This window comes from Castor canadensis, chromosome 12, assembly GCF_047511655.1.
Source record: "Castor canadensis chromosome 12, mCasCan1.hap1v2, whole genome shotgun sequence".
NCBI lineage: Eukaryota > Metazoa > Chordata > Mammalia > Rodentia > Castoridae > Castor > Castor canadensis.
In genome coordinates this window covers 21,797,203-22,036,608 of record NC_133397.1, presented here as the reverse complement: position 1 = coordinate 22,036,608, position 239,406 = coordinate 21,797,203, and the positions used below count along the sequence as shown (strand labels likewise).

The 239,406-nt window shown below is 41.8% G+C and overlaps 3 protein-coding genes, 1 non-coding gene and 1 pseudogene across 5 annotated transcripts; 3 read left to right on the top strand and 2 right to left on the bottom strand.

Moving 5' to 3' along the window:
• Window positions 1-6,240: 6,240 nt before the first annotated feature.
• Window positions 6,241-6,354, bottom strand: LOC141415185 (U6 spliceosomal RNA; annotated as a pseudogene).
• A 9,939-nt stretch (window positions 6,355-16,293) lies between these two features.
• On the bottom strand, window positions 16,294-16,460 carry LOC109685889 (small ribosomal subunit protein uS14-like). Its single transcript, XM_074050995.1, is given in 2 exon segments — window positions 16,294-16,352; window positions 16,355-16,460. Coding segments are annotated over 2 exon segments (165 nt in total).
• A 17,604-nt stretch (window positions 16,461-34,064) lies between these two features.
• On the top strand, window positions 34,065-70,064 carry Kif3c (kinesin family member 3C). The gene is made up of 8 exons (XM_020162979.2): window positions 34,065-36,284; window positions 54,948-55,049; window positions 55,731-55,853; window positions 57,059-57,177; window positions 57,579-57,695; window positions 67,838-67,946; window positions 68,112-68,284; window positions 68,468-70,064. Exons 1-8 carry the CDS (start codon window positions 34,749-34,751, stop codon window positions 68,559-68,561), a joined length of 2,373 nt encoding a protein of 790 aa, XP_020018568.1. The 5' UTR covers window positions 34,065-34,748; the 3' UTR covers window positions 68,562-70,064.
• Window positions 65,856-65,928, top strand: Trnat-agu (transfer RNA threonine (anticodon AGU)). Its single transcript has one exon. It is a non-coding gene; the product is annotated as a tRNA-Thr (tRNA).
• Window positions 70,065-103,831: 33,767 nt separating the features above from the next.
• Asxl2 (ASXL transcriptional regulator 2) lies at window positions 103,832-238,404 on the top strand. 2 transcript variants are annotated; one of them, XM_074049313.1, is made up of 13 exons: window positions 103,832-103,962; window positions 141,957-142,039; window positions 179,523-179,631; window positions 185,623-185,773; window positions 201,406-201,521; window positions 205,704-205,833; window positions 206,601-206,744; window positions 217,623-217,652; window positions 217,998-218,161; window positions 221,974-222,070; window positions 225,614-225,719; window positions 228,220-228,937; window positions 231,934-238,404. In XM_074049313.1, exons 1-13 carry the CDS (start codon window positions 103,906-103,908, stop codon window positions 234,370-234,372), a joined length of 4,344 nt encoding a protein of 1,447 aa, XP_073905414.1. In that variant the 5' UTR covers window positions 103,832-103,905; the 3' UTR covers window positions 234,373-238,404. The 2 variants fall into 2 exon arrangements, with proteins under 2 accessions (XP_073905414.1, XP_073905413.1); XM_074049312.1 differs by lacking the exon at window positions 217,623-217,652 and having other exon boundaries at window positions 103,891-103,962.
• Window positions 238,405-239,406: the final 1,002 nt, after the last annotated feature.

Below are 239,406 nucleotides of genomic sequence, written 5' to 3'. Positions count from 1 at the left end.
CTGCATCCTGAGGTCTCAGCAGTGGGCCTTGTGCTGTCTGGGGAGGAGGTCCTCCGGATCACCAAGGGAAAAGGGACACAGGCAGAGAGACAAGAGGCAGCAGAGACTATTTTTATATTTCACCTAATAGTACAAGTTTTCATTTACTGAGTTCCTGCATTGTGCTAGCCCTTTACAGGCATGACCTGACAATAATACTTTGAGGTAGAAACTATTATAATCCCCATTTTCAGATGAGGAAACAAGGATTTAAGGGACGTTAAGAAGGACGGAAGAAGATAATACCTGGGACTTCCTTTAACATAATGCGGGGAGAAGTGAGAGCTGTTGAAACTGTTCCAGGAATGGGGGGAAAGAAAATAAAGGAGAATGATGGAGGGGGTGAATATAACTGTGATATATTGTAAGAACTTGGGTAAATGTCACAGTGTACCCCCAGTCCAGCAATAAGAAAAGCATAATGGGGTAGGAGGAAGAGGAGACTACAGAAGAAACAAGTTGGTCATGGCCATAAATTGTAATTATCCAAGCTGTATTATGGGCATGTGGAAGTGCGTTATACTAATATGTATAATTTGTATCTATTTGAACTTTTCCAGTACCTCTCTCCTAACTTCCTCTTGGATTCCTGGAAAGATGCCTAAAAAATGTGCAAGCAGAAAGGATGTGATTTTTCACAGAACTCAAAAGGGAATTCAGAAGTCTCAACTAATTTCTGCTCATGTTTTCCAGGTTTACTGGGGAAAGGAGTAACAATATAGCCAGATAGCAACAGCCCTCACCCAGAGCTCATTGGAGGGAATATGGCCTTGTTTTCTCTGCCTGCTTCAAAGGAGATACACAGACAGCCCTTGAGAGTGTGGTTGGCAGCCAAAGTTTTCTAAAAACACCCAGGCAACAGCTGTCCTGTATTGTCACCTGACCTGCCAGGCCCTGAGTCAGCACCACACCCCTTCCCAGCCTCTCCTGCCAGCCAGATCTGACTTGCCCTTTGCTGGCTGAACTGAACCAGTTGAGCCAGCCTGGCCCTTCCCTGTCCCAGCATCCTCCTCAGTGTCAGCTTCTTGCTCTCTGACTCTCATCTGAGGTTCCCACTCCCTTAGGCTGCCCTTGTCATTCACAGCAGTGACCTCATGGCTGAAACTTACCACTGCCAAGTCCTTGGACACATGGAATCCATCCCTGAATGGAAAGGATGAGCCAGACACCAGCATCTCCTGTCATCTGCCAAAGTCTTCCTTCTCTGAGTGTCTCTGGGACTTGATTTAAGAGAAAAGCAGAGCCACGGGTGGCTCACTCCTGGAATCCTAGCTACTGAGGAGGCAGAGATCAGGAGGATCACAGTTTGAAGCCAACCCGGGCAAATAGTTCAGGAGATCCTATCTCGAAAATACCCAGCACAAAAAAGAGCTGTAGAGTGGCTCAAGTGGTAGAGTGCCTGCCTAGCAAGCATGAAGCCCTGAGCTCAAGCCCCAGTACTGCAAAAAAAAAAAAAAAAAAAAAAAAAAGCAGAAATAGATGTAAAGACACCACCTCTCCTGTAGAACAGGATTCCACCCCAGATTCAATCCAGGAGGGGATCAGGCTGGGGCATATAGAGACCAAATTTCTTTTGTTTTCTTTTTCTTTCTTTCTTTCTTTCTCTCTCTTTCTTCCTTCCTTCCTTCCATCCTTCCTTCCTTCCTTTCTCTTTCTCTCTCTCTCTCTCTCTCTCTCTCTCTCTCTCTCTCTCTCTCTCTGTCTTTCTTTCCTTTCTGAAACAGGGAGTCTCCATACAGCCCAAGCTGGCCCAGAATTTCCTATGTAGCCCAAGTTAGCCTTGAACTCAAGATCCTAGTTTCTCTACCTCCCTAGTGCTGGGATTACAGATGTGTACCACCATGCCCGGCTACTTTTGGTCTGTGCTTCTGTAGAGAACTTCTCATGGGTCCTCACACCCTTTTCTTGATCTAGACATGAAGGTTCATGATACACTTTCTTGTAGTAGAACTCCCAGGGGAACCCATGGGAGTCATTTGCTCCATGACCACTTTCTCTTCCCCATCGTCTGCTAAATGTGAGCTCAAACTTGGTTCCTGTTTGCCAGGATCCAAGACTGCTGCAGCCTCCATCCTTCTCATCCTTCTTCCATCCTTCCATCTTCCATGTAAGTGCTGACATACATACTCCCCAGGAGTTCCTGGGAATTAAATCCATCACTGTGGCTGGAAGATGCAGACACTGAACCCGTTGCTGGGTCACTAAGGTCAGATGTCTCCTTGACACAACTTCCTCCCTTGGGCCACCAGGCCAGCAGGTCTGAATATGGTCCTGCAACTTATAGTCTGGTAACTAACCTCTGGGAGCCTCAATTTTTGTCACCCATTAAGTGAAAATACAATACCTACTTTTTTACAGGGTTATTGTTAGGGTTAAAGTCTTGTGCAAGCACAATAAATGCCCACTAAAACATGAGTAGTCACCTTGACTCAGGATTGGCTCTTGCTCTAAGCCTTCAGGCCTGAGACCCAAGCTCCATCCAGCTTTCATCTACCTTCTCATGGTTCCCACATGGTCCGGTCATTTTCTGGTCACCTGCAGGCCCAGACCTTATCACACCATTGTCTGACTCCAAGATGCTACACACTTAATTTAAGCCTGTCCCCCGGGCTACTACCATAGGCAGATCTGGTTATTTCTTCTCCCTTTCTTTAGACTCAAAACCTTTAGACTCAAAACTCCTTAAGTGTGAGTGCACTAGGTCCCTTCACCCATTGCCATTTTCTAAGTATCCCCATTGTCTAAAGACCTGTTGCCTTGATTCTGCCATACTCAAACAAGGGTTTGTCAAAGTTCTTCAGCACCCCCTAAAGTACGGAAGCCACAACCGGGCACAATATACCAACACGGTCCCACCTGGTAGGGTAGAAAGGAAACCGTGTTTCTCCATGCACACTTGTCCGAGGGTATTGAGGACATTGAGGACTGGGGTGTGACTCCAGTGGGAGAACACTTGCCTAACAAGCCCAAGGCCCTGGGTTCAAACTCCAGTACTGCCAAAAAAAAAAAAAAAAGAAAGGACTTTGACAACTCTTTGACAACTGTGTCGTTGTGTTGACTCTTTCAGATCTGAGGCCAAGTAAAAACCCTAGGCCTTCTTCATGGACTGTAGCTAAGCCTCTCACATTTTATACATCATAGCTGGCTTTATAGGCTCTAACTTTAATATTTCACCTATTCATCATTACTAAATGTCACTTAATATTGTCTGACAAATAAGTTGCAAAGAAAAAGGAGACAACTTGAAGAATAAAAGAGACTTAAATGACATTATCAACTGATTGAAATCTATGGACCTCATTGGGTCATTTAAACTAATGAACCATCAAAACCTTTTTATATTTAGAAACCAATTAGAAATTTGATAACTATTTGATGGGTTATGGAGTGACTAAGTTTTTCTTTTTTTTTTTTAAATGTATGAAAATAGTGTTTGAGTTTTGTTCTTTAAAAATATTTCTGTAGGTGCCGGTGGCTCACACCTATGAAACCTAGCCACTTGGGAGGCTAAGATTGGGAGGATTGTAGTTTGAGGCCAGCCTAGGCAAATAGTTCATAAGACCCTGTCTCGAAAATAACCAGAGCAAGATGAACTGGAGGTGTGGCTCAAGTGGTAGAGTGCCTGCTTTACAAGAGCAAAGCTCTGAGTCAAACCCCAATCCCACCAAAAAAAAAAAAAAGTATTTGAGACATGTCAACATGAGGGAGGGGGAAGTAGATGGGAGGATAGTTGAAAAGTGTTGAAGGTAGATGATTGGCACACTGTGTTTATTCTCCTATGACATCTACACTTGTGAATGTTTGAAATTATCCAAAATAAAAATTGAAAGAAAATTATTTTGGATCTTGCTGCTGTCACCCAACTTGGTAACTATTTTGGGTCCTACACCCTCCTTCATTCTTGTAAAAGTGATTGATCGCCCTGTCTATACAATTCTAAGTAGTTCACAAACAGGTCAACCTGCTCCACCAACATCTACTATATTGACCTGTTAGTCAGTCCTCTTTGGAAGTGGCTGGTCAGTGAACTGTAACTCCACCCCGTTCAATGATCCAGCCTTTGTTTACAGAGCATCATGAAAGACTTGCTTAGCGCCTTGCAGAAATCAGTGTAAAATTCCAAGCATCACCCTGCTCTATTTGTTTTTTTCAGTGCTGGGGATCAAACCCAGGGCTCATGTATGCTAGGCAAGTGCTCTACCACTGAGATACACACCAACACTATTTTTTTTAATTAAAAGTTTTGAGCCATTTGTTCTAAGTGAATCAGTGTTGGTTCCAAGTATCCATCTTTCTTTTCCAAAGCACTTTAAGGTCACTTTTTTTTTTTTTTTTTGGTGGGGGGTGACACTGGGGTTTGAACTCAGGGAGTCACGCTTGCTAGGCCAGCACACTACCACTTGAGCCACTCTACCAGGCCCACATGGTTTTTGTTTTTGTTTTTGTTTTTGTTTTCCAGTACTGGGGTTTGAACTCAGGGCCTACACCTTGAGCCACTCCACCAGCCCTTTTTTTGTGATGGGTTTTTTTCATGATAGGGTCTCACAAACTATTATTTTTATTCATTTATTTATTTTTTAGTAAAAGTAACAGTAAAGTTTATTAGGAGAGGAGAAAAGAGAGAGAAGAATTTCCTGCTCCCCATGCAGGATATGGGAATAAAGACTCCACAAACTATTTGCCCAGAGTAGCTTCGAACCATGATCCTCCTGATCTCTGCCTCCTGAGTAGCTAGAATTATAGGTATGAGCCACTGGTGCCTGACTAAGGCCCACATTTTTTTTTGAGACAGCCTCACTATGTTGTCCAGGCTGGCCTCTACTTCAGATCCTCCTGTCTCAATCTCCTGCATACTCAGAATACAGGCATGTGCCACCTCAGCCGGAATGTTCACGTTTTAAATAGCCCAATTTTGACATAAATATCATTAATCGACCTCTCTATAGTTCGTCCCCCACGTAGTCAACAAGAGTATTACACACAGTGACCACACACACATAATTCAGGCCAGGGGAATCAAAGACTAGTCTTGGATTTTTGTTGGGAAGGACATATTCTTTTGCTGCTCAGTTGGAAGGACCTAATGCTATAGATACCGGTGACCATCTTGCCACTCCTGGGGAGAGTCTGTCTGGCAATGGTGCCAACCCAGTGCACAGCAGCTCTGAGAGATGGAAGAAAGGGATCTTGGATTACAGTGTTTGAGCCTCTAGATTTAGCTCTGACCAAAGCCACGAACCCCCGTAATTTTGGGCTATGTGAGCCAATGAGTTCTATTCTCTGCTTAAACCACTTTAAGCTGGATTTCTGTCACTTGGAAACGAAGTCCTGACTAATACTGCATGCTGGTGTTTGAATAGCGTAAAGCATGATCTAAAATGTTCTATGTTGGGTAGGGACATTTTGTCTGATTGTATTGTGTTTACCACTTTTGTGGATACAACCCAGGGTGTCAAGCATGTTAGGCAAGCTCTCTACTCACTGAACTACACCCCCAACCAAATCATTTTGTCTTTGATTGATATTTTTTGGTAGTGTTAGCAATTGTACGCAGCATTTTTATAGCACTTTTATCAAGATTCAATTCACATACCATAAAATTCACCCATTTGTTTGAGGTTTTTTTGACACAGGATCTTGCCATGTAGTCTAAGCTGGCCTCAAACTTGAGATCCTCCTACCTGTGCCTCCCAGATGCTGGAATTACAGATGTGAATCACTGCACCCAGCAAATTCATTCTTTTAAAGTGTATAATATGATGGCTTTTTGTGTTCACAGAATTTTGCAACAATTGCTACCATTGCATTTTAGAACATTTCCATTATTGCAAAGAAACTGTATTCCTTAGCACCCAGCCCTCCTTCTGCCAGCCTCTGGTAAATGCTAAAATCTAATGTCTCTGTGCAATTTGCCTGTTCTGGACGTTTCATAAATAAAATCATACAACATGTGGCCTTTTGTGACTGACATTTCATTTATAACATTTTCAAGGTGCATCCATGTTGTAGCATGACTCAATGCTTAATGCCTTTTTTGCAGCTGTATAATATTCAATGTATGGATATACCACCATTTGTTCATCCATTCATCATTAACGTACATTCGGGTTGTTTCCATTTTTTTGATTATTATGAAAAATGCTTCTGTGGACATATGCACACACTTTTGGATGGACACCTATGTTTCAGTTCTCTTTTTTTTTTTATAGGGAATGCTTCAAGAATTTGCGTGTCATCCTTGCTCAGAGACCATGCTAATCTTCTCTCTTCTCTGTATCATTCCAATTTTAATACATGTGCTGCCGAAGCAAGCACTGTTTCAGTTCTCTTTAATACATACCTAGGAATGAAATTGCTGGGTCATCTGGTAATTTTATGTTCAACCTTTTCAGGAACTGCCAAGCTATCTTTCAAAGTACCTGCACTATTTAAAATTCCTACCAGCAGCATATGGTAGTTCCAGTTTGTCTGCATCTTCAACAACACTCATTGTTGTCCCTTTTCTTCTAGTCATCCTACCTGGGAGTGAAGTAGTGTCTCGTTGTGATTTTTGATTTGCATTTCCCTAATGATTAGCGTGCCGATTTTGTTTACCTGTTATTGGCCATTTGTACATCTTCATTGGAGAAATGTGTATTTTAGGGTCCTTTTTTTTTGGTAGTACAGGGGTTTGAACTCACAGCCTCACACTTGCCTGGCAGGTGCTCTTACCACTTGAACCACTCCACCAGCCCCGAGAAAGGTATATTTTTAAACCTTTTGCTCAGTTTTGAATTAGGTTGGGTTTTTAATTTGTATGAATTATTTATATAGTCTGAATACAAGTCTCTTATCAGGTACATGATTTGCACAGATTTTTCTCCCATTTGGTGGGTTATCTTTTCACTTTATTTTTATTTATTTATTTTTGGCATCACTGGGGTTTGAACTCAGGGCCTCACACTTGCTAGTCAGGCACTCTACCACTTAAGCCACCCTGCCAGCCCAACACATAAGCTTTGAATTTCTTTATTTCATTTATTTTGGTCACTTATGCTTTGGGGCTTTTGGTATCACATCTAAGAAACCATTACCTAATACAAAGTAAAGATTTACCTGACATCTCGTCTCATAAGAATTTTATATTTTAGCTTCTACATAGAAGTCTGTGATCAATTTTTAGTTCAGTGTTTTTTTTTTGTGTGTGTGTGGCATTGAGGTTCAAACTCAGGGCCTACACCTTGAGCCCCACCACCAGCCCTATTTTTGTGATGGGTTTTTTTGGAGATAGAATCTCATGAACTATTTGCCTGGGCTGGCTTTGAAACTTGGTCCTCCTGATCTCTGCCTGTTGAGTAGCTAGGATTACAGGCATAAGCCACCAGTGCCCAGCAAGGCAGTGCTTTTTCTGTGGGCAATTAAAACGTGCTATAGGATATGATGACTCCAGTCCCACAAAATCATTTTTGTGAACATATTTTATTTAGAATAATATTAACATGAGTTTACATTCTCTGAGCACAGCCTAATCACTGTGTCAGAAATCCTACATTCTGGGAGGCGGTGGTTTTTCTGTATTGTTTATAGTACTGGGGTTTGAACTCAGGGCCTACACATTGAGCCACTCCACCAGCCCTTTTTTGTGATGCATTTTTTTCAAGACAGGGAGAACTATTTGCCTGGGCTGGCTTCGAACCTTGGTCCTCCTGATCTCTGCCTGCTAAGTAGCTAGAATTACAGGCATGAGCCACCAGTGCCCAGCAAGGCAGTGTTTTTTCTGTGGGCAATTAAAATGTGCTATAGGATATGATGACTGTGTGTAATAAGGCCCACGGCAATAAGCTGGGGAAATTTTTAAAATAGAGATTCCCCAACCCCACCCCAATCTATGATGTAAGATTTTCCCAGCAACATTCTGTTTCCTTCATACTGGGCTCATAGAACAGGGATGGCAGAGCCCATGAAGTTCACTTGATTTTCCTCTTCAGTTTTAAATTGGCAACATAGTTGGGCACTGGTGACTCACGCCTGTAATCCTAGTTACTCAGGAGGCAGAGGAGGATCGCAGTTTGAAGCCAGCCCCAGACAAATAGTTCGAGAGACCTTGTCTCAAAATTACCCAAGACAAAACAGGGGAGGTGGAGTGGCTCAAGTGGTAGAGCACCTGCCTAGCAAGTGTGAGGCCTTGAGTTCAAACCCCAGTACCACCAAAAAAAAAAAAACCAAAAAAAAAAACCCCAAAACCAAAAACAACAACAAAAGCCAAAAAGACTTAATGGACTTACTGTCATATAGCTCATTAATGGCGAGTCTTATGTCGGAGTTTGCAAGTTAAATTTCACCTTTGCATTTTTTCAGTGCTGGGAATTGACCCCAGGGCCTCAAACATGGTGGGGAATGCCCTCTACCACTGAGCCTCACTGCCAGTCACTCATATTCATGGACTTCAGTTTCTTTTGCTTGACAGGTCTGTGGGATGGAAGGAAAGGCGTGATTTCATTTTCTAAAGATAGGGAAATTGAGGTACAGTGCCTGAGTGACTTTGCAACTCATTTAGTAGAAGGTCTCCATCTAAGGTCTAGGATGGCTTTCTTTAGCAGGATATGCGAAATTGTGACCAAAATCTCATCGAGAAGCCACACTAGAAAATGTAACTAAATGAGGGACATTGTGTCATCCTGAAATGTGAGGTCAAGCTGTGACTGATAAGGAGAAGGGGAGTGGGAGAGGACAGACCGGCAGTGTTTCTCCCACAGCGACAGGGAGGAGATGCCAGCACTGGGCAAGGGAGAATGCTGTTTGGCAAGGGATGTCTGTCCCTGTGTGGGAAAGCATGACTCATCTGCGTGTCATGGCTCAGTGACACAGTGTCTTAAGATCTTCCAAGTCTCTTAACCCGACTCTGTATTTACCAAGTAACGCTTGGATCTACGTTAGGTTTCCGAAGTACGACTTCCCACAGAGAAGAGAATGTGCTGACCAGAGTTTCTTCAGGCTATTGTCAATTATACTTTACAGAATGAATGAATAATGCTGCATGTGGTTTCTCCCTCGTGGGTTTGGTTGAGAGTGAGTTGATTCCACAAATATTTATTGAGTGCTATCTGTGTGCCAGGCATTGGTGGGAACCCTTGTGACACAGTCAGATAGGATCTTGTCCTCACAGAGTGTGGTGAGGGGTGACACATAACAAAGAAAAGGAACAAATCCATACATAACTTCAAACTGTGATAGTCCGCACGGAACTCACTGAACTTCTGCCCACAGGCTCAGCTGCAGGGAAGGTTGTGAGAAACCTCTGTCTCCCGCATACGAGGTTAAGAGCTGCAGTCTAGTCTCAGCGTCCTCTGCGCTGACTCCTTGAGAGGCTCTGTTTCAGCAAGTACACCTAAGATCCCACTATCCTTGGTATTCCTGGTCTAGCTCCTGGACCTCCATCTTGTTTCCCAGGCTGCATCCTGAGCTCTTTCTGGGAGTCAGGCATCATGTAGGGGCTGGGATTCAGAAAGTAATAAGGATCCAGGTACCAGTAGCTCACATCTATAATCCTGGTTATTTGAGAGGATGAGATTTGGAGGACTGTGATTCCAGAACAGGCAAAAAAATTTATGAGACCCCCATCTCAATAGAAAAAAATAGCTGAGCATGGTGGAGCATGCCAGTCATCCCAGTGATGGCAGAAAACATAAAATAGGAAAGATCAATCATGGTTCAGGCCTGCCTGGGCAGAAGGCAAGAACCTGTCTCCAAAATAACCACAGCAAAAAGGGCTGGAAGTGTAGCTCAAGCAGTAGAGTGCCTGCCTAGTGAGTGTGAAGCCCTGAGTTCAAACCTAATACCACCAAAAAAACCCAAAAAAGCCAGCACCAGTGGCTCACTCCTATAATCCTAGCTACTCAGGAAGCAGAGATCATGAAGACCTCAGGTCAAAGTCAGCCCAGACATCGAGACCCTATTTCGAAAAAAAAAAACCCATCACCAAGAAAAAGAAAGAAAGAAAGAAAAGAAAAGAAAAACCATTACAAAAAAGAGCTGGTAGAGTGGCTCAAGTGATATAGAGACAATGCCTAGCAAATGTGAGGCCCTGAGTTCAAACCCCAGTACCACCAAAAAAGAAAGAAAGAAAGAAAGAAAGAAATGAATAAGGCAGGGGCCGGCACTCAGCTGGCAGTCTAGCAGAGGAGCTCAGACATTGGTGGTTTCTGTGTATCACAGAGGAGCAGAGAAAGAATGACAGCTTGTGTGTGAATGGCACAGGGACCCCTGAGTCAGGCCAGAGAGAGGTCGTGGACAGTTTCCTTGTGGAGAAGATATTTAAACGGAGGATTTTTCAAAGTAATTTCTACTGTTCCTTTCTTTACAAGAATAACACTGACACTTTGCAAACTGCAGAAAACAAAAGGTGTTTCTAACTGCCCATAAAACCACCATTGGTGGCCACTGGCTGGTGTGCCCATAAAACCACCATTGTCTGCCACTCGAGCTTACTTTTGAAGGGCAGAGTTACTTTGAGAGTTGAAGGCAGGAGGAGAAAGTATTTGGCCAAGGCAACTGTGCTTTGGTTGCCTTTAAAAACCAGATGAAACAGATGAAAGCACGAATAAGCAATTATTTTGTTCAATGACACGTCACCGATACCAGCCGGCACATGGCACATTGGCAGGGCGCAGAGAATTGCTTAATATGTGCTTGTTCACTGAAACAAAAAAAAAAAGATCAAGAGGTAAAGGAGCTGGGACAGGTGGTTCATACTTGTAGTCCCAGCTACTTGGTAGGCTGAGACAGCAGGATCGATTGAGGCCCAGAGTTCAAGACCAGCCTTGACCATGGAGCGAGACCCCATCTCTCTCTCTCTCTCTCCCTTCTCTTTCTCTCTCTCTCACACACACAAGTAATAATATAATAAAACAAGCAATGGAAAGATGAGCCTTGGAATTTCTTTCTCTCTCTTCCCTCCCTCCCTTCTTCCTTTGTTACTTTCCTTTCTTTCATGGTGCTGGGGATTGAACCCAAGCCCCCATGCATGCTAGACAAATGCTCCACCACTGAGCCACACTCCCAACCCCAAAGATGAACTTTATTTATTTATTTATGTTTGTTAAGATAGGGTCTCATTATGTAGTACAGGCTGACCTTGAACCCTTGATCTTCCTGGCTCCACTTCCCAAGTGCTGGGATTACAGGTATACACCACCATGCTCTGCCGAGTCTTTGAATATTAAAGCATGAAAATGAAGTTTTTTTTCTAGGCCAGCACCTGCAAGGTTGAAAAGAGAGGGTCCTTGGGCAGTCCCTGTTCTGTGTGGTCAGGTATGAGGGATGGAGGAGGCTACATCTGCACTATGAGGTGGCCTGGACCCCAGGGATGGAAGCAGACAACCAGGGATGCTCACCTGTCCCTCACAGCTCCACCTGGTACTGTGTGAAAAAGTTGGTATGGTGACCTGAGTCATTCGAGATGCTCCTGGCACTGGGAAAGGTAGAGGAAAAAAAGAGAGTGGACCTCTTCCCTTTCACTTCTAGCCAGGTGACTGGGAGAGATTTCTCTCCAGGAAAAAGAAAGAGATGTTCTGGGGCTCCTCACTCAGGGTTAGCAGGTACAGCGGTTCAGATTGTGCCTGGCACAAGAAGGAGGCAATCTCAGGGCAGATGGATACCAACCCAAATGAGAACAAGTCAGCCACTGAGGATAGTCTGGGTCTTCTAGCTGGAGCAGCCCCCATCTATGTAAGCTCCCCCCCAAAACACAAAGCCATACACAGACCTAGGAGTAAATGCACCCTCACACTCACTGGGCACAGCCATGTCTGTCTCACAAACACTGTGAGCACACTGGCAGTCCTTTCTCTTACCATTTGCTGCTCTCAAAGGCCCAGTGCCTAACATCTGCCCTCCCCCACTGTAAACCTGCCACAGTCGGCTCCTTTAGGAGGCTGGGAAGGGCGTCATGGTGGACTCCCAGTGGCCTCTGGGCTGTGTGTGGGACAGCAAGAGTGTGAATGTGGTTTTCCTGTGTCAGGACCCCAGGGAGCTCTAGGGCCAAGGGTGCTGGCATCAAACTCACAGCCTCACACATGCTATGCAAGTGCTCTTCCACTGTGCAACACCCCAGCACCAGCTTTGATAGGTGCACATACAAACCTTATTTAACAAAAGTGACAGGTAAAGTCCAACGGGCCCTTATTTTAAGTGAAACGCTAAGATAGGCATGGTGGTGTCTACTTGCAATACCAGCACTTGGGAAGATCTTGAATTTGAGGCCAGTGTGGGCTACACAGCAAGATCCTATGCAAGAACCGGGCACTGGTGGTTACTTGGGAGGCAGAGATCAAAAGGATCATGGTTCAAAGCTAGCCCAGGGAAATAGTTCACGAGACCCTATCTCAAAAATACCCAACACAAAATAGAGCTGGCGGAGTGGCTCAAATGGAAGAATGCCTGGCTAGCCAGCACAAAGTCTTAAATTCAAACCCTAGCACTGCAAAAAACAAAACAAAAAACCCTGAAACATTAATAGATTGCAAACTCACCCATGTCGGAGACAAGCAGTTAACCTGCATGGATAAAGGGAGTTTTTTGGATCAGTTTTGTTGTATATATTTATGTGCAATAAAATTCAGCAACTTTAAGTTTGTAATTCAATGAGTTTTTCTTCTTTCTTTTTCTTTCCTTCTCTCTCTATCTCCCTCCCTCTCTCTCCCTCTCTCTCTCTCTCTCTCTCTCTCTCTCTTCTTTTCAGTGCTGAGGGTCAAACTCAGGCCCCCACAGGCAAGGCCAAGTGCTCTACCACCGAGCTGCTCTCTCAAGCAGGTGTGATAAATTGACCCAGATGTGCAGCCACAGCACAATCTCGATAGAAAGTTCTTCCATCACCCCTCTGGTCCCTTAGAGAACCATTCCTCCTCCTCCTCCTCCTCCTCCTCCTCCTCCCCCTCCTCCTCCTCCTCCTCCCTCACACTTGCCAGGTAAATGCTCTAGCACTTGAGCCACACCCCCAGCCATTTTGCTCTTAATTTGCTTTTTAGGTAGGGTCTTGGACTGTTTACTCCTGCAGGCCCTTGGACTGAGATCCTCCTACCTCCTCCTCCTGAGTAGCTGAAATTACAGAAGGGAAGTACCATGCCCAGCTTGCTTTGGAGATAGGGTCTTGCTAACTTTGCCTGGACTGGGTTCAACCTCACCATCCTTCTGCCTCTGCCTCACATGTGGTTGGGATTATAGGCTGATGATATCATGTCCCTGACTCAAGCTCTTTTTGGAGATTATTTGTTGTAAAATTTTTCTCACAGCCCATGGCTTGTCTTTCTATTCTCTTAACCAGATCTTTTGAAGAGTAAATGGTTTTTTGGTTTTGGCAGTACTGGGGTTTGAACTCGGTACTCTGCATTTGCAAGGCAGGCCCTCTCTACTTTTTGCTCTGATGATTTTGGAGATAGGATTTTGCTTTTTGCCCAAATTGGCCTGAACTGCGATCCTATTTTAAGTTTCCTACTATAGCTGGGATGACAGTGTGTGCCACCGTGCTCAGCTTTTTTCTGTTGAGATGAGCTCTTACGAACTTGTTTTTGCCCCGGCTGTCCTGGAACCACAATCCTCCCAGCAAGTGCTCTGCCATTGGACTACATCCTCAGGCCCTACTATCTTTTTTGTTTTATCGTATGAAGTGTGAGTCAAAGTGGATTTTTATCATCCAGATACCCTGTTGTTACAGCACCATGTGTTCAAAAGACTACCCTTTCTCTATGGAATTACCTTAGCATCTTTCCTTCTTTTTTTTTTTTTTTGCCATACTGGGGACTTGAACTCAGGGCCTCATGCTTGCTAGGCAGGTGCTTTACCACTTGAGCCACTCCACCAGCCCAGGCTCTCTTAAAAATCAGCTACTCTGGTAAGTGAGAATGTATGCATTTTTAGAGTATGTTCTGTGCCCTTGATCTACATCAGGGACAGCAAACAACATCTGCTTGCATAAATCAAGTTCATTAGCATCTAACCACACTCATCCATTTCTCAATTGTCTGTGGCGCTCTCCTGCTACAATGGCAGAGTAGAGTATTTGTGACAGAGACCTTATGGTCTACACAACCTCAAATCTTACTATCTGGCCCTTTAAAGAAAACATTTGCTGAGCCCTGATTTCAATGTTTATCTTTTTTTTTTCTCTTCCATACGGGCTTTGAGCTCAGGGCCTTGTGCTTGCTAAGCAGGCACCCTACCACTTCAGCCAGTCCGCCATCCCTCTATGTCTATCCTTATGCCAATACCATACTCTCTGGATTACGGAAGCTGTATGGTAAGTTTTGAAATCAAGCAGGATAAGTCTTCCAGCTCTATTTGTCTTTTAAAAATACTTTAGTCAGCCAGGTGCCAGTGGCTCACACCTGTAATCCTAGCTACTCAGGAGGCAAATTCAGAGGATCCTGGTTTCGTAAGCCAGCACAGGCAAATAGTTCTCAAGACCCTATCTCGAAAAAACCCCCATCACAAAAAACAAGACTGGTGGAGTAGCTTAAGTGTAGAATGCCTGCCTAGCAAGCATCGAGTCTGGAATTCAAACCCCAATACTGCCCAAAAAAAAAAAAAGAAAAAAAAATTAGCTATTCTAGATCCTTTGATTTTCTATACAAATTTTGAAATCAGCTTGTCAATTTCTGCAAGATTGCCAAGATTTGGATTGCTACTACATTAAATGTAAAGGGCAAACTGGAGAGGACTAAATCTCCACAATATGGAATCTCAAACTGTAACATATTCCTATTTATCTAGTTGAACTCAGGGCTTCACGCTCGCAAAGCAGGTGCTCTACTGCTTGAGCCACACCTCCAGTCCATTTTGTTCTGGTTATTTTAGAGATAGAGACTTGTGAAGTATTTGCCCGACTGGCTTCAAAACTGTATATTCCCAATCTCAGCCTCCCAAGTAGCTAGGATTTCAGGCATAAGCCACTGGCCCAAGTAGGCCCCACCTCTAAGTAGTCACCACCTCTTAAAGGTTCCACCCTCCGCCCCACAATAGTGCCATAGGCCTTTGGGGACATTTTATGAGCAAACTTCAGCATTCACTAACATTATATTTGAGCAAAATTTGAAAGCTGAGTGTTAGGTAGTGAACCGGGTGAAGAGATAGTGGGAAGGAAAGCAAACAGGAGCATTTGCTGCCGAGGAAGGAATGTGTAGAAAGGAAGGAAGTCATAAAAGGGCTTGGCTCCATGGAGGAGTGACTCAAGTGGTAGAGCACCTGCCTAGCAAGTGCATGGCCTTGAGTTCAATTCTTCCTCCCATCCCCCAAAAAAAGACTTGGCTCAGGGCTGCAGGTTACCATTGAGCATGATTCTTGGAGTTGCTTTTGTTCCTTTGTTGATGTGAATGGCATCTCCTGGAATTGTGCAGTGCACAACCCATGGAGCTGTACACAGTGGCCATGGTCAGACTGACAAGACCTGTGGTGTGACAGGAAGGCAGGGCAAGTAGGGTAAGGAGCAAGAGAAGTCACAGCCAGGCGTGGGCCATGCAGCTGACTCAGCCTTGGGTCAGAGACTGCTTTGAGACTCCGCCCTCCCCAGCCTTCCCTTGCTGTGTGAGGAATTGGACAGCTTCCTCCTCCTGGAGCCCACTGGGTTGCCATGGAACTGGGGCTGAGGTGAAAGCCAAGGCAGAGGACAAGCGTGGATCACGCTGCTACTCGTCTTGCTGCGCCGCTCTGGTTGCCCTTCCTCTGTCCTGGGCTTTCTCTCTCACCTGCAGCCTCAGCAGCCTCCTCTGCCTGGGAAACATGGGTAAACCAGGATGAAAGGCTGTGTCCTTCTTTCCTAATCCCTAGGCTCATCCCCAGGGGAGGCTTCTGAGGGCACAAGGAAGCAAAAGGAAACTTTCAGGGCTCCCACTTGTCTTTCCTGTGGCCTATGTAGGGTGGGTATCCTCTGGAAGACATCCTTTGGGGACACAATTTTTTTTTTTTTTTAGTGGTACTGAGATTTCAATTCAGGGCTTTGCACTCACAAAGCAGGTACTCTACCTCTTGAGCCACGTCTCCAGTCCAATTTTGCTCTGATTTTTTTTTTTTTTTGGAGATGGGGGGTCTCACCACTATTTGCCTGGGTTGGCCTCAAACTATGATCCTCCCAATCTCAGCCTCCCAATCTCAGCTAGGATTATAGGTGTGAGCCACCAGCACTTGACCACTATTTTTTTTTAAGGTTTTAAAATTTATATACAAAGAGCTAGCATGGTCTTTCATTAGGCTGATGTCTTAGATAATCCATTCAAGCAAGATCGCTCAGTCTACCTTAATGAAGCCTATGTCCTTCAGGTACTGACAGAAATGTAGTCCACATAGAGCCCATATTTCTATATTAGGATGTACCAATTCGGGCAGATGCTGCAAGAGAAAGAAACTTGGGTAAATTTTTGTGGGTGACTCCAGTGGAACTGCTGGTGACCCATGTTGTTTTCAGATGTCTTTGGAGAAAACAGGCCAGGGAACACTGGATCTCTAAGGCAAGATGTCTTGTATACCTGTGAAAGGATCCAGTGGTTGAGGTAGGGTCCTGATGGTGTAGAAAGAACTACCCACTGTCCATGTGAGAAGGCGCAAAGTAAGGTACATGTTCAAGTGCTGCTTTCCTTCACATCCCCACAGTGAAAAGTGTGTTCCTTAAAGCAAAAATGGGGCTGATGGAAGGGTTCCAGAGAGTGGCAGAGCAAGAATTTATCTTGGTTCTGCTACAAAGGAAGTAGTTCTGGAGAACTGGGTGGCCAGATGGCACCTCCCCACCAAGGGGACAAAAGACAGGGTAAGGAACCCAGGAAAGGTCCACCAGGACTCAGACTAGAGGACATATATTTCATAAGACCAGATGTCAACTTAAAATTCATGAGCCCTGAGACTATTTTAACTATGGTATGAATGGAAACTCTTCCTACCTTTATTATTCTGCTGGTTCACATGACCACTTTAAATCAACCAACACGAGTCTGGCACCAGTGGCTCATGCCAATAATCTTAGCTACTTGGGAAGCTGAGATCAAGAGGATCACGGTTCGAGGCCAGCCCTGGCAAATAGTTCTTGAGATCCCATCTCCAAAATAAACAGAGTGAAAGGGACTGAAGGTGTAGCTGAAGTGGTAGAGCACCTGCTTTGTAAGCATGAAGCCCTGAGTTCAAACCCCAATCCCATTTAAAAAAAAAAAAATCAGGGGTGGCGGAGTGGCTCAAATGTTAACAGCACCTGCCTAGCAAGTGTGAGGCCCTGATTTCAAACCCAGTGCTGCCAAAAGAAAAAAAAAACAGTAACCAAGCAGGACATGCTGCACACTTTTAAGTGGATTCAACAGTGGATTAGGCCCTTATAAGGAGCAGAGAATAGCAGGCATGAGCTCTCTGTGTAAGGAGACTCCTAACTTAACTACCAGAGCAATGCCTAGGAAACTCCTAAGGAACAGTACAACTGATACGTAGTTGGGTCTATTTTAAGCCAATATTAAAATTAGCACCACCTCCCGGAGCAGACACCAGCTGGGCCACAGGAAGACTGTTAAGCACCATCCCAGGAGGAGAAGAACTGTCCTGGGAGTCCAAATGGTTTCCAGTTCATCCACGACAAATGTGGAAACTGACAAACTGTTACACTCCCAAAACACAAATACCAAAGACAAGAAAGACCATATCTAATTATGCTAAGTCGCCACAGGTACCCAAGAGGTGCCTCGTGCTGGAAAGAGCCCAATTCCTCCTTGACTGCGACTGCAGGAAGGGCAGTGAATGAACAAAGGAAGGGTATTCTGGATGGGTGAACGGTTGAGAGCAAGGCAAAGTTTTTGAAGAAATGCCATATGCCTGGTCTTTTCAAATCTTCCCAGAAGTCTCATGGCAGAACAGATTCCCACTCACAAAGGAAATGAGAACCGAGCTGGGAGCCAGTGGCTCGTGCCTAGCTACTCAGGAGGCAGAGATCAGGAGGATTGTGGTTTGAAGGCAGCCCCAGGCAAATAGTTTGCAAGACCTTATCTCAGGAAAAAAAAAAAAAAAAAAGGGCTGATGGAGTAGCTCAAGTGGTAAGAATGTCTACCTTGCGTGTGTGAAGCCCTGAGTTCAAACCCTAGGGCGACCAAAATGAAAAAAAGAAAAGAAAAATGAGAACTGAGAGCATCATTGATTTTGTTTGCTCAAATCTCTTCCCCCTTCTTCTACAATTGGAACCCTGGTTTTCCTAGAAAAGTATCTCCTCTCTCTCAGACTAACCAGGGATTTGACAACAGAGCAGGGATAACCAGGCCTAATCCACCATTGACCACCACTATCCAGGGAAGGGCATGTGACCCAGGTAGGCCAGTGGCACATCCAGGACCATTGCTGAAACAACTGGGGACAGTTGAAGCTGAAGCCAACCCAGAGGAAAGCAGAGCCAGAGATCATTTCCAGGTGATATTCTTCAGGTCCTAGATCCAGCTGTGCCTGAAGCTAGACTTGTCCTAGGAGTTTTCCGAGGTGAGTCAATACATTTCCTTCTTTATTTAGGCTAGTTTGAATTTGGCTTCTGTTACGTGCCACCAAGAGTCCTGATAAGGGGCTTGGGGCATGGCTCAAGTGGCAGAGTGCCTGCCAAGCAAGAACGAGGCCCTGAGTTCAAACCCCCAGTCCCTCCCAAAACCCTATACTGTCTTATAGGAAAGGTATGGCCAGGAAAGAGTGTCTGCAGCTCACACTTTGGCCATGGCTCCAGAGATGGGCAGATCTGCCTGGCAGCTTTTCAAGAATCAGGGGTAGAAAGCCAAGTACTTTTGGGGAGACCAGATACCCAAATTTATCACTGCCACTTTACCATCCCCCCATCTGATACAAATTTCATAAACAGTTTATCAAAGAGGAAAAAAACTTGGAGGTTCCTCCCTCTGTAACGTCAGGGCTCTTTCCTTAGCTGTCTGCTTCTCTTGGAGCATTTTTGTTTGTTTGTTTGTTTGTCTTGTGGTGCTGGGGAACAAAACCAGGCCCTTACACATGCCAGGCAAGCCCTCTACCAGTGTTACACTCCCAGTCCTTTCTCTGCAACTGTTTCTTCTGCTTCCTCCTTGGGAGGACAGAACTGGCAGAAGCTGGAGAGCCCTGGGCATCCCATGGGGAGGGCAGGTAGCTACTGAAGCTGCCAAGCAGGGTGTACCAGCTGGACAGGTGTCACAAATGCCCAGAAGTGATGAGCTAAGTGGGTAGGACCTGGGTCACCAAAGATCCAGGCGAGGTGTCGTATTTGTGGCCTAGAGAAGCAAAACAAAGGAGAGATTGATTTTAGTTCAGGAAATGGAAGCCAAAAGATCAAGATCTGAGCGAGACTGTGCTGGTGTGGGTGAGGATGTGACAAAGACTTGCTGGCCACGAACATTCTGTACTGGACGCTTCCTTTTGATCTCATATGGGCCACCTGAAAAGCACCCCATCTTCCCCATCCTCTCCTGTGTCCCTCCCCAGTGCTGCCTTTCCCAGGCTCCAAACCCCTTAAAAGCCACCCTTGTGGAGGGGTGAGGATAGGTAAGACACCTAAAAAACTCGCTAGCATTTGTTGCCCTTAATGCAGAGAAACTAAAGCAGATACCTTAAAAGCAACTGAGGCCAATAGGAAAAGGGCACCAGGAACTAGAGAAAAGGTTAGATCAAAAAGAATTAACCTAGAAGGTAACACCCACGCACAGGAAATCAATGTGAGTCAACTGCCTGTATAGCTATACTTAACTAGCAAAAACCCTTGTTCCTTCCTATTATTGCTTATACTCTCTCTTCAACAAAATTAGAAATAAGGGCAAAATAGTTTCTGCTGGGTATTGAGGGGGGGAGCGGGAGGGGGTGGAGTGGGTGGTAAGGGAGAGGGTGGGGGCAGGGGGGAGAAATGAACCAAGCCTTGTATGCACATATGAATAATAAAAGAAAAATGAAAAAATAAATAAATAAATAAATTAAAAAAAAAAAAAAAAAAAGCCACCCTTGTTCCCTGGTTCAATCCCGGGCCTACCCTGCCTGAACGACTTAGAAATGTTCTAGAAAGTTCTCCAAAGGCTTTCTTGTTGCTCTAGCCAGGCAACAGGTAGTCTTCACTTCTAACTTGCTTCAGTCATTCATTCACTCATTTATGTAAACAAATATTTCTGTGTTACCAGCCCACTATTTACCCTTGCTCCTGTATGGAGCAAGACCATAAAAACAGCGTGTCCTTCCTCACAAGCTGCTGCACACCTATGCATGCGTGCTCACGCACACTGGCGTGTGTGCTCACATCTTCTGTTGGCATCCTCCCCAAAGCCTCTGACTTGGGACCAGCTGCCAGGCACGTGATCTGTGGGACACTGACAAATGGGAAGGAAGTGGTCTGGCACTAAGGAAGCCAGGGAGGAAGAGGGGGTGACAGCCTGGAGGGGCACCCAGGATGTGCTCACCAGCTGCCTGGACATTTGCTACTGGCCGGAAGTGCATGGCTCTGAATGGCAAGTGTCCCCAAGGACAGGACCCACTCTCACAGGCTCAGAGCCACTCAGCAGTGCTGTAGACCAGGCACTTCTCAAAGGGGGAAGGAGGGCCCAGGCCTGGCTCCAGCTCTTCTGGAGACAAGCAGCCCCCACCACAGGCCTGCCACCTGGTCCCAGCCCTGGCCTTGCTCCTAAAGCATGCTGCCCCAGAACCACCCTGGAGAGGGAGTCCTAACAAGACCCTGGATTCTGGGTGAGATGTCAGTGTCTGGTAATAGAGATTTCCAGAATTTTCCTTTCTTTCTTTTTGTTAGGAGGTTGACATAAATCAAGAATAAAGAATAGAGCCAGGCACTGGCGGCTCACGCCTATAATCCTAGCTACTCAGGAGGCAGAGATCAGGAGGATCAAGGTTAAAAGCCAGCCTGGGCAAATAGTTCTCAAGACCCTATCTCAAAAAGATCCATCACAAAAAAGGGCTGGTGGAGTAGCTTAACATAAAAGCTCTGAGTTCAAACCCCAGTACCACAAAAAAATAAAGAAAAAGACTAGAAGGAGAAAGAAGAGGGGAGAAGGAGAAGAGGAGTAGGAAGGGAAGGAGGAGGTGGAGGAGAGCATTTACTCAAATAATAGAGCGCCTGCCTGGCAAGTGCAAGACCCCAGGGTTCGATACCAAGTGCCACACACACAAAGAGTGCACACACAGTGTGAATGTTTTGAGCTAGGCCTGGTGGTGCACATCTATAATTCAGCTACTTAGGAAGCAGAGGCTGGGGGATCTTGAGTTGGAGACCAGCCCTGGCAGTAAGCCAGACCCCTATCTCTAAAACAAAATACAAACAAAAGTGTTGGCCCAGTACCACAAAAAAAAAAAAAAAAAGAATAACATGCAAAATTGATCATATTTCTCAGCTTAAATTTTTTTTTTGGTGGTGGTGCTATTGGGTTTTTTGTTTTTTTTGGTGGTGGTGATGGTGGTGGTACTGAGGTTTTGAACTCAGGGCTTCACACTTTCTAGGCAAGTCTTTTACCACTTGAGCTAGGCAACCAGCCCTTTTTATTTAGTGATTTTTCAAACTGGGTCTGGAGATTTTGCCTGGGGCCAGCCTAAGTCATAATCCTCCTACCAACGCCTCCTGCATAGCTAGGATTACAGGTGTGTTATCATTTGTATTTTGTTTGTTGAGATGGGGTGCCTTGTTAACTTTTTACCTGGGCTGGCCTCAAACCATGATCCTCCCAATATCCCAGGTAGCTGGTGTGCACCACAACACCTGGCCCCTGTTTAAAACTCTTAATAACCTCCCATTGCTTATTAAATAACCACACTCCCTTCTTACCCATCCTCCCCTTCTTTCCCGCCATTGCAGCCCTACAAAGACTCTGGGGCCTATTAGGATTTGTTTCTACAGGTCTTGTTGGAAATTGCAGAAACTGAATCAGAGGAAGCACCATAATGGGTTCATCATAAGGAGTATGGGAAACTACAGAAAGGAGGTTTTAGTCCCAGCTCTCTGACCACAGAATGGGAGAATCATCCCTCTTTTAAGCCTTCTTCCCCCGCCCCCGCCCCACCCCAGCAGTGAGCAAGGAGAACAACCCTGCTCTGGCTGCTTCACAGGGTATTGTGAGGCTCAAGTGAGCTAAAGAACCCAGAAACCCTTTGTAAATGATCAAGTCCTGAACAAGTGTGCATGGGGATTGCTGCTGCAGCTCAGTGATAGAGCACTTGCCTCATATTGGGGAGGCCCAGGTTCGATCCCCTGTGCACGCTAAGTGGGTAATCCTGAACCTTGAACTGTATATTTAAAATGGTTAAAGTGGTCAATTTCCTCAGGCACTGGTAGCTCACGCCTGTAATCCCAGCTGATCAGGAGGATGGAAGTTTGAAGCCAGTCCAGGTAAATAGTTTATGAGACCCTATCTCAAAAATACCCAACACAAAAAATAGCTGGTGGAGTAGTTCGAGTGATAGAGCACCTGTGTAGCAAGTGTGAGACCCTGAGTTCAAACAACAGTGCTGCGGAAAAAAAAGCCCAACAAAAATCATGTATGGGATTGTTCTTGCTGCTGAGTAAATGACCTTGACATGTGGTAGGCCACCCTTTAGCTTTCTAATAACCTTCAACTTTTCAAAGTTCTTTTATATTTATTGGGTCCTGACAGTGTCTGGGAGTGGGTGGCTGACCAGGGCTGCCCCTTCTGGGCATGTAAGGGCACAGGCTTGGAGGGTGAAGTGACCACGAGGCCCCAGGTCACGGGGCACATTGTGCAGAGCCAGGCCTGAGCTCAGGTTTCTGCTCCTAGCTCCCAGGGCTACTCCCTCCTGGCACTTAGAGTCTGTTCTCTTGAGATTCTAAACTTTCCAAGGTAAGGAAGGCGCTCCTGAGTGGTATTCATCTCCCCAGAGTTGGTGCCATGGCCTTCGGGTGGGGCTGTCCCAGAGGACATGTGGCCCTTGCCAGTGAAACAGGCTGTGGTTTTGAAAATCAACTCCACCCAGATACCTACGAGTTTGCCCAGGTTTGCTGTCACTCCTTGTGAGAGCGGTCTGTCAGCAACCAGCCCTGGTGTTCATTTTGGACTATTTTGGGAGCCTTCCTCCAGGTGGTGCTGGGGTTGGAACTCAGGGTCTCATGTTTGCTAGGCAGGTGCTCTACTGCTTGAGCCACAGCTCAATCCTTTTTGATTTAGTTTTATTTTTTCAGATAAGGTCCCACACTTTTGCTTGGGCTGGTCTCAGAACAAGATTCTCCTACCTCTGCCTCCTAAGTAACTGGGATTACAGGTGTAAACCATCATGAGCCTATCTTTTTAATTAATGAGTTAAATAATTTTTGGGGATTTGAACTCAGGACCTCATGCTTGCTAGGCAAATGCTCTACCACTTGAGCCACTTCACCAGTCCTTTTGGTATTGGGTATTTCCTTTTTTGTCAGTACTAGGGTTTGAACTCAGGGCTTATACCTTGAGCCACTCCACCTGTCCTTTTTTGTGAAGGGTTTTTCCAAGATAGGGTCTCGAGAACTGTTAGCGCCAGCTGGCTTCGAATCATGATCCCCTGGATCACTGCCTCCTGAGTAGCTGGGATTACAGGCGTGAGCCACCAGTGCCCAGCCTTCCTCAACTTCTCAAGTAACTGGGACTACACTCATGTGCCACCTCTCTTTCTCACAGGTCTGGTGATGTGGTGCTACATCTGGTGACAGCCTTGCCAGCAGAGTCCTGAGATCTTGCAGCGCGTCACTCGGCAAGTGTGATTGTAACCACTGTGTGCAGAAGGCTTATGTCCCCCACAGATACCGTGTGGAAGCTCAGAATCTCAGCCCCTAAATGTCACCTCTGTCAGCACTGTGTCTGGGTTGAATGTAAGCAAAGAGATTCACACATGTTCCCTGACCTGGAGTTACCCACGATTGGAGCATCATGTCTAAAAACAGAAGTGACCATGGATGCAAGGTCCTCTGGGTTGAGAAAGGCAGAGCTGTCTGGGGACCACCTCCCCAGGGTCGGACTGAAACATTCTTGCGGTTTGTGAACCACACTGGGATACTGTCCCTGTGACATTCCAGGCTGCAAGGGCCAGGACCTTGGTCTGATGGCTGATTGGTAGAGAGTCAGGTCAAAGAGCAGCAGCAGGGCAGTGCAGTTGAAAGAGGTGGGAAACTGCCTTGTTCAGCACAGGAGCCAACAGAGGCAGAGAGGTTCAGGCACTTTTCAGGTCAAAGTCAGATGCCTGGAAGATCAAGAATGAATCTGACTCCCATCTCCTGGCTTTCTGCTGTAGCTGCCTCCTCTCAAGTTCGTGATGGTAGTTGATACTTGCTATGATCAAAATGTTTGTGTCTTCCCCCAAATTCATAGGATATCCTAGCCTCGAGGTGACAGCATTAGGAGTTACCACATCTCCAGCCTGTAATCCCGGCTACTCTGGAGGCTCAATGAGGGAAGAAGGTTGTTGAACCCATGAGTTGAAGAGTTGGAGGTCAGCATGGAAAACAGAGCAAGACACTGTTGAGAGAGAGGGGGAGAAAGAGAGAGGGAGAATCCAGCCTGGGCTAGAAGAAGAGAGAGAGAGGGAGAGGGAGAGAGAGAGAGATGGGGCCTTGGGGAGGTTAGCTCATGAGGCCGAAGCACAAATGAATGGGACAAGTGTCCTTATACAAGAGGCCAGGGAAGCTTGCTTGCCTTCCATCACATAAGGACACACTGAGATGTACTCTGAAGAGATGAGTGTCTGCAGTACACAGACACAGAATCTGCAGTGCCTTGGTCTTAGACTTCACAGTCTCCAGAAATGTGAGCACCCAGACAATGGCATTTTGTTACAGTAACTCCAGCTAAGCCAGCTCCCAACAGAGTGTGTTCAGTGTGCACTGGAGACCTGAGTGTAAACTTAAAAACTTTATTGGAAGCCGTGTGTGTGATCATGGTGGTGAACGCATACGACGGAATATTACACAGCAATAATGATGAACTCGACCTGGATGAATCTCTCCAATAAAAGAAACTGGAAAAAAGCCTGGTACAAAGAAATACACTCTGTATGAGTTTATAGGGTGTTTAAAAATAGGCAAACCAGTCAAGTATGTTGGTGTACACTGTAATCCCAGCACTCAGGAGACTGAGGCAGGGGGATCATGACTTTGAATCCAGCCTGGGCTAGACAGTGACACCTTCTCAGAAACAAAAATTAAAAATGGCAAAATGCTCTACCACTGAGCTGCATCCCCAGGCCACACGGCCACCTTCAGAGAGGAAGGAGTCATACCTGCCCTGCATCCTGCAGGTCACTTCCGGGACATTGGCAATCTCCCGTTTTTGGTGTGGGAGCAGGCACACAGATGATGCTTGAAAATGTTTGGTTTTTGGCAGTACTGGGGTTTGAACTCAGGGCCTCATGCTTGCTAAGCAAGTGCGCTATCACTTGAGCCACTCCACCAGCCCTATAATAATTCTTTAAACAGGGGTATTTCTGTGCTCTCTTCTTGTCTGAATGTGTTTTATTAGAGTAAACTTTATGATATTGCCAATATTCAATCATTTTTAATCTACAAAATGGCAAACATATGATCCAATCTGATACTTAGCAATTAAAAAAATAATTTAAAGCTGGGGGTGTGACTTAAGTGGTAGAGTGTTGGTCTAGCAAGCTGGAGGCCAGTACTGAAAAAAATTAACAATTTACATCAAGTTAAGCAGCCTTTCAAAACGAAGGTAATGAAGGTTGTAGACCGGGCGCTGGTGGCTCACGCCTGTCATCCTAGCCACTCAGGAAGCGGAGATCAGGAGGGTCACGGTCTGAAGCCAGCTCAGAAAAATAGTTCATGAGACTCTATCTCATAAAAAACCCATAACAGAAAAGGATTGGCAGAGTGGCTCAAGTGGTAGAGTGCCTGCCTAGCTAGTGTGAGGCCCTGAATTCAAACCCTGCCAAAAAAAAAAAACCAAGGGAAGGTGTAAAGAGCTTCGTTCTTCATTTGTTCTTTATTCAGTTATGGTTCATTCAGACTTCCTGGAAGCTCATTATGAACCAGGCCTACTCCTAGGTCTGGAGATACAGAGTGAAATTCTCGTTCATTGTTTGCAATCTACCTGTTTGTGGGACAGAAAAACATCTAAGACCACTGTGGTGGTCCACATACATAATCCCAGCAGTCAGGAGGCTGAGGCAGAAGGATCACGAGTTTGAGGCCAGCCTGGGCTACATAGTGAAACCCTGCCTCAGAACAGAAAAAGATAAATGTTTTTTACTGGTGGCTCACGCCTATAATCCTAGCTACTCAGGAGGCAGAGATCAGGAGGATCATGGTCAGAAGCCAGCCCAGGCAGATAGTTTTCGAGACCCTATCTCAAAAAAACCCATCACATAAAAGGACTGGTGAAGTGGCTCAAGGTGTAGGCCCTGAATTCAAACCCCAGTATTAAAAAAAAAAAAAAAGAAAGAAAGAAAGAAAAGAAAAGAAAAAGAAATAATTTAAAAGCTAAAGAAATGTCTAGAATGTCATCATAGTAAGAGCTGGAGGGGGAGAAAAAAGCAGAGTAAGGATATAGAGCAAGGAAGAGCTATTTTAGGAAACTCGGTCAAAAATCTTCAGTGAGTAATGACATTTGAAACAACAGGGAGTGGGGGAGGGCGCCGGGTGCAGGATGGGGACAAGCTCCAGGCTGAGGACAGAGCGAGTGGGCAACTGAGAAACAGGGAGGCCTGTGTAGTTGGATCACAGTGAGGGAGGGAGAGAACACGGAGACACGAAAGGGGAGAAGTGGCTGGGGACTTGTCACATAACGCCTCTGTGCCCTAGGGAGGACTCCGGACTTTCTTCTAAGGGTGACAAGACACCCCTGGAGGCCTGAGATCAGGAAGTGCTCAGATGTGACTCCTGGCTGCTCTGTGACAGGAGAGTAGGGCTTAGGGCAGACACAGGGATTCCTGTTAAAATGCTCAAGCGGTGTCCAGGTGAGAGACAAGGGTGGTGTTGACCTGGGGGTGGGGGATGAGGGTGGTAGTAGTGACACAAATTGTTTTGGAGTCAAGATCATACATTTTGAAGGCAGAACCCAGATAGGATTTGTTGATGGACTGCATACAGAGTAAGAAGTGGAGTCAAGGGGGCGGGATAGGGAGAGGTGACCCAAACAATGTATACACATGTAAGTAAATCTAAAAACAATAAAATAAAATTTAAAAAAACCAAAACAAGTGGAGTCAATCATGTGCACAGTGCCTCAAAAAAAGAAAAAAAAGAAAGAAAGAATTATCTCCAGTGGCCCATGCCTGTAATCCTACTTACTCAGGAGGCAGAGGTCAGGAGGATTAATGTTTGAGGCCAACCCAGGCAAATAGTTCATGAGGCCTTATCTCAAAAGGTCAAAAAATAGGGCTGGTGGAGTGGTTTAAGGTGTTGGCTCTGAGTTCAAATCCCAGTACCACAAAAAAATTCTATATGTAATAAGGCCCAAACTCTCTTATTTTTGTTTTTGACAGTACTGGGGTTTTGACCTTGGGGCTTTGCATTTAGCTAAACAGGCACTCTACTGCTTGAGCCACACTTCCAGCCCCAAGCTCATTTTTAAAAATAATTAATAAAAGTTATTTTTTGGCAGTACTGGGATTTGAACTTAGGACCTCAGGCTTTCTAGGCAGGTACTCTACCACTTGTGCTACTCTACCAGCCCTATTTTGTGTGTGTGTGTGTGTGTGTGTGTGTGTGTGTGTGTTGGATATTTTTGAGATAGGGTCTCATGAACTGAGTAGCTAGGACTCCAGTTGTGAGTCACCTGCACCCAGCTAAAAAGTCTTTTTAAAATGTTCTTCTAGATCTGTTTTTTTGTGGTACTGAGGTTTGAACTCAGGGCCTCACACTTGTTAGGCAGGCCACTCTGTCAACCCTAAAATGTTCTTAAATTATTTTGATAACAAGAAAGTTAAGTATGATAAAGTAGAAGAAATCTCTCTCTCTTTTATTTTATCATTTTTACACTTACTTACATGTAGTAGGAGGAGCCTTATCAAGGACATATACGTTTATAGATAGCTAGCTGACAACATTTCAAAATGGATGCTGCTGGATATGAGTGGCTCACGTCTGTAACCTTAGCTACTTGGAAGGCTGAGATCAGGAGGCCAGCTCAGGCAAATAGTCTGAGAGATCCCCTATCTTCAAATTAACCAGAGCAAAATGGAAGTGGGGCACAAGTGGTAGAGCACGTGCTTTGCAAGCAAGAAGCCCTGAGTTTAAACCCCAATCCACCAAAAAAAAGCAGTAGAGGAAAGAGGAACAATTAGAAATTGAAGCTTTTTTTTTTTTTACGGTATTGGTCCTTGAACTCAGGGACTACACCTTGAGCCACTCCACCAGTCCTTTTTTGTGAAGGGTTTTTTGAGGTACAGTCTCTCGGAACTATTTGCCTGGGCTGGCTTCAAACCTCGATCCTCCTGATCTCTGCCTCCTGAATAGCTGGGATTACAGGCATGAGTCACCAGTGAGACTTTGAAGGCTGGGATATCTCAAAGGTGAATACTTGCCTAGAACACATGAGGCCCTGGGTCTGGATCCGAGCACCTTTAACAAATATTATAGGGCTGGTGGAGTGGCTCAAGTGATAGAGCATCTGCCTAGCAAGTGTGAGGTCCTGAGTTCGAACCTCATTACCACCAAAATAACAACAACAATAATAATAAAAGATTTAGCCAGGAGTGGTGACTCACTTCTGTAATCCTAGTTATTTGGAAGGCTGAGAGTGGGAGGATCTTGGTTCAAGGCCATCCTGGGCAAATAGTTCACGAGACCAGAGAAAATTGGGCTGGAGCTATGGCTCATGTGGTAGAATGCCTGCTATGCAAGTACGAAGCCCTGAGTTCAAACCCTAGTCCTACTCAAAAGTAAACAAACAAACAAACAAATTAATTAATTAACTAAAAATCTAGGCTTGAACATACTTCAGTGATTGACAGCCCAGAAATCTGGATGGCATCCAATTATTCTGTCACGTAGTCATGTCTCTCTCTGCTGGCCAAACTTGGTGTTGCAGGGTAAATCCAAATCCTAAATTACTACTTGCATTTTATTAATGAATGCCTTGTCTTCTTGGTACAGTCATAGTGGGTCCACACAGGAAGAAGATGCTAGTGTGTGAATCCTCCTTGAGGAAAGGACTTTCCTTACCAGAGGAAATGCAGCAAAGGGGCTTGTTAATCCCACTCAGCCAAGGATGGATGTGTACCCATGGTAGCTGTCCCTCAAATCAGGACTCAAAAGCCACCAGTCTGTACCTCATTCCACAGTCAGTGCAACCCATGATGGAGGGAGAGACTGCCAGGGCTGCAGGGTGCAGGGTGAGTGGCTGAGGTCTTCCTGACAGGACAGGGATGTCAACATTCCTCCCCACCTCTTCCTGGGACTGGGAAAAGGCCAAGTGAGTACTGATTACCTAAGGTGTGTATAATCATGAAGGGACATAACCACGTGCTGAGTGTGGGGAAGGGAGACACAGAGACAAAAATTACAGCTCCTGTCTGCAGAGGACACACACTGTGGTGAGGAAGACAGACTCAGCTAGCGACAGTGCAAGTCTGACGTGATGAGCACTGAGTGTAGTTAAACAGAGGCCCCCCCTGAGTTTGACCTTTAGTGTTGAAAAAAAAAAAGTAGCTAAATGGTGCCATGCAAGAGATCCTGAGGAAAGATTAACTCTGGTAGAGTCAACTAAGTCTTCCCAGAAGAGTGATATCCATAAGAGGTTTTGTTTGTTTTTACTGTGATAGCTTTTTATCTACTTTGAGTTATCTTTTTTTTTTTCTCAGTATGGGGTTTGAACTCACGGCCTCATGTTTGCTAGGCAGGGCTTCTACCACTTGAGCTACTCTCCTAGCCTTCATATGAGGCATTATCTCATTTATTTAAAAATACTTACTGATCACATGCTATATGCCAGAAATAGGCTAGCTGTTCTGAATATAAGAATGGAAGAAAAAAAAAAAGGGTGCTAGTGACTCACACCTGTAATCCTAGCTACTCAGGAGGCAGAGATCAGGAGGATCACAGTTCAAGGCCAACCCCAGGGAAATAGTTTGTGAGACCCTATCTGAAAAATACCCAACACAAAACAGGGCTGGTGGAGTTCCTGCCTGCATGAGTCCTTGAGGTCAAACCCCAATACCACCAAAAAGAAAAAAAAAAGAATGGAAAAAAAAGCCAACTAGGTGTGCTTATGCACCTGTAATACCTTTGCCTTGAAAGGATAAGTCTGGAGAATCTCGAATTTGAGACCAGCCTGGGCTACAGAGCAAGACCCCATTTCCAATAAAAATAAACAAATTAATAAAAAAATAAGATAAAATCATGAACAAAACAGACATTCTGTCTTCATTGACCAACAGGGATTTGAGCAAGTATTTAATAGCATGATGCTGAGTTCCACGAAGGAAAGGACAGGGAAGGATGAGAATACTGTAGAGGACCACCACCTGGGTGAGGAAATCCAGAACAGTTTGCTTGAGAAGTGATATTTGAGCAGTGATCTGAGGATGAAGAGGAGGTATCTAGGCAAGATGGTGAGGGTAAGTCTTCCAGTAGCAGAAGCAGAATGTGCAAGAGGCCCTGGGGTAGGAAGGTGGAAGGAGGATGATGAAGGCCATTGTGACTAGAACAAGGGGACTATGGTGTTGAGAGGCACAAGATGTGACAGGAGGTATGGACAGGTCCCAGATCATGCAAGGACTTGGGGACCATATTAATGATTTGAGCTTTAAGAGCAATGAGAAGCATTGGAAGGTTTTAAGCCTGGAGGGATGTGATCAGATACATGTTTGTAAAAGATTTCTTTGGAGAGAATGGGTGGCATGGGGCAAGAGCAGACCCAGGGAAACCACACTGGAGGCTCGGATGGGAGTCCAGGCCACAGAAGATGGCAGCTTGGCCATGACCGTGGCTGGGAAAGTGGGGAAGTTAATTGATCTGAGAAATATTTAGGAAGTTGAGTGGACAGGACTTGGTGTTTGAATGGGTGGATTGGAGACTAGGGGAGTGCTATTTACAGAGCCAGGGACTCTATTTGGAGAAGCAAGTTTAGAGGGGAGATTGATGAGTTCACTGTGGCCAAGTAGAATTTCCGGTGGCTATGTCCATTCCAGGATTGTACACACAGGTCTGCAACTCAGAAAAGAAGTCTGGACTAGAGACACAAATTTAGGAGTCATTTAGACAGCAATTGAGGCCTTCAGCTGTAGTGACACTAGAGGGTAGCACTGGGAGAAGAGAGTGATTAGGTCAGGTGCCAGTGGCTCACACCTGTAATCCAACTTGGGAGGTTGAGATCAGGAGGATCACAGTTCAAGGCCAGCCTGGGCAAATAGTTTGAGAGACCTCCCCATCTCCAAAATAACCAGAGCAAAATGGACAGGAGGTGTGGCTCAAGTGGTAGAGTGCCTGCTTTGCAAATGCAAAGGCCTAAATTCAAACCCTGGCCCCACCAATAGAGAGAGAGAGAGAGAGCGCTCAGGACCAAGCCTTAGTGAGCTTCAACCTTTACTGTTGGAGTTGAGGAGACTGAATTCATCGTTGTAGGGGGAGAAACAGAAAAAATGTAGAGTTGTGGAAGCAGTGGGTAGCCAGAGTGTCATAAAGAAGGGACAGGTGGATTGTGAAAACCTCCCACTGAAAGGGACATCATAGAACTCACTGGTGGCTTTGGTAAGAGAAATGTCTATTGAGTGGGGGAGTAGAAGCCCTGTGAGTCTGAGCTCTGGGATGAAGGGAAGATCAGACTGTGTAGACAGGAACAAAGTCAGGAGGGCATTTCAGGCAGAGGAGCAGAATGAACACAGACATAGAGACACACACACAAAAAAACATGGTGTGTTTGGAGGACCTTGAGCAAGTCAGACCGTCTGGAGACGCCACTGCGGAAGAGGAGGGAAGAACGGGCACAGAGATACACACACTTATAATCTCAGCACTTGGGAGGCCGAGGCAGGAGGATTGCAAGTTTGAGGTCAGCCTGGGCTACAGAGCAAGACTGTGGCTCAAAAAGAATGTGCAAAGACAACATGAAGGGGATACAAGGAAAATGAATAGCTGTGAATGAGGAAAAGGAAGGAAATTAAGTGCCTTTGATGGTGTAGGAGCTTTCATATATACTGATTTCACTTAATTTTCATTTAGACCTACGAGTGCAGACTATTGTTTAAATAGCTGTTAAGAGTAAAATAATTTACTCAGGTTCACAAATCTTGTAAGTAATTGCATTTCTACCTCTCTCCCCTACAGGTTCTGATCCAGTGCCACGCCAGGTGACGACATCAGGAGAGAACAGAGTCTGGACCCATTTTATCCAGCACTGTAGCGACAGGTGTTTTGGCCAGAACAGAGAAGGGTGTTCAAAAGCCAAAGCCAAATGTGACAAAAATAGTTCAAGAACCAAATGGTTTATCCAGAAGTCAGGTTGTCAGAGCCAAGAGAGGTTAGTTTACAAAGCCAAAACCTCACCCAACAATTGGTCCAAAGCCAGTTCATCACAAACATCACAGCTTGATCAACAGAGAGGGGAGGAAGGCCAGAAGACTGCAGAAGTGAACTTCAGAAGCTAAGCCTCAAGCCTCTAGCCTAGCTGGCCTTCAAGTCCTGGTGACTTGGGGATGGGGAACAAGCAAGGAGATAAGCTTATAGAGTTGAAGAACTAAAGAATTCGGCCCTCTAGAAGAAACAGAATCAGAAACGCTTTGTGGAATGACTATTCTTTAAAGAAGGGCCTTGACATTCCAGATAGCAGCACCTCCTCCATTGAGACCTCAGAGAGAAGAAAATGAGGGCAGCAGAATGGACTGGACTCTGGCTTGGTCCTTAGATTTGCAGGACTATACTGGTTATACTTCATTTGCTTTCCAGAGGAGAAAAAAAAAATAGGAAGACCCCCACAGAGGAACAGTAAGACAGACCTGCTCTAGCCAGGAGGCTCCAGGAGGCAGGTGCTATCAAGCAAAGGAAGCTGGGCCATTGTCCAGATGAAGGGTGTCACATTGGCCACATTTCAACCTCCCAACTACTCCACGACGTATATGTTATTTTTCTCCTCCTCCAATTTTTTTGAGCAGATGAGGAAATCAAGACTGGAGTAAACTACTCAACATCACATTATTGGGTGGAGATCAGAACTGGAACTCAAGTCCAGGTTTCATTTTATGCAAATGTTGTCCCTCTTTCTACTATGGTCAGGGAAGGCTTCCTGGAGAAAGCAGTGCTTGCTTTGCCTAGGCGACAGGGCACTATGTACAGAAGGGTGACAGGATCTCTGGACACAGGCACAAAGATGAAACACAACAGAATCAGTTAAGGAAATAAAACATGTTTCTAAAATGTGTGTTTCTTGAGCACAAGAAGAACCCAACTCTTAGAGTGCGCCCAGAGCTCAGCAGATGCTCGAAAGTGTGAAGGCCTGGTTCTCTGTCAGAGTAGTGGAGGTAAGACTGGGAAGTCAGAAGACAGGCAGGCCTTGGTAGGATATGGAAGGTGGAGGACTGGTAGCACCCAGGGTTCTTGTGTAGACCTGGTTCCAGCATCTAGAACAGGAAGGCCGCAGTAAACTAGGGTAGGGAGAGGAAAGGACAGAGCCCAGAAATATTTAGGAGTTAGGCTGCAGGAGGCCCAGCGACACCTTGAGGTGGGGGTGGTGGGGTGGTGGTGGTGGTGGTCGTGACATGTCCCCATTTGGAGGTAGAAAGGCAGAAGCAGTGGGAGCTGACGGGATGGTGGCTGCGGAGGGAACATGCGTGAGTGGTGCAACCTCAGCAGTCGCTCAAGGGTTGCATGCTGTAGGACTGGAGAAGGCATTAGCAACCTGCCAGAAGCCGGTTAACAAAGGCAGGACTACAACTCCCAGCATGCTCGGGCTCGGTGGGGTGACGGCGGGAGGTGGCTGCGCTGCACCCGACTGGTGGGCGCAGGACCTGGGTCTGCACGGGAGTCATCCCGGAGGGGGGTCGCGGGGTGCAGGCGGCGATGCGTCGGGGTCCCCCGCCCCTAGGCCGCGCCCCGCTCGCGCTCCCCGCCCCGCGGCCCCGCCCCTTGCCCCACCCCAGCCGGGAGCCTTAGCTGGGGCCGCAGCGCGGCGGCGGCGGCGGCGGCGGCGGCAACATCACTCTCGCCGCCGCTGCTCCGCCCCATCCCCTTCTGTTTTTCTCCCATTCTCCGGTGGCGGCGGCGGGGAAGGAGGAGGCAGAGGCAGCAGCAGCAGCAGCAGCAGCCGCGCTGGCTGCAATGAATGATCCTCCAGCTTGCGGGGAGGACTCCAGGTGAGCCTCTACCCTCGGGAGGCCCAGGGACCCCCGGCCGCCCAGGACCCGCAGCCCCCCGCCATGGATCCCTAGAGGAAGGAGGAGGAGGAGAAGAAGACAGCTCTGCCGCCCACCCCCATCCCATTTTCCTCTTCCTTTATCTCATTGTTGCGGGAGCTGTTTACGGCTGCGCTCCCTCTGCCCCAGCATGGGGCGGGCTCCGGGCACTGCCCTAAGGCAAGCGCTACTACCGCGGGTGCCCGGGGGTTCTGCGTAATTCCACCTCCCCAGCCCGTGCGCCGAGGACCAGAGAGCGGCGGAGGCCCGGACTGCAGCAGCGGCAGGGCCACCTCCCAGCATCCCCACCCTAGGAGGCTGAATGCGGATTGAGGACCGGCGCCTAGGGGCTGGGCCGGCCCCGCCGATCCCGATCCCGACCTAAGGGAGCCGGACAGCAGGACCGCCCCGGCTGCGGAGGGGGCCAGCGGGAAGGACAGAGCAGCAAGATGGCCAGTAAGACCAAGGCTAGCGAGGCCCTGAAGGTGGTGGCTCGGTGCCGCCCCCTCAGCAGGAAGGAGGAGGCTGCTGGTCACGAGCAGATTCTGACCATGGACGTGAAACTGGGCCAGGTGACCCTGCGTAACCCTCGCGCCGCCCCCGGGGAGCTGCCCAAGACCTTCACCTTTGACGCTGTGTATGACGCCAGCTCCAAGCAGGCCGACCTGTATGATGAAACCGTGAGGCCCCTAATAGACTCGGTCCTTCAGGGTTTCAATGGCACAGTGTTTGCCTATGGCCAGACTGGCACTGGCAAGACCTATACCATGCAGGGGACCTGGGTGGAGCCCGAGCTTCGCGGGGTCATCCCCAACGCTTTTGAGCACATCTTCACCCATATCTCTCGCTCCCAGAATCAGCAGTACTTGGTCCGGGCCTCCTACTTAGAGATCTACCAGGAGGAGATTCGAGACCTGCTCTCGAAAGAGCCAGGCAAAAGGCTAGAGCTGAAGGAGAATCCCGAGACAGGCGTGTACATCAAGGACCTCTCCTCCTTTGTCACCAAGAATGTCAAGGAGATAGAGCATGTGATGAACCTAGGGAACCAGACCCGGGCAGTGGGCAGCACCCATATGAATGAGGTCAGCTCCCGCTCCCATGCCATCTTTGTCATCACGGTGGAGTGTAGCGAGCGTGGCTCTGATGGCCAGGACCACATCCGTGTGGGCAAGCTCAACCTGGTGGACCTGGCTGGCAGCGAGAGGCAGAACAAGGCAGGCCCCAACACAGCTGGAGGGCCAGCCACACAGTCCACAGGAGGTGGTGGCAATGGAGGTGGCAGTGGCAGTGGTGGAGAGAGGCCTAAGGAAGCCTCCAAAATCAACCTCTCGCTGTCCGCCCTGGGTAATGTGATCGCTGCCCTGGCTGGCAACAGGAGCACACACATTCCCTACCGGGACTCCAAGCTGACCCGGCTGCTCCAGGACTCTCTGGGAGGGAATGCCAAGACCATCATGGTGGCCACACTGGGGCCAGCTTCTCACAGCTATGACGAGAGCCTCTCCACCCTACGTTTTGCCAACCGAGCCAAGAATATCAAGAACAAGCCTCGGGTCAATGAGGACCCCAAAGACACACTGCTGCGGGAATTCCAGGAGGAGATCGCCCGCCTGAAGGCCCAGCTGGAGAAGAAGGGGATGCTAGGGAAGAGGCCCCGGAGGAAGAGCAGTCGCAGGAAGAAAGCCGTGTCAGCCCCGGCAGGGTATCCTGAGGGGCCAGTGATTGAGGCCTGGGTAGCTGAAGAGGAGGATGACAACAACAACCACCGCCCGCCCCAGCCCATCCTGGAGACAGCCTTGGAGAAGAACATGGAGAATTATCTGCAGGAGCAGAAGGAGCGGCTGGAGGAGGAGAAAGCCGCCATCCAGGATGACCGCAGCCTGGTGAGCGAGGAGAAGCAGAAGCTGCTGGAGGAGAAGGAGAAGATGCTGGAGGACCTGCGGCGGGAGCAGCAGGCCACAGAACTGCTGGCAGCCAAGTACAAGGTAAGGGCTCCAGAGTCTCCAAGCATGAGAAAGGTCCCTGCAAGTTCCCTTGGCTGGTAGGCTCTCATTTGCAGGGGGTGGGGGGTGGTCTGGGAGATGATGTCTTGAAGTGTCCTGATGTGTCTTCCCTCAGCACCACACACTGCCCTCTCCCCTGGAGCAACTATGCAAATTGCTGCAATACTGGATGACCAGACACACGCATATGCATGCTTACATGTGAAGCAAAGTGAGCAGGTGGTGTTGAGCCAATGAACTTGGGACAGTCTGACCTGCTGCTGTCAGTCTCTGTTGGTGGCCCCAGGATTGGTCGGGTTTGTGGGATGGCCAGACAGGACTTCACACCTTGTGAGTGTGGGTTCTCACTCCTACCCAGTCTCCTCTCCCACCACTTCCTCCCTCTGCACCATCCAGACCTCACATCATATTAAAAATAGTTGGCATTTGGCTAGCACTTCACAGTTTGCACATACCCCACTGATACCAGTTCATTCAGAGTAGTAGTTCTTAAGTCTCCATTTTACAAATGAGGAACTAAGGCTCAGAGAAGTGACAGGACTGGGGTACATCCTACAAAGTAGAGAACCTGAGCTGGAACCCACGGACCTCACATTATTTCAGTTCTTCAATGGCAAGACAGTAACATGGGTGGATTCTGCATCCTATGAAAATGGCCCACTGGGCCATGCAATGCCAGGCCCACTCAGTGCTGAACCCATTCCTTGGTGTCGTTAGGAAGGAAATTTGGGGGTCATGCAGAAGATGGGGGGGGAGGGAAGGGCACTGGGCTCTGTCCAGTTTAGGCCTCTAAACTGAGGAGTTTAGGCCTCTTATTCTGCAGCTCATTGATTGACCTTGTGTAAACTGTTTCCCCTTTCCTCATGGCTCAGTTTCCCTTTCTGTAAGTAGGTTAGCCTGGGTGATCTGAGGCTCTGCTGATCTGACAATTCCATGTTCTGTATCAATCTGAGAAACAGACCTACTGGCCAGTACCACTAGACCTTGTCCAATGCTATCCAATTCCCCATTTCCCTGAGAGATGGTAGGGCCTTAGTGTCCTTCCTGAGCTGTTCCCTTCCCATGGGAGCCTCCAGCTCTAAGCAGAGCCAAGCTACTGAGCCAATCACAGCTTGTTAAATTTCAGTGCTGCAAATGCCACCACTCAGTGTTCCAGACTTTTCTAGATCCCTGGAGCCTTCAACACTGGGGGTTGGAGGAAGGACATAGGAACCATGAGCTTGCTATGAAGAGTAAAACATTGCCATTTCTTATTCCTTCTTAGGAGTGTGAGCTGGAAGCAGGGAAGCCCAGCCCATAGCCACGTGATGAGTGACAGCCGAGCCGTGCGCATTGTCTGTGTACTGGGAATGCGCTCCTGCACAAGGGGCTCTGGCCCTGCGTGTTTAATATTTAATTCACCTCCTTGAGCTCAGCCAGCGTTATGCTGAGCTGTGCCCTCAAGGGAAGGATCAGGGGCCTGGCATTGCCAGGGTCACCTGGGAGAAGCAAGATGCTAAAGGCAGGACAGTTAGGCCAGCATTCCCCACCAGGGAGGGACTACAGCAAGCAGGCTAGTGCTTTCAACTGGGAAATCTTACCTGGTCCGTTCTACATTGGTTTCACTGCTCTTAAGTTGGGAGGCAGTGGGAGCAATGGAGGATAAAAAAGGGAGGAGAGGGCAGATTGACCCTTCAGCTGTCTACGAAATATGGGGAAGGGCGAGAGCAAGCCACTTATTATGGGGAACTGACTGACTTCCCTTAATAAAATTTTGGATCTAAGGCAATGTAAGGCAGGTAAGAGGACAGTCAAGAGAGCAGGGGGTAGCCAGGCACTGTGGCTCATACCTATAGTCCCAACTACGTGGGAAACTAAGGCAGGAGGACTGCTTGAGCCCAGGAGTTTGAAGCCAGCCTGGGCAGCATGGTGAGACCTTGTCTCTAAAATGACTGAATGAACGGACGAATAAGAATTCTTGCACCCAAGCTGTAGTTCATGCAACACTTCTTGTTTGGTTTGGTTTTTTGGCAGTACTGGGGTTCGAACACAGGGCTTCATGCTTACTGGGCAGGTGCTCTACTGCTTGAGCCACATCCCCAGCAACACCACAGTCTAATAGCTGGCAGGGGACTTGGTAAACTGAAGCATGGGACTGACCCAGGGCCATACGGGTGAACTGAGCAGACCCCAGACTGTTCATATTTGGAGTCTAGCCTCTTTGCATTGATCCAGAGGCCTCATGTGACCCAGGCTCCTTGATAATCAAAGTCATTTGTTTTAATATAACACTTTGGGATCTTGATCTCATTTAATCCTCCTAACAACCCCAAGAAATAGGCACTGTTATTTCCACTTGACAATTATGAAAACCAAGGCTGGGGTAGTAGAGAGTGGTCGGTGAACCGGTTGTTAAGTGGCAGAGCCCAAATTGGAATCCCAAGTCTTCTGATGCCCCCAGACCTGTGCTCTTTCCAAGTCATCCCAGATTCCTCCATGGTTGCTCATTGTGTGACTCAGGCCAAAGGCCTTTGCCTCTAGAGGCCTCTGGTTTCCATTTGCTGAAGGAGGATGAAAAGCCTGACATAGCTCCCTGGGGAGTGGGTGAAATGGTTATTATGTGTGGGCTTTCATACAGAGGTAAAGGGGGAGGCCAGCCTGGGAAATTCCATGAAGGGCATGAGTCCTTCCTCATGAAGGACTCAGGATATTCAGCAGGAAACAAGCCCGGGAAGGATCCAACCTCTCTGGTGCAGCCCCTAAGGCCTAAGGCACCTACTGGCTGAGCCCTGGGTGTTTCTGGGATGACTGAAACCATTTGATGGTTCCCTCAGGAGTCACAGGGTGGAGATAACAATCCATCCAGTCCTGCCTCTTTCCCAGGGTTGTGCTGAAGATTAAATGAGATCATTAGCACCAGGGCATTTGAAATAGGTTGAAAGCACCAAATAAATGGAGGGCATTAGCAGCCACAGGGTGGCTTCTGTCTGCCAAGCAGGGGTCCAGTGATCTCCCAGACTGACATCTTTGTTGTGAGCTTAACTCCTTCCTTACCCAGCCATCCCAGCTGCCTGGCCCCAGCCCATAGGGAGCAGAGCCAGGCAGGACAGTCTGGAGACCTCTGGAGGCAGACGAGTGGGTCTCTCCTACAAATTCGCTGAGCTATTGCTTCCCATCTGCAAGTCACTCCTGTCCCCACTTTCTGAATTATGGCATCATCTCCAGCTCTCGCTGTCTACCCTCCCTGCCCCCCCCACCCCGTTCCCTGGGGCAGCTGAACAGTAGTTGAGGCAACCCAGTGCCCTCATTCACTCTCTGACTCATCTTATAGTCTGTCTTGCCTGCTCTCCCCTCCTGCTCCCAGTTCTCTTTGTTCTCCCCTCGCTGTGTACAAACACTGTACCCGGCTCCTTGGGATCTCTTTTCCATCTCTCACATCTACCAAGTGGGCCTCAGGGTGTTAGGGTGTAGAGATGTGTGAGAATTTGTGGTGGGAATCAGTGCTCCCCTTACCATTAATCATTAGCAAGGCATACTTAGGTAGTATCTCCAGGGGCCTTGATAGCAGCCCAGACTATGAAGTAGGAGGGATAAGAACCAGCCCAGACCCACAATACACAGGGCTATTTGAACCTGCACGGACAAAGTGTGTTCACACAATGCACAGACTGAGATGATGTCTGGAGAATGCACGTAGATTGGTTGGTAGAAAGCCTTCTCTACTCAAATTTAATTATGCAAGAATTTTTTTCAATGGCTGTTTTAATTTGAAATTAATTTTTTGAGGGGTTGGACTAGGTGATTTCTATAACTTTGATTCTAGCTGCTTAGGGGGAAAGGAGAGTGTGGGGGGAGGCAGAGGCTGCAGAAGACACAAAACGCAGGCTTGAATTGATGAGTGGTTGGAACCCCAGGGTTGGGTGTGACCCCAGTAAGTAGGTCTGTAGGGTGAGGAGTGGGGGCCTGTCCACTAGAGCCCAGCTCTCAGTGGTGGGTGTAGAAAGAAATCCTGCAGAGAAATAGATCACATCTGACTAAGAACAAGACATAACAAAATGCACTGAAAACTGCTGGATAACACAGGGTCGGGGAAAACAGGGAGGAAGAGCAGTGGAGGGGTTAGACTGATTTTAAAAGTAAGATATCAAGGCAGAAATCCCCACTGAACAATGAACACTTAAACAACGAAAGACAGGAATGTAAAACAGGTCATGCAAAGGGGAGGGCACTAGTGGGAGGGGGAGGGTAATGGAAACAGGTAAAGAAGGGTGAATATGGCTGATGTACTTTCTTTTTTTCTTTTTCTTTTATTCATATGTGCATACAATGTTTGGGTCATTTCTTCCCCCTTCCCCCCACCCCTCCTTCCCTGTCCCACCGTGTACTTTCTATACAGGTATGAATATGGAACATGGAATCCTATTGAAGTTATTTTAAAAAGGAAAATGAGAATGGGGTAGGAGGGAGAATAATGGAGGGGATGAACCAAATCGGGATATAATATATGTATATATGGAAATGTCACAATGAAATCCCCCATATAACTATCATATGCTAATAAAAATGTTTAAGAAAGAAACCCTGCAGAGGCAACCCCAAAAGTCACAGGGTGCATAAATGGCACTGAATTTGCTGTCTCCTTTGTGGGTCCCTCTTCTTCCTCTCCCCTCTGAGCATGGGGGTTAACCATAAATGGGGTATAAGAGAGGGAGTTTTCAGCCTGAGAAATAACAGTAATAGCAATGTACAAATTATCTCACCTAATCCACCAGGCTTCCTCCAAAAAACGTGTTGTTACTATTCTTGGTTTTTTGGAGATTCTGAGGACTTAACCTAGGGCCTGGCTCACACCAACAAGTGCTCTGCCCATTATAAGGAACTTTTTTCTTTTTTTCTTGGAGTCAAGGTCTTATTCTGTTGCTTAGGCTGGCCTGGAACTTGAGCCTACAGAGAGCTAGGAGCATTGGGATGCCAGCATGCCCAGTTTCAAGAACTTTTTACAGTTAGAATTGGTTTGCTTTTGACCCATGGTCTGGCTCAGGTGGTAGAGCACCTACCTAGCAAGCGCAAGGCTCTGAGTTCAAATCTGTGCTAAAAAAATAAAAGAATTGGTTTGCTTTAAGAAGTCATGGGTGGGTTGGGTAATAGGTGGGTTGGTATATGAATATGTACGTATAATGAAACCCCTCACTTTGTACAATTAATATACATAATTGAAAAAACATTTTTTAAAGTAATGGGTGTCCTTAACGGTTGTGATGGTTTCATGGGTGTATACTGATCCTCAAATTCATTGAGTTGTATGTATTTGGTGTGTACAACTCTTTCAGTGTTAGTCATGCCCCAATAAAGTAGTGGGCCCCAGCTGGAGCTACAGCTCAGTGCTAGAGCCCCTGAGGCTCTGGGTTTGAGCCCCAGCACTGCAGGAAGAAAAGGCAATGACTCCATCCCTGGAAGCTGGGAGTGTTGGACAGACTGAGTATCAATCAGGGATTAGGTATGATGCTGCAAGTGCCCAGTGGATCAGAAAAGCCATCGAACTAAGTGATGCTTAAAATCCCCTTTTCAGGTGGTCACCAGTGACTCACACCTGTAATCCTAGCTATTCAGGAGGCAGAAACGAGGAGGATCACAGTTCAAAGCCAGCCCGGAAAATAGTTCAAAAGACCCTATCTCGAAAACACCCAAAAATACACACACAAAAATGGCTGGCACAGTGAATCAAGTGATAAGAATGCCTGCCTAGGAAGAGGCCCTGAGATCAAACTCCAGTAGTACCAAACCAAGAAAGAAAAAGAGAGAGAGAGAGAGAGAGAGAGAGAGAGAGAGAGAAAGGAAGAAAAAGAAAGAAAGAAGAAAATTAAGATAAAGGGGCTCAAAATTTAATATAAGCCAGGTGTGATGGTACCCACCTATAGACCTCTACTTGCAGTTGATTGGGAGACTAAGGCAGGAGGATTGCTTGAACTCACAGCTTTGAGATCAGCCTAGGGAACATAGTGAGACTGCATCTCCAATTAAATTAAATTTAGTATAGTGTGAATATAACCAATAATAAAAGATATTTTTCAACTCTCCATCATGATCAGTTAGAGGAGAATCAAAAACAGCTGGGTGTGTGGTGGTGGTGGTGCACTCCCATAATCCCAGAAACTCAGGATGCTCATAAATTTGAGGCCAGCCTGGGTTACATAGCAAGACACTGTCTCAAAAAATCCTAAGGGGGGGCAGATGCTGGTGGCTCATGCCTATAATTCCAGCTACTAGGAGGCAGAGATCAAGAGGATCATGGTTTGAAGCCAGCCCAGACAAGTAGTACATGAGACCCTATCTTGAAAAAAACCCATCACAAAAAAAGGGCTGGCTCAAGCAGTAAGAGCTCCTGCCCAGCAAGTGTGAGGCCCTGGGTTCAAACCTCAGTGCTAAAAAAAAGGAAAAAAAAAATCCAAAGTGGGGGAATCAATGAGAGTAGAGGAAGAGAGCAAATAGGAGACAAGCAGGAGAGAAATAGAGGGAGACGATGAAGAGGGAAGAGAGAAATAGGGTCACAGAAGCAGAGAGAGGTGGAGAGAGAGCGGGCAGTGGGTGGACAGCAGGGTTTTTGGGGAGCAGAAATGTCAGGAGGGAAAGTTCTATCAAGGAGGGTTGAATCTTCAGTGTCATCCCACTGTCCTTATCTTGGTGTGACTCTCCAAATAGGGCTGGACCACATCCTTAGAGACTCCCCGGTAATCTAGGGAGTGTCTTTTTTCCCAAAGCCGAGCTGGTTCCAAACACATGTCCCCAAGGACACCAGCCCCATGCAGACACTTGGAGATCTTACGGGCTGGAAATCAGGGCACTGTAGGCACCTTCATGTTCCCGCTGAGTCCACCACGATCAGACCCTGGAGGAAAATGTGACCTATGCTCTAGGATGGGTCTGGCATCTAGGCCAGAGTCTGTGGCCTTGCCTTATCTGTGGGAGTAGGACCAGTATTCCTGTGTTCCTTTCTGTCTCTGCTGGCTAGGAAGGTGTGGTCAGTTAACAGAATTGTTCTGTGCTAGGAGCATTTTGTAATATAAAAATTTGAGTAGTGGGAAGCAGGTATGGTGGCACATGCCTGTAATCCCAATATTCAGGAGAAAGATTTTTTTTTTTTTTTTTTTGCTTTTAATAGTCCTGGGGTTTGAACTCAGGACCTCACATGCGCAAGGCAGAAGCTCTACCACTTGAGCCACTTAACCAGCAAGACTAATGTATTTCTGCTTGAGATTCTGGGTTCAGGTTCTGGTGAGGCTCAGTAGGCCCTTTCATCCAGTATTAGGTTTCCCATGGTGTGTGCTGGCTGGAGGTGTGTCTTGTCATATTGTTCTTGGTCATTTCCAGCCCCCAGACAGCACGGGATTGGATGAAGTGGGTGTAATAAGGTTCTCTTTGTGCTCTGAGGGCCAGGAGAGAAGTCCTGGAATTCACACTAAGAAGGACACTCTCCTCCTGACTCTGTACTGCCTCCAGCCCACTGTGCCTGGCCAGTCTGGGAGCTCTGTTGGAGTTGCCCAACCGGGAGGCACATCTGAGAGATGGGCAGATGGTCTCTTTGCTTAGATCCAGCTCTGTGGCTGTGGGAGCTGTACAAGGCCCAACTGCTCAGAGCTTATAAGTCACTGGTGACTTAGGTCACTGGTTTGGTATATCTAGAATACTTATTTGTTTATTTATTTAGGTATTTATTCATTCATCTTTAGGTGATGGGACTTGAACTCAGGGCCTTATGGATGCTAGGCACACACTTTACCACTGAGCTATACCTCCATCCACTAGAATTTTTAGTATCCTAAGAAATTCCTGGGCATTAGCTCCCAGGAATTATTTCTCTGGTTAGGCTGAAGAATTACTAGTTGTCTTTTTCGTCCCAGATAGCCTCCATAGTAGGCTGCCAGGTCCTAATCCAGCTGCTTCTATTGCACCAGGGAATGGATCTGCAAGCTTTCTCCTTTCTTTAGGTAGACTAGCAGAAAAATGACAGTGATGATAATCATAAAAAAATGTGGCTACTATTTCTTCCTTGTGTGCCTAATGTCAAGCTCTCAGATGTGTTCTTTGTTTTTCCTTTTCTTTTTTTTTTTTTTGGTGGTGGGGCAGTACTGGTATTTGAGCTCAGGGCCTCCAATTGCTAGGCAAGCACTGTACCACTTGAGCTACTCAGCCAGTCCTCTGATGTGTTCTTTGCATGTATCATTTTATTTAATTCTCACAACAGCCCCATGAAGTAGTATTATTTTGATTTCCAGGTGGCCAGTAGGCATACTGAGGCACATTAAAGAATGAATGACCCAGTGTCATGGGCTAGGACATGGTAGGGCCAGGATGACAAGCCTGTCTGCCTGACTCCATGGTGCAGGATCTCCCCCTCCACCCTGCCCAACTGCTCAGAAAGGAAGGGTTGATGCCACATCCCAGGTTAATAGGCCCCTGTGGGAACTCCTGCCTCCTGAGAGGCTTAACTCATCTCTGCCCTTCTGTATGATGCAAATCACCAGCCTCTGACACCTCAGCCCAGCACCTCTATTCATACAGTCAACAAATCTTTTTCAGTAACTGTGGACAAGACCCTAAGTCAGTAGATACAGTTAACTTTATCTACCAGGAATCACACAAAGCCACTAAGAATGGTCATCTCTAGGGATTTTAATATGCAGGGGGACTTTTATTCTTTATACCTTTTTAGCTTTTAACTTTCATGTAATAAGCATATATTATTTTTGTTTGTTTGTTTTATTTTTTGCGGTACTGTGGATTGAACTCAGGGCTTCATACGTGCTAGGAAAGCACTGTCTGCTGAGCTGTATTTGCAGCACTATTGCTTTTTTTAAATTAAACAAAAGCTAATCTAAAATTTTTAAAGGAAAAATCTCCTTTGTTTGGGTTTGTGGTTTTTTTTTTTTTTCCGGTAATGGAGTTTGAACTCAGGTCCTCCACCTTAAGCCACTCCACCAGCTCTCTTTTTGTGATGGGTTTTTTCAAGATAGTGTCTCTCAAACTATTTGTTTGGACTGACTTTGAACTGCGATCCTCCTAATCTCTGCCTCCTGAACAGCTAGGATTACAGGTGTGAGCCACAGTCCCCTGGCTAGGTTACGGTTTTTTAAAAAGGAGGTCAGGGTACTGATGGCTCATGCCTATAATCTTAGGCTAAGATCAGGAGGATGGCAAATACTTTGAGGCACCCTATCTCCAAAACCACCAGAGCAAAATGGACTGGAGGTGTGGCTCAAGTGGTAGAGCACCTGCCTTGTAAGTATGAAGCCCTGAGTTCAAACCCCTGTCCCGCCAAAAAAAAAAGAGAGAGAGACAGCTGGTGCTTGGTTCAAGTGGTAAGGTGCCTACCTAGCAAGTGTGTAAAGCCCTGAGTTCAAACCTCCAGTACTGAATTAAGACACAGAGAGATAAATCCCCAATACAAAAAAAGGAAAAGAAAGGAGGGAAAGGGATGGAGGGAGGGACAAAAAGAGGGAGGAAGGAAGGAAGGAAGGAAGAAAGGAAGGATGGAAAGTATAAAAAATATATGTTAATACCTGGTTAGAAGTTTCACTTGAAGGTAATAAATCCAGGGGCTGGTAGAGTGGCTGGAGTGGTAGAGCGCCTGCCTGGCAAGTGTGAGGCACTAAGTTCAAACCCCAGTACCACAAAAACAAAAAAAAAAGATAGTTAAATACAAAGTTGATAATAATATTAGATTATACCCAGTTATTGGCATCCTGTGCCTTTGGACAAGTCACTTCCTCTCTCAGGGCTGTAAGAAATTATCAGTAGATATGTGTGCTCCGTTTGTTATACACCTTGCATGCGGTGGGATGGGAGCCTTGGGTCCGACTCAGCCTGAACGAGGAGCAGTGAGGGATGGAGGGGAATGAATGGGCCTTGATTTGAGGCGTGGAGGCTGTGTGATCCAGGACCACCCACCCACCCAACCCTCTGGGCCTGCACCTCACCTGTTAAACATGGAGACCACCTTATGGTCTCATCTAGGTCTCATCCTAGGTCTCATCTAGGTGTGACACTCTAGCATTCTGTCATGTGGATTTGCATCCCAAGTGCTGGAGAGAATCCTCTAGAAAGCCACAAATAAGTGAGGGCAATAGTGGAGAAAGATGAGACATGGCTCAGTTTTGGTGCTCATGGTTTGCTCACTTTCAGACTGATTTTCCTTCTGGTTTTCCACCAAGGGGTACTAAAACACCTCCAGGCGTTCCCACCCTGCCCAGACCACCTTACTCCCTAGCCAGTATTTTCCTGATCTCTCATTGTTCTTTCTTCTGATGGAACATTCGTTATTTATGCTGTGTTTTGAGCCATCCAAGGAAGAGACTCAGATGTGGCGTCCTGATTTACGTCTCCAAGGCAGAGAATCAGTGAAATAGCACTATTCATCTGAAAATAGCCCTCCTCATCCCCTCCCCTCTACCTCTGTTTCTGTTCCCTTAGTGCTGACTCCTCAGCACCTACCATCAGAGAGTCAAAAAGGGAGAAACGGGCCTGTGACGGCAGGAGTAGCTGTCTTTCCCAGGAGATGAAAGCAGGGTCTGCTGAGCTAGGTTTGTTCTATCCTCTTCGGTGAGGGGTGAGCCTATACCAGTGAGGCACTGAATTAGAGAAGAACTATAACATTTGCTTGTTCTTGGTCATTCACCAAGCTCATTCCCATCTGCCTCCAACTCACCCTTCTGCCCCAAAGTCTGCAAGGCCATAGGCAACTCTCCCACTTTACAGACAAGAACACTGCAGTCAGAGGGCTGGTGCCTTAGACATTGTAACAAAAAGGGTGGCAGAGTATATGTGGACAGGTCCTCTGACTCACATGCCCTGCACTCTTTTTTGTGTGTGTGGGACTGGAGTTTGAATTCAGAGCTTCGTACCTATAATGCAGGCACTCTAGCACTGGAACCACATCTCCAGCCCATTTTGCTCTCGTTGTTTTTAGAGGTGGAATCTCTCAAACTATTTTCCTGGTCTGGCCTCGAACCACGATCCTCTTGATCTCAGTCTCCCAAGTAGCTAGGATTACAGATGGGGGCCACTGGGCACCAGTGACTCTCTGTGTCATTCCACCATGGAACTGGTGAAGTGGCCCTTCCCATGAACCTCTGTCTCTGGGACTCTGGGGAATGCTGACAACCTCCCCAGAGCACATGGTTTAAGAGCACTAGCCACTCATCCCTGAGGCCCCAAAAAACCTCACGCAGGCAGAAGCTATTTCAGCCACAAAAGAAAGCAATGGTACTCTGAGCTTGCCTGAGCACCAGTAAAGATGCATCAGTAAATTTGCATCAGTAAAGATGCAAATTCCAAAGGCTTCTTCTGTCCAAGGCACCTCTGTATCTGAACCCAGAAGAAAGCTGGGGAACAGAGAAAAGGACATTAGACTTGGGGTTAGGAGGCTGGTGTTCAACTGTTAGCCTGATGTTTACTGGCTCCATAACCTTGGGCAAGTCACTTGATCTCTCTAACCTTGGTTTTCTTTCATGTCAAATGGAGATCACACTTGTTATTTCCTAAGGCTCTTGTGGTGATTAAATAGGATGATTAAGGTAAAAAGGACCTAGCCTAGCCACAGGCATATGGCAAGCTGCATCTGAGACTTCTGTCGCCTGTATAATGTCATAGATTAGCTGGCAGTGGCAGGGGAGAGCCAGTTTGGCTTCTCCGTCCTTGGAAAATCACATTTGATGGTATCTTCCCCAAAGAGTGACTGGCCAAGCCTGGCTGTCTCCATTCTGGCTTTCCAGATCAGCACTTTAAGTACAGGGCCTCTTTTCTCTCTCTCTCTCTCTCTCTCTTTCTCTCTCTCTCTCTCTCCCCTTCTTCTTTCTTTCCTCTTTTTTTTGGCACTGGGGTTTGAACTCAGGGCCTTGTGCTTAACAAGCAGGTGCTCTACCACTTGAGCCATGGCTCCCAGCTCCCTCTCTGGTTTTGCACTCTGACTGCTTCTGGAACAGGAAAGGTGAGCCTCTGAGAAGCCCTAGCTATGGCTACAAACTGACGTGTCCCTTTAGTCATCCTGGCTGTTACTTGTATAGTAACTGACCTGCCTCTGATACCTGGAATCATGTATTAAGATCTCCAAATAATCAAGAAATTACTTGGGAAGTGCTTAGTCAATACAAGAGCAGATACACACAAAGATCCTTATTAGGAAACTCCAGGTTTAGAGGATTCCATTTCTGGGCCTCAGTTTCCTTATCCATAAAGCTGGGGAGTTGGGATCAGTGATTCCCAAGATCCCTTTGCTACCGTGTGATTCGTATCCTTCTCTCAAGAGTCAGATTTTAGTGCCCTGGAGCTCCAAGCCTATCTCCTACACACTTACAACCTCTGCTGGCCTTTTAGATACACTGGACTTATTTAGAACCAGCAGGACCGAACACAGTCCTGTCCACAGGCTCCACCCACCTATACTCTTTGGTCCTGAAAGATTACAAAGGAAGCATTGACCAGAGCCGCTGAGAGCTCCAGGGAACTCTTCCTGGGGACCAAAACTCCTTATTCCCGTGCCTTCACTCTGTACATCCCAGCCTGAATTTGCTAACAGATTAGAGCCATCCCTGTTCCATCCCACCCTGCCTAAGTGATGGTTAAAGATAGAAATCTCTGAGGCAAAGGAAGAGATGACCCCTGGTGTCCTCAGAAAGATTGGGAAAGCAAAGAAAGGGAGCTGGTGGGTGACAGATTTCAGAGTGTGGGGTGAAATAGCACAGCTTAAGACTGGGGAGAAGGAGGAGCTGAGATCTGTACCTGGACTGAGGCCCCCACCCTGGGTTCCATGCCACAGCCAGCCCCTTCTTCTAGTACAAGACTGGTCCTATCTGCCAGGCTTGGCTGAGAGTGTGGGTTTGAGTAAATGGGCAAGACTTGGCGAGGAAGTGATAAGGCAGATTTAGTTGTCATGCAGTCCACGTCTGGGCTGGGTCATGGCAGAGCTGGCAGAGGGGCACTGGACAAACAGAGGGGGGTGATAATGGGTAGTTAACCCTCAAACAGGAATTCTGCTCATGGAGCCCAGTACCAGCTAAAGGTCTCAAAGCAGAGTTCTCATCCAAGGAGGAGACCTAATCAGAAGCAGATTAGCAGGAACTAGTTCTGAGAATTAAGTCATGGGAATGAGGGTGGGAGGAAGGCTGGGACTTGGGGGCCCATAGTCTTGGCTGATGCTTCAGACCCCAGGCCTGATTGTTAGCTCAAATTCTGCCTGACAATGTCCAGATGGGTTCACGAAACCAAAGGCCTTTTTGTGAGAAGAACATGTTCCTCTGTGTGGGAAGCTGGGAATGGCAGATGCTGAATTGACAAAGAATTCTGTTTGGAATCCAGGGTCCATCTACTACTTAAAATTCACACCCCAAACTGGGCGCCACTGGCTCAAAGCTGTAATCCTAGCTACTTGGGAGACTGAGATCAGGAGGATCATGGTTTGAGGCCAACTCAGGCAAATAGTTCTGAGACCCCCATTTCCAAATTAACCAGAGCAAAAAGTGGGGTGAAAATTTGCAAGCAGGGAGACTTGAGTTCAAACCCCAGTCCTACACACACAAAAAAAATTGTTTCCCAAAATATAAAAGAGTAGGTTGGGAAAAGAGAGGTCAGGTCTTCAGGAGAGCACCTCAAAAATATGAGAATATAAAATAAATGGGGAGGCTCAATTTTATATCTATTAATATAACAAAATTTTAAAATAGTGATAATATTTCATGCCAGTGATGCTATACTAAAAGTGGGTCCAATATTTATTGCTGGCAGTAGTTTAAAGTGATCTAAACCATTAGAAAGATAACTTGAGCCTGGAATCCTAGCTACTTGGGATGCAGAGATCAGGAAGATGGCAGTTCAAAACCAGCCTGGGCAAATAGTCTATCTTAAAAAAAAAACCATCACAAAAAAAAGGGCTGGTAGAATCGTTCGAGTGGTAAGAGTACACCTGCCTAGCAAGTATGAGGCACTAAATTCAAACCCCAGTAATGCTAAAAAAAAAAAAAGAAAAAATTACATGTGCAAGGGTGTTTATAATTAAATATACTATAAATTATCCACCCTACCATTATTAAAATTACAGTAATAAATGTCTAAGAGAGACAATAAATTGTTAAAAGTGTGTGTCTTTAGAATCTCTTAGTTGTCTGTGAACTATTTAATCCAGCACTAACTCCTGAGATAACAAATTTCACACTTTTCTTCTATACACAGTAAACTTCCTTTTATTTATCCAAAAACTGCTGCTTTCAAAACTCAAGGTGTATGCAAGCTCTTATCTATGCATTAGCATTGATTGGAAATCTGGATCTTTTCTTCTTGCAGCCATTTTAGATTGTACTGTTGCCAGGCGCATCCTTTTAACCTTTTTTTGTCTTTGCAGACTGAAGAGTCCTGTTTTTCAGAATCTCTTAGAATAGCCCTGGGAGGGCCTTCTCTGCCCTTCTCTGGATCTCCTTTCTCCTGTGAGTCTCTGGAGATGCTGTGGGGAGTGATACACAGCACTCCAGATTCAGCTGCATCATGGTTCTGTGCAAGGGTATAATGTTTTTTTTGTTGTTGTTTTGTTTCCAAAAAGCCTTCACAGTTGTGCCTGGCTAGCTGCTATTGGGTTTTTAGCTGTGGCAGCATCTTAAGCCAGTATCTTCTGGGAACAGTTGAGAACTACTCCCCTCCCCCCTTTCTCTTTTTTTTCTGGCTTATAACTGATGGCCCACAGCTATCATTTAATGAGCAGGGTTAGAATCATTTTCCTCCAAATGGAAAGCTGTAATTGAAGCTCACCTGCCTTTTTTTTTTTTTTTTTTTTAAGTCAGCTCACATGACCTGGAAGTTCTCTTGTTCTTTAGCACCTAGAAAGGTTGGAAATATGAATGAGGCTAGAGGTTTCACTGGTGTGCCCTTCCTTGCATAATTTGTATCACAGCTCCGTCTGTCATCCAGCACTTGAACATTTTTCCATGCAGAGAAATGCCTGTTTATTTCTCTTTCCTTTCCATAATCCACTTCCCCTTCATGAGGAAGCGCTTCCCCTTTCTCCCTCTCCCCACCCCCACATAACTTTGAATAACCTCTGAGTACAACCTTGCCTGGAGAATGTTAACATACAGTGTTCTGGCCGCTGCTTCCCCTCATGCTGCAGTAACCTACTTTGTCCAATTTTGAGAGAACTCCCAGAGGTGAGTCAGACACATGACTTTTCTCTTGCTGGAAACGAGGACTTTCCTTTAGCTGGTTCTGCTTCCTGAAGTGCTCAACACAGTAATAGCAACAGGGCAATAGAAAGGTGTTGGACTTTAGAGCCAGGAAGTCTTGGGTCTGAATTCTCCATTCAAGTTCAATGGTCATGATGTGACCTTGGATGGTTACTTAACCTCATTGAGCTTTCGTTAGAAAAATTATAGTGTCAATAGCTTGTGCCTTCAGACAGTCCTTTCCAGATGTTAACTGTGCACACATCACTTCTAGATACAATGTAGGTTCTGACAATAGATCAGGATAGTGTAAAAGCTTCCCAGGTGATTCTGATACATCACAAAATTTGAGAACTGTGTCTTTATTAGTGGTGAAGAGTAAAGAATGTTAGTGTCACATAAAATGCTAAAGAAACTGGGCCCTGGTGGCTCATGCCTGTAATCCTAGCTACTCAGGAGGCAGCAATCAGGAGGATCATGGTTCTAAACCAGCCCAGGCAAACAGTTTGAGAGACCCTATCTAGAAAAATTCCATCACAAAAAAAGGGCTGGTGGAGTGGCTGAAGGTGTAGGCCCTGAGTTCAAGCCCAAATACTGCAAAAAAAAAAAAAAAAAAAAAAATTCTGAGGGAAATGCAGACTCAGGGCTGAAGTGGCCAAGTGTGTCCCAGATTTGGGAGCAGGTTTGTCCGTGTACTTTCTCTCCTCTATCTCATATCCTCCCCTCCTGCCAAGTCTCCAGGGTGCCCAGACCCTGTGACAGGGAGTGTGGGTTGATCAGTCAAGGGAGGAGAAGCTGGGATAGGGCCCAGGCTTGTTCTGGATAAGAGAGCCCAAAGGAAGTATATGGAACTCTTCTGGAACTACTCCAAGGATTCCATTTGTGTTTATTGAGCACTTGCTTTGTGTCAACCACTGTGCTAAGTCCCAGGGACTCTGATGAGTAAGACGTGCTTCCTGACTTAGAGGAGTTCACAGGGAGACAGGATGTAGACAAATAATGGCTCTGTTATGGGGGAAATATGTCTGTGTGTCGAGGAGGCCTGAAAGAGATGCTTTTTTTTTTTTTTTTTTTTTGGCAGCACTGGAATTTGAACTCAGGGCCTCATGCTTGCTAGAAAGGCACTCTTACTAATCTTACTTTTTGTGATGAATGTTTTCAAGATAGGGTCTCCCAGCTGGGCATTGGTGGCTCACACCTATAATTCTAGCTACTCAGCTAGAGGATTATGATTCGAAGCCAGCCCTGGGCAAATAGTTCTCTATCTTGAAAAAACCCATCACAAAAAAGGGCTGGTGGAGTGGCTCAAGGTGTAGGCCCTGAGTTCAAACCCCAGTACTGAGGGGAAAAAAAAAAAAAGATAGGGTCTCATGGAACTGTTTGCCCAGGTTGGCTTCAAACTGTGTTCCTCCTAGTCTCTGCTTCCTGAGTAGCTAGAATTATAGGCATGAGCCACCAGCACCCAGTGAAAGAGCAGCTTCAAGGGGATAAGGAAAAATTTCCTAAGATGCTCTTATAAGATAAGTAGCAGTTTTCCATGTGGACGTGGAGTGGGAAGAGCCTGTGAAATGTGAAATGCCACAGCACACTGAGAGAGTTGGAATTCTTTGGGTAAATCTGGAGTACAGGGTATATGTGGGGAGTGGTCAGGAGACTGGGGGGCTGGGCAGCCCATTGGACCCATAACTGCTACAGTACTTGGATTTCCCTCTGCAGGAATAGAGGCCCATTGAATAGACTGAGACAGAGAATCGTCCATTCAGACTTGTGTTTTTGGAGGATTCCCCCAGATGTCATGTGGAAAATGTGTGGAAGGGGAAACTGAGGCAGTGGGGAAGCCCATGGCAGTGGTCAGGCAAGCAGTGAGGATTGCAGTGAAATCAGCAGAGGGAGTGGTGTGAGCCACTCTCAGAAGCAGATCTGGTGGCATGTAATGACTGGCCAGATGAGTAAGATGCAGGGCAGGGACTAGTTAAGGTAGATGAGCCACCAAAGGTGTCACGTGTCAGGAGCCACTCACTCTCAGTGTTGTGCAAGTGCCAACCTTGAAGGAGAAGTAGTTAAGATGAGTTAAATCTGTGACCATGGGAAGTGGGGTACTTGGTGAGACCATTAGCCAGGAGTTCAGGTGGCTCTGGGTGGCAGAGAGGACAGCCAGCCACTTGAGAGCCCCCTCCTCTCTCCTTGGCCTCTGTGGGGCTGGTGTGAGGATCATGTCTCTCCCACTGGCACCCTATCCCATCCCAACCTCTGACTTCCCCCTCCCTGCTTTATCCCTGGTGGTATGGTTCTCCCAGGTGCCCTCCTGCTCTCCAAGCTGGTGGCATCCCCTGCTTTGAGAGCCCTCAGGCAGTTCAGCTGGTTCCACTGGGAAAAATTCCAGTGAGGCAACAGCCAATTTCTTCTGGTGGCTCAAGGTGATGTCAACCTTCCAGAAGGCCTGTGATGAAACCAAAGGGCAGTTGGCTACCCTGGGGGAAGACCCTCTTACTAGCAATAGAGACAGTGCATTTTTAGGGAGTCATAATTTATGCAAATCCATCCTCATTTCAGCTTCTGATTCCAGAAGTACCCACTGAAGGCCTGTGCCAAGCACTTAAGGGTGGGGAAACTTTCTACAGCCCAGGGCTCTCAGTGAACCAGGTTCAAATCACTCCTCTTTTTACTTACCCAAGGCTAGTTAGTCTCAATGTCTTCACTTGTTGAATGGGGAGAGGAGCCATTCCAACGGAGGTACTGGCTGTTCAGGGCTTCGCTCAGCACCTAGCCAACAGTGCTCGGGCACCATTGTGGAATAAAGGCTGCAGTGGTCCAATACTACAGATATGAGAACTGAGGGGAGGAACTTGTCCATGGCCTCCAGCCTAGTGGGTAGAAGATGAGTCTTCCATGCTGTCTCTAAGGTTCATGCTGCTTTTGGGGCCCCGAAGAATCCCTGCTGCAGAATCCCTCCCTTGGGTTTCCATGTCCGCCAAAGATTAGACTCTTTCCTGCTGCCCATGTGGTGAGTGAGCTGTCTTCCTGAGTCAGGAGCCACTTAGCACAAGGATTGGGCTGCCCAGTGACTAGTCAGCTGGGGCCTGGTTGCCAGGATTGGATCGCCAACTACCCTCGCAGGCATGGCAAACCAACCTTCCTTCTGTATCCAAAGCAAAGAGATCAGGTGCCCCATATTGCCTGAGGGATTCTCTCTCTTGGCCTTCCAAATGGTCTTGTCAACAATGGGAGCCTTGTGAGCTGGTGGAGTGGCTCAAATGGGAGAGCACCTGCCTAGCAAGTGTGAGGCCCTGAGTTCAAACCCCAGTGCCGCCAAAAAACAATGGAAGCCTTGTGCTGGGGCTGGAGAGGCTGGAGGGGAAAACTCCACTCTCATGGAGGGCCACAGGCCCCATCTAGGACACAAAGCAAAAGCTCTCATTCTGGGGTTCTTTGCAAAGCCTGTCTCTGAAGCCCTCTGTGTCCCCAGGCCATGGAGAGCAAGTTGCTCATTGGTGGCAGGAACATCATGGATCACACCAACGAGCAGCAGAAGATGCTGGAACTGAAGAGGCAGGAGATTGCTGAGCAGGTAGGGCTGCCAGGCTTCAGGTCCTCCTGGGGTGCATGGCTCAAGGTCATGTCTGGGGGGTGGAGTGGGGCCTTAAGGCTATTATGGCTTTGGGATCCTGGGCATTACAGTGCTGAGGATCTAAGATGCGCCATCTGGGTCCCATGGGTCTACCAGCCCAGGGTCCTCCCTCTGGCAAGGGCATTGTGTGCTGGTGCGTGAGAGGAAGTGGTGGTTGTCCATGATGTCAGCCTCCAAAAGGTACCTGGTACTAACTCCTGGGCCTTCCACAAGGATGTGAGTTCATGGTCAATAGAATGACTATTTCCTAAATTGTTAAGAACCACAATTTGTTGGTTACCAACCAACAGTGACGCTACATGGGGTAAGGGGGAGACAGCTTGGAAGCCTGTGTATATGGGTAGTACCCCTGGGATATGTCAGCTGTGAGGGCTGGCATTCACACAGGGGAGTGCCTGGCAAAGGCATGGCCATAGGAGCTAAGAGAAGGGGTCTGCACCCATTGCTCCACTTAGGATAGGATGGGAACAGTGGACATGGGCCACAGGTGCCTCCTTCTCCCTCCTGGCACCCAGGGTTATGGTGAAAACAAGTCCCATGTCAGGCAGAATGAGCCAGTCCTCTGAGCTCCATTGGCTCCTTGGCTTTCCATTGAAGTGCCCTTCTCCTGCCTTGGCCTAGAAACGCCGGGAGCGAGAGATGCAGCAGGAGATGATGCTCCGAGATGAGGAGACCATGGAGCTCCGGGGCACCTACACATCCCTGCAGCAGGAGGTAGAGGTCAAAACCAAGAAGCTCAAGAAGGTGAGGCGCTGCAGCAGGTGGGTCAAGGTGCCCTGAGGGCCTACGAACCTCAGGGGTACGCCTCCAGGACTCCTCCACACTTCGCACGAGCTGCTGGGTCCTGAGCTATGTCACCTGGGCCGGAGGCATGAGGAGCGGTGGGAAGGCAGGGGACTGGTTTCAGGGTGGATTAGAGCTTTCCTCCTGGGCCAGGGGGACTCACGGGCTAGAAATTGTCCCTTCCAGTCCCAGGACCATCATCCTCATTGTCCTGGGTCATTTCCCTGCCCTTTCATTGTCAGCTATGAGTCACAGTTTTGATAGTTGCCCCTGGAGAAGGGCCAGGGATTGTGATGAGGCCTGAAAAGGAGACTCATGTCTGGGGAAAACCAGGAAGGGAACACAAGACCCTCCACACCACGTCAAGAGATAAGAATCTGGTCACCAGGATCTTGGGAAGTCCATCCGGGAAAACACGTGAGATGAGTGCCTAGGGCAGGAAGCAGCAGTTCTAGCTTAGATTTTGGGAAGAACCCCAAGGGCCCCCAGGGTTGTCAGTGTGGCTGTCCCAGAGCTGGCCAGGCAGAGGCCCAGCCACCATGGCAGTTGCCATGAACACACTCAGTGGGTTAGGAGTGAAACAGAGGGATTAGGGCTGACCTCCACACCATCACTTTTGGGAGCCCCAGGAGAGGGAGGAGTGGGATGGTCACCTTCTCAACTTGTTTGGCTCCTCACCCTACATCTTGGGTCTCCAAACGAGACATGGGTCCAGCTCTGACTCTTCTTTTTTTTTTTTGTGATACTGGCGTTGGAACTCAGGGCTTCACGCTTACTAGGCAGGTGCTCTGACACTTGAGCCACACTCGCACTCCTTGGACCTTCTATTGATTAGTTGTGGGCCTTTTTAGCTAGTCTGTCCCTCTGCTTCCTCATCTTTTTATAAGAAAAGGGCATGGGACTAAAAGGTCCCTCAGGTCCTTTCCAGTTTGAACATTGCATGATGCTAACAACAGCTGAGAGTGAGTTCAGGGGGACATTGCAGACGTTGAACAGCCATCCTGATTCAGGAAGGTGGGGCAGCAACCTCGAGTTCAGGCCAGGATCCCAGCCTCATCCTGTGCTGAGTTTGTGGACCCTGAGCTGCAGCCCGCAGGGTCCAGGCTGGGTGATCCCAGCTTTGTTGGCACATTGAGCAGCATCTGAGCTGAACCATCTCCACCCAGCTCTACGCCAAGCTGCAGGCGGTGAAGGCGGAGATCCAGGACCAACATGATGAGTACATCCGTGTGCGGCAGGACCTGGAGGAGGCACAGAACGAACAGACCCGGGAACTGAAGCTCAAGTAGGGCCAGCCTCTTCCGGTTCTGGGTCCCCCAGCCTCCCCACGTTCATCAGGGCCTCTGCCCTGAAGGCCTCATTCTGACCGCTCCCTCATAAGTCCTTATGTCTCAGGAAGAAAACATGTTTGAGGGAGGAGGGATGAGCCCAGTTCTGGACTTTTTTCTGTACCTCCTAGGCCTGAATTTGATGAACCCCTCCCTAAGTGGGTGCCTGGTGCTGGTCAAAAGTAACCTGAAATGTCCCGAGCCTACAGTCTTTGCATTAGAAAGAGTGGTCATCCAGTTCCATTCTTTCTATAGGGATCCCCACCTCCACCATTTTGGTTTTTCCATCTCCTCTGTTGTGTATGCCACAGGGTCTCACTCCTTCCGTTCCCCATCTCTGCCTCATCCCTGCTCCCAGGTACCTAATCATCGAGAACTTCATCCCCCCTGAGGAGAAGAATAAGATCATGAACCGGCTCGTTCTGGACTGTGAGGAGGAGCAGTGGAAGTTCCAGCCACTGGTGCCTGCTGGAGTGTGAGTCTCTAGCCTGTTGTCTGGGCCTAGGGACTTTTAAGCCCCCTCCAGGTTGGGGCTAGTGAGGGGCTTGGGGCCCTGCCTATGGGGAAGCAGGTGTGTGGGGACTGAAGAACGCCTGGGGAATTGCAGATGGAGGGTGGGTTTTTCAGTATTTGTATGGGTCTCCATGAAGGAAGGGTGTTGGGGGTGGGGTGGTGGAAGAGTTTCACTGACTTGAAATGCAAAAGCATCCTGGAAAGAGGGGACAGGAGGCAGGGAGGAGCATTCTGCCTCTTGATGCTAACAGCTGGCCACTTTTGGTAAACACTCATTTGTCAGGTGCCAGAAATAGGAACTGTGTTTGCCAAGCTCCGCTGTGTCCACACTGTGTGAGACTGCAGACAGAAGGTAAATCACACAGGGTCCAAGCTCACAGTCCAGGGGAACTACAGAGAAGTAATCAGATCATGACATGGAGGAGGCACGACCCAGTCTCCGTAGCCTTGCCCAGGTGGGCAAGTCAGCAGTTCCACCTGTCTCCCTCTCCTAGCCCTTCGGTGCAGCTGCCTCCGTTGTCTTGGTGTGTAGCACCCTCTGCTGGTGGCTATGAGGAACAAGGTCACCTGTTCAAGTCCAACAGAGTGACTGCCACACCCAGTTGGACCACTGTCCCTTCATTGCAAATCTGTATTCAGCAGTGAAGAGACAGTGCTTCCCTGGAGATTCTTGGCTCTCTCTATGCTAGGAATATTACTGCTGAGGTAGGGCAGGAGTCTCTCCAGAGCTGGGGTGGGAAGCTAGCTAGAGGTCTACATACAGCTTCTTGCCCATAAGGATGCCACACAAGTTGAAAGTGGGAAATTCATGACCAGAGGTCGTTTTATCTATCTATCTATTTATTTATTATTATTTTGCAATACTGAGGCTTGAACTCAGGGCCTGCACCTTGAGCCACTCCACCAGCCCTTTTGTGTGATGCGTGTTTTCGAGATAGGGTCTCCCAAACTCAATCCTCCTGATCTCTGCCTCCTGAGTAGCTAGGATAACAGGTGTGAGCCACCAGTGCCAGGTTAGAGGTGGTTTTGGTGGTGTCACTTTGGTTAGTGGATGCAAGTCAGTAGTACAAGGTCTAAAGCTGAGGTTCTCTAACCTGCCCCTAGCTCCAAAGGGTCTGATTTAAAGGATCTTGGTAGAACCCAGAACTTACTTGTAGCTTTCCTGAAAAGGTTCTAAGTGATTCTGCAATGAAGTCAAGCTCAAAAGCCACTAAGGCAGTACTGTTTTCTGGAGGCAGGTACAGGCAAGGCTCCTGCTTGGGAGGATTCTTTTGTGCTTAGGGAAGTTCTTGAGTTGGAAGTGTGCAGGCGGGGTAATTTGTCCGCATAAATTATAACCATGTCATCAGTGTGCTCAGCTCCAGTTGGGATAGGAGAGCCTTTGAGAAGGCCTGTGCTTTGTTTTTTTTTTTGTTGTTGTTTTGTTTTGTTTTTTGTGGTACTGGGGCTTGAACTCAGGGCCTACACCTTGAGCCACTCCATCAGCCCTATTTTTATGATGGGTTTTCAAGATAGGATCTCACAAACTATTTGCCTGGGTGGCTTCGAACTGCAATTCTCCTGATCATTGCCTGGCCTGTGTTTTTTAACTTTTTATTTTGGAACATAAGAATTCCAAGAATAGTACAAAGAATTCTCATACTCCCTGCACCAAATCTTTTCTAAAATTTTTCCACATCTTAATGTATTAATTTCCCCTCTGTCATTTGAGATTAAGTTGCAGACATCGTGACCATTTACCTGTTAGCTAAGAATGAGGACATTCTTTTACATAACCACAGAACAGGGAGGATGTATCATATTGAGACAATTCTGTTATATAGGTAATATTCAGTTTTTTCCCAATTTCCCATTTATGTCTTTTTGGCAGTCTCCTTCCCTGAGGTCATGCATTGCATTTAAACCAAGAAGGGGTTTAGATTTGAGTCTTGTAGTTTCATGCTTCAGAGACGTTTGTTTATTGCTCAAAACTTTGATCCTGAAATTCTGATTTGTCTGCTTGAAGCACCTGATCTGGACTCAGGTGTGGTGGGTGCTTCACTTGAAGCTAGGATGAGCTGCCTGTTTAATGATCGTGAACATCTCCATTTTTGTTTTTTAGGTTTAGCACAGCGCATCGCACATAGTAAGTGGTCTATACACATTAGCTGTGATTATGATCTTTGGTTTTTGTTGGGACTGGGGTTTGAACTCAGGGCTTTGCACTTGCAAAGCAGGCACTCCGCCACTTTGGGCCACACCTCCAGAACTTCCATTCTTTATTTGTGTTTTCCAAAAGTTTACTTTCTCACTTTTTTTTTTTTGGATGCACTGTCTGTGGAGCTACTGCAATGCCAGGTCCAAAACTCAATTTACTGTATTGTTCTCTGATAGAATCAGAGATAAAATAAACATATTATGTTTGCAATTTGGGAGTTACTTAAAAGGAAAAAAGAAAACTTTTGATCACTTCTGCCTTTTAAATAACTCCCAAATTGCAAGCATAATATGTTAGTTTTATTTGTGGGGAGGGAATATTAGGGATTGAACCCAGGATCGCTGGCATGCTAAACACATGCCTATTATGGAAAAATTAGATGAACACTGAAAGAATAAACATGTCTATCTGGTGGTAGCTTCTGGTAACATTTGGATATGAACTTTTTTTTCACCACTGGGGTTTGAATTTAAGACCTACACCTTGAACCACTCCACCAGCTCTTTTTTGTGTATTTTTTAAGGTAGAGTCTCATAAACTCTTTGCCCAGGCTGGCTTCAAACTGATCTCTGCCTCCTCAGTAGATAGGATTACAGGCATGAGCCACTGGTGCCCAGCTACGTTTTTCTCTTTTTTTCAAAGATGAAATGATTTGTATATGTTGAAAAGACATTTACAGAGTTTAGAAACTAAAATAGCTATCTAGCTATCTTAAAATAGCACATCTTAAGCCAGGCATGGCGGTGCACCAGTGTAATCTTAGCACTTGGAATTCAGAGACAAGAAGATTGTGAGTTCGAGGTCAGTCTGGGTTGCATGGTGGAAACCCTGACTTCAAAAAACAAAAACAAAGCACACTTTAAATAATTTTTAGAGTAGATAATTTAGAGTAGAAATAACTTACAAAAAAAGAAAGAGGTGAGTCTCAAGCAGTAAACCACTTTGCCTAGCACGTACAAGGCTCAGTTCAAACCCCAGAATTGCCAAAAAAAAAAAAAAAAGAAGAGAAAAAAGAAAGAAAGAAAAATACTAGGTAATTGAGGGTTTTTTTGTTTTTTTAAAGGTAGAAAAGTTTATTAAGCAAAAGGACAAAGCTCCCACAGGAGGGAGAGGACCCAAATGAGTTGCCAAACATGAGTTTTTTGTTTGTCTTGTCATTGTCTGGTTTGGTGACTGTAATTTGCAATATTTAGTATTTTTTAAGAAGTTTAAAAAAATAACAAAAAGACAAGAGACAAATAAAAATGGAGCTAGGAATTTTTATATGAAACAGCATTTTTAATTTACTTTTTAAAAGCAGTGGTGGCTAGAATGAAGTCAAATAATTCATCACAATTGAAACCCTACCTGTGGTCGGGGCCCCAGAGACTTGGATGGCAGGAGTTGCTGGCCAGCATCTCTCACACCATCTGCCCCAAGTTCCTCATTTCCCAGCTGAAGGGAAGGGTCAAGGGAAAGCCCTTGACCGAGGAGCCCTGAGTTCTGAGGCTGTGGAACTGCCTCCCCCTCTCCTCCAGCACCAGACTCATCTGCAACCAGACAAAGCAGGGCTAAAAAGCAAACAGAAACGCTCTTGCTCTCCAAAGCAAATTTAACTAATCAGGCCATTGTTCCACTTGCTCCGTTCAAGTGGGGATACTTTGCCTGCCTGTGGCCTATGGTCTTCCAGAGATGAGAACAATGAAGGCCACTGGGAGTGAGAGCAAAGGCACTGTTTGAAAGAGATGACTGATGGTGGTGCTGTCCCTTTACAAAGCTTTTGTTAGAAATACATTTACCCACCTCCTACTTGAGCCACAAACATCTACCCCACCTATGATGCTCTGAAACAAAGTGTATTGTCAGGCAACTGATTTTGGAAGTCTATCCTTTCTCCCTTTTCTTCCCTGTCTCTCTGCACCCAGCCATTGAAGCAAATAATCTCAGATGAGATTATTCCACAATCACGATTTTGTATTAAATTTTTTTTTTTTTTGCAGTACTGGGGTTTGAACTCAGGAGCTACACCTTGAGTCACTCCACCAGCCCTTTTTTGTGATGGGTTTTTTCAAGATAAGATTTCTTGAACTATTTCCCTGGGCTGGCTTCATTTTTTTTTTTCTTTATCTTTCTTTTGTTTTTTTTTTTGGTGGCACTGGGACTAGAACTCAGGGTCTCATGCTTGCTAGGCAGGTGCTCTTACTGCTTGAGCCGATCCACCAATCCTGGCTGGCTTCAAACCACAATCCTCCTGATCTCTGCCTCCTGAGTAGCTAGGATTACAGGCATGAACCACCAGCATCTGGCTTGAAAAAGCATTTTTGTCACTCATTCCACCAGTAAATGTTTTACAAATATGACCTTTCAGTTTCTCATAATAAACTTTTTAAAATTGTATTTATAGAAAATCGTCTTCTAAGGGTTAGCTATTTGGCAATGCCCATAGTCCATGATTTATGGGTCACAAAATTCCGTTGTGACTTAGCGCTTTGGCCTCTGCAACCCCAGCCTCCACAGATTCCTTGCAAAGCCATGTGGAGTAGTTGGAGGAGACTGGACTTTGGCTTTAGGACATTCTAAAAATCTATTCCCTGCTCTGCCACTTACTTGTGGCCTGGAGAAAGCTGTTTTGTTTTTGATACAGGCTGGCTCAAAGTCAAGAGATCCTCCTGCTTCAGCCTCTTGAGAGACTGGGACTATAGGTGTTACCATGCCTGGCTTTGAGGAAATGTTTTTACCTTTCTGAAGCCACTTTTCTTCATTGTAAAGCAGAGATAATAACGTGCTCCTTGCAGGATTGTTGAGTCGAAATGAAACCATGTATGGTTCTAGTCCTGAACTTGGCATAGAAGCAATGATCGATAAACACTTGTAATCATATTAATAAGTTAATAAGCCAGTATTATAAATATGGAAACTCCAGGGAAACCAGGCTGTCTCTGTCTCTCACAAGTGCCATAGAAGGGCAGCCTGATTTGTTGTTTTTGTTTTTGTTTTAGATTTTGACATGGTTGTTTTGTTGGGTTTTTTTTTTTTTTTTTTTGGTGAAACTGGGGTTTGAACTCAGGGCTTTGCACTTGCAAAGCAGGTGCTCTGCCACTTGAACCACACTGCCGGTCCATTTTGCTGTGGTTATTTTGGAGTTGGGGTCTTGCCAACTATTTGCCTGGACTGGCCTGGAACCTCGATCTTCTCAATCTCAGCCTCCCAAGCCATTGGTGCCTGGCTAGATTTTGACTTTTTAAATTCAGAATGCCTCTAAGTTTAAGGAAAGAGCATTCCATATTCTCAATAGAAGGGAAGAATGTTAAGCCAGTTTTGTCACAGAGCCAATGTTTACCTTGGTGCATGGAGCCTTCAGACTTCCCATAGGCTTGTGAGAATTGAAGAAGAATCTGAAACCGAGATAATTTACAGCCCTCCCTGGCAGAGACAGGAAGGCATGGAGGGCTCGGAGAAGAAAGAGCAATCAGAGGTGGAGCAGGGCAGTGGAGGTGAGCTGCAGTGGCCAGAAGTCTGATTCACCCACAGAGGACCTGGGAGGAATCACAGCATTGACATTGGATGTCTGTCTTCGGAACAAGAGAGGAAGGGGTGATCACACACAAACCAGCAATAAGAATGGTGTCAACTCAGGGATGAGTTTTTAAGGGGAAAATTCCATTAATGCTCAGTTCTGGAGAGAGTTATGGAGCCCATAACCAGCTGTGGGTCTCTTTTGGGAGGGGAAGATCACTGCAGAGCTAGGCCTCAGCCCCTGGTTGTTGGCCACAGCCTGCTTACTCCAGAGGATCGATCATAAAAATAGGCCTGAGGCAGAAGAGGGGGTTGATGGGAAGTTTGGTGTCTCAATTACAGACTCCCTTCCCCCAACCCCCTTCCCTACAGGCTGCCCAGGATAGGCCTGGCACCTTCCCAAGGTCAGACTCCTAGTTTCCACTGACCTGCTGCTCTGCTTGCCCAGCCATGCCTTCTGTCCTGCCCCTGCCCTCTGACCTCTTCCTGGAGCCTGAGCTTTCAAAGGCACTCTCTGGCCCCAGATGTCTCTAGTACACTCCTCAGAGACCATCATAAAAACAGTTCTTAGGAAGATTCAAATCCCTGGGGTCTTTAACTGCATGACCTTGGGATCAAAGGGCACACCTTTCTAAGCCTGTCTCCCCTCTGCTCTGTCCGCCTCAGGAGCTTGTCGTGAAATTCAAATGAGATTTGCAGAAGCCCCTTACAAGTGATCAGTGATCTTCCTAATGCTTCCAGCCCTGCTTAGTGGCCTTCTGATGCATGTCTGCCAGCCTACTTTGCACACCTTCCTCCTTGCTGCCACTGTCATTGAGGCCATGTGTCTGGCCTCCCCCTAGCTTCCCAGCAATGAAATGAAGTCTGGCTTCCAGAGCCTTCAGCTGGGACGCCAAAGTGGGGTAGAGCACTGTTCAGTATGCATGATAAACCGAACCTCAGGAATGTTACTTCTCCCAGAGGCAGGCATTGACCTGGGGATCCTGCCTGGGAATTACTCTTCCTGCTTCTCCCCTCTGCCTTCCAATGTCACCTCTGGAATTTCTCATTGCTCGTTTCATTTTATTCATATCCTTACTTGAGTTAGCAAATGAAATTGAGAACTAGTAATAATTACAGCTGCTGACTGTGCTAAATGCTTGTCTGGCTTAATCTCAGCAATTCTGTATGACATAGGTGACATGTCAGAGGCTCAGAGATAGGAAGTCACTTCCCAAGGTGACAGACATACAAGGGGCAGAGCCAGCATTCAAACCCAGGTCTGCTTGACTCCAAAGCCTATATTCTTTGGTTTTAAAAATGGAAATAGCTTTCTTGATTTCTTTTATTGTTTGTTTGTTTAGGTAATAAAAGCGAGGCAGGTAAGAGGTTGGCTTGACCTGCAGGAAATAGAATAAATTGACAAGGAAATAGAGCAGTGGAAGCTTTCATCCTTGTGGCACTTGAAAAGCAGTTTCGCAGTACGTAGCAAAGAAGAAAACACGTACACCCTGTAGTCACCAGTTCCAAACCTGGACGTATACCCCGGGGAGAATGTTTGACAAGTACACCAAAGTGCACATGCAGAATATTCGCAGCAGCGCTGTTTAATAGCAAAACAAAGAAGGAAAGGACAGGAGGGAAGGAGAGAGGGAGGGAGGGAGGGAAGGAAGGAAAGCTCATATTTTCTACTCTTTTATGTAACTGGTCCCTATTAATGGACATTAAAGTTGCTTTTTTTTTCCAATTGTAAATAATACTTCAGCAAACATTTGTCTCCATTCCTCATATTTACTTAGGGAAATTCCTATGAGTGGGAATTTGGATCAAAGAACATATACTTTTTAAAAGCCAAGTCTGAGAGGTTTTTGGGGGTTTTTTTGGTGGTACTAGAGTTTTGAACTCAGGGCCTCATGCTTGCCTAGCAGACTGAGCCTCTTTGCTAGCATTTTTTGCTTTAGTTGTCTTTTCAAATAGGATCTTGAGATTTTTGTCTGGGGCCAGCTTTGGACTGCAGTTCTCTACCTGTGTCTCCCAGTAGCTGGTATTATAGGTGTGAACCACCACACCTGGCCTGTTTGTTTTTAAATAATGGCTTTGTTGAGATGTAGTTCATGTATTATAAAAATCACCATTTTAAAGAGTACAGTTGAGTGGGTTTCTGCTAATTCCAGAACACGGTCATCATTCCAAAAAGAAACCTCAAAGCTGAGAGTGGCAGCTCACATCTGTAATCTTAGCTACCTAGGAGGCAAAGATTGGGTGGATTGTAGTTCAGGGTCATCTTGAGCAGAAAGTTCACGAGACCTAATCTCAACAAATGGCCGGGCACAGTAGCACGTGCCTGTCATCCTAGTTACACAGGGAAGCACAAACAGGAGGAGTGTGGTCCAGGCCAGCCAGGGCGTAAAGCAAGACCCTATGCCAAAAATAACCAACATGAATAGGGCTGGCAGAGTGGCTCAAGTGGTAGAGTGCCTGCCTAGTAAGTAGGAGGACCTGAGTTCAAATCCCAGTATTGCCAAAAAAGAAAAGAAACATCAAACCCATTAGCAGTCTCATTGTCTGCCATCTTCCCAGTCCTAGACAGCCACCAGGCCACTGTCTGTATGGATCTGCCGTCCGGACATTTCACATAAATGGAGTCACATAAATGATCTGTGGTGACCAGCTTCTTTCACTTAATGGAATGTTTTCATGTTTTGTCCATGTTGTGTCACGTATCAGTCCTCTTTTTTTTTTTTTTTTTTTGTGATACTGGGGCTTGAACTCAGGGCCTCAGACTTGCTACACAGGTGCTCTACAGATTAAGCCACTTCACTCTGCCAGCCTTTTTTTTTTTTTAAGACAGGGCCTCACTATGTATCCCAGGCTGGTCTGAATTCCCTATGTAGCCCAGGTTTGGCCTCAAATTCTGAAACTCTGGATCCTCCGGCCTCTGCCTCCAGAGTGCTGGGATTACAGGCATGCACTGCCATGCTCAGCTACACTTCTTTTTATTGATGAGTAGTATTGCATACCACATTTTGTTTATCCCTTCATCAAGTGACAGGCATTAGAGCAATTTCTACTTTTGGCCAATTGTGAACAATGCTGCTATGTTCATCACGTGCAAGGTTTTGTGTGTACTTGTCTCAGTTCTCTTCAGTATGTGTGCAGCAGTGGGAGTACTAGGTTATATAGTAACTCTCTTGTTTAGCTTTTGTCTTTTGAGACAGGGTCTTGCTATATAGTCCAGAGGGCTGGCAGAGTGGCTCAAGTGATAGAGTCCCTGCCTTGCAAGCATGAGGCTCTGAGTTCAAACCCCAGTAGCATCAAAAAGAAAAAAAATATCCATATAGCCCAGGCTGGCCTTGAATTCATGATCATCCTGCCTCAGCCTCCAGAGTGCTGGGTTTACAGATGTGTGTCATCACACTAGCTCTTATATTTTATTCTAAGAGTTGTTAACCAGGCATATTCCTGTAATCCCAGCAACTAAGAAAACTAAAGCAGGCGGAGCTCAAGTTGAAGGCAAGTCTGGGCAACCAGGCAAGACCCTGTCTTTAAAAAAAACAAAGCTGTGCAGTTTTTGCTCCTATAGTCATGCCTGTGATCCATTTTGAGTTTGTGTCTATGTAAGGTGCGTAGGGTACGGATGGATCCCATTTCATTTGTTTGCACATGCATATCCAGTTGCCCTGCACCATTTGTTGAAAAGTCATTCTCTCCACTGGAGTGTGTTGATGTCCCTGTGGGAAGTTAGCTAACCTTGGTTATGTAACTGACTTCTGGTGTCTCACTCCTATTCCATTCAGCTGTGTCTTCCTTATGCGAGTTCTAGTCTTTTTTTTTTTTTTTTTTTTTGTGGTACTGGAGTTTGAATTCAGATCCTACATCTTGAGCCACTCCACCAGCCCTTTTTTGTGATGGGGTTTTTCGAGATAGGATCTCACGAGCTATTTTCCTCAGGTGGCTTTGAACTGTGATCCTCCTGATCTCTGCCTTCTGAGTAGCTGGGATTACAGGCGTGAGCCACGGGCTTCTGGCAAGTTCCAATATCTTGATGAGTCCTCTAACTTTTGTTTCTTCTCATTTCAAACCTATTTCTTTAAATCATTTAATTGTGCTAACTCCCATGAAGGAAAATGGGAGCCACAGTCATCAATGACTGTTTAGTGTGTAAGGCAGTATGCGAATTGGAAAGCTGAAAAATCAGCCCTTTTTTACTATGGATAAAAAGAGCAACAAGAGAGAAGAAATATGTGGTCCTTTGTATTACCCTCATAGTTTCAGTTGTCAGATTGTATTGGAGCAAGGAGAAACAAAATTGCAGAAGCTGCAGTTTGCAAGGCCTATTGGCTACCTGCAGGATGGGATACTTCGTTCCTTGTGATAGCATTTGCCCTTGGTGTCTGATGGAAATCCATTCTAATATGGCCTCTTCCCTGCAGCAATAACAGCCAAATGAAGAAGCGGCCAACATCTGCAGTGGGCTACAAGAGGCCTATCAGCCAGTATGCTCGGGTTGCCATGGCCATGGGGTCCCACCCCAGGTACAGGGTAAGAAGTTGGGAAGCAGAAGCAGGGAGGGCACTGAGGGGAGGGGGTGCTCACAGCCTGTGCTTCCTCTAAGTTTCCCATCACCGTGACACCCAGGATTGACTGAGTGCCTGGACAGTACAGTCACTGAGGTCACTGCTCACAACTGACGTGATTTCACCCCAGGCTGAAAATATAATGTTTCTGGAGTTGGACGTGTCACCGCCAGCTGTCTTTGAGATGGAATTCTCTCATGACCAAGACCAAGACCCTCGTGCATTACACATGGAGAGGCTCATGCGGCTGGACAGCTTTCTGGAAAGACCTTCCACATCTAAAGTCCGGAAGTCCAGATCCTGGTCAGTCCCCCCCATCAGAGTGAGCACTGAACATGGAGGCAGGGAAACAGCACAGGATGGTGGAGGCCACACAGGGTTTTTTTTGTACCCAAAGGCGCTGTGGGGAGGGAAAGGAAAGATGTCATTCTTGTCTCCTGCATGTCTCTAACCCCCTTCCTTCCCCACCTTGTCCTCACCCTGCAGGTGCCAGAGTCCTCAACGGACTCCACCCTCTACCACACATGCCTCGGTGGCCTCTGCTCCTCTCCACCCCACGACAATAGTGGACCATGAGTGACAACCTTCACAGGCTGCCCATCCGACAGACTCCTGGGACGGGCAGCCAGCCCTGGCTCGTCTCATCCGCCGCTTGGTGCGTGTGCGTGTGCAGTGCGTGTGCGTGTGTGGAGGGGGGAGACCTGGCAGACGGTGCCCTGCCCGCTCTTCTGCGCCTCCTTTATTTAATTCATCTTATTTATTCGTGGAGCTCAGTGAGTATGGGAGATGCCCTGGCCTGAGCTGTGTGAGTCACTGCGTAGCCTCTTTTTCTCCTAACTGGGGGCCCCAGCCAGCCCTCAGGCTTCTCCCCATGTCAGCTGTCCCTGGAAGGGAAGGCGGTCAGTGCCTGAGAACACAGTGCTTTTTCTACCCATCCCATTCCATGGTTCCCATCTCCTCCGACCCTGACAGTGAGCAGCCCCACACACTTTTTGGGACTAGAAAACTGCCAGGTATCCACTGAGGACAAGAAGCATCCTGAGGACAGTGTTGGGCCTATGCTCCCGGTGGACAGAGCCCTGCTTTCCACTGTCTGGGCCCCAGACGACCTCCTTGGGCTTCTTGGGCTCTTTTCAAAGACCTCAAAGGCCTCACAACACTCAGCCCGTGCTCTGCAGCTTTGGCCAGACCTCACAGCCTCCCAAACTGCTTCCCGTCCACCTTTCCAACCCGGGGATGGGACTCGTGAACCAACCAGTGGTTGCTGCATTGGGACCCACAGGCAACGGAACAGCACTGAGACAACGTGGACTGTCATCAGGGAATTCCTCCTCTGGGTCCCTTTGTTTCTGTTCTCTTTGAGAAGTTGCTTTGGTCAACAAGCCATCAAACCTGCTTCCCGTTTTTGAGATGTGGCTTCTCAATGTGCTTTGATTACGGTCCCTTGCAGCTGCTGACCTCAGTTCCTAGTGGGAGTAATCAGTATCATCTGTCCCCCAGCTAAATGAAGGTATCAAAATCTGTTGCTTCCCCATCATTTATCACAGGAAACAGAGACCCAGGCAGAATCTTCATCAGCTTTGCCTACTGCTCCTGTTTCTCAGTCATGTTTTGGGGGCACTTTTGTTGAGAACTGGTCCATTCTTTACTACTTGTGCAAACTGATCCCTCTTCACCTTTCTTTGTGACAGCCCCAAATGTCTCCAGGTATTGCAGGTGATAAGTAAATTTATATATATATATATATATATATATATATATAAGGTTAATTTTCATTGACTTTTTTACATGCAAGACAAAACTGTCATCTTTTATTTTTAAAATGTCTTTGCACATAGGTGATCCCACAAAATTGTAAGTCCCCTTATATTAGGAGTGAAATTTGAGCCGGGCACCTGTGGCTCATGACTGTAATCCTACCTACTCAGGAGGCAGAGATAAGGGGAATCACAGTTCAAAGCCAGCCCGGGCAAATAGTCCATGAAAAACCCATCACAAAAAATGGGCTGGTGGAGTGGCTCAAGGTGTAGGCCCTGAGTTCAAGCCCCAGTCACACACACACACACACACACACACACACACACACACACAAGAAAAAGTGAAATTTAAGTTAAAATCCAGTTATACTGGATTGATTGCTTCCCTAAAATACTTTCCTGATATATCTCTAGGAAATATACCCCTGATCATATGTCTATCTTTTTTTCAGGCCTTGTATCTACTCAAAAGATATTGATAAACACACAGATTTCTTTCAGAAGGAATTATGACTTCTGCTGTAAACATTTAATAGTTAGTTATGTTAAGTGTTTAAATTATATATTGGAAAAATTGGGAAATTTTCTAACCCTAAGGCTTGAAACATCAAATACATTGACTTAATTTTTGAGCTGTATATTTTGGCAGAGGGTGAAGAAGTAAAGAAGTGAGTTAGGACTTCAGATGCACTGGTAGTGAGAGTCAGCTGTCCCTAGACTGTGAGCAGGGCCATTACTGGGGTAAAGCATGAGACTGACAGATCTGCCTGAAGTTTCATGTGTGGCATGTGGCGGTGGGGATATTTTCTTCCCTTCAGGAAAGAAGCCCTTCTTGCACCATTTGAGTTCTTCCCTGAGGATCTCTTATTTCTGTCTTTTCTGCTGTAATTACTGGACTAGATAGTTGAGCCACTCGGTTGCCATTTGTTCCTGTCCTTCAAGGAAATCACAGTTTTCATGAGAGCCCAAGAGATTACTTCACACTCAGGATTCAGATCAGAGATTCAGCTGTGGCTGGGATAGAAGTTGTGTGTAGAAATTCCCCAGGTGGCCTGGGCATTGAGGGACCTCCAGTGAACGACCTCTCCCACTGACCTCTTTGCCATTTGTGGATGAAGAAGCATGTATTGCCTCATTTATCACTTGGACACATAAACTTTGCATTGTCTGGTCACTTGTCCGTCACAGTCTTATAGCACAATAGGCCTCACTTCACCACCCCCAGTCTAAGGGCTGGGCCCAACGTGTGGTCAGAGGAGGAGCTCCTGCCTGCAGTTTGGTGTAAGTGTGTATGTGTGTGTGTTTGTGTGTGAGTGTTTACCTGTCTGGGGGACACTACACTCAACTTAAGATGTGCTGGGAACAGGGCCACTGGGAGTGGCTACATCTCAGTTTCTCTCTCTCTCTCCTTTTCCTTTTGATGTATCAGACATTTGACTGACAAAGTAAGGACCTTCATTAGGACCAAATTTCCATGTCTGTCGCTATGGTCTTTATTTAGGACAGCAGTTAATGCAGTGGTCCATTCTTGTCACTCTATACATATGACAATACAGGACATATGTAATATATAAATATATATATATAAAACATTACCCTCTGTCCCCTGGGCTTAGGATGGAGGCCTGTCTGTTGAGCAGGGTGCATTGCAGCTCGGTGCTGTCAGCCGCCTGCAGGCCCCAGCCTTGGTCAAATGAACACAGTCAATAAAGGAATGAGTACAGTTGCGGAGTCGCTTGCCTGCTTCTCTTTCCTTCGTCTCTGCCTACTCAAACTCCCCTTTTCATTTCCTCCCTTCTCACTCCTCTTGCTTTTTCTAGTAGGGCTTCAAGAGTATTTATGAGGCCATACTTGGGAAGCTGAGATGGGGAAGATCTTAGTTTGAGGCAAGCCCGTGCAAACAGTTCTTGAGACCCCCCTCTCCAAAATAACCAAGCAAATTGGACCAGAGGTGAGGCTCAAGTGGTAGAGCACCTGCTTTGCAAGCTCAAAGACTGAGTTCAAACCCCAGTCCCATGCCCCCCCCACCAAAAAAAAAAGAAAGTGAAAGAGAGAAAGGGAGAGAATGAGGCTGGCTGCTGTTATTGGCACATTGGAAAAGGACTGGCTGCTCAGTAAAGGGATTTCTGTCCCTGCTTCGGGTTTAGCTCAGCTGAGGAGTGCTCACCTAGCATACACAAGGCCCTGGGCCTAGGTAGATAGATAGATAGATAGAAAGATAGACATAGATGATGGATAAATAGATAGAAAGATAGACATAGATGATGGATAGATAGATAGATAGATAATCTGTCTGCCCAGTAGGGCTGAGGGGTAGGTTCCAGGGTCCTGTGGGAAGTCTGTGCCAGGGCTGTGGCAGCAGCTGTTCTAGACTGGCACTCCCCACCCAGTTAATTCTGAGCTATTAGCAAATTTCAGGGCTGCCTAGGTAGTGTCCATATTAGCTGTTGATGTCACACCCCCTGCTGTCCCTCCAGTTACCAGCCAGGAGGGATTAGAGCAGAAACTAATGCACAGATGTGCCTGGCATATGGAGGTGCTGAATTCAGATAAAACACTAACTTCTGGGCTGGGGTGATAGCACACTTACTTACCATACCTGAGGCCCTGGGTTCCAACCCCAGCTCCACAATACAAACAAACAAACAAAAAAACCTAAAAGACTTAGCTCCCTGCAGTATGGGGTCTTAAAGAAAATGAAAAGTAGTTACTGTTAATGCCAGGTGTAACACTGCAAGCCTGTAGTCCCAGTACTAGGGTCTGAGGCAAGATTAATGCCAGGCATAACGGTGCATGCCTATAATCCCAGTACTCAGGGGGCTGAGGCAGGAAGATCAAGAGTTTGAGGCCAGTCTGGGTCACATAGCAAGACCATGTCTTAAAAAGGAAGAAAGGAAAGAAGGAAAGGAAGGGAAGAAGTTACTGCAAAAAATCAAACATACAGCTGGGCGCCAGTGGCTCATACCTGTAATCCTAGCTACTCAGGAAGCAGAGATCAGGAGGATCACAATTTGAAGCCAGCCCGGGCAAATAGTTCCATGAGAACCTATCTCAAAAAAAACCTATGTTTTTTTTGAGTGGCTAGTGGAGTGGCTTAAGGTGTAGGCCCTGAGTTCAAATCCCAATATTGCAAAAAACTAAAAAAATATGGGTCTTTGTGGATAAGGAAACTGCCATGTCTCACCTTTCCTCCAAGACTGAGTATCTGATCAAGAGTCACTTATTAGTCTGGAGTGGTGGCTCAAGTGGTAGATCTCCTTGCTGTGTAAGCTTGAGGCCCTGAGTTCAAACCCCAGTGCCACCAAGAAGAAAAAAAAAAAGATTCACTGAAACTGGCCTGAGTAAAATCAGGATCCAGAGGCCTGCCTCAGTACAGTAACTCAAGCAGCACAAAGTCCCCTCTGGCTCATCACTCTTTCTGTGTGGGGTCCTTGCTCTTTCTCAGCTTCTCCAAGTCATGTAGAAAATACTTCTGCTAGCTGCTCCCTGTTGACACGGTCCAGACACCCAGAGAGACAGAGACTCTCAGTCCCAATGCAGGAAGGGTACTCTGACTCCGAAGACCGGATATGTAAGTAAGGTTAGCTCTGAGTCCCACTGTTGTGAACACGGGAATGGGTGGTGGCAGTCTCAAAAGATGGGGGCGGAGCTGGAAGGGTGACTCAATGGTAGCGCCCACCCTCAGCATGTGCGGATCTGGGTGTGATCTCCAACACTGTAAAAGGGTGAGGGTGAGAATGGGGTGGGCTCTGGGTGCCATCACAAAAGATACTCTTTTTTCTTTTTTCTGCAGTATTTGGGCTTGAACTCAGGGTCTACATGTTGCGCCATTCCCCCAGCCCTTTTTTTGTGATGGGTTTTTTTCAAGATAGGATCTCTCGAATTATTTGCCCAGGCTGGCTTCCAACCGAGATCCTCCTAATCTCTGCCTCCTGAGTAACTAGGATTACAATCATGAGCCACCAGCACCTGGCTTACAAAAGTTATTCTTGATCACTGTGTCCATCACCCAGGATAGTGTAAGAAAATTTTAGAGGCTGCAGGTGTGGCTCAAGTGCCCAATCTCCTGCCTAGCAAGCATGGTGAGGCCCTTGCATACAAACCCTGGTACCACCAAAAGAAAAAAAAAAAAGAAAAATCTTCCTCTGGGCTCATTCCATTCCCCTGGCCATTTTTCTTCCAGTGTGTTCAGAGGATGACCTGCACTGAAGTGCTCACCCTGAGATTCTGTCTCATTAAGTGTAAGGTAAACCCATGTGATAGACACCATCAGTTGTCTCTCCGATGTCCATTCTTACTTAAGGGATAGTTTCCAGGACTGGGCATGTAGCTCAGTTTTGGAGCACTTGCCTCACACAAGCAAGGGCCTGGGTTCAATATCCCCAGCACAACATCAACCCCCCCCCCCAAAAAAAAAGAAAAACAATAACTGTTTTCAGGAGAGCAGTGTACCCAGGTAAGGATAGTCAAATCCCCAGATTCTTGTAGCCATGAATGGCCATGCTACATGGTTTTGGCTAAGAAGAGGTAAGAGGAAATCTGGTAGGAATTTCTGGAAAGCTTTTCAACTCCCAGATTTCATCTTCATCCATTTCTCCTCACTCCCTTTATTCTAGAATTCAAACACAACCCACACAAGTGCATTCATTCATTCAATATGTATTTACTGAGTTTGTTACTGAATATTCCAGGCACAATTCTAAGTGCTAGTAATACAGTAGAAATCAGGACAGACAGATGTCCCTGTCCTCATGGTGATTCCATTTTAGGGTGGGGAGAAAGACATGAAACAAGAAAACAATAATGCATACGAAATGATGATAAATGCTGATGAGAAAAACAAAGCAGAGAAGAGAGATAAGGAGCTCCAGTACTGAGGGAGTGTGCATTCATTTTTAAAGCTGTCACTGGAAAGTGACATTGAACAAACTCCTGAAAAAAGGACGTGGACCATTCAGATACTTGAAGGAAGAAGACTCAAGGAGAGAAAAAAGCAAATGCAAACTAATGGATGGGAGCCTCCAGCTTGTTGGAGAATCAGCAGCTACCCTGCAACCCTGAGGCAACAAGCACACCTTCTAAAGGCTGATAGTGTAGAACAGCAGGGAGACTCAGCTCCCTAATGGGGTTGACATGGATGCCTCAGCCTGGGTCTGTCCACTCTGAACTTCTTATATCCCCAGAGGAACCCCTGTGTCCTTAAACAGTGTTGACAGTGCTAGTGATCAAAAGACTTCCAAATTCTTTGTTTCATGCGGAAGAATCCATGGCAGGACACATGGGTGTAAATGGAGTTTATTAGAAGTTAGGGAAGGGAATACAAAAGGGAGTATGGTGGGGCTTAGGTGGAAACTAGAAGCTGGGGAAGTGTGTTTCTGCTCTTTAGGTGTTTGGGTTTTTGGGGTTTTTTTTGTCTTTTCTTTTTTGGTGCTGAGATCAAACCCAGGGCCTCACACATGCTAGCTGTACTATCGAGCTGTACTACTGAGCTACATCCCAGTCCTCTCCAGGTATTTTTAAAACCTACAATAACCTATGGGAAGGGAGAACCAGGTGATTCCCATCCAATAATTGATGAGTGGGGAGGGGCAGGCATGGTTCCTCACCAGGTGAAGGTGGTTCTTGAGCCAAAGCATGGTTATTCTAAGATGAGTATTTTTCTATGAGTCCTGAACTTTCCCTAATTTAGCCTGCCTCAAGTTCCAATCTAAGAGACAATATTCCAAAAAATTATTTTTGGAGGGTTGCTGAAGTAAGGGGATGGTCCATCTTCAGTATCTGCTTTGAGCTGACAAAGGGCAGCAGAGGCACCTATTGGGAATATTGTCTCTCCTGTCTTTCCCTTGGGTCATTTGGACACAAGGGGTCTGAATTATTGTCCAGCAAGGTCAAGGTTGCTCATGGAGATCTGGTTGTTCATGGAGAGCTCGTATGTCTGTAAAGAGCAATAGCCCTGTTGCCTCATGATTTGGGTCCTAACGGCTTTCATTCCAGAAGAGATAAATCGGTTTAGAAGGCATGACACAAACATGAACAGTGATAGGAGCATCAGAAGGGGCCCTGCCTGATGTAGCAGGAAGGATGCAGAATCTAACTTTTCATTTGAAAACTGACAGAGTCTTATGGTTACTTTTCCTATAGGTGTCTATACCTGTAGCTAACCCTTACTTTGCCCTCTATTTGGACTGCCACTGTAGTGAGAAGCTCTACATTAGGAACCAGGTGTACAATGGGGCAGGTGCCAGTCCAATAAGAGGTAAACATCAGTGTGTCAGTTCTATACAAAAGATTCACATACCATTGAAAGTGATACTGACTTTGCTTAAACAGAAGGCCTTGGCCAAAGACATGACTTTGCCTTTTGCCAGAAGCCTAGAAGGCTAAATATCAGAGCACATGTGTAAGAGCCCCATTTTAAAATCTCTCAGCTTTGGTTACTTTTAGAGGTCTGGCATAATTGACTCTATCTAGATCTGGAGAAGTCCCCTCATTTGTGTACTCCTTTTGAACTGTCTCGGGTGGCTGAACACCACTTGTTTCTTTGAGAAGTTGGGGGGGATGCCAACACTTGGAGTTCGCATCCTCTTAAACTGTTTTTCTGAACAGTTGTCTCTTACGATTCTGCCAGTTTTGCAGTTTTGTCCCTCAGAGTGGGAGTAACTTCTCCCAGAAAGTCAGATTTTGTCCCACAGAGGAGGGGAAGTAACACATCAAACAGATCAGAAATCAGTGCCAATGTGACCTTTCTGGCCAAATTAAGCAACAAAGAGATTTATTTTTTTTTAATGGCTCTTAGGCTGGGCTTAACTAAATCTAATTGTCTGTCCCATAGAGGATATGCTAATACCTTTAAACTGCTGTAAAGTGTCAGCAGACATCAGTTATAAAGTTTTTACAAGGAAAATACAAAATGACTCCAGTACTTAAGAATGTCTGTCCTGGTTGACAGATAAGCACTTGTCAGAGTTATTTTTCACAGGCTTGCCTATAAATTCTCCTGAAGGATCAGAACTGTAATGACAAAACTTAAAGTAACCATGATTAATAGTTTAGCAATTAATATAACAGTCTAATTACATTTAATTGTATATAGTATTACTAAACCTCTCTTTTTGCAATTGGGAAAATATGCACAAGCTTGTAAAAGAAGCTAAGACACCAACTTGGTACAGTGTCTTTTTATAACTATTTTAGAAGGCTTATATGCTTGAAGAAGACAAAGACATCTAACACATAAAGGAGCCAGTAGCAGCATCACAGCTTAAACTTTGAATTTTGGTTAGGCAAAGTAACAAGAGAGTGATTGTCAGAACTGTCAGTATAGCACTGACAATTAAAAACCCTAAATTTTCCTATGGTGAGGAGAAGGCAGTGTCAATAACTCAATAGCCCCTATTTAATGCTCAATTGCATAGCATATACATAAAATAATGTTTATCTAGCCAATGTTAGATAAACCAACGTTTTTCTGACAAATAACTGTCAGGCCTAAATGGGAGAACTTTTAGCATTTGTCATAAAAAGCAGGAATGTCAAAGACCTTATTAAATAAAAGAACTATGTCTGTTTACATGTATACACTTTTAACTCTATAAATGATTTTATGACATTTAGATACACATACAAGTCTTTAGTGGTATTCGAATCATTTAAAAGAATTTTTACTTAGTTTAAACTTAATTTCCTCAGTGTTATCAGAAAATACATTAGGGTTTTTGCATCTGGGGAGAGACTAATTCGGACGCGATGCAAAGAATAGTAAATAATCTTAAATGGGCTATGGAGAGAGCTTGTCATCTTTTTTTGGTTAGCAGGATCAAATCACTACCAGTATTTAAGGATACAGCAGTGAATATTTTGGCTTGCTCTATGCTAGCTGGTGGAAAGAGAGAAAGGGAAGAGGAAGGGGGGAAATCCATTCATTCACCCCTTCACCCTTGCATGAGGGCTCCTGAATAGAATTCCCTGTGCTGGTTGGTGGAGAGAGAGAGGCAAAGGGAAGAAGGAAGATTGCCCTTTGAGAGAGAGTGGGATTAGTTCCAAGATCTTCAAGGAGTATCTCTTATATCTTGGAAGTCTTAGTTGCAGGTCCTCTAGACCTGGCTTGCTTAAAAAGTCTTCCTGCAGACGTTTGCATGAACAAGCTGCAGGGTACCCTGACTTCTTATCAGTCTTCAAAGAGCCAGTCTATTAGAACGCTGCATGGAGTCTCCTAAATGAGATGCTGATCCTGAATGCCAACCCAACAATTAACGTGTTAGAACACTGGGTGCAAAAAACCCCTGACATTTATTTTGATAAAACAGAAACCCACTTTTAAATACACATTAGTACCTTAAATTTTGACCTTAGAAAACTCTCTAGGCAAACTGTAAACTGTAGGCAACCCAATCACACATGTATAATCTTATGAGCATTAAGACCTTAATTTGTATCTTGAAATAGCCTTGGTAAAAACCTGAGTTTAGATAGCACTGTTTTTAATAAAACTCTTAGCAACCTTATACCCTAATAGATTTAGGAAGAAAATTAAATTAAACTTTTTTTATAGTAGTAATCTATAAGAAAACATGGGTCAATAACCTGATTGTAAAAGAGTTAAGTGTAATTTACACTCATGATAGAAGGAAACAGATAATGTCTACAAATTTTCTTTACTCTTAAGGCAGAGGATAGTTATGCCTGGTTGGAATTAGAACTTTAGATTACTTTTGAGACAGTGGTGTACGTTAACTTTATAAAAGTACCTTCTGAACCATTCTAAAGATTTCCAAACACACACACACACACACACACACACACACACACACAGATATTTTGACCTAGGCATGCCAAAGAATATCAATATAAGCGTGCATATATGAGCTAAAAAATTTAGTGACCACAAGTACATAGGTAGGAGACAGACTAAGACATACACAGAAAGCACACAATAACACACAAAACAATCACATTAAGAGTGCACTCTTGAATCATTTCTTTGTCATTCTCTTTAGTAGACTAGTCAGCCAGATTCCTAAGTAGTTTGTAACAGAGCTTTAACACAAATACTCTATTCTTTGTCCAATCCTCAAAAGATTAACATACCAAAAACAACATATATAAAAACTATATTAATTTAGAGAATTTTAACCACAAGTTAGTTATAATTTTCCTAGAGGATGGCAAGATGGCGTCACACATGAGTGTCCTATTCCTAGGGAGTAGCAAGATGGCACTGGACATGTGGTGGCTCCATCATGCTGACAGCATTTCCTGTGACCACATGGTCTCTCCAAAGCGTCTCTCTAATGGAACACAATGACATGTTACATGCAACATATAGGCTCGAAATAGCAATCTCTGGAATAGAAGACATCTCCCCTTGAGAGACAGGTGTCCATATGAGTTATCCTAATGAAAAGACCAAATAATTGAAGCACACTGAGGTGGGACTTAAAGAATTTTGTTGTCTCCTTAGACATGGCAGCACTTGATAGCTTTGGAGAATCAGTCATAGGCTGCAGAACTTTCCTTCTTTGAATATAATGTCCTGTCTTTTAGTTTTAAAGGCTTATCTATATTTAGGATTACTAGTGCTAGGGCAAATGCCAGTAAAACTTTTAGCTTTGAGGGGCTTTTAGTTGTTGTCCAGTTTACTCCAGGGATTTATAATCAGATCCTGGGTTGCCTCATAAAGGGGCTTTGTTATTACCGAGCAAGCCAGGAATCCAAACCCTATAGAACCCAGCCATTTACAGATCCACAGTTTGGAAAGGATCTTAGACAAGTTTAGAATCTCACCTACTACATTGAGCTATAGAGAGCAAAATTTCATTAATCTCCAGCATTAGAGTTAATGTTATCCCTAGGACCAAAAAAAAAAGCAAAAATAATAATTAATAATTGAAGTATCTTGATGGGATTGATTTAATTACTTAGAATAAAACCTCTAATTAAATTGCCTATTCAAAATATTGTGGCTATTAGGTTTACTTCTTGGCTGTAAGTAAACCTAATTTTTTTCTCTATAGATAATGGGGCATTTATAAAAAAAAGAATGACATCTTATTAATAGAATAAATTCCCCCTTTTAATTTTTCTTTTAGAGTAAAGACAGCAACAATTAACATCACAGCTACACAGATGTAAAAAAAAAGCATAAAAGTGAGCCTCTGAGGTACAGGGTCTGGGGTTCACCGTTTCTCCTGGCTGGCTTTGCCACAATTTTTTTTTTTTTTCTGTACTGGGGCTTGAACTCAGGGCCTACACCTTGAGCCACTCCACCAGGCCTCTTTTTGTGATGGGTTTTCTCAGGATAGGATCTCCCCAACTCTTTGCCCAGGAATCCTCCTGATCTCTGCCTCCTGAATGGCTAGGATTAGCCACAAAATGTTAACAGTGCTGGTGCAATTTGCATTCAGAAGATTTCCACATTCTTTGTCCTGTGTGGAAGAACCCATGACAGGGCATGTGGATGTAAATGGAGTTTATTAAAAGTTAGGGAAGGGAAATACAAAGGGGAGCATGATGGGACCTAGGTGGAAACCAGAAGCCAAGAGAGCTGTTTCTGCTCTTCAGGTAATTTAAAAACCTACAGTAACCTATGGGAAGGGGAGAACCAGGTGATTCCCCTCCAATAATCAATGAGTGAGGAAGCGTGGGCAGTTCCCCCGGCCAGTTTCAGGTGCTTCCTGAGCCAAAGCATGGCTAATCTAAGATGTAATATTTTTCTGAGTCCCGAACTTTCCCTAATTTAGCTTGTCTAATTAGGAGGATATGCTAGAAATCTGCATTTTCTTTCCTTCCTTCTTCCTTTCTCCCTTCCTCCCTCCCTCCCTTCCTTCTTTCCTTCCTTATTTTTTTTGTAGTGCTGGGGTTTGAACTCAGGGTCTACACCTTGAGCCATTCCACCAGCCCCTTTTTTTTTTATATTGGGTATTTTTGAGATAGGATCTCATGAACAATTTGCCTGAGCTGGCTTTGAACTGCGATCCTCCTGATCTCTGCCTCCTGAGTAGCTAGGATTACTAGTGTAAGCCACCAGTGCCCAGCTATTTATTTATTTTTTGGAGACAGGATCTCACTATGTAGCCCAGACTGGCCTTGAGTTCATGATCTTCCTTCTTTAGCCTCCTGAGTACTGGGATTACAGATTTGTGCCACCATACCTGGCTTATTTATTTTTGGTTTTGGCAGTACTGAGATTTGAACTCAGGGCCTCAAGCTTCTAGGCAGGCACTCTGCCACTTGAGCCACCCCACTAGCCCTTTATTTATTTATTTTTGAGACTAGGTCTTGTTAGAATGAATAGCACAGAGAGATAAATGAGGAGATGGCTCAACGTCAGCACAGGCGTTATTCGAGAGAAGGAACCTGCAGAGGGAATTAGAGTGCACTGCTGCTTATATAGGAGGCTGCTGGAGAAGTACCAGGAAGATCACTAGGTGGGGAAATTCATTTGTGGCTAGCTAAGGAAGATAAGTGGTGGTGAGGCTTTGTTATTCTTTGGAGCTGGGTAGGGAGTTTCTAATAAATTGCTAAAGGCAGATGTTTCTAGTAAGTCACCTTTGAGAGGGAGGAGGTCTGGTCCTAACATGGCTGCCCTTGGTGTCACCCTAACAAGTCTTATCTCACTATGCAGCCCAGGCTGGCTTTGTACTCTCAATCCTGCCTTATCCTCCTGAGTGCTGGGATTGTAGGCATTCTCCACCACTTGTGACTGGAGAAATCTATTTTAAATAAGTACCTTCAGGCCAGACGTAATGGTACATGCCTGTAATCTCAGCATTCCCAAGGCTGAGTTGCCAGCCTGGGCTACAGAGCAAGACCCTATCTCAAGTTAGTTCAAGAAGAATTAACCTAGAAGGTAACACACATGCACAGGAAAGCAATGCAAGTCAACTCCCTATATAGCTATCCTTATCTCAATTAGCAAAAACCCTTGGTCTTTCCTATTATTGCTTATACTCTCTCTTCAACAAAATCAGAGATAAGGGCAAAATAGTTTCTGCCGGGTAGCAAGGGGTAAGGGGGGGCAAGGAAGGAAAAAAATAAAATTTAAAAAAAAGACCCTATTTCAAAAAATTAATTAAAATAAAAAAGTAAATAAACATCTTCAGGTGATTCCATTAATACTCAATGAAACCTGAGACTGTCAGCTCCTGGCCTTTGCTATTCAGATTGCTACTTGCAGAGAGCCAGTGTTGGCACTGGGTATCTATCTGTCTAAGTCCTAAGATTGCAGAGGCCAAGGGCCCAAGGCCAATGCAGGGCACCTTGGGAAGGGAAGGAAAGGGAGGGAAGAGAACAGAAGGGAGATGTTACCGTTTGGGAGCTAGAAAACCAGTGATTACTGAAGTTAATATCCAAAGCTCTCATGTTGCCATATGGGAAAGTTAGGCCGAGAACAGCCAAATGACTTCTGGAAAGTCACACAAATGGTTAGCAGGTGAGATGGGCTTGGAAGGCCAAGAACTTACCAGCTGGAGCGCCTGCTGATGGTCTTTGTGTTGTGGGTTTTGTTTTGTTTTCAGTGCTAGAAATTGGATCCAGGACTTCATGTATGCAAAGCATGTGCTCTACCTCTGAGTTTTATCCCCAGTCCCTTGTGTGTTTACTTTTTTTTAAAACTCACAGAACAGTTACAAGACTAGTACCAAGAGCTGAGCACTGGTGGTTCATGTCTGTAATCCTAGCTACTTAGGAGGCTTAGATTGGGAGATAATCGTGTTTGAGGTCAGACTGGGCAAATAGTTCAAGAGACCCTATCTCCAAATAATAATAATAATAATAATAACTAGAACAAAATGGACTGGAGGTGTGGCTCAAGGGGTAGAGTGCTTGCTTTGCAAATGCAAAGCCCTGAGTTCAAATCCCAGACCCACCAAAAAAAAAAAAAAAAAAAGGTACTAAGAACTCCCACACCCTCTTTGCCCAAAGATTCCTTTAAGGTTTTGCCAGCTATCCTATGAGCAACCTTGAGAGCAAAAAGGCCCAATGCAGGGCCATGAGTTGTCTCCTACCTAAAGTTCCTCAGTCCATTCTTGCCCAGTGTGCTATTAACCGTCTTTAATGCCACAGGTCAGTTAATTTTAGACAGTCCCTCAATTCAGGCTTGTCCAATGTGAGAAGGGCTGGGAGCGTAGCTTAAGTGGTAGAGCACCTGCCTAGCAACAGGGACCCTGAGTCCAAACCCCAGTACTGAAAACCAAAGGAAGGCAGGAAGGAAGGAAGGCAGGAAGAAAGGAAGGGATACAAAAGAAAAGAAAGCACAGATTGAAAAAGAACCATGGTTCTCAAAGCTGAGAGAATTGCAGTGGCCTGAGAAGTCACTCAGCAGGAGGCGTTTGGTCCTCAAGCCCCATCCTCCAGGCTTCCAGGGACCAGGCAGCCAAAGTAACTTAAAATTCACCTTTTGTATGGTGCAAGAATTCCAGTGTCACCTCTGCAAAGGAAAACTAGGTTTTCGGCTTTGATTGCTGTTTAAGCATTTAAGAAACTTGATGCGGAAGGAATGGTTTATGTCTCTGGAGGGTTCTAAACGTTTTGCTAGCCTTGGAAGAAGGCAAGATTTGTGTGGAGCAGGATGACAGTATGACTCTTCTTGGAGCACTGTGACAATTCTCTTTGATGTGCAAAACGAGGCTGCTCCACTCATCTTCCTTATTGCAGACACCAGGGCTGACATCTGCCACCGTTTTGACAATTTATAGCTGTTCATGGCCCTTTCTCCTTGTCAAATTAAATCCGTGTGTTGATTGTAATTTTTTCTAGTACAGAGACAACAATAAAAATAAGTCAGTGCAAAAGACTGAAAGGAAAACACTGATTATGGCTGGTGCACTAGGGAAGTGTTGCTCATCACTTTGAATGCTCACGATTCACCTCTCCCAGCAACCAGGGCCCCTGGAGACTAAGCCGCCCTGATGTCGCCTGACAGAGAACTGCAGAGCATCCAGCCGCCCCCACTCAATTTGCTTTACAATGAGAAAATAATTCTGAGCAAGCTGCTGAAAACCTGCATTCCATCTGAGGAAAAAAAAGAGAAAGAAAGGGAGAGGGTAGGAGTGCAATATTTAAAACGTGAACTAGGGAGCAGGGTATCTGCTATCCAAAAAAATTCAACTAAGGCACCCACGTGCACCCACAACCTATACAAAATCCTTGTTGCCAACTAGAAAATGAAATCTGGTGGGGGAATCATTTACACTATTCACTTCATCAGTAAAGCGAAGGATTTGAATTGTGACATTTCAGAAAAGATGGGAGCATCACTCATTCACTCACTCATTCAGTGTTCACCATCCCGTGTCCAAAGCATCATGCTTACTAAGTGTTGCTCTAAGCAAGCTGTCATGCCACATTTTTCACAATGTACAGTTGTGGTTCTTTCTCTACCACTTGAGCCACTCTGCCAGCCCTTTTTTAGTGATTTTTTTTGAATTATTTGCTTCGAACCCTGATTCTCTTGATCTCTGCCTCCTGAGTAGCTAGGATTACAGGTGTGAGCCACTGTAATCCTAGCTTTTTTCTTTCTTTTTGGTGGTACTAGCATTTGAACTCAGGGCCTCATACTTACCAGGCAGGAGCTCTACCACTTGAGCCATTCCACCAGCTCTCGCTTTAGTTATTTTTGAGATAGGGTCTCACTTTATGCCCAGGTAGACTTGGGCCACGATCCTTCTATTTATGCTTCCCACTTAGCTGGGAAGACAGAGGAGGCTACCAAGCTCAGCCCCTTCTACTATATTTTTTTAAAAGCACAGGGCTTCTCATTATCGGAAGGTATTTTACTTATTTGATTGCTTGCCTTAGTTGTTCTCAGTGTGGTCCTGGACCCAACTGTATCAGCATCCCCTGGAAGCTTGTTATAACTGCTATGTTCTTGAACCCTACCATGGACCTACTGTATCAGAAATTCTGGGCATCACACATGTCTGGTACAGACAACTACATTATTTATTTATTTTATTTTATTTGGATAGAACTCGGGCTTGAACTCAGGGATTTACTCTTGCTAGGCAGGTGCTCTACCAACTGAGCCTCTCCACCAGCCCAGACATCTAGATTTTATTAAACCCTTCAGGTGATGCTGATGAACATTAAAGTTTGAGAATCAATGACTTATAATGATGATGGCTTCTGTCCCTTGTCCTTTGCCCTAGCACATAAACTTCAAGAAAATGGAAGTCCAGAGCTGGTAGAGAGGCTCAAGTGGTACAGCACCTGCCTAGCAAACATGAAGCTGTGAGTTCAAACCCCAGTACCAAAAAAAAAAAAAAAAGAAAATAGAAGTGCAAGTGTCTCATTCAGCATAGTTCCCTCAGCACAAAACACGCAGCAGACACTCAAAAATGCTATTGAACGGTGAGAGATTGAGTGAGTGACAGAAATGCTTGAAAACTATAATTCAGCTTGGCATGGGCTTGGCATGGTGTTACATACCTATAATCCCGGCTACATGAGAAGCAGAGGCAGGAAGATCTGTCTGAGGCCAGCCCAGGCAAAGTTAGCAGTGAGACCTTGTCTTAAAAACAAACAAAAATCCCAAAAGGGCCAGGCACAGTGGCTCACACCTGTCATCTTAGCTATGCAAGAAGCATAAAAAGGAGGATTGTGGACTAGGTTGGTCCAGGCAAAAGTGTGAGACCCTATCCTAAAAATGACTAAGGCAAAAAGGGCTGGGGACATGGCACAAGTTGTAGAGTGCTGGAGGCCCTGGCTTTAACTCCCAGCATCACAAAAACAAACCTATAGTTCAACCTATTGTTAATTACAGTTTGGAAACTGCAAGTGTGCTCCAAAGTTCTCCTCAGCACCAGGAGGGAGGTTTGTGGATTGTATCTTTTTATTTAATTTCTACACAGTGCTTACTACATTAATCCTAGAGAGGCTGCTGATTGACTTATGAGGCTCCCTCGGTCTTTCTGCTTTGAATCAATCCTGGCATCTTCAAAAAAAAGAAGAAGGAGGAGGAGGAGGACAAAACACCAAACTAGAACCAATTAATCCTGCTTCCAGATCAGATTGGGGGAAGTGATGGGAAAGATCCAATCTTTCCAAAAGACATTGAACTTTAGAAAAGATTAGATCACCACCAAGAACAATGGCAGAGACCTTGGCAACCCCTTGTTAGAAATAATATGTAGGCTTAAAGCAAATGCCAGGGCCAGGCACCACGCCAGACACTGGATTTACAAAAATCATGAGAGTATAGCTCATGTGTTCAAGGAGCTGGAAATCCAGAGGATAGACGTGCTTGCAAGTACCCAGAGTTGAGAGTGTTAGCGCTGTAGAAATGACTAGCTTTGCCAGAGACAGATCCCTGGAGGAGGTGATATTTTAGGAGATCTGAAGGCTGGTTCTTGCCAGTGGGCAAGATAGAAAGGATAGTCTAAGCAGAAGAGAAACATATGATAGGAGCACAGAGATGAAAAAGGGAGGAAAGCACTCAAAAATGGTTAAATGAAAAAAAAACCTGGTTAATGTACACATAAATACATTTCAGCATTTCAGTAAAGTTGAATATAAGCTGGCTATGTGATCATATTAAGAAATTATTGATTTTTTTTTTTTTTTTTTTGGTGGGACTGGGATTTGAGCATGTTTGGTTTGGCTTGGTTTTTTGCTAGGATTGGGGTTTGAACTCAGGGCTTCTCGCTTGCAGAGCAGGTGCTCTACCACTGGAGCCACATCCCCATTTTGTTTGGTTGTTTTGGGATATTTGCCCGGGCTGGCCTCAAACCACAATCCTATCTCAGTGTCCCAAGTAACTAGGATTATAGATGTAAGCCACTGGTGTCCAGCACACCAGCCCTTTTTGCTTTGGTTATTTATTTATTTATTTTGTGGTACCAGGCCTACACCTGGAGCCACTCCACCAGCCCTTTTTGTGATGGGTTTTTTCAAAATAGGATCTCCCAAACTGGCCCAGACCGGCTTCGAACCTCAATCCTCCTGATCTCTGATTCCTGAGTAGCTAGGCTTACAGGTGTGAGCCACCAGCAGCCAGCTGCTTTGATTATTTTTGAGATAGGCTCTCACTGTATGCCCAGGCAGGCCTGCATTGTGATCCTTCTGTTTGTGTTGCCCTGCATAGCTGGGAATGATAGGTGCTCCACTGCGCCCAGGCATTTGTTTTAATGAGGGTCTTGAGAACTTTTTGCCCAGGCTGGTCTCCAACGTCAATCCTCCCGAGCTCCACCACCTGAATAGCTAGGATTACTGGTGTGAGCCACCACACTGGCTTTGAGATTTCTTTTTGGAGTGATGGACATGTTCTGGAATTAACAGAAACCCGCTCAATTGTACTCTTTAAAAACGGTGCAAATGTCCAAAGAATAACTAAAAGCGGGAGAAAACCATGGCATCTGTCTCCATTTTGTACCTGTGAACTTTGCTCTGAGCCATTCTCTCCTGCAGTCAGCTTGGAACCCAGGAAGGACAGCACTAATGAATACACTATGACAAGAGTCAAAGCTCCCCCCTGCCAGGCAGTAGTGGCTATATATATATATATATATATTTTTTTTTTTTTTTTTTTTTTTTTCCAGTACTAGGGTTTGAACTCAGGGATTACACCTTGAGCCACTCTTCTGTGATGGGTTTTTTTTAAGATACTGTCCCATGAACTATTTGACCCGGCTGGCTTCGATCAGAGATCCTCCTGATCTCTGCCTCTTGAGTAGCTAGGATTATAATTGTGAGCCACTGGCGGCCAGCTAGCCATGGCTTTCTTACTGTGACTAGGCCCCACCTGACCAATCCTGAGATGACATCAAGCAGACCACACCTGTGACCAGTGTACCACACTTTGATTGGGTCTGTTCAATGATTCTGTACACCCCCCACCCCCGCCCAAGTCTTCCTCTAGCTAAACCCACAGCTCATGTCTGTATCCCAAAGACTGGCCGGGTGCTTCCTTTGCCTCTCCTGAGACGCCCGTGCCATGTAATAAATGCCCTTTCTCCTCCTTTCACCACTACTCATCTCTTTCTTTGGCGTATTGGGGTGAGTGGTCAGACCTGACACGTGGAACCCTGGAGTTGGAAGTTGGGAGACTGAGACTGGGAGGATTACAGTTTGAGGCCAGTCCCAGCAAATGGTTCATAAGATCTCCTCTCTAAAATAGCTGGGGCAAAATGAGTTGGAGGTTGGCTCAAGCAGTAAAGTGCCTGCTTTGCAAGCACAAGGCCCTGAGTTCAAACCCCAGTACCACCACACACACACAAAATTGCAGAATAGTACTTTTCAGTCAGCATTTCTTCTTAGATTCCTTTTTGGCTATAACATAGTCTCAGGCTTTCCTTGTTTTGATGACGCTGACAGTGTTGGTAGGTACTGCTCAGGTATCTGCAGGTGGCCTCTCTAAGGGCTTTGTTTCATGTTTCCCTCATGATCACATTCGGGGAGAAAGACCACAGAAGCAGTGTCATTTCCATTCCATAATTCACACAGTATCAACATTACTTATCACTGTCATTGTTGACCTTGACCACCTGTAGTGTTTGCCCAGGTAGTGTTTGTCAGGTTTTTGAACTGAAAGCTAATTGTTTGCTCTGGTTATTTTGGAGATGGGGGGAGGGGGGGTGATCTCTCAAACTACTTGCCCAGGCTGACCTCGAATCACATCCTCCTGATCTCAGTCTCCCACATAGCTAGGATTACAGGTGTGAGCTGGTCTTGAACTCTTGATCTTCTTGCCTCTGCCTCTTGATTAGCTAGGATTACAGTGATGTGCTGCCATGCCCAGCAGAATAGGATTTTTTTGTTTTGGTGGGACTAGGGTTTGAACTCAGCAGAAATTTTTTTAACTCTTAAAAATTTATAAAATCCATACAGAGAAAATTGAACAAACCTCAAGCCTATAGCTTGATAATTTTTCAGAGACACCCATATGATCAGTTTCCAGATAAATAAGCAAAGAATTTCAATAGCCCAGAACCTCCTCACAGCACCTGCTGGTCAACACTACTCAAGGGTAACTTCTATCCTGACTTCTCACAGTATAGATTTTTTTTTTTTTCTTGTACTGGGGTTTGAACTCAGGGTCTACACTTTAAGCCATTCCATCAGTCCTTTATTGTGAAGGATTTTTTCTAGATAGAGTCTCATGAACTATTTGCCTGGGCTGGCTTCGAACCTCTATCCTCCTGATCTCTGCCTCCTGAGTAACTAGGATTACAGTGTGAGCAACCGCTGTCTGGCTAGATTTGTTTCTTCTTTCTTTTCTTTTCTTTTCTTTTTTTTTAAAAGTTTTTGGCAGTACTGGGGTTTGAACTCAGGGCCTCACACTTGCTAAGCAGGAGCTCTACCACTTGAGCCATTCTGCCCTCCCTTCTTTTCTTTTGTTTTTTTACTTTTTGGGGCAGGGTCTTACTGTGCTGGCCTGGAATTCACTATGTAGCCCAAGTTGGCCTCAAACTTGAGATCCTCCTGCCTCAGCCTCCTGGGTGCTGGGCATGTACCACCACACCCAGCTTTCTGTAACTTTATATAAATTGATTGCTGCGGTACGGGCTCTGTGTGCCTGTCTTCCTTTCCCTAAGTATTCCGTTTATGAGATTCACCCATGTTATTATGCCTTGTTGTAGATCCTGTATTCTCATTGCTATTTTTTTCTACTTTAGGTGTTCTACCCCAAAATTCTGAAATATGCTGAATTTCCCAAACATGCTATCTTAGGTAGGGACTCCCCTCAAACAGACTCTGAGACAAGAGCATAAGGGCAAATAATCTGTTGAAAGTGTATCCCAGGAAGCACTAGTAGGGTCAGGAAGGAAAAGAGAGGAGAGGAAGCTAGTGCATAGTATGCTAACGAACAGGTACCCTTGTGGCCCCCTGGGGCTCAGTCCCAGAGGAGACTTCTAGGAGACAGTGTGGAACATGTTTCAGAGTTGGCCCCCAGAGTAGCAAAGAGGCTGGGGTGTTTATTATACACTAACTGCTTTCAGTTACTGACTGAGAGCCCCTTCTGAGGACATTGATGCCCTGGTGACTTGAGTCTGCCCCAAGCATGGGCTAAATATACACTTATGGCCAGAGAAAGCCACTAGGTAGATTCTGAAAGGGAAAAAAAAAATCACCATAAGAAATTCCATGCCATGGGAAGGTGTGCACAACACACCTGTTCCACTCTGATCTGCTTGTATCTCACAAGCTACAGAATGAGAAGTCCATTCTGTTATGGACTCTTTAAGGTGAAGGCTAGTGACAATATTTTGAAAGAAAGAGAGAGAGAGAGAGAGAGAGAGAGAGAGAGAGAGAGAGAGAGAGAGAGAGAGAGAGAAGAGAGAGAGAGAGGAAGGCAAATAAAAAAGAAATAAGTAAAGAAAGGAAGGACGGAAGAGTGAAAGACAGAAAAATGGTAGCGTTGGTTACTGAAAGGAGCCTCTGGATGGTCATGTGACTTGCTTCCACTGATAGCAACGGAGAAGTGCTACAGTGCAGACTTCAGAGCCTAGGCCTTGAGATACCTTGCAGCTTCCTCCTTTGCCCTGAAATGCTGAGATCTCCTGGCCTAGAAGAGGATAAAAGGCCATGTGGAGGGCACCACAGTGCCCAAGCCAACAGCCAGTACCCACTGCAAGACGCATGGGTAATACCAGCTTGGCCTTCTAGCCCAGACCACTCTGCAACTGTGTGCGGTTACGTGAGTGAGCCCAGGCAAAACCAGAAGGGGAACAGCTGGGCCCACCCAAAAAATCATGGAGTAACAATCATGTTATCATAAGCCGCTGGATTTGGGATAAGGTTTGTTGCCAGTGATAGGAAACTGAGATAAGGATTTCTACACCAGTTGTAGTCATTCACTGACTGGGGACATTGACATCTTGACTTTTGTTGTCAGCTCTGAGCATGGGTCAAGCATTCTACAGTGACCAGGAAAAACCAGGCAGGGTCCCAGACAACTTTCAGGAAGGGTCTGTGAGCATATGCAGGAACCTAAGCGCTGGGCGAGTATGATGGGGACCAGCTCCAACCTCAGAACCTCTGTTTCTCCAGCTTAGAAACGTCACGTGGCCTGGGGCACGGAGAGGAAGAGATTTGGGTGAGGAGCCAAGAACTTGGAGTAGACCTTGCCCTCTGGGACATAACCCGCCCAGGGGAAGTTTTTGCAGAACCCAGGGGTGGGGCTGTCAAAGCCTCTGAGGTTGGGTGCCAACCTTGTTCTTTTCCATGTCTGTAACTGTGCCAGAGCTGAGTTCTCACAGGTAAAGCCTGACGTCAGACTCTGTGCTAAGAATCCCCTACCATGCTTGCTTGGGGATTCCTTGCTATTGCTCTCTACTCTTTATTTGGGGTGCACACTCACCCCTTTCGAGCTTCTCACTAGCTTCCTGCTAACCAGTTGTCATCTCACTTCTCAGTGCCTTTCTGTTTCCTGGCCCCTGTGCTAAGGGCCCCAGTGATGATACACCTTATTATCAAGCCTGTTGAAATGTAGTTCATTTTCGGGCTAACAGAATGGCTCAAGGAGTAGAGTGCCTGCCTAGCAATCTTTTATCCTATCATATTAAATTCCTTTCCTAATGAACTGTTCTATTATTTTACTAAAAAGAAACTCATGGGTGAGATGAAGGTATAGGAAGCCTCAGGTGTGATTTTCCTCCATCACTGCCTTGTAAGGCAGGTTATATCTCATGTTCTAATAGATATGGCATCCTGGGTTGCAGAGCACCAAATGTGGTGAGTAACATTTCAAAATATGAGGTTACCAGAAGACAGCTTTCTGAGTTCTCAAAAAGGTAAAGGGGACCAGGTCACTGTGGCTCATGCCTGTAATCCTAGCTACTCAGGTGGCAGAAATCAGGAGGATTGAGGTTTGAAGCCAGCCTGGGTGAATAGCTTGACAGACCTTGTCTTGAAAATACCCGTCACAAAAATGGGCTGATGGAGTGGCTCAAGATGTAGGTCCTGAGTTCAAAACCCAGTACCACACACACAAAAAAATGGTAAAAGGTACCAGGAATGCTAGTAATCCCTGCAGTTGGGAGGTCAAGGACAGCCTAGGCTACATAGTGAGTTTGAGACCCTGTCTCAAAAAAATAAGATAAAATAAATAAATAATAAAAAAGAGAGGAAGCAAATTTCGTGTATACACTAAGATGAGATGAGTTCCTGTATTTAGAATACAAGGAAGCGGTTCTACCAGGGACTGAACACAGAAATTTGCTTATTGTTTATTAAGACCACAAGAACAAATATCATAGCTTTTTGCATTAGGTATGCAAAAACACTCAGGTTAAAAACATCCAGATGCAAGAAACTCACTTTAGAAGAAAGCCTTAGTCTTAACTCAAATATCAGAATCATTCTTGTATTTTTCTTTACCTCTCCTCCAGGAACTGCCTATGGTAGCAAAAATTGATGAGTTGGTCTTATTTTTCTCATTCTAATATGTTCTGCCTCATATGACAATTTGTTGACTTTTTTTTTTAGCATCCATTATTTATTGGGTACCTCCATTCATTTTATCCACCTCTGAGGACATCCACTATGCCAGCCAGTTCTAGTTTAAATTCATGACCACACATCTCAGAAGGACTCTTGGTGCTGCTGAACAACCCTACCACACTCTCCCAGTATGCTCACCCCCATTCCCAAACCAACTATGGCACATGGGTTCTGCTCTCCCCAAATCTCCCATTTTCCTCCACTTCCTTGGTCCTGCCCCCTCTCCACTCCCCAACTCTGCTCTGTCTTAGGCCTTTGCAAACCCCTTCCCACTAATTGGAAGGCTTTACATCCTGATCTCATAGTTCCACGTCTTCCTGGTCTTCTGCCTCAGCCCAATGTCAAATTCTCAGAGTGACTTTCTTTGTGGTCTAAAGGTGCTCCCTCCCACCCAGTTGAACTCCATTGCATTAACTTGATTTATTGTTATTCAAGCATTGAGCAACACATTGTCTTGTCAATTATTTTTTCTCTCATGTCCTTATGAAGAAAGCTCTAAGACTGCAGGGCCTTCCCTACTTGGTTTTCTTCTGCATTCTCAGCACCCAAATCTGAGTCTGTCACATAATAAGCACTCAAAAAAATTTTTTTTAAGACTGGGTTTCACTCTATAGCCCAGGCTAATTTCAAACTTCTGGTCCTCCTGTCTCAGTCTCTGGAGGGCTGGGATAAAAGTGTGTCATGTTGCCCAATCTGGCCTCTAACTCCTATACTCAAGAAATCCTCTTGCCTCAGCTTTCTGAGTAGCTGGGACTACAGGCACGCACCATTGTGCCTGGCTAAAAATGAACTGAGTAAATTATCCCACCTTTTGATTGATGAGAACAGGGAAGATTAGAGAAACTAAATGAATTACTTAGTTCACTCAGCTAGTAAATGACAACTTTGCAATAAACTTAAGTCTATTTAGGTCCAGGCTGTATCCCCCACTACGTGGAATGAGCATTTAACAATGTACTTGACCTCTGAGGTGGATTCCTGAATGTGGAGAGCACTTAAGACAACTTCAGAATGAATAGTCAAATTCCTTAGGCAGTAAACGAAAGGAGATGCTGAGGACATCTGTCTGGACAAAGCCTAGTAACTAAGGTGCAGTCCAGCCTGGCTGTTCCCAGTCACTACTTGTTGGCCTCCAATTCCTTATGCTTGCTACCAGCTGGAAGCCTTTGGCCACATGCAGTCCAGTAGTTTCAGTTGGGGTTCTTGTTTTTCTCTTCACGCCCATGGGTGGGCTAGTTCATCTCTGTTAGTAGCAGTCAATAAATACACATCTGTTACATGGTGGTGTCCTGGACACTGCAAATATAATGACCATGGCAGGCACAGTTCCTTCCCCCACTGCCTTACAGTCTTGCATCCTTTCTCATCTTCAGCATTGGACTTCTTATTGACAGATGCTGACTCTGTTCGATTGAATTGAATTGAGTATTATTGTTTGTTTGTTTTGAGACAGGGTCTTGCTGTGTAGCTCAGCCAGGCCCAGAACTCACTATTCTCCTGCCTCAGCTTCCTGAGTGCTGGGATTATAGATGTGCACTATAGTATGCCTAGTAGTATACTAGGATATTCTGGGTTGAGTATTTCAAGGTCATAGTTCTAGTTGGTTATAGTACATACCCTAAAGTATGTTTCTTGAGATTTTCCTCAATCTCATGTCCTTGTATCCACGATCTGGTCTACAGCTGACACTTAAAAGTCAATTCTTTTCTTTGCCTTTCCTCTGGGCTCCTGCTGGCCCTATCCTAGTAGAGAAGTGGCAGTGCATTCAGTAGAGAAGTGGTAGCAATTAGGTATTTATAAGTTCTGCAGGTGGGAAGAAGAGTTGAGAAGGAGGGCAGGCAGAGTAGTTCAAATGATAGAGTACCTGCCTTGCAAGTGTGAGGACCTGAGTTCAAACTCCAGTGCTGTCAAAAAAAAAAAATTACAGCACATTTTAGCCAAGCACTGGTGGCTTACGCCTGTAATCCTAGTTACTCAGGAGGCAGCTATCAGGAGGATCACAGTTCAAAGCTAGCTGGGGCAAATAATGGTGAAACCCTCTCTCAAAGATACTCAATACAAAACATGGCTCAAGGTGTAGGCCCTGAATTCAAATCTCAATATCTCAAAACAAAAACAAAAACAAAAACAAAAAAGTAGCAGAAGAAACTGAGGCTTAAAAATGTGAACCGGCTTGGTCAAGTTTCCACCGGTGGAATATACTCATGTGGGGATGAAGCCCAGACAGTTGGAGTCCAGAATCTTCTGTCCCTTGCAGCCACCACCATTGCCCCACACGGGATCCTAGGCATGGGCTGAGAGCATCTCCAGCCTGTTCCTGGTCGTGACCTAACCCAGATAGGCGTGTTTGGGATGACAAACTGGTCACAGCTGAAACTGCTGACGGCCTCTGCAGTTTTGTGCTCCTCTTACATAGTCATACTATACTGCCTTTTTTTGGCAGCACTGGAGTTTGAACTCAGGGTCTATACCTTGAGCCACTCCACCAGCTCCTTTTTGTGATGTTTTTTTTTTTGAGATAGGGTTTCTCAAACTATTTTCCTTGGCTAGCTTCGATCCTCCTGATCTCTGCCTCCTGAGTAGTTAGGGATAGAGGTGTGAGCCATTGGCGCACAGCTTATGCTGCTTATTTTGTAGTTTTTAAACAATCAATGTGTTTCCACCTGGAATTAAGATTCACTCTACTATCTGTGAGGGTACAGGAAGTTTCTCTAAAAAGGAAATTGATTTTGCATTTCCTTTAGAAAGAGAGAGAGAGAGAGATAGAGAGAGAGAGAGAGAGAAACAAGAAAAGCAACAGATGGTCTATTGTTCTGAGATCATGTTTTAACTACTTTTTTTTTTAAGTACTGGGGTTTGAACTCAGGGTTTCACTCCTGCTAGGCAGGTGTGTTCTAATTTTTTGTATAGTTTGTTGTTAAAATGTCCTTCCTTCCCTAAAATTATGAAGGTAGTAAATGGGAGGATGGGAGGTTTTGTTTTTTTGGTACTGGAATTTGAACTCAGGGTCTCGAGTGCACTAGGCAGGCCCGAGCCCTATCTTGAAAAAAAAACATCACAAAAGGAGGGTTGGTGGAGTGGCTCAAGCCTAGCAAGTGTGTAGGCCCTAAGTTTAAACCTCAGTGCCACCAAAAGAAAAAAAAAAAAAAGAATGCAATTTAGTGGCATTAAGTACATTCATATTGCTGTGCAACTATCAACACTCCCATCTCCAAATTAAAATTCTGTGCCATTAAACAGTAACTTCTCACTCCCTCTCTCCAGTCCCTGGTAACATTTATTAATTGTTCTAGGTGTTTGAAATTATGATTTTTAGATATTTTAATTTGGATTTCATTGATTATCATGAAGTAGATACTGTTTTTATGTTTGTTACCTAATTAAATTTCCTGTTATGTGAAGTATCTGTTCATATTTGTCCATTTTGGGGGGGCACTACTGTGCACTATAGTGTACATTTCCCCATGAGATAAAATAATTCGGTAAGTTTTAGATTGCCTCACATGTGGCAACATAGGACACTCTGGAAGACAAGTAAAAATCTTTCCCTTTTTTATTTAAACTTGGTAATTGGCTGTCAGTGATAATCATGTTTTTGTTTTATGAAAGAAGAAAGTCTCCTTTTCATAATTCCCAACTCCCAGTTCTACTTTCCGAGATAATTACTTTTAGTAATTTCTTGTACAGCCTTCCAGAAATTTTCTTTGCAAGTGCTAGCACTGCTGCACACTGGGAAGTTTATGAGTGTGCTGCAGGATCCACACCTGTAGAAGAGGAGAGGAAGCAGGATGGGCAGGCAAAAAGGCTGAGGATGCAGATTCAGCAAATGTTTCAACCAACTCTGAAACATTTGCTCTGGGGTTCTGAAGCTGCGCTAGCCCTTCAGACTTGTCCTAAGTTGAGTGACATTGACTATTCATGGGATGCAAGCCATTCTAAGAAGCAACCTTGGGCAAAAATGGCTCCCTTCAACTGAGGAAAATTCTCAGGGACAGTTCCCAACAACTGGAGGATAAATCCTTTAGTCCTCAAGCAGGATATGAGAAATGTATTACTGTGCTATCTCAGTTCACCTGAAACCACTTGCTTGTATTCCAGGATTCTTTTAAGCTTCTTTTTGTACAAGAGGCTTTTTTCTTTATTTTCTTTTTCCTTTCTTTTTTCGTTTTTGTTGTACTGGGGCTTGAACTCAGGGCCATACCTTGAGCTACTCTACCAGCCCTTTTTTGTGATGGGTTTTTTCAAGATAGGGTCTCTCGGACTATTTTCCCTGGCTGGCTTTGAACCGCAATCCTCCTATCTCTGCCTCCTGAGTGGCTAGAATTATAGGCATGAGCCACTGGCGTCCAGCTTCCTCTCCTTTTTTTTGAGAAAGGGTCTCTCTATACAGCCTAGACTGGCCTCAAACTCCGTATGTAGCCCTGGCTGGGCCTGAACTCATGATCCTTCTGAGTGCTGGGAATATAGCATACACCACCATGCCCAGCTCTCAGGGAAGTTTACAAGGAGAGGAAAGTGGGACAAAATGCAACCTTCACTGTGATAGTTGATCTAGAGCCCTCAATACTCCTGTCTCCCTCCTCCACTGTTCAAATACAGATTTTTTTTCTCCTTCAGTTATAGTGCCTCTACCTATAGAGGCACTATATAGGTTATAGTGCTTACCTAGTGATGTGGCCCAAACCTTTAGGCCTGAGGGGTCTGGACCCCTGGTGACAACCTGTTTTTTATGCAGTATCTCATGTACTTATTCATTTACTAACCAATTTGGGTAAGGGAGTAATAAGGCACTCTTAAGTGGATGGCTAGGGTGCAAAAGAATCCCAGCTTCCTCCTGATGATCAGGGTCAATTACCCCTGCCAGGATGCCGACTCACCTTGACACAGTCTATAGCTTAAAATCCAACAGAAGTTGGGAGCCAGTGGCTCACACCTGTAATCCTAGCTACTCAGAGGCAGAGATCAGAAGGATCCTCGTTCGAAGTCAGCCCAGGCAAATAGTTCGTAAGACCCTATCTCAAAGATAACCAGCACAAAAAAAGGGCTGGTGGAGTGGTGCCTGCCTGCCTACCAAACATGAGGCCCTGAGTTCAAACCCCAGTACCACCAAAAAACAAAACAAACTTTAACAGAACTCTGCTCATGCCTCTTTGGTGGAAGCACCCCCTCTTTGGAAATCAGGATTCCTAAACTCACAGAGCCCAGAATCCAGGTAAGGGATGTATAAGGCAAGGCCATTCTTATCTTCTTATCTCCACCCCTCATTTTCAGACCCATTTATTGGAGACAAAGTACCATGTATTTGTTGTTGATATAGAATGTAGAAGTGTGTTCTTTTTTTTTTAAATTTTGAGACAGGGTTTCATAGCCCAGGCTGTCCTTAAACTTATAACCATCCTACCTTAGTCTCCCAATGCTAGGATTACAGGTATGCACCACTGTGCCTGGGTAGAAATGTTTTCTTTTACTTTTTTTGGCTGTACTGGGGTTTGAACTCAGGGCTTCACGCTTGTTAAGCAGGTGCTCCATCACTTGAGCCACTCTGACAGCCCTTTTTTTACATTTATTTTTTATTTTTTATTTATTTTTCTTTTATTATTCATATGTGCATACAAGGCTTGGGTCATTTCTCCCCCCTGCCCCCACCCTCTCCCTTACCACCCACTCTGCCCCCTCTCTCTCCCCCCCTCAATACCCAGCAGAAACTATTTTGCCCTTATTTCTAATTTTGTTGAAGAGAGAGTATAAGCAATAATAGGAAGGAACAAGGGTTTTTGCTAGTTAAGTATAGCTATACAGGCAGTTGACTCACATTGATTTCCTGTGCGTGGGTGTTACCTTCTAGGTTAATTCTTTTTGATCTCACCTTTTCTCTAGTTCCTGGTCCCCTTTTCCTATTGGCCTCAGTTGCTTTTAAGGTATCTGCTTTAGTTTCTCTGCATTAAGGGCAACAACTGCTAGCTAATTCTTTAGGTGTCTTACCTATCCTCACCCCTCCCTTGTTGCTCAAAGTCCAATCCCATTGTTGTGTTTGCCCTTGATCTAATGTCCACATATGAGGGAGAACATACGATTTTTGGTCTTTTGGGCCAGGCTAACCTCACTCAGAATGATGTTCTCCAATTCCATCCATTTACCAGCGAATGACAACATTTCGTTCTTCTTCATGGCTGCATAAAATTCCATTGTGTATAGATACCACATTTTCTTAATCCATTCGTCAGTGCTGGGGCATCTTGGCTGTTTCCATAACTTGGCTATTGTGAATAGTGCCGCAATAAACATGGATGTGCAGGTGCCTCTGGAGTAACAGTCTTTCGGGTATATCCCCAAGAGTGGTATTGCTGGATCAAATGGTAGATCGATGTCCAGCTTTTTAAGTAGCCTCCAAATTTTTTTCCAGAGTGGTTGTACTAGTCTACATTCCCACCAACAGTGTAAGAGGGTTCCTTTTTCCCCGCATCCTCGCCAACACCTGTTGGTGGTGGTGTTGCTGATGATGGCTATTCTAACAGGGGTGAGGTGGAATCTTAGCGTGGTTTTAATTTGCATTTCCTTTATTGCTAGAGATGGTGAGCATTTTTTCATGTGTTTTCTGGCCATTTGAATTTCTTCTTTTGAGAAAGTTCTGTTTAGTTCACGTGCCCATTTCTTTATTGGTTCATTAGTTTTGGGAGAATTTAGTTTTTTAAGTTCCCTGTATATTCTGGTTATCAGTCCTTTGTCTGATGTATAGTTGGCAAATATTTTCTCCCACTCTGTGGGTGTTCTCTTCAGTTTAGAGACCATTTCTTTTGATGAAGAGAAGCTTTTTAGTTTTATGAGGTCCCATTTATCTATGCTATCTCTTGGTTGCTGTGCTGCTGGGGTTTCATTGAGAAAGTTCTTACCTATACCTACTAACTCCAGAGTATTTCCTACTCTTTCTTGTATCAACTTAAGAGTTTGGGGTCTGATATTAAGATCCTTGATCCATTTTGAGTTAATTTTGGTATAGGGTGATATACATGGATCTAGTTTCAGTTTTTTGCAGACTGCTAACCAGTTTTCCCAGCAGTTTTTGTTGAAGAGGCTGCTATTTTTCCACCGTATATTTTTAGCTCCTTTGTCAAAGATAAGTTGCTCATAGTTGTGTGGCTTCATATCTGGATCCTCTATTCTGTTCCACTGGTCTTCATGTCTGTTTTTGTGCCAGTACCATGCTGTTTTTATTGTTATTGCTTTGTAATATAGTTTGAAGTCAGGTATTGTGATACCTCCTGCATTGTTCTTTTGACTGAGTATTGCCTTGGCTATTCGTGGCCTCTTGTGTTTCCATATAAACTTCACAGTAGATTTTTCAATGTCTTTAATGAATGTCATTGGAATTTTGATGGGAATTGCATTAAACATGTAGATTACTTTGGGGAGTATCGACATTTTTACTATGTTGATTCTACCAATCCATGAGCATGGGAGATCTCTCCACTTTCTATAGTCTTCCTCAATCTCTTTCTTCAGAAGTGTATACAGGAAAACAATTTTAATAGATATTAGATCGCTCACAGAATCTCTGAGACAGCTAGAGAACCAAACTTGGAAGCTACTACCAATAGTAGTAACGATCAAAATACTCCTACAGAGCTGGCCTTTTGTGTTTTTATTTTTTTCTGGAGTTGGTCTTTTGAAGACTCTGCAGCGTGTACCACAGACACCATTGGTGCTGGACATCACTAGCATCTGATTCACTGTCTAAGGCTGAAGAATCTGATTGGCAAAGCTTTGGGCACATTCTTTTCTTTTTCTTTTTTTTTTGGCAGGACTGGGGTTTGAACTCAGGATTTTGTACTTGCAAAGGAGGCGCTCTACCACTTGAGCCACACCTCTAGTCCATTTTACTGTGGTTATTTTGGAGATGGGGGGCGGTCTCAGGAACCATTTCCCCTGGCTGGCCTAGAACCTCAGTCCTCCTGATCTCAGTCTCCTAGTAGCTAGGATTACAGGCATGAACTGCCAGCACCCAGTGGGGTCATTGTTATATGTATTCACAAGAGAGGTCAATGTTTTCAATTTTCTAATAGGTGGCATATTTATAAATATAGGAACAGAGTTTGGATATTTGTAGCTAAGAAAAGTCTACCTTATTCTCTTTTTTCATCAAAAGGACCATATCCTGTATGTGATTCTCTATCTTTGCTTTTTCACTTTAATAGTATCTCCTCTTCCCTCCCTTCCTTCTAAACCAAGCTGGCCTCAAACTCACAATCCTCCTACCTCTGCCTCCCTAGGGCTGGTATTCACTTTAATATTTCTTAGATCCCTTTCAATGAATGAGTAACAATGTTTATACAAGGATATTTCTCTCAGTTTTTTTTTTTGGGTGTCTGTGTGTGTATGTGTGACTGGGGTTTGAAAGCTTTGGGCACATTCTTTTCTTTTTCTTTTTTTTGGCAGGACTGGGGTTTGAACTCAGGATTTTGTACTTGCAAAGGAGGCGCTCTACCACTTGAGCCACACCTCCAGTCCGTTTTGCTGTGGTTATTTTGGAGATGGAGGTCTCCTGACCTATTTCCCCATGTTGGCTCTAACTGTGATCCTCCTGATCTCAATTTCTGAAGTAGATGATGAAGTGTGAGCCACTGAAACATCAACTATAGGAGAATGGTTAAAATTATGTGTATATAATCCAAACAATGGAATGATATGTAACTATTTAAAATGATGCTACAATGTCAACTTGCATAATGTCAATTATCCTAGGATGTCAGCTTGCCCAATTTTAACAAAAAGTTGAAAGATACATAGAAGAGGCAAGCAAACTGCTGAAGATAAAATAACTTTAGTGCAAGGGCCAAATAAGCTTACTAGTACTTCTGGTTCTCCACATCTACACCTGAGGGTATCTCATCTGCTCAAAGTTTTGTTCCCCAGAGGAGAATTTACTTAACTAATATGGACTCTTAATTTCAGCCAAAGTGTCAGGCCGAGGCTAGACTTTCTTTAGCCTCTTTGCCTCTCTATCATGCTCCCTTCACACCCTTATAGGTTTCTTCTAAGAGCTATAAATTACTCGCACAAGGAGTCAAGTCTCAGTTTCTGCTTCCATGGACCAAACAAATATCTATGGATTTGGTGATACTGGGATTTGAACTCAGGGTCTCATGCTTGCTAGGCAAGCACTCTCCACTTGAGCCACTTTGTCAGCCCTTTTTTGTGTTGGGTATTTTAGACATAGGGTCTTGCCATGAACTATTTGCCAGGGCTGGCTTCGAACCTCAATCCTCCTGATCTCTGCCTCCTGAGTAGTAGCTAGGATTACAGGCATGGGTCACTGTGCATGACTCTTTCTCTTTCTTCTTTTTTTTTCTGGCAGTACTGGGGATTGAACTCAGGGCTTCATGCCTACCAGGCAGGCACTCTACCACTTGAGCCTTTTCACCAGCCCAACCTCTGTTTCTTAATGCCTGAAAAATACTCTTGCACTTAGGAGGGCAGAGGAGTGGGTGGAAGTTGTGGATATGGAGACAGTGATATGACAGGGTGATAGAATAAACAAACTTTCAAATTAAAGCTGGGGGTGTGTGTCTTGATATGCTTGTAGAAGAAGGTAGAAGGGAATCAGAGCAAGAAAATTATCGAAAAAACAGGGATAGTTTATGGAACAACAATCTAAAGAAGGTGAGAAAGGATGGAGTGCTGTATATGGTATGCAGTATACTGTGGTAAGAAGGAGGAGGTTAGGATGGAAAATTTATGGGTAAACTTATCTCTATGACTGAGTTGAAAACAGAAACTGTGCCTGTGGAGCTAAGTTTTGCTTAATCAAGAACTATGAAGGGAGAGTGGGGTTTTAAAGTCTGGCATCCTTGGGAGGGCTTGAGTAGGGTGAAAGCAGAAATAGAACATTCAAGGGAATCCAGTACTAGAGCAGAGATGAGAGAGGTTAGCAAGACACTGGGGCAAACATACTCTTTGGGAAATTATAATTTTATAGTACTAGATTTGTGGAAAATTAAAAAGTGGGAACTACAATTTCACAACCTCCATCTTTTTTTCTTTTATTTTTTTCCTTTGGTGGTAGTGGGGTTTGAACTCAGACTAGGCAAGTGCTCTACCACTGAGACAGGCCGCTAGCCCTCACAATCCCTGTCTAAAACATGCGAAGGGATCTCCAGAAACACAAAATCAGGACAACTGGATTACCTGGCCTAGTAGGTCTGATAACAAGTTGGGGTAGAGCTCCCAGGCCCATTCAGTAGGACTGGATGGCAAACCCAGTCAGCAGGTGCAGACTGAGCAGGGCTTCTTAAACTGACTTAGGCTTTGTCCTAAGATGGCACATACTTGAGTGTTACGGGGTTTGAATTCAGGGCTTCCAGTTTGCTAGGTAGCCATACCCCCAGGCTCCCCCGCCCTTTTTCCTACCCTCCTTGGTGTAACAGATCCCTTATGAGCACTTGCTTAGCACGTGCAAGGTCTTGGGTTTGATGGGGGGGTAGAAAGAATTATTGAGGAAAGGTTATGAATCCTCTTCTCAGAAAACCTACATATACCACATATGAATATTGTCCATAATTTTAGGGAGGCCCATTAACTTCTGAAACCCATTCATGGACCTAGCACACGCTAGGCAAGTGCTTCTCCAGTCTTTTCATGATGCACGTATAAAGACATAGATTATGTGAGGGAAGATGTCATATTCTGACCTCTCAGGAGGCAGTTATGCACATTACAAAAAATGGTTTGTGGCCGCACAACAGCTGAATCATTCAGCAAACATTTTACAGACTCCTGATACTTACAGGCACCATGCCAAGGACTGAGCTCACCGAGATAAAAAAGCCCATTTCTGTCCTTGATGAGACCATTCTCATGTAAAAACGCTCAAGTCGTTACTAGTTGCCTTAAAAAAGGTCGTCTAAGTTTGAGAGGCATTCTAGGGAGACCTTTCTGCCTCTGAGCTGGCAACTTGATTTTTGGCAAGTCAAACTCTGTTGTCTCATCTATCGAATGGGATAAACAAGTAGACGAAAATTGCTGTAAATCTTCAAAAAGACAACTTTTGTAAAAATAAACATTAATGAAGAAACGCAAATCGAGGCTCATTAGAAGAACGAGTTGGCAGAGCCACCCTTGAAGAAACATGTCGGGCTCTTTCAAGTCTTTCAGGGCCACCCTGGCGCCTCGCACGCGGTCGGGGTCCGCTCAATAAGCCTCCCCGGAAGGCTGGAGTTCCGCTTCCGCACGCAGATTTTCGACGTGGGCGTGGCCAAGGGGCATCAGTCGCAGGCTGCTGGCGGCCCTCCCTCACGCGCATGCTCCTGAGGACAGGCGGAGACCGGAAGGGCAGGGGCGTGGCGAGGCGTCGCGTCCAGCCGGCTCGTTCGCTCTGCGGCCGTGCGCGGGAGGCGGGGGCGCGCGCGCGCTCGTTCCCGAGGCCGCTCCGTACAGTAGTGACGGCCGCGCGGGAGCGGTCACATGACCTTAGCGGCTGCCTGTACAGTAAGAACCCAATATGGCAGCGGCGGTAGCAGTGGCAACGGCAGCAGGACCGGCCGCCCCATAGATTCCCCCCCCATCCCCCGCGCACCTCCCCCCCGCCGCTTCCTCTACTAGGGTGCTTCTCCGGCCCGACTTCCCTTTTCTCCCACCTTTCCCGGCACCGCGGGAAAAGAGGCACAGGGCAGAGCAGGCAAGGGAGGGCGGCCGGAGCCGGGACACGGGAGCCTCCCAGTCAGTTCAAGACCCGACATGAGGGAAAAGGGCCGTAGGAAGAAGGGCAGGACCTGGGCGGAGGCCGCCAAGACGGTAAGGGGGAGGGAGCGAAGGGGAAGGCTGGGAGGATTTCGCTTGCTCGCCGCCTGCCCGCCGGTCCGCCGCAGGGGAAGAGAGGTCACTAGCCCCGCGACCCGGCTGAGGGGGGCACGGAACGGCGCGGAGAGGGCGGCGGTTAGGGTCGGGGCTACGATCCCTGTAGGTAGGGGGTCGCAGCGGGCTGTGGCTTTCTCGGCGCGTCTGCGACGAGTCTTCCCGGTGTTTGGAGGCTGTCTGTCGGGGTCGTGTCGTTGTCGCCCCCACTCTAATCCCCGCGTCGGCCGAGGAAGTGTGTTGTGCTTGCACCGTAGCGGGTTCTGCTCCCCGGTGCGCCTGCAGAGCCCCCAGTGGATGCATCCACAGGCTGGTGCGTGCATCCAGCCCCGGAAAGAAGCGGGGAGCGCTGGAGCTGGGCACACCTGCCCACCGACCCCCGGCCCCGCTCTTCTCCGGCTCCCGGGGCCGACCTGAGGTCACGAGGCTTTTGTTTTTGTTTGCTGTTGGAGCTGAAAGTGCAGGAGGTGTTTAGAAACGAAGTAACAGGTGGGACTTGGAGATTTTTTTTTTTTTTTCTGTTTCCGTAGAGACCTATTCTGAACAAGGCAGCAGTGCATGGCGGGACGTGTAGTTTACTCGGCCTTTACTTTTCCCTAGCCAAAGTGAAGGTGGCCTGAAGAAGTTGGGGAAAGTCGACAAAAAATTTTTTCTCCCTAACCCCATCCAACTAAATTTTGTTATAAGGAAATTTAGAGGTCGTTAAAAAAAAAAAAAACAAAAACAACGGAATATTGAGGATTAGTGAGAACTTCTATTGTGTTTTAAGAAAAAAGTTAAAGGCGTGTTTCCAAGTAGAAGTGAAACATTAGGAGAAAGCGAAGTTCATTCCATCATTGATGGTGCAGCAGAAAAGTGTGGGCACGCAACAGTAGCATTTCAGTATTGTAAAGTGACAGGTGTCCCATTTCTTCAATAGGTAGGCAATATGGAGAGTCCTTTTAAATGAACCCTTACTGGTCGGATGGTTTGTTTTTTAAATGAGATTTTTCTGACTATAAAATTAGTAAATGTTCACTGGAAAATTATGTTTAAAGAAGAAAATTTAGTTGGTCGCTCACGCCTGAGATCCTAGCTTCTTGGGAGGCCGAGATCTTGAGGATCGGTGTTCGATGCCAGCCAGGGCAAGTAGTTCTGAGACCCCCCCTCCCTCCCAGTCTCCAAAATAACCAGAGCAAAATGGGCTAGAGGTGTGGCTCAAGCTGTAGAGTGCGGCTTTGCAAGACTGAAGCCCCGAGTTCAAACCTCTACCTCCTTTCCCCCACCCCCCAAAAAATCAGGTACTTAACCCCTCAACTTTATCCTAACATTTTGATATATTACTGTCTAGTCTTAACCTGATTCCTCAGATCTGGGTCATAACTGTTTGTTCATTCTTGGGCATTTATTTTGTAAACTTTATGTGTTAGAGAGTTGATCAGTCTTCAACTTTGAAATCTGTTTTACTTGGTGATGTGAAAAAGTTAGTGGAGAAATAATAGTTCTTATTGAGTGTTTTCACTTAAAATATAAATTTGTAATTGTGACTATATTGGTAATTTCCCTCTGAAAGATAAAATTTTAGAAATAATTTTTTTGGTGGGACTGGAGTTTGAACTCAGGGCTTCCTATTTGCAGAGAGGTATGCTCTACTGCTTGAGCCACACCTCCAGTCCATTTTGCTCTGGTTGTTTTGGAGGTGGGGTCTTGCGAACTATTTGCCTGGGCTGGCCTCAAACTGTAATCCTTTTGATCTCAGCCTTCCTAGTAGCTAGGATTGCAGGTATGAGCCGCTGGCACTAGGTTCAGAAATAATTTTTTGATGGCAGGTAGGTTGCTTCTCCAAGGAAGATTATTTTAGTTTGTAATTTATGGATTATGTACAACCTCTTCCTGTTAAAGAGAAGAAATAAAATTTTAGTTAGGAGTAATAGGCCCCAATTCTAATTTCGTAAATTAATTTTAAGTCTCTAGAATCTTTTTCCTTTGTTTTTATTTTTATTTTTTGTGACACAGTCTCTCTGTGCAGCTCAGGCTGGCATTGAACTTGAGATCCTCCTGCCTCTGCCTCCTGAGTGCTGAGGTGACAGGCATGACCACAACACCCATCAGTCTCTAGAATCTTAAGTGTCTTTTTTTTGGTTGGGTATTTTTCGAGATAGGGTCTCTTGAACTGTTTTCCAGTCTCATAAACTATTTTTCCAGGCAGGCTTTGAACCTTAGTCCTGATTCTACCTCCTGAGATTATTTTCCGAATTATCTCTTTGCATAATGTAGTTTTATTATTGGGAGATTGTGACAAATAGGAGGAACTAGTTTGCACCTGCTTATTTTTTCCTGTAATAAATTAGTACATTTGCTTATTTCAATGCACCAGCTGCCTTTGTGAAAAATAGTATCTAAAAGAAATGCTAGTTTGATCAGTAGAGTTTAGATTAGGTTCCTAAGGGCATCAGTGTATTAGTAGCTTGGTGATTTTATTTGATTCTGGAAAATATAGAAAGCTCCATTGTAAGTAGGGGTGAATTTGATCAAGGTACATTATATGCATATATGGAAATACCACAGTGAAGCTTCTGTACAATTAATTTACACTAATAAAAATGAATTTTAGTAAATGGTGAGACTTAGACTCTTTTTTTCTAGTAGCTATAATCTAGAAAACATCCTACTCTTTTTTTTTTTTTTTGGCAGTGCTGGGGTTTGAACTCAGGGCTTTGTACTTTCTAGGCAGGTGCTCCAGCTCTTGAGCCCTGCCTCCAGCCCAAACATCCTACTCTTTTGTGGGGGGTGACTTTATCTATAAAGTAAGGGCTTTAAACTAAATCTTCGTCCAAAAAATTTCTGTTTGTAGGAGAAATAAAAGTAAAGGAGGAAGACTAAGCAGAAGTAAATTCTAATAATGAGATTACAGAATAATAGCATTGGAAAATTAGTAATTTGATAAATGAAGTAGTAATTTTGCCCTAACTTAAGAAATAGTGTAGATACTCTGAGGATCAAGAGGACTGGGAGAAGGGATTGTTAAGACCTTAGGCATTAAGGTGTGAAGTGTTCTAAGAATGGAGTTTCAGCAAGGAAATAATAAAATTGTTGTGTCCTTAATTATAGAGCTCTCTTATTTCAGGGGGTACTATTAAAATGGGGTGGTAATCCTGACCAATGCACATCAACAAATCATTGTATTTATTTATTGTTCATTTAGGCAGGGTACTGGCTTGTGGTCTTCCTTCTTGTCATACTATGTATTTTTTAAACTTTAGTTTTGAATTAGCTTACAATAACATGGAGGCGTTTCATTGTGATAATTCCATAGATGTGTATAGTACACTTTGAACAAGTTCACCCTCTCGAGTTCCCTTGCATGTTCTTCCTCTGTTTTGCCTTAAGTTCATAATTTTGTTATGTCCTTTATATGTTCTTGTCCTGAAAATCCCCACACCTCCTAGCTTGTTGAAGGCAAAGAAGAAACTAAAAATGTTTTTTGGACACATAAGTTAAAAATTTCTAGCCAAGTATGGTGATGTGTACTTCTAATCCCAGTACTTGGAAGGCTGAGGTGGGGGGACCATGAGTGCAAGGCAAGCCTGGGTTAGGACCCTATCTCAAAAACAAAACAAAACAGCACAGTTGCCTGGAAGGAAGCCAGTTCATGAAAGGTATTTCCATGGGGAACTGCTCAGTACCAAGGTTTGTTAAAACCTGCTATTTTTTTTCCCCCCCTGGGTATTTTGAGACCAGGTGTCAATGTAATTCAGGACAGCCTTGAATTTTCCATCCTCTGTTGACTCCCAAGTGCTGGGATTACATGTGTATACCAATACACCCAGCACTCTTTGTCCTTTTCATAAAATAATTCTGAATGCCCCCCTTTTTTGGTGGGACTGGGATTTGAACTCAGGACTTCTCACTTAACGAGCAGGTGCTCTACCTGCAGGTATAATGTTATAGGCTCATTACTTAAGAAGGCAAACAAGTAGTACAGAGGTAAGTAGTTAATTCTGGATGAGTCACTATACTAAAATTGGGGAGTAAGTGAAAGTCTGCATATGGAAATACTAAAAATATTTAGTTTACCATACTGAGATTAGCTATAGTTGATATTTCATTAACTGTACAAAGTTATAGTTGTTATTACATAAAGTTCTGTAGCTTGCTTTCTTTATAAATATTATGGATGTCTTTCAATATATGGCAGTATTTATGTAGCTACCCTATTCATTTTTATTGGTTTCTTAGTAGTCCATTGTTTTTGGATGTATCATCATTTAAAAATTAGTCCCTGATTATTTATTTAGTTATTTGTTTTGGTGGCACTGGGGTTTGAACTCAGGGTCTAACTCTGGTTAGACAGGCACTTTACCACTTGAGCTACTCTGCCAGCACTTTTTTTGTGTTGGGTGTTTTTGAGACAGGGTCTCATGAACTATTTGCCTGGGGCTGATTTTGATTCTCCTGATCTCTGCCTCCTGAGTAGCTAAGATTACAGGTGTGAGCCACTGGTGCCTGGCATTTCCTGATTCTTTTAAATTTTTAAATTTATATTAAAAAAATTTTTTTTCTTGAGGTAGGTAGGGTCTTACTGTGTGGCCCGGGCTGTCTTCGAACCTTACTGTATGGTCCATTGTGAGCAGATCCTCCTGCTTCCTTCTTGCCTCAGCCTCCCATGTGCTGGGATATCAAGGGTGCACCATCACTCCTGGTCATTTTTTTCCCTCTTGTAACAAGCTTCAGTATGTACTTCTGGTCATGTATGCGTTTATACTTGTACATTGTGTGTGGATTTGTGTTATGGAATAGTTAGGTTAAAGAGATTTAAATTTGAACTTGTGATGTATCCTTATAAATCTTTAAAACTTTGGGCCAATTTGTGTACTCTTCTTAAATTTTGAAGGTTTCTATTTTTTCCCCCACTTCTCCCATTTGTCCAAGGATTATCTGTCTTACTCGTTGCCATTTTCATGTAGTTATAATGCAGTCTTTTTGGTTTTGTTTCATTTTATTAGATAAGGTCTCCCTATATAGCCCAGGTTGGCCTCAAATTTGTGATCTTCCTGCCTTAGATTTGTGAGTTGCAGGGATTATAACTCTATCACCATGCTTGGCTTTTGGCCATTTTGTTCATTGAACTTGATGGAAATGTTCAAGTATTTTGTCACTTTTCATCAAAGTGACAAAATACTTGAGAGAAACAGTTTAAAAGGAGGAAAGATTTATTTTGGCTCATGATTTCAGAGCTTGCAGTCCAAGGTTGGCTGGATCCTTTGCTTTAAGCCTGAGATAAGGCTGAATATCATGGTGGCCAAGAAGCAAGTGCAGAAGGGAAGGTGTTTCTGTTAAAGGCATGCCCTTAGTGATTCAACTTTCTCCAACCAGGCCTCACCTCCTCCCATTCCCACTACCTCCCAATATGCCATCAAATTAGTAATCAGTGAATTGATCCATTGATGAAGTCAGAGCCCTCATGATCCAGTCACTTCCCCAAATTCCTAGCTGGAACACTGCTGCATTAGAAAATAAGCCCTCAACACATTAGGGAAGATGACCTCATATCCAAAGCATAATAGTATCTGTTATCAAGTGTTGTAACCCTAGTCACATGAGGTCATTGGAGTACCTCAGCGCAGCTAGTGTGGCTCAGGAATGGCATTTTCAATGTTAATTTTCATTAATTTAAACATCTGGCTCGTGGCTACTATTATTAGACAATACAGATGTAATTTCCCATGCTTATTGTTTAGTTTTTCCAGTAAATTTGTCTATTCCTATCATTTGCTTTTTTTTCCATCTTACTTCCTGGTCTTTTCATACTCATTTCTAAGAGTGCTTTGTAGATAAAGGTTAAACTAGCCCTTTGTCCTGTGTTTTTCAGATCTGTTTCCCTGTTTTGCCTTTTGACTTTGTCTTGATCTACAGCATTCTTCCCCCCTTCCCCCCACCAGACATTTTTAATGTGAACGTGCAATCTTTACTTGTTATCCTTTCTGGGTTTTGTGTCCTATTAAGAAAGGTTTTCCCAACTCAAAGGTTATAAATTAAATGCTTTTAAATATTGGTAGCACTCACTGGACAGACACCCGTGGTTCATGTCTGTAATCATAGCTACTTGGGAGACTTGTGAACATGAGTATTGAAGCCAGCTTGGGCAAATACTTCAGGAGACCCCCATCTCTAAAATAATCACAAGAAAATGGACTGGAGATGTGGCTTAAGTGGTAGAGTACCTTCTTGGCAAGCAGGAAGCCCTGAGTTCAAACCCTAGTTCCACCAAATAAATAAATAAACCAACCAAAACAAAAACCAAAAAAACCTGGTAGCTCTGAAGGTATAGATTCCCTAAATAGAAAGTTTATTTTATTAGGAACAAGTAGGAAAAAATCCTGTTTATGTACTGACTGCTCTTTTGGTTGGTTGGTTTTGTTTTGGGCAGTACTGGGCTTTGAACTCAGGGCTTTGCAATCTTTAGGCAGGTGTTCTACCACTTGAGCCATGCCCCTAAGCCCAATGAGACTGCTCTTTAAAGACAGAGGCTTTATTTTAAAATGCTCCCACCTGCTTAACTCAGTTTCTTGCACAGGAAGGTTAAGTCGTGTGTGTGAAGAATTCTTAAAAATTGAAGACACTTTAAAGAGAACATAATTTGAATAAAACTAGCCAACTATATTAAGTATTCTTTGCCAGGAATATCTGTCTTGTAAAAGAAAATTACTCCAAGATACCCTATCGTGTTTGCCTCCAGGTTTTTTTTTTTGAGCTAGCTCAGGCTGTCTTTGAACTCATGTTTCTCCTGCCTCAGCCTCCGGAGTGTTGGAATTAGGAGCTGTTGGCCACGGCTGCCTCCAGGATGTTTGTAACTCTTTGAGTTACATTTGGGCTTTGGAAAATGTAATGATTCCTTTGACTTTGCTTGGTAGAACTGAAACAGTAGTAACTGCTCATGAACTTGGTCTTTGGCATCACAGGGTATCTTATGACTGACTTAACAGTTGTAGTGTCTTCTGAGTAAGTTGGTCCAGCTTTTGGCAAAAGCTATTTTGTGAAGGGCTTTGATTTGAAAATTCTTTGGTTATTGAAGTCAGCAGTTGATAATACATTTAGGGTGGCCCTTCATTGGATTTCACAGGTCTTTTACTCACTGATGTTTGAATCAGTCAGTAGCTGGTTTAGTCATATTCAATTTTAAATAAAGTGTTCAGTGTCGTTAGTGTCTCTCTATCTCAATTCTTTTTTTGACAGAGTCTTTGCTACATAGCCTAGGCTGGCCACAACACTTTCCTTATGTATAGCCCAGAAACTCCCTATCCTCAGCACTTTAAAGGGCTGGGATTACATCATGTACCACTATGCCTGGCTTAGTGACATTTCTAAATGGTAGCACAACACTTTAAATGTGTTACTATTGATTTATATGACTAGTTTCCTATCTGATTTGAGAGATTCTGACACATTTGGTAAGTTTAAAATGAATGTACTCATGAGTACATTACATTGTTATGAAGGCTTTATCTTACATATTTTGTGTGCTTTTGTAAAAGGTGATGGATTACAAGATAAATAGAAAATTTTCCATATATATTATTAATAACTCATGAAAGACAATGGGAAAATAGACTTCTGGGGTGGTTTTTTTGTTTCATTTTGGCAGTATTTGGGGGTTGAAGTCTGGGCCTCAGGGTCTTGCGCTTGCAAAGAAAGTGCTGTATCTCTTGAGCCACTCTGCCAGCAAGAAAAAACTTTTAATAGCAATTTGAGAATAGTCTTTATTTCTGCCAGCTTTGTGGTGCTAGAGAGGGATAGACTCCCAGACCTCACAGTGCTAGGCAAGTGTTCTACCAGGATTTTTTTTTTTTTTTAAAGGAACATGGATTTTTAATCACACAAACCTGGATTTGATCTTGGCTTTACCATTTATTGTGTCAGCTTGGCATCTTTTTTTTGTGTGCGTGTGACTGGGGTTTTGAACTCAGGGTTTCATGCTTTCATAGTAGGCCCTCTACTGCTTGAGCAGTTGTCCATTTTGCTCTGGTTATTTCAGAGATGGTGTCTCATAAACTGTTTGCCCAGACTGGCCTGGAACCTCAATCCTCCCAATCTAAAGCTCCCAAGTAGCTAAGATTACAGATACTGGCTGACAAGTTATTTAAATGGGTGGTGTTAATGTACATAAGAAACAATTGTTGTAATGCAGATGTTGATTGTTAGGTCTGTGGTGTGACCCAGAGATTGTATATTTCTAGCAAGGTCCCAGGTGATGCTGGTGTCCACATTTGGAGTTCTTAGGTTTTACAGTATCTAAGCTCCAAGCTTTCTCAGTTTTCCTAACTTGAAGATAATAAAATGTACCATTTGGGGTGTTAAGTGATGAGGTGAAAATGTGTGAAATTTTTTTATACAGTGACTGCTACGTCATAAGCATTATTAGTATTGCTAAAAAGTTAATAAACATGGATCTTTTTTGTTTCTGAATGAGAAAACTAAATATTATAAAATTGTTATTTCTTAGCAATAAGTGCAGAGGTTCAAGATAGTTCTAATTCAAAGCCATTTAACTTTAGAGATACCTCATTTGTTGCTTGTTTCCCAGCGTCAATGTAGAATCACACAGACTTCAAGGACTATCAACAAGTTTGGGAACTCTGCAAGATGTATTTCTGGCTGTAAACCTCAATTGCCAACATCTCTACCCTAGATGTTGAACAGTCATCTTCACACACAACAGCCCTTCCCCAGTGTTAGTTGTGAAATTTAGAAGTGAGTTTAGCTGTATTTTCTTTCCCTCCCTCCCTCCCTAATTCCCTCCCTGTCTCTTTCTCTGTCTCTCTCTTTTCTTCTTCTTTTTTTTTTTAACTGGGATTTGAACTCAGGGCCTCACGCTTGCTAGGCAGGTCCTCTACCACTTGAGCTACTCCACCACCCTACTCTTTCTGTTTTTTTGAGACAGGTTCTTGCTGTGCAACCCAGGCTGGCCCTTCTTTCCCAGCTTCCCAAGTGCTGGGATTACAAGCTGTGCCACCATGCCTCGCTCTGTATTTTCTTCCTTTTCTTTTTCTTCTTTCTCTTTTTTCTTTCTTATCCTTCCAGTCCTATTAGCCAGTGCAATCTGGTTTTCACCTCTTCTACCTCTATCTGCAGCTACTGTATTCACACTGAGGCTGAAAGTGCCCTGATTACCAAAGTCAGGTGATTTGGTTCCCACCTTGCTCTCTTGGGAGCATTCCTCACGGTACATCCTTCTGAGAACTTTCTGTTACCTTATGCCCGACACAACGATCTCTCCTAGTTCTTCTTTGGCCAGCTTTTATTTGCGTGGGGCTGGGATTTGAACTCAGGGCTTCGCAATTTGCAAAGTAGGTGTACTGCTTGAGCCACACCTCTAGTCCATTTTTGTTCTGATTATTTTGGAGATGGGGGTCTCCTAAACTGTGCCTGGCTGGGTGCCAGTGGCTTATGCCTGTATTCCTAGCTACTCAGGAGGCAGAGATCAGAAGGATAACAGTTTGAAGCCAGCCTAGGCAAATAGTTCGTTAGACCCTATCTTGAAAAACCCGATCACAAAAAAAGGACTGGTGGAGTGGCTCAAGGTGAAGCCCTGAGTTTAAACCTTAGTACTGCAAAAAACCAAACAAAAACAGTTTGGGCTGGCCTTGAACTGTGATCCTCCTGATTTTAGCCTCCCGAGTAGCTAGGATTACAGGCATGAGCCATGGCACCTGGCCTCTGGCCAGTCTTGGAGTCTCCTTCTGTGAATTCCTTAAAGGTACATGTCTCACAGGAATTTTATCATTAATGCTTTTTCTTTTCGATTAACAGACTTTTTGTCTAAAGTGGTCTTGATCCTTGCTGTGACTCTAGTTCTATACTTTCAGTTACCTGCAAGGTGACCCCACGTAAATGTTCCATTGGTAGACCATAGTTAGATTTATTTAATTTATTAACTCAGTATCTTCCTGCAGTGGTGATTCCACTTGCTTTCCCTATTGGTTCCGTTAACCACCAGTCAGCCCTGTCAGCCCGAGATTCCCTTCTCTGTTCCTTCATGCCTTACATTCAGTCTGTTACTCAACCATGTGGTTTCTGTCTACTTGATAGTTCTTAATCTGTCTCCTTTCCACTGTCACTACCCCCAGTGTATTTATTTGTAGTGGTGTGGGGAAAAGAAGAGGAATGGGCATTAAAATCACCTTCGTAGTACCTTTTTTCTCTTTTCTTTCTCTTTTTAGCAGCACTGGGGTTTGAACTTACAGCCCCACGCTTGCTAGGCAGGTGCTCTTAGTGCTTGAGCCACTCTGCCAGTCCATTTTTTTTTTTTTTTTTTTGAGATACAGTCTTGCTGTGTATCCAAGCACTCACCATCCTGCTGTCTCAGTCTCCTAAGTGCTGAGTAAGGTGCCACCATGCTCAGTTTATATAGTATTTCTTTTATTTTTTGTGGTACTGGGGCTTGAACTCAGGGCCTGTACCTTGAGCCATTCCACTAGCCCTTTTTTGTGAAGAGTTTTCTCAAGGTAGGGTCTCACGGAACTATTTGCCTGGACTGGCTTCAAACCTCAATCCTCCTGATCTCTGCCTCCTCAGTAGTTAGGATTTCAGGCGTGAGCCATTGGTGCCTGGCCTGTGTTAGTATTTCTTAAAATAAGTACACATGCTGCGTTCTTCTTGCAGAGCTTCTGAACCAGTGTATAACACTTCCTTAGCCGCCCTGTTTTTATTCTTCCCTTGTGCACTGCTGACAGGATGATTTGTCAAAATGCAGTCACTCTGCTTAGCCTTTCAGTAGGTCCTCAAAACCATTAAGGAAAAGTCTACCTCCCCTGCCTTCTGCTGAGGATCAAACCCAGGGCCTTGTGCATGACATACTTTCTTATTTAATTAACTGTAACATCAGCTGATGAGTAACGATAATATAATACTGTCATGGTCTTCTGTTTGTCTTCTTGTTGTGTCAGTTGCAAATTCAGTTTATTTTCATCCATTTATGTTTATTGAATACTGAACTGCTTATTCTGTATTTATTTTTTGTTGATAATGGGGTTTGAACTCAGGGCCTCATGCTTGCTAGGCAGGTACTCCTGCCATTTGAGTCAAGCCCCCAGCCCTTTTTGCTTTAGTAGTTTTTTAGATAGAATCTCAAGTTTTCGCCTTGGGGCTGGCCTCAGACCTTGATCTTTTTACCTAGGACTTCCTGTCTAGCTGTGATTATAGCTGTGTACTGCTGCACCTGGCCTGAAAGAGGATTTAAAATATCCAAGCTACTCAGGCAGAGATCAGAAGGAAAGCAGTTCGAAGCCTGGGCACATAGTTCTTGAGACCCTATTTAAAAAAAAAAAAACCCAGCACAAAAAAGAGCTGGTGGAGTAGTGGTTCAAGTTGTAGGCCCTGAGTTCAAATCCCAGTACTCTCCCTCGCCATACACACACACAAACACACACACACACACACACACGCACATGTAAATCTTGTGAGATTATAGTTTTGGTAGGCAGTATTTTAAGATGACCTCAGGATTCCACCCACATATTACTCCCTTCCTCTTGAGGGTAGGTGGAACCTATAAATATGGTGGGATATAACTCATGTCATTTGGTTATGTTACAGAATAAACGGGATTTTTGCAGAGGTAATTACATTTAATTTTTTTGTTTTTTTTTAAAAAGGGTTATCCTAAGCTGGGCGCTGGTAGCTCTTTCCTGTAGTTCTAGCTACTTGGGGAGACTGAGATTGCAAGGATCCTGGTTTGAGGTGAGCCTTGGCAAAAAGTTCTCGAGACCTTTTCTCAACCAATAGCTGGGCATGGTGGTGCTCATTGACAACACAGCTAAGGCAAGGAGTGTAAATAGAAGGATGGTGGTCTAGGCCACCCTGGGCACAAAATGAGACCAGAGCAAAAAGGGCTGGAGGCCTGGCTAAAGCAGTAGAGTGCCTGCTTAATAAGTACAAAGCCCTGAGTTCAAACCTCAGTCCCATTGATCTAATCAAGCCTTTTAACAGGATTTAGAGATCAGAGAGAAGAGAAATTTGAAGTAAGAGTCTCCTGCTGGCCTTTAGAAGAAGCAAAACAGCTGTGTTCTGAACTTCATATGGAGAAGTCTATGTGATAAGAAAGGAATGTGTCAACTCTAGGAGTTGAGTGAGTCTCAGCTAAGAGCCAGTGAGAGAGCATAGCCTGAGTCTTCCACTAGAAAGGGCTGGGATCTACTAACAAATAATGAGTTTGGAAGAGGACCCCAAGGCTCAGAGGAGTTTACACTTTCATTTCACAGCCTAGTCCTGTCCTAAGCAGAGGACCAGCTAATCTGTACTCAGAATCCCAGCACACAGAAGTTGTGAGATAAATGTGTGTTACTTTAACAAAAGTTTGATTATAAAATTTATAATCATGAATAAAATTTGTTGCTGAAACTGCGTAGGGGCAAACATAGTAATAAAAATTTGGGAGGGTAGATAGAGGAGCAAGGTTGAACTTAGAGAAGGTTTGACCTCGGTGTTCAAGGATGATGGATGAAACATTTGCAGGTCATTCTACACAGAGGGAAGAGCTGAGAAGAGGAAAACTGAAAAGTTGAGCTTCAATGGCTTTGGGAGACAGATTGGGAGGATTGTGGTTTGAGGCCTGCCTGTGCAAATAGTTCAAGAGTCCCCATCTTCAAAATAACCAGAGTGAAAGGGACTGGAGGTGTGGCTTGAGTGATAGACTATCTGCTTTGAAAGTGCTTTTTGCAAGCATGAAGCCCTGAGTTCAAACCCCAGTCCCACCAAAACAGACAAAAAAATGGAAACATGCAGAGTATGTTTGATGCCAAAATGCGCTGTGTTGTAGAAGTTGAGCTGATAAATACTTTTACTTTAGGAGTAGCTGTATGCAGTAGATAACATAACCATGTTCTAAGCAGGTTGGGCCATGTGTGGTTTATTATGGAGAGCTGGAATGTCTGGTTTCATACCTCAAGAAGGTCTGCACTGCTGTTTCACATAATAAAATTGTCATTTTGTTTTGTTTTTGGTGGGACTGGGGTTTGAACTCAGGGCTTCATGCTTGTAGAGCAAGCATTCTAGTACTGCTTGAGCCACACCTCAAGTTCATTTTGTTCTGGTTATTTTGGAGATGGGGGTCTCTCAAACTGTATTTGCCCTGACTGGCCTTGAACCCTGATCCTCTTGATCTCAGCCTCCTAAGTAGCTAGGATTACAGGCGTGAGCTACATTGCATCATTCTTAAAGGAAAAAATAAAACTCTCTTCTTCAGTTATTCTAGCTCATCTCGACTTTTCTTTTTTCTGAGTTTCTGTAATCCTGTTCTTTCCATACTTCTGTCCTCTGGTCTTTGGGTTGCTTCAGTTGGTGGAATCATCAAGCTGTGTATTGCCCATTTCAGGTTTCCCCATTTTAGGGGGAACCGTATTGTATTCTGCTCTGGAGTTGTATATCACAGTGGTTTTGAGAGTCATGATACCTTTTGTGAAAATACCATTGGGAGGAAAAAAAAAAGAAAATTGAACAACTTAAAGTGAACAATTTAATGCTATAACGAGGTATTGTTTTCTTTTTTGAGTTTTTTTTATTTCCTACTTGCATTTGCTAGGCAAGTGCTATACCACTTGAGGCATGCCTTCAGCCCTTTTTACTTTTTAGTTATTTTTCAGGTTGATTTTTGTGCATTTTGGCCTTGGATCTAAATTCTCTGACAAACACCTCCTTCGTAGCTGGGATCATCATTGTGTACAACAGTACCTGGCTTGTTGTTTTGAGATAGGGCCAGACTTGAACTGCAATTCTATCTTTGCCTCCAGAGTGGCTGGGATTATAGGTGTGAGCCATCACACGTGTAATTTCTGTTTTTATAAAATATATTTTTATTTAATTTTTACCTTTTTTGGTGGTACTTGGGTTTGTACTCAGACCTTGTGCTGCTAGGCAGGAGCTCTGCCACTTTCTTTTTTGGGGTAGAACTAGGGCTTGAACTCAGGGCTTTGAGTTTTAAAGCAGGTGCTCTGTCACTTGAGCCACACCCCCAGCCTCTGTGTTTTTATTTTTAAGAGATAAGGTCTTGCTTTGTTGCCCAGGCTGACCCTGAATTCCTGGGCTCATGGGATCTTACTGCCTCAGCCTCCCAAGTAGCTGGGACTATGGGGATGTACCACTGTGCCTGGCTCCAGTATTTTGGAATTGAAAGTTTCTATTTTTAAAGTTACCATGGAACAAAAATTTACATTTTTTTTTGTTGTTGTTGTTGTTGTTATATAGTTCTCTGAATTATTATTATTGCTAGGTTTTTTTTTTTTTTTTGTGGGCCTCGTTTGCAAGCAAGTGCTCTGCCGCTTGAGCCACACCTCCAGCCTATGTCTTGGTTTTAATCATCCAGTAAGTTGTGATTTTCTTGGATCTTTATATATCAAGTCAGTTTAGATATTTTGTATTCTGGCCATTTTGAATATCTTATTATGGGACTCTAGGTCTTGTTTAAGTTATGTGGAGAGTGCTAATGGTTGTGTTTTAGGAGGCAGTAGGGGAAATGTGGCCCAGTGCTTGTTTTTGTGATAAAAGATTTAGTGTTACCAGAGCCATGCCCATTTGGTTATGTATTGTCTGTGGTTGCTTTCATACTGCTGTGATGGTCATAGTGGAGCAGTTGTGACAGACTACATAGCTCACAAAACCTTTGATAGTTACTCTTTGTCACTTTGTAGAAAAGGTTTGCTGATCTGATCTATCCCATAGTTAAGTTCTCAACGTCTGTTGTGCTGTTTAGGTTTGTGTATGTATAGCTTAAGGTTTTTTCCCTAGGACTTCATTAACCACTTTAAGGGTTGCTGGGCTGAAATTTCTCCTCTCTTCAGTCTCCCTATTACTTTCTGGCTTTCTGGGGATCTCTTTCTCACTTCTTGGCCAGAAATCCGTGGCTTTCTTTATCCTACTCTGCTGTGTACTTGTTTCAACTATGCCGCCTCTTGGCTGAAACAGTAGGAGATAAAAAAAGGGAGAAAGAGCAGTGGAATTTGTTTCACTCTCTTGGAACCACAACTCCTCTTGTTCGAGGTACAGTGTCCCTCTTTCAAAGATTTAGGCATCTGCTTAAACCATTGCTTTGGTTGTCACAAGATTACTTTGGTGCCAGTCACAAAAGAATGTGGAAAATGAAAAAGGAAGAAAGAAAAAAGTGACCAAGAGAAAGAAAGGAAAAAAGTAGATGAATGAGAGAAAAAAAGAATTTTATTTCTGTTCAGCCTTTGAGCATTGGGAGCCTTGTGAACTCTTTACAGAGCTCTCTGCACATGCCAGTGCTCGTGTCCAGCCTCTGAGCTGTGTTGAGTTCAGGTTGGGAGATACTAGAGGAGGAGAAAAATGCTGAAGTTGCTAGTTCTGTGATCCTTTTTTTTTTTTTTTTTTTTGGGTGGCACTGGGGTTTGAAGTCAGGGCCTCGTGCTTACTAGGCAGGTACTCTACCACTTGAGCCACTTCACCAGCCCTTTTTTGTGTTGAGTATTTTCAGATATTTTCGTGAACTATTTCCCTGGGGCCTGCTTTGAACCAGGATCCTCTGATCTCTTTCTCTTGAGTAGTTAGGATTACAGGCGTGAGCCACTGGTGCCGGCTTATTATTCTGTTAATGTTTATGGAATCTGTAGTGACATCTGACTTGCCAGGGTAGCACTCTACCACTTGACCCACACCCTCAGTCCTAGTATGATTGTGGATTGGTATTCTGCTGTGAAAGGTATGGAAGGTAGTATACCTGGGCTAGGCTATGACCCTGACTGTGATAGGGAATCACCTAGTCTTCAACAATAAACTCTATAAAATCCCTCAAGAGCTTTCTCAAAACTATGATATTTTAAAGCTTTAAGTCTTCTTCTTTCTTTCTTTTCTTTTCTTTTTTTTTTTGGTGGCACTGGGGTTTGAACTCAGGCCTCACACTTGCTAGGCAGGCACTCTTACCACTTGAGCCACTCCGCCAGCCCAGAATATTTCAGACTAACAGCCAACACCACAATGATGATGAAACACTTAGAGACAAATATATGAAAAAATTGAAAGTATGATGAGGGAACTTGTTACCACTAGTTACTGAGCATTATTGGAGAAGTTGTAGCCAATATGACATGTAAGTGAGGTAAAAACTGAATGAAGAGAGAGTATTGCCGTTTGCAGATATTGGAACTGCATGTTTAGAAATCCCTAGAGAATCAACAAAACCCGTTAAGACATTTTAGGATTTTTCTATGAACACTATAGACAGAACAGTAATTAGGTAGGGGTTAGGGTCATGGATTAAGTAGTAGAGCGCCTGCCTAACAGTTGCAATGTCCTGAATTCAAACCCCAGTAACTTAAAAAAAAAGTAATTGATAAATGTCAGTAGCATTATTGTACTAATTATATAAAATATCTGGGAGTAAGTCAGATAAGAAATGTGCAGGATGTAGATGAAGAAATTTATAAAAATCTCAGGAAAGGATATGGAGAAAGACTTAAATGAAAAAAATCAAAGAGAGCCTATTGGAAATGAAGGGAAGAATCAACATGATAAAGATTTCACTTCTTGTCAAATTTCTATTTCTACTTAAAGCAGTTGCACTTTCAGAAAACAAATCCAAGGTTCATCTGTGTTAGACTAAGTGTTTTTTAACCAAGATGTGCAGTAAGACATAACTTTGATTACTAGATATTAAAATGTTTTGCAGAGGCACAGTGATGTAAAGCAAAGTAGTGTGGCAGTGAGGAGGGGCTACACGAGGCTGCTAAATAGTGCAGGTCTAGATAGCTAGCTAGATCCGAGAAGTCTTTGTGTGGGGGCCTTGAGAAGCCTAAGAATTTTGAGGAAAAAAGTTATATCCCTGCTGCACACTGTATACCAAAATAAATTATGGAAGGATAGAAAAATTTCATGTTAAAATTTAAGCCACAGGACTGGGGTCATGGCTCAAGGCTCAAGTGGTAGAATGCCTGCCTACCAAGCACATGGCCCTGAGTTCAAACCACAGTACTTTAAAAAAAAAAAAATTCGCAGAACTACAATACTAGATGTCATGGTAAATATTTGCTTTGTGGAAGTGGTGGGGCGGTATGTATATGTTTACAGTAAAAGTAGTAGATGTTCATGGCAAAAACCTCAAATAGCTTGGAGTGTAAAGAATTTATTTTTTTGTGGCATTAGAGTTTGAACTCAGTGCCTCATACTTGGTAGGTACACACTGTACCACTTGAACCACTTCACCAGCCCTTTTTTGTGTTGGATATTTTTAAGATAGGGCCTCTTGAACTATTTGCCTGGGCTGGCCTTGAACTGAGACCCTCTTGATCTCTTGTCTCCTGAGTAGCTAGAATTAAAGGCATGAGTCACTGGAACCTGGCAATAACACATTTTCATTTTCCGCTTTTCAGAGGTGTGAAGATTGATAATGGTTTCTAAGTTACACATTTAGAATACAACAACTCCCATCCCCCTTTTTAAAAAATAATTTAAGGGGCTAAACTGTGTATATAATTCTACAACTTTCATTTTTTACTTAAGGTGTCGCTGGCTGTCTCTGCATATCTATATGGAGAACACTATATATTTTTTTCACATTTTATTCTGAAAAGTTTAAAATATGCAATAAAGCTGAAAGAATTTTTATAGTGAATACCTGCATACCCACCATCTACTAACATTTTATTTTATCCATTTATCCATGTTACTCTTTAAAATTGTAAGGTGTATAATATGACATTTACCATCTTTTTTTTTTTTCTTTTGGTGGTACAGGGGTTTGAACTCAGGGCCTCACACTTGCTAGGCAGGCGTTGTACCACTTGAGCCACTCTGCCAGCCCTGACATTTGCCATCTTAACTTTTTTTTTTTCTGTACTGGAATCTGAATCCAGGGCTTGCACTTGTACCTCTTGAGCTATGTCCCCCATCTCTTTTGTTTGTGTTTTGTTTTTGAGATAGGGTCTCACTAACTTGGCTTGGGCTAGCCTCTAAATCAAAATACTCCTGTCCTTGCTTATTTGGTAGCTGGGATTACAGGCTTTTACTACAAGGTGTGATCTCTTGAACCATTTTAAGTGTACACTTCAGTGGTGGTAAGTATATTCACAGTGTTGTTCACACAATCCCTCAACCTTTTTATCTTGCAAAACTCAAATTATGGCCATTAAACAACTCTTCATTCTCCCATTCCCTCAGCTCCTGGCAACTAGCATTCTATCATTTTTTCTTTCTTTTTTTTGGCGGAGGTGGTGAGGGGGCTTTGAACTCGGGGCTTCACAATTGCTAGGCAGGAGCTTCTACTGCTTGAGCCATTTTTGTGGGTCTGGGGTTTGATTCAGGGCTTTGTGCTTGCAAAGCAAGGACTCTACTGCTTGAGCCTCCTTCCAGTCCACTTTTACTTAGGTTGTTTTGGAACCTTGGAGCTTCCCAATTTCAACCTCCCATGTAGCTAGGATTATAGATGTGAGCCACTGGTGCCTGACTGCTTTGGTTATTTTTCGAGATAGAGTCTTGAGTTTCCCTGGGCCAGCCTGGACCACTATCCTGCTCTTTTATGCTTCCTGCCATAGCTGGGATGATAGGCCTGTGCCTCCACATCCATCTTTTTCTGTTGAGATGGGGTTCTTTTGATCTGTTTTGCCCGGGCTGATTTTGAACTATGATCCTCCTGATTTCAGCCTCCTGAGTAACTAGGATTACAGGTGTGAGCCACCTCTCCAGGCTGTCATTCTGAATTTGACTGACTTCACTTAAAGTGAAGTCCTGCAGTATTTTTCCTTTTGTGACTGATTTATTTCACTTGGCATAAGTGGCTCATGCCTGTAATCCTAGCTACTCAGGAGGCAGAGATCAGGAAGATTATGGTTTGAATCCTGCCCAGGCAAATAGTTTGCAAGACCCTATCTCAAAAAAATCCTTCACAAAAAGGTCTGGTGGAGTGGTTCAAGGTGTAGGCCCTGAGTTCAAACTCCAGTGTCGCAAAAAAAGAAGAAAAAGTTCACCCATGTTGTAGCAGGTGTGAGAATTTTCCTTTCTTGAAGACTAAAAAGTACTCCATTTTGTTTATCCATTTATCTGTTGATGGAAGCCTGGTTTGTTTCCATCTGTTGGCTGTTGTGAATAATGCTGCTGTGAACATAGGTGTTTACGTATTTTTGAACACCTGCTTTAATTCTTTTGGATATATATATGTATATATACACACACACACACATATATATACACACATATATATATATATATACACATGTATACGTATATGTACACACACACATGCAGAAGTGATATTGCTGGATCATATAATTTCTAATTTTTTTGTGGTACTGGGATTTGAACTCAGGGCCTTGCACTTGCTAGGTAGACACTCTACCACTTGGGCAACTCCACCAGCCCTATTTTCTAATATTTTGAGGAACTGATACACTATTTTTCATTAGGTCTGGAACATTTTACAATTTTACATTATCATCAACACGGTACAGAGGTTCTAATTTCTCCATATCCTTAGCAACACTTTTATTTTCTGTCCCTTTATCACCCCCACAGTGCTAGGGATCAAAACCAGGGCTTTGAATGTGCTAGCCAGTTGCTCTACCACTGAGCTACATCCCCTAGCCTGTTTTCTGTTTTTTGGATAGCGGTTATCCTAATGGGTGTGAGATGATACCTCATTGTGGTTTTGAGCTTTTGGAGTTCTTGATGTATTTATGAATCCTTTATCTGTAAATTGCCTTTTCATTTTGCACAATTTGATACAGAGAATTTTTAAATGTAGTGTAGTTTGTCTGTTTTCACTTTGGTTGTCTTTGTTTTTGGTGCTTATGGTGCTTTTTCTTTTTTTTTTTTTTTTTTTTTACAGCACTGGGGTTGGAACTCAGGGCCTACACCTTGAGCCAGTCCACCAGCCATTTTTTTGGGTTGGTGTTTTTTGAGATAGGGTCTCATGAAGTATTTGCACAGGCTGACTTTGAACCTCAATCCTCCTGATCTCTGCCTCCTGAGTAACTAGGATTATAGGTGTGAGCCACTAGCACCTGGCTCATGGTGCTCTTTTTGATGGAGGCATATTCTATTATTTGGTTATTTAACAGTCTGATCCTGGGGATATAGCTCAGTGGGAGAGCACTTGCCTAGCATGCTTATGGTTCTGCATTTGATCCCTCCCATCACAAGACAAAACAAACCAGGCCTTTGCTAGTTTATGATGTTGCAAATATGGCTTCAGTAAATATTGTACATATTTATTTGTGTACTTGTGGGAGCATAGAAACAATCAGTTGTGTTGGAATTGCTATGTCAAAGGGGTCATACCATTTTACAGGGGGGGATGACCATGCCTGCCTAGTTTATGCTCTTGAATGTAGGACTTGTTGTTAGTCCTTTTAGCCTGTGACAGTTCAATAGGTAAAAAAAATCTGGTTTGGATTTTGATTTCTATATTTATATAGCTATTGTACATCAGTAGAACATCATTTCTCTTTTTTTTTTTTTTTTGATGGTATCGGGATTTGAACTTAGGACCTCATACTTGGTAAGCGGGTGCTTTACTATTTGAGCCACTCTGCCCTCCCTTTGTGTGTGTGTGTGTGTGTGTGTGTGTTTTGGATATTTTTGAGGTAGAGATCCATCTGATCTCTGCCTCCTTGGATCCTTCATCGTTAGGATTACTGGCATGGCCACCTGTGGTTGACCTAGAACATCTCTTTTAGATGTTATTTGGCCACTTGAGTTTCTGTTTTTCTGAATTTTTTGTTTGCTACTTCTTTCTTTGAATTTTTTTTTCATTCATATATTACAATTTTGTGTGTAATGTATATGTTTTCCAGTTTTATCCTCCCTATTTTTCTTTTTTCTTCGGAGCTATGCCCCCAGCCCTTTTTGTTTTAGTTAGTTTTCAAATAATGACTGGAGCTTTTGCTTGAGCTGGCCTTGAGCTGCGGTCCTCCTGATCTCTGCCTCCTAAATAGCTGGGTTACTGGTGGCAGCCACCAGCTTGGCCCCTCTTGGTTTTCTTTAGAATTCGTTTAGGAATGTGGTGGCCTTGTATATACATGCTCATTCATGCAGTGCCAAGTTTATCACTTTTTTGTCACTTTCCTCACATAACTCTGGGTTTTATGTCATTCTTTGGAAAGCAGACTTAGTAAAGGTAGAACCCTTAAAAGACAAGATTTGATTACATAAAAATGAAGAAACTTTTAGGTCAAAATAATACTTGTACATGATAGGAAATAATAGGGAGTGTGAAAAAGGAGAAAAATCACTAGTCCTAGTGCTCAGTGCAAGTATTTATTTCTGCATATCTCCCCTCCCTCAGTTTTTCTTTTACTTGACCTTGTTTTGTTTGTGGAGTCATTAGTATGTAGCTTGGCCACTGACCTTGAAGAGAGAACTCTGTTTACTGATCATGAAGGAGCAAATGCCTTTTCTCCAGTGAACTCTAGCACAGTTCATCGATCTAGGAAGGTCAGCCGTTTGACCAGGGAGTATAGGTATTAGCAGAGCATCGTCACAAAAGTTACAAACCTGTTCATGTGACAGTGACTGCAAGCTGTATTTTCTTTCCCTCAGGTCTTGATCTCTTTTTATAGTGTCTGCATTTCTTTCTTTTAAATCATGCAAGAGCAGCCAAAGAAAAAGGGTATTTTATTCCACTTTTGAATTGGAGCTTTAAATAGCAATGATTGTACCTATGGGCACCATTATCCTGGTAGCAGTATTAATCACGTAGAGAAAACTTGGGAGTTTTCTCCAAAAAGGAAGGCGAAATTCAGGATGTTAAATCTGCTTAGCTGTCCTTCACTGCTTCTAGTTCTCTCTTGAGTAAAACCTTGGTTATTAACCAGGTCCAGTGGCTCACGCCTGTAATCCTAGCTACTCAGGAGGCAGAGATCAGGAGAATATTGGTTCGAAGCCAGCCTGGGCAAATAGTTCAAGAGCCCTGTCTAGAAAAAAACCCATCACAGAAAGGGCTGGTGGAGTGGCTCAAGGTGTAGGCCTGAGTTCAAGCCCCAGTACCACAAAACAAAACAAAAAAACCTTGGCTACTTTGCCACAGTGAGTAGTAACTACAGTGCATTTCATTATGTGGAAATAAGACTAAAATAACTAGGAACATAAAAAACTAATATAATTAATTGCCAATGTCCACTTAACTGTATGTGGCTGAGGTGGCTGAGAAGGAGGTGTGTCACTGAGGGTAAGAGCAGACTCTTGGGAGAGGTGAGACTTTGTCTCTGTGTTGGTTCCTTCAAGAAAGGATGTGGAAGCAGGATTGTGTCTGACATCTGGGAAACTGTGGACTGAAGACAATCGCCTCATCCTGGTAGCTTCAAGGCTTTTCTCTGGCTGGTTTCTGGGAATGTTCGTCATATAGTGCAATAATTTACAAAGCTTAAATAAAAAAGCATGTGAAAAATATCTTCTTTTTGTTGGTATGGTTAAAAGCTTTTTGTGACTAGTATGCTCTAATTATTGCCAGCCTATTCAGTGTAATTAGCCTTACTGTTAATCCCTATGCATGGATTCAGAAGATACATTTGTCACCTATCCCAGGAGTTCCTAATCTTGGTTCTATCTCAGAACTATTTGGAAAATGGTAGAAAACTATCCCAAAGTAGTAGAAGGAAGAAAAAGGAATTTATTGGTTTGTCACTGAAAAATCTTGAGGAAAAACTTTAGTTATGGTTGGATTCAGTCTTTAAATAAGGACATCAAGATACTCTTTCTTTTTGCTTGCCTTTAAGGTGTTGGTTTCATTCTCAGTGGACCAAGAAAGCTGTTAGTTTCAGTCTCCCATTACCAGGTTTAAGTCCAGTGGTGCCAGGGTCAAACAAAACAAAACAACAACAAACTATTTTGTTCTGCCCTTCTGCCTTGGCTTCAGTCTTATGCCCATTTCAAAACCAGTTATCATGGCCGAGAGGATTCTTGTTGCTAATTGGTTTCATGCTTTATTGCTAGTGTTGATTCAGGTGGCTGGTGGAGTGGCTCAAGCAATAAGAGGATCTGCCTAGAAAGTGTGAGGCCCTGAGTTCAAACCCCAGTGCCAAAAAAAAAAGACTGCTAGTGTTGATTCCCACCTTGTGGACTGAGAATGGAGGAGGGTGTGAATCTTGTTTTAACAAGAATGTTACGTGGCAGGTAAGTTGCTAAGAACACAAATGTAGTCGGGCACTGGTGGCTTACTCCTCTAATCCTAGCTATTCAGGAAGTAGAAATAAGGAGGATCAGCGTTGAAGCTGGCCCCAGCAAATAATTTGTGAGACCCAATCTCAAAAGAACCTATCACAAAAAAGGGCTGGTGAAGTGGCTCAAGTGGTGAAGTGCCTGTGGTTGAGGCTGACTTCAAACCCTAGTACAATAACCACAAACAACCCCCTCCCCCCAATCTACTTTAGACATCATGGGATATGTGGGCCCTACCACAAGTACCAATAAAAAAAAAGCCTTTTTTTCTTTTTTTTAATGGCCTGTAATTTTTATGTAGCAGCACTGGGGAAATTTTTTGTGTTGTCGTCATTTGTTTTGAGTTAGAGTCTTGCTGTTGAGCCTAGGCTAGACTAGAACTTGAAATCCTCCTGCCTCTGTTTACCAGTGCTGGATTGTAGGCACACACCACCATACCCAGCAAGAATTGTGTTTTTTTTTTTTTTTTCCTGAGAAGGGTCTTTATAGCTGTTATCAAACTCTGCAAATAGTCTGTTCCCTTAAAAATTACTGATAATGGCATTTTATCAGTAAAATAGGCCCATTACCAAAGGTTTACGCAAGAATCCCGTTTTAGAGATAATGGGATTGGATTCAGTTAATTCAGTGAAGTTAATATGTTGAGAAAGTATAGTACAGATTTGGATCGTTCGGGTACATCGTATGTTGGCTGAAGGTTAGGACAAGAGGTATACACTCTGACACTAGCTAGGATCTGTGATTGCCATACCAACTCTGTATTTTGTGTATGGCTTAGTTCACTTCATTTTATTGGAAGTTTTTTTTTTTTCTCCCCCCTCAGGGGTAGCCTCACAACCCTAGAATTTTTCAGCCACTTTTTTGCTTAGGCATGGAATTGTTTTATTAAGAGTCTTTTGTAGTGATGTATTATATTTGTAGAGAAGCATTTCCTACCCTTATGTCTTCTTGGTTGACTGGAAAACACCTGAAACTATTGTTCACAGATTATAGAAATGTTTTAAGCTTCGTTAGCAATTAATCATTTATTTTTGTCAACTATGTATACTTTTACCAAACTCTTCCTCTTCCATCTCCAGTTATCTGACTAATAACATACGTTGTGGAAAGTTTCAAAACAGAAGAGTAAAGAAGCAGGGAGAAAACAAACCATAATTATACCGCACAGAGGGATGTTCTTAATTATGTTAGGGTCAAGGCTTCCTTCTGGAATTTGATGAGAGCTATGGATCTTCTTATCAGAATAAGATAGAAACAATAAGAATCCTCAAGTGTACTCATCCTATGAGTTTGGACTGTAAATTAATATCCTGATCTAAGGTCATACTGTTAACATTTGGACAGTATTTCTAATACTTCTCCCTGATTATTAACTGAAATTTTATTTTATATGCAGTTTTGCATATAACAGACATTTCTTCATCATCAAAAGCTCTGCTTAAAATTTTTTTGGGGAGCCAGGGTAGGTGGTGCATGTCTGTAGTCTCAGCTAATCAGGAGGTGGAGATTGGGAGGATTGAGGTGCCAGCTTGGGCAAAAAAACAAGTTAGCTGGATCCAATCTCAACCCATAGCTGGTGTGGTAATACACTCCTGTCACCTAGTTTCTCAGGAAGCAAAAATAGGAGGATTACAGTCCTGGCCAGCCAGGGCAAATAACCAAAATAACCAAAGCAAAACGGGATGAGGGTGTGGGTCAAGTGGTAGAGTGACTGGCTAGCAAGCACAAGGCCCTGAGTTCAAACCCCAGGGAGGTTTTTGTTTGAGGCTATAATCCCAGGGAAGGCAGAGGTAGGAGGATTTTGAGTTTGAGGCCAGTTTTTGGGTTACGTAGGGGATTCCAAACCATCCTGGGCTACATAGCAAGACGTTGTCTCAAAATAACAACAACAAAAAACTCAAAACTTTTTTGGGGGATTTATGGGAATTTTTGAGCCCAGGGCTTCACACATGCTAGGCAAGTGCCCCACCATTGAACTACACTCCAGGCCCAAAATACTTTTTTCTTTTTTTTTGAGATAGGGTCTTACTGTGTAGCTCAGACAAGCCTAAAACTTGTAATCCTTCTGCCTCAGTGTTATAACCATGTGCCAGCACTAGCAGCCCCCAAATACTTTTATATCAGTTTCAGTTTAGAGATAATTTATTGGACTCCTGTTTCGGGTAATGTGTAGTTTGAGGGGCACAAAGATAAAGAGACCTGTCATCTGTCTTTGCTTTTGAACTAAGGATCTCTTTGGAAGGAGAGGTAAGTTGATTTATTTTATCATTTAATAGTAGGTATTCCGATTTATTTGTATAACTGTTATAAATAATACTGTAGTAATCGTCTTCATGCCTCCGCTTCCTGTGGCTTTTGCTTCTTTTGCTCTTATAGATTGCTAGAGGAAAAATTCTTGAGTATGAGGTGTCAGTTTTTGAAAGGCTCCTGAATTAGATATTCGCAAGTTATTCTCCAGAAAGGTGTATCTCTTTACCTTTTTAGTTGTTTAGTGTGAAGTGCCTGTTTATCAAAATTTGAAGAATTGAATACCAGCAATGTTTCAAATCTTTTTCTATTTTGCTAGAAGACAGGTAAATGTTCAGATATAAAAAGGAGCAGGGAAGGTCTGTCAGCTACAGAGAGCAGCATGAGCAAAGGTAGGATGTTGGCAAAGCCTTGTGGAAGTCAGGTGAGGAACTGACTTCAGTGAGGTGCAGGGTACTGAGAGGCTTTGTGAGCTGTTGTCACACTCAAGACAGGCTGGAAGCTGTCTCTAAAAACAACTTCCTCCAGGAGGGTTCATGGAACAAGCTGTAGTCTGCTTCAGCAGCTGGCTTCAAGGCCAGGATGATCATCTCTCTCTACCATCACCCATTCTAGGTTTCCCTTACCCTTGGCTAGACTCTAGCTGATCTAGGTACTTGCCTGAGATCATCATTCCTAAGGCATCTGAGCCCCCGTTTGTCTTTTCCTTATGTCTTTGCCTTAGACTTCAGTTTCCTGGTATCTGGTAGGTGTGGAAACACCAAGAACTGTGCTGGAGTTAGTTACTTAGTAGGTAAGCTATTGCAGTTAGTTGCCACCAGTGTAATAACTCCTTTTTTGTCTACTTGTTGATCAGCATGGGCCAAAATGACCCAACAGTTGTTAACTTCAGATTCGGATTGAAGATCCTCTGGAAAACTGCTTGCCCCCTAGGGGTAAGGACCTCTAATCCTAGCAGAGATGGAAAACAAGTTCTTTCTTTTATCTGGTCACTGGGATCATAGGAGCCAATCCTACTTCTCCTTATTCCACTGTATTATACTTTGAGTATACATTACTGCCATCTTAAGAGGCCTTCTCCTTGTTCTCTCAAGCTTACCACTTCTTATTGATACAGTACCTGGTGAGATCAGTGCTCAGAGCCCATTGTCACCCTTGCTTTTGTCTGAAGGGTCACTGGATTTGAGCTGGTGTTATTTCCCTTCTTGGTAAATCAGATTCCTTTGGCTAGTAGTACCAGCTGAGGAACTGAAGGAAGAGAAGGTGAACTCCTGATCAGTGCCAGTAGGGATAAATTCCTATTCCCTTCAGGGTGCAAGAGGTCCAGTATCATTACCATACACTCAAATGCTTGGCTGTCTCTGAGGAACTGTAACGGTGGAGGGTTTGGAATTGGGTTTTGCTGAAGACAGGTTGGGCAACTCAGCAGTAACAGTAGCTGCCACTTAATAATAAGCTGATGTGACTTTGGGCAAATCACTTAATTTCTCTGTGCCTCATTTTTTTACATCTGGAAAAATGGGTAATAGTATCTGCCTCATAAGTTTATTGTAAAAATCAAACGAGCTGGTATATGTAAAACACCTATTGTAGTACCTGGCACTTAAATCTAGGTAAATATTAGTTATTGTTTTCTTTTATTATTTTTTTGTGCTACTGGATTTGAACTCTGGGCCTTGTGCTTGCTAGGCATGTGCTTTACCACCTAAGCTACAACCCCTAACTGTTTGGTTCAGTTATTTTCAGATAGAGTGTCATGCTTTTTGCCCACGCTGGTCTTTGAATTGAGCTCCTCCTATCTCTGTCTTGAAAATAGCTGGAATGAGGCATGAAGCACTGCACTGGGCCTTAATAGTTACTGTTAGTAATTTTTCAAAGTTTGGGGAGAATTAGATTTTGAGAGCTTTTCTCTTGAAGTAGGTGGTATGTATATCCAGACTTCTTGGATAATCAGGTAAAAAGATTCCAATCTGGGAATGGACTAAATCAGCTTTCAGAATTGTGGGACCCTAGTTCAAACTATACCCCTGAGCGTAGGAAGCCAGCCTATGTGAGCAACCTTCTGTGTGTATTTGTACTTGACTCTCTGTATAGATTTGATATTTAAATGTTCTCAGCTACATAATACACTCATACATTATATACCCAAGTAAATAAACTTACTTGCATTTGCCCTCAACATTTGTTTCCTTTTTTTTTTTTTTCTGGTGGTACTGGAGTTTGATCTTAGGGTTTCATGCTTGCTAGGCAGGCGCTCTACCACTTGAGCCACTTGTCAGCCCTGTTTTATGTCGGGTATTTTCAAATATGGTCTCATGAACTATTTGCCCAGCCTGGCTTTGAACTACATCCTTCTGATCTCTACCTCCTGAGTAGCTAGGATTACAGTCATGAGTCACTGGTGCCCAGACTATGTTTCTTTTTCTTTCCTTTTTTTTTTTAAGAGACATTTTTACCATTTATTTATTTGTTTTTTTATTTTCAGTTATTTTTCAGATAGGGCTTCATGGATTTTTAATCCTGTCTTTCCTGGACCATGATCCTACTTATGCCTTCCCAGTAGCTTATATTAAAAATGTGTACCACCACGCCCAGTGTTTTTGTTGAGATGAGGTCTCAGTAAATTTTTGCCTAGACTGGCCTTGAACTGTAATCCTCTAGATCTCCGCCCACCGAGTATCTGGGATTACATGTGTCAACTGTCACACCTGGTCTGTCTAAGGCTAATCTTGCCATCTATGTTCCGAATTCCATAAGTCAGTCACCAAATGTTTTAGCCTACCATATGATAGGCACTGGGCATACTGGACGAATAAGATAGTTAGTCCTGGCCCTGCTGGGCCCATGAGGAAGACAGATGATTTAAAATGCAGTCTGACTAACACAGTGTAAGAGGCAGTACTGGAGACATAGAGAGTTCTACTATATGACCATAATTATGTTTGAAGTCATTAGAGGAAGAAAGTGCCATGGAGTGGCAGTTGAGAAGAAAATTGTAGATAGATCAACTGCACCAGATTGTGGCGAAAGAAAAAGTTGCCAGTAGAGAGGGGGGAACCAAGAAAAGGCCTGTGTCAGAGGCGACAAGACTGCATCTCAGGATAAGTAGTGACAGCAGACATGCCTGCTAGCTCCCATCTGAAGGTGTTTGGCTTTAGTGTCTGTCCTTTCTGCTTCAGTTCCAGGTGGTCCTGTTATTCTCAGGTGCTTAGCTCTGTACTCCCTCAGTGAGTGTCTGTACCTCATCCTCTGAATTACTTTTGTTCCTGGGTGTCACATTTTAAGTAGCAGTACTTTGAATGATGAGGTAATTGTCAACCACTGTATCTGATCTCTCTGCTTCTCATGATGGAATGGAGAAAGTTGGGACGACCAGGTATACTTGGGTTGCCTTTTATCCTGGTTTAGGAGACTTGTTCCGGTCACTTGACAACAGGTTACTCCTTGACCCTTCACTTCCCATTTCTTGCACTGTTGAGTTAACTCTTAGTTGCTCCCTCTGGATCTCCTCCCCCCCCCCACCATTCAGTGCTAAGTCTTCTTCAGCCCTGTTTCTTCCCTCTTCATTAAATGTAATCTAAATTTGTAAGTTTTTGTTGCAAAATACAAGGGATACATTTCTGTTGTTAACTAAGTAGTTTTGACCTTATTGAACACCTCAACCCTACAATAAATTTTATATTTTCTAAGGCACCAAATTTTTTTGGTTTTCTTCCTGTCCCTCTGTTCTCCCTTTAGTTTATTTGCTAGTTTTTCTTCCCTGCCTCTTACACATTGATGTACTGTTCTGTAGTATAGACTTGCATCTTTTCTCCCTCTGCATATTTCCTTGGTGACCTTGTTCACTATTATGGCTTTAGTTATCCTAACTAAGCCTTATAGCAGGGGTATAACAAGATTACCATCTTGTTAATTTGGACATTTTAAATGTAAAATAAACCCATATAAATAATACAAAATTTGGACTCTACATCTTTGTATTATCTGGAATGAACCTGTAAGTGCATCAATAATTTAAATATCACTGTTGTTTAAACTATAATCAAATCTTAGAGGCTACCTAGGTTATTGTTGAGTACCCAGAAAATAAGATTTTAAGTCCTTTTTATCATCTGAACTGAGAATCTACAAGCTAAAAACCTGTCTCATTATATTTTCTCTGTATTGTTGAGTCTAGTTCCCCTGAGTGCTTATTCATATTGTCATAAAGTAGTTCTTAAAAATTGTAACCAACCTGTAATTCCCATGGAATTCTATGATAAACACTGCCCTCCTGTGGTTAGAGTCAGGTAAATGTTTTGCAAAACTACTGTCATCTTTCCACTGACCTTAAGCTCATGGTAACAAAAAGTAATAGTTCAATGTTGTATTTGTGCTCATAAATTTATGGCCATTTTGTTTTTATCTCCTTCTGTCCCTCATGTTTTTCCAGTCTGTGTATTTTCGTCACTGTTTTTTTTTTTTTTTTTTTTTGGTGGTACTGGGGTTTGAACTTTGGTGGTACTGAGGCTTTGTGCTTGCATGACAGGTGCTCTACTACTTGAGCCCCCCGCCCCCCATCTTCCTCACTTTTAGCTGTACATTTTCTTATGTGAATTAAAAGATTTAAATGAAAGTGAAAACAAAAATTACTAAGCTCTTGAAGGGAGGTTGTTGTTGTTGTTGTTGTTGTTTTGGGACCGAGTCTTACCATGTAGCCCAGGCTGATCTAGAATTTGCTGTTCTAGACCAGGCTGGCCTCAAACTCAGAATCCTTCTGCCCCAGCCTCCTGAGTGGGATTACAGGGCAAAGGCACATTGAAGTGCAGAAGTGTTGAAAGAAAAGACCAGTCAGCTGTAGTGCATAAAATTAATCTTGAAAAATCAACAGTAATAAAAAGGTGAAGAATAAACTCTAAAAAGTATTTGTAGTAAATGTGACAGTAAAAGCTTTGATACATTTAATATGAAATATTAGAGATAATGCAGTTGTTATATAAGTAGATAGTGACCATGAATAATCAGTTCACAAGTGGGGAAATACAGTTATTAAAACACAGAAATTATTTAAATCTGTAAATCTACTCTGCAAAATGATTTTCATATTAATTTTTATTTTCTTTTGTCAGTACTGGGGGTTGATCTTAGGACCTCATGCTTGCTAGGCAGATGCCCTACTGCTTGAGTCCCCAGCTCTTTTGTTTTAGTTATTTTTCAAATAGGATTTCTCTCCTTTTTTTTTTTTTTTTTTTCCACCTGGGGTTGGCCTGAGATCAAGATCCATCTACTTAAAGACTCCTCCAACGTAGCTTGTAATTGTAATCCTCTTGTAATTGGGATTTTAGGCATGCTCTACTGTGTCTGGCCTTTATCCTGCCTTTCTATATGAACTGCCAAATAGTTGATAGAGGAAGGTTTTCTAGCTTTTCAATGAAAAAATAAAAGCTAGACTGCAGGTGCTTTTCAATTCCTAAATAAAAAAACTGGTTGAGGTAGTGGTCAGCAGTGGTTGCTAAAGCCGATAGGTTGGAACACTGGCGGGAAATTTCCTAACAAAAGGACCAGGAGGACTCATCTAGTCCACTGACCACTTTGTATCTCAAAAAGAGACCACAGCTATTTCAGATGTCTATGCAGTGTGATAAGGAGCTATATATAATACTGCCTGTGAATTTTTTTCCCTAAAAACCTCTAGGTTTTCCCCCCTAATTTTTAAGATTTAAAATTGTGCTACAGCAACAAAAAGTAGTTAGAAAAAGCCATGTATAGAAGACAATAGTTGATCAAAAATTACAAAAAAACAATAGATAATAGAAGTAAATTCACAGTTGACTCATAAATTGGAGGTTTTAGACATGGGCTTTAAAGTAGTTACATTTGGGCTAAGTATGATATTCCGTGCCTATAATCCCAGCTGCTGGGGAGGCAGAGATGAGAGTATTGGTTCAAGGCCAACCTAGGCAAAAAAGTTTGACCCTACCTCAAAAAATAAAGGGGGAGAGGAAGAGGGAGGAGGTTTATGGGAATATAATAGAGGGTGTGAACTTGTTCAAAGTGCACTGTACACATCTATGGAATTAACACAATGAAACCCATTTTACCATTACTGTATGCAAATGACAAAAAAATGTTTAAAAAAACAAAACAAAACCATGAAACAAGTTGAGTGTGATGGTGCATGCTTGTGATTCTAGCTGTGTGGGAGCCATAAGTAGGAGGATCTGGTTCTGAGTTTCAAAATAAAGCAAAGCAAAAAGAACTGGAAGAGTGGTTCAAGTGGTAGAACACTAAAGCCCTGTGTTCACATTCCAGAACTGCCAAAAATAGATCAGTCGATAGATAGGTAAGTTATAATTAATATACTTAAAGAGTTGGGAGTGTAGATTAGTGGTAGAGTGCTTAACTGACATGTGAGAGGTCTGAGTTTAATCCCCAGCACCAGAAAAAATTTATATATGTGCACACTCTGAAAAGTATCACTGGAGAATTTGCATCTTTAAAGTAATGGAATGGAAATTCTAGACCAGAGAAATTCACAATTAAACTAAGATTTCAATGATTGTACTTAATAATTAACCTGGTTTTCCAGCTTATTAATTGTCTCCAGCTAATTTAAAAGACAATATAAGTAGTGAAGCAGAAAGAGGAAAAGAAATAATGAAACAGAAGAGTGCTTTGGGCTGGCAGAGTGGCTCAGGTGGTGAGGGCACCTGCCTTGCAAGCCCTGAGTTCAAACTCCAGTACCACCAAATAAAAAAAAGAGAAAGAAAACTCAGAGGAGAGTTTTATGAGACACAATGGAAACAACATTTGATAATTGGGATTCCAAGGAGGGATGAGAAAGAAAATGTGGCAAGTGCAGTTTTTTGGTTTTTTTTTTTGGTGGGACTACGGTTTGAACTCAGGGCTTTGCACTTGCAAAGCAGGTACTCTTACCACTTGAGCCACACCTCCAGTGCATTTTACTCTGGTTATTTTGGAGATGGGATCTTGCAAACTTTTTGCCCAACCTGGCCCCAGACTGTGATCCTTCTGATTTCAGCCTCCCAAGTAGCTAGGATTATAGGTGTGAGCCCCACCTGGCATGGGGCTCCAAAAGTAGTTTCTTTTATTTATTATTATTATATTATTGTTGTACTGGGGTACATTGTGACATTTACTAAAGTTCTTACAATGTGTCATAGCTGAATTCACCCCGTCATTCTCCTTTATCTCCTTCTCCCCCTACTCCTGAATAGTTTCAACAAGTCTCATTTTCCCATCTTCATACATGAGTACATAATATTTCTACAACATTCACCCCGCTCTATCCTTTCCTCATATCCTCCCCTCTCTATTGATACTAACCCCCAAACAGGATCTGTTCTGCCTTCCTGTTCCCTGTTCCAAAAGCGGTTTTTAAAGACCTAATGGCCGAGAATGTTTCAGAAGCCCTATGACTGTTAATCAAATAAATATAAAGAAAATTACTTCTAGGTACCTAATACTAAAACTGATGAAAACTTAAAGCCAAGAGAACAGAAAAGCCAGAAGGTTGTTTGGGGCCAAAAGGGTAAGGACATTATTTTCAACAGAGCAACAGTAAGACCAAAAACTGATTTCCACTTTTTTTAAGTGAAGCAAATATTTTATTCAAATCAGCTTTCAGATCACAGTTTATCCAAGTGAACATACGGTAACATTGCTCTAAAAAGAAGGGGCCCACATGTGACACAGACACAATCCAGTGTCTATCAAAATACCATTCATAAAGAAACAGGACTCATTTCGTTCTGGGTGTGAATTCCATCTGGCATATGAGAGTAGTATCAAAAACTTAAGACATCGTTTCTTCCAGCATAACATGAAGAACGTTTCACTACTCTGAAACTCTGAAACTCATGTGTCCAAACACCCGTAACAATTAGGAGAGAAATTCTTCATTTGTTCCTCAGCAGGCTGCTTCCCAACCTCCAGTGGACTAAAAGAAAGTCAGGGTAACCAAGTGCATCATTCTGTACACTCCTAAATGCACTTTAGTTTTAGTTCACGATGTATAAGAAAGTGACCAGTTTCAGAGTCTTGCTATGCAAGGACCTAAGCTTAGTGAATTTTAAAAATAAGAATTGTACCTTCTGGTCAGGAATGCTTCTTTCTTGGAAATTGTTTTTCCCAGGTTAAAAGTGAGGCTTGGAGCTTCCCAAATCTTCACCATGGCTACAGACTTACCATATACTGTGTGATGAAAGGACATGCATTTGTGCTACTCATGTCCTCAGATGGGAAGGAAAAATGATGGTGAGGATGGGAAGTTCCAGTGTAAACGGTCCACTGTGTGAAGAGGTCATTCCCCCATCAGATGCAGAACACAGAGATGAGACCAGAACAAAGCCATGTGCCAATGACATTCATGCCAAGTTAGGAGAAAGTAGTAAATATGAATCCAAAGCAAATGAGAGAGGGGATGCTGCCATTTACTCCAAGAATCAGGCCTCACTTCTGGCAGACACCGATGCCTGGAGGTAGAACCAAAGAGTCCCCTGATAAGATATCAGTGGATGTAAAGGAACACAGGAGGAATATGCCCAGAAAGTAGGGGTTCAGGAAGGAAAAGTGCACAGTGAGTCCGAAAAGGAGATCAAGCTCCCAAAAGAAGAGGAAATGGAGAAACGAGAGAAAGCCAGCAAGATCCAAACGTATGGAATACTTGGACATGGTTTATATGCACCGGACATTTGCAAGACCAGAATGTGAAGATAAGTCATGGAAGGAAACACAGCTGTTGAGACTCTTAAGACTAATTTTAGTTTCAGAACCTTGAGAGCCAGAGCACTCACTTCTAAAGTGCTCCTGACAGTCCTGAGACTTCATCAGGAGCAAGAGCCCTCTAATGTTTCCTTTTTAAAGATCTCCTATTATTTCTCTTGATACCATATAATATTTCTGATTTAAGGTCATAAATTCTTAATCTGGAACTAACATTCACAATACCTAGTTCTGCTTCTCAAACTGAAGTATCACTTTATCTATTTATATGTGTGTTTTAAGTAATCCTCCTTCTGTGTCTATTGTATATTTCCCCCAAAAGTTGATTTCTAAGTATAAACTGGGGAAGTCAGAGACAATGAACTGATATTTTGAGGGTCGAAGGAAATAATTGTTAACCTAGGATTATTGTCACTCAGTAATAGTATCTTCATAAAATGAAGACAAACTAAATAGAACGAAAGATAGGTGTCTGTAATCCTTGCACTTGTGAGGAGGAGGCTCGGGGATCATGAGTTTGAGGGCAACTTGGTCTACTTAGCAAGACCCTGTCTTAAAAAACCAAACCCCTCCAAAAGCCCAGTGACCCAGCAAAATTTTCACTTGCAGATTCACACTGAAGGCAGTGTTAAAATGAGTTGTTTTGGCAGAAGAATGATCCCAGATCGAAACTTGGAGAGCTGCTGGACAGTTGAAAATGCATGGAAGGGGCAAACCAATGAAAATTTAAATCATCTTAATTACATAAAACATTAACAGACAGCATGTGAAGTGAGGTGAGGACTGTAATTGGAGTTGGTGTTCTAAGGATCTCTGAAATGGCAGTTAGAAAAAAACAAACTGGAAAATCTAAAGTTTAGAAATGCAGTTGTTGTATACATTCCAAACACTTCCAGACAGCTCACAAGTGAGGAAGAAATCATAGTGGCATTCACAAAGCAATTTGAGTGATAATGGAAATACTATACTGTAGTACATGTGGGATATAGCAAGAGCTGTGTATAGAGGGGATCTTTTTTTTTTTTTTTTTTTTAATTTTTTTGGTGGCACTAGGGTTTGAACCTGCTTGCTAGGCAGGTGCTCATAACGACTAGAGCCACTCCACCCACCTCTAATGTATGCTATATATATATATATAGTTTGGTGGCACTGTGGTTTGAACTCAGGGCTTCATGCTTGCAAAACAGGTGCTCTACTGTGTGAGCCACTTCGTCAGCCCTAGAGGGAAACTTAAGTGTCTATCAATAAGTTACAACTCTAAAGGTAAACAGGGCTGGGGATGTAGCTCTTCATTCTGTGCTTGCCTAGCATGTGCAAGCCTGTGTGGCCCAAGTTGGTGGAGTATCTGCCTACCAAACATGAGGCCCTAAGTTCAACTCTAGTACCATCCTCCCCCCACCCCCAATTTTTTTAAATCAAAAGATAATGGATATGGACAGCAGTTATCCACGGGATACTGTTTGACTTAAAAGCAAGTCTTTGATAATCTCTTTATCTCAGAGTATCTTGATTTTTTTCCCTTTATTCCTGAAGGTATTTTTGCTACCTAATAGATTTTTGGATCAATAGTTCTTTTCACACTTTAAAATGTTCTTCCACTGCTTCTTCCTGGTTTCTGATGAGAAATCCATAGCATTTGAATTATTGTTCTCCGAATTGCAATGCAGTAACTTTCTCTGACTCCTTTAAGATTTTTTTTTTCAGTCTTTAGTTTTTGGTAGTTTGTGATGTATTTAGGTATACATTTCTTTGAATTTGCCTTGTTCAAGATGTATTAATCTTCTTTTAAAAATCTTATTTATTTGTGACATCATCTTGCTCTGTATCCTAGGCTGTCCTCCAACTTGTGGTCCTCTTGCTTCACCCTCCAAAGTGCTGATATTATAGGTGTGTACCACTATACCTGGCTTTGTGGATCTTGAAATTGTGTTTGCCACCAAATTTGGGAGGTTTTCTGCCATTATTTCATCAAATATGTTTTCTGCACTATATTCTCTTCTCCCATTGTGACTGATGAGATGAATGTTAAAATGGTGATATTATCCTGTTGACTCTGTTCGTTTTTTCTGTTTTTCTCTGTGTTTATCAGACTGGATAATTTCTGTTGATCTTCAAGTTCACTGACTATTTAGGTCTTTTATCTCCATTCTACTGTTGAGGCCTTGGAAATTTCATTTTTAAAATTTTGGTTATATATATTTACATTAATGTGCATATTTACATATATATATATTTATTTATTTGGCAGTACTGGGGTTTGAGCTCAGGACGAAATCAGGACCTCACTTTTGCTAGGCAAGTGCTCTACCAACTTGAGCTGTGCTGTTGCTCTTTTTGCTTTAGCTGTTTTGTGAATAGAGGTCTCAGCGTTTTTGCGTCGGCCCAGCCTCAGACCATCATGGGTTTCTTTTTTTGTTTTTTTGAGATGAGGTTTCACTAAGTTGTTCATACTGATCTCAAACTTCTGGGCTCAAGTGATCTCTTACTTAAGCTTCCCAAGTTACTGGGTCTAAAAGCAATGCCAGGCCATCTGACTTCTTTTGTGTGTGTAGGAAGACTGGGGAGGAAAACAGCCTCTCGCAGTGTTACTCAGGCTGGCCTTGAACTTACAGTTCTCCTGTCTCAGCTACCTGAATGTTGGAATTATAGGCATGTGCTACCATGCCCAAGTACCCTTGATTTCTTTTTCTTCCTTTTTTTTTGGTAGCAATGGGGTTTGAACTCAGGGCCTCACCCTTGCTAGGCAGGCACTCTACCACTCAAGTCACTCTGCTAGCTCTTTTTTGTGTTAGGTATTTTTGAAATAGAGTCTTAAGAACTATTTGCCCAGGCTGACCTCAAATCTCGAGCCTCCTGATCTTTGCTTCCTGACTATCTAGGATTACAGTTGTGAGCTACTGGCACCTGGCCCTGATTTCTTTTTTCTTTTTTTTTCTGCAGTGAACATGATGTCCCCTGAGTAGCTAGGATTACAAGCATGAGCCACCAGCTCCTGGCTGATTGTTTGCTTTTGATGCCAAGCAGTTGGGCATCAAGCAGTTGGGATTGGAAGAGTTTCCCTTTCTTATAGTCATAGCTGCTGCCATGGGATTGCTTGGGCAGGGGCAGATAGAAAGAAAAGAAGGGGGAAGAAAAAAACCCCACCAAACTCCAAAAGCAATTCATGAGATTTTCTTCTACTTAGGAAGGTCCCCTTTACTTGTCTCAGACTGAAAAAGACAAGCCCTCTCTTGGAATACTTACTGTCTGTACTTTTTGTGCAGTTCTGGGTTTGAGTCTGCCTTTGAGTATAGTCTAGGAGGTATCAGAGAAAACAAAACCAGGAAAGTCTTTGCTGGGTGTGTGGTTCTTTTTCTAGTTGTAGTTTCCTTCCCAATCCGTCTGTTCTCATCTTCAGAGTCCTCAAATAGCAACTCCATCCATTCTGTGTAGGTTTCCAGTTAAATTTAGTGGGAAAGACAGAACAGACTATATTTTGTCTTTATCAGATGTAGAACACAGAACATTGTAATTTCATTATAACTATTGCTCACTGGTTTTGGTTAATAATTAATAAAACTATATACCTAATGTGAACAGTGTGGGGGTGGAAGCAGAAGTAAACAATTTCATACTCATTATAGTGAGTAATTGAATTATTAATTTTAGCCTTTTTGATCCATTTTTGCTTCAGGATTTGACTGATTGAGGGAAACAATGCAGGGTGGAAAGTCCCTGATGTGTATTTTTTGGATGCAATAAGACATAATTATAATAACAAATAATTACATATATTATAATAAGAATAAGAACTTAAAGTAATTTATTATTATGTACTTGTTTCTCAGGTCTTAGAAAAATACCCCAATACACCCATGAGTCATAAAGAAATTCTTCAAGTTATCCAGAGAGAAGGACTAAAAGAAATCAGGTAAGTTATTTAAATATTATCAGTAATAATTATAACAGTTGATTAGAGTATTTGACATTACATAATAGAGTATTTTAGACCTAAAGATGATTAGTAATAAGAGCTTTGTTAACTTTTGATTTCTTCAGCTCTCAGGTCTTAGGATTTTAAAGTTGTAGCACAGTTAAAGTTAAAAAAAGTTCTGAGGAAGAAAGTAGCTCTCTCCATGCCCATGCACTTTAATTTTTAGAAGGCCTGGAGCCATCTTTAAGCCTTCACCTATCACTTCAGTCTTTAGATTTAATTAGTTTGATCATTAGCAGATAAAAAGTTGCTAGAAGGCAGGGAGAATGCTGGTTGTTGACAGATAATCTAGGAAGACATAACATTTGCTAAAAAGAATAAAATGGAAAAGATATACTATGTGGGTCAAATAAAACTCTTAGCTGGGTATGGTGACTAACACCTGTAATCCCAGCTACTTAGGAGACTGAGACAGGAGGATCACTTGAGTCCACGAGTTCTAGACCAACCTGGGCAGGATAGCAAGACCCTGACTCCAAAAATGTATAAGCAAATGCATAAATAAATGTCTTGTGTTCAAATGTAGTAGACTGGAATACATTAACATAGAACCAAAGACAACAAGCACATTTCAATATCTGAGCGCTTTATTACATTAGAGTAGCACATAATAGTTACTATTCTTGATGAAGACTTTGTCATGAAGAAATATTTAAATTGTATTAAATTTGCTTTCTAAGTCATGACACATTTGGCAATCTACCTTAAATTCTATGAATATAGGACATTTGTTGCACTTTGCAATTGCTACCAGTGGTTTTCAACTGTGGATGGTATTGTGTAAACACCTACAGGGAGGGGAGATTACAGTTTCGTGGGAGGGAGGCTACTCTTTATGGGAGGGGAGCACACTGGGACGTTTAGTGCGTAGGTAAGAGGGACAAAACCTTGCTTGTATGGCAGCCCTTCACCTTGAGCAGTTGTTTAGTTCAGATTCCAGTAGTGTTGCTATGCCCCAATACTTGTAAGTGGACAATAGCATATTTCTTTTCTTTTTTTTTATGATTTTATTTTATTTTTTAATTTCCTTTATTCATATGTGCATACAATGATTGGGTCATTACTCCCACCTTCCCCCCGCCCCCTCCCTTTCCCCCCATGACAGTAGCATATTTCATCACACATAGCCACGACATTGTTCTAGATTTTATTTCTCATTTTCCTTAACACGAAACTCTATTTTGGATTTGAAAATTTTCGTGGTGCTAAGAATTAAACACAAGACCTCATTTCATGGTAGGCAAACACTCTACCACTGAGTCACATCCCAAGGTCCTGAGATTTTTTTTGTTGTGGCTCTTGTTTTCTAAAGCAGTTTATTTTTTCTTTTGATTTGGTTATGGTAGTGGTGATCCAATCCTGTAATCCCAGCTACTTGGGAGGCTGAGCCTGGAGGATTGTGAATGTGAGCCCAGCCTGGGCAGCATAGTAAGATCCCATCTCAAAAAACCAAACCAAACAAAATCTGGGTATAGTGATTCATGTCTGTTATCCTAACTACTTGAGAGGTAGAAATTGGGAGGATTGTGTTTTCAGGGCAAAAAATTAGTGAGACCCCCCCATCTCAATAAATAAGCCAGGCAGTGTAATATGTCTGTAATTACAGCTACTGGAGGCAAAGTGGAGTATTGCAGTCAAAGCCTGGCCCTAGTCAAAAACAGGAGACCTTATCAGGAAAATAACTAAAGCAGAAAGGGCTGGGAGCATAGCTCAAGTGGTAGAATGCCTGCTTAGCAGGCATTCCAAAAGAACAAGAAGAAAAGAAAAAAATTTATTGTTTGATTTAATGCCAAACGTCAGTAGGTTGGAAATAAATGAAGTTTGCTTTATTGATATGAAAAAGTGAAATACAAATAAATATATCCCACTTTTTATAACATGTTCCTGAAAAATTGAATATAATTCAAGATAATTGAATATGAATTGGTATGTAGAGAACAGACTGTTAATCTCTTTGGTCTAAAAGTTTAGTACAGTGCCATCCAAATCTAGCACAGCAAGGTTCTAGGACTTCGAATTTGCCGTTGTACTTGCTAGGGAGCAGGCAAGACAAGTGAGGAAGTAGGGCTGGTTCAAGTACTTCAATACTCTGAGTTCAAATCCCCAGCACTGCCCAAAAAACACCACAATGAATAATCGTGAAATACATCTGGTTTCACTTAGTGACAATTTACAAGTAGCTCTTCTTGATTAAACTGCGATATTGTGGTTATGTGACTACAAAGCAGTCCTTTGTAAGTTTCTCATGACTTTGGTTGTACCAAATTGGTTGGAGTGTTAATTCTTGCCTCCCTTACATCTCAGAGTTATCAAACAAAGTGCACTACTACTTCCTTCTCAAAACTTGCTGTCTTCATTGACACTACAAGCATCCCTTGCTTTCTTTCCTCTCCCTTTAGGTTTTTTTTTTCCTTTCAAAGATTTTTGCACTCTTCTATCTTCTGGGAGTCCAATGACTCAGTTCCCTGAGTTGTGATCATTTTATTCCAACTTTGTTCTCTGTGTATTTCAGATTAGATAATTTCTCTTTGTCTATCCTCTATTCTCACTTTGACATTCCCTCTTTTCTTATCGTCTTCATTCAGCTGTTGAGGCATCTAGGGAGATTTTAAAACTTCTGGTATCTTAATTTTTTAATTGTTGTTCTTTTTAAAAATTGTTTCAATTTCTTGCTGAAAGCTTGTCTTTCCATAATTTCAAGTTCATTTATCTTTACCTTATGAAATATATGTAGTAAATTCTTTAATTTGTGTGTGTGTGCGTGCTTGTGTGTGCTAAGGATAGAATAGAACCCAGGGACTCAGGAATGCTATGCAAACTCTCTACCACTAAGCTACACCCCTCCCCTCAGCCCCTAAAGTTTTTGTCTTATAATTCTAACATCTGCATAATTTCCAGATTGGCATGTGTTGTCTTTTCCTCTGAGAGTTCCTCACTTTTTCCTGACTTGTTGCATATTGACAAATTTACGATAGTATTCTAGTCATTTTGAATTTTAATACTATGTTTTAGGCTTTTTCTTTTCAAAACCTCTGGCAATGGTAGTTTCTTTTCTTTCTTTTCTTTTCTTTCTCTTGGTGGCACTGGGGTTTGAACTCAGGGTGCTACACTTGCTAAGTAGACGCTCTACCACTTGAGCCATTCTGTCAGCCCCTCTTTTTTCTTTTTTTAAACTAGACAGTTGACCCAGATATTTAAAAACTATACATTCTCTCTCACCTTCTGCAAGTATGGCTGTATTAACCATTTTAAGGCAATCTGCTTGCTGATTGCTGCCTATCCTGTGCGTGTGCTTCTGAGAATTAGTCTGAGGTCTGAGCATTGGTTCAGTTCTCAGTTCTCAGAGCCTTTTCTTTGTTGGTTGAGAATGCACAAGTGTGCACAGCTCTGGGATAAGCCCCAGCTGTACATTGGAATCGGGATTTCTGTCATTTCTCCTCTGTCTCCTCTCCCCCTCAAAACTTAGTACACATAAAGACCCTTTTTTTCTGCCCAGAAAACAGGGCGTCTGAGTTTCACATTTCGCTACAGCAGTGCATCTCCCTAGATCAGACCTGCCTTTTAACCTTGTGATTACCTTCCAGAAGCAGAAGTAAAGTCCAGACCAGACCTTTTGTTTGGGTGTGGTGAGAGAAAAGCTGGGAAACTCATTCTGTAAGAGTTTAGTTAACTGGTAATTTAGAGGGAATAGTCCATATGACTGCCTTTACTAATTAGGCCAACTGCATATTTTGGAGGTCCCCCGGGAAGACTTTCAAAGTTTATTAATTTTCTTAGAAGAACTTACGTAATTCACTGAAAGCCTTACTCATGACAGTGGGAAGGATGCATGAAAAGGGTACAGAACAAGATCAGCCAAGGGAAGACACATAGGATGGAGTCATGGTAAAGTACAAACACAGCTTCTGGTTGTCCTCTGGGCGTGCACTCAGGACAGCTTACTTTACAGGCATCAAAGAGTGACAGCACGTGGGGATTATTGCCATTTAGTGACGCTCACTCAAGCCTTGGCGTCTAGGGTTTTATTTAGGCTCCAGCCTGTTGTGTGCTTGGTTGCCCCTATGTCTGATAGCAGCTTCTGATCCTTGGTTCCTCCAGAGTTCAGCTAATACCCACTGACCCAAGTCTAACCCAGGTTACACTGGCCAGCCCAAGGCACTTCTTGAGCCTAGTGATTGATTACCTTCTAGCAGCCAAAAATACCGTTTTTGGGTAAGGGTAAATTCTTTACTTCATCTCCCCATATGAATCAGGTTTTTATTTTCCTCCTCATTATGCCAGTTTTCCTTTTCTTTTGTTGTTTTTTATCTTTTTATTGTTGTTTTTTGATTTTTTGAGATAGATCTGGACATGTAGCCCGCGCTGGCCTCAAACTCACGGTCCTCCTGCCTCAGCTTCCTGAATGTTGGGATACACCATTATACCTGGCTTGCCAGCTTTCTTAATTTTCATCATTTTAGGTAGTTTCTTTTTAAGATACAACTCATGTACCATGGAAGTCAACATTTTAAAGTGTGTAGTTCAGTAGATTTTAGTATATTACATTTTCAGCACCCAGTAGTTGTTATCTACTACTTCCCACTCTCCATATCACCAGTCTTGCACTTCTACTTTGTCTCAGTGGATTTACCTTCTTTGAACATTTCAAACAAATGGAATCATGCAATATGTGATCTTTGTGTCTGGCTTCTTCCTTTACTTATGATGATTTGAAAGGACATCCATATAACAGCATTTATTAGCACTTCATTTATTTATTGCTAAAAGTATGCACACATGACATATTTTGTTCATGCATTCATGTTTTGATGGACATTTGGCCACTATGAACATTTCTGTACAGTTTTCTTGTGGGAAGTTAGTTTTTGTGTTTTTTGTCCAGAATTCAGTTGTGTCAGGCTGAGGTGGGAATGTTGTTGGCTTGCTGGGTCTTCATTAGTACCAAAAGTCCAAGTCAATTTTAAATAACAAAATTGCATTGAGCTTTAAATTCATGGAACCTTAAGCCACAGACTTCAAGTCAGAATTATTGTAAGATCTTGGTGTAGAATTTATTTTCCAGTTCTTGAAAAGTGCAATAAGGGTGATTATCACAATAGTATGGTGTAGGCCGTTAAACACAGGTGTCTTGGGATTAGGTATATGAAACTTCAGTGTTGGCTAGTTCCATGATTGGAGCCTGGTTCTTGTTCCCAGTACATGGATGCAGTTAGAACTCAGCGAAGCAGTGTGAACTCAATGACCTAGTTAAATGTTTAAACATTGTCCTATTCAAACGTGTAGTCAGTCCTCACTGGGAAATAATAACACCTCCTCAGAAACTTGCATTTGACAAGAGCAAGATCGTTTATAGTCAGGTTTATATCTAAGATGAAACCTTATACACTACTTGAGAAAGAATAAGTTGTGGTCAGGAGTTAGAAGAAGAAAAGGACAATGGGGGGCTGTTGCAGTACATTAGGCAAGATAATATATAGTGCTTTGAAGAATGTGAATATAAATGAGCTGGAGAGAATAGTCACATCTGTGATACGTGTTTCAGGTAGGGTGGGCAGGACTTGGTTGCTGATGGCTTGGATATGGGAGGTGAAAGAAGGGAGGAAGTAAAAATTTATTTAAAGGCCTCCTGATTGAACTTCTTCTATTTACTGTGTGAAGAAAAACTGAGGGATGAACTGAGAATATGAGGAGGTTAGTTAATTGGGAATTCATTGAGGGGTGTCTTGTGCTCCTCCCCACCCCCACCGCATGTTTTGAGCTATATTAAGAGCAACGAGAGCTATTCAAAGTATGGGGAAGTGGTTTTATAACTGATGTCAAGGCAACTAAGCATACACATTCAGCATATGTGCTGTGATGGAACATGCACACCAAAATAGCATATAGAACAAATGTTTATGTATTCTTTGAAGCCATTCCTACTAATCCTTTATCACTCATTATTATTTCTATTATAGACTCATTTTCCCCTGCCATCAGCTGTGGGTGCCATTAAGGTTTACAGATGGCTTCTTCAACACTCAATTGTAAAAGCTCTTCAGAGTTTTCATAATCTGTTTTGCTCAGTTCAGTTTGCTAGTTGTGCAGCATTACCTTTTTTGGTGGGCAGCACTGGGATTTGAACTCAGGGCCTCACAGGCATAGGCATTATCCTGATTCTGCTTAGATGATTTTTATTTAGGAAAGAAGAGAAGAATAGTATTAGTTCTTCAGATATTGCTGTCTTACTAGTTGTTCCTATATTCCCATTTATGTAGAAATACAAAAAGAAGTTAGGAGAATGTATCATCCACAAATTGATCATTTTCTGAGTTGGACCATTCATAACTGATCCAGAGGGTTCATATAATCAGTAAATTTTGGGGAGCAAGGTATTGGAGTTTGAACTCAGGTCCTTGTGCTTGCAGGCATTTTACCACTTGAGCAACTCTGCCAGCCCATAATTAGTAATATTGATCTTTTTCTCCTCCATCTCCCTTTCCCTCTATCACATTATAACACTGAGTTACAAAGCTAATGAATGAGTATGGCAACTGCCTAGCTTCTAAATTAGGTTGGTTTTTACTTGTTACCTCTGAAAGAAGCCAAGAAGTGTCTAAGTCACTGGTTCTTCATGGGAAATGACCTGAAAGGAAGTCTTAAGGGCTACTTACATAGTAGTACGTGGATGACGTGGGCATGCATTCCTTGCCAGTAAAATTTATCTAGTTATATTACAACATGATACTTGTGATTAACAATACTCCAAAATGAATGATCTCTGTTGCATTCTTCGTTTTCTCTCTTCTTACCCCTTTCCATATCAGTCATGTTACTTTAGTTATAAAACATTGGCAGCTGGAAAAGATACAGTTTACATCCCATTTTACTATTGAAGAATGAAGGCCCATGGGGATTTAGACTTGGCAAATATCATTCAAGTAGTTCAATGAAATTAGAATTCAGGCTTATTGCTTCTGGTTTTTATTCTTTCAGTATATCATACTGCCTTTGCATCCATAGGTCTCCCTACTCTTCTTATTAATAAATCTGTTCTATTATTCTTCAGACTTACTGTGTACTGACATATAATAGCATTAAGTTGGTTGTTGTCTAATTACAAATTGCTTTCTGGAATAATTTGAAATAAAAAACTATACTAATGAATGGCTTCTGAAAGGGCCAGCACATTTTTTTTTTTAAGCACATACTGATTTTATAGTGGAGGGGCTCATTGTGATTTTTCTCTGCATGCATATAATATACTTTGATCATTTTCACCCTTTCAGTACTCTTTATCTTCCCTCCAAGAACCAGTACATTAAAACAAACAAACAAACAAACAAAACCTAAATGTTTAAGTAGGCCTTTATGGATTGCTGTTTTGCAGAGCTCAAAATTGTTACCTAGTAAGTTTTCTTTCAGTCTTCTATCCCAACCAAAGTAGTAAATTCCTGTAGGCCTGGGATTATAAAGAATTTTGGAAACCATCCAGAAATACACCCAATAAACAGATTGAAACATTCCTGTTTTGAGGGAACTTCATCATGTCTAATTGATACTAATATATTTACTTGTGAATAAGATAATCTCACATGGTATTTAAGGTTATATATTTTAGCTCACCTTCTACCAAAAACTGATCAGAGTATGGAATTTTCTCCCCCTTACGCAAAAGTATACATAACAAAGGAAGTAAAGTCAGCATTCTCATTCCTTTTAGAAGAAATCATTATCTCAGCATAGATCTTTTGGCTGTTTGCCAAGCTGAATTGCCTTGAAGTGATTTAGTTTAAGAATGAAGTACATTTTTTTATTAAGTTGTTATCATTTTTACCTAAGATTAGCTCGTGCCTTTGTAGGTTAAGCCTACATCTTATATATTAGTTACAGTCTGCTTTCAAGCATGCAAACTTGGTAGGAATGTCAAAAAGGACTAATATTGGAAAAGAAACAGAAACAAAATGCTTCCGTATTGACAAAAAACAAATATTCTTATCTATTGTTATTGAGTGCACAATGAATTCCATTGTGGGTGAAGGGAAGCTAGTAAAGCGTAGGGTCTATAGTTGATGGCTTTTTGATGGCTCCTTGAGATGAAATGCATGGGAAGACTGTTAAAGAATGAGGAATACTCTCTGTGTTCATAAGGAACACTGACTGCTCCAGTAGTCATGCTGTGCCTTGTACTTAATGGTCTTCTGGAGTGGTTTACGCTATTAGCAGATTTCATTGCGAATTTTTAGACAGTGATATTTTGAACTAACCTGTAAAATTTAAAGATACCAATGTTTGTGTAGCAAAATGGGGGTTGGCGATAATTTAAGGGATTGTGACTATTGCTGGGAGGGAAGGGGACAGTAATTGGGACCTTATTGTTGCTTTATAATGAAAAAACTTTTTTTTTCCCTCCTTTCATTTTCTTGGGTGCATTCCAACTCCAGAAGGTAAGAAGTACTACTTTATTCTAAAGAAGTATTACGTAGTTTTAAAGCACTTTTATAAGTTTCATTGAACTTACCTTTGGGTGCATGATTTTTACTTTGTAAAACGTAACAATTAGCCCAGAAACTATAATAGTGATATATAAGTGTTTTTTTCATTAAATGTGCCCTTTTTGGCTCTTGCAGTTTATAATCATTATTTGGCCATAATTTTAAAAACAATAAGGTTTATTATATCATTTGACTTACTGGCATTGGAATATCTACTGTTCTTCAGATTAATGATGAAAGTAATTAAAAGATTAGAAATGTGTAGGTTAACATTTGCTTATTGGCTATAAATTTGAAAATGTATGTTTGTGCTCTGGCTAATTACGAGAAAATATTGTTAAATCCTTTACAGGACTGATAACTTATTTAAACCCAGGCCAGAATAGCTTAAAATTCAGAGTCTGGATTTTTGTGTGTGTTGGTGTAACATTTTAGGTAACCCTCTGTTTTAGCAGTCGTTGAACTTGCCTGTGTGACTTGAGAACGGGAACTTGTATATTCATGTCACTTGCACATGGCACACTTGTTTATAGTTGGAACTTAATCTTTGTAGCTTCATGTAAATTTCTACTCTACTGGGCTAGGAATGTTTCTCAAGTGGTGGAGTTCCTGCTCAGCAAAAGTGAGGACCTGAGTTCAAACCCAAAACCTACCCTTTTGCCCACCGAAAAAAGCAAGCAAGACAAATTTGTACTTTATTAAGTTTGTTTATTTATTTAGTTAGTTCATTTATTTATTGTGGTACTGGGGTTTGAACTTGGAACTTGAGTCATTCAGCTAGCCCCCCTTTTTTTGTGTTGGCTGTTTTGGAGATAGGGTCTCTTGAACTATTTGCCCTGGCTGGTTTCAAACCGCCATCCTGATCTCTGCCTCCTGAGTAGCTAGGGTTACAGGCGTGCCCAGCCAAGTTTGTTGATTTTTGAGGAACAGTTTATGAAAGATACCTTAAGGTCTTACAAAATGAAAATTATAATTAAAAAGTTAAAAAGTAGGTAAATTTTTGTTGTGTTCCTATTGTTTGAAGGGTTTTTTAAGGTACGAATAATAGGAATGAAATATCCATAGCTTAAGAAAAATGAGATTTATTGCAAGATTCCTGTGGCATATATCATAAGCTTAAAGGAAAGAAAACAGCCTCAGGAGTTAAGAGAATGAACTCAGCTTCAGAGATTAGACAGGCTAGAACTAATAATGGGTAGTCTCATCAAAGTACTTCAGCTGGGATGAATTAATGTTTGTCTGTTTTGCTCAAGGTTAAAATTCAAGGAAGAACGAGTCTCTCTACCCAGTCTCCAAGACTCTTTTAGTGGGGTAGAGCATATTTCCCTAGAGCAAAAGTCAGTGTTCTTTCCAGAAAAAGAGTTCTGGACAGAAGGAACAGATGTCCCTTACATGACTCACTGTAGAAAATTAGAGTACAACAGAAAAACAAGTCACAAGAAGTTTTAAAAAATAACCCTTAGGGTTGAAGGTGTGGTTCAAGAAGTATAGTTCCTGTGTAGCAAGCACAGAGCCCTCAGTTCAAATACCAGTGCTACAAAAAACAGACAGACAAACAAAAATACACCCAGAAACAAAAAACTAGCAACAACCACAAAAAAATCCTAAAATAACAACAATAACAAAATAAACTGAGCTGTGTATCCCATGGCTGTAATTCTAGCTACTTGAGAGACTGAGATCAGGAGGTTTATGGTTCGAAGCCAGCCAGGGCAAATAGTTCATGAGACAGCCCCTCCAACCCCATCTCCAAAATAAGAGCAAAATGGATTGGAGGTTTGACTCAAGTGGTAGAGCACCCGCTTCACAAGTGTGAAAGCCTGTGTTCAAACCCCAGTCCTACACCAGAACAAAAGAAAAATTTCTGAGTAATACATAGCACAGTATTACAGCCAGAATATTGCTTTTGATAAGTTGAACCAGGTTTTACTCAGTTGAGTGTATGCCTTGCAGGTTGTGAATATGTGTGTAGTTCTGTGAGGGTTTATCATTTATAGATTCATGTTTCCATCATTACAATTAAAGAACCGAACAGTATCAACAGGAGTACTCCCTTTTCTTCCCCTTTTTTGCCATGTCTCCTTCTTCTCCTCAGCAGTTCGGTCTTCTTTGCTGCTGAATAGTATCCCATGACTTGAATGTCCCACAGTGTCTATACCATTTACCCATTGAAGGATATCTGGATTGTTTTCATTTTTTGGCTATCCCAAATAAGGCTTCTGTCTGGCATAAATGTGCAGAAGTGCAATTGCCAGGTTTTATGGTAAGTGCATATTTAGTTTTTGTTCTTTTTTTTGGTTCTTTTTGAGGCAGGGTCTTGCTTTATAGCCTAGGTTGGCCTCAAACTTGCAATCCTCCTAGGAATCTCTGCTTCTTGTTGTACAGGTATGAACCACCACACTTGGTTTCATGTTTAGTTTTAAAGAAATTTCCAAGTCGTTTTCCAGAGTGACATTACTGTTTTACAGTCCCACTAGCAATATATGAGTTTCTTTGAATTTGAAATGAATTTATTGTAAGTTACATACTGTTTAGATTGTTTTTTCTTCCTCCTCTGCCAGTTCTTACCTTTTAATTTGTGCTCACACCATTTATGTTTAATTATTCATATGCAAGTGTAAACCTAGCATTTTATTTAATTGCTTTCTGTTTATTTCCTTTTTTACTATCTATTTTGATTTATTTGTAGTGTATTCCTTTGTATTTCTTTGTATGGTTTACTTAGTGTTTCTACTGGGTATTATAATGCACACGTTAATTTCTTACAGTTTACTGGCATCATTATTTTACTACCTCATGTAAAATGTAGAAACCTTATTTCCATTTAGATTCTTGAGTATTGGGATGGTATTAATTTTTTTCTCCAATTGCAAAATATGAAAGCCAAGGAGAATAGTACACATCCACTCCGGCTTCCTGTTTATCCTTCTTTCTTCCTGATGCTATAAAATTCCTTATTATTTCCTTTCTATTGAAGAACTTCCTTTAATTATTGTTTTAAGAATAGGTCTGTCTGGGCACCAGTGACTCAGGCCTGTAATCCTAGCTACTCAGGAGGCAGAGATCTGGAGGACCACAGTTTGAGGCCCTTCTTTTCCCTCCAAAAGATGAGTCCTTATCTCAAAAATACTCAACACAAAAGAGGGTTGGTAGAGTGACTCAAATGGTAGAGCATCTTCCTAGCAAGCTTGAGGGCCTGAGTTCAAAATTGAATACTGCAAAAAAAAACAGTAGGTGTGCTAGTGACAAGTTATTTTAGTTTTCCTTTCGTGGGTCTGTCTCTATTTTTTGTTTATTTCTGAGGCATAGTTACTAGATGTAGAAATCTTCTTCTCAGCACTTAGGAAATGTGCTACTTCTTTTTGGCCTCTGGTTTTCGATGTGAAATCTGGCATTTGAATTGGCATTTCTCTGTAGGTAATATATTGTTTCTTTCTGTCTTCTTTTAGGACTTTTTCTTTGGATTTAGTTTTCAAAAGTTTAATTATGATGTATCTTGGTATGGAGTTATTTATTTATTTATGATTGGACTTCGGTTTGAATTCAGGGCTTTGTGCTTGCAAAGCAGGAGCTCTCCACTTCAGCCACCGTTCCAGTCCATTTTACTTTGGTTATTTTGGACATTAGGGTCTCTCAAACCGTTTGTCTGGACTAGCCTCCAACTGTGATCCTTCAATCTCAGCCTGCCAAGTAGCTAGGATAATAGGCGTGAGCCACAAGTGCCTGACTGGCATGGAGTTATTTATGGTTTATCTTATTTAGGTTCTACTCAAGTTTCGTATGTCTGTGTATTTATTTCTTTAACCAAATGAGAAGTTTTCAACCATTAATTCTTTGGATACTCTTTCTACTTGAAAAAAAACCCTAACCCTTTTATAACTTTCAATGATATGTACGTTAAATCTTTTGTTACTATCCCTTTGCTTCCTGAGGTTCAGTTATTGCAAGGTGGGTGTTACTACCACTTGAGCCATTCTGCCAACCCATTGACCTGTCCTTGAAGTCACTGATTCTGTATTCTGTCATCTTCACTCTACTATTGAGCCCATCCTATGGTCTTTAAAATTTCTTAATGTGTTTTTCAATTCTGTAATTTCTGTCTTTCAGAACTTTCTGTTTCTTTGCTCACATTTCTAGATTTTCAGTCATTTCAAGAAAATTTGTGTTTTTTGAAGTATTTTATAAAAACTATGTTGAAGTTCTTGTCTTAGAATTTCAGTATCTGTCAGTCTTAACATTACTTGGTTTTCTAAATTGTGATTTTCTTAGTTCTTGGAATGATGGGTGATTTCTTGTTGAGTCCTGGGTATTTGGGATGTTATGTTAGGAGATATTGCGTCTATTAAGTCTTTTATTTAAGCAGGCAGTCACCATAGATTTATCATGTAAGTCCTAGACCTCTTTGGGTGGTTGTGTTTCTATAACAACTCAGGGTTCAGAGCCTTTGCTTTGCTATTTTGGTCTGCTTGTTTTATCTGATACTACAGAGGCCCCTAGTAATCTCTGCTGCTTCTGTTTGAGAGGGTAGAAGAAGCTTCCACAGCTGGGTTGTTGCCCATAAGACTGAAAAAACTAGGTGCTATATATCTCAACTAACAAAAACCCTTGGTCCTTCCTATTATTGCTTATATTCTCTCTTCAATAAAATTAGAGATAAGGGCAAAATAGTTTCTGCCTGATAGTGAGGGGGTGGGGTGTAAGGGAGGGAGCGGGGGGAAGGTGGGAGAAATGACGCAAACATCGTATGCATATATGAATAAAAGAAAAAAAAACACACACACAGGAAAAAAAAAAAGAAAGAAAAAACTAGGTGCTATAACAAATCAGTAGTGAAAATGGCCTTGGCTAAGATGGGAGCCAAGACCCAAGGCAGGTCTTTATGTCTGTAATCCCAGCTACATGAAAGGTGGAGATGAGATTGGGAGGATCTGCATTGGAGGCCAACTCAGGCAAAAAAAAAAAAAAAAAAAGTGAAACCCCATCTCAACCCAGTAAACTGGATGTGGTGGCAGGTGCCTATCATCACAACTGTGTGGGAGGCATAAACAGTATGCCAGTCCAGGACTGTCCAGGCAAAAACCAGAGACCCTACCCATAAAAACAGCAAAGAGGACGGGAGCGTGGTGCAAGTGGTAGAGCACCAACTTAGCAAGTACAAAAGGCCCTGACTTCAAACTTCAGTATACAACAGAAAAAAAAAAAGTGGGAACGTGGTACTTCCTGCGTATAACGTTTAGTCTTACATAGGCCCTGTGAAGTCTTTTTCTCATCAGGAAAGACATTGAGACAGAGAGTAGTTATGTAGCTAGATAGTGACAGAGCTTGGACTCACATCTGTCTGACCCTAAAACTGCTTTGTTGGGCAGGGTCCTTCTGTACCAAGAGTTGGTGATTGTCTATTCTAAAATAAAATTAAACCTTGTAGTTCTATAGATTTGCTTAAAAAAAAAAACAGAAGATGGAGTCATGGACTCCTTTCATTTTACTCACTTGTTGCTAGTGGTATGGCACAGTTTTTTAAATGAGTAATGGTTGGGGATGAAGGACAGTAATGGCACAATAAGTGTTGAGAGGATTGAGAGTAAAGAAGCAGACTCCTCAAGGAATACTGTTGTTGTTCTTATGATCTCCCTTTCCAGGCCATTTCCTAAATCACTTTCCTTACTTGTTGTGTGCCCTTCTGCTGTTCTTTTGGCCCTTCATTCTGGAACTTCCTTTCCCCATATGACTGTTAGAATAGTTTCCTGCACACCCTTCCCCCTGTCTCCGGTAGCTTATTTCCCATTTGTCCGGTTTTGTTTTGTGTGTGTGTGTGGCTTTTTGTTGTTGTTTCTTTGTTTGTTTGTTTTGCATTTTTCCTCTTTTGAGATAGGTTGTCACTGACTGGCCTCAAACTCACTGTCCTCCTGTTCCAGCCTCCCAAGTGCTAGGATTATAGGCATGATCCACCATGCCTAGATCCCATTTGTTTTGATATGATATGTCTGATATGATATGTTTTGGGAGCATAACAATGTACTAAATATAGATAAGTCAGATGCTACTTTTTAAATTAAACCTTTAAATTGAAAAACTTTTTTTTTTGGTGGGACTGAGGTTTGAACTCAAAGCTTTGCACTTGCAAAGCAGGTGCTCTACCACTCGAGCCACGCCTCCAGTTCATTTTGCTCTGATTATTTTCAAGATAGGGTCTAGCAATCCTGATAGAACAATAATGTTGCCATTTATAAATTGGCAGCCATTTTACCCTCAGACCTCACTTGAGAAACTCCGAAGGACAAATTCCTGTGCTCTAAGACAGTCCCACCCCTACCAGAGACTATCACGCATGCGCTAACTTCCTTAACCTCCCCCTTCTATAAAAGCCACGCCTGGCCTAGGTTCACTGCTGCACCATCTTTTCCCTGGCCATCTTGGCAGTTTGGACCTGCCATTAAACTTTGCTCTATGGACATGAGACTTTTCTCATGAGCTTTCTTTGTGAGCGGTGTTTTTCCTAACATTTGGTGCCGTGACTCGGATCGGGTGAGCTCCTGGCACTGACCTTGCTCTCCCAGCCTTCCCCACCCCATCCCGTGTGCGCTCACTTGCTCTCTCTCTCTCTCCTCACATTCCCTTCCTCTGGGATCTGAGCTGCTTTGCTGGGACCCCCGATCCTAGAAAACGCCACTTTCTCACTAGCTCACAGGGAAGTTCCTCCTCCCCAGCGCACCTCCAACTGCCATCCACCACCGGCTAATCTTCCCTCAAGGTTCTCTCTCTCTCTCTCAGCGAGTCCTCCTCACATGCTGAGCTGTGGTCTCTCTCTCTCTCACTTCCTCGAAAACCTAGCGCTAGGTCACAGCTTGCTCTTGTCTCTGGGAACCGAGTTCCCCGCTAGGGACTGTGGACCCCCCATGGTGAAGACGTTCCCTCTGGATGTTCCACATTTCTCTCTCTCCTGAGGACCTGATATTTTGGGGATGCCTGCCGTATCTCTCCTCAGGTCAGGCCTCACCATGGGAGTTGGACTGTCCCAAATTCCTTCAGACTCCCCATTGGGATGTCTCCTGGCCAACCTTGGGCCCCTACGCCTCACGCCTGATCTTAAGCCCTGAAAGCTCATTTTTCTCTGTAGTCAGGCCTGGCCCCAATACCCATTAGACAGTGCCTCCAAATGGCCACTTAATGGCACTTTCAATCCCAGTATTTTAAGGGATTTATACAATCTCTATGAGCGTGCTAGTAAATGGAAGGAACTTTCCTACGTCCAATCCTTTCCCTATCTCTGCACCATACTCTCCCTCTATAATTTCTGTTCCCCTGTGCAGATTCTATTAGTCTCTAAACCAGTTTCTAAATCAACCAATTCCTCTCTGAAACCTCCTCCTTCCCCATGTAAGCAGACTTCTTGCGCTGTTCATGCTTCCTGCCTCTTCCTATCTTCCTGAGCAACTTTCCCGTCATGGAGTTAAACCAGCCACTCCTTGCCAACTCTGGCTTCATGGCGATTCTGGCTCTAGGGAGCTCATGCTCCCTCCCTGTGGGCTGAGACCAAGCCCGGGGTTTATTCAGCGACACTAGAGTAGAGGTTTCATTTTGCTCAAAGTGTTCCAGTACCAGTCAATGTGAGCGATCTAGAGGTACAGATGATGGCTAATCCCTCAGACGTGTGTCATGCCTCCAGGCTCTGCCTTCCCTTTCCTTACCTAAGATGTTAGGACACTTTTTCTGCTTCCTCCATGGTCTCACCACATGTCCTTTGTCTCTGTCTGCCTTCCCCTCCCTGGGCTTACTGGGACCCTGCCTCCCATGAAAAACTTGTAACATGGTACCTTATGACTTAAGTTATTCCAACTAGTTTGCCAGGCTTCTCAGTCTAAAGTAACTTTAAATCAGCTGCTTTACAAAAAGTGCTTACAAAAAACTGTAGTTGCCATGCTCACGCCCTAACTCCGCCCCTACAAGGGGAGGAGGGAAAGCAAACAGGCACACCTGTGCACAGGATGCCGGCTCCTGGACACAGCAAAAATGCCTGCCATAGCTAAGAAAATTCATAGAGAGGACCCAGCACATCCTGGGCCGCCAGCCACACATGGCGATGGCTGCCGCCTGCCACCACTTCCCGTAGAAAAAAATGTGCACAGAGTACACAGGACGAGGGGAGGGGCGACAGGCCACAGGATCAGGCCTAGGCAGACAGGGTCATTTGTCCTGGGTTTATGGGGTGGGGGGAGGAGTGGCGCCTTGCACAAGCCCTTCTCCTAGCCCCACCTCACACCTTGGGACATCAGACCCAGCCCTTGTAAGCCAATTGTTAGCTCAAGGTTATAGTTCCAGAAATAACAAAATAGACATTACCATGGTCTCTAAACTTCTCATTTAAAATTTTCTATACCTTTGGCCTCAACATAAATTTTTCCCTCCAAATATTAACACTAGTGCTTCCCTCTTCAACAGGCAATGGTAGGAAGAGGGCAAGTCTTATGTCCCCTTCCAGTTATCAGATCTAAGGGAAATTTAAAAACATCTGGACAGCTATACTGATGCCCAGACAAATACATTCAAGCCTTTATCTCTGTGATCCAAACCTTTCAATTGACATGAAAGGATATTATGCTTCTACTATACCAGACTCTTTTCTCATTAGAAAAGCAATGGGTTCTAGCCCAAACCACTCAGGTTCCCAAACCACTCAGGTTAAAAATGATTACCATTTAGAGTGAGCCCCAATACCCATGGCACCTGGAAATGTGGGAATAAACATGCCTACCTACAGGGGCACAGGCAGTCCCCTTGACAGAGCCACACTAAAAGGGGCTGATGATATGGCTCAAGCAGTAGAGTGCCACTTTTCATGCATAAAGACCTGAGTTCAAATCCAGTACAGCCAAAAAAAAAAAAGATACTTGGGGCTGACAAAGTAGCTCAATGAAAAAATTTCTGCTCAGCATGTACAAAGCCCTGGGTTCAATTCCCCAACATTACTAAACCCAAAAAAAAAATAATGGTAAGGAAGATAAGTGGCATTAATATCACTTCAGCCATCTCATAATGATAGAAAGTAGTTTAACCTAGACCAGATCCCTCATTCTTCAAGTGAGGAAACTGAGGCCCAGAACAGTTCAGAGACCTCAGAAAGCATACCACAGTGGACCCAGAGTCACAGATGAGAGAGGTTCTCCTCAAAGATAAATTTCTAATAGCCCTAGATATTCGTAAAAAACTCAAAGACTGTGGCTGAAGGGAAAAAGTCATTGAACCAAGTAATACAGCTAGCCATGTCTGTATTTATAGCTAGGTCTGTATGTCTGGGACCTTATTAACAGGAAAGAAAAAGATAAGAGACACCATGGCCTCATTGCTGCTCTCAGAGAAGGCCCCACCTGATTGGGGCCTGTATCCTGAACTTGCTACCATGGTGGACAGGAGGGGCATTTCTGCAGAGAATGCTTAAAGGGGTACAGCCCGGGAGACAGCCCCACCCCCAACCAGGACCCTGCCCTCTCTGCAAAGGTAACCACTGGAGGTCTTAAGTGCCCCTGCCTCCAGATGGAAGGCGAGGTGCCACCTCCTATGGATTGATGGGTCCCAGCCTCCTGTTCATACTCCACTTCTTGGCATCGATGTTGAGGAGCCTCATGGTAGCCATTATGGCAGAAAAACAAAAGATCATTTTCCTCCTAGGCAGTGGAGATTGTTTCTCTGTTTTACCTTTTTCTCCTGGTCCCCGGTCCAATGACAAAAGTTATCATTCAGGGCAAATCTGGCTAGCCCCTACAGTGCTATTTTACCCAGCCTCTGTCCTGCTCTTGGGGAGACCTCCTCTTCTGTCACTCTTTCCTCATAGTACCTCAAACTCCAATGTCCCTGCTGGGGCGGGATTTACTATCTCAATTAAAAGCTCAAGTTCTCTTCCCCCCAGGCAGCTATCTCTGCTGCCCCCTCCTTCAGGAACAAAGAGATTCCACAGTGTGGACTGATGAGATGAGTATAGGGTGAGCCAGAATGGCCCTCCCTATTCACATAAAACTCAAAAATCCCTCACAGTTTCCACACCCAAAACAATATCCCCTCAAGTCTAAGAGAGGACAAAGCCTTATGCCTATCATAAATTCCTTAAAAAACACCAAGGGCTACTAATTAGTTGCTCCAGCCCATATAATAAATTTAAAATTCTTATAAAAGTTAATTTTAAAATACAAGTTACAAAGTAAACAACTGGAAAGGATATAAATAGGTAGTGAATGTATTTTTTGAGAAGTTAAAGGAAAAAGAAATGTTTTTGGATGAGGGAGGATTTTTTAAAGAACGGTTTATCCTAAAGTTTGTTTTAAATAGGAGGGATAAAGACAAGCCATCTAAGGGTGTAGTATGTTATATGAAGGTCTGAGTAAGTTTTATAAGTGTATAATAAAAAGCTTTGATGTGTGTTAAAGTTGACTATAATCTAAGAGTTGCCTAAAAGATTTTTAGGGTCATGTCAAACTAAAATCAAATCCTGTATGTTTATAAAATAAGCTTATCTTAATATTGTTCTGCTCTGAGTAACATCTACAAAAAATCGTTACAGAGAAAGATTTTATCAAAAAAATTATTTGTGTTTTCTGCTGATCTTGTCAAGCTTTAAGTACTACTAAATCAGAGTTCATTTACATATTTGCTTATGTGTCTTAAATGACCACCTTGTAACAGTGTTTTGTCTATATTCTATCTAAATATGGTACAAATATTTACAAAGTTATATACAAAATGAGGTAAAACTCTCTTTTATCCAAAGATGTTACATTTAACCTAAATCCTGACAGCCCCTGCCTCCCACAGTTCACCCACCTAGGTGTGGCCTGAAAAGGACAGACTCACTCCCTGAGTCATGAGTGCATCAACCCAATCTTCCGTTTCCCTCCCCCCATACCATAAGACAGCTTACAGCAAGCTTGGGAGTTGCAGGATTTTACAGAATTTAGATCCCTAGGTGTGCAGTCCCTTTGCAGACACCTTTTTATGCTCTCCTAATATTCATATTTGGGTCTTAAATAATAATGTATGGCCATCCATTTCTCTTAGAAAACTTGCCTCCAACAGACTCTCCTCCTCTGGCTGACTACCTGCCTTATCTTAACCTTCTCAGGGAACTTCTCAGACAGCATGCAGACCAGATCCTGCCCCACCCTATAACAATTTCTGTTAAACCAGGGCATCTTGTTCTCCTCAAAGGATTTTCTGCCCTCTCCATTGGGACTTCGGTGGACCAGCCCTCATCTGGTCATTCTCATGACACCCACTGCTGTCAAGCTCAATGGGTTCCCCCAGTGGTGACACCTCTCAAGGAACAGTTAGAAAAATGGAGAAGGGAATTGGAGGACTCTTGAAATTGTCTAGGGAACAACATTTCACAGTGGTTCTCCTGGCCAATGCCCATCCTAACGCCTATGTTCTTGCTGTCCTATTCTTAAGCTTCCTCCCTTGTATCACACTGCATGTCTGCTATTGCTAATCAAAAATATAACCTGTTGTACCTCCAGGGATACCAACCTCTCCAAAACCGTCCAGAGGAGAGGACTGCTCTGAGGACCCCCACCAGGACACAGGAGCCTGAGGATCCTGCCCCATACAATGCCCCCTGCCAGCAGGAAGCAGCTAAAGAGACCGATGCTTTACCCCAATTCCTGAGCCTCAGCCCCTACCCTCATCATTATTAAAGAAAAAAATGGGGGAATGATAGAACAATAATGTCGCCATTTATAAATTGGCAGCCATTTTACCCTCAGACCTCACTTGAGAAACTCCGAAGGACGAATTCCTGTGCTCTAAGACAGTCTCACCCCTACCAGAGACTACCACGCATGCGCTAACTTCCTTAACCTCCCCCTTCTATAAAAGCCACGCCTGGCCCAGGTTCGCTGCTGTGCCATCTTTTGCCCGGCCAGTCTGGCAGTTTGGGCCTGCCGTTAAACTTTGCTCTATGGACGTGAGACTTTTCTCATGAGCTTTCTTTGTGAGCAGCATTTTTCATAACAAACCGTTTGCCTGGGCTGGCCTTGAACCTCAGTTTTCTTAATGTCAGCCACCAAGGTAGCTAGGATTACAGGGGTAAGCCACTGATGCCAGGCCCATTTATAGTGTTACTGTTTTTTGAGACATAGTCTATCTGTATAGCCCAGGCTGGACTTTAATTTACAGTCCTCTTGCTTCAGCCTCCCAAGTGTTGGAAGCATAGCCAGGTGTGGTTATGCTCCCCTCCCTTCCCCTCCCCTCTCCTCCCCCCCTTTCCCCTCTCTTTCCTTCTTTTCTTCCTAAGCAGATTATTTGTTAACCCAAAAGAATCTATCATTGGTGGACTTATATGTAATGTATCAAGGGAAGGCAGAGAGTTTTACTCAAGAGTATAGAGATACAAAAATTAAAAGTCTACCAGGTATTTATTAATTAGGTAATTTCTTCACAATGATAAAAACTTGCTTTTTCATACATAAGGGTGTTCTTGAGTCTCCTTTTGTTCTGTCTCTGTTTATAAAGGCAGCTAAGCATGCCATAAAAATCGATTTTTCATTTTAAAATTTTATGGTGGATTAGTTACCTTTCTTGTTGCTTTGGCTAAAATACCTGACAAACACACCTTGAGGAAGGAAGGATTTATTTTGGCTCATAGTTTCAGAGATTTCAGTCCATCGTCCTTAGCTTTGTCAATTCTGGACCCCTGGTGAGTCAGAAACTTCATGGGTTGCAGGAGTAGGTGGAGGAGCAGGCTGTTCACCTCATAGCAAACAAGAAGCAGAGAGTGAGGACAGAACTGGGGACCAGAATAACCTTCAAAAGCATGCCTCCCCGTGACCTACTTACTCCAACTAGACCCCACCTTCCAGTGTTTTCCAGAACTGCCCAAAATAGCACCACTGTTGGGACCAGTTTATTCTAACACATGAACCTGTGGGGGATATTTCATATTCACACCATAGCATATGTATTGAATTTTGAGAGTATCTATGTGGATAATGATTACAGAGCATGTGTTGTGTGTGTTGTGTGTATGTGTATAGATATGTGTGTTTGTTTATCATGTGAGTGAAAGACTCTGGTTATGTTGAGTATAAATTTACTTACCTTTACATTTAAAATTCAATTCAAATGATGGCATTCAAGCAAACTGCCACACTTCTTTAACCTTGAAGTCTCAGTCTATTATTTAATCCTATTGAACTTCAGGGGACTGAGCTTTGAAGGATAAATATATAAGACATTGAGGATTAGGCAGGGTAGTCTCTGAAGGGGGAGTATCCTTCTCTAGGATTGAGTAAGTTCAGCTGATGAAGTTGTTTAAAGGTCTTCATCAAAGGTTTGAAGGGGGATAGTAAGTATCAGAAGATGCGGATGAATTTTGAGGCCAGACAGTAAAAATGTATGGTATTAAAATTTTTGTGGCTGTATTGGGCTCTGAGCTCAGGGCTTTGTGCTTGCTAGGTAGCGCTTTAGCCCTTGAGCCACACCTCTGACTTTAAGATTCTTTAGATTGGTTGCAGTAGGAATGCCATGAACAGACCAAAAATTGTCTGGAAAGGATGAGATTTCAGAGTCTCCTATAAAGACTCTTAAAACACTTGGATAGACTTTCACTGGAATAATAAAGAAACAGTGTCAAAACTTTTTTTTCTTTTCCTCACTTTCAAAGATAATTTGTTGCAAGATCATTTAGGAAGTTTCAAATCGTGGAAAGTCACAAAGAGGAAAGAAACGATCCCGCCATGGGACCTTTTCATGGTTGCCATTGTAAAATCAAGATTGCAGTGTGGAAGTCTAAGAAAACATACTTGGTTTAGCTTAAGGAAGAGTGTGAATAGTTGGAAATGCTGAGGACATGGTAAGGTACGACGTTACATGCTCATGCAAAAGACTGGGCAGTTATGTTTACATTTTTTTGGTTTTGGTGGCATTGGGATTTGAACTCAGAGCCACACACTTGCTAGGCAGGCACTCTTACTGCTTGAGCCAGAGCATCAACCCTTTTTTTTGTGATGGGATTTTCAAGATAGAGTCTTGTGAACTCTTTGCCTGGGGCTGGCTTCAAACTGCAATCCTCCTGATCACTGCCTCCTGAGTAGCTAGGATCACAGGCATGAGCCACTGGCATCTGACTCTGTTCATATATTTTTGAAATTTTATTTTATTTGGCAGTACTGGAGTTTGAACTCAGGGCTTTGCACTTAGGTTGCTTGTAAACCTCCCCCCCCCCTTTTTTTTTTGGGTGAAGTAGGGTTTGAACTCAGGGCTTTGTTGCCTACAAAGCAGGCTGTCTACCATTTGAGACACGCCTCCAGTCTCCTTTTTATTTTTGAAGCTATTTTTGGATAGGGTCTCAAGTTTTTGCCCTGAGTGGTCTGGACCTCGGTCGTCCCACCTGTATTCCCTACATAGCTGGAACGTCAGGTGCTGTCTTCTATGCCCTGTTTATTTGTTGAGATGGTTTCTGAATAACTTTTGCCTCAGGCTGGCCTCCTAACTGTGATCTCCCCATCTGTGCCTCCCAAGTAGCTGCTATTACAAATTTGAGCTACTGTGCCTGGCCTTTTTGAATGTTTTATAGTAGGGACAATCATCTGTACATAAATGGACTCCATCACCTATGAAGCACCTTGTCAACCTGTGGGTGTATCTGATTCTTGTTAAGTAGGTGTTGAGACCAGAGAGATAGTTGTGTAAAATGAAAATTAAGGATTCTTTAAGTAGAGTTTTATTTGACCAGTAATTCCTCTTCTCGGTATACGTGCAGAAGAATTGAAAGCAGAGACTTTGAACACTGGTTTAAGTCAGTGTTCATAGCAGCATTATTCACAGCAGTCCAAATGTGGAAACAACCCAGATATCCACTGATAGATGAGTAGATAAGCAAAATGTGGTGTATACATACAGAGCAATATTGTTCAGCCTTATACAGAAAAGAAATTCTGACATATACTACAACATAGATAAATCTTGAAGGCATATGTGAAGCGAAATAAGCCAGAAAGGGACAGTTACTATATGATCCCACAAATATGAAGCCCAGAGTAATCGTATAGCAACTAGGGGGAGAGAGGCTGATTGTTGTTTAGTGGTTGTAGAGTTTCAGGTTGTTTTTCTTGTTGTTGAGACAGAGTCTCAGGCTGGCTTCAAACTCACATACTCCCACCTCAGCCTCTCCAGTAGATGGGATACAGGTGAGTGTGCTATGACCCCATCTACCTCCTCTTTTGTATCACCTGCACTTGTCACACAATAGGTAGTTTGTAAATGTTCAATGAATAAGACCCAAATCAGTTTCTTTTTCATGTTTTGTTTGTTTTTTTGTTTAAAAACAACCTTATGGAGCTATAGTCTATATGCCCATGTTTATTGTACAATTCAAGGATTTTTAGTAAATTTACCAAGTTTTACAATCATCACCATAACCCAGTTTTGGAATTTTTTCATAACAGTTTTGGAATTTTTTCATCACTTCAGTATGATCCATCATACCTGTACACAATTAATACTGGTTCTTATCGCTAGGCCTCCCACCTCCTTTCTGTTTCTGTAACTTGGCCACATCTGAATATTTATGTAAATGGAATCATATAATGTAGCCTTTTGAGGTTAATCCATATTTTGGAATTTATTAGTACTTCATTCAGTTTCATTGATCAGTATTGTCTACATTGTATTACTGACTTTTCTCAGGTTTATACTGCCTTTTTGTGTGTGTGTGTGTGGTACTTGGGGCAAGGGTTTGAACTCTGGACTTCATGCTTGCTAGGCAGGAGTTCTACCACTTGAGCCACACCCTCAGCCCTGTTAATTATTTGCAGTACTGGGGCTTGAATTCAGGGCCTACAACTTGAACCACACTCCACAAGTGGGGGGCCCCCCCCTTTTTAACTTAAAAGTATTTTTTTTTAAATTTAACTTAAATTTCTGAGGTAAATTTTTTTTCAATTTCTATAACAAAATACAGAGCTATCAGATACCCATGGAAAAAATTATGTATGTTATACATATATTTCTATAACATTACATCATATATATAATATATATGCAAAAACTTGAAGACTTTATAGAAAGTGGAACATCTAAAAGGCACTGCACAATGGAGTTAAGATTACTTACATTTTATGTACATATACACACTTTATTCTGCTTACTCGGATAACAAGTAAAGTCGTCTTTCACATGTGAATGTCTTATTCACAAGTCCTGCTGCATCACAATATTGTAACCTAAAGGAGTGCCTAAATATTTTAAAACAAATTGGGAACTTTTTTTTTCTTAAGAAGAAACTAAAAATGGAACAGTTCTTGAAAGATTAAATCAAGGTTTTCTTTTAAACCACGTAATAATATATGCTCCATTACTGTTTATAAAACAAAAAAAAGCACAAACATAATTGTGAGATTAAAAACAAGGGACAAACAGCCATCTGACTCTACCCACTTGGTTTGAAGTGATATACTTCAACCTTTTTTTAAAATTTTAATGCTTCTGGAAGTTTCTTGGCCCATAGGTCACTAGGGTGCAACAATTCCCTGTATTAGTGAGCTGGGTTATATGCAGTAGAACTTGACAACTAGGGTGAAGGGGACCCAGTATCTGTTTACATTTTACTCCTACCTATTCTTCAGAAAAGATGGTGAGCTCAGCAAGGCTGGATGCCCTGAGAGATCTCTGCTGTTTTCTATAGCTAAAAAAGCAAATGTTTACATGAAGAAGTTCTTGATTAGTGCAATTTTAGTAGCTTTATATCTGCAAAGTTCTAAACATTTGGCACAGCAAATTTTAGAAGAACTAGGGGGAGAAGTAGATCTGGCTTTTGTCTGCCCTGTTTTCCATCCGCTGTTGGACAGCGATGAGATGCTCGTGGAAGGGAAAGGTCTGACTTTGTGCCAGGCTGGTAGCAGGTGCTGCCAGGAGTGGGCTTGTGGGGTGGGAGGAGTCCACCAGCCCTTTTTTGTGATGGTTTTTTTTGAGATAGGATCTTGCTAACTTTATCCAGGCTGGCTTCAAAGCACGATCCTCCTGCTCTCTGCCTCCTGAGTAGCTAGGATTACAAGGCGTGAGCCACTGGTGCCTGGCATATATTGCTTCTTTTTCATTTCAACTTTTGATTTTATTTACTAATTACAGAGTTTTAGAAAAGTTGCAAAAGTAGTAAAAAGAATTTTATTAACCTTTATTTATTTTCTGATTTGTGTTTCTTAGTATATTTTCCAAAGGCAAGTTATGTCCTTTGCCACTGGGTTAACTATCAAATTGGCTAAATAATAAGAGATCAACATTGACACAGTATTATCTGATAATTTGTCCTAATTATTGTCCTAATTGTCCTAATTATTGTCCTAATCCAAAATCATGTTATATTTGTATTAATTTTATTTTAGTTATATTTTTAGCTCCTTAATCTCGAGTTATTCTTCAGTCTGTTTTTCATAACCTTGATGGTTTTAAGGAGTGTAGGCCAGCTGTTTTGTATACCGGCCTTCAATTTGGCTGTGTCCAATATTATCTCATGCTTATACTCAGGTTGTGTATTTTTTGGCAAAAATATCACTGAATTGATATGTTCTTTCTACTGTCACATCAGGATGCACATGGTTTCAATTTTCCACAATTTGGTGATAACTTTGATCAACTCAGTTTAAGCAATACCTACCAGACTTCTCCACTGTTAGGTACATTTTTTTCTCCTTTGAAATTAATAAGTATCTTAGAAAAATACTATTGAGATAATGGAAATATCTTCCTTTTATTTTTCTTTGCTTGTGATTTTATTATAGATTGTGTATTTGAGAAGTAGTTTCTCTAATATCTTGTTTCTTGCTGTACCTCTGCTTATCAATTTTAGCATCTCATTATTATCAGTTATCTAATCCTTATTAGCTATATGTTAACTATTAATTATAGGTTAACTGCTAATATTTGTTAAAAGTACTTTTATTTTTATCTATCGTTTCTTAGCAGCATTACCACAAACTTAGCAGCTTCCAAGGCATATTTAGTATCTCAGTTTTTGTGTGTCAGGAGACTGACCGTGACTTTAGTAAGTCCTTTGCAATGTTACAATCAAGGTATTGACCAGGACTGAGTTCTTATCTTACTTGTTTGGGGAGTAATTCACTTCCAAGCTGTCATGTTAGCAGGAGATTCATATCCTTGTGGATTATCGTGTTGAAGGCCTTGTTCCTAGCTGTTGGCTGTAGGCTGTTCTGAGTTGTTTTGTTTTTGTTTGTTTTTTGCCATGTGGTCTCCCCCTGCATGGCCACATGCTTCCTCAAGGCCAGCAAGGGAGAGGCACCTAGCAAGAATACTGCAGCCATATGTAACAGTCACTAAAGTGACATCCCCTCTCTGCTGTCATTCTCTTGGTTAAAAAGAAGCCACAGGTCCTGCCCCTGCTCCAGGGGATTATACAAGGGGTGTTGGTTCTAGGAAGTAGTTAGTTACAACCACTAGTAATTCTTACCTGAAACTTAAACTATGGTCATTACTACAGATGGTGATTTTCTGATGACATCATTTTCTTTGTATTTCTGTGTTGAAATTCTACAAGGAATTCTCTTCTCACCATTCATTATTTGTTCATTTATTTATACCAGCATGAATTCATAAGATTTTTATCTCATTCTGTGGTTATCTTTTTTACTAATAATCATTTATTGCTTTAGGATAAGTAGCACTTTAATCCCTCTAAGACCAGCATTTAGAGACGGCTTTAGCATGGGTGTCTAAACATAGGTGAGGCACAATGAGCTAATTATGAAATATATTATAGCTTAAAGGTAAATTTTAACATACAAGCCATTTTACTGTGGATTTTCAAAGCCATTGTTAGTTCTGTTGAAATATACTTTGCCAGGCTTGCTAGTCAGATTGTCTACCATTTGAGCCATTTCACCAGCCCTGAAACATACTTTGGTTAACAAACTTTTACTACTGCCAGAATGTCAGAATGCTTCAATATTAATATTCAAAAATGAAAAGCTAATTTTTCTCTAAAGATTATTACCATGAAAATTCCAATGATTGAAAATTTTGGTGATCCAGTCTGAATATACTCATGGTGAAACCTCTGGATTTCAGCTCTTCATCTTTGGCTTGTCTCTTGGTTTTTGAATGGAGAAGTATCCCTTTCTTTTTATTTGTGGGCATCTGCAACTCTAACTCCGAGTTTTTGTTTACTTTTGTTTTGGTCTTTGGATTTTTGGTGGCATGGATTTTGAGTTCAAGGCCTTGTACAGACTCACTACCACTCGAGCCATGCCCCACTCAATGTGTATGTTCTTGTGCTTAGTCAGCAAATACATGGCTGTTTGTCTTTTCTCTTCAACAGGAAGTCTGACTTCACTCTGCATGTAGTTTCACCTCTGACCTGCTTTTAACTCTAGTTTTAGTTTGCTTTTGTATTTAATAGCATCCCTTCTGACAAAAGAAGTGATTTTGAAAATCAGCCTTACTCTTTCAGAAATGTCCTTGTTCTAATAGTTTATTAATATATTTTTCAACTATTTACTTTGGTACTTTTGAAAAAATGTTGCCTAATAAAAAATTTCAAATCAGTAATGCAAAGGTTCACTGAAAATATTATGAAACTTTATAACTAGAAGGAAGTATTGTATATTGCATTTAGTTGAAGAAACTAAGAAAAGTGCTAGACTTCAGTTTCTTCACTTTGGGAGAATATTCCTAAATGATCTCTGAAGTTGAGGGAAAAGAGCATTCTGAAGGTATGTTGTCCTTTCAAAGTGTAAGTTGAAAAAAATAGAAAATATTTATATTTCTATTGTAACTGCACATTGATTTTTTTAAAAGACTTTTCTCCTTCGTGAACTGTTTATTTTGGTAGAATATTTATGATTATGGGTGATCTTTTTTTTTTTTTTTTTTTTTTTTGTTAGTCATTTTTTATTTTTATTTTATTTTATTTTATTATTTTTTTTTTTCATTTTTCTTTTATTATTCATATGTGCATACAAGGCTTGGTTCATTTCTCCCCCCTGCCCCCACCCCCTCCCTTACCACCCACTCCACCCCCTCCCGCTCCCCCCCTCAATACCCAGCAGAAACTATTTTGCCCTTATCTCTAATTTTGTTGTAGAGAGAGTATAAGCAATAATAGGAAGGAACAAGGGGTTTTGCTGGTTGAGATAAGGATAGCTATACAGGGCATTGACTCACATTGATTTCCCTCAATTCTTGATCTCAAAAGTGTTTTCTATTGCCTCTTCATATGACATTTAGACTAGATTTAGATTTTTTTTATTCACATTTCTTTTAAGAACTTCAACTACTGTCTTTTGGCATTGAGCATTGGTAAGATGTTTCTAGGGCCAACTTTGTCAGTTTTTCCTCACAATGATCTGAAAATTTCAGTGTCTTATAATACTTTTTTTCTCCTGTTCATGTCTGTATATTAGCCTAGGTTAAGTGATCTGGATTGTTGTCTTTTTCTCCTGGATTCAGTGGCCATGCTGTCACAGCAGTGGCGATCACAGGGGCAAGCCAAATAGTGCAGCATGTTTTAATCTTTAATTCTGTTACCATTTCTTTAACCAAATCGAGTATGGTGGCCAGGCCCAGCATCCTGTGGCAAGGAAACATGTTTCACTTACTTTAATGTGCTAGCTACGAGGTCACATGATGGAGTGAATGGTGAATCAAAATAGTAATTGAAGCTGCCATTTTCGCTTTTCATACCTAGATCCTAGTTTGATTCTTTCTTAAGCCTTAACGCTCAAGATGTTTAGAGAAAATTAAGAAAAATATTTGAGTACCTTGTTAGTAGACATAGTTTTGGGAGCACCTTTATTTTTATCACATTATATGTAATATACATTACTAACTTATAAAGATTTGTTTACCTCTGGATGTTCTTTTACACCATGCTCTGTTTCTTTCCCATACCTCTTTATGCTTTTACTTAAGTGCTTTGTACCAGTTACTTGCAATTGTAAATGACAGAAAACACAATGTAAACTTACTTATTAAACATTCGAGGGAATTCATCATTTAATATAAGTAAAAAAAACAGGCAAAACTTGGTTCAGGTGCTGTAGTAGTTTCAACTGCCATTTCCATAGGCTCATCCATTATGATTTCAAGATGACTGCTGGATGTTTTTGGGTTCAAATAGGAGAGAAAAATCTACTTCCTAGAGACTTTAAATAAAAGTCACACATGTCTGGCTAGCCTATTGTAGGGTCAGATGTTAAACTAAGATATTTTCCTTACCGTGTATGTAGTTACAAATGGTATGTGTTTCAAAGATGTATAGAGGGATTCTATAGAACATAACTGGCTCGTTAGGCAAGAGATACTAAGTCTGTAATCTGAAGGGTTATCATTAAAAGCAGAATCATTAGGCCAGTAAGTCACAAGCATTCTAAGTTACAGAATGGAAAGAGACTGGAGCAGACAAGGGGTGTAGAATGGTTGAGGTTCCATCCCCCGCTCCTGGCAGAACTGGGGGTTAAACTCAGGGCTTCTTGGGCTTGCTAAGCAGTCACTCTAATACTTAATTCACACCCCTTGCCATTTTTGCTTTAGTCATTTTTCATATAGGATCTCGAATTTATAACAGGACTGGCCTAGACCACAAATCTTCCCACTTGGATGACAAGCATGTACCACCACATCCAACTTAGTCAAGGTGGGGGTCTCACTAACTTTTTGCCTGGGCTGGCCTTGAACCTCAGTCTTCTTGACTGAGTAGCTAGGATTACAGGTGTTAGCCACTGTGCCCAGCTTTTTTCTTTTTGCAGTACTGAGGCCTGAACTCAGGGCCTTCACCTTGAGCCACTCTACCAGTCCTATTTTTGTGAAAGGCTTTTCGACATAGGGTCTTACGAAGTTTTTGCCCAGGCTAGCTTTGAACCACGATCCTCCTGAGCTCTGCCTCCTGAGTAGCTAGGATTATAGGCGTAAGCCACTTGTTTTCTTTTCTTTTCTTTTTTTTTTAAAGGTTACTGTGGCTTTAGAGTGCAGAATAGAGATAATCCCTTGAGATAAGGAATTCTGGAATACCACCAGACTGTGGCACTGGGGGAGCAAGTTAAAGTAAGCACATAGTTAACTGAGTCTTGACTCTATGACATAGAATTTATTTTATTGTCTATAATCTGTGCAATCATTGTAAAAGGTGAGTGATAGAATTTCCATTTTATAGGTGAGTAAGATTAAAAGTGTTTAAATTGCCCACTGTCATACTTAGATATGAATTCATATTGGTACCAATCCCTAAATCTCTTTCATAAATAGTACTATCATAGACCTTACAACTCATCCTTATTAGCTACTACTAAGGAACCACTTTTACTGCAAAAACAACTGAAAAAGGTCATTTGTAGTACACTAAGTCACTTCCATTCTTTGTCCCTTGTGTATAAAACTTACTTGTATATTTCCTTACATGAAGTAAATTCAGCATAAAATTACAGAATTACATTTGTTACTTCCTTGAAAAGAGCCCCATCTTATTTCTTTACCACAGACACCAGAAATTAGAAGCTGACTTTTCTCATGGTAATTTTATAATCTTCTGAGGTGGTTCTTGTTCCAGCTGATTTATCTGTCTTTATATTAGTATTGATCTTCTCTTTGCTATCATTTTCTTGCCCACATAGATGGTGCTTATTGCTTCAAGTCATTCAGTTGCTTTTATTTAATTACAGAATTCTATAGCTACATCCTTTGGAGATACATTTCTGCCATCATGGGCATTATAGCCTGTTTACTCCTCTGTATCGCTTCTTTATTCAGTAAGTAAATTACCAGGATTCTTGTTTATGTTTTTATTTTTAAAATTTTTTTTGTATTTTCCTGAGATCAAATCTGAATTTCGTTTTAAATGGTACAGTGTTTTATGTCTGTGAGTTTTCCAAAACTATTTCCTTCAAAGGAAAATTATGCCCAGATTTAGAAGGAAAATATTATGACAGTGTCTGTAGAGTTACTGCCTTTGCTACGTTTTTTCACTGGCTGGGTGTGCCGTTTACTTTCATTTTATAGGTTTAACTTTAAGGACTTTGCTGTTAATATTTTTTTGTTGTTGTTCTCAGTACTAAGCCCTAGACTAATTTTCTTTTTCCTCTCTGACTTAAAACACTTTATATGTGCAGGTTTGTAGTCTCTCATCCATAATTCTAATATCCTGAATGCTTCAAAAATGACGTTTCTTCATATACATAGCACCAAAAGTCATTTTACAACACTTTGCCCCCTTCTCCCTCTTCCTCCCCCCCCACTGCCCCCAGTCCATTGTCTCACTTTTCACTCTTCAGAGGGTTTCTAGCCCAGGTCAACCTCAAATGCACAACCCAGAGCCGGGTGCTTGTGGCTCATGTATGTAATCCTAGCAATTCAGGGGATCACAGTTCTAAGCCACCCCTGTCATAGTTCATGAGACAACCATCACAGAAAACCCATCACAGGAAAAAAGGGCTGGTGGAGTGGCTCAAGGTGTAGGCCCTGAATTCACACCTCACTACCAAAAAAAAAAAAAAAAAAAAAGGCACAACCCTCCTGCCTCAGCCTTCTAAGTGCTGGGATTACAGGTGGTCTCTAGCATATCTGCTAACACTTCTCTTAAACTGACATAAGAATATACATACTTTTTTGTTTATCCTACTTAGTTTGAATATTCATACGTTTTAATTATTTTTCAGTATAGGATGCTACTCCTAATATTCTTGGGCAGTGTTATATAATTTATGGTATATTGTGTTAGCTTTCTAAAAGCCAAAAAAAAAAAAAATTGTATGCGTGCAACATTTGGCCCCAGTGTTTTTGGATGAAGGATCATGGACTTATATCTGTATTGACAGCATGATCCCAGCATATTGTGGCTATTTGCTTCCTAGTCTCTCTTCTCTATCAGATCAGAGGTAAGCAAGTTTTCTTCTTCCAGTCCACAGACCCTAGTTTTATTGCCTTAAGTAGAATAGAAACTTAACACTGAATACCATTAATTAGGGTAAACTTACCAGGTAGGTTACTGAATGTGTGTCTCTTACTCCCCTATCCCCCAATATGTTCTCTTTTTAAGCCTTCTCTTTTCCTGTTGTGTTTCTACCTTCTTCTCACTGGAGTCATGGCTTCACCATTTGCTTACTAGGTGATCTTGAACTGTTTATTTAATACCTCCATACATTAGTTTTTTCATTTGTAAAAATGCTTCAATAATTTTGCTTGCCTTGTAGGATTATTGTGAAGGCTAAATAAAGTGCCTCCTGGAATGGAAGCTAGCACTCTTCAGCCATTAATATAGCTGTTATGCTCATCAGCTGTTGATAATTTTATTAACATGTGGACTGAGGTCATTTTCAGTGCTTTGATGCTTGTAACAATGGTGGAGTAAGTTCTTGGGCATGTGTGTTTAGGTGCTTATGACCTTATTGTTTTGTAAAATAGATTCAGTGTGGTCGTTGTAACAGTGGTCCCAAATATTTCACAGAAAACTGCAAAAATACTACATAAGATTCCAGATCTACTTCATTCACTTTTCTCCGGCCATAATATCTTCCATAACTGTAGCATAGTATAAAACCCAGGAAAATGATATGGGTACAAGACTGGTTAAGTAGTAAGCCTTGAATCCATTTTATTTCTCCCAGTCTAACCAATGGTATCTTGATTTAACTCCCTTTCCATTGACCACTGTTAAATTTGACCTTCTTTTCATGTGCATTATTGATCATCCTTGTTCCATGTTTTCTTTTTTGGCAATACTGTAGTTTGGGCTTAGGACCTTATACTTGCTGTGCAGGCACTGTACCATCTAAGCCATGTTCTTTGTTTACCCATGTTTTCAAATGGATTGTTTGTGTTTTCCTAAACGAAGCTTTTCTTAGGTCTGTAAATCTTTTGCAGTTAATTATTCCAGCTTTGTATATATCCTTTCGTTTTGTAGGTTGTAATTTTAATCCTGTATAGAAATCTTTATTTTTGTATAGTCAAAATGTTTCTGCCTTTTGTGGTTTTGAGTTTTTCTCTTGTAGAGAGGTTTATCTTCTAGGTTGTAATATTTTCTTTTAATGTATTTCACTTGTCTTTTGGCTTTTATTACTTTTGCAATATGTCTCCTCTGTTGTCCTCCATCCATTTTTTGGGGTGCAGTCTTCCCTCCAGTTTTGACAAGTTAGAACTTTCTCAGTGTAAAAGGTGGTGGAGCTGGGCACTGTGGCTCACACCTATTGAGGATGGGATCCGGAGGACCACAGTTCAAGACCAGCCTGGGCAAGTAGTTTGTGAGATCCCATCTCCAAAATAAACAGAGCAAAGTGGATTGGAGGTGTGGCTCAGGTATAGAGCACATGCTTTACAAGCATGAAGTCCTGAGTTCAAACCCTAGTCTCACCAAAAAGAAAAGAAAAATAAGAAGACAGTGTTCATATGATTCTGCCCAAACCAACAGACAGTTGTTACCCTTGCGGATACCTAAGATATTGCGTAGACTCGTTCATTTATCTATTTCTTATTTATTTTATAATCGTTTGTTTATTTATTTATTTATTTATTTATTTATTTATTTATTTATTTATTTTGGAGTAAATGAGGTCTAAACTCAGATCCTCATGCTTATTAGGCAGGCGCTCTGCCATTGAGGCACACCCTCCAGCCCTTTCTGCTTTATTTTTTTCAGATAGGTCTTGTGTTTTCACCTGGGCCTATACCTCCCATCTAGCTGGGACCATAGGTACATGACACCACATCTGGATTATTTTGATAAAATGAGGTTTTGCTAATTTTTTTTGGGCATTACTGGGGTTTGAACTTAGAGCTTTGTGCTTGTAAGGGAGGTCCTATACCACTTGAACCACCCTTCCAAGCCTTTTTTGCTCCAGTTATTTTGGAGATAGGTTCATTACTCCTCCCTCTTCCTCAGCTATTATTGGAATGAGGTCTCCCAAACTTTTTGCCTGGTCTAACCTCAAACTTTGATTACCCTGATCTCAGCCTCCTGAGTAGCTAGGATTACAGGCATGAGCCACCAGTACCTGGCTCACGTGGACATATTTTATGTCATTTAAAAAATTTGAGGTCCTGCTGTCTTGCCCATACTGGCCTCATACTGCTGAGTTTAAGTGATCTCTTGCCTCATCCTCCTGAATAGCTGGGGTTATGGGTATATGCCAGTAAGCCTTTCTATTTTATTTTATTACTAGGCTTTCCTGTGGTGGCATTGGGTTTGAACTTGGCCTAACGCTTGCTAGGCAGACACTCTTACCACTTGAGCCACTCTGCTAGCCCATATTTTATTTAAAAAATTGTTTTGTGTATGTGTGTGTGTGGTACTGGAGAATGAACCCAGGGCCCTCTTGCTTGCTAGGCACATGCTCTACCACTTGAGTCATGTCCCCAGCCCTGCCCCGCTTTCTTGGTGATTTGAATTCAGGTACTCTAACAATTGAGACCACACCTCCAGCCTCCTCTCCCCTTTTAAATTTTTCGAGATAGGGCGTCACTAACTTTGCTTCAAACTGAGTGCTGGCCTCTACTGTGATCCTCATGGGTCTACTTGTGGAGTAGCTGAGGTTGTAGGCATGTGCCACTATCCCATCTTAAAAAAAATTATTTTAGCCTGGTGCCTGTGGCTTATGCCTGTAATCTTAGCTACTCAGGAGGCAGAGATCAGGAGGATCCTGTTTGGCAGCCAGCCTGGATAAATAGTTCTGAGATCTTAAAAAAAAAAAACCTATGACAAAAAAAGGGTAGGTGGCTCAAGGTGTAGGCCCTGAGTTCAAACCCTAGTACCACAAAAAAAAAAAAATTGCTTTAATCATACAAATGTATGGGGACCGTTTGGCTGTTCAGGACATTTATACAATGTTTGATGATCAAGTCAAGGGTAGTTAATATTTCCATGTCCTGAAACATTTGAAGAATTTTTGATTAACATGTAATAATTGTACATATTTATAGGGTACACTGTAGCATTTCAGTACATGCATGTATGTACTGATCAGATCCAGCAATATTTCCATCTTTTTATCATTACTTTATGTTTGGAGCCCTTGAGTTCCTCTGTTCTAGTTATTCATAAAACATATAATTGGTTATTCTGTACCTAGGTTATTCTGAAGAGGTTCTGAATAGGTTATTCTGAAGAGTCTTTCCACTTTTCAGTGGAAGCCTAGAACTTACTAGTTCTCTATAACTGTGTTTGGGTACATTTCGTCTAACCTCCTACTTCCTGCCTGCCTATCCCAGCCTCTAGTGACCACTAATATGCATTCTAGTGACTTTTCAAAACACATCCTCATGTGAAAGAAAACATGGGGAATTTGTCTTTCTGCGTCTGACGTTTCACTTTACTTAACTGCACATCTTCCAGTCCCGTCTATGTTGCTCGCATCCTCTATCTTTGATAAGCTTATTTTTGGTTACTGAGTAGCACCAGCAGAGGGAGGGAGAGGAGATGAGAATGTGCAATTAAGCTTCCTATCCCTTAGGTGTTGTAAGAAATTAACAATCAGAGACTAGACCACTAATTCATATATATATATTTTTTGCATTTGGACTTTCTGTGTTTGTCCTTGCTGCTTATATTGTATTTTTTCTTGTGTGAAATATCCTAATATCTTATCCAGTGATGTTTTCACCAATTTCCTTAGATACGTGAACACATTGCCTTTCAGTATTATGCCACTGTCTTTAAATACAGTAGTTCTATCCTGATGTTAATAACTGATTTTTAACTGTATAGTTCTACTGGCTTTGTTTTTTGTGTTTTTAATTGTCCTTATTTGAAGCTCTTGTTTTAATTTCTTCTAATTTCTTTATCTTTTTATAATTCCTATTGCATGAAAACTAAAGGGTTAGTCATCTGAGACAAAAATCATCTTACTCTTTTTATGACAGTCTCCAGTTTGATATTTTATAATATACTGCCTAATACATGCGATTCCATATAGTTTAAAATAAAACAAATACATCAAGTGTGCAGCTCTCTTTTCTCAGTGTGTGAACCAACATTAGGCTCAAAGGTAAAACATCAGTGCCTTTTCCTTAATGCAGGGCAAACCAAGAATTTTTATTGCAGGTTTTTGTTTTATTTTTTTTTAAACAAACAAGTATGAAAACATAGGAAAGTGAAAATCTGATTGCTGTTGGAAATTATTTCTTTAAAATTTTGTTTGTTTTAAGGCAAGGTCTCACTGGTAGCCCAGACTGGCCTCTAAAATACTATCTTCTTGCCTCAGCTTCTGAGTGCTGCGTTTATAGGGATATGCCACCATGCCCTGCCTGGAAATTAATAATTTTTTTGTGAGGACATAACAAATTATTATATATCTAAAATTCTAGAAAATGGAATTAATTTAAATACACATTTATCCAAGTTGCCACATGCAAAGTAAATATTCAAAAGCTGACTTACTATCTTTTTAAAGATGATCTGATGATGATTTTGAGTACAAGAAACCATGGCAATATTATAAGTCTGTGTCGTTTTTCCCATTTTCCTTTTCCTTTTTCTTTGGGCAGTACTTGGGTTTGAACTCAGGGATTCGCTCCATTCCCCGTTTTTAATATTTGCAAAGCTTATGCTAAATAAAATAGAACATTTGTAAAATAGATTTATGCTAGGCATATATTTTTTGAATTAGCATACATGAATAATAGGATGAGGTCTCATTTTGATAAATCCATACATGTATGTAGTATACTTGGAATAAGTTCACTACCTCCATTATATTCCTATTTCCCCTTTCTCCTCCCCATTTTTTGCTTGTGTATTTTCTTGTCTTAAAGTTAGATACTAGATGAGAGTTAAGGAATTACTTTTTCTGTAGATATATGAGTGTGGTTTTTTGCATCCGTTTTCCATGTCACCCTCTTTGTAGATCAATAGGCCTTTTATAGTTAATGAACCATGTTTAAATCAAAGGACTACTGACCTTTTTAAAAAATTATTTAAACAGAATATTCAGTAACAGAACTAATCTGTTTATCTTTTTGTTTTGCAGTGGAACCTCCCCTCTTGCTTGTCTGAATGCAATGCTGCACACAAACTCCCGAGGTGAAGAAGGCATCTTCTATAAAGTCCCAGGTAGAATGGGCGTGTATACTTTAAAGGTAAATATTTTTTGTTGGGTGTCAACATAGAAATAATACACAGACTTCTTTTCTAGAAGAACTCACTTTCAGAAGAGGTAATATCTTCAGCTTTAAACAAAAATTTTTGATTTGTGCTGAGTATTGACCCTAGGGTCTCAAGTCTGCTAAGCATATGCTTTATCATCCTGATTTGCTATTCTACCACTATAGGTAGGACAGAGATTTAACTTTATTCTTTGTTATAATTTTATCTGGAAGGGATGGAATAAAATTGATTTCCAGTGACTTTTTAAAGAACCTCACAGAATTTGAATAGTAACTGTGTGTTACCAGGGAACATACTGCCTTTATGCTTTACATTACTCACTGAGTTCTCTACTGAAACTCAAATTTGTGGTTATTCTTCTTTTTTTAATAATGGAGAAAACTAAAGTTCAGAAAATTTAATTTTCGTGACAAGTGTTGGCCAGACAGTAGTAGAACCAGAGCATGAATCCAGATCTGATGTAACTCCCAAGCCCACCTTAGTATAAAAAGCTGGGTAATGTCTAGTCCTACAATGAGAAGAGACCTTTACTTACAAATATCCTTTTGCTTAGAAACAGAAACACCAACACACATGACCTTGATTTTTTTTTTTTTTTAATTATTCATATGTGCATGTAAGGCTTGGGTCATTTCTCCCCCCTGCTCCCACCCCCTCCCTTACCACCCACTCCACCCCCTCCCTCTCCCCCCCTACCCCCTCAATACCCAGCAGAAACTATTTTGCCCTTATTTCTAATTTTGTTGTAGAGAGAGTATAAGCCATAATAGGAAGGAACAAAGGTTTTTGCTAGTTGAGATAGGATAGCTATACAGGGAGTTGACTCACATTAATTTCCTGTGCGTGTGTGTTACCTTTTAGGTTAATTCTTTTTGATCTCACCTTTTCTCTAGTTCCTGGTCTCCTTTTCCTATTGGCCTCAGTTGCTTTTAAGGTATCTGCTTTAGTTTCTCTGCATTGAGGGCAACAAATGCTAGCTAATTTTTTAGGTGTCTTACCTATCCTCATACCTCCCTTGTGTGCTCTCGCTTTTATCATGTGCTCAAAGTCCAATCCCCTTGTTGTATTTGCCCTTGATCTAATGTCCACATATGAGGGAGAACATACGATTTTTGGTCTTTTGGGCCAGGCTAACCTCACTCAGAATGATGTTCACCAATTCCATCCATTTACCAGCGAATGATAACATTCTGTTCTTCTTCATGGCTGCATAAAATTCCATTGTGTATAGATACCACATTTTCTTAATCCATTCATCAGTGGTGGGGCATCTTGGCTGTTTCCATAACTTGGCTATTGTGAATAGTGCCGCAATAAACACACACATGACCTTGAGTAAGAGAATTTATTAGCTAGTGTAACTAAAAATTGTAAGGAAACCCAGTCTTAATCCAGGTGCTCAAGTGATGTCATCTGGTCTTGTTCTTTCTACTTTTTCTCCTCATCATACATGACTTCATTCCCAGTCTCCATTCTGTAGACTTCTAAGTCTAGAGAGAGAAGAATTCAGGAGCTAAAGTAGGAGCCTCCCATATAATTGGTTTGGCTTGCATGTGGCCATACCTGAGTGATAACTGTTGCCAAATGTATAGATTCTTCTGCTTGGCCAGTCTTGCCATCATTGTCACCTTTGGTATAAGGTTAAGATTAAAGTTGTGCAGCCAAGTGATTTGAGAAAAGGGGTTGTTCCCTAAAGGAAGTTTATCACCAGATGGAGAATAAATTCTTGGCAGGCAGTGACTGTGTCCATTTCTACATGGGGCACCCTGTTACATTTTTAGCTCTGAGCTGTAATCATCACAATGCTAAGTGGTTGTATGCAGCCCATCAACATTAAAAAGATCTAACTCCCAGCCGTGGTTGCTCATACCTGTAATTCTAGCTACTCAGAAGGTAGAAATAGGGAGAATCACAGTTCAAGTCTAGCCTAGGCAAAAAGTTAGAACCCATCAAAACCAATTTAAAAAACTGGGCACCTGTCATCCCAGGTACATGGGAAACTTAAACAGGAGAATCCAGGGCTAGGCTGGCTTAGGCAGAAATGTGTAACCCATTTGAAAAATAAGTAAAGCAAAAAGGCTGGAGGCATGACTCAAACCGTAGAGCCACCCACCTTGCATGTGCGAAGCCCTGAGTTCAAACCCCAGTGCTGCCTAGATAAAGAAACAAACTTCCTATACCCTGTTTGTTTACTGTAGTTAACTTCCTGGTTTTATAGAACTTAATTCCCACCTGGAACATTCTGCTTTTTTTTGTTTGTTTTTGAGATATTAGCTGTTCTAGACCTTTCATAATTTTTAAAACATTTATTAAATGTCTACTTTGTTTTAGAGTTAGGAAAACACAAAGTGTTTATTCTGTTCTCACACACCAAGCAATTCTCCAGTAGACACCCAGTGAGTGCCCTCTAATTAAGCTCAGTTTTTCATTTCTTATACTGTGTACCTGTAGCTAGTGAAAGAGCCCACAGTTTTAGGACTCATTCCCACAAGATTGCCCCTCACCTTAGATTCTGGTTTACAAGTCCTTGGTTGTGACCCAACCTCTGACAAACTGGTTAAAATCAAGGTTCATGATCTTCTTGGATTTGATTAATAGCTAAGATGGCTCATAGAAGTAAGGGAAATGTTTTACTTTCTTTTCATACTTACTATAAAGGATATTACTTCCCACTTACTGTAAAGGATATTTCTAAGTGTACAGATGAATAGCCAGATAGAAAAGATAAACAGAGTGAGATGTGGCCAAGGAGCATGGAGGCTGTATACTCTCTTGGCATACCACCCTCTGGTCACCTACACAGTCAACTTTCTAGAAGCTCATCCAAACCTCTGCCCTTTTGGTTTTGAATGGAGGATTCATTATATAGGTATGATTGATTTTTGTTGTTGGCCATTGGTGTCAACTCATCCGTCAGCCCCTCTCTTGGTGGGCTCCTGGGAGATTGAGGTGAAAGATCCAACCATCGAATCACATAGTTGGCTTCCTTGGCCCCTATCCTGAGGCTGTCTTGGAGCCCACTCAGAGTCATCTCTTTTGGACAAAGGGTGCTTCTAATCACCCAAGAGATTGCAAGAAATGTAGGTACTCTTCTGTCAGGAACTGGGGTCAGTGACCAAATATCAGAACAAAAGGTTGTCCTAGTGCCTCTGCTACTCAGGAAATTACAAGAGTTGTCAGGAATCAGGTTCAGAGACCAAATAGTACTATTTCTCATATTTCACAGTATTCAGTTTGTGTCAGAATCATACATGCTATAAAGAAGGATAAACTAGTTTTTGGTCTCTTGAAGCTTTTATTTTAGTTATTGAAATAATTAAAATGTGTTGTGTTCTAAAGTACCATGAAAGCAAAGTGAAATAAAGATCCAATTTTGAATAAAGGGATCTAGAAAATTTTTGTTGTTGTTTACTTGTAAGATTTCAGTTGGATTTTGGCAGATAAGTAATGGGATAAGGGCCTTCCAGGACATGAAAATAGCACAAGAAAAAGGGACAGATAAGATTCAAACTGGATTTCAAAGTACAGAAAATTGGAGTAGCTAAACCATAGTCTTTGTGTGAGATTCTGTGGTAAGGAGTTGAGGCATGGTAAAAATTAGGTAGTGGTCAAACTTCAGAAGCCTTAGAGCCTGATTCAGCAGTTGGGGTGTGTGTGTATTTGTTTGTTGTTATAAACTTTAGAGGCTTGTGTGTGTGTGTATTTGTTTGTTTGTTGTTGTTGCTATAAACTTCAGAGGCTTTTGATCCTGATTGAGCAGTTGATAAGTGTGTGTGTGTGTGTGGTTGTTACTGTTATAGATGGCAGAGGTTTTTCAGGACAAGAATGTGACCAAATCTATGTTTAAGAAAATAATTGAACTAGGATAGACTTTAGGGTGAAGCAGAAAAAAAGGTGGTTGTAGTTGTTTGGAGGAGAAACTCCAGCCTTAAACTAAGAGAGTGGTAAACAAGATGGAGGCTAGGACCTTAGAGAAGTTCAATATATTGCATTTGGAGAGGTAAAAGGGGGGAGGGTGAAAATATTCTGAGATTTGCAGCATGAGCAGTTGATGCCAAAGGGATCCCAGTAGGGATCACAAGTGTTTTTGTTTTTTAACAAAAAGAAGATAATTATATTTGTATTTCAGATACTTGTTGAACCTACAGGTCAAGATGTCTGCCTCGCAACTAATTATAAAAGCTGTCCTGCATTTTGAAGGAAGGAATAGAAAATTTTGGGGTCTGTATTTTAAGAAAGTGTGTAATGTAAGAGATGGTTTAGAGAGAAGCTTAAATGGAAAATAACTCTTCTTTCTAGATCAGTGTTTATGATCTTGGCTATAAAATGTCATATGGGTATCAATTATACATAGGCAAGTCACATTTTGTGTATCATAGTTTTTTAATCTGATTATATGTGAGAAAATAAAATATGGTGGGAAAATCCATAGTTTTATAATTTAGAAATAACATTCATTGGTCTATTTGTTTGTACATGTATGTTTTTATATACTGCATAAGTACACAGTAACTCAACGTTTATTGAACTCTTTCTTAGGCCATTCACTTTTCTAAGCCTTTTATATTAATTAGCTCATTTAATTTCTGATTGACCTTTCAAGGTAGGTACTGTTTTCTCCACCTTAAAGACAGGGAAATGGAGGTATGGGAGGAAAAGATAAAAGCCAGAAAGTCTTGTTTCCTGGTCCTTGATATTGCAGCTGTCCTCTTAGATCTCTCACATAATGAGATGATGTTATTAACTGCTTAAACCAAAGAGGTTGTAAAAATGGATCTGTGGGGAGCAGATTATGAGAAGCCTATGAGAATTTGTCATAGGCACAGTTGTGCTCAATAATCTGCAGGCTGTGTTTGGCATGGCCCCAGCTGCAGAAGAGAGCAAGAAGCAGAATCCAGCACAGCTGCTTTTTCTAAGTTGTTTGCATTTAGAGAAGTAGGAATGCAGGTTTCTCTTGTTACAGTGTCATGCCCTCCCCCCAAGAACTGTTGCTCCACCTCCTGGATATAAAAGACTTGCTGAAGAAGGTTGAGGGGTTTTTTCATTGGTAGGCTACTTGCTGAACTACGCAGTTGACTGCTGCTGCTGCAGAGTTATGCTAGAGATTAAAGGGAACATGGGACAGTGCAAGTCTGAGCACCAAGACTTTAAGAAAGCTAAAGAGAAAACATGGGACAGTGTGAGTCTAAGGAAAGAGACTTTAAAAAACAGAAAAGTAGACTTTAGAAGCAAGGTTTTAAAGAAAGATTTTAGAAGTAAGGCCTTAAAGAGTAGAGAAGAAAAGAAACAACAAGGCTGTTGTGCTTCTCCATCCGAGGGCTTCTCCATCAGAGGGCCCAACACACCTGGCCCCAACTTTCTGCATGTCTGTCTTCTTTTTGTTTGTCCTTTCTGCATCTCCTGTCACCCCCAGTTAACCCAGTTAGTTGAGGGAGAACAAGGGAGCAAGAGAAAGCTCGCTCCATGGATCCCTTTCTTACTTTGATTGAATGATTCCTTGCTCTTTACTATTCAATATTCAGGAACCAAATAGATTGAAATAATGTATTATCCCTTGCTATCCAGACTGTATTTCTCTTAATTAAATCCAGAATGCATAGGGCATACATACTCACACTCGAATGTACACATGCTTAATAAAATTATTATTACATAATTTTTTTATCCTGAACATTTCACCATTTCCCTGTACTTATACAACTTTTGTCTAATTTAAGCCTGTGTATTGTGCCTGCATATGAATCGTGTGTATAATTTTTATCTTTGCATGGAGATGGAGACATTCACTTATTTGACCCAAAGAAAAGGATGACAAGAAATTGAAAAAAAAAATTCTGTTTTTGCCCATGTATTATATTACTAAAAATTAGTGCAGTTAAGTCACAACATTGCATATTAGAAATTCAATTCCTGTTTGCTGAAATGTTAATAATTAATCCTAACTGGGATGCCTACATTTTCAGAAAGATGTACCAGATGGGGTGAAAGAGCTATCAGAAGGTTCAGAAGAAAGCAGTGATGGTCAGTCAGATTCTCAGAGTTCTGAGAACAGCAGCAGCAGCAGTGATGGCGGCAGCAACAAAGAGGGAAAGAAGAGCAGGTGGAAAAGGAAAGGTAAAACCCCGGGGTCCTTGGATAAGGTGCTGAATGCTGTAGAGTAAATGCTTTTGTTGGTGGTTCCTCGTTTCCCAGACCCCAGGCCCATCAGTCTCTGTCCTTGCCCTCTAGGTCAGTGTTCTCTAGTAGTTTCCTGCAGTGATGGTAATGTTTGTTTCCATACTGTCCAGCACAACAAAACCACTAGCTTCGTGGACCTATTTTGGCTACTATGACCAAGGAATTTCTTTTAAAAAAATGTTTTCTTTTTTTTTAGGGAGATTACAGGTCCCCGATGTGTTTCATGTACTCACTGAAATATGCATAGACTTGTCCACTTTCAAGATCCCTCACTAGAGTAGTTCATTTGATACAGTTCATGAACTTGCATTGGCACATCGTTACCACGCAGTGTCATAGTTTACACTGGAATTCACTCTTGGTGGTGTGCATGCTAAGGCTTTGGACAAATATTTAACGTATAAAGACATATATTTACCATTAGACTATCGTATAGAGTAGTTTCACTGCCCAAAAAAGTCCTGTGTGCTCCATCTATTCAAACTCCTCTCCGATGCCTGGTAACCACTCATCTTTTTACTGTCTTCATAGTTTTGCCTTTTCGAGAATGTTTCATAGGTAGAAGCTTTCCACATTGGCATCTTTCATTTAGTAATGTGTGTTTGAGGTTCTTCTGTGTCTTTCCATGGGTTGATAGCTCGTTTCTTTTTAGCACTAAATAGTATTCTATTTTATTCATTCTCCTATGGAAGGATGTTGGTTGTTTCTGTGTTTTGGTAATTTTGAATAAAGCTGCATGTAAACTTCTGTGTGCAGTTTATGCATAGGCATAAGTTTTTCACTTCTTTTGGATAAATACAATGGAGTGTGATTGCTGGATCATATGGTAAGAGTATGTTAAGTTTTATAAGAAACTGCCAAACTATATAAGAAGTAGCTGTACCATTTTGCATTCCCACTACCAGAGATAGAAAGTTGCTGTTTCTTTACATCCTCAGCACCTTATTTTGTCATTGTTCTGGGTTTTGGCCCTTCTGATGTCTCATTTAATTTGAATATCCCTGATTACATGTAATGTGGAACATCTTTGTGTGCTTTATTTGCCATGTGTGTATGTTCTTTGGTGAGATTTCTGTTCAGGTCTTTTGGTCTATTTTTGATAGATATTTTTATTAGATATGTCTTTTGCACATATTTTCTCCAAACCTATGGCTTTTTTGTCTCTTGGCTGTTTCTTTTCTCTTCCTCTCCCTCCCTTCTGTTTTCTGGCTTTTTGACCTTGAGATTGGGTCTCACTGTATAGCCCAGGCTGGCCCTAAACTGGTAATCCTCCTGCCTTAGCCTCCTGTGTGCTAGAATTACATGTGTGTGCTACCATACCTGGCTTTGGCATAGAGCAGAAGTTTTTAATTTTAATTCAGTCCTGGTTATGACTTCTTTCTTTTGTGTGGATTGTGTCTTTGGTGTTGTATGTAAAAAGTCATCACCAAACCTAGGACCATCTTCATTTTCTCTTATGTTATCTTCTAGGACTTTTATAATTTTTACTTTGTATTTAAGTCTGTCATCCATTCTGAGTTAATTTTTTAAAAACATTGTCTTTTGTCAGCTTTTTATTTTTTAATTGTTTGCAGTACTGGGGTTTGAACTTAAGGGTTTACACTTGCCAGGTGGGTACTCTACCACTTGAGCTACTCCACCAGCCCCATTCCCCCCCCCTTTTTTTTTTTCTCTTTTTTGTACCATTTATTTATTTATTATTTTATTATTCATATGTGCATACAAGGCTTGGGTCATTTCTCCCCTCCCTTTTTTTTTTATTTATATGTGCATACAATGTTTGGGTCATTTCTCCCCCCTTCCCCTACCCCCTGCTTTACCCCCGCCCCACACCCCTTTGCTACCCGGCAGAAACTATTTTGCCCTTATCTCTAATTTTGTTGAAGAGAGAGTATAAGCAATAATAGGAAGGACCAAGGGTTTTTACTAGTTGAGATAAGGATAGCTGTACAGGGAGTTGACTCACATTGATTTCCTGTGCATGTGTGTTACCTTCTAGGTTAATTCTTCTTGATCTAACCTTTTCTCTAGTTCTTGGTCCCCTTCTCCTATTGGCCTCAGTTGCTTTAAAGTATCTGCTTTAGTTTCTCTGCATTGAGGGCAACAAATGCTAGCTAGTTTTTTAGGTGTCTTACCTATCCTCATACCTCCCTTGTGTGCTCTTGCTTTATCATGTGATCAAAGTCCAGTCACGTTGTTGTGTTTGCCCTTGATCTAATGTCCACATATGAGGGAGAACATACGAATTTTGGTCTTTTGGGCCAGGCTAACCTCACTCAGAATGATGTTCACCAATTCCATCCATTTACCAGTGAATGATAACATTCTGTTCTTCATGGCTGCATAAAATTCCATTGTGTATAGATACCACATTTTCTTAATCCATTCATCAGTGGTGGGGCATCTTGGCTGTTTCCATAACTTGCCTATTGTGAATAGTGCCGCAATAAACATGGGTGTGCAGGTGCCTCTGGAGTAACCTGTGTCACATTCTTTTGGGTATATCCCCAAGAGTGGTATTGCTGGATCATATGGTAGATCAATGTTTAGCTTTTAAAGTAGCCTCCAAATTTTTTTCCAGAGGAAATAAATTTCCAGAGTTTTGCTTTTTAAGTGCCACATGTGCTGCAGAAGCTATTTTGAGTAGTGACTTTTGCCACTGCTTAGTTGCCAGAGTTTTCTGCTTAGAACTAATGGTTATTAATGACTATCTCTAAGAATTTGAGGTAGATACATTATGATATGGAAATAGTTAAGAATAACCATAGAACCCCATTGTCATAGCTTAGTAGATACATTTGAGTAGCATAGGCTGGCTTTGCACTCTGCATAATAATAGACATTAACAGCAAGGTAATAGCAAATCAAAAATTGTTTTGAGCTGCCTTTGATTCATTTATTCATCACAATGTTGGTTATTTGTCCTCGAATGACAGTAAGATGAGATGTTGTGTAGTTTTTTTCTGGTTGTGAGTAGTCGAAGCTGAGAGGAGAATGGTTTGGAAGGTGGGGTAGGAGGGGCACAAGGTGTCATAGGAAACTCGTTTCTGCCTAAGCAGCTCTGGTATCTCAGGAAATGGATTCACGCCAAACTACCAGTAATAAAAATTACTACATGGTCACTCATATGATACAGTTAGCTGTAACTTTTTTAGGTATATTATATATTATTATTTTTGTAGTCCACTGGAAATTAATGTGACAGACTTGTAGTCAGCAGTAATAGTAGCAGCATGCAACAAGGCAGTTTTAAATCAGTTGTAGTGCTCAGTAAAGGTAAAGCAAACTAATTGTGCTTACTCCTTTTTCTTACTGAGGGCTTTTACTCTCAGTCTGACATCACTTTATTTTAAATTCATTGTAAGACAGGAAGAACACTGAGATAGTATCAAAACCCACTTCCTTTTATGTGCAAAAATAAAGAGCCCTGACAGCAAAACTGATACCTTTAGTTGAAAATGGATTAGAAACTCTCATGATACATGTGTACCTTTCAACCAGATAGAAACTGAGACTAAAACTTTGAAGTTCAGTTCAATATTAAAAGTAGCTTATTGATTTCTGTGTGAAGTAGAGGAAATCAAAAGTTTGTAGTTTGGTTTTTAGTTTTCAGACAGGAAACAATGTTCAGAGAAGAACTTTATGGAATTCCAAGCCAAGGTAAGGTGGAGTAACTCCAGAAAAATGATTACTTAAAGTCAGCTACTTCTGTTGCTAAGTTAAGTCTCTGCCTTTTCCCCAAAATAAATTGTAAATAACTGTAGCATGAAGCAGCTGCATGAGTATGATTTTTATGTTCTGATAAAGAAAAGCTTTGCTAGGTTTTTATCTACTTTTAAATTGTCTTAATAAAAAAATCAGTTATGGGAAATACTTCTTTTACTGTAAGGAATCACTATTTCCAGGAGTATGCACTAATATTAATTTAGCTACTTGTTCAGAACTACTTTAAATCAGGAATTTGATACATATTTTGCATGGAGTTATTTAAAATACCCGAGACCTGCCCATCCTCTAAATCATTTAGATATTTATATATAATGAATAGGGAAAATTATGTCTTCAAAAGTATCCCGAGGCAAAACTTTGGCCAAAGTTAACTTAGGTGGGAAAACTTTGGGAGATGTTCTCTTTCTGTTGTTGGTAGTGACTTGAGTTAAGGGTTTAAGCTCTGTCTTGTATTAAATATGGCCACATAGTTAGGACGCATACAGTGAGGGTAACCAGAAGCAATGAAGATGTTCCAGTATGGCCTTTCTTGTTTTGTTTAGGAGACTCTGAATATAATCAAGAATCAGTTTGCAGTAGACCGCACTTGGGGGAGCAAGAGATTTAGCACTTGCTTCTAGAAATGAAGTTCCTCTTATGAAGTTTCTCTAAAGAGAAACTATTAGGATTAAAGCTTTACCCTCAAGAGAAGTCACATAGTGTAGAACAAAACTATTTTCAGAACTCAAGTTGTTATCAGTTCTTTACCTGTTTTGTTGGTTTTTTGGTTGGTATTTTGTTATTACTGCTCCAGTGTTTCTGATAGTCTCGCCAATACTTCACTGAGGCCCATTGAATGCCCTTAGGAGAAAGTAAAATTTAAGTTAGAGATTATGTACTAAAGTCGTAATTCAGTGCACCTGTATTAATAGGCCTTATCCTTTTAACATTGTTCACTTTTACAATCATCTTTGGACATGGAAAACTCTCCTTGTTTTCATGTATCTGAAAAGAGCAGTACCTTCTGAATTTATACTCCAGCAACCCAAAACCACTTTAGAAACCGTGTAAAATGACTTTGATGAGCCTTAAACTTCAAAAGTTTGTTTTAAATTTTTTTCTGAAAACAATATTAAGCTTAAATTTTTAATTTTATGTCAATTAAAATAAAAATTTAGTTACAAAAATTATTGTTTTGTTGGTTTTTTGGTTGGGTTTTGTTTTGTTTTTTTTGTGGTACTGGGGTTCGAACCTCAGGGCTTTGTATTTGCCAGGCAGGTACTCTGTCACTTGAGCCACACTCCTAGCTGGGTTTTTTTGTTTTTTTTAAATTAGGTAATAATAACTGCTGATCTTTTGTTACATTTATATGTATATGAAAACAAATATTTGTTTCTAATCAAGTAAAAAAATATGTTCTTAAATAAGAGTTTTTAAAAATCTGTTGAGCACAATCCACATTGGAGGACCAGTCAGGTCATAATATGAAAAAGTGTTGTTTAAACAATTCGTTTATTTACAATCAAAGTAATATCCTGGTTTAAATTTCTTGATACACTCGTTTTTTTTCTCCAGTAGGTATTATTTACTAGATATTTGGGAAACACATTTGAATAAGGTATAGGTTCCCACCCTTGAAAGTTCTGCTCACCATGTCTAGAGGTGAGGTGGAAGGATAGCAGATAATTAGCAAATAACTTAAGTCACAGGTATTTACATTTGTCATATTAGGAAAGCACTGGAAAAGGGAGTTCTAAGTTAACTTTACCTGGATTACTAACGACCGTATGAACTATAGAAAGTTCTTAGATTATTTCCCTGCCCTGGGAGATTAATCACTAGGGAAGGATGCATTGCACAAAGGAAACAAATATATAGGCAAGATGACAGGAATGTGGACAGTATTGTCAGGAAGCCATACAAACATGAACTTGATTGGGCAAAAGGATCTGTGGAAGGAAAGAAAAGTAGATCAGACTATTTATCTTGTCTTTTCCCTTCTTGGTGGGACTGGGATTTGAACTCAAGGCTTGAGCCACATCTCCAGTCCTATTTTGCTCTGGTTATTTTGGAGATGGGGTTTTGAGAACTTTTTACCCTGGGTGGCTTCAAACCTGGATCCTCCCGATCTCAGCGTCTCAAGTAGTTAGGATTACAGATGTGCGCAACCAGCATCTGGCCATTGGTGTACACAGAATAACTTCTTAGGAATATTAAAGAATGGGGCTGGCAGAATGGCTTAAGTGGTAGAGCACCTGCCTAGCAAGCTTAAAAGCCTTTGTTCAAACCCCAGTACCACCAAACAAAGAGGAAAGTTAAGGGATAGACCAGAGAATGACAATATTGGTGACAGAAATTTTTGTAGCTACATATCAAGAGGAACAAGATTATTCAACTTTTTTTCTGTTGATTTCTTCTTGTCTGGTAAGTATCTGAATTGATAGAAGAGTGCTTTTGCTTTCCTACTTACAAGTTTAGTTAGTTCAGTTCATTTTTAAGCACTGGTATGTAGATTAAAATAATTCATTTTCACGCTACTGTTGAAAGTCATTTATAGATACTATATTTCCTTCGTAGTGAAGGACATTAATTGGTGATAATTCTTTTCATTTGAAATAAAGCTGGTAATAGAGAAGTATAAGGTATTCCTTTTCTGTAATGCCACTTAGTAAGAAAAGATTATAAACATGACCTAGATATAGCTAAAATGCAGACTTGAGTTTATTTTTCATTTTTAAATATAGCTCCTAGGAAACCTTGGCCCCCTATTTTACAAGTCTGGATCTGTTCTTAGGATGTTCCCATACACTCCTCCCCTATCCCCACTTCTTCAATTAGCTGGTTTGTATGAAATTATTCATCATAAAGGAACAGTTTTTTCCCTCTAATCCATTGTGAACCAGTATTTTTATAAAATGCAAAAATGACCTAGCAATGTCAAGTTTCTCTGCAAGTATCTAAATGTTTGTTCTCACTTTTATATATATGTGGTACAGACCAGTCTGTGAGCCACATTTGAAGAACAATGATTTAGGTGACTTTTCTGCCTTAATAAATAGTGGGGGAGGACGCCAGACATGATGGCACACACTTGCAAGACTGAGCAAGAGACTTGCAAATTAGAGACCTGCCTGAGCTACATAGCGAGACCCTGTCTCAAAAAGAAAAATAAAAGGGGAGTGGTACCAACTATTTTTTTTTAAATCTGGGCTCTTGCCTTGTTGCCCAGGTTGGTCTTGAACTCTTGCGCTCCAGCGATCTTCCTGTTTTAGCTTCCCAAATAGCTAAGACTTTTGGCATGTACCACTAGACCCAGCAACTTTGATTATTGAAGGAAGAAAAATTTAAAATTGTCTTTTTTTTTTTAATTGGGCAGAAAAGTAAATAATGATACTTTACCATCAGTGCTCATCCTTCTTCAAAAGTAACCTCTGCCCCATCTCTCACAAATTATAAGAATCAGCTCAACATGGATTAAAGACTTCAGTATAACACCTGAAACTATCAGAGTACTAGAAGAAAACATACAGGAAATGCTTGAGGACATGCAATGGGCAAAGATGTTTTGGACAAGATTCCAAAGCAGAAATAGACAAATGGGATTATATCAAACTAAAAATGCCTCTGTCCTACAAAGGAAATAATCCTCACAGCGAAGACATAAAACCTATAGAAAGGGAGAAAATATTCATAAACTACCTATCTGACAAACTGCTCCATATCCAGAATTTGTTAGGAACTTAACTCAATAGCAAAAACCAATTCGGTTATAAAAATGAGCAGTATGACTGGGCCAGATGGCTCAATCTATAGTACTAGCTCTTTGGGAAGTAGAGATTGGGAGGATTGCCCATGCAAAAAATTAGTAAGACCTCCATCTCAACCAATAAAAAATTGGGTGTGGTGACATGTGCCTGTCATCCCACCTACACTGAATTCATAAATAGGAGGATTGAAGTTCCTATCCCTTATCCAAATAGGTAATACCCTGTTTGAAAGATAGCTAAATGCAAAAAAGGGCTGGGGACATGAAATGGTAGAGTGCCTGCATAGCAAGTGCAAGGCCCTGAGTTCAAGCTCCTGTATCATCTAAAAAAATTTTTGGGGAGAGCCAGGCATGGTGGCATATACCTATAATCCCAGGAATCAAGAGGCTAAGGCAAGAGTTTCACAAGTTCCAGGCCAGCCCCAATTACATAGCCAAAAAAAAGTTAAAGCCAACTGAGCAATTCTTCATAGGAATATTTTACTTTTAATTAAAGCTTAGCATAAGAATGATAAAATACATAGACTACTAGTCATAGTTCATATGAATAGAGGACAAATGAGTTAGAATCAGAGTACACTACAATTCTTGACCTGGGAAAACCTATTAATTGTCCAGGTAGCACTATCATAGCGTATGCTCAGCGCTAAGAGTATACCATTTGTGTGGCTCTGGAAAGTAGACTGAGTAAAAGAAAAGTGAGTGTTAGGGTTCAAATTGTTCCCCTAAAAAGACTGTTGAAGTTCTAACCCCTAGAACCTCAGAATATGACTTTATTTGGAAACAGAATCATTATAGAGTTAATGAGTTAGGATAAAGACAGGTTACGGGTGTGGTTCAAGTTTTAGAGCACTTGCCTAGGATTTGCAAGGCTCTGAATTCAAACCCCAATACCACAAAAAAAAAATTGGGGCTAGAGATGTAGCTCAGTGTTAGAGCTCTTGCCTAGCATTCACAAGGCCAAGCACTCAGAAGTCTCCAATACCTCAACAACAACAACAAAAAATTGGCCCTTACCTCATAAAGACTGGTGTTAAAAGATAGTCATGTGAAGACCTGGACATGAAAGGAAGGAACACCTTGTGAAGATGGAACCAGAGGATGGAGTGATGTACCTACAAGCCAAGAAACTGAGGATGGCCACAAGCTAGGAGCAAAAAGAAGGAATCAGCTCTGCTAACTCAGATTCTAGACCTCCAGCCTCCCGAACTATGAGAGAATGAATGTCTGTTGTTTTAAGCTACCCAGTTTATGGTACTTTTTAACAACAGCCCTAGGAGACCTTTCAATATATGAAGTAAAGTTCCATTCATCATTATACAAATAAGCATTTTTCTTGTGAAATCTTTTTTAACATTTTCTAGTTCATTAATCATTTTACTAGTATCTTTTTGTTCATATTTTAATCATACTTAAGTGAGAATAGCAGTCAAAGTAGAAGGACAAGAAGGCTTATGTACACAAGATTTGGTACCATCTGCTTTTTGTCCTGAGGCTTTGGGAAACACCTTGTCACTTCATTTCATTGAAGATATTGTCTTTTGTTATTGTAGTTGTTCTATCTCCATGTGTAAGGAAATTGAGATAGATTCAAAACCTGCTCTAAAACTTCAAACTTTTTTTTTTTCTTTTTGTATTTGAGGCAAAAGATTTTCCAAAATTCTGCTTTAGTGGAATAGTGGCTAGTTGGAGGACCTGATAAATATTTGGAACTTTTGTAAAAGAAACTTTAATCATCAGCCATCATTTGGCTGAGCTGCCATACAACACCTGGAGATCTAAGGCCTTTGGGGACTGAAGAGACTTGTTCAAGATACAAAGCTGGTCACAGAGGTTGGATAAGAATATAGGAGGTCCTTAGTATCCATGGTATGTGGTTCCGCGGAGACCACTTCTAATGAAAATCCCCAAGAGCTCAGGAAGCATAGAGTTTGGTAGTGAACCACATGCAGATGCTTGATTCATTTTCCCTAACTTCGCTAAAGACATAATTACCTTTCAACAAATCTAAAATGTGCTTAAGTTAAGCACATTTTCACCTTGCTTTTTGGACACTATTTGCTTTTTAGGAGGCATATTTTCAAAAGTTAAGGGCAGGGAAACAACAGATCACACAATGATTTAAAAAAAACTGAGGATAATATGGGACTGATTGAGAACTTCTTTGCATCAACTGAGGTATAGTAATGTGCATGCAGGAATTTAAAATTTTTGTTTTTGACATTTTTTTGATTATTCATTCATTTGCTCAATTATTTTGACTGTGCTTGGTCAAAACTGCATGTAGTAAGTCCACGAATAAGGAGCACTTACTGCAATCCAGGTGTATTGTCTTGCTTACTATGATACAATTTTTACACTACCTCCTAGCTACTATGAGTCATAAACGCTATTTTTCTGAAGATGATCATAACTTTAACATTGAGTTTCACTTTGGAGACATGAAGAAACTTACTTGTAAGTATATAGAATTTTTTCCCTGAATCTTTGGAAAGTTAAGTTGCTTCCAACACTTTAGTACAGGAATTAACAAACTTTTTTTCTAGCAAAAACCTATATAAAAAAAGATTTGGTTAAAAATAAGAGGAGGGTTCTGGGCATGGTCACTCATGCCTGTTTTCCTAGCTATACAGGAGGTGGAGATTGGGCAAAAACTTTGGGAGATTTCCATCTCAACCAATGGCTGGATGTACACCTGTCATCCCCAGCTACACAGGGAAACACAGTAAGGAGGATCACGGTCTAGGTCAGCCCGAGCTGAGACAGTGAGACCCTTTCTCAGAAATAACCCATGCAGGAACAGGTGGAGTGGCTCAACCAGTAAGAGTGCCTGCTTAGCAAGTGCAAGGCCCTGGGTTCAAACCCCAATACCACCAAAAATAATAATAATAATAATAGTAATAATTTTAAAATAAAGTAGGGCTGTGGATATAGCTCAGTGAAAAACCTGAGTTTGTTCCTAAGCACCACCCAAAATATAAATAAATAAAAATTAGGAGGGTAAGCATATAATAGGCAATAGTAACTAGGAATGGAACAAAAGTTTCACAGTCCTCAGCACAAAGGTATTAACATAATCAAGATGAAACTTGGTGGCACAAGCCTATAATCCAACACTTGAGAGCTGGAGGCAAGAGGATCAAATGTTTGAGGTCAGCCTGGGCTATGAAACCATACCTTGTCTAATAAAACAAGCAAAAAAAAAAAATAGTTTTTTTTCTTTGGGGTGCTGGTGATTGAACCTGTAGTCTCACATATGCTAAGCAAGTGCTCTACCACTGAGCTACATCCCCAGCCCTAATACTAAGAATTTTTATATTCCCCTCTCAGTTTAAGACAGCACATCAAAACAAAACAAAAAAGATATAGAACATCTGAAAAATAGTAAAGTAGCTTTATTGACATACCTAGCTCTTTGTAATAGAGAACAAACCTTTTCAAGTGCAAATAGAACATTTGCAAAAATTGATTTTAGTTTGGACCACAAGAATATCAAACTTCCAGGAATAGGTATATGGAAGACTACTAAAATAACATCCTAGGACAAAAAGACTCACCTGGGAAAATTTAAACATGTTACTAAATTTCTCTTGATCCAAAAATGATTAAAAAACATAATTCTAGAATACATTAAAAGTACGAGAATTGTTGAGCTACAACCAAAGTTAGTCAAACAATTTAAAGCACTGAGTACCTCTGAGTATATTAGTGTATAACTAAAAAAGGCAGAAGAGGGCTGGAGGTGTGGCTCATGTGGTAAAGTGCCTGATTTGCAAGCTCAAAGCCCTGAGTTCAGACCGTGGTTCTACCAAAAACAAAACAAGACAAAAACATAAAAAAGGCAAAAGAAATTGAATAACATAGTAAACTAATAGAGCTTAGAACACTGAGAAAAGAATTTATAATAAAAATTCAGTGGAAACTACTAAATTAGAAAAAGTAAATATTGGTTTTAAAATGAATCAATAAAAGTATATAAACTTATAACTGACTTTATTTTTTTAAAGGGCAAAAGCATAGTATGTATACAAATTCTGCTGAAATAAATATCAAAACAGGAAAATTTGAAAATCATACTTTTTCACAGAGCTTTAAGTATTTAAACAATGGGATAATCTCCCTTTTGTGTGTGTGTGGTTTTATTTTTAGGGGTGTGGCCTAGGTGGGTGTTGGAATTGGATCTTGGCCTCATGCTTGCTAGGCAGGCGCTCCACCACCTGAGTCATGCTCCAATCCTTCAGCAGGCGCTCCACCACCTGAGTCATGCTCCAATCCTTTCAGCTTTTAATTTTATTCTTTCCCTTGAGACAGAGTTCTCTTTCCCAGGCTGGCACAGAACTTGGCTATGTAACCCAAGCTGACCTCAAACTCTTTTGCCTCTACCTTCCATAGGCTGGGACTTTTTAAATTATTTTTTTGGATAGAGCATTTTGTTTTTGCCTCAGACCAACAGAGGACCACGTTCTTCCCCCCACACCTACCACATAACTGTGACCACAGGCACACTCCACCATGCTCAATTTAATTGGTTGAGATGGTTCTTACTACCTTTTTCAAGATAGCCTTGAACTCTGATCCTCCTGATCTCCACCTCTCAAGTAGCTGGGATTACAGGTATGAACCACCATGCCCACCTGTAACCATGGGATAATTTTCTTAAAAAAAAAATATATATATGCACAAAACCTGAACTTAGCCAGGTGTGGTGGCAGATGCCTATACTCCCAGCACTTGGGAGGCTGAGGCAGGTATATTGCAAGGGAATTTAGTAAGTAGGAAAATGTAGATAAGCTTAATATATAGCCCAGTAGCCACCATAAAACCATTTGCAGTAACCCAACAGCCAAAAGAATCTGAACATTACCTTTGTAAGATAGGTGCAAAGGTATTGAAGTAATTGACTGGCCAAAAAGATGGAAGTGGATTTATTTCTTACACTATACTCCAGGATAAATTTGAAATAAATTAGAAAAGTAACAAATGAAACTAAGTACTTAAAGAAAATATGGGTGCCAGTGGCTCATACCTATAATCCTAGCTACTCAGGAGGCAGAGGTCAGGAGAATGGTGGTTCAAAGCCAGCCCAGGCAAATAGTTTGCAAGATCCTATCGAAAAATCCCATCATAAAAAAAATAGGACTAGGGGAGTGGCTTGAGGTGAGCACCTTGAGTTCAAGCTGCAGTCCTTCAAAAAAGAAAAGAAAATATGGGTGAATTTCTTTTGAAACCTGAAAATAGTGAAACTTCTTTCACCTTTGCTTTTGGAGGCATTTGCATTTATATTTTGGCCTGTCAAACCCACCACTAAGAATCAGTCTTAAAAATACAGTGTTGCTGGGCACCGGTGTCTCATACCTGTAATCCTAGCTACTTGGGAGGATAAAATTGAGAGGATCACAGTTGAAGGCCAGCCCAGGGAAATAGTTCATGAGACCCTTCATCTCCAAATAACCAGAACAAAATGAACTGGAGGTGTTGGCTCAAGCGTTAGAGCACCTGCTTTGCAAACATGAAGCCCTGAGTTGAAACCCAGTCGCACAAAAGGAAGAAGAAGAAGAAAAAAAAAACAACGTCAAAAAGTACAAAATGGGACTGAGAATGTAGTAGTGGAGTGCTTGTCTAGCTTGTGCAAGGCTCTGGGTTCTATCCTCAGCACCATAAGGGGAGAACAAGAAAAAATAAACAGACAAAAAGCACTACAAAATGAAATAAAGGTATCAGAATCACATGGAGAGCCACAATGCAGATTCATGGGCTCCCTTTGAGTTTTTAGTTCAGTAGGTTTGAGCTTTGGCCAAATAACTTATACTTCTTATAGATCTTGGTTAGTAATAATATTCTAGTCACGTAATAAAAGCAGAAGAACAGAAAAGAAGCAGCAAAGCATGGAGGAAGAAATGACAGTGCATCTTTGTGCACAATGTAGTTCTCTGCAGCTATTGTAAGAGGTACAGAAGATCTCTGTATTCTACTCATGGCTGTCTCCAGGATAGTCAAAAGTACTGGACAGTTAATAGTATTTGATGTTTTGTTTAAAGAAATGATTGAATATACACATATACAATATTTTCATCCAACAAAACCAAAAGTACAAATATAAGAGCAATAAGAGGATAAACAGCAGCAAAAAAACTAATAAAATTATTTCCTGTAGAGAAAAAAAGGGTGGGAGTGTAGATAGAAAAGAAGGCTTAGACTTACATGAAAGTAATTTGTTTGATGGCCTTATGTAATAGTTTTTTAAATGTACTTTCTAAAAATATAAAAGTGAAATCTATGTCAGATGTATTACATAATGACATAGGTAAGTTACTGTGGGGATAAATCTTAAGTGTGGGAGGTAAGACACAAAGAAACAAACTGCATTCAGTAGTCTTATTTTTATTAATTACATTGGTTTGATTTCTTTGAAACCAGATCTATAATAGAAAATTAATTACAGTAATGTGGGCTCAGGAGATAGCTCAGTGGTCGAGTCTTTGTCTAGCCCATGTGAAGCCTTAGGTTCAATACTGCATGCAGAAAGTTGTAGTAATGTTACTAGGAACCAGGATTATCAGGAGAAGAAACAGGATAGAAATACAAAGTCAGAGAAGTGAAACGACAACCTGGACTGTCAAGTCATAGTATCTAAGCCTGAATTTAATTAATCTTTCTAAAAGAAGTTTTGGGTTTTTTTCTCTCCTCTCCCTCCTCCCCCCAGTACTAGGAATTGAACTGAGGGCCTCACTTACAAGGCAAACAATCTGCCACTTGAGCCATACCCTCAGTCCTTTTGTTTTTAGCTTGTTTTTTCAGATAGAGTCTTTTTGTTGTTGTTTTAGCAGCACTGGGGTTTGAACTCAGTTTATTGTGCTTGCTAGGTACGTGCTCTACCACTTGAGCCATGCTTCCAGCCCCAAACTGTTACATATAATTTTTTTTAATTGTTGAACATCAAAGTATACTGAGTATAAGGTTTCTTTTTGCTGCTCAATCATCTCCAGAATTGGAATCCAACTCCATTTTGTATGATACCATGAAATAGTTGTTCTTTTGTTACTGTTTTAGCATAAAACTTGTAGTATGTCAGTTGTTTCCCATATATAAACGTTTTCCTAAATGTTGGGATACAGAACTAAATTGTCTTAATATTGTCTACTGTTATCTGTTCTATATTTTTTCAGACATTAGCAAAATTTTCATATTCTAATTTGCATATTCTAATGAACTGTACTCCATTTTCATGTCAGGTAGCTGTCTGTCAATAAATACTTTACATGATATGTTGAAGCTTCTTTGTCTGACCATGGGTGCCATTTTGCTATTAATGCCTTTTTCTGTTTGCTACCATGAAAGGAAGTCAACATGCACTCTTCAGTTCTCATCACTAGTGATGATTGTAATTTTTCTCTCTCTGTCTCTCCCCCACATAAAGAGTCTGAATCATCATTTTCTATGTTCCACGTTATCATAAATAGTATTCACATGCAAATTGTATAGAATGTAAAGATCTGCTTGTTATTTGTTATAAAAGTTATAGGCTGTTGAAGGAAGAACCTTTCTTGTTCATGTAGGACTCTGATTTTGCAAGCTCTCTGACAGTGCTACATAGCTAGTGAAGTAGAAAATAGTTCTGTCCTGTGCACACCATCTTCCATTTGAGAAATCTTCAAATGCCCTCCTTACCCTAATAAGCCTAAAACTGTTGAGTGAAGAGATGAAGGAATTTTGTGGTGGAATGGCCTTACTGCCTTCAATTTTAAACTTCAATTCACTGCTTTTTTCATGGTGGTACTGGGGTTTGAACTCAGGGCCTCATGCTTGCTAGGCAGGTGTTCTGCAACTTGAGCCACGCTCCTAGCTCTGTGTGTGTGTATGTCTGTGTGTGTTTTGTGTATTTTCAAGATAGGCTCTCACAGACTGTTTGCCATGGCTGGCTTTGAACCATGATCCTCCAATCTCTACCTCCTGAATAACTAGGATTACAGGCATGAGCCTCTGGCACCTGGCTAGTCACAGTTCTTAAAGAGATAGCAGCATATTATCTGGGGAAGGAATGGTGCTTGATGTCAAGTCTGATAACATAATTTTTCTTTGTCACTTTTGCCTACAGTATCATCTAGACTGTCACAACCATCCTCCCCACAGTCAGTCTGCCCATCACCCACCATCCCAGCAAGTAAAGTCATTTCTCCATCACAGAAGCACAGCAAGAAGGCACTAAAACAGGTAAGTATTGCAGTCTGTGTTTATCAGCAGGATAATCTCCCAAATTAAAAATACATTACAAGAGCTAAGTAGTGGCACATACTGGTAATCTCAGCTACTTGGGAGCTAAAACTGTAGGATTCAGAATTTGAGCCTAGACAATATGACAATACCCTGTCTTCCTTCCCCTCATATCCCCCCATCCCCCCTACACACAAACGCATTCTAGCAGTTACGGAAAACTTCTTGGAAGCTTTTACATTGGGCTCTTTTGAGGGGAAATTCTTCATGCAGCATCCCAATTTGTTAGTAACTTATGTACCTTGTGTAGAGTGCCCATTACAGGTTTTTGGTAGATGCTCTAGATCACGTTTTTGGAGTTCCTATTTTTTCCCAGTTTGCTAAGAAGTTACCTTTATGAATGTGTTTTTAAAGTCATGAATAGATGTTGAATTTTTCAGGTTTTTTTTTTTTTTTTTTGCGGTGCTGGGGATCGAACCTAGGGCCTTATGTATACTAGGCAGGCACTTCAACCACTGAGCCACATCACCAACCCTCAGGTTTGTTTTCTTTAGAATTTATTGAGATGAACAAGTAGATTTTTCTCTTTTAACCTAATAAATGTAATGAGACAGCTAGATACTCTAATATTACACTGTCGTTAACTGTGTAGAATAAACTCTACACGGTACCTGTTCATTAAATATTTTTAAAGATGGATTTTGTTGTTAAGATTTTTAATATGAACTTTGTAGTTTTCTTATATTATCCTAGTGCAGTTTGAAATCAGGATTGCTCTAGCATCATAAAATAAACTATATTGCTCTGTATCTTTTTCTAAATTTTTGAATAAAATTATAGAAATATCTTAAGTTCAACGAGTAACATCTTAAAATCATTTTTCTAGCATTACAGTATTATTTGTTATTATTAGTCTCTTGATTTTTTGTATTTTGAGCCAGTTTTAGAAATTTATTTTTCTTTTGAAATGGTCCATTTTACCTACTTTTTTCAAATGCTGGTATAAAGTTGTACATATTGGGGAGGGTTTTTTTCTTTTATTTTTGTGTAGTACTGGGATTTGAACTTGGGGCCTCTTGTTTGCTTGGCAGTGCTTTACCCCTTGAGGCACTAAAACACCAGCCCTATTTGCTCTGACTATTAGTTTGGACATATACAGCACTTCTTTTGCCCAGGCTGGCCTAGACTGTGATCTTCCCCATTTTAAGTTTCCCTCTGTTGCTGGGATGATAGGCATCCACCAAGCCCATCTTTTTTTCCATTGAGATGAGGTCTCACAAACTTTTTTCCCCAGGTTGACCTGGAACCTCGATCCTCCTGATCTCAGACATCCAGCTCAGAGTGCCCTTTTGTTCCTCAGTGTTGTCCCTTCATAATGTATTTTCTTTTTTCCCCAGTACTACTTGTAAGTAGGTTGTTTGGTTTTCCGAAAACTGGCTTTGGAATTTTTTTTGAAATACAAATGACAATAAATATAAACTCACTAGTAATTAGGTCTAAATTTAGGAATTTGGTTATATCAATCATTGCCAAGTACATGGGAAAATGGTCACTCACTTGCTGGTGGAATATAAGTTACCACAGCCATTTTGGAAAGGAATTTTACAATATCTTAAATTTTAAATGCACATTCCCCATAATTAAGGATTTGAACAAGGAAAAATAAATTGATGACTGCGGTGCCCTTTGAGGATTGTACACCAGAGCTAACAGTGATGGTCAAACAAGAATTTAGTTTTGAATTTGAATTAAATGCAAAGAATACATTTGTAAGACTGGGCATGGTGGCTCATGCTTGTAATCCTAGCTACTGGAAGCTGCTCAAGGCAGAGATCAGGATCATGGTTCGAAGCCAGTCCAATCAAAATGTTAGCAAGACCTCATTCCATAAGCTGGGCATGGTAACATACACCGTCATCTCAGCTATAGGGGAAACAGAAATAGGAAGATTGCAGTTCAAGTGGCATGGACATGAATACAACACCCTATTTGGGAGAGGGGAAACAAAAACTGAAGCAAAAGGGGTGGGGGCATGACTCAAGTGATAGAGTACCTCCCTGGCAAGTATGAGGCCCTGAGTTCAAACCCCATTGCCCCCCCAAATGCATTTTTAATCTGTGTATACAATAAAACTAATATGTTTTAATTACTTAGGTTTTAAAGTGTTTAAGCTACAAGTGAAGGCACTTATGTGTATCTCCCATTCTTTAACAAACTTAGATAGAATGTTGAATGTCTGTGAACAAATTTAACTCTGGGAAGTAAGTGTGTATTTCACTGAAATCCTCCCCAACAATCACTGTTTTTCATCAGGAGAAACATTAATTTTAGCTCAAAATGCTGTGTTTTACTGATTTTCATAGAAACATGTAACTCCCATTCTTTCTCCAACTTAGATAGAAAGTTGAATGTCTAGGAATCAGTTTAACACTGGAAATTGAATCTATCTCACTGGACACCTCCGCAGTTACCACTGTTTCTCATTGGGAGAAACATTCATTGTAGTGCTTAATGTTCACTTAATGCTTTCACTTGTGGCTTAAGTTATCCATAAGTTTGGTAAGATTGATTATTACCTGCGTAAGTATCTCTTAGCTCTTGTATTTTTGTAAATTCTTTGGTGTTCCCCAGGAAAAGGCAAGTATTTTCTTAAACCTTGTTGACTAGTTTATGACACATATTACACATGTTATAATATACTCCTTAATCCTAAGAATCAAACATTTTATTTTCTTTAGGGAATATCAGTATGGTATGTAAACTAAACCTTTGCCCCCAGGGTATGTTTTACATAGTATTACGTAAGAAAAATTATGTGATTATCCTTTAACACAAATGAGGAGGTTCTTATTTTTTATTAATTTTAAAATAATATAAGCAACAGGGCTTGTAAGTCACTGAGGGGGCAAGAATTGTGTGTATTTCTTGAATAATGGAATATAAATTATTCTGCTTATATCATAGTCTCAATTATGATCACAGCAGAAATAATGGGATCACTGGTTCTGTTAAGTTTTGCATTAACCTGGAATATGTAACAAGAGATGTTCGGCCTGGTTGCAAAGAATGAGAGAGTAAGCCATTATCAGTTGTCATTTTTATACATTGTGCTTTTGCCTCAGCTGTTCTAAGTATTGTAAGTGAATCAGTTTTGTAAGCTGCATCCAGGTCTTAGTTACCTTATATCATCATCAGCTCTCAGCATGGACGTAATGTTGTTGCCATTGTGCCTATAGCAAAGACAGGGGTATGTATGAATGTTATGGAGGGGAACTATGGATTGGGAAGAAGGAATCCAAAACTAGAAGTAGCCAGTTCCACACTTTTCTGCATGGTGGTACTGAGGAAACCTCACAAAATCGTAAATTTCCAGGTTTTTCCAGAAATCAAATTATCTTGCTATCAGTCTCTGTCTGTCTGTCTGTCTGTCTGTCTGTCTCTCTCTCTCTCTCTCTCCCTCTCCCTCTCCCTCCCTCTGTCCCTCCGAGTAAGAAAATTGCCTTAATGATGAAAGTTTGAGAATTTCTTGGTCTTTCTAAAAAAAATTCTAAGTTGAATTTCCAAATGTACCCTGTGAATTAAGAACCTCATAGACATGAAAATGATTTGAATTAGCCAGAAAGAATCACTATTCTAGAATCAGCATTGTCTGATATTCCTTCCACTCTGTTTATTGCATTGTTGTAAATTGCTGAGATTTAATCATTGGGTCAAATTGATTGCTCTTACCCACGATAATTCATCTAGTTATTTAAATGTACCACCTCTGAAGTATAAGTAATCTAAATATTTGCATTATTACATTGGGTTGATGCAGAATAGGGCTGTTCTTGGAATAGGTTTTAGAACTCTATCATAGGAAATGATAGAAAATGTGCAATTCTCTAATTATAAGATTGCAAAATCATTGACTTACTGGTGGTTTTAATTTGTAAAATATGTCAGTGACTTTTCTTCATATTTATATATAAAGAAATAATCCCTAATCACACCCCAAAAAGTAATCCAAACTCTTAGGATCAGTTAGGCCTGTATTTAGTTGGTTTAATTTAGGTTTTAGTTTACTTTGATAGAATTCAAATGCAATGATCAGCATACTTCTCATCTCTTAAAAAAAAGTCATTTACTTTTTGTAATTATCAAAAACTGCTTTGTTTTTTACAGTCAGTTTTCTTGTTATAGGCTCTAAAGCAGCAACAGCAGAAGAAGCAGCAGCAGCAGCAGTGCAGGCCAAGCATGTCCATCTCCTCCAGCCAGCACCTCTCTCTCAAGACTGTCAAAGCAGCCAGTGACTCTGTACCTGCCAAACCTGGTAGGCAGTTAGAGCATTTTTTTTAATTGAAATTTCCTTTTTCCAGTTTTGCATTGTTTTTATAAATGTGTATACTGCATCATTATTTTAAACTGCTTTATTTATTTCTACACTTATTGTACTGCCAGATCATCAATGTAAATCCTTTTCAGATTAATGGGAAAACTTTTATGTGAAAATAATAATGCATTTATTTAAAAAGTGCATCAGTGAGATTTGCATATAACAAGGAAGTTGATGACTAACTTGGCAGTATGTGTAAGTTAATAACATTTGGTAGCCCCTAATTATTACATTACCCTTTTAAATTTTAGATTTCTAAGAGGGTCAAAGTGAAAACTTTACCAGTTCTTTCCTTTAAAAGTAAGATTTCCTAAGAACACATAGTAGCTTGCACTTTCCAGTAGACTTGTCTATAAAGGCCTTTGGAGTTTTTTGTTTCTCTACCATCTTTGTATACTATATATAATTCATTTGATGCCGTAAGCTGATTCTGTGGGCCTATCATAGATCAAAGTTCTGAGTCTTGCAGAACTTGACATTTTTGTTAGAAAGGAGATTTGTCACCAGAAATAAATAATATAATATGGGAAGAAGGAAGGGATTTTATTTTACTTTTTTGCTCTAGTTTTCAGAATCAGAGCACATTAGCAGGGCCATATTTCCTCATATATAACTCCATTTAATTAACATTGAGTGGTTGTTTGATTAATTGATATTTGTCTATATCCTTAGTAACACCAATCTTTACATATTTTTTCCCCTAGCAATATGGGAAGGAAAGCAATCTGATGGACAGTCAAACAGTCCCCAGAACTCAAACTCCAGCTTTTCTTCCTCAGTGAAAGTGGAAAGTCCATTGCTAGGCTTTGGGAAGAAGTCTTTCCAGAGGTCTGACAGGCTCCACACAAGTAAGTTAGTTTACAAAGATTTCCATTTTTATTGCCATGATTTGTTAGTTATGTGCTTGAAATTCATCACCTGTGGTGTGGGTTATGTGCATAATTTAAGCAAATATTGGATGTAATTTTTGTTGACTCAGTTACTTTTGGGGATTTTTTTTTTGCTTCTCTTCATCATACTGGAGATTGAACTAAGGATTTTGAGCATGTTTAGGGAAGTGCTCCACCTCTGAGCTATATTCCACCCTGACATAATTATTTTGGGTTTTTTTTATTGTTTGTTGCTGTTGTTGTTTTTGAGACAGGGTCTTGCTTTGTCCAGGCTGGCCTCAGAATCATAATCCTCCTGTCTCAGCCTCCTGAAAGCTGGATTACAGGTGTGAACCACCACACCTGGCTCTGGTGTAATCACTTTCAAGAAATGAAATTAAACATGGGCAGAATTGATTTAATATGTCCTTTTCCTCTTCACCTTTGAGTTCTTAGCAATCTTTATGTTCTTCCTGTCCTCTCCTTATCAAACTTTATTTCAGAGAAAGAACTGTTATCAGTCTTTTTGTGGTTTATTTATCTTTCTATCAGTAGATTACTTTTCCTTCCTTATTTGTCTTCTATAGACAGATAGAAGAGCTTATGATTAAATACAGCAAACTGCCTTTTTGCTGCCACTCCTTTGGAAATTCCACTAAAATGAGAATGTGGAAAAACAAAAGATTAAATCCACACAGGTGCAGAAAGCAAGGAGACAACAGATGGGCAAGTGCCAACAAACTTTCAAAGGTGAAAACTGGATGGAACTGAAAAGCAGTTGTCATTAATAAGCAAGCCAGCTATAGCTACAGCACACCAGAAAGGGTCACAGGCTGGAGAGGTGATGTATTTCCAGGAGAAAGGCGAGCCACAGAGTTGACAAGAAGAACCATGCAGGGAAGGGCACTCAGTGCTAGAGGGCTTGCTTAGCACGCCCATGGCACTGCACAGGAAGAACCTTGTTTGAAAGTTAAGAAGAAGCATTTTCACCCTAGCAGAAGATATGTTTATTTTGAGGTGAAATTGGATGAAAGAGACTCCAACTTTGGGGATACCACACATAGCCTAGCGCAGATCATGAGGCACTGCACTGAGATCGGGTACATTGAGTAAAATTTCAGTTCTCAAAAGTGCTGCTTCTGGCTGGCTTACCAGGAGTTCCTACCACCACTGTATTCTTCCTCCTCCCAGCATGCTCCAGTATGAGATTGGTAGATTGGTGTATAAAGAAATTGGATAATTTCAGGGAACAAAATCTGCAATCAAATTTACAAGTTATGAACTAAATATATAATTTTGAACACTTCTTTGAGGCCCACAGTCTAGAAGACCTACCCATGCATACAAAATTTCCACTCAGCTTTTTAGTACTGCTTTTTTCCTTCTGATTACTAAGAATCACCTTTGAAGAAAACCTTCATCATGAGAGGAAGAATCAGGTGAAACAGACTTCAGGAAGGGGAAAATTTAAAGACAGTAACTAATGCCATATAGAGAAATAAAAGAGCCTGGTGCCAATGGCTTTTGCCTGTAATCCCAGCTACTTGGAAGACTGAGATCTGGAGGATCAAGGTTGTAGGCCAGCCAGGGCAAATAGTTTGCAAGACTCCCATCTCTAAAAATAACCATAGACAGATAGAGGTATGGCTCAAACGGTAGTGTGCCTCCTGTGCATTCACAAAGCCCTGCATTCAAACCCCATTCCCACCAAAGAAAAGGCAAAGAAATAGAAGAAATCATATCCATGAAATAACAGAATCCTTTTGCTGTTGTTTTGGGTCTTTTTGTTTATTTGCTTGCTTGCTTGTTAGTTTTTTGAGAGAAGATCATACTTAGTAGCCCAGGTTGGCCTTAAACTCAAGATCTCTCAGCTTCTCAAGCACTAGATTACAGGCATGTTCCACAATACCCAGCTCAGAATGCTATTTTTGTTGTTGTTTGCAGTACTAGGGCTCAAACCCAGAGCCTTGTACATGATAGGTAAGCACTACACCAATGAACTAATCCCCACACCAGGATATTATTTTTAAAATAACAAAATAATGAGTTCAAAGATAATGAATTATACAGTAGCAGAAAAGAAATCTAGAAAATATGTCCAGTAGATGAAGAGAGTAGAAGAGAAAAGTTAAGAAAATTGGCATACTGCTACCTACCAGTATAGTAAGACTATCAGAAACGAAGAAAAGAAGTTGAAAAGGAAGTAAATGCTAGGAAAAGCCATATAAGAAATCTTAGAATTAAAGCCACAGGATTCCAGAAAATTCCAGACATGAAAGATGTCAAAATATAAGTAAATAAAGGCTTTGCCAGGATACATTGTTTTGAAACTTTAAAACATCCAGGATAAGGAGCCTCCAGAAATAAAATAAGTATGCTTAACATAAAAAGATTAAAAAACTGGGATTGTACTTGTTTATTATAGCACTGTTCACTGTAGCCAAGATATGGAATGAACCCAAGTGACAATTGACTAATGAACAGGTAAAGAAAATGTGGTATTTACACACATTGAACTATTTAGACATTTTATTTTATTTTCATTTTTCTTTTATTATTCATATGTGCATACAAGGCTTGGTTCATTTCTCCCCCCTGCCCCCGCCCCCTCCCTTACCACCCACTCCGCCCCCTCCCTCTCCCCCCCCCCCAATACCCAGCAGAAACTATTTTGCCCTTATTTCTAATTTTGTTGTAGAGAGAGTATAAGCAGTAATAGGAAGGAACAAGGGGTTTTGCTGGTTGAGATAAGGATAGCTATACAGGGCATTGACTCACATTGATTTCCTGTGCGTGGGTGTTACCTTCTAGGTTAATTCTTTTTGATCTCACCTTTTCTCTAGTACCTGTTCCCCTTTTCCTATTGGCCTCAGTTGCTTTTAAGGTATCTGCTTTAGTTTCTCTGCGTTAAGGGCAACAAATGCTAGCTAGTTTTTTAGGTGTCTTACCTATCCTCACCCCTCCCTTGTGTGCTCTCGCTTTTATCATGTGCTCATAGTCCAATCCCCTTGTTGTGTTTGCCCTTGATCTAATGTCCACATATGAGGGAGAACATACGATTTTTGGTTTTTTGAGCCAGGCTAACCTCACTCAGAATGATGTTCTCCAATTCCATCCATTTACCAGCGAATGATAACATTTCGTTCTTCTTCATGGCTGCATAAAATTCCATTGTGTATAGATACCACATTTTCTTAATCCATTCGTCAGTGCTGGGGCATCTTGGCTGTTTCCATAACTTGGCTATTGTGAATAGTGCTGCAATAAACATGGATGTGCAGGTGCCTCTGGAGTAACAGTCTTTTGGGTATATCCCCAAGAGTGGTATTGCTGGATCAAATGGTAGATCGATGTCTCTATTTAGACATTTTAAGAAAAAAGGGATGAAATTCTGTCATTTGTGACAGCATGAATGGAACTGGAACACATGCTATAAGTGAAATAAACCAGGCACAGAAAGACAAACCCAACATGATCTCACGGATGGAATCCAAAAAGTGTTGCTCTCTTTGTAGTTGAAAGTAGAATGGAGGTTACCAGAAGCTAGGTTGAAAGGGGGGGGGGGGATGGGGAGAACTTAGTTAATGGGTACCAAGTTATAGTCAGGTAAGAGAGTTAAGTTCTGATGCACTATTACACAGTAGGGTGACTGTACCTAACTGGTAATATACAATGTATTTCAAAAAATTTAAAGGAAAGGACACTGAATGTTTTTACAAAGAAATGATGTTTCCCAGGAGGTAAATATACTTGCCCTGGTTTGAACAGTATGCAGTGTGTGTACTGAAACACCACATGCTGCTGCATAAGTGTGTGCAGTTTCTTACATCAGTGAAAGTGATTAAGCATTGTGTGACTTACTCAGTCACAAGTTACAAAAAGAAGACGACTAGGGTTGCAGACATCCCAGCAGCTGCATGAATGATAAAAGATGAATAAATTGAGGGACGAGGGCAGTGCAATAGGAGAGCATATGCTTAGCACGTGTGATACCATGATTGTGCTCCTCAGCACTACAAAATTAAAAAGTTCAGCAACGCTGGCACATTGTGAGGGAAATTGATTCTACATCATTTACATATTCCAAGCCCAAACTATTAATTGTGAGGCTAGAATTGCTGATATTTGTAGATAGATGCTTTTTAAAAAAAAAAAAAAATCCTGGTTACATTCTAGGTGGGAGTTTAAATTAGTGTATTTTTCTTAAAGGGAGTAGCTCCCATATTTAAGCTGAATATACTGTTTGATCGCCAGTTCCACTAAGGATAAAGTATTCATTAAACAAACACTTATACTTGTAGAAGTGATGCTAATATGCAAATACAGGTTTGGAGCCCTACAGATATAGTAATGAGCAGAACAAAGTTCCTTCCTTAGGGAGCCTATGTTCTACTTAAAAATCCATTTAAACTCACAATTTTAGTGTTTTCATTTAATTACAATGGAAATGTGGAGGAACAAAATTGAAAAATTATGTACTGAGATTTTTCTAGTTTTCATGGAAAACGAGAAAGAGCCCTAAAAAAAGAAGGCATCAAGTGTGTAAATTTGACCCAAAGGCTGAAGTAAATGAAAATTTATCTTTCATACACATGAGGATTATGGAAATTTTTACAGTTGAACCACAGGGAATATTTTCAAAACACATGGAAAAAGTTGTACTTTTGTGTAAAGCATAAATGATAAAACTAAATTAAGTAATTTACATGGAATAATTTTAGCTAACATTGGCACAGTTTAAGTTCAGTAACATTGACAGTATGTTTTTATAACCCAGATTCTGTCAAATGTAACTCAGATTTTAAGTACACTAGAATAGATTAAGGAAGCCTAAACTAAAAGACACAAAGTCAACTTTACCAAAATTTGTGGACTTAAACTAGCTAGTTACTTTGTCCAAAGTACATAAAATATTTTCAAAAAGCATTTTCATCAATACTAGAGAATAGTTTCTGACTTTTCAGTCTTACTTAAGGGAATTTAAAAATTAGCGCCTGTGGCCCAAGTCTGTAATCTTAGCTACTCAGGAGATAGAGATTATTCAAGGCAAGCCCAGGCAAAAAGTTCACAAGCCCCCATCTCAACCAATAGCTGAGCATGGTGTTACGGACCTGTCATCTGAGCTCTGTGGGAAGCACAATGGGAGGATCACAGTCCAGGCCGACCCATGAAAAAATCAGGAACCTATCTCAAAAATAACCTGAGAAAAAAGGGCAAACAGTGTCACTCAAGTGATACAGCACTTTTGCAAGTGCGAAACTCTGAGTTCAAACACCAGTACAGAAAAAAAAAAGTTAAAATTTTAACAAGTTTGATTCAGATATGAAGATAAAACAAATGCAGAAATAATAAGAACCTTTCAAGATCCCCAGCCCTCCAATTCCATGAGCTACTCTGAGGGAAAGCAGGCTGTTGCTTTCCAGCCTGTCCGCAGGTAGGCACTGGTAACCACTGACATCATCAGTGGGAGTCCAGTTAGATTAATCATGGTATATTCTTCAAATTTAAAATGTCTTTCAGTAGGAAGACTGGGGCTTGCATGTAGAGACCTTTACCTTTCATTTTATATCTTTTGGTACGGATTAGAAGGTTTTTTGGACAACCCTTACCTTTACCTCTCAGATACTATGTTTATTATGATTCAGTTTGAGAAGTCTTTTAAACTTTTTTTGTCTCAGGAATTTTTTTTCCAAGTTGCTCATTTCTAAGTCAGTATGGTTTTTGTTTGTTTTTGTTATAAACTTTTAACAGAAATAGTTTTTGGTCAGTGTGATACTTGTACTTGTGCAAAGCCACAGTGTCTGGGTTCAGGTTCCTTCCCTGTAACTTGATAGTGTCATTTGAGCAAGTTTCTGTATCTGGACCTCACTTTCTTCATCTTTGTAATGAGGTAAAGATCATTATCTACTTCAGCCAGGCCCAGTGGTACAGGACAATAATCCAACTACTCTGGAGGTTGAGACAAAAGGATCATTTGAGCCCAGGAGTTCAAGGCCAGTCTTGAATGTAGCAAGACCCATTGCAACAAAATCACAAAAAATAATTTAAAACATCACCTATTCAAAGGGTGGTGTGAACAATAATTGAGTTCATATCTGTAAGTGCCTAGAATAGTACATAGGAAGCCACTTTTTGTTGCTGCTATTGTGGTTATTCTTGAAACTTACTGAGACCTGCTCTTTTCGGCCTACTGTTGCCACATTTCCTAAAGTGTAGTCTGTACTTATTGAATCAAGCTTGATTAATTAATAGTCATAAATGATGGACAGAAATCCTAATGAGGAATTTTCCCAGTTCCTCCTCTTCTATTCATTTATCTTTCACTTGTTGTTGCTGAGACAGGGTCCCACTATATAGTTGAGGCTGGCCTCAAACTCAAAATCCTCCTACCTCAGCCTCTTGAGTGCCGGGATTACAGTTGTTCACCACCATGCCCAGCCTTTCACATACTTTGAATCTATTTTGTATTAGATGTTTCCATGTTTAAAATTTTCCTGTCAGCCAGCCCAGTGGACTCAAGATTAGGGCCAGCCTTGTTGTCTATGTAACAAGATCCTATCTCAAAAATAATACAGTCAAATCTTCCACATCAAATTGAATTCTTTATCATTTATTTATCAGTCACTGAAAAGGCATTTTGCATAAAATATTGTTTGTTTAATAAGTGGACACCTGCTCTCCTGTGGTTAGTTTTTGTCTGACATCTTTATTTATGTTGTACCTTTGTGCTTTCTTTATTTTACTCATTTACATTATTTGTTGTATTTGTTAAACCTTGAGCTTGTTCTTTCAGTCTTACTAGTTTTTGTCAGTTTTCTGCTTTATTTCCTTTTGTAGTCTTATTTTCAATTTCCTAAGTTTTTGGCTTTATTGAGGTTTTTCTCCCTCTTATATATTGCTTACTTTGATCCCTTCTTTAAATAGTACCATACATGTTTAATTCTTAAAAATAACTGTCTTCTCCTCTAGAACAATAGAAGTACTTTACAGTAATTTAGCATTACTCTTGTTCTGGTTAGACTTACATAATATTTTCTAAGTCTTTTTTTTTTTTTTTTTGTAGCCCAGGCTAATCTCAAACTCATGATCCTCTTGCCTGAGCCTCCCAAATGATGGAATTATAATCATGTACTATCATGCCTAACTTTAACGTTTTTGTTTTGTTTTTAAACTGACAAGTCAGATACCAAAAGATTATTATTTTATATAAGCAACTACATTTTTATCTTTCTCCATTGTATTCCAACCCATTCTTCTGCAATGATTTTCCCTCCTGAAGTACAATTTTTAAAGAACTTCATTAAGAGAAGGTTTCTATGTGCTATTAGTTTATGTTTATCTTCATAAATGTCTTTGTTACTTTTTTTGTGGTACTGGAGGTTGAGCTTAGGACCTCATGCTTGCTAGACAGACACTCCACCATTTGAGCCACTCTGCCAACCCTTTTTGTGTTGGTTTTGGTTTTGGTGGGACTGAGTTTTGGTTTTGGTTTTGGTTTTGTTTTTTTTTTTTTTTTAAACTCAGGGCTTCATGCTTACAAAGCATGCTCTCTGCTTCTTGAGCAAAACCTCCAGTCCATTTTGCTCTTACTGTTTTGGAGATGAGGTCTCAGGAACTATTTGCTAACCTCAAACTTTGATCTTTGTGATCTCACCCTCCTAAGTAGCTGGGATTACAGGCTTGAGCCACCAGTGACCAGCCTGTATTGGTTATCTTTGAGACAGGGTCTTGCTGTTTGCCCAAGCCAGTCTGTACTGTGATCCTTTTATTTGTACTTCCCAGCATAGCTTGAATGACTGGCACATACCACCATGCCCAACGTTTGGTTTGAGATGGGATCTTGTGAGCTTTTTGTCTGGGCTAATCTTGAACTATGATGCTCCCAGTCTCCACCTAGAGGAGCTGTTATAGGCTTGAGCCACTGCACCTGCCTCACTTTTATTTTTGAAGGGTAGTTTGGTTGGCATACCAAGATTATCATTTTCTCTCCACATGTTGTAGATACTGTCTATTTTGTTGTACATTCCTTCATCATTAAGAAGTTTGCTTCCATTTTGTTCTTTTAATAAAATTTTTTCCTTCTCTTGGTGCTGGGGATGGAACCCATGGCCCTGTACATGATCGACATGCTCCACTGATGACTGACAGCTCAGCCTCTTGCCATTCATATACTTCTCCAAGCTTCGTCCTTAGAATATGCTATGCTCCTAGATCTTTAAGTTTGTAGTTTTATTCAGTTCTGATAAATGTGCAATTACCACTTCTTTAAATACTGCCTTTTCCCCCATTCTCTTAATTTTCTCATTCTCGGTCTCCAATCAGGTCGATGTTGAGCCTTCTCATTTTATCATTCATGTTTTTGCTAGACATCTCAATTTACCTTAGCTCTCGCTCTCATATTCTAAATAAATTGTTTGGCTACCTGTTCTAAGTTGTAACTTCCTCTTTAATATTGTGTAAACTGCTATTTAACCTATTCATGATATCTGGTTTTTTTTTTTTTTTTTTGCGGTGCTGGGGTTTGAACTCAGGGCCTACACCTTTAACCACTCCACCAGCCCTGTTGTGTGATGAGTTTTTTTCAAGATACTTTTGTGATGGGTTTTTTTCAAGATATGGTCTCGAGAACTATTTGCTCAGGCTGGCTTTGAACCAAGATCCTCCTGATCTCTGCCTCCTGAGGAGCTAGGGTTACAGGTGTGGGCCATTGGCATCCAGCCCCATCCATAATTATATATATATGGTGTTTCAGTAGCTTACATCCCACATTTTAAAGTCTATTTTAAAAGTCTTTCTATTCATACCTGATTATATTGTTCTTATTTTTGTGATTATATTCTGTATTTCTTTTTATTTTTTCATTTTATACATAGCTATTTTGTATGCTTTGTATCTGATAACTATAATGCTTCTAGGCCTAAATCTGTTATTTCTGGTTTCTAATGACTGTCCTAATGGTATAACTTCTGGTTTGTTGGGTGACCTTTGTGAGGTAGTGTTAAGATTTCAGTTGGTAGGAATCTTGTGGACCTAGTCTGAGGGAAATCCTTTCTTCTGATGTGGAGTGATTTTGCTATGCTTCATCCAGGAGCCAGAAGGTAGCCACATCAAGGGTCACGTAGCTGTGTGCAGCTGATTCTAAATGTAGAATTTCTGGCTCCTAGACTCCTGTACACATTAAAATTTTGTTAGGAATTCAGCCTAGGGCTTGAGCCTGCTAAGTGCAAGTGCTTTATCACTGCCAGCCCTAGGTTAATTTTTTTTATATTTTAAATTTTAGTTTCTTCTACTTTAAGATCTTCTGTATATATATTAAATCACACTTAGATTCTTTATTATGCTTCATTGAAGAATAGTTAGCAGTCATTTTGCACTATTTTTGCAGATTAGAGAGACCTGTTCTAAAACATACTGCATGTTTAATACTATAGTAATTAAAGAAGTAATGATTTGCGCCTTCAATTTGTTATGCCTAAGAAACCATTGTACTTTTAAGTTTTGGATCTAGCACTATTTCCTCTATTAAAACAAACATTTTTCTACTTGTTTTCTTTTAATATGGGCCTATTAAATTATAGTTTCTGTTTTCGTGAATTTTTTAAAAATTATGACTTCAGGTCAGGTTGGTGACTTGATAGGCTGAAATTGGGAGGATCACAGTCCCAGGCCAGTCCTGGCAAAAAGTTAGAAATCCCCATCTCAACCAACAAATCATACATGGTGGTACTTGTCTGTAATTCTAAGCTATGTGGGAAGTATGGGTAGGAAGATTGTGGTCTGAGGCTGACCCTGGGCACAAAAAGGGAGACCCTATCTGAAAACTAACTAAAGCAAAAGAAAAAAAAATGACTGGGTGTGTGGCTCAAGTGGTAGAGTGCCTCCCTAGCACTTAACTCCCTAGCAGTTTAAGGTCCTGAATTCTGAAAAATGAAGATTATACTATTGATTCCATTTCCACAAACAGACTTCGAAAATATTTTTACCTTTTTCCTTGTATATTCCCATTACCATATTGCAAATTTGCTGTTTTGATAGAGAAAGTATTTTTGTTCGTTGCTTTAATTTGCATTTCTTTAAATATTCTTATATCCGGCTTTTTTTCTATAAAGGCACTTTTCTATTAAGAGTACTAACCCTTTTTTCTTGATACATGCCTAAAATCCTAGCTACTCCGGAGGCCGAGGTAGAAGGATTATGATTTTGAGGCTAGCCTGAGCAACTTAGCAAGACTCAAAAGAAAAGTAGCCAGGTAGAGGGGCTCATGCCCATAATCCTAGGTATTCAGGCTGGCCTTGGCAAAAGAATTTGCAAGAACCCATCTCAGCCAATTGGGGGAACAAAGAAAAAGTTTGATGTGCCTTTCATCCTAGCTACATGGAGAGCATTAATAGGAGGATTGTGCTCCATGATGGCCTGGGCATAAAACCAAGACTTCTGTTTGGAAAAATAACAAAAGCAAAAGGAGCTGGTGGAATGGCTCAAGTGATAGAGTGCCTGCCTAGCAAGCACAAGGCTTTGAGTTCAAACCCCAGTAGTACCAAAAAACGAAAAGGAAAACATAATAACCTTTTGTTATGACTTCTAGATATTTTTTCCAGGTTTTTTGTTTACATCTATTTTTTTTCATTTATCTTTTAATCCTTTGTATACTCAAGTTTTGTCAGGTTTTTTTTGTTGTTGTTTTTGAAAGAATAACCTGATTTTGGATGGATTTCTTAAAACTGCTAAGGTTGTTCAATAATAACATTTTTAGCTATTCAAATTAAAGTCAGTGAGAAAAAATTCTCATGAGAAAAAGAAAAGATTGTGAATGTGGTTTTTATATTTGGATTTTCCTTTTATTTTTTACGATGCTAGGGATCGAACCCAAGGCCTTCGTCATGCTAGGTAAGCACTGCACCACTGAGCTGTCCCCAGTGTGGGTTTTCTGTTTCTTAGGACATTTTATATATTGTCATTAATCATTTCTCATTAGCTTCCTCAGTTTTGTGGTGGGAGATGAATACCTCTTTAAGTGTGGGGGGAAAATCTACTTTTACAGACCTTGTTCTATTTTTCAAGAGGAAATAAGTTGCATTATTTTTATCCTGTATAAATGAACAAAACTTTCTTTGTTAGTGTTACAAGAAATTTCCTACTGGTTACCTCCTTCATGTTACAATGTTGAACTGGACTTTTGCACTATACATGAATGGTATGGTGAGGGGTCCAAGTGATTTCTGTGTTTTGCAGGGCAAATGAAAAGGACTAAAAGTGCTGACATTGATGTTGAGACACCGGACTCCATTCTGGTTAACACAAATCTGCGAGCGCTGATCAACAAGCACACCTTTTCAGTCCTGCCTGGAGAGTGTCAGCAGCGGCTGCTTTTACTGCTTCCAGAGGTGGACCGACAGGTGCGTTGTGTTAAGCACCAGCAACTCTCCAACTTCTGCTGCGCTTCTTTCCCTCATCACCTTTAGAACTCCTTAAAATTTTCAAATACCTTGTTATGCACATCTATAAAGAAAATGGCATTAATGGTACTAATAAGAAATAAGAGTATTACTAGGGCTTGAACTCGGGGCCTTACACTTGCCAGGCAGTTGTGCCACCACTTGAGCCATTCTGCCAGCCCAAGAATATTTCTCAGTAGGTAGGCTTGTAAGGCATGATGGGGAGGGGCAGGGAATGGAAACATCCTTACTAGAATGTCAAGACTGCAGAATAATTGTGACCAGCTTTTCTACTAGGATGGAGGCATCTATAGCATCCAGTTCAGGAGGAAGAAGTGTCTTGGTACACTCTGAGCACCTTGTTACCCAGTGCCTCCGTGGAATGGGGAATGTCCAAAACAAGCCAAAAATATGGATTTGCCTGAATAGGTACATCTGGAAGGACACAGACATGGAATGACAGTGGTAGGATTAGGAATGCTCACATTTTTATTACTTTGTTAAAGTATAAAAGAAACACGTATTTGCTTTTGTAGTAAAGATCTTAAAGCTCAGTAATATAAGTTATACTCTGAAAACTCAAGAAGTAGAAGTTTTGGGAAGAATGACACAGGACCTGAGGGAATGGAGCTTGATCTAGATGTAAGGCAAAGAACACCTGAGACTCAGGAAAGAGTGATCTTCTGTCTTCCACCTCTGTGAAAGGAAGAGAGAGCCGTTAAGATTTTAGCATGTATTATCTTTTTTTGTGTGTGTGGGACTGGTGTTTGAATTCATGGCTTCACACTTGCAAAGCAGGAGTCTACTGCTTGAGCCACACCTCCAGTCCATTTTACTCTGGTTATTTGGAGATTGGGTCTCATGAACTGTTTTTCTGGGCTGGCCTCAAACCCTGATCCTCCCCATCTCAGCCTCCCAAGTAGCTGAGATTACAGGCATGAGCCACTGACAGCTTAGCTACAGAGAGGTTTCAGAGTAAAATTTGCATACATTCTTATAATACAGTTTGATCATATTTGTCCCCTCTATTACTCTTTCTTACTCCCCCCCTTTTAAACAATTTTAATGGGTTTCATTTATTGTTTTCGTACATGCATATAAAGTGCTTTCAACATGTTCACTACCCTGTTTCCTCATTTCCCCCACTGCCCTCCTGCTGGCTTCCCCCATAACTCACCCTTTTACACTTACGTTATATAGATGCTGTGTATGAGGAGACACAATGCTGTTTTCCTTTCTAAGTATGGCCTGCTCACTTTACGTGAGCTCCAGTTCTATCCAGTTTTGTGCGCACACCTAATTTCGTTCTTTAGGGCTCAATAGTACTCTGTTGAGTTTATGTACATTTTCTTTATTCATTGGCCTGTAAGCACCAAAGCTGATTCCATGCCGTGGCTACTATGAATAGTGCTGCAATAAACATGGTTGTGTAGGACTCTCTGCTGTATGCTGATTTACATTCTTTCAGAGTTATGTAATAGGATCATATGGTACTTTTATTTTTAGTTTATTTTTCAAGTAGGGTTTCAGGGCTGGCCTTGGATCCCATCTACCTACTTCTTTGTCCCACATAGCTGGAATTGCAGAAATGTGCCACCAATCCTGGTTTAATCTTTGAGATAGGGTCTCACTAACTTTTTTTTTTTTGGCCCAGGTTGGTCTCAAACACAATCTCCACCTCACAAGTAGCTGGGATTGCAGGCATGTACCACCAAGTCAACCCAACAGTTTTTAAAGAACTTCATTAGGGGTTTTTCTCAACTCTTTGGTATTTTGAGACAGGGTATAAGCATATCCTGGCCTCAAACTCCTGCCTCCACCTCTCAAGTGCTGGACTTGTAGGTATGCACCATCACACCAGGCTTATTTTATCTTTTTTTTTTCCTCCTTAAGACTTAGAGTTATTGGTGTGGGAATCATAGCACAGGACATACCTGATGGCACTGTTAAAAGGATTGATGATGCCTATTCTCTCCCAGATAAGTATTACTGTGTGAAGTTTTAGTAAGAGGAGCCTTAGGCATTACCTAGTTCAATTTCCCATAGAGGGCAGTCCTATGGGACCCTCTTAATAGGAGGCCGCTTGAGCAGCGTTTCCATTGGTCAGTACAGTGGTAGCACACAGTGATCCGAGCAGTAATAGTGAAGGGAAAGTATAGCTTCACTGTCCCATGAAAATGGGGAGTGTTTATAAGGAATGCTGCTTTTTAGGATGAAGAATTCCAAACCAAATGTCAGTGTATGTAGTATTCAGCAAGGAACAGTACAGAAATATTTATATCAGAGAAAGACATGGGGAGCGTAGGATTAAAAGTCTTCTTTTCCAGAGTACTTGAAAGAAAAGGTGGGAAGAGGTAAACGTTATTCAGAAAGCAGATTTGAGGTTGTTGTAACAACTTAAAAAGCTGGAGGGTTAACCTAACCTGTGGAGTGTGTTGACTTGCAATTCAAGTAGAGGTTGAATGACTTTCTCACGGGAAGCTTGTTACTCCTGTACTGGTTCTCAGCAGTCTCAGTTGGAAGTCTTTAAACCACATCCTGCTAGACAATTTTAGCCACTGCTTGTTTTTGTAAATAAAGTTTTATTGGCACACAGCCACTCCTGTTAGCATATAGCATCCATAGCCACTTGTGCTATCATGGCAGGGTTGAGTACTTGCGCCAGAGGCCTTATGCCCTTCAAAACCTACCTAAAGTATTTCTAGATTAGCCTATTACAAAAAGTCTTGCCAATTTCTGCAATAGGGCCTGGGGAAATAAGGTTGGCCCAGATGTGTTGGGAAAGTAAAGTGGGTTATGAAGAGTGCCTAAGTGCCTAGGACTGTCAAATCATTTTGAAAATTTCCTTCAAAAATTATTTTTGGCTTAAAATTTACATTTAGGTTTCTAATCCACTTGAACTTTTTTTTTTTTTAAAGATAGGTTCTCACTGTGGCTGGCCTCAAACTTGTGATTCTCCTGACTCAGCTTTCTAGGCAGGCACTGTATCACTAGAGCCATTCAACCAGCTGACTCAGCTTTCTAAATGCTAGGATTAGAGGCATGTGCCACCATGCCTGGCTAGGTTGGGGGAGAGAGTACTTTGTTGTTTTGTTTTGCATATTATCTGAATTTGGGATTCAGCTTTATTTTCTACTCAGTGGATAACCAGGTTGTTCCATCTGTTCACTACATATTTGTATATTTATGTAACTTTTGAGGGATGGTACTGGTATTTGAACTCAGGACCTTGAGCTTGGTAGACAGGTGCTCTACCAATTGTGCCATATATTCAGCTCTTTTCCTTTAGTTTGTTTTTCAAATAGGGTCTCAAGTTTGTGCCCAGGATTGGACTTGGACCATAGTCCTCCTACCTCAATCTTCCACATAGCTGAAATTATAGGCATATGTGACCAGCCCAGCTTATTGGTTGAGATCTGCTCTCCCTCACTTTTTGTTGAGGCTGGACCACAACCTTCTTGATCTCTGCCTCCCTTGTAATTCAGATGACAGGTGTGAGCCACCACACCCAGACGCAAATTGTTTTTGTTATTAAGGAATGGAGATGAAAGGAGGGGACAGTAAAGAGAAGTAAACAGGAAACAATTATTTTGAAACAAAATCATATTACAGTAAAAAATGATGCATCCATGATAGGCATCATGGTAGGAGATATCTGTGTTTCTGTAGAGTTAAATGTACATACATTCTTTTCTAAAATGAATACAAAACCAAGTACCACATGACACCTTTCACTTTCTTTGTAAGCCTTGCCTAACTATTCTTTGACCCAGGTTGGTCCAGATGGCTTGATGAAGTTGAATGGCTCAGCCCTTAACAATGAGTTCTTCACTTCAGCAGCTCAAGGTTGGAAAGAACGACTGTCAGAAGGTAAGTGTTCTTCCTCACATGGTCTCCTAGTAAGTTCCCTATTAAGAACATATAGGCTTGGACCAGAGGTGTGGCTCAAGTGGAAGAGCACCTGCTTTGCAAGTGCACAGACCTGAGTTCAAACCCAAGTCACTTAAAAAAAAAATAAATAAATAATTCTTAAAAATTAGTCTTGGAATTTTTTTTTTTTTCCTGTGGGACTAGGGTTTAAACTCAGGACTTTGTGTTTTCCTAAGCAGGTGCCCTACCATTTTAGCCATACCTCCAGCTCTTTTTGATGTGGTTGTTTTGGAGAAAGGGTCTCAGTTTTTGCCCAGGCTAGTCTAGGTCACGATCCTCCTATTTTAGTCTTCCCTCTGTCACTGGGGCAACAGGTATGTGCCACCACACCCATCTCTTTTCTGTTGAGATGGGGTTTTACAAGCCTTTTTGCCTGTTCTGGCCTGGCACTGTGATTCTCCCCATCTCAGCTTCCCAAGTAGCTAGAGACTTAGTTATTACTGTGCTCTGCATCACAGTTTGAAAAGCAGCGAGGTAACCTGTTTCTTACTGACAGCCAGCCCCAGTAAAACCAGTAGTAAAAGGATCCAGTGAGAATATTTTAAAACACTGCTTTATTGTGATACATGTGACATACTATACGATTTACTTACCTAAATTGCACAGTTAAGTGACCGAACATTTTAATGACCATGACTGGTCACTAGTGCCATGTGTGCCATGCTTCTGATACAACTCCAATGATGGACTGGGTGCAAACAACAGAGTATTTAAAAAGTTATTGGCTGGGACCATGGCTAAAGTGGTAGAGCACCTGCCTGGCAAGCATGAGGCCTTGAGTTCAAACTGCAGCACCATCAAAGAAAAAAAAAGTTGTTGATTGATTGATTATGTAAAGCATCTATGGGTTTTTTTGTTCTTTGTTTTAAATACTGATGTCCAGGCACCACTCAATTTTAATTGTAGGATAGTAACTGAGCGTTAGTCTTTGGGTTGTTAAAAGTTTTCCAGTGGGATGTGGTGGCTCAAGCCTGTAATCCCAACTACTTGGGAGGAGGAGAGCAGTTCAAGCCTGGGCAAAAAGTTCTCAAGACCCTATCTCAACCAATAGCTGTGTGCGGTAGCATGTACCTGTCATCCCAGCTACTCAGGGAAGCACAAATAGGAGGACACAGTCCAGGCCCTGGGTAGGCTTAATGTGAGATCCTGTCTCAAAAATTACCAGCACATAATAGGGCTGTTGGAATGGCTCAAGTGGTAGAGTGCCTACCTAACAAGTGCAAGGCCCTGAGTTCAAATCCCAGTACCCACAAAAAGAGTTTGTCTTAGTGATTCTAATGCAGCCATAATTGAAACCACTGGTTATGTATTTTCATTTCAAATATTACATCTGCTTCTTGATATACCTAGAATACAGAATAACATTTGAAAAAGCATACATAGTTATGCCAAGGAATAGCCTCAGACAAGTGTAGACGCTTTAAAGTAAATACATTTGTAAGAAGAGTGTTAGAAATGCTATTCATTGCTTACTTTTTGTCACATCCTTTCAGAGTTAAAATGATCAGGTAATAGAAACCTATTGTGTTCACCACAGTTGACTTTTCCCAGCATTGTTTTTTTCTTTCTTTTTTTTTAAGATGGGGATTGAGCTCAGGTTTTCAGACATGGTAATAAGCATGACCTCCAAACCCTCCCATCCTCTTTTAGAGAAAATGTTATATGGAAAGGATCTCTTGTTGCTTACTTTGGTCCTTTCTGTTTCAGATTTCCTTGGACAGAGACCCCTTTTTTTCTGAAAGAGTTAAAATCACATAAGTTCTTTAAAGCATACCACTTACTTCCCCAATCCACACTTTTTTGGTAGGTACTGTCAACTGTGATGCCTTGCTTATTATCAGTGCTGCTATTTTTTCACATGACACTACTGTTCCTGTAGTCATGTGGTCATGTTTTATGAGCAACAGGAGCTTTGAACACTGCATGCATATGAAGAGACTTGAGTGCTTTTTAATCCTCATTCTATGATAGGACACACTGTAGAACTGACACTACAGGGTTTTGTTTCCACTGGCTCCAGTCCTTCTTAGACCATTCTTTTGCCCATGCTTATCTAATCCTTTTCCCTTCCTTCTTACCCCCGTGACATCTTAGACTTCAAATTCTGCCATTTGTACCCCTACTACCTGGTATCCTGAATGTTAGAGTGTAGAAGAGAGATGCTTATCTGAGATACAAGTTTTTTTTATCCCATAAATTAATTTTTAATATTATTTTTATTTATGATAAAACACACAAAATTAACCATTTCAAAATATAAATTTATAAATACAAGTGAATTTTATACATTCACAATGTTATGCAGCCATCACCACTGTCTAGTTTCAAACATTTTCATCATCCTAAATGGAAACGCTGTACTTGTTAAGCAGTTGTTCCCCCATTCTCTCCTGTCCCCAACCCCTGGTAACCACTCATCAATCAGCCTCTTTCTCTCTTTCTCTCTCTCTCTCTCTTTCTCTGTCTCTCTAAATTAGGATATATTTGTTGTACAGGGTGGATTCATTATGGCAGTTCTGAGTAGGCTTACATTGTTGTACATGGTTAGAATCACCCCCACCATCTCTCCCTCTCAACCCCACCCCACTTACAGCAATTGTAAGAGGTTTCATTGTTTTGTTTTGTGTAAGAAGTCCATTACCCATACTCCCTCACCTTAATCTTCATTCACTCCCCCCACACACAGGTACTCCTCCCCCACTGTATCTATTTTACAGTCCTATCTTTTATTAGTAATTTCTAAGTCAATGTTCAAAAGGATTTCTCTATGTATTCCTGCTGTGAGTCTGTTGGTCAGTTCAGCCTTTTCCATTTGAGCCACAAGTTTGAAAGTGACTTACCAAGCACATTCACTCTTCTCTGCTGGTGAGGTGGGAAGGAGCAAGGTGGTTGGTAGGACGCGAATAAATGCCATATTTGAGCAGTTGGGGTTCAGTTGCCAAGTGTCTAGTTGCTGGGGCACTAGATGGGTACAGTTTTTGGAACAATTAGAAAATTTACAACTCCAGAGTAACTTTCTCGTCAAACAGCTACATTTCTTCATTATGCAGTTCAAGCTAAAAAGTCCTGAAGTACAATTTTCCTTAGAAAAATCAATCATTAAAATAATGAAATGCCCAGTGGGATTGTTTACTGAAAATATACCACTTTTTTCCCCAGTGGAAAATAAATTAGAGGTTCAAGGTAGAGATAAAAGAAGTCTGTATGGAATAAGTTGTCTAGAACAGGAGGGAAGTACTACAGGGAGCACCCAGAGAGCAGGTGCTGTAAGCCTCAGCTGAATAGAGAACCATGCAGAGTGATATGAAGCGTGTTTCCAGAGAGCAGCAGTCAGGACTTTTATAGTGAGGAGTCTTGGGAAGCTTCTGTCATTTTCACGTGAAGTGCTTGATTCCTGCACAAGTCTTCAACATTTATAATACTTGAAAGTTGCAAATAATATTTTTCAATTTAATACCTTTTTTTTTTTTTGGCACATTGCAGGCGAGTTTACCCCTGAGATGCAAGTGAGAATTCGACAAGAGATTGAGAAGGAGAAAAAAGTAGAACCATGGAAGGAACAATTCTTTGAAAGCTACTATGGTCAGAGGTAAATTAAGACAAATTCTGTAAGCAAGACATTAATTCCTACATATGTGTCATGTGGCATTTTATCTTTTTATCTTAGCAGTAATTCTAGTGCCTATTTCACTTTTTATTTCATCAGTTCTTTTTTACCAAGGCTTTTTTCTTTTTAAGAATCATAGGTACACTGAGTTGGATTATTCATGATTTTTTTTTTTTTTGATACTCAAATTTAAACTTAAGACCTCATGCTTGCTAGCCAAGCTCTCTACCACTTGAACCATGCCACCAGCCTTTTTTTTATGTTGGGTAGTGTATGTGTGTGTTTGTGTGTGATTTTTAAGATAGGGTCTCAAGAACTATTTGCACAGGCTGAGCCAAAACCTCTATCCTCTTGATCTCTGCCTCCCAGGTTAGCTAGGATTACGGGCCTGAGCCACCAGCGCCCAGTGGATTAGTCATAATTCTTGACACTTAGTATACTAACACTGTTGATAGGTGGTTTCTTTTAAAAAATGAAAGTTTGGATTTCATTTTAAATCTTGAATTTGAATCCCTTCCTTAGAAAAGATTGGCTTTATTTTCAGTAACTTTGAGATACAAGAATATTGAAGTAAACAGGGTGCTGGTGGCTCAGGCCTGTAATCCTCACTACTTGGGAGGCTGAGATTGGGAGGATCACAATCCAAGACCAGTCCAGGCAGATAGTGTAAGAGATCCCATCTCCAAAATAACCAGAGCAGCCAGACACCCTGTTTTAGGCAGGTGAAGTGGTTCAAGCATGAGTTCCTGAGTTTAAACCCCAGCACCACCAAAAAAATAAAATCAAAATAACCAGAGCAAACTGGACTGGAGGTATGGCTCAAGTGGTAGAGTGCCTGCTTTGCCCACCCTAAAAAACAAAACAAAAAAACCACCTTCTGTGCATTTTTATAGTAGTTAATGTTAATTATTCTATAATATAACTTTATCCAGAACTCCTCAGGAGTCCTAGGAACCCTGTCATGGGGGCCATTATACTCAACATGTAATAAGACAGCTGTCCTCTTTAAAAGGTGCTATGGGAGACAGGTATCACTGAATTAAGGCACAAATCCTAGTTTTAAAGGGCTGTAGTTTAAATCACCTTTTTAAAAAACATAACAATAATATCAAACTGGCAGAGTCTTAAGGATTTTTTTGTTGTTGTTGTGTCTAAGGTTTTTCTGTTGTGTCTCAAATGCTGGCTTTCCTATATTCTTGGATTGAGTATTGAGCTGTAGGAATAATGTTATATCTATTTGGACCATTATTAGAGGTAGCAGTATTTCTGTAACTGTTCATTTCTTCCTTCTTAGGTACATAGAGCATTACAGCAATTGAGTGTTTTTGTGTTCAACTAGTACTTTTTTAGCGGGTTGGGATTTGAGACAAGGTATTGCTTTGTAGCTCAGTCTGGCCTTAAACTTGCACTTCTCTTGCTTCAGCTTCCTGAATGCTGGGATTACAGTTGTGTGCCACTATGTCTGGCATAGCTGCTATATTTTGCTAGCTTTTAGAGTTGGGCTGTTTTTTGATAACTGTCCAATTTTGTCTTTAGCCGTTCTGTCTTAGAGGTATAGTACTGATCCTTTGAAGTCACCAAAAGGGTTCATTGACTTTTTTTTTTGCCTGTTAATATAATATTGTGAAACATTAAGAGTGACTCTTAAAGGTTAACTTAACTTTTAGCCAGGTCACACTGTGGAAGTCCCAATTTTCCTACACCCCAGGATAGCTTAGCAGCACACAATCTCACAAAGTTTTAGAGCTAAATCAAAGGAGATTTAAATGTACTTTCCAAAAACTCAAGTATCATTCACTACCTCTGGAGCACACTGACAGCCTGTGTCCTACTGTCTTCTCAGGACTCCCCTTGATGTCTTAGGCCAGCCTTTTTATAAGAACTGCACAACAAGGACTGTTGAAGTAGCTCTAATGATAGAGTACCTACCTGCCTAGCAAGCTTATGAGGACCTGAGTTCAAACCCCAGTACAGCTATAAATAAATAAATAACATTAAAGAACTGCAGAGAAAAACTGATTACAGTCCAAACCCTAATTCCATGGTGAATGAGCTTTGGCCTTCCTTCGAGCCCTTGTAGGTATTCTGTGATAACATGCTTCTAGACAATGTGATTCCTTTATAAGAGCGGAAGTAACAATAATAATCACTGTTATTTAGCTTTTGTTCTGTACCAAGTAAGCACGTTCCATGCAATAATGTAGTTGGTCATCCTAACAACACTGTGAAGTCATTAACCCAGGGCGCATTTGAAGAAGCTGAAGTGCTGAAGGCTGGTCATTTCACTACCACACAGACAGCTGGTATCACAGCCAGGATTAAATCGCATAACTTGGGCTCCGAACCTTTACTGTTATTAATAGATGAAAAATACCTACTGTCTGTTATGGGTTTTTCTGTATGTTGGCATATCAATTTTTCTCATAATCCTTCAATAACATGGCCATTTCTCACCTTGGGTATTTCTTGTTCCACTTTTTAGTTCTGGCTTGAGCCTGGAAGATTCAAAGAAATTAACAACTTCCCCCAGTGATCCCAAAGTAAAGAAATCCCCAGCTGAGCAACCAAAATCCATTCTTCCTTCAGAGGCCTCTCCTGTCAGAATAATCCCAATAGTTCCCCCATCAGAGTGTAAAGAAGAAGCAGTGCAAATGCCATCACCAGTGAGCAAAGAAGAACATGAAAGCCAAGATGAGGCACAGCCCAACTACAAATCCTCAGAGCCTCTCCTTGTCTCAGCTAGCAACGCAAATGAGCCTAGCAGTGTTCTTCCTGTCAGATGCCCAAAGGCTGAGGATCTCTCAGAACGGAAGGCAGTTGCCGCTACTGAACCAGAATCTGAGAAAGAGAATCACGTCACCACAGCTTCCAATTACAACAAAAGTGAAAGCCAACAGGCTTTAGTTACATCTCCAACCAAACCCAAGAGTCCTGGGGTGGAAAAACCGATAATAAAGCCCATAGCAGATACAGGCCCACAGGAGATCAGTATGAAAGAACCTCCAGCACCTCCCAATGATCAGAATCCAGAAAGCCTCAAGAGGAAATCTTCTCTCACTCAAGAAGAGGCCCCTGTGAGCTGGGAAAAAAGACCACGTGTCACTGAGAATCGCCAGCACCAGCAGCCATTTCCCGTCTCGCCGCAGCCCTTTCTCAACAGAGGGGACAGAGTCCAGGTGCGAAAAGTACCTCCTCTCAAGGTAAGCGAGTTGAAAATAAGACGATGGCCTGAGCACTAAGTTTTTAGTCCTGTCTACTAAATTTCAAGTAATTTGTGGTATTTCTTAATGTAGAAGTGGTTGTATACATTTTATATGCATATAACTTGTCTTACACAAGCAAAATTACTGATAAATAGGCATTTAGAACTGCATTCCTACATCTGTTTCTCAGTGTTTCTGTAACGAACCAGCCCCAGTCCCCCATGCTCTTATATCTTAAGGTAGGGAATTATTCTCGTACGTGACAAAATAAGGAGTATGAGAATAAGGGAAAAAAGAGGCCATTGGTATGATCAAAAGAGCTTTTCTTGGTGCCATAACTGATTTGATGTTTGATGTTCTGTAAATCTAGAGCCCCCTTTAGCTTCTTCCTATGAAAGGAGGCATATGTGACTGTCAGTTACTTGAGGGACATGAGCAAGATGGACTCACCTTCATTAACTTCCATGTGTTAGTGCATGGCAAGTCTTTCCAATTCCTCCAGACGGTGTCGTGACTATCTAAATATGTAAAGACTGCATCTGACAGTGATAAGCCCTTGAAACCCTAAACAGTTTTACTCCTGATCTTAAAGTTCTACAGTTGGGCTTATGTAAAATATCAATGTGCAGTTCCTTCATTAAATATTTATTAATATTATTTATTACTAATATTATTGTGCCTACGAAGAGCTTTAGTTATTATTCATTCACTTTAGGATGTAACTAGACAATAAGTCCAATAAAAAACTTTCCCCTTCCTTTTTATTTTATTTAGATGAACCAGTTCTACCAGCAAACACTCACTGGAAGCACGCATTTACTATAACTTAACGCTGTCATGTCGTGACTCATTCTCGCTTTTATCACGCTAGTGGTGTGAAGCTCTCTGTTGCTTTTTAGTTTGAAGGCCTGTGCTTTTAGCACTTAGGAATCTTTTGGGTTTTTTTTCCCCTGTCACTAATATATACTCTTCATTTTTCCCAGAGATTCTGTCTTGTACCTTTCTTATAAAGATTAATATTTTTATATCGCTAGACCCAAAAGTTTAGTTACGTTTTAGGTTTTACTTTAAGTAACACTGAGTAGGCCCGTCATTTCCATTTAGTCTCTATAAAGAGATTGGGTTACATCATAGCATCATAGCCTGTCTACTTTCTGCTGATCCAGAGAGCTTACACTGACTGCTGGAACTTACTCTAATTAATTAATAGAATTTTACTCTTGTCCTTTCTTTATTTCCATCTCCCTTCTCAACCCACCAAAAGAGATTTCACCAGAAGTTGGTTTAGTTCCTTTCTTGCCTTAGCCCATATCTCAAAAACTGCATTCATAGACAAAGCTTCATGTCATTTATACAGAACAAAACCTTTTAAACTTTTTAAATTTAAGTAGAAAACAAAATTTGAATTTTAGTAAAAATTTATAACTTAGTTACACACACATACTATGTTTATGTTATATGTTTTATACTGAGTGTACATTTTAAAAGAAAATAACCTGTCTGCTTGGCCTTGAGCTTGCTAGGCAGGCATTCTTCTAAATGAACCATTCCATCAGCCCTCTCAATTTTTATGAGCCAGGCATAGTGTCACATACCTGTAATCCCAACACTCAGGAGACTGAGACAAGAGGATCATGAGTTCAAGGCTAGCTTCAACTACATAGCAAGTTCCAGACCATTCCAGGGTGCATAGACCCTACCCCTCCAAAAAAAAAAAGTATTCTTGTGTAACATTTGTTCCTGTGTAAAATTCCCTAAACAACTGTCTTGTGTCTAATTTTCTAGTTTTACGTGTTTTCTCCTGTAATCTTTTCTAGACAATAACAACAGGGGATAATGGCATTTTAGTGTGGACAGCCTCTAAATTATAATGTATTCAGTACGTATGCTATGTGTGCTTTTTAGAATTGGATGTAAGATAAATTCAGCTTTAAGAGAAATTAACTATATCCCAAAATAAATACATGGACTTTGTGACAACTTTTACAAAATTGCACAGCTCTAAGTTCTGAGTCACAGATTCAATTTTTAGTGGTACTGTTATCCTTTAGTTAAGGATTTCCAGAAAGATACATGCATTTTATTAGAGTTCTGAGGCTTAATTTTTTTTTTTTTTTTGTGGGACTCGGGTTTGAACTCAGGGCTTTGCACTTGCAAAACAGGCCCTCTTCCACTTGAGCCACTCCTCCACTCCATTTTGCTCTGTTTGTTTTGGAGACGGGGTTCTCAAGAACTATTTGCCTGGACTGACCTCGAACTGTGATCCTCCCAATCTCAGCCTCCCAAATAGCTAGGACTATAAGATGAGCCACTGGTGCCTGGCTAGAGGCTTAAGTTTTGTTTTTAATTAAATGTTCTAGAACATCTCTAACAATTATTTGCTCCTTGAAACTCAACCACCTACTGAAGGGTCCACATCCTGATGCAACTGTAACTAATGCCAGTAACTTTCAAAGTATTGCCTAGAAAAGGATGTTAGATTCTTTTATGATAAGAAAATCAGTGGCTTCAAACCCAATAGTGTATCTGTCATAAATAGCTTTTTTATAAAGTACATTTGTTCCTAGGGGTTCTAATTTGTAAATTGTAGGATAGGACCAAAAACACACACACACACGTATTTTAAAGGCTGCACAATGGGCTGGGATGTAGCTTGGTGGTACAGCGCTTGCCTAGCATGTGTGAGGCCCTGGGTTCGATCCCAGCACCAAAAAAGAAAAGACAAAAAAAAAAAAAAAGGCTGCACAAAAAAAAATACTATACTAGCTAGGGATGAGAATGACTGGTAAACACTATAAGCATAATTCCGTATGTGTATGAGTATGATAGGAAGGACCCTGGACACAAACTTTTGTTGCTCAGCCATGTACTACCTTTGTGAGTCACAGGTGCTGTTGTATTCATCTGTCTGAAATGTAACAGTTAATGAAGTTTTATTATTCTTATAAGTGAAAACTGAGCTGTATTGCTTTTTCCTCCCCTACTTCTTTCAGATCCCGGTCTCCAGGATCTCCCCCATGCCGTTTCCTACATCGCAGGTCTCTCCCAGGGCTCGTTTTCCAATCTCCATCACTAGTCCTAACAGAACAGGAGCCAGAACTCTCGCAGACATCAAAGCAAAAGCCCAGCTGGTCAAAGCACAGAGAGCAGCAGCTGCAGCCGCCGCCGCAGCTGCTGCAGCCGCCTCAATTGGAGGGACCATTCCAGGACCTGGTCCTGGGGGTGGACAAGGTCCAGGAGAGGGTGGTGAAAGGAAAACTGCAAGTGGAGGGAGTCCAGGCTCAGGAGTCAGTGCAACTGGAAAGGGCTCCACACTGGAGCTGGCAGGAACTGGAAGCAGGGGAGGTACGAGAGAGCTTTTACCCTGTGGTCCAGAGACTTATTCCCAACCTGAGATCAAGACCCCAGGCCAGGCACAGCCTCCTAGTGTCTCTGGAGCACAACTACAGCAAGCCCCCTCAGTGCCTCCAGCACCTGCCATCAGTGGCTCATCCACAAACATCCCATCACCAGCCCACATAGAGAAAGCAAATAATGAAAAAACGAACCCCACCAGGACAACAGCCACCATGGCCTGTCCTAGCCACCCAAAAGGACCCAGTAATTGCAGACAGGAGAAACCTCCTTCTCCAACAGAGTCTGCTCTGATTTCAGGAGCATCACCTGTTTGTTTTATAGCTGATGGCACAGTTGCACCCAAAGCAGGTTCTAGTAAGAATGCACTGCACCCTTCAGCCTCAGCAAAACCTGCTGCTGCCGCTCCCATGGATACAGCTTCCTTCCCTTTAACCTCGTTATTGACCACAGCCACTTTAGAACAGTTTCCTGCACCCCAGGTCAGTGTAACTGCAGCATCTACTGGATCAGCTCCATCCCTGAGCACATTGCCAGCAGCTTGTAGCCTTAAACCCCCAGGAACTTCTGCAAATATGAATGGACCCATTTCAAGACCAAGCTCTAGTATTCCTGCTAATAATCCCTTAGTTACTCAGCTACTCCAGGGCAAAGATGTCCCCATGGAGCAAATTCTGCCTAAACCTCTCACCAAAGTTGAAATGAAAACTGTTCTACTGAGTACAAAAGAGGAAAAGGGAATAGGTGCACTCACAGTTACCAGCAGAACAGAAAGTAGCACCAGAGAGGAGGTTAATGACAGACAGTCTCATCCAGCTATCCAGCAGCTGGGGAAAACCTTGCAGAGCAAGCAGCAACCCCAGGTTCCAAGGTCCCTGCAGCTCTTTTCAGCTAAGGACCTGAGGGACTCTAGCATTGACACACACCCATACCAAGAGGGACTAAGTAAAGCAACCCAAGATCAGATCCTTCAGACTCTCATTCAGAGGGTTCGAAGGCAGAACGTTCTTTCATTTGTGCCTCCCTCCCAGTTCAACTTTGCTCACTCAGGTTTCCAGTTAGAAGACATCTCCACAAGCCAGAGGTTCATGCTGGGCTTTGCTGGCAGAAGGACATCCAAACCTGCAATGACAGGTCACTACTTACTTAATATTTCCACCTATGGCCGGGGTTCAGAGAGCTTTAGGAGGACCCACTCTGTAAACCCTGAAGACCGCTTTTGTCTAAGTAGCCCCACTGAAGTCTTGAGAATGGGTTGTACAGATTGTAAAAACACAACAGGAGATAGTTGCAGCAGCAAAGAAGATGAAACTGATGAGGAGAGCACTGGCGATGAGCAGGAGTCTGTCTTGGTGAAGGAGGAGCCCCAGGCATCCCGGTGTTCTGGCAAGCATGACACAAGTTCAGGATCCCACAATAGGGAGACCCCATCCACCAATGACTGCTTAGCCAACAAGAATAGCAAGGTGGAGGCACCAATGAGGGAGCAAACCACTTTAAGCCAAGAGAATTACCTGTTCGCTAGAGGCCATACATTTGATGAAAAGACCCTAGCCAGAGACTTTCTTCAGGCAGCACAGAAACAGATGGCTCAAGTGGTGAGAGGTAAGACGATGCCTAGCAGCCCTGAGCTTTTTAATTCTGCTGCTCTTTCTCTACCTGCAGACAGCCCCACCCATCAGCCTTTACTCCTTCCACCTCTGCAAACCCCGAAGTTATATGGAAGCCCCACACAGATAGGGCCAAGCTACAGAGGCATGATCAATGTTTCCACCTCATCAGACATGGACCACAACTCTGCTGTACCAGGTAGCCAGGTATCTAGCAATGTAGGCGATGTCATGTCCTTTTCAGTGACTGTCACTACCATCCCTGCTAGCCAAGCTATGAATTCGAGCAGCCATGGCCAGACAATTCCTGTTCAGGCCTTTCCTGAAGAGAACAGCATAGAGGACACGCCTTCGAAATGTTACTGCCGGTTGAAAGCCATGATCATGTGCAAAGGATGTGGAGCTTTCTGCCACGATGATTGCATTGGCCCCTCCAAACTGTGTGTCTCCTGCCTTGTCGTTCGGTAATGAGACTGGAAAGATACACATGGTAGTGGGGAAGGGAAGGGTTAACCAGATGTGTTCTTGCATCCTTTTGGAATCACAGAAATAAGGGTTCACTTGTCTTAACAGACAGATGTTAATCAGGAATTCAGAGTAAGGTCTTTTACATTTTAGAGGAAGAGCACCTTGTATAGTAAGTCTAAATTGAGCAAGACTTTATGAATTTGTGACAAGTTTGCACTTACAAAATCATGTAAATATGTCACATTTTGTTTAACATTTGTTTTTCCAAGTGGTTAGGTAATAATGTATTGCTTTGAATTTAGATTTATGTTCCATTTTATTTGACTCTCAGAAAAATTGGATGCAGTGTGTGGCAAAGGGAAACTCTCCCTTCTGACCTTTCCTGGGGCTGAAAAAGGAAAGAGTGGTCTGAAGAGGTGACCATTCACACTGATTATGTCTTTACAGTCTGGCTGCAGTTTATTCATGAATTACTTGGCTTTTGTAGGATTTGGATTCAAGGTTTACCTTGGATGGAACCTTTCTAAAGCGGAAGTTTTTAATAAGGTGTTAAAGTCCCACACAGTGCTCTGACTCCAAAAGCCTGACTTGGCTGGCTCTTGGCTTTTGTTGTCAAGCAGAGCCCTGCTGCTCCTTAATCCCCACCCCCTGGCCTGAGACAGTGAATGTGGCTTCAGAAGGGAGGGCCTCCTTGGCCCCTTCTGTGTTACTGTCGGCTGTTCATGGCAACAGTTCCAGCAATAATACATCTCTCACACTGTGGTTCATGGGAACTCACAAAACAGGTGTGAAGTACTAGTGTGAAATGACAGACACATGTTAGTGATGTGATTGCAACTGTCTCAGACAAAGGAAATGAAACTTCAACTGAACAGGAAGAACTTTGGGAAATGATTTTTAGCAATAGATACAAGGTAGCCTCTTTCCTCCTCTCCCCCAACCCATTCCCTGTGTCATCCAGTCAGCTGTTTTTGCGGGTAGATAACCGTCTTAGTGACACATTGGCTCCTTCTGTTCAGCCCTTTCTGACTTCCAGTCATCTGAGAAGGATGGAGTGATCTTGTGCCATCACATCTTAAACACGCGTGTGTGCAGCACAGCACAAGACAGTTTGCTGTTTTAGAAAGTGTGTCCACTGGTCCGGAATTACTGCTGTCTGTGTACCTGGATGCCTAAAGTAAAGGGGTCTAGGTGAGTGGCTAAGGGAATGTCTGGAAGAAAAATTAGCTCCCAGGTTTGGTTGTTTTTGTTTATCTTTTTTTAGTTAAAAATCCTCAAGTGACTGGAAGATTTTAAGTACATACTATTTAGGTCACAGCTAAAGAACTTTTAAAAAAACTTATTTACCAAAATTTGGTATTAAATAGGAGATTGTTGATTTGTATCATTTGCATATTGATTTCAAGTCTCCTCTAATTTGAAGTATGTAAAGTAAAAATATTAGTGTAACCTAGTATAGTATTTGTACTTACTATTTTACAAAATTCAGGACAGTTTAAATCTGTTAAGTCACATTCCATATGAGGAGAAAGGAGGCAATACACTATTTTGGCTCCATTCTCTTCCCACCCTAGCCAGCCATCCATCCATAGCACCCCTACCCCCAACCCACATCAGGCAATTCTATAATGGTTTCCTGCAGTCCCTGCTCCAAACTTCGTACGAAACTCACTTTAGTGTTCTCCAGTTTTCTTCTCTGGCTCTTTTATTGTGGCCCAAGGCAAATACAGGATAAGTAATATTACAGCTTTAGCCAAGACAATATGATATCCTTCCATCTTCCCCCTTCCAGCATATGCATAGCTAAGAGGTAAGAAAGACTGCAGGAATCCAGGCATAAGAAGTAAGTTGTCAAGCAAATGGCCAGTAGGAAAAGAAACCAGGGCTCTGGGTAATCCCCGTGGGATTTAAAAACACCTGTTGCTGGATAAAGACTTTCAAGTTCTGTCTCCTCTTCCCTACTTTAGTGGCAGCACTGTGGGCTGATCTTCTTGCAGAAGAGGTGACCTGTTTCAGAATTGATCCCCGTTTTAAATGTCAGTTGCTGGTTTGCATTGCTGCTTCCTTTCCTGCCAGAAAGGCTTTCCTCCATGGTTCACTGAGTCTGAGGATAGGCAGACTAATGAGGACAGGAGGAATGCATCAGAGGTTTCCAGATCCATTTAAAGTGGGGGCTACATCATGCCTCTTCCTGCACATAGCTTCTAAGTGTTGCTAGTCACCAAATTATCATAAATACCACCCCATTGAATCTGTGCATCTAGGAATGCTCCAAAAAAGAACTTGCCACCTAATACACTGCCTCAGGCTTGACCAGGTGAGACAGTACTTTTACTGGAAATCAGTTAAGCAGCAATCCATTTATTAATTTGTTTTAAAACAAGAGTTTCAAGTAGAAAGCCATTTATAAATGAACAGAAAAACATTATACAGTCTGGCTGTTTAAATTAGAGTATGATGCCCCAGTACCTTTTAAAGCAATTTTTATCTTAGCTTTTTAGTTCTTCACCCTTTAAGATCACTTTGAAATGTTTTGATATGTGCAAAGCTGATTCTTTGGGTGTTAAGTGGCTCTGTTCTATTTCCAGAGTCAGATGACATGCCTGATGGCATATGCCTCCAGTGCACTCCTCTAGCCTTCACGTACCTCCTTATAGGTCACCTGGCCACTACATCATCTCAGTCTGATTTGCAAGTGTTCTGAGTTGTCTAGTACAACATTCCCTGAATCTTAAAAGATTTTTGATTGATCAGAACTCTTCATCCTGTTAAACAAAATTAAGCCAAATAACCTGGAGTTGTTTTCCTGCTTCAGTTCCTTAACCCCTGTCTCAAGACCCTGAGGCCATCTGTGGTGCTCTGTGTAATACTTTTAAGAATAAGAGAGCTGGCAAATGGGGATTTTTTCTTGGGGTGGGAAGAGAGTGCTTACATGGGTAGGGAAGGCACACAGATGTGAATTTTTTTCAAGCTTATCTCAGATTTCAATAAATAGCCAAAGCTAGTCCTGCCACCTTCCAGGTGAAGGTACAATGTCATACATATTAATGACCCATCAGTTGCCATCCTAATTTGCTTATTATCACTTTCCTACACCTTATAGACCCTTAAAAACTCTTTGGTTAAATGATTTGTTAAAATAAATTCTATTTATTTCTAGGACTCACTGTCAATGAGCAATGCCAGCATTGTTTTCTCTTTGACATTATATCATAACAGGGAGTGAAAAGTCTCTGATTACATTATAACAATGTGGTAAGTGAAAAATTTGGCCAAGGGTAGTTTGAAGCTCATTTATAGAACAGTCCAAAGAGACTGGAACATGATGATAGGCAGGGACCCTCCTGCATGTTTCAATACCTACATACCTATTGAAAGAGACTGTAGGTGAAACATTTCCGAAAGTTGAAGCGATAGCTTCATAGAGTCTTGGTTACCTTATTTTTTTTAATGCTTTACATTTGATACAACTATTAAAGATCAATTTTAAAAATAGCTTTCCAGTAATATATTTTAAGTAATATATATTTTAATATCTATGTAAAAAGTGACAGTGGAAGACTGAATTTCTCATATATGGTATGTTTAATGTAGGACCTCACTGTAAGGCACAAATTATTTCAAAGGAAGTTACTCTAAAGACACTCAGATTATTTTTTTTAAAAAATGCAATAAAGGGGATGGTTTGGGGTTTTATTTTTTATTTTTAAAGAAAATTGACTAATTTACCACAAACTATTTTTTCCCTTCTGGAGATAAGGTTTGTACAGACTGGTTTGGTAAATGCTAAACTTTTGTGTCTTTTTGCCTTTTTAAAGGAATTGTTAACATTGGAATTGAGGGTATGTACAGAGAAGTTGGTGTCAACACCATTTAATAAGTCATATTTTTTCACAAATATAGAAAAAATCATTTTACGTAAGAATTTTAAGTATTTGCAATAAATATATGTATATAGATTGTATGTATTCATATATTCTTATTTTTCATTTTATTATTAAGCAAAAGATAATTAAAAGTGAAATGAAAAACCTTGGAGTTTTTGGTGAATCTTGAGGTCTGATATACATCTGAGAGTGCACGGGGAAGGGCCTTCCATTGTTGCCTTATACACTTCTGGAAAGTAAAGTTATCACAGACTGTATTGGAGAGAGCACAGTGAGGAATTTGGTGATAAGCAAATCAGGGTAGTGTGTGTCTTTCACAACTCAAGTAAAAATGTTAAATTCTCTTAGCATATCTGTCATGTTTTCCCCTTAATCTCTGTCTCCTAGTCACCTAAAGTTACTGGAAATGTGAACATGAGTGAATCTCTTTACTGTACCCATGATTTGCTTCTAAAACGAAGAGTGGTAAGGACATACTTTGGAAAAACAGGCTTTTCTTTCTCTACGTTGATTGACAACTCATTAGCAAGCATTCACTGTCTCCACCTTCCAGGCCTCGGGTATATAGAGAGATAATCTCTTGGTTCTCAGTTTTTCTTGAAAATCGGGTTTCACAGCCACATTCATGTCCTGCTTTACCAGTTTGGAGAGCCGTGTAAAGAGAAACATGCCTTGATTAGACTGTGAGTGTTTCAGCATTTGTACTTGAATTTTTGTCAGGAAGGGCAGTTACAAAAATGAGGACTGAGCCAAATGTGAGGTGAGGTTAAATGTCTGTAGTCCCACACTTAGATGGCTGTCTAATCCAAGAGAATTCATTTTATGATTGTAAGGGATGTGATGAGGTGGAGGGACGTAAAGTGATACCTACCTGCATAGATAGTCTTTGGAAGTAATGATACATATCCTATTTTTAAATGGGAAATACAAAAATAAAACAAGAATAGATAATACAGGGATGGGGATAAAAACACTCAGTGGTAGAGTGTTCGCCTAGTATGCACAAGACCCTGCGTTTGATGCCTAGCATCACAGGAAAGAAAAACAACATACAGATTGATTAATGACCTAAAAGAAAAATTGATGGGGTCAGATTTTCAAGAACCTATGTCACTGACTCATGGAACTATTGTAGCTCACTAGTTCT

What these genes read in the sequence shown, in the direction of transcription:
- Kif3c (XM_020162979.2), top strand. Translation starts at nt 34,749, where the DNA reads ATGGCCAGTAAGACCAAGGCTAGCGAGGCCCTGAAGGTGGTGGCTCGG. An exon ending in ACCCGGGAACTGAAGCTCAA is followed by an intron (nt 57,178 to 57,578) that starts GTAGGGCCAGCC and finishes CCCTGCTCCCAG; the next exon opens with GTACCTAATCATCGAGAACT. An exon ending in GGTCCCACCCCAGGTACAGG is followed by an intron (nt 67,947 to 68,111) that starts GTAAGAAGTTGG and finishes ATTTCACCCCAG; the next exon opens with GCTGAAAATATAATGTTTCT.
- Asxl2 (XM_074049313.1), top strand. Translation starts at nt 103,906, where the DNA reads ATGAGGGAAAAGGGCCGTAGGAAGAAGGGCAGGACCTGGGCGGAGGCC. An exon ending in GAAGGACTAAAAGAAATCAG is followed by an intron (nt 142,040 to 179,522) that starts GTAAGTTATTTA and finishes TTTGTTTTGCAG; the next exon opens with TGGAACCTCCCCTCTTGCTT. An exon ending in GTCTGACAGGCTCCACACAA is followed by an intron (nt 206,745 to 217,622) that starts GTAAGTTAGTTT and finishes TTACGATGCTAG; the next exon opens with GGATCGAACCCAAGGCCTTC.